Here is a 288358-nt window from a genome sequence, read left to right on the forward strand (position 1 = left end):
ATAGCCATTTCAATAACGTTTGCAAACACTGACGGCATAGAAAAAGGGCTAAAATTATCTACATTATCCCTTTCTCCCTTTTTAGAAAGAGGCTTCACTACTAAGTACTTAAATGGCTCAGGAAAATGACCATTCCTAAAGGAAAAATTACTAATATGACTAAATACGGCAGCGCGGGATTAGCCGAGCGGTCTGAGGCGCTGCAATCGTGGACTGTGCGGCTGGTCCCGGAGGAGGTTCGAGTCCTCTCTCGGGCATGGGTTGTGTGTTTGTCCTTAGGATAATTTACGTTAAGTAGTGTGTAAGCTTAGGGACTGATAACCTTAGCAACTGAGTCCCATAATATTTCACACACATTTGAACTTTTTTTTCTAAATTCAGGGCTAACATGTGCAGCACAGTACTTTAATATTCTGCTAGACACTCCATCATAATCATGAGTCCTTAGTCTTTGGTGATTTAATTATTGGCTCAATCTGCTCTTCTCTGTATCACAGAGGAGTATTTCAGGCATCAATCTCGGAAAGGCATATGCCAAGAAAGGTATATGATTTCCTGTAGAAACATAATTTTCATCTAATTCACCAGCAATGCTCGGAAAATGATTGTTAAATACTGTACATATATCTGATTTATCAGTAAGAGAAATATTTTTACTACGATCTGAGTTGATGTAGTCCACGTTGTGCTGCTGACCATATGGATTTAATTTTGTCCTGTGAATTAGCTATTCTATTTGCATACCACATACTCTTTGACTTCCTAATACCATTTTTAAGCGCATGCTAATATGTCTCTCAGTAGAACAAAGTGTATTACCTGGTCGTTGAATATGGCCGTCCACAGGTCCCTAGGCCATAACGTGAATTGAATAATCCCAACTCTGTCTTTCAAATTTCGGTAGGTCCGGGAGTTTAACAGGGAATGTCGGCGATAATCATGATGGTGGTTGCTCCCTAAGCTCCGCAGCGTGCTGACGCTACGACTAATTCCAATACACTACATTGTTCTCCACTCTTTCGGCTACAAAACCATATTTTTCAACATAATTTCCATTCAATGAGGCCTTATGTCACCTTACTAGAAGGGCTTGTATGGCCATATGGTATCATCTCTGCTGGTTGACTGCGGCCGCAGCGTCTTGCTGCATCAATAAGCTCCTCATAATCCATGTACTGCTTCCAGCCGAGTGCGTGCTTCGTTAGACCTGCAAGATGGAAGTCAAAAGGTGCAAGATCCGGGCTGTAGTATTGATGAAGAAGGAAAGTACAGTGAAGTTTTGTAAGCTCCTATCCTGTGGGCAGACCGGTATGAAGCCTTTCTTTGTCATCCAGAAGAAAAAGTTAGTTTTCGTTTTTGTGGTGACGAACGCGCTAAAGGCGTTTCTTCACTTTCCCGACGATAGCACAATACAGTTCAGAGTTGATCGTTGCACTAAGAGGAAGGACATCAGACAGAATAACCTCTTCAGAGTCGCATAAGTTTACCGGCTGAGGGTGCAGCTTTGAACATTTTCTTCGGAGGAGAGGTTGTATGGCGTCACTCCATGGACTGCCGTTTTGTTTCTGGCTCGAAGTGATGAACCCATGTTTCGTCGCCAGCGACGATCTTCTACAAAAAATTGTCACAATTGGCCTCATAACGTGCAAGCAGTTCCACACAGATGGTCCTTCGTTCCACTTTATGATTTTATGCTACGCGGTGAGGATCGCAGTTGGCGCATACCTTTCAGTACCCCAAGTGTGTGTCAGCACTACCAACTGAGATGTCCGGTTGTGCTGCGAAGTGTTTGATTGTGATCCGTCGATCACCTCGAGTGAGTGTCCGCACGTTCCAAAATTGCAAGAATGAGCTCTGTGGTGCCGGTCGGCACGAGGGAGATCGGACAGGTTTGCTCGACGTAGTTGCCATGAAGACAGACGCCTCGCCCAACGACTCACAGTGCCTTTTTCACTGCCAGGTGACTTTTTTCTTAGATATTCCGCAAGCGGCTGTGAGCAACTCTGATGTCCTGCTTTTCCGCCAAAATAAAGTCAGTGACAGCTCTCTGCCTGGATCGCACCTCCGTTACAGACGCCACTTTGAAGCCTACACATAGCGAGGCCACTTATCGGAACTCCATGAAACTATAGGTCTGCAGTGGGAATATTCCACGATGTCCCACAACAAATTCCTCATTTTTTCAACCGAAATGGGCCGATAGCAAAAATGTTTTGAATTATTCGTTGAATGTCCCTCATATTTATAGTTTTTCAACATCTAACTGTTGACCAGTGTTGACATGCTGCTCTATTTCGAATGCTGCGTTCTTGGAGGAATTTTCCAGTGTGTCCATAGATACACTAAGGGTAGTAATACGCAAATGAGTGAGGAGGGCTACAGGCTATCTCACGTTTTTAGTTTCATCTTTTACATGCATGTAAACAAATTATACGAGTACGCCATGCACCAATCGCTGGTAACTTTAGCGTTCCGATGCATTTCCGAAAAAGAAAATAGCCACATTGAATAAGTTCCAAGATGTGGTTGCGTATTTCTGATTCTGGTGATGGATATGTCGTAGGAACACACCTAGCATATCATTTGATCTGCATGGTGCGCACTAACTTGCCGCTCTATCCAGAGAGCCCAGTTGCGTGCAATGGTGCCATCCCTAAGCTGATGACGATACTGGGAAATAAACTGACATACATTGTACACTACAGAAATCTATGCCCATATCTCAGTTCTGGGATTAAACGTATTAGAATCACCTGCGGCAGCTCCATCAAACAGTCATGCTGGGTGAATGAGTACATAGACGTAAATATCGAAAAGAGAGCCTTCATGATGCTTGATTTTGATAAGGATTTTTCTAAATAAATAAATAAATAATTCGAATTTTGAGAAAACCACAGAAAATGTAATAAACCACCACGAAATTCATTTAGTTTAACGTTGCGGGAATAGGACGGAAAACTAAGTCAAGGACTAACAGCTGTCGAGATGACTAAGGTTTGGGAGCATTTCAGGAAGCCTGTCTATGTGTATTCTGGACCTCTTAAAACTCCGCATGTACCGGTTCCACTAAGAGGTTTTGAAGCCTAACTTCGTTGATCCAAAGTCTTTTTTTATGGAAACTGCCAGCTTCATCTAATGGGTGAAAGTCTGTAATGCATATGAAGAAATTCTGTACCCTCAAGACGCATTCAGCACATCTGGATATGCACTCGATAATCCTTATGACATAACACCTCAAAAAAAGATGGTTATCGGTTTGATGAAAGACGAGATAAATGTGTCTCAAATTGTGAAGTTCTTGCGGCTCAGTTCAAAAATGTACGCGTACCGTACAGATGGAAGAGTCACTCAAAATCGGGCTAAATGTGTGCATTCTGCGGTGTCAAAGGCTCTCAAGAACGAAGATTACAGAAAGTGTTTACTCGATGCCATTGGCAGTCCTCCGTCCCGACCGCCATACATGGTGTGCCAAGTGGTCCTTCGATTGCCAGGCCACGAGGAACATATTGCAACACAACTGAAAGTCGGCCTGTTGTATCATTATGACCACTGTTGACCTGTGAGGATGAGGTCAGGACCCTGTCTTTCTCACACTGTTTAATTGAGTGTTTGATTGTGTGAACGGGTATTTATTTCTAAATAGTGGATGTGTGTGAGTGTGTGTATCAAAAAATGGAGTGAACCGTTTGTCATAGTTGTGTAATTGCGAATGCGTACCTGAGTTAGTTGATTGTACGCTAAGTAGGTGTGCAAATTGTACACATATTATGTGTAGCACATACACTACTGTGACGTCTGTGTATGTGTGCGTGTGTGTGTGTCTTTGTGTGGGTGTGGGTGTTTGCATACGTTTATTCACTTCCTATTGCTAACCCTGTTTCCCATGTGTTTTATAACATGAAACCTGTTTGACCAGAGTCGGAATGCTAAATAGTCCCAATGGCTGCCAAGAACCATCAACAAAAATTATCAATCAACATGTGGGCAATCATAGTCAATGATTACGTACTACACTCTTATTTCTTCCTTCCCGCTTAACGCACCAGGGTACACAGTGTTTATCTGAGATTTACTGCCCAGGTTCCTGGAACGTGTCCTAATTCCTATGTGGTTTCAACATGACGGATCCCCATCTCATTTTGGACTGAGTTTCGTAAACACCTGGGTCAGACATTCCCTTAAAAGTGGACAGGCAGAGGAAGTCCTGTTTCGTGGCCAGTACGTACACCTGATCTCATCCCACTGGATTTACTCTCGTGGGACCATGTGAAAAGTCTTGTGCACGAGGCGCCTATCGACGCTGAAAAGGATCTCCTAGCAAGAATTCTCACTGCCTGCAGCACTGTTTAAATAACGAGGGGGATATTAGAACGGGTACGACAGAACTTAGTGCAACGACGCTGTGCCTGCATTGACGCTGTGGGGCGCGATTTTGAGCAACTGTTGTAAACGTAGCACTTGTGAAACTTGTTTAGGTAAAGGAATTCATTATTACTGTACCGTAAGCTAGGATTTTACATCAAGGTATCCGCAGACATCAAGAAGAATATAATAATTCCAATTCTAAAGAAAGCATATGCTGAATGGTGTGAAAATTACTGAACTACCAGTTTAATAACTCACGGTTTTAAAATATTAACGCGAATTTTTACAGACGAATGGAAAAACTAGTAGAAGCCAACCTCTAGGAAGATTAGATTGGATTCCGTAGAAATGTAGCAACACACGAGGCAATACTGACTCTACGCCTTATCTCAGAAGCTAGCTTAAGGAAAGCTACGTTTATAGCATTTTTACACTCAGAGAAAGCTTTTAACAATTTTGACCAGAATGCTCTGCTTCAAATGGCAGGGGTAAAGTACAGGGAGCAATGGGCTATTTATAATTTACACAGAAATCAGAAGGCAGTGGTAAGAGTCGAGGGGCACGAAAGGGAAGCAGCGGTTGAGAAAGGAGTGAAACAGGATTGTAGCCTATCCCCAATGTTATTCAATCTGTACACTGAACAAGCACTAAAGGAAACCAAAGAAAAATTTGGAGCTGGAATTAAAATCCGGGAAGAAGAAATAAAAACCTTGAGGTTTGTCGATGACATTGAAATTCTGTCAGAAACAGCAAAGGACTTGGAATAACAGTGAACGGAACCGACAGTATCTTGAAAGGGTGATATAAGACGAACATTAACAAAAGCAAAACGAGTATAATGGGGTGTCGTAGAATTAAGCCAGGTGATGCTGAGGGAATTAGATTAGGAAATGAGTCACTTCAAGTAGTAAAAGAGTTTTGCTATTTGGGGAGCAAAGTAACTGAGAATGGTCGAATTAGAGAGAATATAAAATGTAGACTGGCAATAGCAAGGAATGTGTTTCTGAAGAAAAGAAATTTGTTAACATTGAGTATAGATTTAAGTGTCAGGAAGTCTTTTCTGAAAGTATTTGAACGGATTGTAACCATGTATGGATGTGAAACATGGGCGATAAAGAGTTTAGACAAAAAAGAGAATAGAAGCTTTCGAAATGTGGTGCTACAGAAGAATGCTGAAGATAAGATGGGAAGCCTTAGTAACTAATGAGGAGGTACTGAATAGAAATAGAGAGAAGAGGAATTTGTGCACAACTTGACTAGAAGAACAGATCTGTTGGTAGGACATGTTCTGAGGCATCAAGGTATCGCTAATACTGGAGTTCCGGAAGCGTGGAGAGCAAAAATTGTAAAGGTAGACCAAGAGATGAATGCACTAAGCAGATTCAGAAGGATGTAGGTTGCAGTAGTTAATCGTATGTGAGAGTATGTCATCAGTCTTCTGACTGGTTTGATGCAGATTCCCCCCCCCCCCCCCCCCCAAATCACTACCTGTGCCAAGCACTTCATCTCAGAGTAGCAACTTATATCTTCAGTTATTTGCTGTGTGTTTTCCATCTCTGTTGTCCTCCACACTTTATACCCTCTACAACTCTCTCTTGTACCATGGCAGTTATTCCATGATGTCTTAACGAGTGTCCTACATTCCGCCCCTTCTTCTTTTCCATACATTCATTTCCTCGCCGATTCTGTGGTGAACCTGCTCATTCCATTACATTATCAGTCCACCTTATTTTCAAAATTCTTCTGTAACACCATATCTCAAATCCCTCGAGTCTCTTCTGTTCCAGTTTTTCCACAATCTATATTTCACTGCTATATCACGCCATGCTCCAAACGCACATTCTCAGAAATTTATTCTTCAGATAAAGGCCTACGTCTCTTACTACTAAACTGCTGTTGCCCAGAATTCCCCTTTTTACCAGTGCTAGCCCTCCTCTTTATGTCCTTCTTGCTTCGTTAGTTATTGGTTATTTTGCTGCCTAGGTAGCAGAATTCCTTAACTTCATCTACTTCATGATCACCAATCCCGCTGTTAAGTATCCTGCTGTTCTCGTTTCTGTCACTTCTCACTACTTTCGTCTTTCTTAGATTTACTCTCGGTCTGATTATCGCACTTGTCAGCTCTTGCAGTTTTCGGGGTTGTGTGGCTGATGTTTTTCAGTAAGGCAGATGATATATCGCCAGTCTCATACATTCTACACACCAACGTGAACAGTCGTTTTGTTGCCACTGCCCCCAGTGTCTCTATAGCCGTCCATAATTGCGAAAGTGTTACCGATGCAGGATTTTGTGCACGAAATGACCTCTCGATTATGTCTCATAAATGTTCGGTGGAATTCATATCGGACCATCTGGGTGATCAAATCATTCGTTCGACTTGTAAAGAATGTTCTTCAAACCAATGGCGATCGATTGTGGCCAGGTGACAAGGCGCAAAGTCGTTCACAAAAATTCTGTTGTTATCTGGGGACATGAAGTCCGCGAATGGTTGCAACTGCCCGCCAAGTAGCCAAAGATAACCATTTAGTCAATGACAGTTTTAGTTGGACCAGAGGATCCCGTCCATGTGAGCCGTGGTAAAATTTGCTGTTTTGAAGAGCGCGCCGCAGCCCTTAGCGTGAAGCAGTCGCCCTCCGTTTCTGGCTGTGGCAATCGAGGCTTTGGTGTCTCCCTCTGGTGGGAAAGGGGAAAGGTAGCCTGGTCACGTTTAAGGGGCGCTATGAGCTAGCTAGGGGTGAGTCTGGTCAGTTGGTCAGCCGGGTCAGTGAGGGGCAGTCAGTGTCTGACTGTCGTCCGGAGTGCTAGTATGTCTTTGGGCAATGGTCATTGGCGGTTGGATCGATCGGTTGGTCGGTCGAGCTCTGGGACACAAGATGACTTTTCCGTCTTGACTTGAGCGTCGGCGCATGTGAGGTCGCCACGTGAGTCCAGTGGGCCGCGCCGAATGGCGAGGGACAGTGGCTTCGCGGCCGACACGAGAGCGACAGGAGTACATCCACGATATCGGTCTGGCCGGTGCGAGCTGCGACGCCGTGAGACGAGACATCGGCGCGCCTTCCGTGTCCGTTGAATTGGCTGGCAGCGGATGATTTGGAAGAGCGTTTTGGGGGTGCTGCGCCAGGTCTTCGCCAGACATCGCAGTTTATTAGAAGTCAAGTGTATTAAAAAACTAGAAACGCGCCTTGATTGCGAAAAAAGCACCTAGTGTTAACCTAGGTTTCGACGTAGATAACTACACCTTCTTCAGAACAATAAAACCCACAAGTGCCTAAGAAGACCTTTGTCAATGATTAAAAAAACACCATAGCTATACATTTATAAACGATAAAAAGGAAAACACAAACAGTACAAAGTCAAAACCACTACTTAACATAATGGTGTACGCTCCACCTCACACCGGCCTATAGTCGATGCGCCATGACCCGCCATAAACTGCGAGGCGGGTTTCTAGTTTTTTTAATATATTAACTAACGATTGCTGACGCGCTGCGATGTTGAAGGTTCTTAGAAGTCAAGCGATTCGTGATATGTTGTATTTACTTGTTAAATTCCACTTGTTTTCTTGGTCAGTCTCTCGTCCCCAGCTTGCTCGTCTGTCTCTCGTCCGCATTCGTTAGGCAGTTAGTTTCTGTTTGTCTGCCGTACGTTAATAGTTGCCTCTGTCATGTTTGTCGGATTCGGTGTTAACGAATTTATTGCTTGAAGTGTAACGGCCGAATTCCTGAAATGTTTTTATCTTGCCTATCACCTTTAGAGGCGGTGTATGTGTAATGTAGAGCACGTTTGGCCAATCTTGAATATTTTATGTAAGACTGCATTTCATGGGTTTTTATTTAAATGGTCATTTTAGTATACAAAGTTGCCACGCTTCCACCATAAGACTTTTTTATTAATCAGTTTGCACCTTCAGTGGCAAGTTAATCATTTAATGTTAGTGTTTTGTAGCATTTCCATCCCTCCTACGGGGTGCATTGTTTATGTGCTTGTGTCAGTTGTTAAAATTTTTAGTTTAAAGTAATCTGGTGTGTTGCAGATTTGCACCAGTGTAGTCTACCAGAGGTTGCAGTGAGCGGTCGTGACTACAGCCGTGTCCAAAGGGAGCGGCAAAGTTATCAGCCCGAGAGCTCATTCAGTCAAAAATTTGTTCTTTCTGCCTATGAATAAATTGTAACTTGTTATTTAGAGGGTGCTTTCTGATTGTTATTTTAAATCTGTTTCTAAGAAAAAAGGCTTTTAGGAATAAAATTTCCTTTTGTTGAAATAAATTTGATTTGTTTTCCTCAGTTACTCACTGGCAACTACTTCCACGCTCGCATAGTGTGATTAGGCTTTTAGCAATAAAATTTCCATTTGTTGAAAGAAATTTGATTTGTTTTCATCACTTACTCACTGGCAATGGCTTCCACGCTCACATAGTGTGATTAAATGTGTTAATGTTCTTGATGAATCGCTAGTAAATAAAGTAAATTCTTAAGAAAAAGTTTTGAAAGTAAATTCACGGTTCACCATGTAAACACACCACGTTCCATTATGGGGCAATCACCAGCCTGCACAGTGCTTCTTCGACAACTTGGGTCCATGGCTTCGTGGGGACGGGCCAAACTCCAACCCTACCATCAACTCTTACCAACTGAAATCTGGATTCATCTGACCAGGCGACTGTTTTCCAGTCGTTTAGAGTCCAACTGATATGGTCATGATCCCAGGGAGAGGCGCTGCAGGTGACGTCATGCTGTTAGCAAAGGTACTTGTATTGGTAGTCTTTTCCCATAGTCCATTACCGGCATATTTCGCCACATCGTCCTAACAATTATTTTCGTCATACGTCTCACAGTGATATCTGTGATTATTTCACACAGTGTTGCTTGTCTTTCAGCACTGACAACTCTACTCAAACGCCGCTACTTCATTAAATGAATGACGCTGGCCACTGTGTTGACCATGGTGATGAAAAGTCCCCATAGTCCCCGTAGAAAAATTTAGAAATGACAGTGCTGGAAAAACTCTACGTTATTTGATTTTCAAACAGCTGAGCGAAACTGAACGTACTCAGACATTTCTCTGTTTACTCATTCTGATCATCACTAAACTGACACACACATTTAATTTTTTTTTCTTTTTGCGCAACGCAGTCTGACTTTCAATAATCCCTACAAAAGTATGGCCCTGACTAACAGTAACCTATACTTTTCATGAATCACTTACCTCACAAAAATCTTCGTTACTCGAACTACTGCAATACAGCGAGCGCCGATACTGCTAGCTAAATAAAAGATTCTAACTACTGAAGGCACTAACTACTGATAGGCATAGTTAGCAAATGAAAGATTTTGATAGCGAACAAACAATGTGTTTACCTTAATAGTGTTCAAAAGTCATGACGTCCAGTCGTACAAATTTCCTTTTTCTGACGGACACACGTCCAGACCGTCCGCTCTCAAAATTCTGCCATCTCTCTCCCCACATCCACCACTGTTGGCGGCTCACCTCCAACTGCGCAACGCTACGCGCTGTTCACATCCAACTGCACCACACTACAATAGTGAATATTCCAACAATGCCAACCAGCCACAGACTGCACACACCACGGTCAGTGATTTTCATACAGAGCGCTGCGTGGCGTTACCAACATAAAAACCTAAACAGCCTAATTACAGTGAGAGCTATACCAGAAATTTGGTATTCTCGGTACATTCTTGAGACGATCAATCACAGAATATTGGTTTCCGAAATGGAATATCGCATAATTCTAGCTGAAGCTATCACTGCGCATTCGAATTCTGGTAACTCCCGTCATGTAGTCATAATCACGTCGGTAATCATTTCACAGGAAACATTTAAGTACAGCCGTGCGGGATTAACCGAGCGGTCTTGGGCGCTGCAGTCATGGATTGTGCGGCTGGTCCCTGCGGAGGTTCGAGTCCTCCCTTGGGCATGGGTGTGTCTGTTTGTCCTTAGGATAATTTAGGTTAAGTAGTGTGCAAGTTTAGAGACTAATGACATTAGTAGTTAGGTCCCTTATGATTTCACACACATTTGAACTAAGTGCAAATGGCAGAACTACCAATTCAATCTCCTTTTATACCTTGCGTAGGCGATACTACCGCCATCTGTACATATGCATATCACCATATGACGACGTTCGTCGCCTCAGTGTAGATTGTTAGTGCCCCTTTACTATCGGGTGCGTTAAATTTAATATTTAGGGGAGTCGCAGACTAAAATAAGCAGAAATTCTGTTGTGACTAAAATCCTGTACACAGGGAACAGGAGGGGAGAAGTGCCCCCTTTCGGCACTTCTCCCACTTTCCCCACAGGAATGGATTGGGTTCAAAAATGGTTCAAATGGCTCTGAGCACTATGCGACTTAACATCTGTGGTCATCAGTCCCCTAGAACTTAGAACTACTTAAAGCTAACTAAACTAAGGACATCACATCCAATCCATGCCCGAGGCAGGATTCGAACCTGCGACCGTAGTGGTCACGCGGTTCCAGACTGAAGCGCCTAGAACTGCAAGGCCACACCGGCCGGCAATGTATTGGGTCCTCTGGTTCAGTTGAACCTACCATTGACTAAATGGTTATATTTGACTACTTGGAGGCCAGTTGCAACCATTCGTGGACTTCATGTTTTCCCCGCCTACGTAGTGACGTCACTTGAGCACCTATACTAACAAATCCAACCTTGCATGAACTATCGCAGCTAGTAAGCCACTACTGCTGTTATTACCCATCCCACTGTCGCAGAGGTATTTTTTTCCACGGCACTTTTCTCCCTCTGGTCTTCAAATCGCTACCCTCACTCGCGTTTCGTCCACAGTCAATGCGTAGTCTTACCCATACGCTCGGATAACATCACAGCCCAGCATCCTGTGATCCACTTACTAGATAACTAACATGTTTATATAGAACTTTTGGTTTGGTCACCACGTTGGTGCGGGCGTGGAGGGGCCCATCTCTAAAAATCTCGACCAGCTCCACGTACACGCTCGGTTTCACGCTCCGTATGAGGGCGGCTTCACGCAGTTCTTGTGGTTTCGGCGGCACGATGCGGCAGCCCGAATGGCGGCCGACGGTCGTCGGTTGTATCGCTGCGCTAGCGACACAGGTCTGCCCGCCGGGGGCAGCCGGCGCGCCGGCGCACCAGTTGGCCAGCACCCGCAGTGTCCCGCCACCCGCGTCCCGTTAATGGCATTTTAATGACGTCCTTCCGGGCCCGACCAATCACAAAAGGCCGCTCCTCAATAGGCAGGCGGCCGGCCGGCTCCAGGTCGTTAGGGCCGATGAGGCGACAGCCGCGTATTGTTTCCTGCGATTCGTCGTGGACCGCTGCCACCGCCACCGCCGCCCGTTCGCGGCATTAGCGCGCCCAGCCGGAACCGCGGCCCCGCCTGCGCCACTGCTGGAGCCGGCTCTCCTTCTGACCGGGCGCTCATACTGCAGCGTTTGTTATAGCTCGAGTAAAATAACTTTCGTCGGGTTCTCGGTTTTCAAGCAGCGTCAGTTGGGACAAAATTTTCGAGCTTCCGACAGCTGTCATCGTAGCCGTGCTCAGAAGTTTCACTGGTGGTGGGGATGGATAAACGGTACTCGGGTTTGAACTGTCCCGAGATTTCTCGATACGCCGCAAAGATGGAGATGGTATCGATTATTGTCAGAATAACCACGTGACATTTCAAAGCTAAAAATATACAAAAGCGTTAATTCAACATATTTACGTGGAAGAGCCAAAGACAGTGGTTTACCTTCCTAATGTCGTGTAGGTCCTCCACGACTACGCAGGAGTACAACTGAAAGAAAATCAGCCCTCTGTCACTATTTTTAACAAAATTAACCTGGTTTCGACACTGCTAGGTGTGTCTTCCTCAGAATTTAAAAGAAAGAATGGTCTATATTCTATAACATGGTCACAGAATTATGACTCAAAATGTATGGTAGAGTATAAGTACAGAATCGTCGTGAAAGAGTTATAAATACATTTTTAGTCATAATTCTGTGATCATGCTATGGAATATAGACCATTCTTTCTTTTAAATTCTGAGGAAGACACTCCTAGCAGTGTCGAACCCAGGTTAATTTGTTAAAAATAGTGTCAGAGGGTAGATTTTCATTTAATTGTTACTATGCACGGTCTCTGAACGTGCAGCCATGTACAAGATTTTACCCAGAAGTACCGCACGACGACGTGGCATGGACTCGACTAACGTCTGAAGTAGTGCTGGAGGGAACTGACACCACGTATCCTGCAGGGCTCCACAAATCCATAAGAGTAGGAAGGGTTGGAGATCTCTTCTGAACAGCACGTTGCAAGGCATCTCAGATACGTTCAAGTCTGGGGAGTTTGATGTCCAGAGGAACTGTTTAAACTCAGAAGAGTGCTCCTGGAGCCAATCTGTAGCAATTTTGGAGGTGCTGGGTGTCGCATTGTTCCGCTGCAATTGCCCAAGTCCGTCGGAATGCGCAATGGACATGAATGAATGTCACCTGTCACACTCGTATCTAGACGTATCAGGAGTCCCATATCTCTTCAACTGCACACGCCCCATACCATTACAGAGCCTCCATCAGCTTGAACAGTCCCCTGCTCACATGCAGGGTCCATGAGTTCTTGAGATTGTGTCCATATCCGTACACGTCCATCCGCTCGATACAATTTGAAATGAGATTCGTCCGATCAGGCAACATGTTTTCAGCCATCAACAGTTCAATGTTGGTGTTCGCTGTCTCAGGTGTGACGTAAAGCTTTGTGTCGTGCAGTCGTCAGGGGTTCGCGAGTGGGCTTTCGGCTCCTAAAGCCCATATCGATGACGTTTGGTTGAATGATTCGCACCCTGACACTTGCTAATCGCCCAGTATTGAAATATGTAGCAGTTTGCGGAAGGGTTGCACTTCTATCACGTTGAAAGATTCTTTTCACTCGTCGTTGGTCCCGTTCTTCCAGCCTCAGCCATGTAGGAGATTTGATGTTTTACCGGATTCCTGATATTCACGGTACACTTGTAAAATGGTCGTACGGGAAAATCCCCATTTCATTGCCACCTCGAAGATGCTGTGTGCCATCGCTCGTGCGCCGACTATAACACCACGTTCAAACTCACTTAAAACTTGATAACCTGCCATTGTACCAACAGCAACCGATGTAACAACTTCGCCGGCCGGGGTGGCCGAGCGGTTCTAGGCGCTACAGTCTGGAACCGCGCGACAGCTACCGTCGCGGGTTCGAATCCTGCCTCGTGCATGGATGTGTGTGATGTCCTTAGGTTAGTTAGGTTTAAGTAGTTCTTAGTTCTAGGCGATTGATGACCTCAGAAGTTAAGTCGCTGAGTGCTCAGAGTCATTTGGTAGAAGGTATCATCAGAAGCTAGTGTTGTGGCATAGGATTTGGGTGAAGTGGGCTTCGTTCGGGTTATGGGGCTGTGCAGGCGTGGGTTAAATTTTACAAAGTTTTTATGAAACGTAAAGCGTTCTTCTTCACAATAAGAAACTTAATTTACACTCCAATGCAGGTATTGAAGGCAGGACTCCCCGAGAGAATAATAACGTAAAATACCTTTGACGCAATAAAAACGAAGTTCAGTTGACTGCGCCGCAACAGATAGGATCGTGTCATTAGTAATTTACAACAATATTTTACAATATATGGCCACTAGCCACAGGTGGAATGATGACAAACAAACTAGAAGAGAGCTCTCTGATTTAAATAAGGCTACTTACGATAGTGCCCCACGGCTATAGCTAAGTGGTCAACATGTCTAACTGATAGGCCGAGGGGTTCTAGGCACTTCAGTCTGGAACCGAGCTACCGCTACAGTCGCAGGTTCGAATCCTGCCTCAGACTTGGATTTGTGTTATGTCCTTAGGTTAATTAGGTTTAAGTGATTTAAGTTCTAGGGGACTGATGACTTCAAATGTTAAGTCCCATAGTGCTCAGAACCATTTGAACCAATTTGATAGGCACTGGACTCTGGTTCGCTCCGTGGTACTACCAGGAACTTTTCCTTGGTAGGACAAATGCAAAGGGGTGCACTTAGCCCCAGAGGCCAATTGAGTAGCTGCTTGAATGGAAGAAGAGGCTTCAAGGTCAAGAAAAAAATGGTTCAAATGACTCTGTTCACTATGGGACTTGACTTCTGAGGACATCAGTCCCCTAGAACTTAGAACCACTTAAACCTAACTAACCTAAGGACATCACACACATCCATGCCCGAAGCAGGATTCGAACCTGCGACCGCAGCGGTCGCGCGGTTCCAGAATGTTGCTCCTAGAACCGCTCTGCCACTCCGGCCGGCCAAGGTCAAGAAAGGCGACAACGGCCGAGAGAGCTATGTCCTAATTACACGCCCCTCCATATTGCATCCAGTGACGCCATTGGCAGAGGATGACACGGTGGTCGGTCTGTCCCCATTGATCCAGCAGCGTCCTTACATTAGCAGCCACTTACATGTACGAGGGGTGTTCAACAAGTACAGCAACAAATTATTTTCTCGGCCAGTTTCGGCTGAAAAAATACAGAATTTATTTTTGGGTATTGTGGAATACTCCTGCTTCAGTCCCCATAGTTTCATGAAGTTGCGACAGGTGGCGGGGCTGAGGGTAGCGTTCAAAATGAAGTGCGTTCCGAGCACAGAGCTATCACTGAGTTTCTTTGGGCGGGAACCAGAGCACTGCACATATTCATAGGCGCTTACAGAACGTCTGCGGACGGAGACCAGGCAGTGAACAAAATCTAGGTGAGCCGTTGAGCGAAGCGTCTGTCATCATCGCAACAAGTTGCGCATACCTGCACGATCTCCCAGGTATCGGTCGGCCGAACACAGCTGTGCTAACCTCAGGAAATGTAAGAAACGACTTCAGCGTGTTCGTCGCCGCAAAAACGCAAACGAACTTCTCCTTGACAATGGAGGCCTCCCACAAGTCTATGCACCCGAGAGGAGCCCACAAAATTTCTTTGAACTGTTCTTCCCCATCCACCCAATAGCCCGTATCTCGCGCCGTCCCACTTTCAATTGTTTCTCCCAATGAAGAATGCATGTTGATGACTGAGTGGCTATTGGTGCAGCAAGACGTTCGCTCCAAAGTCGACCATTACAGTGGTACCGTGCGGCCGTTCATTGAACGGAGATAATATTAAAAAAATAGTGGAAACAGTGGGGAGTAACATGACGCATTGGCATCCTGAATAAAACCATCCTGCTTTCACAAAAAAAAATGTGTTTATTACTTACTGAGCGCATCTGATATAGATCTACAACCACTCAACCGCATACAGGATTATGCATGCAAATTTCTCAAGACAGTGCTCTTTACAAGGTGGCATAAAAAACATGTTACTTATACATTGTAAAATAACATGATAATATTCGGTACAGTACGAGTAACAAAATCAGTTATGCCCACATTTTATGTACAATGGCACATAGAAATCAAACATGCCCACGAGATGTAAATAAGAAAGTCAGTATGACTCCCGTTTTTAGAGAAAACATCCGTCCAAACTATCACTACACAACAATCGTAACATACCGCACCGGACTCCCAGGCCTTCTGTATTTAACATTACTGATCATCTGATGCGCTCAGTTCACAGCCTGTTCACCTCACTGTAGGCTATGTTTCGTCACTTGACTCATCATCATCGTTTAAGACTGATTATGCCTTTCAGCGTTCAGTCTGGAGCATAGCCGCCTCATAAAATACCTCCATGAACCCCTATTCAGTGCTAACATTGGTGCCTCTTCTGATGTTAAACCTATTACTTCTAAATCATTCTTAACCGAATCCAGGTACCTTCTCCTTGGTCTGTCCCCACTCCTCTTACCCTCTACTGCTGAACCCACGAGTCTCTTCGGTAACCTTGCTTCTCCCATGCGTGTAACATGACCCCACCATCTAGGCCTGTTCATCCTGACTGCTACATCTATAGAGTTCATTCCCAGTTTTTCTTTGATTTCCTCATTGTGGATACCCTCCTGCCATTGTTCCCATCTGCTAGTACCTGCAATCATCCTAGCTACTTTCATATCCGTAACCTCAACCTTGCTGATAAGGTAACCTGAATCCACCCAGCTTTCGCTCCCATACAACAAAGTTTGTCGAAAGATTGAACGGTGCACAGATAACTTAGTCTTGCTACTGACTTCCTTCTTGCAGAAGAGAGTAGATTGTAGCTGAGCGCTCACTGCATTAGCTTCGCTACACCTCGCTTCCAGTTCTTTCACTATGTTGCCATCCTGTGAGAATATGCATCCTAAGTACTTGAAACTGTCTACCTGTTCTAACTTCGTTCCTCCTATTTGGCACTCAGTCACTTGACTGCCGAAAATATTGCTCTCTGTCGGTAAGGTGCCAGTTTACAGCTCCTCTTGTAATCTGGAAGCCCTTGTTTGCGTCTTCACTGGAGCCGTCGCCCTCTCGCATTGGGAAAGACACGAACCGCCTCACTACGTTGTTTGTGTCCACACAGGGACCAAGGCCCGGGTTGACCATTAGCGAGACCCCTTGGCGTACCAGCTGGGAGAAGACTTCCCGTTTTGGCTTTTCGCCAGTCGATTGTCTCCAACTGCTCCGAGGACAAACACTGCACTGAATGGACGGCCCTGGCTAGGGCAAGGGTGCCATCAAAATGAGCCTCTCTTGTGCACAAGACAACTCCAGGCGTCTGCTCTTAACCGCAAATGCAACGACGTGCACTGTGCACTCCTGCTCACAGTCTAAGGCGCCCAATTACCCTGACCGGCTCTCCCGAACGTCAGCCCAAGACCTCCAGCTCGTGTGATGATCAGATCAAGACTTCTTGTTCTCCTCTTCCAGTACCCCACCCGAGCTCCGGGAGGGCGCCAGTAACTCCACAAACGCCACCGACTGCTCCCACGGTCCAAATGTTAATGCGAGAGCTGGGCTAACGCTGCTCGTAGGGCGAGGCAGAACACAACAAGGGTGGCCAATTGCAAACCCAAGGGCGATTATTTCTGCTTGATGCGTGGCTGTTCCTAAAGTGAATTTACAACCACCACCTTACATCCAGTCATGGATAAATTTACGAGGGTCACACCAAAAGAAATGAACACTATTTTTGTAAAAATACAGTTTTCATTCTGTATGTGTGAAAGTTTTACAGTGTGTAGATACATCATTCCCGCTTGTTTTCAAACTTAGTTCAACCTGTTCCCGTGAGTGACACCGTCACATCATGTCTTCAAGATGGCTGCTACACTTGACGTTCGACAGAAGCAACGTGCTGTCATAGTATTCCTGTGCTGTGAAAACGAGACAGTGGGAAACATCCACAACAGGTTGAAAAAGGTGTGTGGAAATGCCGCTCTCGACTGCAGTATAGTTAGTCGGTGGGCAAGCAGGTTACGTGATGAAAGCGGGCACGGCAGTATTGAGGATTGTCGTCGCAGCGGCAGGCCTCGTACTGCACACACTCCAGACAATGTGCAGAGAGTTGACGAATTGGTAACTGCTGACAGAGGCATCACAGTGAACGAATTGTCACGCTACGTTGGGATAGGGGAAGGAAGTGTTTGCTGAATACTGAAAGTTTTGTTGTTTTAAAAAGGTTTGGGCCAGGTGGGTTCCCAGGATGTTGACAGTGGCTGACAAAGAAACAAGAAAAACGGCAGGCAGCGAACTTTTGGAACAGTGCAAGAATGGTGGAGGTGAATTTCTTGATTTCTTGGAAGAATTGTGACAGGTGATCAAACATGGCTCCATCATTTTTCACCAGAGACGAAGAGGCAATCAATGGAGTGGCATCATGAAAATTCACCCGAGAAAAAAAATCAAAACCACACCTTCTACTGGAAAAGTTATGGCTACGGTTTTTTCGATTCCGAAGGACTCTTGCTTGTGGACATCGTGCCAGGTGGAACCACCATAAATTCTGATGCATATGTGACGACACTGAAGAAACTTCAAGCTCGACTGAGTCGTGTTCGACCACATCGGCAAAAGCAGGATGTTTTGCTGTTGCACGACAATGCACGGCCACATGTCAGTCAAGAAACCATGGAAGCGATCATAAAACTCGGATGGACAACACTGAACCTCCCGCCTTACAGTCCTGACCTGGCTCCATGTGACTACCATCTCTTTGGGAACCTGAAAGACTCTCTTCGTGGAACAAGGTTTGAAGATGATGACTCCCTTGTGCACGCTGCCAAACAGTGGTTCCAGCAGGTTGGTCCAGAATTTTACCGTGCGGGTATACAGGCGCTGGTTCCAAGATGGCGTAAGGCAGTTGAGAGGGATAGAAATTATGTGGAGAAATGAAATTATTGTTCCTAAAGGATTTACCTACACACTGTAAGACTTTCAAACATGTAGAATAAAGGACGGATTTTTTAAAAAAAATAGTGTGTATTTCTTTTCGAGTGACCCTCGTATAAGGGATCAGCAGAACTTGGAGCAGAACACGGAGTCTAGAGATGTAGTTAGGTCACAGCGACCGCCAGCTGGCGTAAGTCATTGAAAAGCATAAAAAAATTGGCTCAATGTGGAGCGTTCAAATGGTTAAAATGGTTCCAAGCGCTATGGGACTTAACACCTTAGGTCATCAGTCTCCTAGACTTAGAACTACTTAAACCTAACTAACCTAAGGTCATCACACACATCCATGCCCGAGGCAGGATTGGAACCTGCGACTGTAGCAGCAGAGTGGTTCCGGACTGAAGCGCCTAGAACCACTCGGCCACAGCGCCCGGCAAGGTGGAGCGTCATACTTCTGTTCCATTACAAAGTGTACGTCACACCTAACTCGCGCGACATAAGTCGTTGCAAATGTGAAATGCTGGCACATTAATAATTGGTGTAACTGTGTCAGAAAGATGAATGCAAGCATACAAACGTACATACATTGTCTTGTACAGGTGATGGATGTCAGTTTGTCGTATGGTGTGCTTGTTACACTTGGGTCGGTCAACACAGGGGCGGTTAATGCTGGTTGTGAATGGCGGTAGAGTTGTCGTCCGATGATGTCCCGTGTGTGGTCGTTTGGAGACATATTTCCCATGTTGCCGACATATCTAATGATCGAGTAGGCCAAAACAACATGTCAACGTTCTTTAGAGCTCGTTGGGTTACAACAGCGGTATATGGGTGAACGTTATCGTGCTGGAAAACTCTCCCTATTCATCAATTACAACACATATCGAATCGGAAGACTGACGTAAAAATTTGCAATCAGGCTGCGTAGAATAATCACGCGAGTGCTCCTGCTGTCGTACGAAACCGTACCTCAGACAGTGACTCCAGGTGAAACGTCAGTGCGTCTAGCCGAAGACAGGTTGTACGCAAGCTCTCAACTCGCCTCCTCCTAAATAGTACACAGCCATCTCTATAACAGAGGCAAAACTAGCTTTCATCAGAAAATACAACAGACCTCCTCCCTTCTCTCCAATGAGCTTTTGCTGTACTTCACAGAAGTCGTAAAGGACGGTCATTTGGAGCCAGTGGAATGCACGCCACAGGGTTGGTTCAAATGGCTCTGAGCACTATGGGACTTAACTGCTGTGGTCATCAGTCCCCTAGAACTTTACTTAAACCTAACCAACCTAAGGACATCACACACATCCATGCCAAAGACAGGACTCGAACCTGCGACCGCAGCGGTAGCGCGGCTCCAGGCTATAGCGCCCAGAACTGCTCTGCCACCCCGGCCGGCGCAAGGCACAGGGCATCTGGCTCAGAGCTGTCCTTGCAGTAGCCATTTTGTAACAGTTCATTGTATCCCTGTGGTGCCAATGCTGCTGAAATTTCTGCTGCAGATGTAGTACGATGCGCCAGAGGCATATGCTGAAGACTATGGTCTTCCCTCTCGGTAGGGTCCCGTGGCCGTCCGGAGCTCGGTCTTCCAGCGTCCGGACATTCTCGTGACCACCGTTGCCAGGAATCATGTGCGGAGGCTACATTACTGCCAAGTGTTTATGCATTACAGCAGAAGGAACATCCAGCTTCTAGTAGCCTTTTTACACGACCTCGTCAAAACACAGTGAGGTGCTGATAATGGCGTTTTGTCACCTTGAAGACATTCAGGTCTAACATCAGCTCACGACGCCCAATCTCAAAGGGAACTAACACTAACCAGCGTTAAAGCATTTATTTAAAACATACAAGATTCTCTTTGTGCGATTCGTAGCAAATTTTAATAGGCATCACCTTCCAGACGTATAAACACGACTACCAACTTGTATTTACGTCGCACAACTCCTTCTTAGTACTGCGATTTTTTTCCGTCAGTGTATTTGAAATAAGACATCTCATACAGTATGCATGGATGTGTAAATATTTACGGCGACTTCTAAGTAAATCGACAAGATTCGCCAGTAAAATATTATTTAATTCTGAATCCAGTACAATACTTATTTTGATTATCAGAGATTCTATTGATTTATCGGTACATGTTGTTTAGTGGCAAGTGGGTGCCTCGAAATCGAGAGGTCGCAGATTCGAATCTCGGTCGGACCACTGAGGCTTTCAGTTTGCTTTTACTCTAGCCTTCATGTCTCAACGATGTGAGGAGTCGTCAAGTTCGACGCGAGGTTCAGATTCCACGCTGAGCTGACGGTCCCCATTCCCCATTTGCATAGTTGGGATAGCTTAGAAATACACAGATTGGTGAGTTGGCGTCCAATAGAAATACGTGCACCCAGCCAACGAGCCATACGAAATTACTATACGAATTGGGTGTCAAATGTACATTTAGATCCCTGATTACTTGTTAGAATAACGTATAAAGATATTAAGATGGCATCTGTTCTTTCTGATATCAACTCCATTAGCTGCTCACATGTGTTTATATACACCAACGAGGACTGTTGAAAATGTGTGCCCCGACCGTGACTCGAGCCTGAGATCTCCTGCTTGGGTGGCAGACGCTCTATCCATCTGAGCCACCGAGGGTGGTGGTTAGTGTTTAACGTCCCATCGACAACGAGGTCATTAGAGACGGAGCGCAAGCTCGGGTTAGGGAAAGATTGGGAAGGAAATCAGCCGTGCCGTTTCAAAGGAACCATCCCGGCATTTGCCTGAAGCGATTTAGGGAAATCACGGAAAACCTAAATCAGGATGGCCGGAGACGGGATTGAACCGTCGTCCTCCCGAATGCGAGTCCAGTGTGCTAACCACTGCGCCACCTCGCTCGGTGAGCCACCGAGGGCACAGAGGATAGTGCGGCTACAGGAACTGATCGCTGGCACGCTCCCCGTGAGACCCACATTCTCAACTTACAATCCACACACTACATTCGTAGTGCCTCTGCCGTTATACCCGTTACTAGCGGCGGTCAATCCACCGAGTCCTCCCGTGAGAATTCAGGCAATTTGTGTGCATCCGCACTGAAGGAGGTCATCAGCCGGTTAGCCTTAACGATAGGATGTCCGAATGAACAGATGCTATCTTCATCTGATCAGAAATCTTCTTCTTTCCATTTCACGTCACTGACTTCTACTATATCTGGTTTGAGCCTTTACATTTCCCTTTTCAGATTTTCTAGCTTCCCTATCACGTCGAAGCTTTTGACATTCCAGGTCCAGACTCGTTGAATCTTCTTCTTTCGTTGGCTGTTCAGTCGTTTTCTCAAAGTCATTTACCCTTCGGTAGTCTCTCCCCCCCCCCCCCCCCCCGGGTGATCCGAATGGGGGACTATTCCGGAATTTTTTGCCAATGGACTGCGAAAAAAGCCAAAATAGAAACAGTGAACGGCTTAAGCTCAAGATATACAACATCGAGCGACTCTCAAGAACGAGGCTGTCGTGGCTGCGTGGTCACGGTGTTGCACTGCAAAGCGGTAGAGCCGTGTTCAAATCTCCCCCACAAACTTATGAACTGTCCGTCCGATCATTGACGTGTCTCTTCTCCTTCTGCTGTCGTGCCATACAGAATACGAGTCATGTACTAAGGATATATTACCTTCACAAGTAAACGTGATGCGTTGTGAGAGCAGGAGAGATGACTCACAGTCCTCTCATAGAAATGAAAGCAACAAATCAACGGGTGTAAAAACTATTACAGCGGAGGAATCAAGAGTTAAAACTTCCAAAACGGAACAGAAGAGGCATAACATTGGTACTTGTGTAGAAAAAAGAGGAGGTACGTACATTTGGAGGTCCCTTCGTTACACGTCGCTGTTGTAAACGGACGTTACACCACGATACAGACACAAATTTGAATACAGCGAACAGACACATCAGTGACCGGAGGTACAGCTCATAACTTTGTGAAAATAAAGTGGAGCATGAGGGAGGTTTGAACTCAGATTTCCCCCTTCGCAATCCAACACCGTGATCACATGATCATGACACCACCGTCGTTCACTATTGCTCGATCTTGCACATGTTGATCTTGGACTGTTCACTGTTTCTGTCTTGCTCCTTTTTTCACAGGTCAGTACATCTTCTTCCTGTTTTCATGCTTAATCTGTGTTCAGTTTTTGATGGGCTATCCAGTGTCCAGTGGGCCATCATACCACTAAATCTGAGGATCTGAGGGGTGTGCGATGGAGAGTTTCCCTTGTTAATACGGCATGGGGGAGGGGGGGGGGGGGACTCTGTATACTGCACGAAAACAGAGAAAAAGATTTCAACTGTTGAAGGTCTGCGGGAGCGACAGTTCCGAAAGTGGCACCGATCCTTCTTGATAGGTAACGAGAATTACGTCTTAATTGACGCGGAATTGAAAACCGAGAACGTCTTATCCATTTATCGCATTGCGAAGGACTCGGAGAAAAAAATAACATTTTCACTGGTACATTGCAGAGGTGGAAGGGGGGGAGGGGGAGAAGAAGATCTTGTTTTTCTGCGAGCAGTCAGTCTCCTTTGACACTATTCTGCTTTTACCCTCAAAACAGGAAACAGCGCATGCACGTGGCGGTCAAGAAATAACGACGATTGGCTGGTGATGATGATGTTTGGTTTGTGGGGCGCTCAACTGTTCGGTCATCAGCGCCCGTACAAAGTCCAAATATTTACGCACTACAATTTTTTTTCATAGTCCAATCTAGCCACTGTCACGAATGATGATCACGATGAAATGATGAGGAGAACACAAACACCCAGTCCCCGGACAGAGAAAATCCCCAACCCGGCCGGGAATCGAACACGGGACACCGTGATCAGAGGCAGCAAAGACGATTGACTGGTGAATGATTCGATTCGCCAAAAACCTCAAAGTTATTTTAATACAACTACAGCATCCTAATACGAGGAATTGCCAGGTTGACTGAAAAGGATGAAAGTGTCAGTTTGAGATGGGGAAGCCAGGTTCAGAAATGAGAGAGTTGAAACTTATAACCGAAAAAGAGAAAACGTCAAATTTACCTTGGTCTTCTGATGGTAAAAATCCAAGCAGATACAATTTTCATAGTAACCTCATTCATCTGCACAACTTGCACAACCTGCTAGATTCACAGTGGTTGTTCAAAGTGATGTCCACCAGTTCGTATGCAGGCACGAGAATGTCGCACCAAGCTCCGTCGTATCCGTTCGAACAATTATTCCCTTATTATTTGAGCGTGCGTAAGTTCAAATGGTTCAAGATGGCTCTGAGCACTATGGGACTTAACTGCTGTGGTCATCAGTCCCCTAGAACTTAGAACTATTTAAACCTAACTAACCTAAGGACATCACACACATCCATGCCCGAGGCAGGATTCGATCCTGCGACCGTAGCGGTCGCGCGGTTCCAGACTGAAGCGCATAGAACCGCTCGATCACATCGGCCGGCCGTGCGTAAGTGATAGCATCACTTCTTCTCTCCGAGTTATGTGGTTGATTATTAAAATGGATGTCATGCGTTGGTCTGCGACGCAATGAAGACTCTCAATAATAATTCCTCTCAGACGTGATGTGAGTGGTTTCCATGATTCTTCGAGTTGAAACCCACGACTGAGTTGAGCAAAGCTGTCCTCATCTTTTTTTTTACCGCTGAATGCCAATAGGATGAGGCTGTGGCCAGTGTCTTGTCTTTCCCGTAACCCACCTAACGGCCGTTAGAAATACAATGGTCAATAACAGTAGATTAGTTGGGTTGGAGAATGTTGGTGTATCCCTGGTCGTTCGATGCACCGTTATTATCCAGTGCGCGTTGTTTGTTCTGTGTTGTTTGATCAATGTCTCTTCAGTTGCAATATGCAGCGGCGTTTATGTAACATGCGGATCATAATTACATTTCAATACAGGGGTGAGAGATAGGCGCCTCTGTGAAAGGTGGTCAAAACACCTGGGCCCAGAGTGTGGAAAGATTCACTCAGCAGGAGATTTTGACCTTCATCTAAGGCAGACCATAGAAATTCCAATGGATTATTGCCTGCAGTATGCATAACAATAAATATTAGTAATTAATAGATTCCTTATTAAGCAGCCAGGCTGGCCATACTGTCATACTGGCTTTTCATATTTCCAACATTGTTCTGTGACATTACTGTCAGATATCGCTAGCCGATAATGTTTAATTTAGTGCCACTATCTTGTGGCTGTTTCATTGATAGAAATGGACAAACTCTTCCCTTCGACGCATGCTGAGCCTGACCGGATTTACTTTTCACAAAACGGGTTTGTTGTGGTGTTGCGGCTGTATAAGTCGTGCTTGCCGCGTGTCAGTCCCCCGTTACAGTAACCGTCCAGACACTGACTAGCCCAGTGAATGCCGTGGCACGATGCCGTAAGTGGCCCGCTTAAACGGCATCGAGGCCCTATGCCTGGGCTCGTGTCATTACTTTGGTTTCCTTACGTCACTGCTCTTTTTCAAGATTTCATCATGCCTCTAAACTCAAACTGATAATCTGTTTAAATAATGTGTCATGTGACCCAGACTGTGGATTCTTCAGTTAGACCCCAATATCATTGGCCTCATCCAAAGATCCACTTGAACTCATTTAATCAAATCCAACTTCGTGGCAGTCTCTTACAGAACATGTCAGCTTCTTTAGAGCAAAAGTAGTACTCTTTCAAAACTGTTGTTTTACTTTTCACCATTATTGTCATGAGCGTTTCCTTCTGTAGGGAGTTGCCTTATTTATCAACATCGACAGCATGTAAAAACTGTGTTTCGGGCTGCAACCAACATCCGGTCCTTGCCATTCACGGAATAAAAAGGAAGACTAAAAGGCCTAACGTCCCGTCCAAGATGATGTCACTGAGATGGAGCTGAAGATCGGATTGGGGGTGAAGAAGGGCATTGGCCATGACTTTCCAGTGCCTTCCCCTGCCATTTGTTTTAATCGATTCAGAGGACACCACGAAAGCGTAGCCTTGGATGAACACAATATCTTACCACTTCGCATCACGAAATTGGGATGAGATTGAGCATTGCTCTGCCGTACAATTTTAATATGCCATTAAGACGAAAAGAAGGATTCTTCGGACGTTTCCAACGAAATTCAAGGCAATAGTTGGTGGACTCCTCGTGTACATCGCCGCGTACTGTCCTTACGATACACGACAGCAGAAACACATTGATGTGCCAAAACACTATGAAAAATTGCTGCAAAATATGTTGGTCCACTTTCGAAACACATGCCGGCTGCTGTGGCCGAGCGGTTCTAGGCACTTCAGTCCGGAAGCGCGCTTTTGCTACGGTCGCAGGTTCGAATCCTGCCTCGGGCATGGATGTGTGTGATGTCCTTAGGTTAATTAGGTTTAAGTAGTTCTAAGTTCTAGGGGACTTATGGCCACAGATGTTAACTACATCGTGCCTAGAGCCATTTAAACCATTTGAACTTTCGGAACGAAGTGCCACAGCGATTATGTGTGGCATCGATTCCGCAAATCTTTGGTAGATTTCCGGAGGTATGCGGCTCCAGATGTATATGCAGAGACCATTCAAATCCCGTAAATTACGAGCCAGTGGTTTGTAGTGCAAAGTTGGAGCCCAGGTTCAGATCAGCCGAATATTGTAGTCAAGTCATCAGCTTGAGTTCACTATGATGCTCCTCAAACCACTGTAGCAAGATTATGGCCTTGAGAGGCTGTTATCCTGCTAGAAGATATCCTCACCATCGGAGAAGACATGACATCTCAGATGGTCCATAATGATGTCACAGTAGTAGAAAGCTGTCATGGTGCTTTCTACTACTACCATTGGTCCCATCGAAGCCTAGGTCAAAGTTACCACACTATAATATCCTCCCTACCCCTGTGTTCGTGATGACAGGACCAAGAAACGTGAGTCATACGATCAGGCGACGTTTAATGCACAAAGTCGTCGGGTCAACATAGGAGGCAACTGCTTTGGAGCCCCATATTCAATAATGTGGGCTGAATACTGTGCGCCTAAACACTCATGTCTGCATTAACAATGCACTCTGTTGCCAGATCTGCTACAGATCGCCGTCCATTTTGCCTTACCGAACAATCAAACTTCCGATCCCCACGTTCTGTTACAGGGCGTAGATGTCCGTCATATTGTCGTCTACTCGTCGTTTCGTCGTGAGAAAACGCCAAATAGGAACAGTGAACTACAGATAAAAAATCGATAAATAAACACATAGCAAACGGAATACCAAGATGCACATCAAAAACTCTAGGACCTTATGCACCAACGTAATGTCTGTCACCTTATTAAAAGTAGTCACTGCTCGGTTTGGAGAGTTGTAGATGGTACAGAACTGCTGCAACGCCGTCACGTGTCTGTCCACCGCCGACGTAACCTGTGGCAGTGAACCGGTGTGTTTGCGCCAGTTAGCTGTAAGGAATCAGCACAGTGTAGCCGTAACAGAATGGCATCAAGGAGCTACCGTCTTTGGACGCACCCACACCACACAGTGAATGAAAGTTGCCCGATTTGTAGGTTTATCAACGTAGACTTGCTAAGGTCTCCATGAGGAATGGTATGCGACCCGCAGCCATACAAGACGGCATAAGAACGGCGGTCGTAAAAAGATCATATCCGACATGTGGAGGAGTCGAGTATTGTTTCAGTTTCCCAATTACATCGAGTTTCAAATCCGAAAAGAAATGCTTCTGTCAGTTAACACAGTCCCATCTTAACCAGTTTCCGAGCGAGTATTGCGAAGAGAACAGCGTGCAACAAAATTTGAATTTTCGGGTGCTTCCCAAGGTACTACTCCTCACAGTCGCATATAAAGCTGCACACCTTCAGTGAGCCAAACAACGCCTAAACTGGACAATTGATCACTGAAGCTCGTAGTGTGGTCTGAAAATTTGTGGCCGGACGGAGTGGCCGAGCGGTTAAAGGCGCTCAGTCCGGAACCGCTCGACTACTACGGTCGCAGGTTCGAATCCTGCCTCGGGCATGGATGTGTGTGATGTCCTTAGGTTTAAATAGTTCTAAGTTCTAGGGGACCGATGACCACAGATGTTAAGTCCCGTAGTGCTCAGAGCCATTTTGAACCCTTGAGGCTGCATCACAGACAGGAGCGCCTGCGATGGTGTACTCAACGGCGAACCTGGGTGCACGAATGGCAATACGTCATTTTTTTCGGATGAATCCAGGTTCTGTTAGCATCATGATGTTCGCATGAGTGTTGGGCGACATCGCCGTGAACGCACATTGGAAGAGTGTATTCATCATTGCCATACTGGCGTATCACCAGGCGTGATGGTATGGGATGCCATTGGTTACATGACTCGGTCACCTCTTGTTCGCAATTGCGGCACTTTGAACAGTTGACGTCACATTTCAGATGTGTTACGACCCCTGGCTCTACCCTTCATTAGATCCCTGCGAAACCCTACATTTCAACAGGATAATGCACTACCGCGTGTTGCAGGTACTGTATGGGCCTTTCTGGATACAGAAAATGTTCGACTGCTCCCCTGGCCAGCACATTCTCCAGATCTCTTACCAATTGAAAACGTCTGGTCAATGGTGGCCGAGCAACTGGCTCGTCACAATACGCCAGTCACTACTCTTGATGAACTGTGGTATCGTGTTGAAGCTGCTGTACCTGTACACGCCATCCAAGCTCCGTTTGACTCAATGCCCAGGCGTATCAAGGCCGTTATTACGGCCAGAGGTGGTTGTTCTGGGTACTGATTTCGCAGGATCTATGCACCCAATTTCCGTGAAAATGTAATCACATGTCAGTACTAGCATAACATATTTGTCCAATGAATACCCGTTTATCATCTGCATTTCTTCTTGGTGTAGAGATTTTAACGGCCAGTAGTGTATTATAAACACAAAATCAAATAGGGGTAATGCAGGAGTAGGTTTAGTAATGAATAGGAAAATAGGAATGCGGGTAAGCTACTACAAACAGCATAGTGAACGCATTATTGTGGCCAAGATAGATACGAAGCCCACACCTACTACAGTAGTACAAGTTTATATGCCAACTGGCTCTGCAGATGACGAAGAAATTGAAGAAATGTGTGATTAAATAAAAGAAATTATTCAGAGAGTGAAGGGAGACGAAAATTAAATAGTCATGGGTGACTGGAATTCGAGTGTAGGAAAAGGGAGAGAGGGAAACATAGTAGGTGAATATGGATTGGGGCTAAGAAATGAAAGAGGAAGCCGCCTGGTAGAATTTTGCACACAGCACAACTTAATCATAGCTAACACTTGGTTTAAGAATCATGAAAGAAGGCTGTATACATGGAAGAACCCTTGAGATACTAAAAGGTCTCAGATAGATTATATAATGGTAAGACAGAGATTTAGGAACCAGGTTTTAAAATGTAAGACATTTCCAGGGGCAGATGTGGACTCTGACCACAATCTATTGGTTATGACCTGTAGATTAAAACTGAAGAATCTGCAAAAAGGTGGGAAATTAAGGAGATGGGACCTGGATAAATTGAAAGAACCAGAGGTTGTACAGAGCTTCAGGGAGAGCATAAGGGAACAATTGACAGGAATGGGGGAAAGAAATACAGTGGAAGAAGAATGGGTAGCTTTGAGGGATTAAGTAGTGAAGGCAGCAGAGGATCAAGTAGGTAAAAAGACGAGGGCTAGTAGAAATCCTTGGGTAACAGAAGAAATATTGAATTTAATTGATGAAAGGAGAAAATATAAAAATGCAGTAAATGATGCAGGCAAAAAGGAATACAAACGTCTAAAAAATGAGATCGACAGGAAGTGCAAAATGGCTAAGCAGGGATGGCTAGAGGACAAATGTAAGAATGTAGAGGCTTATCTCACTAGGGGTAAGATAGATACTGCCTACAGGAAAATTAAAGAGACCTTTGGAGATAAGAGAACCACTTGTATGAACATCAAGAGCTCAGATGGAAACCCAGTTCTAAGCAAAAAAGGGAAAGTAGAAAGGTGGAAGGAGTATATAGAGGGTCTATACAAGGGCGATGTACTTGAGGACAATATTATGGAAATGGAAGAGGATGTAGATAAGGTGAAATGGGAGATATTGCGTGAAGAGTTTGTCAGAGCACTGAAAGACCTGAGTCGAAACAAGGCACCCGGGGTAGACAACATTCTCTTGGAACTACTGACGACCTTGGGAGAGCCAGTCCGGACAAAACTCTACCATCTGGTGAGCAAGATGTATGAAACAGGCGAAATACCCTCAGACTTCAAGAAGAATATAATAATTCCAATCCCAAAAAAAGCAGGTATTGACAGATGTGAAAATTACCGAACAATCAGTTTAATAAGCCACAGCTGCAAAATACTGACACGAATTCTTTACAGACTAATGGAAAAACTAGTAGAAGCTGACCTCGGGGAAGATCAGTTTGGATTCCGTAGAAACACTGGAACACGTGAGGCAATACTGACCTTACGACTAATCTTAGAAGAAAGATTAAGGAAAGGCAAACCTACGTTTGTAGCATTTGTAGACTTAGATAAAGCTTTTGACAATGTTGACTGGAATACACTTTTTCAAATTCTGAAGGTGGCAGGGGTAAAATATAGGGAGCGAAAGGCTATTTACAATTTGTACAGAAACCAGATGGCAGTTAGAAGAGTCGAGGGACATGAAAGGGAAGCAGTGGTTGGGTAGGGAGTAAGACAGGGTTGTAGCCTCTCTCCGATGTTATTCAATCTCTATATTGAGCAAGCAGTAAAGGAAACAAAAGAAAAATTCGGAGTAGGTATTAAAATCCAAGGAGAAGAAATAAAAACTTTGAGGTTCGCCGATGACATTGTAATTCTGTCAGAGACAGCAAAGGACTTGGAAGTGCAGTTGAATGGAATGGACAGTGTCTTGAAAGGAGGATATAAGATGAACATCAACAAAAGCAAAACGAGGATAATGGAATGTAGTCAAGTCGGGTGATGCTGAGGGAATTCGATTAGGAAATGAGACACTTAAAGTAGTAAAGGAGTTTTGCTATTTGGGGAGCAAAATAACTGATGGTCGAAGTAGAGAGGATATAAAATGTAGACTGTCAATGGCAAGGAAAGCGTTTCTGAAGAAGAGAAATTTCTTAACATCGAGTATAGATTTAAGTGTCAGGAAGTCATTTCTGAAAGTATTAGTATGGAGTGTAGCCATGTATGGAAGTGAAACATGGACGATAAATAGTTTGGACAGGAAGAGAATAGAAGCTTTCGAAATGTGGTGCTACAGAAGAATGCTGAAGATTAGATGGGTAGATCACATAACTAATGAGGAGGTATTGAATAGGATTGGGGAGAAGAGAATTTTATGGTACAACTTGACCAGAAGAAGGGATCGATTGGTAGGACATGTTCTGAGGCATCAAGGGATCACCAATTTAGCATTGGAGGGCAGTGTGGAGGGTAAAAATCGTAGAGGGAGACCAAGAGATGAGTACACTAAGCAGATTCAGAAGGATGCAGGTTGCAGTAGGTACTGGGAGATGAAGAAGCTTGCACAGGATAGAGTAGCATGGAGAGCTGCATCAAACCAGTCTCAGGACTGAAGACCACAACAACAACAACAGTGTATTATTATTATTATCGTTTCTTGCTATGTAGATCGGCATCAACAAAACATTTTCGCATTCTGTTGGTGATTGAAAATTAATGAGAAGTTTCCATCGCAACGAAAATCGCCATCATTTTAATTGTGTCCACCTCAAATCCTACTTCATGTCAGAAAATAACCCTTTAATAAACTTATTTACGCTACGTACTGTTAACAGACACATGACTTCGTGGAACTGTAGATTCTTTTGTGCTGCTGAGTTATATATGATGTGAGTAAAGTTCTTGATTGTAACAAATAGTCTTGAATGCTGATACAGTTAGGTGATCTCTGAATGTTAGTAATGCTTAGTGGCATCCTGCTAATCCTGATGTATTGCCCTCACTGCAGTATTCTGTAGTAATGTTGGTAAGTCCGTATCTGGAGAAAGGTCTGGGTGCGGCGGGTTGAGAAAATGCGCTGACTAGTCAGAGCCGTGGGCAGCGATTTCTTGTCAGTTTACCGTCCTCTGGTGGCGTGTATGCACGGCGACACCCTCGGAGAACAGTTAAGTGCTGGAACAGCGATGCCTTCCCTGCGGCGTGTTGGCTGGGGAGTTGAAAGCGACTCTCGCGTAGCTATGGTCGGCGCGCTTTGCGCCGGTAGCGATCATAATCATCAATGAGTGCCTTCAGCTTGACATGCCAACCTGAACAAACTTATGGACTCCGTTCCTCACTGAACGGAGGCCGTTATCAAGACAAAAGGCGGTGTTACACGGTGTAACGCCAGGTCTCCTGAGAGCGACAAATTTTTGTCCGATCTGCAAAAGCAAGTTACGTCATTTTATGTACGAATCTTTGCATATATATCTCTGTGCCATGGCAGGTTGCGCTGCCTTACTGCGTTTCGTATGTACATTCTTTGGACTGTGTTACTTTGCACCAATGACAACGGCGGTACTTGAGTTTGATCTTGGAGACAGTTCTCATGCTTGAGAATACTCCAGTAGATATGGTAGCCATGGCTAGCCTTCGCCTTCAGAAACTCGTTCACTTTATTGCATCAATTTCATCTACAAGGCAGACATAGGTAATACAGAAAGTATGCCGCGTTTGTAAGGAAAATGATAAAAAAGACAAAGTTTCGACTTACAGGGATCTTTGTTGACTACACAGTAAAATCTCTTCTTCTTCATTCGCTAATAGACTGCAGTTGTAGTCCCCTCGATCCTCTACCAGATTTTATTCTCAGTATTGTTACCGCTAAAACAGCATGGACGGGTTTACGTATGCAAAGTTGGCAGCCTTATACTTCGTGTTTAGTGTCACTACAACACCGTCTTTATCATGCCTATCGACAATAGTAAACCACTGTATTGTGTGGCTGCACTATAGGTGTATTATTCTTTGTATTGTATTTTTCCATTACACGTTCCCGTAAAACTGCAGTGTACTGAGGTTGGTAGGCTTCAAGCTAAGGAGCAAGGGAAAGAGATACAGGCGTCCGCCTGCAAGGCGGTGGGTAGCGGGGAAGGGGGGGGGGGGGGGGGGGGGGAGGGTGCGAGAGGCAAAGACGTAACTTGACCCCTCCTGGATAAATGTAGGCAGATTTAGCATTGCTAGCTGGAGGGTAAATCTGTGTGTTTTAAAATTTCATTCTATTTCACCACTTTGAGGGACATTAATTTGGAATTTTTCCTGATCATTTTTGTTGCTATATAACAAGATTTTCTCACTCGTAATGACTCTTTTCTTTTTCAAATTTGTAATTTTCGCTGTCACCATAAAGTAATGGTATATGACGAAATATTTTTGTGAATAACTCGTTGGATGTTGCAAATTTAGGACTAGGAATTCCGCCTTGTGCAAGACACCTTGCATAAGACGGTATTTCTCGTCCTATTTGCATGGCAAGCACGGGCATAAGAAGAACTGCAACACCACGAGATGACGATTATTGCGATTTTAATCATAGGAAGGACGTAATTTTACATGGTTGAATGAAAGTAGAGGCATTCATAGTCATTTACTAATGAAATATTCCTACCATTTTCAAATCAAAGCAATGTTACAAAAAGGAACATTGATTGCGTACCTGTCAATCGTTTGAAGTACAACGAAGTTTTGGATTAGTACATGTTTTTAAACGCACAGAACTATATGTATCAGAAATGTCAATTTTAGAATCTTGTCACCACTTGGATAAATTTGTGCGTATGAGAGTAGAAAGATGGTATTTAAATATTTTGTAAGCTATGGAAATGTTTCATTAAACACATCATGCTCATTCTGTATTAGATGAATTGGCACAGATGCACTGCTGTCACAATAGCAACTGCAGTAACAGAGAAAATCACTGCGTAATGAGCTTCTGAGATCTGGGTGTTCCTCATATCGTAACACTGAGCAAGTCTTAGCAGAACTAAACAAGAAAATTATCTTTTTATCCTGTTGATAATTTGTGACATTGCCAACGTCTTTGGTTGTGTGCCTCTCAAAATTCTACGTGGCAAACTAAACTGTTATGGGATTAATGGCACTCCTTTTGCATGAATGAAGTGTTACCTTCGTAACAGAAACTACAGGGTTTCATCCTTAGACTCTGCCATAGATATGACACTAAGCTTAGAATGGGGAAATACAGCACATGAGATGCCATAAATATCAGCAGTGGACATAATGCAGTTCTTAACCTACATAAATAATCTTACAGTGATTTCAGAGGGTGATTCATAAACTATTATGTTTACTGAAGACTCGAGCATACTAATCAAGGATTCACACTTTAACCTTAGTAGACGAATCTTAGGTAGTCGCTGGACCGATCAACAAGTGGTTCACAGTTATCTGTTTAAGCAATTTAACATTACCCATTTTCTGCTCGTGAGAGAGCGATCGTCATATTTTAACAGTAATAACTGGAAACATTCAACCGGTTAAGTTCCTATGATTTTATTTGCTTTGTCAATGTATTTTTTGACTCTTCCCACATCTATGAGTATTATTCTTTTTAATGGGATCTACGAAAACATGATGAATGAATGAATAGTCCTGCAAAAAACGCAAAAAAATTATCAACAAACACAGTATTGCCTCCAAACATCAGGGTGAAATCAAGCGTGTACTACCTACTGAATTACACAAAGCTGTTCAGTGTACTCGACAGACTCACCTTTATTAGAGCAGCTAGACTGTGGATCACGGAGCCGAACAGAACGTCACGCTTCTTCCGCTACGCCAAAAATTTGAATCCGAATCTGACGTGGGAAGAAGGAAACTCCTCTCATGAGCTCCAGATCATCTCCCCTCATAGTCTACTGATGCAGGACTGCTGCTCCCTGGCTGTGTTTTCACTTGGACCAGACTGGGTAGTCGGAATTAGCCAGAGTGGCCTCGGTACGCTCGTACATCCTTTGTTCTTGTGCAGTAACCAATGGAAACCCCAAGTGTAGATCACGCGTCGGCAATTACTGTGCATTTCTCGCTTGTCCGAGGCCACTACTTTGAAATTAAGTTTCCGTAGTATGACACCCTGAAACGTCCCCTTAGAACAATTGTACACGACTGGTCTATATGAAACGTCCCCTTTGAAAAATTATACAAGACTGTGCTTAAACTGACACACAATACTTTTAGCGCAACGCAATCTGACTTTCAAAAATCCCTACGACGAATGGCCCTGACTAACATTAACCTATACCTTTCACAAATCACTTACCTCACCAAAAATCTTCGTTACTCAAGATACTGCAATACAGCGAGCGCCACTACTGCCAGCTAACTAAAAGTTTCAAACTACGGAAGTCACTAACTAATGATAGGCACAGTTAGCAAACGAAAGATTTTAATAGAGAACAAACAATGTATTTACCTCACTAGTCATAATATATAGAGCAGTTCATGACACCAATTCTTACAAATTTCAAAACTCCATCTCTCTCCCCACGTCTACCACTGCTGGCGGCTCACCTCCTACTGCGCAACGCTACGCGCTGTTAGCATCCAGCTGCCGCTGCCCGACACTACAATGGCAGACAACAATGCAAACTAAACACAGACTGCGCACAGCACAGCCAGTGATTTTCATACAGAGCGCTACGTGGCGGCGGCTTTACCAACAAAAATTCCTAAACAGCCTACTTACAACCCCAGCCGAGATTCGTTTGTGACTTCAGAATGTGGTGTAGTGCTGTAGCAGTTTCCGTGTTAGGCGGCAATCTAAGTAAGCTTCTACTTCCAGCACTATTCGTACTCGACATTTGCATCATGAGAGATACGTAGAACAATGTGGAATGCATAGTTTTAAGAAGAAAATTCTCCTAGAACAGCACAGGACCAGCGGATCATAAAATGGTCAGAACGAAAGATAAGGATTAATTCAGTACTACTGCTGATCATGCGCACCTGTTTAGCAGAAAGAGAAACGAATGTAGCCACTTCACCGTAGTTATCTTTGCAATTTAACGCAAGGCAAACGACACAATTTGTAGAACAGTAATTGTTTTAGATTGCATTCCAGCCCCATACACTCCCCTTGCTCACCTGATCCTCCAGTGAAATTTTTTTCTATGACAAGATATGAAATACCCGCTCTCGACAGGCTCTCAATTTTTGTTTATTCTTATCCAAGACACACAATAGGAATAACACTTATTAAATAACCTTGTAATTTACTGAATTAAAACAAAGTGTAGTTAATGTAACCGAGTTAATATATTATAAATATATTAAATAATGTTATAATATATCGTGTAGTAATGAAAATGGTGTACACAAAAGTTTTCAGATGTGCAGCGCCTGTTAACGGAGGGGGTCCGACAGCCGATCAGTTCCAGTCATTCCACAAGGGAGGAGGTACACGGCTCGTGTTGCCTGTAGTTCAACCACGCCTAGACGTTCAATACCGCGGTTTGATCGAGTCCGCATTGTTACTTTGTGCTAAGAAGGGCTCTAAACAAGGGAAGTGTCCAGGCGTCTCAGAGTGAACAAAAGCGGTGTTGTTGGACATGGAGGAGATACAGAGAGACAGGAAGTGTCGATGACATGCCCCGGTCAGGCCACCCAAAGGCTACTAATGCAGTGGACGAGCGCTACCTACGGATTATGGATCGGTGGCATACTGACAGCAACGCCATTATGTTGAATAATGCTTTTCGTCCAGCCACAGCACGTCGTGTTACGAATCAAACTGAGCGCAATAGGCTGCATCATGCACAACTTCACTCCCGATGTCCATGGTGAGGTCCATCTTTGCAACCACGACACCATGCAACGCCGTCCAGATGGGCCCAACAACATGCCGAATGGACCGCTCCGGATTGGCATCACGTTCTCTTCACCGATGAGTGCTGCATATGCCTTCAACCAGACAATCTTCGGAGACGTGTTTGGAGGTGAACGCCTTAGACACACTGTCCAGCGAGTACAGGTGGAGGTTCCCTGCTGTTTTCGGAAGGCATAATGTGGGGCTGACGTGGTCATGGAAGGCGCCGTAATGGCTATACGATACATGAATGCCCTCCTCTGACATGAATGCCATTATGTTGAATAATGGTTTTGGTCCAGCCACAGCACGTCGTGTTACGACTCAAACTGAGCGCAATAGGCTGCATGATGCACAACTTCACTCCCGACGTCCATGGTGAGGTCCATCTTTGCAACCACGACACCATGCAACGCCGTCCAACAACATGCCGAATGGACCGCTCCGGATTGGCATCACGTTCTCTTCACCGATGAGTGCCGCATATGCCTTCAACCAGACAATCGTCGGAGACGTGTTTGGAGATGAACGCCTTAGACACACTGTCCAGCGAGTACAGGTGGAGGTTCCCTGCTGTTTTGGGAAGGCATAATGAGGGGCTGATGTACGGCGCTGGTGGTCATGGAAGGCGCCGTAATGGCTATACGATACATGAATGCCCTCCTCTGACCCATAGTGCAACCATATCGGCAGGATATTGACGAGGCATTCGTCTTCATGGACGGCAATTCGCTCCCTCATCTTATGGACGACTTTCTTCAGGATAACGACGTCGCTCCACTAGAGTGGCCAGTATGTTCTTCAGACAGGAACCCTATAGAACATGCCTGGGACAGACTGAAAAGGGCTGTTTATGGACGACGTGACATACGCAGCACTCTGAGGGATCTAAGACGAATCGCCGTTGAGGAGTGGGACAATCATGACCAACAGAACTTGTGGATAGTATGTCACGACGAATACAGGCATGAATCAATGCAAGAGGACGTGCTACTGGGTATTAGAGGTACCGGTGTGTACAGCAATCTGGACCACCACCTCTGAAGGTCTCGCTGTATGGTGATACAACATGCAATGCGCGGTTTTCATGAGCAATAAAAAGGGCGGAAATAATGTTTCTGTTGATCTCTATTCCAGTTTTCTGTACAGGTTCCGGAACTCTCGGAACCGAGGTGATGCTAAACTTTTTTTTATGTGTGTATATGGAAAGTATCCCAGAAAAATCACTCTGTTAGAAGGTCAGACCTTCCGAGTAACAGCACTTGTAGCCACTGGCCAACAGTGGAAACCCCCATCCATTGTCCACAGGAAAGCACATGGAGGCGGTGGAAACGTAGCACTCACAGATTCAGTGTGTACCAAGGGGTACAAGTTGGCTAAACCAGTTTCTAAGCGAGGCCCATGAAACCAATGGTATATTTCAGTACTTGTGTTCACGTAAGTACTCTGACCACATTTGACGAATCGCTGCAGAAGAAATTTGCACTTGTCTCTACAGCACATCTCTATTGTCAGCACATTATAAAAATTCATGGTCTTAGGCAGTGCAGTCTGCCGAAGGGATTCGCTGTGGTCTTGGAGGGCTCTTGAATACTAGTGCATCCCAAAATATCTGTGGCTCGATACCTCAAATCTCTGTTCTAACGTACACTCTCTTTTGTCAACTCCAGGAACTAAACGGTAAGTTTATCATGGTGCAGGATGCTCACATTGCCATTCTTTTCCACCGCTCAACAAATTCAATAATTGTAAAACACATGCCGTAACAAGAATTATGGTCCTGAGCGAGTTTTCGCTCTACAGGGGAATGTGTTCAAATGAAAAGTACGTACCTGACTTGGACTGGGACTTTTGCCTATGACGGGCAAGTTTCCATCAACTGAGATATCAATACACGACTCACGACCCCCTCCGCCACGGTTCTTGCGTCAGCAGAAAGATCGGAAGGTAGTGGAGAGGTACAGGTGCAAATCGAGCGGTGAGGGAGTGTCGTCACCGATCGACAGCTCAGTCGATGGAGCACTTGTCCTCCAAAAACCAAGGTCCTGGGTTCAAGTCCTGGTCTGGCACACATTTTTAATCTGCCAGAAAGATTCCAAGAGTTTTTCTTACTGTATTTCATCCCGTGGCTTCATCAACTCACAACCAAACCGTCACCAACGTAATGTAGACCTTGAGCTGCGCAGGGAATCTGTAAGTCAGCAAAAACTACATTCCCCTAGAGTAGTATAGATGCAAAATGAGTAACGTCAGCGTTGTATCGTATCTCGGTTTGCAGACATACGTCGTAACAAACCACAACAACGTTATGTCCCCGGGTCAAAGCTAGCGTCTGGTACTGGTAGGTTCACGCTACCCATGAAAAGAGTTATAGTGCAAAATTCACTTAACTGTAAGGTGTAGACAGTTAAAAACGAAAAAGATGGAAAAAATAAAGTAAACTGTTTATTATTTCAAAAGTAGCAGCCATAACTGTTAATACTTTTAATCCCGCTGTGAGAGAAGACGGTTAATACCTTTTGTAGAAAAGTGCTTACCGTTGCCCTGGTGTGCATCTGTTTGTCTGAAGCAAATTGACAACCACGTCAGTCTTCCTTCAGGCCTCCAAAAATTTGGAAATTGTACGGAAGATGTGTAAGAGCTTCCCAGAGAATACGTGGGCTATTCCGTAGGCAACTGCAAACATTTTTCCATGAAGACATAGACCGTCTTGTCTCGCAGTGGGATAAATGTATTATCAGCTTTGGCGATTACTTTTGAAATAATGGACAGTTTACCCGATTTTCCATATGTCTCGTTTTAATTTGAGTGCCCCTTCCTTTGTTACTGACATTCTTATGCAGACCAAGTAGAGACAAAGTTTCGGTTTGTCTCAAGTCACCCTGATTTAGGTTTATCATTACTTCACTACATCTATAAAGCCTGTTAGATCAGTGGAAGGGTGGTTCCTTCAATAAGGCATTTCTCTAGTGCCATCACCTCTTCTTACCCAGAGTGTCACGGTGGGATGCATCTGTAACTGCCAGAACAAAAATCTGGAGGTTAGGGGTAAAATCCTCTCCCGATCCTACCCTTTATTGTGTCATTTGGCACTTCTTTTACCTATGACAAAGATTTCTGTACGTGAAACATGCAAAGTTGTACCGCGCTTCGAGGGACACATTAAACTGTAGGTTCCCACATAACTGACCAGGCAGTTCACCTCAAAAATCAGTGGATGGGAAGGGACACGGGACACCACCTCCAGTACCACTGTGGTATTTGTACCAACTATAGGGCCTCATCATATACTAAACCATGTATCTTTCTCAGAATAGTCAACAGTCCGTAGAAGGTGAAATGGGAGCTGTACAGTCAAATTGATCCATCCGTAAATCTGAAACAGCTTAAGAGAAGACGAGCCTTTCTTCGATTACCCATGTGTTTCCTACTATCATTTCTGTGCATTGCTCAGGCTAACGTGGTTCATCGTAGCGTATACCGTAGCTCATTGAAAAGTACGTTCGAAACTGCAGAAGTCTATGTGGCCATGATTTGAAGTGCAGGTAACTAATTCACTTAGAATAATATACCAGATGCCATAACGATTCGTTTATTGATAAAGACCTGTAAACTAATTAAATATTACTCAGTTTGATACACTTAATTTCAGAGAATGGTGAAGGTCGAGAGCATTGTTTAAGGGGAGATTACACCATGAGTACATTCTGACCTGGCACGCAACAAGAATTGCTGGAAAACATCGTACGATTTTGGAAGGATTCAGGATTCGTACTTTGTCGGTAGCATATTAAACACCTGTTTTTCTTGCATCTGTTTTAGTTTATTGCATAGTGTAGTATTACTAAGGAGCTTCAATGACTCTTATACTAGCCATAACATATATTATGTTAAAGATGTGTTCTAATAATTACGAGAGCTATTCGGAAAGTAAGGTCCGATCGGTTGCGAAATGGAATCCACTGTGAAAAGCAAAAATGTTTTATTTGGAACAGTTAGCTACACCTTGTGAATACTCCTCTACATAGCCTCCACGCCAACTTACACATTTCTACCAACTTTCCAATACTCTCATCAAAGACTGTAGGCACCTTTGCTTCCCACCAATTTCCTACGCCGCTCTACAGCTCGTTGTCTGTATCAAAATGTTGTCTCATGGCCAGCAGTTCATGCGAGCAGAGATGAAATGCAGGGGGAGCCAATTACTGGCTGTATTGCGGGTGATCAAACACACTCCGCCGAAAACGCTGTAGGAGTTTCTTCATTGCCCCTGCAGAGTGCGGCTGAGAATTGTCAAGAAGAAGGAAACGCATGACAGTTATGTCATGTGGGTTGCATGAAATCAGGCGAAATCTCTCACCACGCCCTGATACTTGGTGGGAGACAGTGTTTCCTAGACGTCTTGAAGTGCTCAATGTGCACTCAGAACTGAAAAGAGCGACATGACACGATCGATGGATGTTGTTGTTGTTGTGGTCTTCAGCCCTGAGACTGGTTTGATGCACTTCTCCATGCTACTCTATCCTGTGCAAGCTTCTTCATCTCCCAGTACGTACTGCAGCCTACATCCTTCTGAATCTCCTTAGTGTATTCATCTATTGGTCTTCCTCTACGATTTTTACCCTCCACACTGCCCTCCAATACTAAACTGGTGATCCCTTGATGCCTCAGAATGTGTCCTACCAACCGATCCCTTCTTCTAGTCAAGTTGTGCCACGAACTCCTCTTCTCCCCAATTCTATTAAATACCTCCCATGACTACTGAATTTTCGTCTCCCTTCACTATCTGAATAATTTCTTCTATTTCGTCATACATTTCTTCAATTTCTTCGTCATCTGCAGAGCTAGTTGGCATATAAACTTGTACTACTGCGGTAGGCGTGGGCTTCGTGTCATACTAGAGATATTGCAAAATTCATCTAAGCAAATCTTCGCTGGGTTTTCACGGTGATTTCCATTACACCCCCCATCAGACCTTACTTTCCGCACAGTCCTCGTATTATTTGACAGTAAAAAATAGATACTTGGCGTCACTAGTATCTACTATTGCAACGACAGAATTCTCCCACGCCTTATTCGGCTCCCCCACCATCAGTGTACGTACGGCGATATGCGGCTTTACCAGTAGTGGTAATTACCTCTCGACTCATAGATGTAACTGTCTGTAGCACAGCTCAAGACAACAGCTACCTAATCTTAAATGCAGCGCTCGAATACAGTGTGAAAAGGGCTTGTTAATTGTGTTTGAAATAAGAGGAATCTCACACAATCTTCAGGCTGAGGACTGATTTGGTTTCTTTACCTTACCGACCTCACTTATTGCTCAGGTCCTGATGACTTCGATGCCCAATGGACTATAACTATTCTTCCTTTCGACGGGAAGGACGGAGGCCGGGGGCTGGCGCACGAAGTGAGAAGGACGTGTCCGGGACAAAGCGCGCTTTCTCCAACCCCAGAGTTTCTCCGGCCGCGATTGCTGCCGCGGGCCGTCACGGACATGCAGATCGGCCGCGGCTGACGCCGTAACGAGGAACCGCCGCCAATTTGTCCGCTTTTAGACATCGGTAATAATAAACAATAACGCACACGGCCGTAATTGCAAGGCTCCGCTGCCATTAGCAGCGATACCCTCCGATAGCTCTCACCACTTCTCTCTCTCTCTCTCTCTCTCTCTCTCTCTCTCTCTCTCTTCTCCCCCACCACTCCGGCATCCCGCCCCCCGCTCAAATTACGCGCAGCGGTCGCAACAGTCGCTTATTAGCCGGCAATTAGCCTGCTGCCTAGGCGCCGTTCGCTTTTTTCCTTTTCGCCCGTTTTCTCTCTCTCATCTCATCCTGACCTCTAATGGTCACTGGTTTTCCTCTCTCGAGGCAAAGTCACGACTCCTCCTTTTTTTTCTCTCCCTCTCTCTCTCTCTTCTTTTTCTTATTCAACTCCCCGTAGCGACAGGCCGAACGGCGAATAGCTCACTCTCGCAAGTGTTTCCGTTTGTACAGCGCTGAACTTGGCGACCCTTTGCACGCAATTACGCCGGCTGTGCGACTGTGTGTACGTGGCTCGTTGCGTGATTTTCCAGTGCCAGCCGCCATTACCCGCGGACGCGTACCGCGATTGCGTCTCCAAATTAGACGAGGCTGCATGGGAAACACCGCGGGGGCCCGCGGCAGTCCGCCGTTCTCACAGGGCGGCACTGGCGTAGCCAATAGGCGCAGCCGCACCCGTTGGCCAAGATTTGCACCAAACCGCCCCGCAACTCCCTCGCATTATGGAGCATTTTCTAGCTATTTAATCGTTATTGCGAGGGCGTTTACTAAGTAATGCAACACATTTCTTTTCTCTGCCAGTTTCGGTTGAAAAAACGCGGAATTTGTTGTGGATCATCGTGGAATATTCTCGCTTCAGCCCCTATAGTTTCATGGACTTCCGATAGGTAGTGGCGCTTTACGTACTTCTTCTTCTTCTTCTTTTTCTTCATCGTCGCCTTGTCTTATTCTCCTTCTCGTTCCTTCAATCATTATATCTCCAACTCTGTTGGGTTCTTGTTGGGTAGTTTTGGGGGATGAGACCAAACAGCGACGTCATCGGTCTCATCGGATTAGGGAAGGATGGGGAAGGAAGTCAGCCGCGCCCTTTCAAAGGAACCATCCCGGCATTAGAATGGAGCCATTTAGGGAAATCACGGAAAACCTAAATCAGGAAGGCTGGGCGCAGGATTGAATAGTCGTCCTCCCGAATGAGAGTCCAGTGTTTCAACTCTGTTTCCGATATACTCTTCCCCTTTTCTCTGTAAGTGTTCGTACCATCTTAGTCTGCTCTCTTTTAGCTTCTTCCCCATGGGTATCACTTTCACAGCTCCTCTAACAAATTCATTTCTAATCCTGTCCTTCCTTGTCACCCCACACATCCACCTCTACATCCTCATTTCCGCCACTTCCATCTTCCTTTCCTGGGCTACTGTGATTGGCCATGTCTCTGCCCTGTATATCGTAGCAGGCCTTACCACCGACTTCCACACTTTCCCTTGCAACCGAATGCTCACCTTCTTGTCACACAACCCTCCACTCGTTTTCCTCCAGTTGTTCCAACCGCAATTTATTCGGTGTTGTGCCTCGCTTTCTAGTCCTCCGTCCCTCTGTATGTACGACCCCAGGTATTTAAATTTGCAGACCGATTTCAGCTCTTCATCCTGGATCTTGCAAGACCTCATCTGCATATCCTTCAGTGCTAAATATTCTGATTTTGTCCTGCTAATTTTCATCCCTCTGTCCTCTAGTGCCTTCGTCCATTCCTCCAGCTGTTCCTCGTCTGTCGATGCTCTGCTCGCAAAGAACAGAGCATCGACAGACTTGAGGAAAAGCTGGAGGATTGGAGGAAGGCACTTTATGTACCTAGCTTTGAAAATGGCTTCAGTAACGAAAGTGTGTTCCAAGTAGGGTAAGTTCCTTTTGGTGGGAAATCACAGTGCACAGATAGTCTCAGGCGCATTGAGGATGTCTACAGAGTCGGGGCAGTGAACAAAAGTGCCATGAGTTGGGTGGGACGTCTGTCATAATCGCAACAAGGTCGTGCAAATTTCTCCGATCTTCCGCGTTCCGACCGTCCGCATCAGTTGTAACTTCTACAATGTTGGAACGTGCGGACACTCTCTTTCGAGGTGATCGACGAACCACAATCAGACACCTTGCTCCACAACTGGACGTCTCTATTGGTAATGCTCATACACTTGTCCACCAGTTTGGGTACTCAGAGGTGTTTGCCCGCTGGGTTCCTTGCGGCTTAACAGGAGACTTCCATCTGTATGGCCCAGGGAAGGATGCACTCCGTGGCAAGCAGCTCGTGAATGATTGGGAAGTTATTGATGCAGCAAGACGTTGGCTCCCATATCGACCGGTAGAGTGGTACCACGTGGGCATAGACCCTCCCTTGTAAGTGGCGTAAGACCGTTTGATTGAACGGACGTTATGTTGAGACATGGTGCTAGAGGAGAATGTTGAAAATAGGTGGACTGATGAGGTAAGGAATGAGGAGATTCTCCGGAGAATCGGCGAGGAAACGAACATACGGAAAACGCTGACATGAAGAAGGGGCAGGATTGTAGGACATCTCTTATGACATCAGGAAATTGACTTCCACAGTACTAGAGGGTAAAAACTGTAGAGGTCGAAAGAGATTGGAATACCTCCAGCAGATAACTGAAGATGTATGTCGTAATTGCTATTCTGAGATGAAAAGGTTGGCACTGAGGAGGAATTAGTGGCGGGCGTCATCAAACCAGTCGCAGGACTGTATTCTCAACACAACAGAAAAAAGAATCGGGGAGTTAAATGGTGTACTGGAACCCTGAATACAACCAACCTATATTCAGAAAAAAATATGTTGCATTGCGTATTGAACTCTCCTCGTACAACGCAAAGCACTTACACCTTACGTTCGCGCCTTCAGTGGAATCAAACTGATTATTTTGCTCCTAACAGCCCTTACTGTAGACGTTAACAATCTTTAGTATTTTACATAGAGGTTGAAGATGACTGAATCATTTCAGAAGGCTACAGTGTTTGGTACAGGAACTAATGAAAGGCCTGAATAGACCAAGTTTAAAATTAGGACTAAAATTATTACAATAAGACTGAAATAAGGTATAACATCGGCTACGGTTTCGCCAATTTTGTTCGCAAATACCGTTGTCCCAAAGACAAATTAATGGTGCCTATGTTATTACACCCCCTCTAGTATTTTACCTATAGTGCAGATGAAATTCATAAACTAAAGGAAAAACTTAATACAAGAAATTAGGCAGTAGGCCCGAAAATCGCTTATAGTCGGACTAGAATAATGTATTGTCAACATATCGAAAACGTATCACAAATAAAGTATACACCTAAAGCTCACTGGAATGGAGGTGAAATAGGATGACATATGTGCATTTACATCTGCATGATTACCTTGCAGTTCACAATTAATTGACTTGCAGAGGGTTCATCGGAAAACCTTCAAGCTATTTCTCTACCGATCCAATCGCGACCGGTGGGGAAAAAAGAGCTCTGATTTCTCTTTTTTTATTGTGATGATCAGTTCTCCCTATGTAGCTGTGCCCCAATAGAATATTTCTGCAGTCGGAGGAGAATCTTGGTAATTAAAATATCACGAGGGAATCCTGCTGCAACGAAAAACTGCTTTGTTTTAATGATTGCCGAACCTATTCACGTTTCATCCGTGGCATTCTCTCCCTTATTTCGCGATAGTACAAAACGAGCAGTCCTTCTCTGAAGTTTTCCGATGTCATCCGTCAGGCCGCTCTGATGCGCAACCTACACCGCATTGACACACTCCGCCGGCCGTAGTGGCCGAGTGGTTCTAGGTGCTTCAGTCCGGAACCGCGCTGCTGCTACAGTTGCAGGTTCGAATCCTGCCTCGGACATGGATGTGTGTGATGTCCTTAGGTTAGTTAGGTTTAAGTAGTTCTAAGTCTAAGGGACTGATGACCTCAGATGTTAAATTCCTATTATATCTAACTATTTACTTTATTATTTTTCTCCTACTTTTAATTTAATAATTTCTTTGCCTGTCTGAGTAATTTTTCCCTACTTATATATAAATAAAGATAGTGCTTAGAGCCATTTGAACCATCTTGGAATACTTCAGAAGAGGGCCAACAACCATGGTATAAGCAGTCTAGAAAATCTGTTGGCTTTCTAGGTGTTCTGACAATAAATATGGTTTGCTTTACCCACATAATTATCGATGTGATAGCTCCAATTTATTTGTAACTGTAACCCCTAAGTATTTAGTTGAATTTAGGGGTTTAAGGTTTGTGTGATTTATTGTTTAACCGAAATTTAGCGGACTCCTTTTAATACTCATGTAGGTCACTTCGTACTTTTCACTATTTAGAGCAAATAGCCACTTTTTGCACCACACAGATATCTTGTCTAAATAATGTTGCAATTTGTTTTTCTCATCTGATGACTTCCCAACACAGTAAACGACTGCATCATCTGCAAAGAATCGAAGAATGCTGCTGAGATTGTCTCCCATGTTGTTTATGTAGATAAGGAATAGCAGAGGTCCTATAACATTTCCTTCAGGAACTCCAGGTCTTGCTTCTGTTTTACTAGATGACTTTCCATCAATTACTACGAGCTGTGGTCTCTCTGAGACATAGGTACGCAGTTTGATTAGAAGACGCTCGTGAGGAACGGTGTTGAAAACATTCTGGAAATCTAAAAATATGGAATAAATTTGATATCCCCTGTCGACAGCACTCATTACTTCCTGAGAATGAATAGCTAGTTATGTTTCACGAGAACGATCTTTTCTGAATCCGTACTGCCTATTTGGCAATAAAGCGTTTTCTTCGAGGTAATTCATAATGTTCGAACACAGAATATGTTCCAAAGTCCTGCTGTAAATCGACGTTAGTAACATGGGTCTGTAATACAGCGGATAATTCCTATTTGCCTTCTTGGCTTTTGATGCAACTTTCCGGTTCTGAACTTGTTTAGTAACTCTTCTTTAGTGGTACTGTCATCAGTGACATCACCATTGTTATCGCACTGTGAATGTATTCACTTTGTCGTGTCGCTGGTGTACTTTACGCATGGCCAGAATCTCTTTGGGTTTTTTGACAGATTTTGAGAGACAGTTTCGTTGTGGAAATTACTGAAAGCATCTCACAGTAAAGTTCGTGCTTCTGTATAACTTAGGGATTTTGCGTTCTTTTGAATTTGGCATGCATATTTCACTGCTTCTGCGACAGTATTCTGGCAAGTTTTGTGTACAATGGGGAACCACTAACATCTCTTATTAATTTATGTGATATATATTTCTCAACTGCTGTCGATACCATTTCTCTGAATTAAAACCACAACAGGTCTGCGCTTATATAGTCAGATCAGAAGGAGTGAGAACTGTCTCTTACAAAAGCGTTAAGCGAATTTTTATTTGGTTTTTTAAACATATGTACTTTGCGTTTACTTTTGGTGGGTTTAGAAGTTACAGTATTGAGCCTCATTTCGAATGCCTTGTGGTCACTAATCCGTGTGTCCGTCATGATGATCCACATTTACTGACGACTATCTGTTGCCAAGAGGTCAAGTATGTTGTTGCAAAAATTTACACTTCGACTGGGCTCCTGAACTAATAGTTCCAAATAATTAGATGAGAAAACATTCAGTAAAATTTCGGACAGCATTTTATGCCTACCTCCTGGTCTAAACATGTATTTTTGCTAACAATCGAGTGTGGATGAAGTCCCCGCCAACTATGATTTAATAAACGGGGTACCTATTTGAAATAAGACCTACGTTTTCTTTGAAATGTTCAGCTACTCTATCATCTGAATCAGGGGATCGGTAAGAGGAACGAAGTTATTTTATTCCGGTTGTCAAGTATAACCTCTAACCATACTGTCTCACACGAACTGTCTACTTTAATTTCACTATAGGTAAACTATTTCTGCCACCAGTAAAACAATCCACCACCATTGTATTTATCTATCCTTTCTGACAACCATCACGTCCTTTGAAAAACTTTCAGTTGAACGTACTTCTGGCTTTAGCCAGCTTTACGTACCTATAACGATTTGAGCTTTAGTGCTTTCTATTGGCGCTTGAGGCACTGGTTCTTTCCCAACGCAGCTACGGTTCTTTGCGACTATAATACCGATTGTTGCTAGGTCTTCCTTCCTGTGTTTGACATGCACCCTTTTAGACCGACGCCTTCCCTGTAGTTTCCAGAGACCCTTCAGCTTAGAAAACTACCCTGTACCCTCCACACAGTTCCCGCTACCCGTGTAGCCACTTCCTACGTCTATCGGACCTCTACGTGGAACCCGGATACCCACCAGTCTTTAACAAGTCAGACAGCTGCACGAAACCAGAGAAAATCTCTTACAATCCACAGCGACACGCATTGTTGGTACATGAGCCACTGCCTGCAATTGCCTGTAGCCTGTGCTCTTCATGGCATCTGGTAGCACCCATTGCACATCTGGAATGACTCCTCCAGGTATGCACACAGAGTGCACACCGGTTTCCTTCCCTTACTTCGCAGCCATGTGCCTAAGGGGCCCATTACGCTCCTATACTGGAGCTCCTAGCTACTAGTAAACTCACTCACTTTGACTGCCCAGACCTTGCAGGCCGACAGACTTTCTCTGGAACAGGGCAAGCGACTGTATTTGGCTCAGGGACATCAACAGCCATAGATAGTGTCCGAAACCTGTTCGTCAGTCAGGGCCTCCGATCTACCCCTTGGAAAACCTTTCGTTACCTGACACACCTTCGTATGCCCTCCCACTTGACCACAGGTGAAGGGTCAGCCTCGGTACAAAAATGTTCAAATGTATGTGAAATCTTATGGGACTTAACTGCTAAGGTCATCAGTCCCTAAGCTTCCACATTACTTAACATAAATTATCCTAAGGACAAACATGCACATCCATGCCCGAGGGAGGACAAGCAGCGCAGTCCAAGCCTTGGTACAGGCAGTAGCTGGGACAGCCACAGAAGTGCATCGATTGGGGGACACATGGGATACGCCAGACGTCCCTCATATCCCCACGTCCAACACCTCACAGTGATGCAGCAGCTTCAAGCTGTGTAACCGAAACCAACGCCTCCTGGAACTGTCACCAACTCAGCTCGCATTTGAACATAGCAGTCTCAGTTGCTATCCATGCTAAAGACGGTAACAATATACTCTAGACAGCTAATGAACGCGGAAGTGAACCTGATAAATCAACAAACGTGCACTAAATTAAGGAGTTTAAACTAAAGAGTACTGAGGAAATTTAAAATAAGTCGCTCTTTATGAAAAGCTGTGTCACACTCACGGAACGAATAGGTGTCTCTCGTGTGCCGCAGTCACGAAAGCCTGGGACCTGTAACTGTTGCAGCGGCTCTTCAAACACAAAACAAATGCCTGACGCCATGCAAACAGTGGTATTTTGCTCTACAAAGTAAATACATCGCGAAACGGTGCCCGTTTAATAAACAAACATGCACGAAATTAGCGAGTGTAACCTCAAAGAGCACAGAGAAGGTTTAATATAAGTAGCTTCTTAAAAGCTGTGTCAGACTCACAGAAAGTCTGGACAAGTATGAGTCAGAATTTGTATATAAATGACTTATTATTCGTATAATTATTTGCAACAAATATTGTTGGTGTAATACATCCAGCCCACCTTTAGGGATGGTTGTGGGGGTGATCAGATGTGGCATGTAAAAATAGTCCACAACAATAGATACTACTGTCAAACCCTTAGTTTCCGGGGTCGCTCGGCATACTGGTGACAGTCACTACGACGGTTCACCCCTAGAGTTGCTGTAGGGGATTTCAAATACAGCGACATTTCAGCATATCGCTGTAGCTCTTGAAGCAATTTCAACGTCAACGTGACAAGTGTAACTTCCTGTCTGGAAAAATTTTGCTGTGATGCTAATACACCCCTATCACCCCAAAGTGCTGACGGGTTGGAGTGGGAAGACGTAACATAAAAGCGTAAGTCAGGAACTCTTGGAACAATTTCAAACAGATCTGGTTTGTAAATGATTTGATATTTGTTTAAAAATAGTGTGGGAGTAAGATACCCCACATTATCGCTAGGTTGGGGGTCAAGATAAGGAGTGACATTTAGGAACGTGCGAAAATGAAATTTTGGCTTTTCTTCCCAGAAATTAGGTGAGCTGGAATTCTTCAAAAGTATGAACCTCAATGCATCACATGTTGATGTTGTTCACTGCATCAGCCACATCGTGAGAATGAGAACAGCGGTGGGCCAATGATTTTGCCAGTGGGGCCAAAGATCATGCCATATGGCCCAATACCAAAGTTACATTTAACCTTCTCTCTATGGTTGCTTGGTGTAAGACAGCGCCATCCTTTGCCTCGGCATGACAGTCGGTGCATGGTAGAATTACAAGTTTCATCTAAATTCAAATGAAATTACATTCACTGCAGATCCGGATGAAACATGTGTGAGATATGTTAAATGTATTTGAAATACACTCCTGGAAATTGAAATAAGAACACTGTGAATTCATTGTCCCAGGAAGGGGAAACTTGACTGACACATTCCTGGGGTCAGATACATCACATGATCACACTGACAGAACCACAGGCACATAGACACAGGCAACAGAGCATGCACAATGTCGGCACTAGTACAGTGTATATCCACCTTTCGCAGCAATGCACGCTGCTATTCTCCCATGGAGACGATCGTAGAGATGCTGGATGTAGTCCTGTGGAACGGCTTGCCATGCCATTTCCACCTGGCGCCTCAGTTGGACCAGCGTTCGTGCTGGACGTGCAGACCGCGTGAGACGACGCTTCATCCAGTCCCAAACATGCTCAATGGGGGACAGATCCGGAGATCTTGCTGGCCAGGGTAGTTGACTTACACCTTCTAGAGCACGTTGGGTGGCACGGGATACATGCGGACGTGCATTGTCCTGTTGGAACAGCAAGTTCCCTTGCCGGTCTAGGAATGGTAGAACGATGGGTTCGATGAGGGTTTGGATGTACCGTGCACTATTCAGTGTCCCCTCGACGATCACCAGAGGTGTACGGCCAGTGTAGGAGATCGCTCTCCACACCATGATGCCGGGTGTTGGCCCTGTGTGCCTAGGTCGTATGCAGTCCTGATTGTGGCGCTCACCTGCACGGCGCCAAACACGCATACGGCCATTGGCACCAAGGCAGAAGCGACTCTCATCGCTGAAGACGACAGGTCTCCATTCGTCCCTCCATTCACGCCTGTCGCGACACCACTGGAGGCGGGTTGCACGATGTTGGGGCGTGAGCGGGACCGTAGCCCAGCTTCATGGAGACGGTTGCGAATGGTCCTCGCTGATATCCCAGGAGCAACAGTGTCCCTAATTTGCTGGGAAGTGGCGGTGCGGTACCCTACGGCACTGCGTAGGATCCTACGGTCTTGGCGTGCATCCGTGCGTCGCTGCGGTCCGGTCCCAGGTCGACGGGCACGTGCACCTTCCGCCGACCACTGGCGATAACATCGATGTACTGTGGAGACCTCACGCCCCACGTATTGAGCAATTCGGCGGTACGTCCACCCGGCCTCCCGCATGCCCACTATACGCCCTCGCTCAAAGTCCGTCAACTGCACATACGGTTCACGTCCACGCTGCCGCAGCATGCTACTAGTGTTAAAGACTGCGATGGAGCTCCATATGCCACGGCAAACTAGCTGACACTGACGGCGGCGGTGCACAAATGCTGCGCAGCTAGCGCCATTCGACGGCCAACACGCGATTCCTGGTGTGTCCGCTGTGCCGTGCGTGTGATCATTGCTTGTACAGCCCTCTCGCAGTGTCCGGAGCAAGTATGGTGGGTCTGACACACCGGTGTCAATGTGTTCCTTTTTCCATTTCCAGGAGTGTATGTATATGTGAAGTATACACTGAAGAGCCAAACCGTGCAGGGCCTCCACGAGCACAAAACGATCTGGCGTGATTTCAACTGATGTCTGAAGCAGTGCTGGAGGAAACTGACACCATGAATCCTGCAGGGATGTCCATAAATCTGTAAGAGTACGAGGGAGTGCAGATCTCTTCTGAACAGCACGTTCCAAGGCATACCAGATATGCTCAATAACGTTCATGTCTGGTAGCCAGCGGAAGTGTTTAGACTGAGAAGAGTGTTTTTGGAGCCACTCTGTAGAATTCTTGCGCTGGAATTTCCCAAGTTCGTCGGAACGTACAATAGACATAAATGGATGCAGGTCATCAGAGAGGATGCTTATGTAAGTGTCACCTGTCAGAAGTCGCATATAGACATGTCACTCGAACTGCACACGCCCCACACTATTACAGAGCCTCCACCAGCTTGAACAGTCCCCTGCTGACATTCAGCGTCCATGGATTCATGAGGTTGTCTCCATACGTCCATCCGCTCAATACAATTTGAAACGAGACTCGTCCGACAAGGCAACAAGTTTCCAGTCGTCAAAAATCGTATGTCGGTGAGGATGGGCCCAGGCGAGGCGTAAAGCTCCGTATCGGGCAGTAATCAAGGGTACACCAGTGAGCCTTCGGCTCCGAAAGCCCATATCGATGATGTTTTGTTTGTTGATGGCCCAGCATTGAAATCTGCACCAATTTGCGGAAGGATTGCACTTCTGTCACGTTGAACGATTCACTTCAGTTGTCGTTGGTCTCGTTGTTGCAGCATCTTTTTCCCGCCACAACGATGTCTTGACGGATCCCTGATATTCGCGGTACACTCGTGAAATGGTTGTACGGGAAAATCCACTATAGCATCACCTTCAAACTCGCTTAAATATTGATAACTTTTCATTCTAGCAGCAGTAATCGATAACAACTGCGTCACTTTTAGTCACTATAGGTGTTGCCGAGCGCAGCGCCGTACTCTGCCTGTTTACATATCTCTATATTTGAACACGCATGACTATGCAAGTTTCTTTGACGCTTCAATGTATGTGACGCATGTCTACGCAGACGTAGCCGCGGGCAAAATACCAGCTAAATATGAAAATTATAGTGAGAGGGTCTTAAATTTGGTGGGCCGTGATCTCTGTGCACTGAGCAAGGCAGAAGACAAGATCGAGCAGAATAAGCCCGAATATAGAGGTCATAGCCAACGTTCGTTTTCCCAGAATTGGGGTGATGTGATGACGATGTCATTAGTTTTAGAGCGCTCAATGCAATGCTTATCAGTGCCCTTGTGGAAAAATTAAATACTTAGCACGAATACAATCTTTCCTCGTAAGCAACCTTCTTGGGACAATAGCCCATGGACAGGTATTAGAGACTGTAAAGACGGTCTAGCAAAGACAACACAGACAGTGGTTGCTCATCAACATGTTTAAATGTGTGGTAAAAATTATGCCTGGGAACGAGCGTACACAGGGTTGTTAGAAAAATGTCTGAGACGCTTGTAGGGATGTTGCAGGGCAGGTTATACTGAGACATAAACGTTAAGGAAACAATTCGATACGTTGCGCCGTTTCCGAGTTATTTAGCATTGAAGTTAGCCAATCAGATCGTCGCGTGAGTAAACTCAAGTTTCATCTAAGCAAACAAAGCACTCGTTGGGCAACACTGCCCTCGGCAGGTCGCTTGAATGTGAGCGCGCGACGCCCCGATTGGCTAATTTCGAAGATAAATAACTCGGAAAAGGCGCAACGCATCGAATTTTTTCTGAAGAACTCCCCTACAAGCGTTTCAGACATTTTCTGACCACCCTGTGTACATTCGCGTTCAAGCCCTTTCTTTATGCTTAAATAAATCTACAATACAGTGCACTAACACACTAAATAAAACGAGAATTGAGGTAATTGCCTGTCGGCTTTTCTCTCGGGATCTTCGCCAAAGTTTGCAACGATTTTCCTGACGTCTCGCCAGCACTAATGGCTGGAGAAACGTCAGGAAAATCGTTATATACATCAGTCGAAGATCATGAAACAGAATTCAACATGCAATACTTCAAAAAATTGCCACTAAATCCTCAGCAATTCAGTAATACGAAAAATAACTGAAAAAGTACTGAAAATAATTGCCTGGCACATGTGGCTGACTATTGGAAGGAACAGGTATCGGCTAGTGGCATAATAACCACCAAGAACTCCTAATGGTACTCACGAGGGTGGCTACCTGAGAGTATGCATCAAATAGAAGCTTAAAACCGAGACAAGTCTGACTGATATGAGAAAGTAAGACATTAATGTAAGTAACTATTGAAAAGCGAGAAACCTTGTGCGTGACTGACACTTCTTACGAAGTGCATACCTGGAAGGACGTATCATTGTTTCACTATTCGTATTCAGTTATAGTGGAGAAATGTCCCTTCTCTCCTAGCCGAGTCACTGCGGAATTCAGTGCTCATGTAGGCTTGGTAGCGATCACATCCTCTTAGAGACCTGTTGGACTGGAGACAAATATACGTAGTGGTATGCCCTCTTGATGATTGGTAACACTGTTGGAACTTGATTCTGTCCTCAAGGCTTAAACAGCCTTTATATCTCAGATCTCAGCTGTCGTTGCGAAAGGTTTGCAAGGAGAGATAAGCATTGTTTCTAGCTCGTGTTAAATTTGATGAAGTTAGTTGTACTGCTCTGATTTCCTAAACTATCAAGTGCTCTGAATTGTGGTGACTATTTTTCTCGGCAGCTGAATATAAATTGCAATAGCTTACTGTGGGTACATCAAGTTTTCGCTTTATTTATGCATTCTGACCCACTTCGCTTTCTAAACAAGTCGTCTTCACTAGTTGTTGTTGTGTTGTTCTTTGTCATAGACTAGTTATAGATTTAAAAACGAAATGTAGAAGTTTTTTATAATAAAATGAGAAGTTAGTTACAATAAGGAGTCTAATTTATTATTTGCAAACTTTCCGGATTGTTCTCGTGTGTACAACCGTTAGAAAGCCTCTACTTTTTACAGTACTCCGTAACATTTCAACCGTCGTTTTCTATATCTAAAGGGACATTTGTTTTTGTAAGTGTTTGCCTTATTTTTGTTTAAGTGTGTATGTATTGATGTTTGGGTGTGTGTGTGTGTGGTGTGTGTGTGTCTGTGTATCAATTTATTTTATACTTAGAGAGGAAGGGTTTGTGACCAAGTATTGGAATGTTCGTCTGTTATATATTCAGTAGTATAAACAAAGAGTGATTTAGCAAAATTCACTTGGTCATTAAGTAGTGTTTTCTTTTCCGTCTTTATCTTGTTGAAATGGTTCAAATGGCTCTAAGCACTATGGGACCTAACATCTGAGGCCATCAGTCCCCTTGATAGAACTACTTAACTAACCTAAGGACATCACACACATCCGTGCCCGAGGCAGGATTCGAACCTGCTGTCGTAGCAGCAGCGCGGTTCCGGATTGAAGCGCCTAGAACCGCTCGGCCATAGTGGCCGGCCTTTATCTTGTACAAGTGATAATTTTCTGTTAACGTTAGCAGGCAACTTTCATTATTTATTCTTTTTTTATGTCTTACTCTCTTCTCGTTGGCTTGTCATTCAGATCTTCAAAAATGAATCACAAGCGAACAACAAGAGAGAAAGACGTGAAAATAGTAAGAATTGATACAGAAACACATCTACTAACTTTAAAAGAAAATTAACACATATACAAGACAAAGGCAGAAAAGAAACTAATATTAAGTTACCAAGTGAATATGACTAACCACTCATCGATAACATCGCAAACATCGCAGTAGATTATCATAAATCCCCTTTCTGTCTAAGTAAAAAGAAATGTGTAGACACACACACACACACACACACACATTTATATCACCATACATATAGTCAGGCACAAAATAAGTGAATGCATAACTGGGTAAGTTGGCAACATTTACAAAAATATGACTCTCTGGTCACCGAAAGTGGCAATTGAAATGTTACGTTATGAAACCACAGACACTACACGGAAACGTGGAGACTTTAAACCGATTTTCGACATGAGCGAAAGCTGCGTACTTCCCAAATACTGACTTAAACACTTTACTGTGAGCACCTTTCCATTTTATCCTTAAAAACTTCAGTAAATTGCTTTTAAATGTATATTTAATATGTGACAAGGAAAATCTTATAATATTTTAGGGCATCAGCTGTAGATGCCTTGTTAAAAACAAAAATTCAAACGTGTCTGGATGCAGAAATCGAATAAAAAATTAATGTGAAGCAAACAAAACGCGTCTTTCTTGTAAACAGCTGCAATTTTTAGCGATAAATGTAACTAATCACATGTTTGTGTAGGAGTGTTTAGTCTTTCCGACCCATTCGTAATACGTGAATATTAACATAATAGGCAGTTTTTCGGACGGCTCTCTTCGATTACGTGTTAGCTGTTACAGGCCAAGCTAAATAAGAGCAATATACTCAGTCAGCAGCCATAACCGACGTGTGTGATGTCCTTAGGTTAGTTAGGTTTAACTAGTTCTAAGTTCTAGGGGACTAATGACCTCAGAAGTTGAGTCCCACAGTGCTCGGAGCCATTTCAACCATAACCTATAGACAGAAGCGGTTTCGCGACGGCCACATGCTCCTTTAGTGGACTACACAGGAAGACAACACATTCTGAGATATCTGGCGTACACGGTGGCACGTGCAGAAAATATGGCCCGTGTGCATTGCTTGGCTAGCAAATGCAGGGGAAGCTACTCTTGAAAATTGATATGAAAATGTGCCCTGTCGTGTTAAGAAATAAGTTCTTGTGCCTCCGCTTCAGAGTTGTCGCTTTATGCAAGTTTCCGTTATGTAGACGTACACGAGTAGTGTGGAAGTTCGCATCTGAGAAAGAAAATGAGTCAGTCACACTGCACAAAGCGTGCGTTCTGGTTCCTTGCACTTGGCTCACTGATGAATCGTTCCTTTTCTTATGATAGACGTACCGTCTTTCACTGAAATGTTCGTTTTACTTTCAGATTGACTTTTTAAAAGTAAAACGACACCCACGGTGCTGCCGTAATATCCGTTGCAGGGCAAACAACATCGTCTTTATCGGTGAGTACATACATAAACATGTTACGAACTATCGCCTGTGCTAGCATTATTAGATGTTAAATCTCCCCTTTTGAAAAGGATGTAAGAATATGTAATGAATTTCAATATCAGTTTGTGCAGCCTTATAAAATAGTCCAGTAATTTGTAATCGCATTTTACTTTACCGTCTAAAGTAATTACAAAGCTAGAGATTAAGCATACGGAATACACAATGCTAAAGAAAACAATGCAACACTGAAATACCGAATCTAAACTCAATATATACGTGAGCCTTCGGTTACAAATGACGGTAAAAATACATATTTACAACTTCAATTTAACAAAACAATGTTAAAGCTTTCTTTGTATCACACCACCAAATCAGAGTATTATCAAAAGTGTTGGTAATTAGTGACCTATTCTGCAAAGTTTTTGATCTGTCACTGATCAGAAAAGCTGACCAGTTAACAAAGTGAGATATTTCGAGGTGACAGTGACAATACGTCTTTGATCTATAGATAGCACCCTAAATTTCTTCTGCCGAGATGCCGAAAATATTACGAGAGTTTTAAATGAAAAACGTATGTTCTTTTCATAAAAGTATTCTTACGTAATATAAAATAAAAAGAGGGACAGGATTCCATTACCTACTATAATCGAAACGAATGCTTGGATTGGATGAAAATATCAAAGTTGTAGTCTCTTCATGCGCTCAATTGGGGGTATGGTATGGCTGTCCAGCTTTTGAAACGCAGTAGTTTCTTTGAGAAAGTTATTAGTCATGCATGTGGATAGACAACTTGCTCCAGTAGGCTTACTCATCGCTCTGTTGGAAGATTCAAAATATTTGCATAAAAATTTTGGTAAAATATTGGTATGCGGGCTTCATTTCAGCTGAAGTGACTTTTCTAATTATACCACCTTCCGCTAACGTCTGCATTCATAAATATTTATTTCAAAGTATAGGCCACAGAGCATCGATAATCAGTGCCATGACCCCAATATTTATAAACGACGACCTCCTTCTTTTCTTTCTTGCTTCTTTAGTCATTTGCTGAGCAGCTAATACTGCACTATTGGGAACATAACTCTCTTAGTGAAGTCACAGGCTCACTGTAGCGCATTAGAGAATCTCTGATTACATCTTCACAGGTATTTTTACAGATTACGCTGATCGCACTGCCCTGAGACATTTCTTGTTTTCTTTTATTGCTACTAGTCTTACATATATGCATCAGTTTTGTGCTCTTCTGTTTACGTTTTGATGAAGTTGTGATCTTTTATTAATCACTGAATGATAGATAAAAACGTTAATACTGAAATCATTTAACTTGCGATAGGGTGCTGTTTTTCTTACAGTTGATCATACACTTAAATGTCCAGAATATCTTCCGTAGTTCAAAAGATAAATTAGGTCATTAGAGTACATATGTTATTAAATGAAATCAAATTGTATTTTACCACTATAAAGCGTTTTAGTGGCCTTGAAGAAAACTGGGAAAACTATTTATTTGAAAGAATGAAATCCTTGAGTTCACTAGTCAATAGTACATACAAGACACATGCTTTCGTGTTGTCATAAAATGAGTTCGAAAGTTAGCTTCATTCTAAACACACCTGATCTCTAAACTTTCTCTAAAATAAGTCGACAGATTGCGGCTAAAATAGGTGTCACAGCATTTGGAAAATGTGTAACTGTGGCGCATGTTTGGACAGGGTCCCAAATTTCACTCCATAAGGGGACATTGTATGTCCTATGCCGCCAATGTTAAATTATCGAATTTTGTGACCCGTTTTGTGGAATCTTTTTAAGACACCAATTTACAATTTTCCGTAATTACTGAATGCGCCTTTTTAGATACATTGAACTTGAATTATTACTAAAATTGTACTGTAGGGCATGTTATCTTTTTTTTTTTTTCAAACACTCAAATTTTTTTACAGAATTTTGTAAATAAATGAACATAAAACCAAAACAGCTCAGTATATTTTAATTATTCTAGTTCCATATGTCACACTTGGCTTGCTGTGAAAATTTTATGTCTCTACCATAAGTACTTTTTAGGACACAGGTCATTTATTGCAAAAAATGTTGTTTAGAGATATTGAGGTTTGAAACTTTTTTATTACAAATTCTTATACAGACCTACATTTCTGCGCCTTTTATGCACTAGAATTACCCTGCCCCATAGTCTGCGTCTTCTTCAGTGTCACAACAGCCCAGTGCTTGCTTCCCCGTTTCTTTCTTGCTTCTTTTGTCATTTGCTGAGCCGCTAACTCTGTTTCACGTACACAAAGCTCATCCAGTTCCCACAGTCCGTTAGATGTGTTCTGTCCAAATCTTACCCCTAGCTTCTCCATAACCTTAAGTATTTCATAGTTCCCACCATTAAAAGTCATTGCAGCATCAGACACTGCTAACTTTATAGTCATAAGGCCAACAAATACATTTTTGGGCACATAGCACCACACAACACTAATGAAGGATCCATTCACATTCTGGGTCTTCCCATGTAAACGCTTCTTTAGTAGTTCAGGATTTGCCAAATCTCTGTATTTAGTTTTGATTGCCTCCATTACTGCCAAAGAGAGAATGTTTATGTGTAAATTCATTCAGGGTGCCAGAAAATTCAGCTTGCCTATATGTACACCAAGTGTTTGGTGGAAGTGGACACAAAGCATGACATGGATTTTCATCGGTTGATATTTGATGAAAGTGCTCCACACAGCTCTTTGCATCTTCTCTAAATTGTCATAGTTATCTGTAATGGCCTTCCCATAATATTCCTCTAATTCATCAATTACTCTGTCTGTTAGTCTTTCAGTACATTTTATTTTCTTGCCAGCAGACAGTTTTGTGTTACCCAGCTTGATATTTAGGTTATACAGTCATGATCCCATCCTTTTCGTGACATGTCCTACACACTCAAGATTTTGTATAAGAACATCATATAGCTTTCTGTTTTTTACTGCAATGAAAGCCTTGCTGTCTCCATCAGCTAAGTAATTCACATTTATGACACATCTCTCCTTCTGCGAACGCTGGAAAATGTTAATTGCTCCTTTTACCTCCATTCCTCCACTTGTGCCATCATAATTTTTTATACACTGCTGCTTATCTTGGCAGTACTTACTGAGAACTTCAAAATCCAAAATTTTCCTATTGTAGATCTAAAAACATTTTTAGAACCAAACCCAAACTTTTGCCAGGATCCACCCACAGCAATATTGTGTCACCCACATTTTGTTCAACAGCTTCTGATGTAGCAGCAACCATTGAATCTTCAGCCACAGTATTTATAGAGTCCCCAATTGCTGTTACATATTTCATATATCTAGAAGGTGGTTTTGGCAATTTCAACACAGTGCAGAGTGCATAACCAGTCCTTGCACCTTTACCAATGGTTTTAAGCCCATAGAAAAGTCTCACATTAGTCTCATACAATTCATTACCTGAACACTTTGATGAAGTATGAAATGCTTTTTCATTTTTACACTTCTCACATTTAATAATTAATTTAGACACAACACTTATTCTAGCTCTATTATCCTCATAAAGTTTAACTTCACCACCACAAAGACAGCAGGAAACAGTTTCAGAACGAACTTGCGCAAGGATTTGAAGATCAATAATGACGTTGTCCATGATATCATAACTTCTACCAGTGTCACCTGTTTCTAACGTTACTTTTCTTTTCGGTGCACTATGGGGCATGGTCACTTCATAAACATTATCGTGGCTTCCTTCACTGCTAGCACACGTATTTTCAAGTACTTCAGAAGAAAATGCAGGTCTCACATATCTGTTACCCACAAATTAGCGTTTATTGAAGTTACTTTTACCCTTAGTCATTTTATTTACGTATGAAAGGCAATAGAAGTTAGCATACTACAAAAATAGACGATAATCACACTACTTTCAATGAAAGCTAGTATCAGAAACAAATGACTTATTTGTTTATTCGTAATGCCAACTTTCAATTAGATTACATCATGATCAGACAGAGATTCCGAAATCAGATACTGGATTGTAAGGCGTACCCAGGAGCAGATATAGACTCAGATCACAATATAGTATTGATGAAGAGTAGGCTGAAGTTCAAGACATTAGTCAGGAAGAATCAATACGCTAAGAAGTAGGATACGGAAGTTCTAAGGAATGACTCGATACGTTTGAAGTTCTCTAACGCTATAGATACAGCAATAAGGAATAGCGCAGTAGGCAACACAGTTGAAGAGGAATGGACGTCTCTAAAAAGAGCCATCACAGAAGTTGGGAAGGAAAACATAGGTACAAAGAAGGTAGCTGCGAAGAAACCATGGATAACAGAAGAAATACTTCAGTTGATTGATGAAAGGAGGAAGTACAAACATGTTCCGGGAAAATCAGGAATACAGAAATACAAGTCGCTGAGGAATGAAATAAATAGGAAGTGCAGGGAAGCTAAGACGTAATGGCTGCAGGAAAAATGTGAAGACCTCGAAAAAGATATGATTGTCGGAAGGACAGACTCAGCATACAGGAAAGTCAAAACAACCTTTGGTGACATTAAAAGCAACGGTGGTAACATTAAGAGTGCAACGGGAATTCCACTGTTAAATGCAAAGGAGAGAGCAGACAGATGGAAAGAATACATTGAAAGCCATTGTCTGATGTGATAGAAGAAGAAACAGGAGTCGATTTAGAAGAGATAAGGGATCCAGTATTAGAATCGGAATTTAAAAGAGCTTTGCAGGACTTACGGTCAAATAAGGCAGAAGGGATAGATAACATTCCATCAGAATTTCTAAAATCATTAGGGGAAGTGGCAACAAAACGACTATTCACGTTGGTGTGTAGAATATATGAGTCTGGTGACATAGCATCTGACTTTCCGAAAAGCATCATCCACACAATTCCGAAGACGGCAAGAGCTGCCAAGTGCAAGAATTATCGCACAATCAGCTTAACAGCTCATGCATCGAAGCTGCTTACAAGAATAATATACAGAAGAACGGAAAAGAAAATTGAGAATGCGCTAGGTGACGATCAGTTTGGCTTTAGGAAAAGTAAAGGCACGAGAGAGGCAATTCTGACGTTACGGCTAATAATGGTAGCAAGGCTAAAGATAAATCAAGACACGTTCATAGGATTTGTCGACCTGGAAAAAGCGTTCGACAATATAAAATGGTGCAAGCTGTTCATGATTCTGAAAAAAGTAGGGGTAAGCTATAGGGAGAGACGGGTCATATACAATACGTACAACAACCAAGAGGGAATAATAAGAGTGGGCGATCAAGAACGAAATGCTCGTATTAAGAAGGGTGTAAGACAAGGCTGTAGCCTTTCGCCCCTACTCTTCAATCTGTACATCGAGGAAGCAATGATGGAAATAAAAGGAAGGTTCAGGAGTGGAATCAATATACAAGGTGAAAGGATATCAATGATATGATTCGCTGATGACATTGCTATCCTGAGTGAAAGTGAAGAAGAATTAAATGATCTGCTGAACGGAATGGTGTAATGAGTACACAGTATGGTTTGAGAGTAAATCGGAGAAAGACGAAGGTAATGAGAAGTAGTAGAAATGAGAACAGCGAGAAACTTAACATCAGGATTGATGGTCACGATGTCAATGAAGTTAAGGAATTCTGCTACCTAGGCAGTAAAATAACCAATGACGGACGGAGCAAGGAGGACATCATAAGCAGACTCGCTATGGCAAAAAAGGCATTTCTGGCCAAGAGAAGTCTACTAATATCAAATACCGGCCTTAATTTGAGGAACAAATTTCTGAGAATGTACGTCCGGAGTACAGCATTGTATGGTAGTGAAACATGGACTGTGGGAAAACCGGAACAGAAGAGAATCGAAGCATTTGAGATGTGGTGCTATGGACGAATGTTGAAAATTAGGTGGACTGATAAGGTAAGGAATGAGGAGGTTCTATGCAGAATCGGAGAGGAAAGGAATATGTGGAAAACACTAATAAGGAGAAGGGACAGGATGATAGGACATCTGCTAAGACATGAGGGAATGACTTCCATGGTACTAGAGGGAGCTGTAGAGGGCAAAAACTGTAGAGGAAGACAGAGATTGGAATAAGTCAAGCAAATAATTGAGGACGTAGGTTGCAAGTGCTACTCTGAGATGAAGAGGTTAGCACAGGAAAGGAATTCGTGGCGAGGCGCATCAAACCAGTCAGCAAACTGATGACAAAAAAAAAATGCCAGCTTCTGAGACGTAGCAATAGGCACAAAACAAAGTAATTCACAGCCTTCTACACTGTGTTGTTCCCAAGATACGACTGCTCAACTGTAGCAGTAGATGCATAGCTGCGAAATTTGATAGTCACATGTCAACATTCAAAATATATTTTGAAGGTCTCACAATTAGCTGATTTTAATGTATTACATACCAGAATATCCAGGAAAGTCCAAAGTACATTATGGAGTAAAAAACAGAAAATGTAAAATTTCAACGAATTTCATGTAGAATGTCCCCTTAAAGTCACTGGAATTATGTGAACGTTCTCCTTTGACTTTCTTCTGCAATAAATCTTTCGTCACTTGCCGAGAAAGATGGTGTAATGTTTAATAAAATGAAATAACATTCTGGGGAAGAGGGTTCAAATCCATAATCTTGATTCAAGTTCCTCATTCTTTCCCAAAACCACTTCTGATAATCTTCCTCCTGTAAGCCTAAAGCCTATTCCTACCAACTGTTGTTTGGTCTAATAAACAGCGTCTTGCGGAGTAATGTGTCTTGTTAGTGTAGCTCATCACACAGGTCATAGACGGACTGTCTACACTCTGAGGTCAAACTTATCTGAAAACGTAATTCGTCTCTCATTTCCCTGTACCTTTAAAGCTGTCATCTCTGTTTTATTGGCAGAATTTTCACAGAAACCGAGTATAAAATTTACGTACTGTGTATGGCAGTTTTGCTTCATTTTCTTTAATATTTCTCCCGTTTCTCTTAAAAGGAAGTGCTGGATTCTCCTGGAGAATTAATACTTTTTCCAGACTATATTAGTGTCATAAAATTCCATTACAGGGAAAGCCTCAGAGCAGATTGTTAACGATTTTTTAAAAGAATTATTAAGTGGTTCTCTGAAAGCAAGCTCGCCCTAAATTTTGAGAAAACACTAAATTCAGTTCTGTACAACAAACAGTCATAACAGCAATTGATGTAGCATATGAACAGCAGTCAGTAGCCGGGGTAGAATGCTCCAAATATTTGGGTGTACATACTGACAAAAGCGTGGACTGGAGGAAGTATTTTACTGAGTTTCTCGAAGAATTCAGTTCCGCTAATTTTGCTCTTCGTATAATTGCTAGTCTTGGAAACGAACGAATCAGCCTCCTGACCTATTTTGTATATTTTCATTGAATAACGTGCTTTGAACAATTTCCCGGGATGACTCACCACTTAGAAAGAAAGAACTAATTGCAGAAAAGCGAGCAGTAAAACTAATATATGGTGTTCACGAGTGGTCGTCATGCAGGTACATTTTCGAGACGTTAGGAATTTTAACTGCACTGCAACAATGCATGTATTCACTAGCGAAATTCGTGATAAATAATGCATCACAGTTTGAGAAGAACAGCGATTCCATATCTACAACAGTAGAGAAAAAATTACTTACATTATCTATTATTAAAACTGTTAGTGGTTCAGTGGTCTAGAAAGGAGTTCAGCAATCAGCAACAAAAATTTTTGATCATTTGCCTAATAACATAAAATTTCCAACAGATAGCAAAGCAATTATTAAATCTAAGCCAAAATCAGTTCTCCTAGACAACTCCTTCCTCCTTGTTTTTTAAGTGTAGTTCCATGAGTATGACTGAAAAATAATGTGTTCTTTAAAGTTAACAGTAATCTTGTATACATATCCTTCAAACTGGTAAGTTTCACATTATTTCCATAAAAGAATCGTTCATATGACCTATGGAACATGTAACTGTTTCTTTTTTTTTTTTTTCAAAACTAATAACAAACTCATCACCGTAAGCCGTGCAGACACCAGGTGCCAAGCCGTCCAACTAAAATGCCACATATTTGTCAGAATGCCTAAGGTTTAATCATCGATGTAAGGGATCATAAGTTTAAGATAATTTTTCTTTCCTCATGCAAAAGCAGAATGAAACAAAGAGAGGAATCGGTAAATTCTGTACACATAAAAAGAGAAGAACTTGGTAAATATTACCTTGTGTCGGACCGGCTATACGTTAATGATGCTCGATTTTAGAGTTATTTATAAATGATCCCTGACACATTCTAGTACATTCTGACTGATATGGTGACAGTTGACTAATTAAAGCAGATTTCGAAAAACCTTATTCCCAAATGAATGTCTGGTTATAACTCTCAGGTTAGAATGATTACAAATGTACATATCGTTAAATAAACGTGATATGTGTGAACAAAATGTGTTGGTTTTCGCTTATTGAATCAAAAATTAATAAACGTTTACACTATCACGTTTATTTGATAATATGTAGTAATAGTAAATTAAATATTGTTCTTTACACTATTGCATTTATTTAATGATGTATAATTATATTATTTGTGTTTGTATGGCTGTGTCCTTTCATCTCATTTTTGTGTGACACGAAACATCAAAAATGCATAGTGATAAAGGTTAATTATATGTAAGTCATTCAGATCGTAGCCTATTGCGTAAGACAGAAGTGTGAGCGTATATGGATAAAATGGCTCATTAATTAATGAAATGGACTGTTGGATTTAAAGACTAGCGCGTCATGGAGAGCTCTTATATCAAAAGTACTAACTACTTAATATTGTGGCCTTCAGTCCAAAGATTGGTTACATGGATCCCTCAAGCTTTACTGCCTGTCACCGAAAACGAAAACTCAATAAGAATTGGCAGCTTCAGAGAAGTTTTATGAACTAAGAAAAAAGCAATACATAACATGTCCAAAGATAGCTATATTCCTAACGGAAATAAAAGAGCGCCTCTCGCGGCTGGAGAGAAAAACGCTTTGACAGCTGCAATATAAACAAACACGCACACGTGGCGTTACGCGACACTGCACAGGAAGGGCCGTAATCTAAGTCGTTAAAACTCTAATCTTTGTTGCAAGCGTCCAAAAATCTTTCGCATTATTAAATGGCAGTTGCACTTGGCACGTCTCTGTGCATTCTTTCTGATTTTCGGTGCGTGGGTCAGTTTGGTTTAAACAACGATATGATCAACGATCTTGCATGCTCTGATGAACGCCGTCCTCGCTGCGTGTGGGTAACTGCTGTAATTATCTTTGACCGTTGATGTGCTGTTCAATTATGTTATTCGGAATATTTGACTCCACTAAGTCAAATATACTGATCGTTAATTTATGCGTTACCAACCCCCAAACGAGCTATGAAGTTCGTTGTTCTGAAAATTGAAAAACATTCTGATAGAACTTTTCTTTAGACAAATGTTTCTATATTACGAAACTGTGCACAAAAAATTATTGGTACTCGCACTACTTCTACCTCGTATCCTAAAATAACTTTCACTGGTTTTTTATGGAGCTGCACAACACTAGTAATAGTAACACATCAGCGAATACCACTACTGCTTTGCACATTGCTCACTGAAACAACGGTTTCCAGTTTCGTGTGGTCTAGCATTACAAATATCACCAAAATACCTAAGAAATTACTACGGCTGCTGCTTCCATACAACACACGTCTGCTGATCTCTCTTTGACCTATCTGACTTCAACTGTCTTTCTCTCGCTTCTGAAATCATCTCATATATTTGATATGACAAATTAATTTTCTTTGGGCGTGTCGTTCCGTACAAAAAAGTTACACACAGAGTGATTTAAGAAAAAGTGACAAATATTCCTAGATAAGGTGGTATTAGTCGAAAGTAGAAGCAAATTTCTCATAATAATGTGTCCATAAACCTATACGTGTTGAGATTTCCACCGTTTTACTTGTAACGAACAGCGTGTGGATGTAGGTGGTGTGGACCGCCCCAAGATGGCATAGTAACTTACTACAATAGGCACGTGTAGGCAGATACAAATCCTTGAGCAGCCTTGGAAGTAAGGCATTAGGATCGGTTCAGGATCAATGTGTGGGCAGAAATCGTCGGTGCCAGACTCATAGGGCCATGAATTTTACCAAACAGATTAACAGGTGTTGTGTACCACCGATTTCCGTGCGATGAACTACCAGCTCCATTGAAGAACGTTACCCTTGTTAACCCTGGATTTTTAACAACGAGGCACCATCCAATTAATTACAGAACGTGCGACAGTTCCTCACTGAAACGTTTCGTGAGCAATGGATTGGTCAAGTAGATCCGGCAGCATGGCCACCACGGACATTGGACGTTAATCCCATGATTTTGTGGCTGTGGGGACATTTGAGGCCATTAGAATATGCCCAAACCAAAGTCAAGGTGCAGACGTTACAGGAGCCTGTGACCAATGCTTTAGACGCAATCCCAATGGAGCCATATGTATTTGAAATAGTGTGTGATTCACAGCGAAGAAGGGCTGTAAGATATGTCACGGTGCTTGGTACCGACATGCACCGCCTATAGTGTCTGCTCCTACGTACCGGATAGGAATGAGAGAACAGACTGGCCCATATCTCAATAGGTAGTGGTTTCTAGACATATCATTACAGGAACTTTTCTTCTATTTTTGACCAATACTGCCTCGTATAGGAATACGTGACATTTTTTTAAAGTAACTACATATATTCCTGTACAAGAAAATTACATAAATCCCGTCACAACTCACACAATTAAGCGATCTAGCATTCCGCGTTACCATCAGATTTGTTTTTCTGGTGGTGATATACTCCTGTGGAGGCCCCGCCCGGCGAACTGAGTGAGGGTCTATTTCATATACTCAGGACAATACCATTCTCTTTATACCATACTAGCAATAATGCATGTCATCAAGTAGTTTCTCGATCCTTTCTTCTGTGTCGCAATACGCCATCTCAAAGCATATTGGATGATGTTGCAAGGGCAGGTCGGTTACCCAGGCTGTTGCCTATGCAACTAATGAAAAGGTTATTGCACCTGTTCAGAAAGCATATGTTAATCCGACCTCTGCACATAATGTACAGTTGGTTATCTGTATGACTAAGGCACAATAGCCGTCGTACGGCAGCAAGGTCTGTGGTTCGTCAGGGCACTAACTTAATACGCTACGCAAACAGCCCAGATTTTAACAACTCCCGTAGATTTAGGACACTTTAAGTTTCCTTTAATGGTCACAAACTATTTGTTAATAGGTTACCGGTCTCGGTCGATAATGACCATCATCAGATCTGCAGCAAAAATGTGAAAAACCTAAATATACTCGCAGTTTGTCTACAGCTTAAAAACAATACATAGACTATAATGAAAAGTACTACTGACAAATATTGCATCTGTGCCCTTTTAAGTATGAAGAGGCATACCTGTTTTATAAAAACAAAATCCTAATGTACTGCAGCCATAGTGGCATCGTCAAATGTTAAATGCAGAATCAGCACCAGCATAGTCAAATATACATAAATAACATCATATGCACGAGTCATGTTGCCAGTACCACTACTGTTAAAAGCAAGCTGCCGTACAGTAGCCACAAGCTCTTTGTGACGTAATTTCCCCAGATGTCGCTAATACTAGTTTTCAATCATTAATTGCACATCTAAAATAAAGGGGGATACAATAGTTGATGTCTGTAATGAGCCTATAACGTATATAAGGCATTACAGTAATAGAAAGCAGTGAAAAAGAACACGACAAAAGTAAGATTGTTAAAAATAGGAAGAGTCAAGAAATAGTAGTTTACATGTGCTCTAGTGCCAATATTCTAGATAATGACATAAATAATAAGTACCTTTGATAGTGCACCAGATAATATAAAACAACCATAAAACAAATCGCTAAAGGAACCACAATGAAAGAAAACACAGTGCTATACATAATCAGCGCCCTCTGTTAGCGCTAACACCAGCATTCCGCATAGGCTCGAAGTAATTGAAGGAAAGTGACCGCCAGAGGGCCCTGCGGCACTCCGTTGCAAGAAAAAAAAATGATTAAATTCCGCCACAGTGCATGATCCAACTTATCTGGTTAATGCAGTCTATGAAATGAACAGAGAAGGAACAAGAAAATACTAGGGCTAAGCGTAAAACATACGAAAACGTCTTCCTACTTCATTTTATATGACAACATGGACTAAGGTGTTTGTGACGTTAACATTCAGTTCCCTCAGTATTACGAGGTCATGCTGAAAAGAAAAGCCTCCGAATTTCTTTTTGTTCGCAATATAGGATGAGGTTTTACATAATATGCGTGCTACTAGCTCGACCTTCGACCATAGATACTAGTGGCTGGCCTTGCTGAGCAGAAGCTACAGGGCTGGTGTGGCTCCAACATAAACCACGTGACTGTTGGCAAAACGTGGCGGTATTTCAAATCAGCGGTCTCCCATCCTATGTTTGCATCGTATTTTACCCACATTTCTCAATTGACTGCCAAACGCTTCCAACAAAAATTACTTTCTTATTTGCGAAAAACCATGTCAGGACTACATTTGACCTGGATTTGTTCACAGTAACATTTATAAAATCTAACAAATACATTGTAGGCCCCTCCGGTGCGCAGCGGGACGAAATTACTATAAACTATCAATTAAAGTAAAATGTCGTTAAAATTCTTTTAAACAGTAAGAGTGGGCTCGTGTCAGAACTTTAGGCATTGGATTTGCCGCGTTTTGAGCTCTAGTCACTTATAAAAGAAAATAGGATATGGGAATTATGTCAACTGTAGGTGCCAAAATTGTCGACTTTAGGAGCAGGTCCATTTTAGAGTATCAATTTTAGGTGCACTTCAAAGGTTCAGTTCCTACTATTTTTACAAAAGTTTAAACTATCAGTTTAAAAAATCTGATATTTTAGATGAAAGGTGAGACCTTGAAGTTTCAGAAAATAATTTTGGAGCCTACATTTATTTAATAGTATTAAAAGTTACAAAAAAAATTCTCTTCATGTGTCGACTATAGGTGCTCTTACCTTATTATAATCTCTCTTGTATATACAAAAAGGCGCGTATGTGCAGATGGCTTAAAATTTTTCCGTTTCAGGGCCTGTATCCAAAGCTGCCTTCGGTTTTCGTCCTTAGGGAACCTATGAGTAGGAACGAGAAACAGTTTTACTTACTTCTGTAACCGAATTATCACAGATACTTTCCAAAATGTAATATGAGTCTGACTTTACAGGAATCACTTTCAACACTTTAATACTCTATTTCAAGTGCAAAAAACATGTAAAAGTCACGTCAGCAGATTTCAATAAACGCATCTGAACTATCATAGAAACACTTACACGTGAAATGTAATGCCTTTTCCCCTGACAAAACACTGAGTACAGACATAAGCGCAACACGAAACAACCATGTCTTGTCAACATTCACATGACTTTAGCCCAGAGATGTTGGAGCCACGAAAATGACGTCAGGGCCAGTCTATTATATTTTTAGTCGAAGAGCTCGACTTTCTACTTCTCTGACGCAAGTTGCAACGCTCTGCAGCTAGAGGGCTCAGAAATTTAGTTTGTAATATGGCGGTGTGTGCCGTAGCAATGTCGATGCGTGATAGAAAGGTTGCTGAAAACGAGTTCCTAACAGCATGAAACTGAAAGCACTAATTCGAAGAGTTCGTCCACACATGGAGCACCTTCTCCTACAGGCTAATACTGCCAGACCACACAAGAGCGCAGCGACATATGCAACAATCCAACGCTTTGGGTCCACTGTCATCGATCATCCTTCATACAGTCCCGACCTAGCTCCATCCCAAGGCCGCCCATACCCGGGGGCAAGAGAGGTTTCGACCCCCCCCCTCCCCTCCCTCCCCCCGCCCTAGCTGTCAAGGAAAGAAAAATATATAGTGCAGTTAGGTGTTTTCCTTTCCAGAAAATGATTTAAAAGTTGGTATTATCCAAATTTTTAACGAGTTAGAAACTGGAACTTTTTATGACTACTTACAAGTCACCATGTGTCTTGCAAAATATTGAAAATCCTCCATACGCCCAGGTGTAGCCCCTTCCGCATTACCAACAATTCTATGGATGCCCTTGCTCCATCCTATTTTCATCTGTTTTCAAAACTTGAACACATACGAGGACTTCACAACGATAATAATGAAGTAGTGCAAGCAGAGGTGAGGTAACATTCTACATTTATGGTATCGACAAACATGTATCTCGTTGGAGAATTATCTTCGTCGCCAGGGTGAATGCGTTGCGAAATAGATATATAGACATGCAGAATGTTGATAACGTTAGTATTATTAAAAATCTTTAAGAGTTTTCACAAAAAAATTGGAGGCATTACTTTTCAACTCGCCCTCGTAAATTATCTCTGAAGAACAATAATCTCTTGAAGAAAGGCCACATACCAATAGTTTCAGTACTTGCTACAACACCGGGCTTATAAGTTTTCGATACAATAATTCCCTCCATTCCTTGCTCTAACTGTAAACTTTTATCGCGAGTCATTGAACTGATATGTACGAGAAGTAGATAAAGCCAAATTTACACAGTTGAGTTACGTTATTGTTTGTTCCAACTACTTGTCAACGGGTTTATCTTCCAAAAGGTTGGAATTTTCATTCAGAATTTCTCATGCCTAGTTTAACAGCGTCGTACAGGAAAGATTGGAAAGATTTTTGGTGATTGGGAGAAGTCTCCAAGTTTTGAAAAAGATGAAAGTTCTCTAGTTGCAAGAGACATAACGGTGGAAAACATGTCAGTATTACGCCTTGGTATTACTGCTCTTACGCACTCCGGAACCACGTTTCACAACAAGGAACTGTTCTCCCTAATTGTACGACAGACAGTCGGAGAACTGAACTACAGTTTTCCAAAGTAAATAGGAACGTATGAAAGGAGAGCGGGGGCGCCATATTTTCGCGGTCTATATGTTAAATTACAACCCTCTAAAAATGAATAAAGAGAAATTATAGCCCCAGCATTAACGACACATAATGTGTATCCGAATTCCGAAATCCGATACTGGATTGTAAGGCGTACGCAAGTACCTGTACAGACGTAGACTCAGATCACAATGTTTCACAATGTAGTTAGTAGTCATAAGGAGTAGGGTGAAGTTGACTGAATTAGTCAGGAAGAAGCAGTACGCAAAGATGTGGGAAACGGAAATGCTAAGGAATGACGAGATAAGCTTGAAGTTCTCTGAGGCTACAGGTACAGCAGTAAGGAACAGCTCAGTTGGCAGTACAGACGTAGAGGAATCGACATCTCTAAGGAGAGCAATCACAGTACTTGGAAAGAAAAACATAGGTACAATGAAGGTTCTTGTTGTGGTGGTCTTCAGTCCAGAGACTGGTTTGTTGCAGCTCTCCATGCTACTCTATCCTGTGCAAGCTTCTTCATCTCCCAGAACCTACTGCAACCAACATCCTTCTGAATCTGTTTACTGTATTCATCTCTTGGTCTCCCTCTACGATTTTTACCCTCCGCGCTGCCCTCCAATACTAAATTGGTGATCCCTTGATGCCTCAGAATATTTCGCCTGTCTCATACATCTTGCTCACCAGATGGTACAGTTTTGACAGGGCTGGCTCTCTCAAGGCTATGAGTAGTTCTAATGGAATGTTGTCTACTCAAGATAGCCGCGAAGAAATCATGGGTAACAAAAGAAATACTTCAGTCGATCAATGAAAGAAGGAAATAAAAAGATGTTCAGGAATATTCAGGAATACAGATATACAAGGCACTGAGAAATGAAACAAATATGAAGTGCAGGGAAGCTAAGACGAAATGGCTGCATGAAGAATGTGAAGTAATCGAAAAAGACTGACTCACCAAATATTAAAGTCAAAATAACCTTCGGTGAAATTAAGAATGCTAACATTAAGAGTGCAACGGTAATTCCACTGTTAAATACAGAGGAGAGAGCGGATAGGTGGAAAGAGTACGCTGAAGTCCTCCATGAGGGAAGATTTACCTGATGTGATAGTAGAAGAAACAGGAGTCGATTTAGAAGAGATAGGGGATCTAGCATTAGAATCAGAATTTAAGAGAGCTTTGGAGGCCTTAGGATCTAGTCGGTGCAACGTTCGCTGACGATAGACATCCAGCCTAAAGCAGGACCGCGATTCATAGCTTAACACAAAGCGACATAATTCATCAGCAGCCTATGTTTCCTTGTCACGGCTCCATTCCAACCAACCTTCTGTGTCGCGGCGTTAACGGCAGCCTGGGTATAGAACGGGACTTCCCAAGTCCAGCTGCTCCTAGTCTGTGACCAATCATGTGGTATAAGACCAAATGTTGAAAAGAGTACATTAGTTGTGACCGTGATCTCTCAGCATGTGAAGGTGGTGTTAATGTCCGTAGGGCACAATGCGGCCATTCTTGCTTGTGGTGGTCGGACGTGGTGACCATGACCTTGACGATGAATAAGCCTGCCGTCATTTGTCCATGCGCTCCATCATCGGGTCACTGCCATAACAGCACAGATCTAAACATTGTACGACTCAACCACCAGACCAAACGGAGGCCCACAATGAGGTCCCTTTCAAACTCTGTCGCACTGACAAACAGTATTTCAAAAACAACACATGAAGAGTATATGCGGGCACGACATCACAGACATGCCTATGTGCAGCGTAACAGAAATCTCCAGAGGATGGACAGCGATACCCATAGTGACAGCGAAAATAGTGACAATGAGGAGGAACAGGAGGAGGCAGCTGAGATGTGACAGTAAATAAGCAAACTGCTGGCAATCTAGCCAAGAAAACACCAAATGCTGTACATGGATGGGCACCTAAAGCAGTTAATACATAGGATTAGTATAAACAGGATAAGCAAAGTTATTTCTCTACTAATAACCATTTGTGTGTATGTATGTGTGTGTGTGTGTGTGTGTGTGTGTGTGTGTGTGTGTGTGTGCGTGCGTGCGTGCGTGCGTGTGTGTGTGTGTGTGTGTGTGTGTGTGTGTGTGTGTGCGCGTGTGTGTGTGCCTGGCAGTCAACGGCTCGAAGAAACCATTCCGAGGTATTCACCGTCAGTCACATCCGGTGATGGTAGTAACAAATCTCTCCTCTATGCTATCTTCTTTTGTACGACCTGTTTTAAACATCAGTTAACAGGTCTATAATTTGGTAATAAATACATAAACAAATCAAAAATAAATGAATATAGATATAACGATAAAGGAAATTAGTTGCATTGTAATCGTCACTGTAAAATGTCACTTACTACATTAAACTCTAAATCGCGTTATTTTATAGTTACTCAGATTTATATGTAAATTTCTCACTGTACATGTACGGATCAGGTCTTGTATTCAATTGCTATAAATACTCGCGTATCTGCCAAAAAAGTTTAATTGAACAAAAACGCAGTGTCTTAATTTAAGAGGTCATAATAGATTACTGGCACCGTACTTGGGAGAGTCTTCTGTCTCTAATGACAGAAGACCGTCTACGTCGACGGGGCGTATTCCTCCCTTCTTTGGTAGAAGCTATGTCATAATTTATTGAAAAAAACATTGAAAAAGTGAAAAGAATAACCAAAGGAATTAAAATTAATGGGGAACGAATAAACCGTATCCGTTTTGCAGATGATATAGTAGTACTTGCTGACTCAGGAAAGGAAATGGAGATTATGTTACTAAAATTTGCCAAAACCCTTAGAGAATTTAATTTAAAAATAAATAAGAAGAAATCAAAAACTATGGTAGTAGAGAAGACGAAAGAAAATGGTAAAGTCAATATTAAACTAGAAGATGATGTTCTAGAGCAAGTTGAGAACTTCTGTTATTTGGGGAGCACAATCACTGACGACAATAAATGTATCACAGATATAAAGAGAAGAATAGCCTCGGCAAAACAAGCTTTCCAAAATAAAAGGAATTTACTAACAGACAATCACATAAGCCTAGAAAGTAGGAAAAAGCTTGCCAAGACTTTTGTTCAAATGGTTCAAATGGCTCTGAGCACTATGCGACTTAACTTCTGAGGTCATCAGTCTCCTAGAACTTGGAATTAATTAAACCTAACCTAACCTAAGAACATCACACACATCCATGCCCGAGGCAGGATGCGAACCTGCGACCGTAGCGGTTGCTCGGCTCCAGACTGTAGCGCCCAGAACCGCAAAACTTTTGTCTGGAGTGTCTTAACACACGGATTTGAAGCGTGGGAAAGGCAGGGAAAAAGAGACTGGAAGTGATGGAAATGTGGATATGGAGAAGAATGACGAAAACGAGCTGAGTAGATAGAAAAAGTAATGAATAGGTTTTAAGAGAGTGAATGAGAACAGAATGCTGTTAAATTATATAGGAAGAAGTAAATCAAAAATGACAGGGCACATAATGAGACATAACCAGTTTCGAAAGAACGTATTAGAAGGAAAAGTTTTAGGGAAAAAACCAAGAGGCAGGCCAAGAGCAACAAATTTTAATAACATCAAAGAAGATATGGGGATAAAATCGCATGAAGAATTAAAGACGATGACTATGGAGAGAGGGACGTGGTTAAATCGACAAGACATAGCCTTTAGTTTATGATGATGATGATGATAATGATGATGATTCTGATGATGATGACGTCATAATTCTAAATTCATCTGAATAAGAGATCCGTGTTGGATACGTCGCACCTAACTGAAAAAGACGGCGCAAAGGTAAGAGAGTGGACTCGCTTGCAGAAGGAAGATTATTCAAATCCCCTTCCAGTTACCCAGACTTTGTAGTTACTGTAAAATCACCTATGACAAATGCCGGTGTGACTCCTTTGAAAACGTCACCGTGGGATCCCGTCCTCAGTCGAAACTCGTACCTCGTCTCTAATGTCCTCGACATCGACGGGACTTTCAACCTTAATCTTTCTTTCTTGTATTGTATCTATAGCATTTTGTCAAGTCCGCTTCAGAACGCGAACACTACCATTCCAGCCCATTCGACAAGTCTGCGTAAGGAGAAAAAGGGAATTTCTTCGACAAAAATCACAAATTACTCATTTGGTACCGATTTCACAACGAAGATGGACTCACTTCCTGGAAGCGTACCGCGCACAGCTGGTAAAAAGAGCGCACAAGACAGCAAGATCCGTTTTATTCTGGAAGCCAATTCCAGCGGGCGCATTGTACCAGCTGAGAATTCCGGCCGCCGGCGAGGACGGAATGATACAGTTCGTGGGCCGCTGGCATTCTCACTTAATCTGCAATCAGCAGCGCATTCTGCCGACTCACCGGGCAACCAGATAACGTTTGTCACGTGTGCGACCCCACACAACTTTTAAAGGAAATACCACCCTGTTTAATGACTACCCAGAACCTCCAATCGTGTTCAGAAAGAAATAAGACGATCCCTCACTACACATTGTTGATTCGAATATTATTACGTTCGTCAGCCGTTTTTCCCCCCTCCGTGGGCGTATACGTTAAACAAATAAGAATCGCAGGACGGGTTCTCATTGTTGCTCGGAGAATACGATCAACAGAAGTCGACGAGGATTCTCGCTGCGTCACGCCTTCCCTCTCCTCGCCTCCATTATTTCTCCCTAACGATTTTCTTGAGCTTGGTGACTTCGCTTCTGTTTGCTTCTTTACACAGGTCCGTCTTCTCCCGCCTTTTCTTGAGCCTGAATTTGAAGTCCAATTAACGGAGCGACTGGCGAGTCAGCAGCGCCGTTCATCTGAGCGAACTGATTGCAGAAGCATTCACCCGAGACGTGTTTATATTTTGAGTGCTAATACCAACGTGTCAGGCCCGCCTGACGCGTTATTAAAAGAAGTCTCCACTCGGATAATTGTCCTAAGTGCGAACTGCTCCTTACGTCTGATGTGAAAAAAAAGAAAATCTTTACGTTTGCCGTGAAAGGAATCTTCAGCCGTAATCACATCTTGCATAATATGCTGCGTACACGTTTCACGGACAATGAAGCGAGAGAAGTTAACAGCGTGAGAAAGCACCAACAGAATAATTTACAGGACCTAACAACACTTGGTGCAACATTAAGTGCCGTTTTTAATACTTATCACAAACCTCTTAACATACCACACACTTGTGGAAGGAAAACATTCTTCACATCGACTGTAGCTCTACATGCTACGGACGCAAATTCTTTACTAACGATAAATAATTTACGTGCAACGTACTGTTTGACGTATAAGCCCACATTCACGGATACCGCTTTTCATCTGCATGACGTTAGTATCGATTCATTGTGTTTAGTGACATAGTTATAGCAACCCAGCAGTCGATATAGTGGCCGAAGTTAAAAACGTTCAGTAATACTTTCAAACTATCATACAGATTTTAGTATTTCGTGTATAGCACATGCCATTTGAACCAGTATATACACTCGGTGATTAAATTCGTGAGACCCTTCGCCATATCATTATGTTGGCGTGCATAGCTTTACAGTCCCTTAAACTACATTACTTGCAACTGCATTACTTACAACGCGCTACCAACATATTATCTACAGCCGTGAAGTCAAAAAACTATCCTATCACTGTCAGATTGTTGTGGGTAATGTGGGAGAGACTACTGCTGCTGATTAATTTACCTTTTATGTTTATTTGTTCTGTTTATAAAAGCCGGCCGCTGTGGCCGAGCGTTTCTAGGCGCTTCAGTCCGGAACCGCGCTGCTGCTGGAGTCGCAGGTTCGAATCCTGCCTCCGGTATGGATGTGTGTGATGACCTTAGGTTAGTTACGTTTAAGTAGTTCTAAATCTAAAGGACTGATGACCTCAGATGTTAAGTCCCACAGTGCTTAGAGCCATTTTGTATTCATAAAACTAACGAAAAACGCTGTTTAGCATGCACAATTGAATTATAACTTATCATGATAACGCTACAAATAAAGTATTCTTTAGCAAAATGAAGTACCCCAAACAGTCATGAATTAGCAGTATAATACGCACTTTCGGCTTCGAAAGGGTCTAAGTCAGTTCAGTCCACAGTCATACTGAAGAAGCGCTAGAGGAAGGACTACAGGGAAAGAATGCAAATGTAGCAATAGGGATGGATCCATAACGAAAACCAGTTAATAAATCATCCAGTGCCACAATTATTAAATCCATACAACTGACAAAAGCAGAAAAAAAGGCGTTAACAAGTGTGCAATTCTGCAGCTGTTTCACCTTTAGGTCCACAGGGTACAGAATCAAGGTAGCGAGAAAACGTATGGGGAAGAACTTGTCTTAAGACTTACGCAGCTGTCCCCGTGAAGGGTGACTGTTTTACTGCTATGCTAGCACGCAACTATAGAAGACATTGCTTCCTTGTGGTCACAGTGATGGCTGAGACAGAGAACTCATGACGCATACAGTGAAGTAAGCTGCAGTGTCCTTTGGTCGACTCAAAAACATAAATTTGCTATCTTCATGAAATCCCTTAAGCAAGAATCATTCAGAAAAATATGTGTAAATGGCAAGGAAATATCGAGTGAATTTACCAGGATAATTCTGAACCACCCCAAGAAGTAAATCGACAGTCACAAAACTGGCACTTCATGTATTGGAGCAGACATACTTAGTTTAGGTCAATAAGTTTTAATCGCGTTTCTACTTCTATGGTTTGGGTCTAAGGCGTAGTTGCGAATAATATCCAGATGAACCAACCGCAACTCGAAAATCAGAAATAACGAGCAGGGGAAATTATTTGGACGGCTCTCCTATTCAGCAGAACTAAAAGATCTCATCCATTCGCTTCCTTAATATCACCAGATGCTATTAATATTATGAGTTAATAACATTCATTTTACTATTATAGAGGGAGGTCCATTGATCGTGACTGGGCCAAATATCTCATGAAATAAGCGTCAAACGAAAAAACTACAAAGAACGAAACTTGTCTAGCTTGAAGGGGGAAACCAGATGGCGCTATGGTTGGCACGCTAGATGGCGCTGCCATAGGTCAAACGGATATCAACTGCGTTTTTTTAAATAGGAACCCCCATTTTTATTACATATTCGTGTAGTACGTAAATAAATATGAATGTTTTAGTTGGGTCACTTTTTTCACTTTGTGATAGATGGCGTTGTAATAGTCATAAACATATGGCTCACAATTTTAGACGAACAGTTGGTAACAGGTAGGTTTTTGTAAATTAAAATAAAAAAACGTATCTTTTGCGCTCATCAGTCAATATATCCGACATCCACTGCGCGCAGAGGTTTCGGAAATTCAGTTTACCGAGTGCCGTTCCATAAGGCACGATTCACTTCTGGAATTAGTCAAACCGCGGTCTTCACTAATCAGCTGTTCAAGTTTGTCTAGAAACGTATCACTCATATTACATGCTCTCTCCTGATCCATTCATCGTGGCTATTTGTTCGACCGTCTGGCAATTGCTTTTAACGTTTAGCCAGTTACACCAGAGCCCGCTTTAGGAGCGGGCAACCCGGGCGTTTGTTCTAGCCGCGAAAATTTAGAAACGCCGTTTAGGATGTAACTGTAAAAAAAATATTATAACTAGAACTCATAGCTTAGATCTGTCCACTAGAATACCCAATAGAGGTCAATTGACCAATGAGGTTTTTATTAGATTTTAAAAACATTTCTTTTGTTTCGCAGTATAGAAAGTATGGAGCCAACTGGTAGCATAACGTAAAAACCTTGACCAGGTTCGATACCAGTAATGGTAACTTCTTCAAAAGGAAATAACCTATTAAACACATTATAAAATAAACCTCTAAAATACTTAATATTTGACCACACTGTAGAGTAGAATATGAAATAAAAGTGGTACTTGAGTAAATTACAAGACGCTAGCATAGTAAACATACATGATGAACTAATGAGTTCAAATCAAACAGCAGAAAACATGGAATATACAATATTTTCTGTAGTTTGACTTGAGCTCTTTAGCTTATCATGTATGTTTACAATTTCAACGTCATGTAATTTTTACGTAAGCATCAGTTTTATTCTATGTCCTCGATTTCATTGTGGTCAAGAACTAAATATTTTAGACGTTTATTTTACAATATGTAGGTGTCTTCCTTCTGAAGAAGAGACCTTAGTGGTATCGAAACCTAGCTAAGGCTTTTACATTAAACTTACGCAACCTGTTGGCTGTACAGTTTATAGATTGAAAGTTTATTTGCGGTGCTGCTGTCAGCCACGTTTAAAACAGTGAGATTTTAAAAAGCTTTACTTTAGAAAATGTAAAGTATTTTGTATTTATTGTCAATAATAAAGATTTCACTATTTTTTCATATATAATAATAATGTTGGCACATTCTTATTTGAACCTGATAAATTATATTTTCATGTTACACAATATAGAACTAAGTGACCCAGTACTCTTTTATTAGATTATTCAAGTGTACTTCTTTGTATATACTTTTACCGAGACATGAACCATATGCGATTTTTTTTTGCAAGTAAAACTACTATGCCTAGTTCTGTTATTGTAGCACAATCAGACCTGGCAAATTTTTCATTTAGTTGTCTTAGATGGTCCTTCTTCTCTGTCAGCAGTGAAAATAGATGGATTCTGGCGTTACTAAGGCCAGAATTTCTCACTGGTACCACTGATTCTTCTTCAGCTTTCATCATAAAAGACCGTCGCGAGCTGGTAGTACCAGTTACGATCTTGTACAGCGTGTGAGCGTTGATCATAGCCAGATCGGGAATGTTATAGAAGACATGTACTGCCCATCGCCTAGGCATGAACCGTACACTGTATTTGTCGAATTTAGTGATAGTATAAACGTCGACTATTTCTGGAATGTTCGTTTCTGAGCCTCATTGATTGTTACAGTGGAGTGCATAGAACAAAGAATAAGGAAATTTTTTAACTCTTTTCTAGGTAAGATGTTAGAGGAATGTCATGAGCCTTCTAAACAACCCTTTCCTTACCAGATGGTGGCAATTCCCTTCTGATGCTGTGCAAAGTGCCAACAATGCTTGTATCCCAGTTTTCCTGCTCTTTTGTCAGATGTTGCAACATTTCCTCCCTTTCGTAAGGTTCCACGAGACGTGGCGTTATGTTTTCCCCCAGACTAGTAACCGTATGCCGGCCTCGATGACCGAGCGGTTCTAGGCGCTGCAGTCTGGAACCGTAGGACTGCTACGGTCGCAGGTTCGAACCCTGCCTCGGACATGGATGTGTGTGATGTCCTTAGGTTAGTTAGGTTTAAGTAGTTCTAAGTCTAGGGGACTGATGACCTCAGATGTTAAGTCCCATAGTGCTCAGAGCCATTTGAACCATTTAGTAACCGTATGTCTCTTTTCGTCTTTTCCCGAACATGGAAAGCAATGTAGAGCGTATCCAACATCAGCGTCCGTGACCAACCAATGCCTTATGCAAAACTTAGCAAGCTTTCCACTTGTATATTCAGTGAATGGACATCGCATTTCGTCAGATATAACTAATCATCCGTAGTTCGGAATTCAATCAGTTAGTAATATACAATACAGGAGATTTCCAATACCAAACAAAATTTGTCTGCTTCTTCATATTGTTGAGGCGTAGCTTGGATGTCAAAGCGAAAATCAGAGTGATTTCTAGAAACCTAATAATTATCATTGTTCAATAAAAAAGACAGGACTTCGCTTATTACTCCACAGATCTCTTCCCCAAAGATCCCGTGTGTACTACATGCCCCATCACTATACAACGTGGCTATAACTGCTTCCAGGTGCTCCAAATTCAAGCTCCACAAATTATTGTTCAGCACTATGCGTGCTTCTGTTTCAGTGCATTTTTTCAGCAGGCGCAAGATATTTTCACTAATGAGCAGAAGGGGTGCACTATATGAGGATTACCGACCGGTGTGGCCAAGCGGTTCTAGGCTCTTCAGTCAGGAACCGCGCGACCGCTACAGTCGCAGGTTCGAATCCTGCCTCAGGCATGGATGTGTGTGATATCCTTAGGTTAGTTAGGTTTAATTAGTTCTAAGTTCTAGGGGACTGATGTCCTCAGATGTTAAGACGCATAATGCTCAGAGCCATTTGAACCATTTTTTTAGGTGAGGATTTTTTCCTAACAGTACACTTTGCATACCCTGTAGGTAGAGCTGTCTCTCGAATAACATTTTGCTCACCCTTCTTTCCTGCTGAGTCTGTAGGAGAAACGCGTGTCCTTGCTGTTCCATCAGTTCCAAAACCTTGTGTCCAATATCAGCTCCCATTACAATATATTTGGATATTACGAGATAAAATCAACGTAAATTCTATAAAAATATTTTTTATAAATGTAAGTAAGACAAAAAATAAACTTAAATGATATCACAAAAAATATATACTTGACAATTATACTTACTGTAATATTTTACTCACCCCTTATTCTCCCTCTGCAACGAGTACCAACTTCAATTTCGCAAAGCAATGCCAGACCTATCTATACAAGTTACAGCATCACTGTGGTCGGAAGAAACTGTTGGTTGGTCTTTATCATCACTGCTTTCTGATCAGTCACTATTTGAACACGCAGGCGTACTGCTGGCCTGGATGGCCGAGCGGTTCTAGGCGCTACATTCTGGAGCCGCGCGACCGCTACGGTCCCAGGTTCGAATCCTGCCTCGGGCACTGATGTGTGCGATGTCCTTAGGTTAGTTAGGTTTAAGTAGTTCTAAGTTCTAGGGGACAGATGACCTTAGAAGTTAAGTCCCATAGTGCTGAGAGCCATTTCCACGCAGGCGTACTGTATTCATCTTCCGATGTTTTATCGTACTCACTCTCAAACACTTCTGCTTCGGACTGAGATGGAGACATCTGAAGAGCTTCTATAACTGCAGCTTCAGACAGGCCACAATCGCGATCGCGATCTATTATAGGGACTAATCGAGCTGCTAATGACAACAGAGAGACGTGTAATACCCGTTATACATATTGTATGAAACTGATCATTGTCGGGTAACAAACGAACAAACACTCTTCGCTCAGCCCTTGAAGGTCCATCGGTACCGTGCGGCCACCGTGCCATCCTCACCCACAGGCGTCACCGGATGCGGATATGGAGGGGCTTGAGGTCAGCACACAGCTCTCCCGGCCGTTGTCAGTTTTCGAGACCAGAATCGCTACTTCTCAATCAAGAAGCTCCTCAATTGGCATCACACCACACTTGCTAACAGCGCTAGGCGGACCCAGACTTTGAGCCATCCAAGTGCTAGCCAAGCCCGACAGCTCTTAACTTCGGTTATCTGACGGGAACCGGTATTCTTGGATAACAAAAGCACTAAATAAACAAGGTAAACTGCATAGTGGTGACAAGCGCTCGGTTGACCGCCGTCGTGCACCAATGGTAAATGAGTACTTATCTTAAAAATTTGTAGTTTCGATATCAAACTATTAAGGGAAATTAAACATCTAAAATCATTAAAAGTCAGAATATCACAAGAACAGAGTAATTCAAACAATGGAGATATATATCATCTTTAAATAAGAAGTGGTCAGTTGACTTTTGCCGGGCGTTGTAGTGTTAACGTATCAATTACCCTACAGAAAAACATTACTGCATGCACACATAAAACCTAAGTTGCAGTCGTTCGCCGGCCGCGGTGGTCTCGCGGTTCTAGGCGCGCAGTCCGGAACCGTGCGACTGCTACGGTCGCAGGTTCGAATCCTGCCTCGGGCATGGATGTGTGTGATGTCCTTAGGTTAGTTAGGTTTAAGTAGTTCTAAGTTCTATGGGACTAATGACCATAGCAGTTGAGTCCCATAGTGCTCAGAGCCATTTGAACCATTGCAGTCGTTCGGGTGGTTTTCGTTGTGTCAGTTATCTCCACTTTTTGTTATGAAGACGTCTTTCACTACGCGGCCCTGTGCTGTGCGATCGAGAGCGTCCATTTCATCTTCGCCGCTCGCTGCGGTTTTCAAAAGGGTGTTCATTGAGTCAATAAAATATTATATCAAATTCGAACGTCTGCATCTACATACACACTCCGGAAGCCACAGCAAGGTGCGTGGCGCAGGGTGCACTTTCCTGTTCCTCTCGCAAACTGAGGGCAAGATGATTGTCTATATGCCTCTGTACGAGTCCTAATTTCTCTTATCTCCTATTCGTGCACCTTACGGGAAATCTACGTTGGTGGCAATAGAATCGTTCTGCAGTCAGCTTCGGACACCAATTTTCTAAATTTTCTCAACAGATTTTCTCGAAAAGGACATCATGATCCCTCCAGGGATTTTCATTTGAGCTTTCAAAGCATCTCCGTAGTATTTGCGTGTTTCTCGAACCCACCGGTAACAAACCTGCAGACCGTCTCTGAACTGATTTGATGTCCTTCTTTAATCCAATATGGTTGGAATCCCAAACGTCGAGTACTCAACAACAGGTGGCACTAGTGTCTTTAGTGTCTTATCTGCGGTTCTCTTTACAGATGAATCACACTTTCCTTAACTCTCCCAATAAGTAGAAGCCGACCTGTCGCCTTCCCTACTGTAACCTTTAGATGTTGGTTCCATTTTATTTCACTTTGCAACATTATGCCTAAATATTTAACCGACGTGATATGACAAGCAGGACACTACTGTTGCTGTATTCGAACTTTAAGTATTTGCTTTTTATACTCATCAGCACTACCTTGCATTTTTGTGCATTTAGAGCAAGCTGCTATTAATCACATCAACTTCACATTTCGTGTGAGTTATCTTGTATCTTCTTACAGTCTCTCAACGATGACAACTTTCCGTATACCACAACATCATTGCAAACAGTCGGAGATTGCTGCTTACCCTGTCCGACAGATCATTTATGGATACAGAAAATAACAGCGGCCCTCTCACACTTCCGTTGGTCACTCCTGACAGAACCCTTGTCTGTAATGAACTATTGCCATCGAGGACAACACTCTGGTTTCTGTTACTCAAGATGGCTCTTAGCACTATGGGACTTAACCTCTGAGGTCATCAGTCCCCTAGACTCAGAACTACTTAAACCTAACTAACCTAAGGACATCACACGGTTCTGGACTGAAGCGCCTAGAACCGCTCGGCCACAGCGGCCGGCTCTGTTACTCAAGAAATCATCGAACAAGTTATGTACCTCGGAACCTATTATGTATGCTTGTACCTGCGGCAACAGTCTGCCGTGGGGTTCTTGTCAAATATTTTCGGAAATTTAGAAATAATAAATCTTCCTGTTGCCTTAATTCATAGTTCAGAACATTATTTATATTTTTGTTTTATGGGAATTTTTTGAATCAATAATATAAGACATTTATTACATTCATTGCTTTGATGAAACTTACTTTATAATAAAATATTTCAATAACTGAACTCAATGAAGTTTCAGAATCAAGAATCATAAGATTTTTAATGAGTGTTGATGATTTGCTCACGCAATGCTAGACTCCCTTTATGGTCACAAGATAGGAAAAATATTGTGAGTAGTCCATAAGTATTTTTATGTCAATTGACGGAATATAATTTTGATGTTATGTTAATTACATTTATAGCTTATTTAGAAAAAGGATATATCTTTAATCTTTTATAATTTTTATGGTTTATATTGTTTAATTTGAGCTATGTTCCAGAATGTTTAGTGGCCAAAGAAAACTGACTTCTTATCAGCACAAAAAGGTTGGGAAAGATAGCCAAAAGGCAAAAACATGCTGACATGTTAAAGAGTAATATCAGATCTGTAAAAAGGCAAATGATTACTTTGAGAACCCAACTTCAAGTATGATTGAAAAATAAAAAAGATGATAATGACAAGCAAATGAACGAAGTTTCCAAATCAAACAAATAGACGACAGTCTATCGCCACTAGATAAAAGCTTTGAAAAAATTGACACAAACACACACACACACACACACACACACACAGAGAGAGAGAGAGAGAGAAAGTGTCCTATAAACTTTCAGTATAGCTCCAGTATTCCAGCCAAGAATTTTAGAAGACGCCGAAATAGTAAGACAAGGTACACCAAAACCATTGGATAATTACGAATTTCCTGTGGTGTCACCGCCAGACACCACACTTGCTAGGTGGTAGCCTTTAAATCGGCCGTGGTCCGTTAGTATACGTCGGACCCGCGTGTCGCCAATATCAGTGATTGCAGACCGAGCGCCGCCACACGGCAGGTCTAGTCTAGAGAGACTCCCTAGCACTCGCCACAGTTGTACAGCCGACTTTGCTAGCGATGGTTCACTGCGTACATACGTTCTCATTTGCAGAGACGACAGTTTAGCATAGCCTTCAGCTACGTCATTCGCTACGACCTAGCAAGGCGCCATATTTAATTACTATACTTACTTCAAGAATGTATTCTGAACAGATAATATTGTGAATCATGTTATCATCAAGAGCGACGTTCATCATTAATGGATTAAAGTTAAGTATCAAACGAATTATGTCCGCTTTCTGAATTCTCATTCCTTGTCATGTTCCAGACCTCAATTCAGTATAGTTCTTCCTTCCTCAGGCCAGCCTGCGTGAGCTAAAACACGTTCATTTCGGCCTCCACTCGTAACACGGTGTTGGCTCTCCCGCTCACTCAAAATTTCCTTTCAACGACACTGGCTGACATTTTATCATAAATTCTTATCCACCAATTTTAACCAACGGCGAACAGGTTTTACGTGACTGGCTAGAGTACTCTCTTTCAAAAAACTGTGTTTACTTTCCTGTTAAAAAATTTTAGGCTGTTCCGTTAGTCTTCTTTCAAAGGCGAATTTTAAGAGTTGGAAGCACCTCGACATAATTATAAGAGAGCATGAAATTTCCAAAAATCATATCCATAGTGTAGTGCAATATTCGTGTTGTATTACGATGATGATGAAAAAAGAGAGAGAGCGAAACCCGGTACCAGAACATAGCCTACTCCTCGCGAATACCACAAAGGGGAACGCGAAGCTTAACGTTCTCATCTGACATACGGATCACCCTCATCAGTGTCACATCATGAGACGCTGAAGAGAGGACTGGTGTTTAAACCAGTACGTTGGCGGAGAGTCTGATGATCAAGAATTTTATGCCGCCATTTCTCCTCCCCTTACCGACAAAATTTTGCCTCCACTAGGATTCGAACCGGCTACCGTCGCATCGAGTGCCATCGCACAAGCGTTTTTTACCGACCTAGGTCACGGAGAGGGGTTAGAGGTTTAAGTGTTGTATATGTAAAGATGCAGCCCCTCACCGAATTAATAGGGAAGCAAGTCGTTGTAATGAGGTGCTTCTAAGAATCGTAGAAATTACTGAAATGTTTGGTAAGAGTGACTACTCTTACCAAATATTTTAGTAATTCAAGGTGCAAGAGACAATTTGATCCAGTATAATAACGGTAATTTCTTAAAAATCGTTAAGTTGTTATCTGAATTCGATCCCATTATGTAACAGCATGTCAGAGTAGTGCTAAAGAAAGAAGAGATTAAAGCTCAGTATTTGAGGAAAAATATACAAACCAGATAGCAGATCTGCCTCATCAATACTGTCGATGAAATAAAAAAAATCGTTATGTTTTCCATAATTTTAGACAGTGTTCCGAACAGTACTAAGGCAGAGGAGATGAATCTTGTAATCAGATACGTTTGAATCAATAAAATTGATACTTATGTTGAAATTAAAATTAATGAAAGCCTTTTAGGCTTCTTACCAGTCAAAATATCCACAGAAAAACACAATTTTGATTTTATAATTGAAGAACTTACCGACTTGGGTTTACATTTGCAGGATATCACAGTGCAGAAATACGATAATGTGTGAAACGTGAGGGGCAATAAAGCTGGAGAACACTTTACAACTAAACAGTATAATTCAGGAGCATTATATGTCCCATGTGTAGTAACCACTATCTCAATCCTGTTGTTAATGGTTTCGATGGGCAGTATTTTTAAAACATGTTCAAAGTTTAACTCTGAAGCCATTGAGTTGCAGTAGATGGGAGAGTAGGACAGAGGCCTCCCATTTGGGAGATGTACTAGTGTACCATGCCTTGCTAAGCATTCATGGAAAGCAAGAAATAGATATTTGTTAAGAGATGAGGCCTTGGGTTTATTAAATTCTATTAAACAGTTTAAGTTTTTGTATTCATTTGATATTTGGCATAAAATACAATATTCCTTGAATACAATAAGCAAGTTGGTGCAAACAGAAGATTTTCATCTATCTTTTCACTAGATATTTTACAAAATCGCAAAATATGTTTATTGGAAACAATAATCAATAACTTGAGAACGAAATGACATCTCCTGCTCCTCTCAGCATAAAATAAAATTTCTATATCTTATCTTCATTTACTACACTACAATGTTGAGCTAAAATCAACGATATTAAGGTTCACGCAATTGTTTTTTTCCTCTGCAAACTCTTTAATATATCGTGCAATCCAGAATGAATGTGAGGACGAGGCGTGAGTAGTGCTTGAGTAGCTCGGTTGGTAGAGCACTTGCCCGCGAAAGGCAAAGGTCCCGAGTTCGAGTCTCGGTCCGGTACACAGTTTTAATCTACCAGGAAGTTTCATATTGTACAATGTTTTACGTAACTTGACGCAGCACAGCAAAAAGGGATTCAGACCTTCATCGAGCGTAGATGTCAGACTGTAAGATATTCACATATCAAATTTTTTCACCAGATATTTTTCTTAAAATGCGATGATAAGTATTTTATAGTGGTCATAACGTGGCTCTGAGAGCAGAAAGCAGCACCTGGCGAGCATTACAGCAATAAAAAAGACTTGCTCAGCACAGAATGAAGATCAGGATTCATTACGTTGCCGAGGAAAGTATATTTAATCGAAGACACGGTAAAGACCCGAGCAGCAATTGCAAACTCAGAAGGAACAGAAAATGTGTGATTGTGTCTGTGGGGAAAGGCGATTAAGCAACATAGGAACATATTGCTTGTGCCCAAAGGACGATAAAAATGAAAGTTTATTTAAGAGAAAACGTCATCGTTATTATTTCATTATTTTGCTGCGCCTAGTGGATAGAAATTGTATATTTTTTTGTATGGAACATTCCTGTGGCTACAGAGCTAGGATTGTTAACAACTAGTCGCGTGCACCATAGGTCTGCCTGCCCTCCTGTGTCATCATACATATTTAGCACAATGCCTATTAATTTGGACAGAAAAACAACTCAAACATTTTATAATCAAAATACAGAAAATTTACTTGTTTCAGTTGCAAATAATCAACGGGAAGATTGTGTGTTGGTAAGACGCGAGCTAGAATGTCTCTAAGCTTACCTTCATGGTACTTTCATGAGACATATTTTGAGGAAGCAATATATTGGTTGTTTCTTCTAAGAACGTGCGCTCTCGGAATTTAAACATTAAAGTACACTGTGATACACAATGCCTCTATTGTAGTGTCTGGCCTTGGAGTTTGAATAGCATCTCCGTGATGCATTCAAGCTTCTTTCTACTAATGCCATGTGACACGAATCCCAGGCTGATGCGTAGTATTCAAGTATTAATAGTTTTGCAAATTACCTCCAATACTTCCTGAGGTTTCTTCCAATGAAGCTCAGTCTGGCACCTGCCTTTCTTGCGATTAGTTTTATGCAATTGTTCCTCTTTCAGTCACTCCGTAAGAACACTTCAAGATATTTAAAGGGATGTAGCTGCTCCCATTGAAATCGTATAATCATACAATAATGGGTCTTTCTCCTTAATTATGCACAATATATTACATTTGTTTATATTGGAGGTCAAATGCTAATCCCTGCGCGAAGTGTCGATTTTCTGCAGGTCTTTCTGCAATTAGATACAATTTTCTAGAGCCTAAATTTATTTTATAGAACTGCAACGTCACCGAAAAGCCTCATGGAGCTTCTGACGTTACCTAGTACGTCATTTATATGTGTACTGCGAAAAGTAATGGTTGTATAAATGTTCATTACTATTGTTATTTTTATTTATTTATTTATTTATTTATTTATTGCGGGTTTCATGATACTTACAGGAGGAGAGTTTTTCTCAGCAGGCAGAAATGTAAAGTATGCGTGCATAGCATCTTTACATCAGCAATATAGCCCAATAGTTTTGTGCATTTGTTCAACGACCCATGTTACATACGGGAATGAATTGAACTTTTTCCCAATCATTGGAAACGCTTTTCGTCTCTAACGACCAGCGATACACTGCTGCTAGAAGAGAAGCAAGTTCTTTTGCACAATCTATGTAGAACTGCACGGATTTAACAGTGTATGCTTTGGCGTGAAACACGTTTCATGCTGAATTTCCGCGCGCACTATGTAGTCGCTTGTCGGACACAACAGAGCTGTGTTCACCCAGCTGTCAGTAAGAGCAGTACGTTTCTGGGCGGAAACTAGGAGGTACATCTTGATGCGACGTTCGAACATTGCCTGGAGCCGACCATTAGGAAATCTAGGCGACATCATTCATTTTGGGAGGTGTCATGGCTCACATACACTCCTGGAAATGGAAAAAAGAACACATTGACACCGGTGTGTCAGACCCACCATACTTGCTCCGGACACTGCGAGAGGGCTGTACAAGCAATGATCACACGCACGGCACAGCGGACACACCAGGAACCGCGGTGTTGGCCGTCGAATGGCGCTAGCTGCGCTGCATTTGTGCACTGCCGCCCTCAGTGTCAGCCAGTTTGCCGTGGCATACGGAGCTCAATCGCAGTCTTTAACAACGGTAGCATGCCGCGACAGCGTGGACGTGAACCGTATGTGCAGTTGACGGACTTTGAGCGAGGGCATATAGTGGGCATGCGGGAGGCCGGGTGGACGTACCGCCGAATTGCTCAACACGTGGGGCGTGAGGTCTCTACAGTACATCGATGTTGTCGCCAGTGGTCGGCGGAAGGTGCACGTGCCCGTCGACCTGGGACCGGACCGCAGCGACGCACGGATGCACGCCAAGACCGTAGGATCTTACGCAGTGCCGTAGGGGACCGCACCGCCACTTCCCAGCAAATTAGGGACACTGTTGCTCCTGGGGTATCGGCGAGGACCATTCCCAACCGTCTCCATGAAGCTGGGCTACGGTCCCGCACACCGTTAGGCCGTCTTCCGCTCACGCCCCAACATCGTGCAGCCCGCCTCCAGTGGTGTCGCGACAGGCGTGAATGGAGGGACGAATGGGGACGTGTCGTCTTCAGCGATGAGAGTCGCTTCTGCCTTGGTGCCAATGATGGTCGTATGCGTGTTTGACGCCGTGCAGGTGAGCGCCACAATCAGGACTGCATACGACCTAGGCACACAGGGCCAACACCCGGCATCATGGTGTGGGGAGCGATCTCCTACACTGGCCGTACACCTCTGGTGATCGTCGAGGGGACACTGAATAGTGCACGGTACATCCAAACCCTCATCGAACCCATCGTTCTACCATTCCTAGACCGGCAAGGGAACTTTACGAACTCATTATGCGTCTGTTTGGTCTTTGCTAAAAGAACCTTTCCACGACTTACATACTTCCACATGTGTTCACTCAAGAATCCCCTTCTTGAAACATCCCCATTAATTTTCATTGTATTCAAAACTGAGCTGAAGCACTCTGCCTTCAACACTAATTCTAAAAATATTAAATCGGAATTACAGCTAAGCATGTTAGTCTCTGTCACTGTTGAGCCCAACAGAGACTTTGGCATGGAGATAAATTCTGCTACCATACTAACGCAGTGTCTTACTAAGGAATATGGGACACAGAAAAAAATTACACTGCTCAAATATCTATATATAGGGTGAATCAGCTACCCCTAACGCTGGGCTTCATGCAACTTGCAACACATTCAAATACCACAAGCAAGATTTTCATATTCTCTCGCTTGCTATTTCCAATCAAGTAGTCCTAGAGAAAAAATGAACAATACCTGTTACCAGAAAATTTAACATAGATAAATTTTGTATTCTGGGATTCGAATTATTCAGAAAAAACGTACAAAAGTGACCTCAAAATACATTATTATTCAATAAATCGAAAACTGTGGCCTTAAGCGGAAACATATCATGGTTAAAAGTTTGACAACATTAAATTTTTTTCTGTAGGGCTAATAGTTTGTGCAAAGCGAACAATGAAAATATGATGTGTGGTTTTCACAGCATTGCAGGTTGCATTAAACCTATCAGAAGGGGCAGCTGAATTTCCCTATATATAAATCAAAGTTGTGTGTGTTTATGTCTGGTATTTCCTCCGAAATCCCTGGATCGATTTCGACAAAATTTAACACAGTAACAGCAGGCCTCATCAGCATCGGCTTAACGTGGTTTATAATCTCCTAGCTCCAGTAGGAGCGGAGATATACGCAAAAATGTGTTTCACCCACTCTCTGGATATAGCCATACAGGTTGCCCTGCATGACACATGGATCATGTGGGAATAGTATCAACTTGCCTTACTGACCTGCATTGCAGTGCAACCTGCAAACTAGGGACAAGAAATGATTTACAGCCCCCACCATGTAGGCTGTCCTGCACAACAGGTTTGTTATGTGCAAATAGTATCACCTGCTTCTTTGCAGGGGTTATGAGCAAAGATGGGCACAGCTGAGTAGAGACAGATGGACAGAGAAGAGGTGGAGGAGGATATGGCCAGAAAGAGAGGAGGGGGATATGAACAGAGGAAGGATAAAGTATGTTCAGAGGGGCAGAGGAGATGGACAAAGAGAGGAAGAGGTGGAGGAGATGGATATACATAGGTAGAAGGATGAGGAGGGCAGGTAGATGGGAGGAAGGAAGAGGTGAATCTAGAAAGGGAGGAGAAGCAGGCATCTGAAATATGTGTGTGACATGCATACAGAAGTTAACTGCCATTTATATATTTCTGTTCTGTTGTGCTTCGTAAAAGTCATTGACTCTCTGAAACTTATGTCAGTCAAAGTGGGTCAGACTTACATAGCAAAGCTCTGTGTTCTAGCACAATGATAAAAATTGGGACTGACCTATCGCCATGTCACCCTCTGTCAATTGCGTTATTTGGATGTGGCATGTAGGGATATGCAGTCATCATACTACTTTCCCTGCCATTGTTGGCTTTCCAGACCTTGGAGCCACTACACATAACTCAAATAGGAGTAGCTCTTCAATTGGCATCACGAGGCTGAATGCCCTTATTCGTGTTTCCAGTCCTTCCACCAAGGAAACATCCCTGTTGTACTGGGAATGGAACCCAGTTCCTCTGCATGGCAGCCAGCACGCTGGCCACTGAGCTGGACAGAGGTGATTAACATAAAGATGTAATATTTTAGTGCATAAAACCAGTGTTATAGGCTGGTATGGACACCTAGATTAGAGTAATTTAAGAGGGGGGCAGGGTTTCACGTTATCTCATCAAGTCCAGTAACTTTTCTCTGTTGAGCGATTTCAGTTCAATGACTATACCGTGATCAGTTAATTCGATATCCGTCACTTGGTCGTTCGTATCCTTAAGGTTACACAATTTCTTGACGGATGGCTATGATCTGATTACTGATTTAACATATAACCCTTAAATCTAGTCACACAGACATTCACAGATACGCCGGTGAGCAAAACATTATCGAGCAGTTTCGTTGGTTGGAGAAGCTGTGATTCCCGCAGGCGGAGCGGTATTTGAAGACCGTCCACGAGAAAAAGCCGATCCCTTGGAGTGTAGCGGCAGGGCGGCAGCTCCGCGGTAGCCCGCTCCCCCGCCTTAAGTACATGCAAATCGATATCGCAGTCTGGCCGCGTCGCGCACTCGCCCTAACGAATGCCGACCTCTCGGCGACGTCCGCCAGCGTCCTCTCCCTTACGCCTGCCGCCGCTCGCGCCTGGCGCTCACCTCGTTATGGCAATGCCCATTCTCTCGCACTTCACCTCATTATTTATCCCTCGACATTTTCCCAGAGCTTATTATCTGCGTTCGCCTTCCCTCTTTGCAATCACTGACTGCTTCAACACGATACATTCATTCAAATGTAACACCAGTTAACCTGGGCGTCCTGCTATTGACATGACTTTTCTACAGCTGAAAAAAGATCATCTCCCCACTATGGCCTTTAGCAATACACATTGAAGTTGCTCCGGCATGCTTGCTAATTCCATCTTCTCACCTTCAAGTAGATTGTCTCCTCTGTCTTTTCTTCTCTCCTGGAATCCAGCAAAGAAACTGTTTAGTCCACCCACTGTCCATTTCTCTGACTTCGAGTACTGGCCACCTACATCTGATTTAATTTCTGCCGTCATTACGTCCTCCGCACCAATTAAAAATCTACCGCGTCTTGTAAAGCTTTTAAGTATAAGTTCGAATAAATTTTTAACCACTTTCACGTCGACTTTTATACCAAATTTTGAATTATGGAACCCTATCCAACGCAATCTGCCTTGTAAGGTTTACACTGAAGTGCAACAGTTGTGGGATATCTCCCAATATCGTGTCCACCTCCTTTTGCCCGGCTGTGCAGAAGTATTGAGCCATACTGCCGATGTGACGGCGCATAATTGCGTAAGTGTTCCCAGTGCACAAGCCGACCTCTAGATTATGTCCCACAAATGTTCGTTGGGATATGTTGTTGTGGTCTTCAGTCCAGAGAGTGGATGGATGCAGCTATCCATGGTACTCTATCCTGTGCAAGCTTCTTCATCTCCTAGTACCTACTGCAACCTACATCCTTCTGAATCTGTTTAGTGTATCCATCTCTTGGTCTCCCTCTACGATTTTTACCCTCCACGCTGCCCTCCAATTCTAAATTGGTGGTACCTTGATACCTCAGAATATGCCCTACTAATCGATCCCTTTTCCTAGTCAACTTGTGTCACAAATTTCTCTTCTCCCCAATTCTATTTAATACCTCCTCATTAGTTATGTGATCTACCCATCTAAACTTCAGCATTCTTCTGCAGCACCACATTTAGAAAGCATCTATTCTCTTCTTGTCTAAACTATTTATTGTCCACGTTTCGCTTCCATACATGGATACACTCCATACAAATACTTTCAGAAACGACTTCCTGACACTTAAATCTATACTCGATGTTAATAAATTTCTCTTCTTCAGAAAAGCTGTCCTTGCCATTACCAGTCTACATTTTATATCCTCTCTACTTAGACTATCATCAGTTATTTCGCTCCCCAAATAGAAAAACTCATTTACTATTTTAAGCGTCTCATTTCGTAATCTAATTCCCTCAGCATCACTCGATTTAATTCGACTACATTCCATTACCCTAGTTTTCGTTTTGTTGATGATCATCTTATATCCTCATTTCAAGGCACTGTCCATTCCGTTCAGGTGCTCTTCCAGGTCCTTTGCTGTCTCTGACAGAATGACAATATCACGGGCGAACCTTAAAGTTTTTATTTCTTGTCCATGGATTTTAATTCCTACTCCGAATTTTTCTTTCGTTGCCCATACTGCTTGCTCAATATACAGATAGAATAACATCGGGGAGAGGCTACAACCCTGTCTCACTCCTTTCCCAACCACTGCTTCCCTTTCGTACCCCTCGACGCTTAAAACTGCCATCTGGTTTCTGTACAAATTGTAAACAGCCTTTCGGTCCCTATATTTTACCCCTGCCACAATTAGAATTTGAAAGAGAGTATTTCAGTCAACATAGTCAAAAGCTTTCTCTAAGTCTACAACTGCTATAAACATAGGTTTGCCTTTCCTTAATGTATTTTCTAAGATAAGTCGTAGAGTCAGTATTGCCTCACGTGATCCTACATTTCTGCGGAATCCAAACTGATCTTCCCCGAAGTCGGCTTCTACCAGTTTCTCCATTCGTCCTTTTGGGATATATATTGGCCGATCTGAGAGGCCAAATCATTCGCTAGGACCTTCCAGGACGTTCTTCAAACTAACCACGAACAATTGTGACCCCGGTGACGTGGTGCATAGTCATGATGGCCACGAATGGCTGCAAATGGTCTGCAGGTAGCTGAACATAATCATTTCCAGTCAATTATCGGTTCAGTTGGACGAGAGAATCGAGTCCATTCAAAGTTAACACAGCCAACACCATTACGGAGACGCCACCAGCTTGCACAGTGACTTGCTGGCAATTTGGGTTCATGGCTTCGTGGTGTCTGCGCCACAGTCGAATCTTACCATCAGCTCTTACCAACTGAAATAGGGACTCATCTGACCGGGCCACAGTTTTCCAGTGGTCTAGGGTACTATCGATACGGTCACGAGCCTAGGAGGCGCGCTGAAGGCGATGTCGTGCTGTTAGCAAAGGCACTCGCGTCGGTCGTCTGCTCCCATTGCCCGTTAACGCCAAATTTCACCGCATTGTCCTAACGGATACGTTCGTCGTATGTCCCACATTGATTTCTGCTATTATTTCACGCAGTGTTCCTACTTTGTGAGCACCGACAATTCTACGCAGGTTCCGCTGTTCTCGGTCGTCAATTGAAGGCCGTCGGCCACTGCGTTGTACTTTTTGAGACGTAATGCTTGAAATTTGATCTGCTCGACACTGTGGAACTCGGAATATTGAATTTCTATCGATTTCCGAAATGGAATGTCCCTGCGTCTAGCTCCAGCTACCATTCCTCGTTCAAAGTCTGTTAATTCCCATCAGGTGGCTATAATGACGTCGAAAACCTGTACACATGAATCATCTGAGTATAAATGACAGCTCCGCCAATGCACTGCTCTTTTAAGCCTTGTATACGCGATACTATCGCCATCTGTGTATGCGCATATGACTATCCCATGACTTTGGTCTCCCCATTGTAGGTAACGATGTAGCTGTGATGAAGCTGAAAATTATGAAATTGCTGTTCCTGTGTGCATCTCAGGAACTGCATCACGCTGCCCCCATCGTATGAAAGATAGCAGGAACTAGCATTAGAAAGTGATAGCTAATTTGCTATCAAAATAAACAACACGGTAAAAGGGGTTAGGTGCAATAAGACCATATCGATCAGTATGAATGTACGAAGCCATGTCGTTGTATCAATGGATAAAGCAAGATTTTACTACTATCAACATTGCAGCCCAGTCAGCAATTGTGATAATCTAATACACAGGGAACTATCAGCCTCGATTGCGGTAATGAAACCAACCTTTACCTAGGTTTCAGCCCAAGTAATTGATCCTTCTTCAGAAGATAGACCTGATTCTACAACATGTCTACGAGGGCATGATCTAGATATAAAACTAAAACAGCCTGAACAGGAGTAATCAGGTTGTTTTAGTTTTATGTCTAGACCATACCCTCGTAGATATATTATAGAAACAGGTTTATCTTCTGAAGAAGGCTCAATTACTTGAGCTGAAACCTATATAAAGGTTGGTGGTTTCATTACCGCAATCGAGGCTGATAGTTTCTTATATATTAAAGCAAGGTTGTCTACTGCAATAAGTATGCATGGAAAAATAATCTGAGAAAATTAATATTGTAATGTTCGAAAAAAGTAGGGCAAGAATTGTAGTCCCACAGTGAGAGTGCAGACCGTCAGGCCATCTGAGGACAATTTCACAAATCATGTAACAACGCAACAACATCCATAATAAAAGCTACAAAATGTCCCCTACACTTTTTATGAGAGAGAGATACCGTAAGACGTTTCTATTCATGGATGCAAAAGTTATAAATCGATGCCGCCACCCTCGTGTGTACGTGGATTCTAATAGGTCACAAAGGAATAACAATGTCCCATAGCAAATCGTCAAATATCTGGTATGTTATTTTGAATGAAATGATTTGAACATGAGAGCCATAAACGGATCCAAAATGAATGGTACGACTAGTGCGTGCAGTAAGCAGCAGTCTTACCCCGTTATTCCAAAACACGTAGTGAAGCATCGAAACACCCTCATCTTCCTCGAGAACTCCTAACTATACAGAAAAGTGTGTAACTTCGCAGTTCAGAGCGTGTGTATCCATGAGTGTCAGTACTCTCACTGGCTCGTGAAGATCCAAGCTCTTGAACTCACTAAGACGTGACACACGAAGTGACGCAAAGAGCTTAGCCGCTAACCTGTCGGTTCTCAGGTCACGCTATACATTGCAAACAAGTGACATCCACAGAGTGCGCTTGCGCGGAGTATATGAAATTGTAGGTAGGTTGGAGTGCATGACGCGGGTGTATTTTAAAGTCTGTTATCTGATCTATTTGCCTTGCTGTCCCACCCAGTAAATTCTAATGATTCATTCATTGCTCCCTCAGTAAGCTCCAGTTTTCGCACAGACCTCAATCCTTAGAGTACTTAGTTTTGCAGGTTCCGTGTCTAAACAATCAGAAACACAACAAAGACACTGACTGCAATGCTTCACTAGTTTTCTTAATTCCATGAACACACTACTAACGTTTAAATAAACTTCGTTGCAGAGGAAGTAATGAGAGGTAATCGCAACGTACTCGTGCGTCACTGAGAACTGCATGTAATGTTCGCAAAACATTGTTTTTATTTAGTATGACTGGCCAGCATAGAAAACTGAAACTGGTCTTAATAAACAAAAGAACCTTGTTTGTGTCATCAGTATTCTGGCTGCTTTGAAGCTCTCCTGTGCCAGCTTCTTCATCTCACAGCAGCGCTTGTAACCTATGTCCTCAATTATTTGCTGGATCTCGGTCTTCCTCTACAGTTTTTGCCCTCTACAGCTCCCTCTAGTACCATGGAAGTCATTCCCTCATGTCTTAACAGATGTTCTATGAACCTGTCCCTTCTCCTTATCAGTCTTTTTCACATATTCCTTTCCTCCGATTCTGCACAGAACCTTACATTATCAGTCCACCTCATTTTGAACATTCGTCTGTAGCACCACATCTCAACTGCTTCACTTCTCTTCAGTTCAGATTTTCCCACAGTTTATGTTTTACTACCATACAATACTGTGCTCCAAACGTACATTCTCAGAAATTTCTTCCTCAAATGAAGATCTGTGTTTGATAATAGCGGACGTGGCCAAGAATGCCGTTTTTGCCAGTGCAAACCTGCTTTTTATGTCCTCCTTGCTCCGTCCGTCATTGATTAATTTGCTTCTTAGATAGTAGAATTCCTGAACTTCATCTTCTTCGTGACCATAAACCCTGATGTTAAGTTTCTAGCTGTTCTCATTTCTGCTACTTCTCACTACTTTCGTCTTTCTTCGATTTAATCTCAATCCATATCCTGTACTCAATAGGCTGTTCATTCCATTCAGCAAATCATTTTCACTCGGGATAGCCATGTCATCAGTGAATCGTATCACTGATATCTTTTCGCCTTGAATTTTATTTCCACTTCTTGAACTTTTCATATATTTCCATCATTGCTTCTTCTATGTCCAGACTGCACTGTAGAGGCGAAGTACTAAGTCCTTGTCTTACACCCTTTTTAATCCGAGCATTTCGTTCTTGGTCGTCCACTCTTATTATTCTCTCTTGGCTCTTGTAGATATTGCACATTATCCGAGTCTCCCTTTAGTTTACGCTTATTTTTCCCATAATTTCGAACATCTTGCACCATTCTACATTGTCGAACACTTTTGCCAGGTCGAGAAATCCTATGAATGGGTCTTGAATTTTCTTTAGTCTTGCTTCCATTATCAACCGCAACGGAAGAATAGCTTCTCTGGTGCCTTTACGTTTCCTATAACCTAACTGATCGTCATCTAACACACCCTCAATTTTCTTTTCCATTCTTCTGTATATTATTCCTGTTAAAAACTTGGCTGAATGAACTGTTAAGCTGATTGAGAAAAATTCTCACTTTTGTCAGCCTTTGCAGTCTTTGGAACTGTGTGGGTGATATTTTTCCGAAAGTAAGACTCACACATTCCACACACCAAAGTGATTAATCGTTTTCTTGCCACTTCCCTAAATAATGTTAGAAATTCTGATGGAATGATGCCTATCTCTCTTGCCTTATTTGATCTTAAGTCCTCCAAAGATCTCTGAAATTCTAATACTGGGTCCCCTAACTCCTCTAAATCGACTCCTGTTTCTTCTTCTGTCACATCAGACAAATCTTCTTCCTCATAGAGGCTTTCATGTACTCTTTCCACCTATCTGCTCTCTCCTCTGTGGTATCACTGTTGCATTCTTAATGTTGCCAACCGAAGGTTGTTTTGATCTTCCTATATGCTGGGTCAGTCCTTCCGACAATCATTTGTTTTTCGATTTCCTCACATTTTTCATGCAGCCCTTTCTCCTTAACTCCCATGCACTCCCTATTTATTTTATTCCTCAGCGACTTGTATTTCTGTATTTCTCTCGGAACATTTTTATACTTCCGTCTTTCATCGATCAACTGAAGTATTTCTTCTGTTACTCATAGTTTCTCTGTGGTTACCTTCTTTATACTTACTTTTTTCTTTGCAACTCTGTGGTTGCCTTTTCCAGAGATGTTCCATTCCTCTTCAACTTTACTGCCTACTGAGCTACTCCTTATTGCTGTATCTATAGCATTAGAGAACTTCAAGTGTATCTCGTCATTCCTAAGTACTTCTATAATCCTTTTCTTGGTGTACTGATTCTTTCTGACTAATCTCTCAAACTACTGCCTACTCTTCCTCACTACTACATTGTTATCTGAGTCTACATGTGCCTTGGAAACACCTTACAATCCAGTATATGATTTCAGAACCTCTGTCTGACCATGATGTAATCTAACTGAAAACTTCCCTATCACCCGGTCTGTCCCAAGGATACAAATATTCGCTATTACTAACTGAAATTTGTTACTGAACTCAATTAGTCTTTCTCTTCTCTCATTCCTTGTTCCAAGCCTATACATTCCTGTAAGTCTTTCTTCTATTCATTCCCCTACAACTGCATTCCAGTCTTGCATGATTATTAGATTTTCATCTCCTTTTATGCACTGTCTTGTCCTTTCAGCATCCTCATATACTTTCTCTGTCTCTTCAGCTTGCGACGTCAGCATGTATACCTGAACTATCGTTGTCGATGTTGGTTTGCTGTGAATTCTGATAAGAGCAACCCTATCACTAAACTTTTGATAGTAACACACTTGTAAGATGGCGTAGTCTCCTGACCTTCATTTCTTACATATTACGTCCTCACAATCCTATTCTGCACATCAAGACGCTTCAATTGAACCAAAACTCTATAAGGTAGAGTCAGTTTTGTATGAATTCATGTAAGCGATATGCAAATCTAATAAGTAAATCGCAAGTGCGCACTGAGGTTGAAAAAGTCGAGGCTGGCTTACATAGCATGACGGCCACAGGAATATTTCGAGGCCAGGCCAAACTCCTCCCTCACCCGCCCTAGAGGCGTTATCTGTACTGTCCTTTTGATGGGTGTTTAATGGTCTGTTGGTTATCTTTTACAGCCAGTGTTTTACAAGAAAAAAAAGTTATTGTGTTTTATGTAAATCAATTAGGGGCCTTCAACCGCTTAAAACCTTATTCTTAAATTTAGTTATAATCGTTGCGTTGATTTTTAATTTAGTGTGCATTCGGCCATTGAACATTTAAAGGTTAGGATATTTTTGAATGTTTGAAAAATCAATTGTGGGCCTTCAGCTGCTTAAATCCTTATTCTCAAAATTTCCCCTTAAGCGAAAGCATTGTGGCCACCTGCCTTAAAAGATTATGGTAATGTATTTTAAAATTTTGAAATTTAATTGTGGCCTTCAGCCATTTGTATTGCACCTTGTATGTGTTTGTTTTATCTACTTTTGCCTTGAGGCTTTCTACCTAGCTGTGATATATAACTTTATTTGCTACTTTACCTACATTTTTATTTTGTTAATTTTTAAGATTTCTTGTTCGGAGGCCTTTAGCTGTGAAAGAATTGCATTTTGAAACTCGTAGTTGTAAAGGTTTCGCTATGTGCCGTTTTGGTTTAAAGGTGTTATTAAATTACAATAAATTACATTTTTGAGTGGAACTGGCCGACACCTTATTTGGCCCTTTCCACAATCCTAATCATGTGTTCCGCCCAGCGAGTGTATCACCCTGCACAAATATTAAGGATGCTGCCTCTATAGCCTCTATAGTGAAAGTGTTGCCGTTGTAGGATTCTGTGCACGGTCTGACCTCCTGATTACGTCCCATAAATGTTGGATGCGATTCATGTTGAGCGATCTGGCTTGTTAAATCATTCACTCGAATTTCGCGAACAGTTGCGGCCCGGTAACAAGGCGCATTGTCATCCATAAAAAAAAGTCCATAAATGGCCTCAAAGTAACAGAACTTAACCATTTCCAGTCAATGATCTGTTCCTTTGGGGAGGACCCAGTTCATTCCACGTGAACACAGTCAACACCATTATGGATCCGCAACCAGCTTGCGCAGTGCCTTGTTGAGAATTTGGGTAAATGGCTTCCTGGGGTCTCTGCTACACTCGAGGCCTTCCATCAGTTTTTACTGACAAAAATCTGGACCACAATTTTCCAGTTGGCTGGGGTCCAACCGATATGGTCACGAGCCCAGGAGAGGCGCAGAAGACGATGACACGCTGCTACCAAAGGCATTTCTGTCGGTTGTATGCTGCCATAGTCCATTAACGCCAAATTTCGCTGCACTGTCGTAATGTCCCACATTAATTTATGCTGTCATTTGGCGCAGTGTTGCTTGTCTGTCAGCACTGGCAACTCTAAGCAAATGCTGCTGCTCTCGGTCGTTAAGTGAAGGCCGTCGGCCACGGTGTTGTCAGTGGTGAGAGGTAATGCCTGAAATATGGTATTCTGCGCACATTCTTGTCACCTTTGATCTCGAAATATTGAATTCCGAAACGGTTTCCGAAATGGAATGTCCCGTGCTTCTTGCTCCAACTACCATTCCTAGGTCAAAATCTATTAATTTCCGTCGTGCGACCATCAAGTCAGAAACACACGATTCACCTGAGTACAAATGACAGCTCCGGCTATGCAGTGTCCTTTCATATGTTGTGTACGTGATAGGCGCTTTCGCTATTCCATGACTTCTGGCACCTCAGGATACTTCCGATGTCATCTGCAGATTAGTTCTTAACACTTCGCCGTCCGCACGTCTCGTACAAATTTATTCGCTTGGCGCCGGCAGCGCTAATTCGGATTACTTGGCTTGTCGCCGGCCGCTTGTCACCTTTCCGCCGATGACAGGCTTCAAACACATTGAATTTTGCGCGCTTTAAATTTCCGTAAATCTTCTATTTTACCGTATCGTTCCACAAACTAGAATTTTCTTTTCAAGTAACTTCTCTGCAAGTTCTGCACTGTTATAATCCATGCAGAGGTGATGCCACTTTCCATCAGAAGGTGTCAATAGCTCCATCACTGTTTTTGCTAAATGCTGTCCAGCGCCGGAATATATCTTGAATGAGGAAATGTATCCTGTACTCAAATCACACAGCATCCGAATGAGTATGCCGTATTACGTAATTTTCGACGGATTCTAAACTTTAAAATTTAGCCGTCCACGCCACGGTACCATTCCTTCATCAATTGAGATTAATCGCTTCTTTAAACTTTTTGGAAAAATCAATTGCTATATGCACTTTGACAAGCCGGTCGGCATTATCCGGTTTATTGTTGCTGTCGGAAATATTTAAAAATGATATTTGTCAGAATCGGTTGCGGGACATGGTTTTGCGAAATATCGGTGTGTTTGTCAAGGGATTCGTTGACCAATAATCATCGATCCTTGATTTTTTTTACAATTACAATAAGGATAGCAAACCCAAAACATTTTCTACATTCGGGTCCCGTAACGTCGAAAAATTGGGCATTTTTTAAAATCCAGTTTCCTTCTATTGAAATTTTGACTGTAGTAGTTGTTGGTTTCGTTGGTAATATATTAAAATAGATCGTTCCCATATATATATAATTATACAATATCCTCGACGCTCTGTGTATCTTTGGGAAATATGTTTGAATCCGGGGATCCTTCAAATTTATAATCGGTCCTCGGTAAATCAAAGTCTGACCACTGTGCACTGTCTTCTTTGTCTGATTCAGCCGAATTAGTTGGCAACCGTAGCTTTTGCCGAATTCTTCTTGGACGTATTTCACTGTTTTCCTACGATTCTGCTTTACTTTCATTTGTTTGATATCCAGTGTCATCTTCCCAATCAGTCTTGTCGTCAGGAACGTCAGACAAGACGTCCGTGCACTCATCGTAAATAGTCCTATTGTCTCTTTCGTCCACCATGATGAAAGGGCACAAATACTTATAAAAACAAAAAAGTTGTTGCCGTGTGTAACATATCGCTACCTAAAGAAAACACCAACAGAATGCAAAAGATACTAACATGCTGTCGCCGGCCACTGAACGATACTATGCAGACGACACCAGCGTGGTGTCGCCGGCCGTTGACCGCTATTTCGCGCACGACACTACTGTGGTGTCGCCGGACAGAATAGTGTTAATATTTTTGAAATTTGGACTGTATGAATTGAAAACGTTGTTTGTAACATGTGGGTTTCTCTTCTTCAATCAGGACGGCTGAAAAATTCTTTCGATATCATTATTAGCATACTAATCATGTAGGCTTGTAAAGAAACCATGAGTACCACTCTCACGACGGACGGCGTTTTCTTGCAACAGTAGAAATTACTGATGACCGGCTTTGTAATAGACGCAGAGTCTGTGATTGGACTGAGTATCACATAGCAGACAATTGCGCTGCGCCGTTCCTTTATGCTTCTGTGCCGCGCTCGCCGCCAGGGAAGCTCTCTCTCCCCGCTCATAATTAATTGCTTAAAGCTTCATTTTTGGGGGAAGAACTGAAGGGAAGGACCCGATTCTTTTGATGTCGATGAATAAAAGAGAAGGAAGCGGAGAGAATGGGAACCGAGGGCTGTAATGGGGATGGATGGGCTGAGCCGAACCGGCCGGCTGAGGCGCTGCTTATTAAAGAGCTGCGCCGCGCTCTAGGCGTGCAGTGCCGTGGCACGGCCGCACTCCCTGTCAAAATCTCCCCGTGCGAGCCGCTTAGCGAGCAGGACACGGCAGGCCCCATCACCCGACTTCCCAGGAACTTCACTCACTGGAAGAGGAGTCGAGGTAAGCGAGCACGTGTCTCGGTTTGTCTGTAGATACCCGACCGTTCCTGAGAAAACGACGGTCAGACTTTTCGAGGTACTTTCGAGGCAGTTTCATCGCGCGGTATCTACAGACGACATGGGTGACTTGTTAGTTCCTGGGAAACCGGGTGACGGTACTTGCCGTATTCTCCTCGTTAGTTTCTTGGGGATTTCTGCACACTTTGAAATGTCTCCCTATCGGTCTGCTTCGGGCTATTTCTGTTAAGTGATTGTAGCACCTATTATCGTCTGGACACTGAATCAGTTAACTCAGTAGTACGAAGGGGAGTTTTCGATAAAATCGCTGGTGCCAAAGATCTTTGCCTGTACACTTACACCGAATTGCGGAGCCTCTTCGGGCACAGTAAAAAGTACCCAGAAAAACAGGCAGGCTAATAAATTCTTTAGCGGCATCCCAGAATCATTAAGACAGTCATGCGCGAGGTAGTCTAACGACCATTTTCACAACTTTCTTTCATTATAATGTCATGTTCCATACTTGAGGTAACACGAAGGGATCGGTTTACGGGAGGAACAGACAACCTGGTAATGGAGGAAAACGTGGGATGTAAAAAATTATAGGATACTAAGGGTTGACGACACTAAGCAACTTGATAAGAATGTAGGTTGCAGTACTTACGCAGAAATGATGAAGAGAGGAAGGAAGGAAAGAAGGGTTCAAATGACCTGTGGATAATCGGCCGCGCCCTTTCAGAGGAATCACCGAGCCTTTGCCTGCAGCGATTTAGGGAAATCTTGGAAAATCTAAATCTAGATTGTCGGTCACGTATTTGTAATTTTGTCCTCCCGAATGCGAGTCTATTACGGTAACAACAGAGATGAAGAAGTCTGCACAGGTTAGACTAGATCGGAGAACTGCACCAACCGAGAAATCCACTGTGATAACATGGAGATGAAGAGTGATGCACAGCAAAGACTGGAATGGAGAACTGCACTAACCAAACAGTCTACTGTGCTAACCCCAGAGATGAAGAGGTTTGCACAGGACAGACTAGAGTGCAGAACTGCACCAACCAAATAGTCCACTGTGATACCACAAATACGAGGGTCGGAACTTTCATAGTGACAACTATTTATTTACTGCTCGCACAAAATAGATACGTGTTTCAAAGTTTTACTGACGTTCAGAGAAGTCACCAGCATTGTGTATAACCCTTTGCCAGCGATGTGGAAGCCGTAGGATACTCTCAGCAGTGCCAGTTGTGTTGACAGTTCGAGCGGCGCGGTCTGGTGTCCGACGAATTTTTAGTATTTCTGAAGCGAATGCCGTGAAGTGTTTCCTTCAGTTTAGAAATCGAGTTGAACTCACGAGGCCTTGAGGCACGGGAGTGCAGTAGGCGGTATAGCACTTAGCAGACCCATCTGTCAAACAAAGTAACAGCTTGCGCTGTACGTGCTTGAGCATTGTCCTGCAAAATGATGGTCAGGTCCTTTAGGCTCATCACTTCTGTCTCTATGCTGTTCATTTTTGGAACACAACCTACGACTAGCTTAGAATCAGAAGTGATGACACTTTCTGCAGGACCCTCGTAGGTAAAGGTTTGCACAGTGTAGACTAGAGTGGAGAACTGCGCCAACCAAATAATCCATTGTGCTAACCACAGATATGAATGTGTTTTCACTGGTTAGGCTAGGTTGGAGAACTTCACCGAGCAAGTATTCCACCGTGGAAACTACAGAGATTTAAAGTCTTGCACAGTATAGACCAGATTGGAGAAATGGAAGAACCAAATAGTCTGCTGCGGTAATCACAGAGATGAATAGGTTTACACAGAAAAGACTAGAGTGGAGATCTATACCAGCCAATCTTCAAACTGAAGACTGAGGCGTTGTGGTATGGGAAAACTTAACCAAAACGTAAAGTAAGCAGAGCTCAAAGGCTGCAGGGAGTGAAAGCGTAGACCCAAATGAGGTTACAGTTTCAAACACAATTTAATTTTATTAAACGTTAAAAAACACTTGTTCACTGGCACAAATAAAACATAATAACATTTTTTAAACTCCAGGCCTGAAGGGCCGCTGAACATTCACAACTGTAATGTCCGAATGACAACCTCAAGATTCAACATAAGGAGATAATCACGGTCTGCAGGACCCAACACTTTTGATTAATTATTGACCAATACAATAAGTTACTGAAAGGAGCGACTTTAATCATTCGGCCAAAAGGGCCAATCAAAAATAACCACAAATGCTGTTTTTATAATGCTACAAGAATGCAAAACCAACAGTTAATTTACATCGTTCAAAGGAGCAGTGAAGACCAAAAGACAAATTCATATACCAAAGGTTTTTTTTTAATGAAACAAGCTAACAAGATAAAATTAATAACCAAAAAGGGGTAGTGACGCCGCCACTCGGCCTGAAGGGCCTGAGTATCAGTAGTAATAAATATTTGAGAATGGTTGAAGTTAGTGAGTTAGCACTTAAAACCAGCGCGTGCTCCTCACCACTAGGAAAAATTTACAATCAGCTGTGCTAGGACTGCCTGCTTTAGCAATATGGCACAGACCAGCAGAACAACTAGAAACTTCACCAACGTGGCGAATCGTCCACATAGGGCATGACAGCAACTCTCTATAACACATAAAATAAAAATTACTAAACACTGAAACACATGGTTCATAATATAACGCCTATCTAGGCAGGAACTGTTAATAACGCCCACTGGCCTTCGTAAATCTTCAACTTAGTAAATGTGACGGCCAGTACTAAATATTAATACCACTCAACAAATTGTAAAATACAAGATCGTTATTGCACAACAATAATAACATTCCAATGAACAACTGAGGCTTTTTAATCTTGTTACAATATAATTTTATAAATTGCAGTTGTTTCAAAGAAAATGCCTTTTTTGCATGCTGCACATCGAAATTTTTATTTATGCACCCAGACGCATTTCGCCTTTTTGACAAGACATCTTCAGTGGGTGTCCTGAAATATTACATGATTCGTCGATTTTTACACATAGGTTATGGTTTCACATCTAGGTTACAGATTTAAAACCAGTTCCTTAACGTTTTCTTTTATCAAGTGGAAAGGTACTTACAGGTAACTTCTAATTCATTGCATCTAAGCAAACTGCTTTTTCTCATCTGGCAACCAGGTGGACATCTTACAGTTCACTCTCAGTTCACTGTTTACGTTACACATCACTGTAACTGCCGTCTTCTTAATACAGAGTTTCATATGTTTTTCTAACTGTTACCAACATTCTCAGCTTTCTGCGTTCAGCTGTTTTGTGTGTGTGTGTGTGTGTGTGCCTATATATTAGAGCGGGAGGGAATTTATTTTAACAAAATAAAAATTATTTATTTTGTTTTTATTACTATTTTTATTCATTTATTTATTCTTAAAAATAATAATAATTATTATTATTAATAATATATTTTCCTGTATATACTTATGAGAGGAATCGGATGTGTAATCATTTGTTGGGATTTCTTTATATTATATCATCAATCAGTGTAAACAGTTAGTTGTTAGTCATATTTTCTTGGTCATTTAGTAATTGTTTCTTTTCAGCCTTTGTTTTGTATATATGATAATTTCCCTGTAATGTTAGGAGATGTATTTCATTATTTATTCTGATTATTTTCATGTCATTTTCTCTTGTTGTAGGTTTGTTGTTATATTCTCTCAAATGTTCTGCAAAAGTTGAGTGGCTCGTTCCATATTTCCATGCTCTGATATGTTCTTTGTACCGGGTGTCAAATGTTCTGCTGGTTTGTCCTATGTATCTTTCATCACATGGGTTGCACTGTAGCTGATATATTTCTGCTTTTTGATAGATATCTGTGTTTTTTGTTACTTTTGGAATGTAATTATGAAATGAAAGTGAAGTGTAAGATGTCCACCACGTTACCAGACGAGAAAAAGCAGTTTGCTTGGATGCAATGAATTAGAAGTTACCTGTAAGTACCTTTACACTTCATAAAAGAAAACGTTAAGGAACTGGTTTTAAATCTATAACCTAGATGTGAAACTATAACCTATGTGTAAAAATGGACAAATCATGTAATATTCCAGGACACCCACTGAAGATGCCTAGTAAAAAAGGCGAAACGCGTCTGGGTGCATAAATAAGAATAAAAATTTCAATATTTTAGACATAGCGGAAAAACAGGAACGGTTCCACGTAATAAAACTATAAACAGCTGACCAGTTGCAATGGATAAAGAAATTCTTTACCTAGGTTTCGACAAATATAAATTTGTCTTCTTCAGAAGGTAGCAATTTTACTTTAGTAAGGACTAATGTACCATCGCCGTTTTTACAATTGTCGGCATAGATCCATTTGTCAAAAATGAAATATAGCCCTAGAATTAGAGTTTGTCACGTAAATATAATATAGTTCATGGATCTTGCAGAGCTCACAACCGACCCTAGAATTAGGGTTTGTCACGTAAATATAATATAGTTCATGGATCTTGCAGAGCTCACAACAGGCGGTCTGCAATTTACATACAGCTGCTGTGACAATGGACACTACAAGAGACGTGTTATAATTTTATGTTTGTAAAGAAATGCATGGTAACGAATACATAAGATCTCCGAGTCACTGACTGTCTCTGAGACGCGGTCTAATGTCTTTGGGACCGAGTGTAGAGAGCAGTGGAGACCGCCAGCGAGTGAAGTGCAGGAGCTAATTACGAAAGGATTGTTTTATTGCGTTTCATTCATCAAGGTCGCCGCAGATGATAGCACGGGGTAATTATCTTCTTGCGGTGTTGATGAACACAAGAAACGACGGGGGCGCACCGAGTGTGGGCCTTCTGGGTGTTTGTTTTGTTAATTTACGGTCGAGCGGCCGCGGAGGTAGCACCGCGGCGTCGCTGTGGCCGGCCGGGGTTGGCCCGTCCGCTAATTAGAACGCGCTGGCTGGCCTGCCGGCTCCCGGCGCTGCATTCCGACACAGCCGCTGCGACAGGACAGGACGACGCAAGCTGGAAGCGGCCGACATCTCTCGCAGATACCAGCGCGCATAGAGGCGTAGACACCATACAAAGCTCCCACCGAGAAGTAATCTAATACGCTACTGGCCATTAAAATTGCTACACCAAGAAGAAATGGAGATAATGAACGGGTATTCATTGGACAAGTATATTATGCTAGAACTGACATGTGATTACATTTTCACGCAATTTGGATGCATAGATCCTGAGAAATCAGTACCTAGAACAACCACCTCTCGCCGTAATAAGGGCCTTGATACGCCTGGGCATTGAGTCAAACAGAGCTTGGATGGCGTGTACAGGTACAGTTGCCCATGCAGCTTCAACACGATACCACAATTGATCAAGAGTGGTGACTGGCGTATTGTGACGAACCAGTTGCTCGACCACCATTGACCAGACGTTATCAATTGGTGAGGGATCTGGAGAATGTGCTGGCCAGGGCAGCAGTCGAACATTTTCTGTATCCAGAAAGGCCCGCACAGGACCTGCAACATGCGGTCGTGCATTATCCTTCTAAAATGTAGGGTTTTGCGGAGATCGAATGAAGGGTAGAGCCACGGGTCGTAACACATCTGAAATGTAACGTCCACTATTCAGAGTGCTGTCAATGCGAACAAGAGGTGACCGAGACGTGTAACAAATGGCGTCCCATACCATCACGCCGGGTGATACACCAGTATGGCGATAACGAATACACGATTCCAATTTGCTGTAAACAACACCTGAATTCACCTGAAAAAATGACGTTTTGCCATTCGTGCACCCAGGTTCGTCGATGAGTACACCATCGCAGGCGCTCCTGTCTGGGTTGCAGAATCAAGGGTAACCGCAGCCATGGTCTCCGAGCTGATAGTCCATGCTGCTGCAGACATCGTCGAACTGTTCTTGCAGATGGTTGTTGTCTTGCAAACGTCCCCATCTCTTAACTCAGGGATCGAGACGTGGCTGAACGACCCGTTACAGCCATGAGGATAAGATGCCTGTCATCTCGACTGCTAGTGATACGAGGCCGTTGGGATCCATCGCGGCGTTCCATATTACCCTCCTGAACCCACCGTTTCCATATTCTGCTAACAGTCATTGGATCTCCACCAACGCGAGCAGCAATGTCGCGCTACGATAAACCGCAATCGCGATAGGCTACAATCCGACCTTTATCAAAGTCGGAATCGTGATGGTACGTATTTCTCCTCCGTACAAGAGACATCACAACAACGTTTCACCAGGCAACGCCGGTCAACTGCTGTTTGTGTATGAGAAATCGGTTGGAAACTTCCCTCATGTCAGCACGTTGTAGGTGTCGCCACCGGCGGCAACCTTGTCTGAATGCTCTGAAAAGCTAATCATTTGCATATCACAGCATCGTCTTCCTGTCGGTTAAATTTCGCGTCTGTAGCGCGTCGTCTTCGGTGTGTTGCAAATTTTAATCGCCAGTAGTGTAAAAACTGAAATACAGAACGTTTCTGTTTAGCATTGTGGATTATATGAATGAATGAGAGATACGGACAGTAGGGTTTGCCAGAGATTTGCAGACATCACCCTTGAGAGGAGTTTGGGGACCCATCCCTCCGGACGGGGAAGGGTGATAATGGAATTAGCGGTGTCTGCAAATATCCGCTTTCAGTCTCTCGAGTCCACATCTTTCCCCTCACCACCAGTACATAAGGGGCCCTCACAAGTTCAGTATTAACACTTCTGAATTGTTAGTTGTCCAGTACACAACGGCGGAAGAAAAACCACAAAACCATAAAAATGATTAACTTAGAGTAATGAAGTCTTGGGAATACATTTGTCCAGGTAACATATTTAAGTCATTCACAATGCAAGGTCACAGTTTACTGTAAACGCGAGATACAGTAATGAAAATAAGTATTCATACTCTAAAGCGTGGAAACGTAAACTGCCTTTATTGACAATACGAAACCAAAAACACTAATTGGATATGCACTATACACATTGGCCAGTCTCCAATGCAGCTATGCTGGTATATAGAACGAGAATGAACAAGCCTTTACAAAACCAAACACAAAAACGCCTGCAAAGTTCTCTACTGCGCTGGGAATTAAGTGTTCATACACCAACATAAAATGACACTTCTGACAACTCCAGAACATGTTTAATACTTCGTATGCATACTCTTGCGATGTATTACTACTCGTAACCTCCGTGGTATAGAATGGACCAATTTTCTTGTTGTTTCCGACGTGATGCCTTAACACTCTCGACGGAGAGCCTCTTTCAAAGAGCTCTCTCTACGGATGTCGTGTTTTCTCACTCGTGTTTCCAGCTTGCTCCACAAGTATTTGATGGATTCAGATCCGGACTCTGAGCTGATGTTTTAAGAGTGTGTGGAGTGTTGTAGAGCAACCACAGCCAGACATTTTGCGCTGTATGTTTGGGATCATTGTCCTGTTGGAAGTAATAATATCTAGAAGCTCCCAAGACGTCAACACTCTGTTGTAAGTTGTGTTTGAGAATGTTCATGTAGCCGGCCGTGGTGACCGTGCGGTTCTAGGCGCTATAGTCTGGAACCGCGCTACCGATACGGTCGCAGGTTCGAATCCTGCCTGGGGCATGGATATGTGTTAGTTAGGTTTAAGTAGTTCTAAGTTATAGGGGACTGATGACCTCATAAGTTAAGTCCCATAGTGCTCAGAGCCATTTGAACCAATGTTCATATACACAAATCTGTTCATGGTACCTTCCACAAACATTAATTTTCCGACACTGGAGGCTGACATAAAGCCCCATACCATCACTCCACCACCTCTGTACTTTACTGTGGGTTGAATGTTGTTTCGGTCGAGGTCTGTATTCGGTCTTCTCCAGACCAAGATCCTATCATTATTGTGCACGATATTAAATTTGCTTTAATCACTAAACAATACCGCATCCCAAAATTCTGCTGTCTTGGATACACGCTGTTTCGCGAATTCCATCCGGCACTTCCTGTTCTTTTTGCTGATGTAGGGCTTTCGTCTCGGGACGCTGGCTCTGTAGCCCGAGCGATTGAGAATGGTACGAACTGCCCTTGGAGTGATGTCCTTTCGGAAGTGGTCATGTACATATGCTGTCGTTTTCCGGTTTTTCTTGATGATTTTTAGTAGCATTCTGGTCTCTCTTGTTGTAAGGTTCTGTGGACGCCCGTGCCGTTCACTGTTAATTACTACATGTCTGTCCTTATATCGCTTAATGATAGATTGCACAGTCGCGTGGCTTCGTCCTATGACGTTCGCAGTTTCGGCATACGGTTTGTGTTGAAGACATTGGGCGACAACGATGTTTCGTTCCTCAGTTGTCGTTTCCTTCCCCTTGCGGCCCATTCTGTTGTTCCACGGCTCCCACACCGCTAAAAAAGTGTGGCATGTACTCCGGGGTTGCGTCAGCCGTTTGTTTGGTTGAAAGTAGTACGCTGTATGAATACATTTTGCCCTTTCGCAGACCGTGCTGAGTGTAACATATTTTATTTTCCCAGAATAGATTCATGGCATACGGGAAACTTCATTACCAAGAACATGGTTATCTGACGCTACATCATCGTACTTATTGGTATCGGCGCTGTGGGTGATTTACTATCCCAACACACCATCGTAGTTTGTCACCACCTACTGTATGAATACTTATTTCCACGACTGTAAGCCACTGCGAATGTGAAGTGATGGTACATTGATAACAGCTGTAACAGCCAGACTCTTTAATGAAAGCATGCAAACATGCTTGCATTTTATTGTAAAGATGACGGGTGTCAGTTTGTGGGATGGAGTTCCATGCTTGTTGCACCGTTTTTTTTTCTTTTTTTCCCACCAGTCTTTTGACTGGTGATACGGCCCGCCGCGAATTCCTCTTCTGTGCTAACCTCTTCACCTCAGAGTAGCACTTGCCACCTACGTCCTCCATTATCTGCTGGATGTATTCTAATCTCTGTCTTCGGGGCTACAGGTTTTGCCTTCTACAGTTCCCTCTAGTACGATGGAAGTCATGCTCTCATGTGTTAACAGATGTCCTATCATCCTGTCCCTACTCCTTATCGGTGTTTTCCACATGTTTCTTTCCTCTCCGATTCTGTGCAAAACTTCTTCATTCCTTACCTTATCAGTCCACCTCATTTTCAACATTCGTCTGTAGCACCACATCTCAAATGCTTCGATTCTCTTCTGTTCCGATTTTCCCACAGTCCATGTTTCACTACCATACAATGCTGTATTCCAAACGTATAATCTCAGAAATTTCTTCCTCAAATTAACGCCAATATTCGATGTTAGTACACTTATATTGGCCAGGAATGCCCTTTTTTCTTTGCTAGTCCGCTTTTGATGTCCTCCTTGCTCCGTCCGTCATTGATTATTTTATTGCCTAGGTATCAGAATTCCTTAACTTCATCTACTTCATGACCATCAATCCTGATGTTAAGTTTCTCGCTATTCTCATTCCTGCTATTTCTCATTACCTTCGTCTATCTTCGATTTACCCTCAACTCTGTACTCATTAGACAGTTCATTCCGTTGAGCAGATCATGTAATTCCCCTTCACTTTCACTCAATATAGCAATGTCATCAGCGAATTGTATCATTGATATCCTTTCACCTTGAATTTTAATTCCACTCCTGAACCTATCTTTTATTTGTATCATTGCTTCCTCGATGTACCGATTGAGCAGTAGGGGTGAAAGGCTACATTCTTGTCTTAGCCCTTTTTAATACGAGCACTTCGTTCTTGGTCTTCCACGCTTATTACTCCCTCTTGGCTATTTTACATATTGTATGTGACCCGTCTCTCCCTACAGCTTACCACTACTTCTTTCAGAATTTCTAACATCTTGTGAAACGTCCCCTTTGAAAAATTAAGAATGACTGTGCTGGTAAACTTCTACGTTATTTGATTTTCAAAGATCTGCGCAAAACTGAACGTACTCAGATATTTCTCTCTTTACTTATTCTGATCGTCACTAAACTGACACACAATATTTTTTAGCGCAACGCAATCTGACTTTCAATAATCCCTACAAAAGAATGGCCCTGACTAACAATAACTTATACCTTTCATGAATCACGTACCTCACAAAAATCTTCGTTACTCGAGCTACTGCAATACAGCGAGCGCCAATACTGCCAGCTAAATAAAAGATTCTAACTACTGAAGGCACTAACTACTGATAGGCATAGTTAGCAAATGAAAATTTTTGAGAGACAACAAACAATTTATTTACCTTAATAATGTTCAAAAGTCATCATATACCAATTCATGACATCCATGTTTACAAATTTCCAATTTCTGGCGTGCCTCTCTCGTGCCTTTACCATTCCTAAAGCTAAACTGATCGTCATCTAGCGTATTGATTATTCCTGACTAATTTCTTGAACTTCAGCCCACTCTTCATACTGTGATCTGCTCCTGGGTACGCCTTACAATCCAGTATCTGATTTCGGAATCTCTGTCTGACCATGATGTAATCTAAATGAAATCTTCCCGTATCACCCGGCCAAATATACCTCCTCCTCTTGTAATTCTTGAACGGTGTACTCGATATTACTAGTTGAAACTTGTTAGAGAACTCAGTTAGTCTTTGTCCTCTCTCACTTCTTGTCCGAAGCCCATATTCTCCTGTAACCATTTCTTCTACTCCTTGCCCTACAACTGCATTCCAGTCGCCCATGACTATTAGATTTTCGTCCCCCTTTACGTACTGCATTACCCTTTCAATATCCTCATACACTTTCTCTATCTGTTCATCTTCAGCTTGCGACGTCGGCATGTGTACTTGAACGATCGTTGTCGGTGTTGGTTTGCTGTCGATTCTGGTAAGAACTACCCTGTCACTGATCAGTTCACAGCAACACACTCTCTGATCTACCTTCCTATTCATAATGATTCCTACTCCCCTTATACCATTTTCTGCTGCCGTTGATATTACCCTACACTCATCTGACCAGAAATCCTTGTCTTCTTTCCACTTCACTTCACTGACCCCTACTATATTTTCCTTTTCAGCTTTTCTAATTTGCCTACCACGTTCAAGCTTCATAAATTCCACGCCCCGACTCATAGAACGTTATCCTTTCGTTGATTATTCAATCTTTTTCTCGTGGTAACCCCCCCCCCCCCTCCCCGGATATCTGAATAGGGGACTATTTCGGAATCTTTTTCCAGTGGAAAGATAATCATGACACTTCTTCAATTACAGGCAACATGTCCTGTGGATACACGTTACATGTCTTTATTATTTTCTTTTGCCTTCTGCATCCTCTTGCCGTTGATCATTGCTGAATCTTCCGCTTTTAGGGGCAGTTTTCTACCCCCAGGACAAGAGAGTGCCCTGAACATCTGTCCGCTCCTCCACCCCCTTTCACAAGGCCGTTGGAAGAATGAGGGTGACTTCTTATGCCGGAAGTCGTCGGCCACCAATGTTGATTATAAATAAAAGTTTAAGCCACTGCGGGATTCGAACCCGATACCGATGACGTTTAGATCTAATTGCATTAGGTCGGCCAATACAGCGACGATTACAGCTCTTTGTGGATGATGCTGGAGTTGTGATGGGATGCTGTTCCGTAAAGTGCTCGACTGGAGACAGATCTAGCAGGCATGCGGGCCAAGGCAACATGTCGACGCACTGCAGAGAATGTTGCGTTACAACAGCGGTATGTGGGTGAGCGTTATCCTGTTGGAAAAATTCCTGGAATGCTGTACATGAATGGCAGGTCGGATCACGAGACTGACGTACAATTTTCCAGGCAGGGGGCTTGGTATAACCACGAGAGCGTTCCTGCTGCCATACGAAATCGCACCCTGGGCCGTAACTTCACGTTTAGGTATAGTGCGTCTAGCACGGAGACAGGCGGGTTGCAGGTTCGCAGCTGGCCTCCTAACCATAACAGGCACCGAGACAGAAACAGCTTTCATCACAACTCGCAACAGGCCTTCGTCCTGCCCTTCAATAGGCTGTCGCTGGACACAGATGGCGGTAGTTTGCTGTTCGTGGATCGCACGCCACACGGCGTCTGGCTAGCAGGGATCCTTGAAGTAACCGATTTGTTACAGTTCGTTGTGTCACTGTGGTGCAAATGCTGCTCATACTGCTGCTGTAGATGCAGTACGATGCGTCAGAGACATACGCTAGAAATGATGGTCTTCCCTATCGGTAGTGGCATGTGACCGTCAGGAAGCCAGTGTGCTTGTGACTGCACATTCTCGTAACCAAGGTCGCTAGCAGTTATGCACGGTGGCTACACTCTTGCCAAGTCTTCCTATAATCTCACAGAAGGAACATCCAGAATCTCGTATCACTATTACACGTTCTCGATCAAACTCAGTGAGGTGTTGACATGGGCGTCTTTGTCCATTAAAGGCATTCTTGACTAACCTCAAGTCACGAAGTCTAGTCTTAAAGTTAACTAACGCTCACCCCCGTTACAACGTGTATGTAAAGCAAATCTCATTTGCATCGTCATAGTGGCGCTACTAGCGTAGTCTTACACGACTGCTACGAAATCTGAATAGACATCATCTTTCAGACGTAGAAACACACTTACCAACTTTCTTTTTTGTTGTACAACTCTCTTGGTGTTAAGATTTTTCCCTTCAGTGTGTTAAGACCATTATCATGCCATCGATAATTACTTCAGTATTTTCGTTTGGAAAAGCGATTTCAAGAAGGCAAGATGTCGAACAATCACCAAGCCTTTGTTGCTGTTGAAATACCTATGACTGTCCACAAAAAATCGATAACAGAAGAAAAAAATGGATATGTGAGGGGCTGAGGTCATATTAATTTGCTCACTGAACTACGATGTCTCTCGCTGTTTATAAAAAAGAATTTATGTCGCCGAACAGAATAGAGAAAGAAAACCTGGTAATCAGAGAGTATATTTCAGATAGTAAAAGGTTAGGAGAAAGTGAAATTTCTGGTGACATAAAAGTCATCTGTGGGATGTTTAGAGATGATGCAAACTGAATGTTCAAATGTGTGTAAATCCCTAAGGGACCAAAATGCTGAGGTCATCGATCCCTAGAGTTATACACTACTTAAAGTAACTTATGGTAAGAACAACACACACACCCAAGCCAGAGGGAATACTCGAACCTCCGGGGCAGAGCGGCCCCGCAGTCCATGACAGGGCCCCTCACACCGCGAGGCTGATGTAAACCGAGTATGTGAAAATCACGTCGCCTGTTCGGTCGCATCCTCACTAACTGAGCATATATTTGAATGACGTGGTCAAAACACGCGGATGTTACAAGCGAATCTTACACAAGCATTCACGGCTAGCTTGAGTAGTTTGGATCTTTCAGAACTTGTGCCGTGTTGAACTGCTAAAGAAACATTGCCATACCTAAGAACTGGACTAATTTTTGTCTGAGTTGAGGTGGAAATATTTTTTTTTCAACTTTTGGATTGCATTGCAAGAGAGAGATTTCCTGCTTGTTGCAACAGTCTGTGGTTCCCAATTTAGATGCTTATCCAAGATTATGCCGAAATCTTTTACTTTTTCTTTTTTTTGGTAAGGATAATTGGATAACATCAGGGATTGGAATAAGCATTGCTTCATGAAAACATTCGCTTATCAACTTTTGGTGTGACATGAGGATGACTTCTGGGTGCTCAGTATAACCCCATGTTTTGTGGCCGTCACGATACTGCACAAAGGTCGCTATTCCGACATGATGTCACTGCAGCAGTGTTCTAAGAACTCACGCTTAGATATGACTGGAAGTCGCCAATATATAACGTAGTTACAAGAATGAAGAACGCATGAAATAGCCTTGGTAAACAGCGAGAAAAGCAGTGGACCAAGGATTAAACCTTGAAGGACTCCAAAGACCTTATGTTGAAAGTCATTGAAGATTCACTGACACCTATTTTTGAGATAGCTGTCACATCACAATACTGCACTGTTTAAGCAAATGAGTGTGACTATTCAACCACTAGAGATTTGTTTTTGGAACTGTTCCAGTGCTGGACTCCCACTCTTCAAACAGAGGCCCGATCTACCACTACAGCGACTGGTGACTGTTTACATCGCGAACACCCAGGACTGCGGCGCAGTTTGATTCCAATGACTGACAATCCTGTGGGAATGTTAGTGAAAGACTGGCCGCAACACGAAACACCTCCACAATCTTGGACAATGCAGCACAAGGCAGACTATTTTGGTGGTACATGTTAGTTCCTCTAAGGAGCAACCTGGTTCCCGGCCTGTACAGCTGCCAAAACAGCTTGAAAATTTCCTCAGATAGGTGGTCACATAGGCCTAAACGCACTGACAGGTGGAGGCAGCACTGATCAGTTTCTTGATCTGTGATTGAGACTTAAAGTGGGACTGCAATCGCTGCCCGTGACTGATGTTGTGAAATGTACATGTAATGTTATGAGAAAGGTGTTATGCATCTGCAATGCTCCTTTCATTCGTGCTCGATGTATCCGATGCATCATGCGAAATCCCTCGTGTTGTTGCAACCAAAAGCACTCACTCTTAAAGTTATGTGCAGCGAAAGAGGGAAATTACAGTACATACTGTTTATTACTCCACATTACTCCACGAATAAAATCAGCCAAAATACGGGTTGCCAAGTTTGCGTTGACCTGTGAAGCAAGATTAAACTTACCACTATTCCAAAATCAATAATTAAATACACTGCAGTTATCTTACTACTCTCAGGAAGAATTCGAAATCTGATCACTGGACTTAAACTTTTTTATACTGCTAACAGTTCGTGCACCACCTCCAGCTAATTCCTAGAAGCCTTTTTCCAATAATCTCCAAAACAACAAAACAGAAATACAGTTCAAAATCAGTATGGAATTAGTGACACAAAAAACCACATTTAGATTTCCTTAAATAACAAACATAATGTATTGACTTCAATAGAACCCCACCGAGTGCATCTTGTTCACTAAACACCACCAACAGCTAACTAATGGCTTCACGCTGTGCTATGACGCCTCAGCTTACTACACAATTCCACACTCATTAAACTGCATTAAGCTGCACATCACTATAACTTAATTGAATGTCATGTGGCTCCCACATGTGCTTGGTAAATACATTTTAAATTCATATTGTCACCTTCGAAATTGATAAAGTCTGCATTGTCCTTTAGCAGCTGCTTCAGAATCTTGGGATATGTTTGGCTCAAATAAAACATGTCAGCTTGTATATGATGGCCACAACAAAAGGTTTTCCATATTTGATCCTGGTTTTCCAATGCACCATTGTCAAATATGGATCCACTGTTAGTCTTTGTTTTTTTTTCTCGTGGCAGGTTATTACTACTTTCACTGAATGTCAGCTACCTTAGTCTGTCAGTGCCATGCAAAGTGTCTTTTAATATTTGGGTTGGAAAAAAGGCTTTTAAAAATATGTATACATACTCGAAGTGGTTTAAATCAGGATTCGTCTTCCTGCACTCAGAGGGTCGTAAATTTATAGCATGTGTATCATTGGTATGGAGTGACCCGTTCTTCTATTTCTTCTGTCTTTCAGAACCATTGAAGGATACTTGTGGCATGGGTATTTCGTCCACTCAGTAATGATGACTATGTAATTATATTAGCATACAGGGCATTTTATAACAAATAGGAACACATATGTCATACACTTTTTTCATTTGTAAGGTCTTACATTACATGAGGGTGCTTGAAAAAACTCAAATAACAATGTAGTTCTGTACCTAAACATAGTACAGCTGCTTCATACATATTAACATTTATTGATGCACAAGATGAATTGTAAGGTTGAGCAATGTTTTCTCCTAATGGAAAAAGAGTTTAGCACATTAACTCCACCACTTTGCTCCATATTGTCTCAAAGAATCGCCATACTTGTGGTTGCCAGCTAAGTCGACTGTCCAGGCTATGCTGGACTGCATGACTGACATACATTAAATTTCTCAGAGTGTGCTCTTATAGATCACTATCATTCAAGGAAAAGAAACAAGGGTGTAATAGTTGACACTAATTCCAATGTACGCTGACTGACAATAATTACTGTTAACTTGTGTGAAGGTGGTGAATGTACGCTGTCAGTTCTGAATACTGAATCATCTGCTCGTATTTTGGATGCATCCATTAAATAGTTCTTAAAGAAGAATGGTAACTACACAACGTTGGTGTAATCAAGAAATCTGCTTAACCCACACATCCTGAGTATTACCCTGAGGTAATTATCCTGCACATGTCATGACACTTGAAGTAGGGGGCTATGGTTTCAATGAGAAGGAAAAGGAACATGTAATGCTTATTACATGTTCGAGTGGCTAAAATCTAGAAACAAGTGTAAGCTGCTTTCTGACATTTATAAAACATTTACAGAAAGACACCATAGTTTGAATGCTATTGACTTTTCTGTGTTTCCTACACAAATTTTATCGTTGTTGTGTAGCATTTCACACACATTTCACTGGCTATCTCAAGTGTTTAAGACTGATCCGCTTATTTGTAAGTAAGAACCTTGCCATAACCATTATGATGCGAATGCACAGTGTCCAATTGATGGCCTTCCTTCGACTAAATTAAACTGTCAGGGTTGTAGAAAGGAATAAATGAAAAAAAAAGTAATAATTTTCTTTCTTAAAAATGATGTGAGTAGTAATATGTGTAGTCATCACATCTTAACAAGTCGGTTGGATTATGGCAACTGGAATCTATTTCTGTCACTATACTCATAAAGCCACAGTGACTACAACTGTTTATTAACTACTGCCGCTGTTTGAGAAGGAAGAAATATCTCAATTGTTATTCTCTCTAAGGTATGGGTGTGTAGGTGGCCAGTATGCTTGATAACTCCGTGGAGCATGGGTTCTCAGGTGTGTAGGACAGTACAAAGGTATGTATATGTGCGCAGTGGCTTGTGATCATCGTGTGTGAGTCGTGTTTTACTTCTTTACTACTGGGTTCTGCAGGAAATATGCTAGATATAGTGACACCAGTGAAAGCGCTTGCGTTGGAATATGTGATCCTCAGAATTGGCTACACATCTTTCTAAGACATTTGTGACAGAAAGAGGATAGCAGGAAATAAAAACAATTTGTAGGAGAAATTATTATTTATTTATATATACAAATATGCATTGTCACCAACTTACAATCATTTTGCTCTACAATATTGGTTTCCATATACCTTAAATTGATCTTGAACTGTATTCAACCCTACAGGAGCAATAACGTGTGTGTGTATTCCATCCATATGGGTATTCCACTTCTGTGGATTTAATGACTCTTGGGTTAGCACTAGCATTCCTCTGCACGTGATCAATACAGGTATTTATACACTGCTTAACTTTCTTATATTTACACTATGCTTGCGTAGTCTACGAAGTCATACAATGCAGCATTACATGATCTGTCATGATCAGTATTGCACATATAGTTCACACAAATTCACGACACTTGAATGTTTAATGCAAATCAACGTGTCTCGTGCAGTTAATTCCAGCACAGCTTCTTCAAACGATAGGTACCCTCCTTCCAGACATGTTGTTGTTGTTGTTGTTGTTGTTTTCTTCAGTCCTGAGACTGGGTTGATGCAGCTCTCCATGCTACAGTAAAGCTGCATGCCCTCGGGAAAAATTGCAGCCGTAGTTTCCATTTGCTTTCAGCCGTTCGCAGTACCTTCACAGCAATGTCGTTTCGGTTAGTGTTACAAGGCCAGATCAGTCAATTATCCAGACTGTTGCCCTTGCAACTACTGAAAAGGCTGCTGCCTCTCTTCAGGAACCACACGTTTGTCTGGCCTCTCAACAGATACCCCTCCGTTGTGGTTGCACCTACGGTACGGCCATCTGTATCGCTGAGGCACGCAAGCCTCCCCACCAACGAGAAGGTCCATGGTCCATGGGGGTAGGCTTCCAGACATATGGGCTTTAATAGGAGAATGTGATAGTTACTCTTCATCTTTCTCTCATCGTACTATGTAGGTAGTCTCCCTTGTATCATGTATTCTGTACTCTAGTACAAAAATGTTGAACATTCTCTACATCAATAATTGCATCCATGTCACTGTTGGTGCTAAATTCACATGTTTAAATCTATTTGCGACCAGATGAAAACTACTGGAAAAGAGCAGTATTCTGGGACCACTTAACTGAAGCTCAGTGACTTGACGACGCTCCTATTGCTGAGGCTGTTGCGGTGTAGAGTGCTCAGATGGCAGGTCTGGCAAATGTGGAAGGCCAACCACAAGTTGCTGCTGCTGTGGTGGTGCAAATAATAGTAAGTCAAACACCTCCATATCTTGCTCCAACATTTCTCGTTGTTCCAATTCAGTGGTCCATTTCACTGTTGGAAACTAAAGAACAAAATGTAAGTACAGATGCAGAGGATGTAATAATAATAATAATAATGGATGAGTGGACAAATACTTTCAAGTGGCCAGTCTTCTTTTTTTATTCTGGCTAGAGGCAGTATATGATCTCTGCTGCTACTGCTGCTGGTGCTTCAAGGTATTTTCACTACAATATGCATAACAATAATGACAAAATTATGATGCTCATGCAACTGGATTTGTTAATAAGAGAAGGGGAGGGGGACATTAATTCCAACTGGCCGAGAGAAAAAAGGGGGAGGGGAGTCTTATCCATCCTATTGCACAATAGGCGTGGGTGGACGTGGGAGACCTCCACACGTGCCAGTCTCATTTTCTTGCCACACAAGTGCACAAGTTGTGGGATACCCCTATGGGAAGGGATGGAGTGTGGGTGTTGCTGGAAGTCTTATCTCATCACTGGAACTGGCCTTCGTATAAGATCATTATCCGTCCCAGAATTTCCACTGATACTCTACTGACGTAGCCAGGAAATGATATGTTTCACAAGCACCTCGACAGTACAAAAAAGTATCGATACTGGAATAATACACTCCTGGAAATTGAAATAAGAACACCGTGAATTCATTGTCCCAGGAAGGGGAAACTTTATTGACACATTCCTGGGGTCAGATACATCACATGATCACACAGACAGAACCACAGGCACATAGACACAGGCAACAGAGCATGCACAATGTCAGCACTAGTACAGTGTATATCTCCAATGGAGACGATCGTAGAGATGCTGGATGTAGTCCTGTGGAACGGCTTGCCATGCCATTTCCACCTGGCGCCTCAGTTGGACCAGCGTTCGTGCTGGACGTGCAGACCGCGTGAGACGACGCTTCATCCAGTCCCAAACATACCCAATGGGGGACAGATTCGGAGATCTTGCTGGCCAGGGTAGTTGACTTACACCTTCTAGAGCACGTTGGGTGGCACGGGATACATGCGGACGTGCATTGTCCTGTTGGAACAGCAAGTTCCCTTGCCGGTCTAGGAATGGTAGAACGATGGGTTAGATGACGGTTTGGATGTACCGTGCACTATTCAGTGTCCCCTCGACGATCACCAGAGGTGTACGGCCGGTGTAGGAGATCGCTCCCCACACCATGATGCCGGGTGTTGGCCCTGTGTGCATCGGTCGTATGCAGTCCTGATTGTGGCGCTCACCTGCACGGCGCCAAGCACGCATACGACCATCATTGGCACCAAGGCAGAAGCGACTCTCATCGCTGAAGACGACACGTCTCCATTCGTCCCTCCATTCACGCCTGGCGCGACACCACTGGAGGCGGGCTGCACGATGTTGGGGCGTGAGCGGAAGACGACCTAACGGTGTGCGGGACCGTAGCCCAGCTTCATGGAGACGGTTGCGAATGGTCCTCGCCGATACCCCAGGAGCAACAGTGCCTAATTTGCTGGGAAGTGGCGGTGCGGTCCCCTACGGCACTGCGTAGGATCCTACGGTCTTGGCGTGCATCCGTGCGTCGCTGCGGTCCGGTCCCAGGTCGACGGGCACGTGCACCTTCCGCCGACCACTGGCGACAACATCGATGTACTGTGGAGACCTCACGCCCCACGTGTTGAGCAATTCTGCGGTACGTCCACCCGGCCTCCCGCATGCCCACTATACGCCCTCGCTCAAAGTCCGTCAACTGCACATACGGTTCACGTCCACGCTGTCGCGGCATGCTACCAGTGTTAAAGACTGCGATGGAGCTCCGTATGACACGGCAAACTGGCTGACACTGACGGCGGCGGTGCACAAATGATGCGCAGCTAGCGCCATTCGACGGCCAACACCGCGGTTCCTGGTGTGTCCGCTGTGCCGTGCGTGTGATCATTGCTTGTACAGCCCTCTCGCAGTGTCCGGAGCAAGTATGGTGGGTCTGACACACCGGTGTCAATGTGTTCTTTTTTCCATTTCCAGGAGTGTAAAATAGAAAAAAAATTAAGATGGTGGTTTTAATGCTTCAGGTGTTCTGCATAGTCTCTTCGCACTTGATGACAACGTAACACATATTACTTTAGAAGACAAATACCAATTTTTATAGACATAGGTTTGAAAGTGTATTAATATAACGAAATATTTCAGAACAATTTTAATCCCCTATCTAATCCCCATAGGAATTGAATTACCAAAAAACACAAACTCATATTTTTTTTTAATTTCTAACCAAGAAGTCGAATACCAGTTTTCGTAGATGTAGCTTTAAAAAAGGTGTAGCAAAATTTTAATAATAATTTTCAAAATAAAATTCACCCGCTGTTTTACCCCTTCAGCTATTGAATTTCTAAAAATACTGATACATATATATTTCATTTCTGACTGAGAAACCAAATACCAGTTTTCCTAGCTCTACCTTCAACATTGCCACATATTTTCCAAAAGACTTTCATCTCCTATTTGAGCTGCTTAGGAATGGAATTTTGAACAATCCCTTCTTAAACGATGCCTCCTATATAAGATCCACACCAATAAGTATTCATCCTTGGCGATTTGGGCTGGACAAGGATGAGGCAGCGAATCAGTCTGGCCCTATTTCACCCCCTTAAGATCTAAATTTCCAAAACAGCGAAACACGAATTTTTCGCTTCTAGCTGAAAAGCGAAAAAACAGTTTTCAAATATATAGCTTTAAAAATGCGTTCAGAATGAATTACTTTCATAAAACATTCCAACCTTATAGGGGCAGACTTTCCAAAAACAGTAAGATGTGTATTTTTTTATACAGAGAAGCCAAATAATAATTTCATAGATTTTGCTTAAAAATGATTACATAGCGTCATATTTCGATAAAAACTTTCATCAACTATTTCATTCCTTTAGGGTTTGAATTTCAAAAAGCAGTGAAATACGTATTTTTTGTATTTCTGATTAAGAAACCCAATTCAGATTGCCATAGATTTAGGTTTAAAAATGTTTAAATGATATTCTTTTTATGAAACATTTTATTCCCTGTTTCACTCTCTTAGTGATTGAATTTCCAAAAACACTGGATCACGTATTTTTTATTCGTAACCGTAAATCAGAAACTAATTTTCATAGACGTAGATGTAAAAATACATTAATTGCCCTTAAATAATGACTTATTAAAAAAATATTCACTCATTCTTTCACTCCCATGGGCTTAAACCTCTAAATATTTTGAAACACGTATTTCTTTATTTCTGACCGAGAAAGTGAATATCAATTTTCGTAGGCGCAGCTTCAAAATTGCTTTGAGAGCGAGGTATTTTCAAAAAACCTTTCATGCCTTATTTCAGCACCTTGGGGACATATTTTCGAAAGATTCCTTCTTAAACGATGACCACAGTATCAAATCAATGCCCTACCCAAATTTCAAGTTTGTATCTTCAGCGGTTTGGGCTGAGCGTCGATGAGCCAGTCAATCATGGCATTGCCAATTATATATCTACTATTTGATCAAAAGTATATGCACACCCTCAAAACATACGTTTTTCATATTAGGTGCACTGTGCTGTCACCTGCTGCCTGGTAGTCCATATCAGCGACCTCAATACTCATTAGACATCGTGAGAGAGCAGAGTGGGGCGCTCCGCGGAAGTCGCGGGCTTCGAACGTGGTCAGGTGATTCAGTGTCCCTCGTGTCATACGTCTGTATGCGAGATTTCCAAATTCGTAAACATACCTAGGTCCATTTTTTCCGATGTGATAGTGAAGTGGAAACGTGAATAGACACGTACAACACAAGAGCGTACAGGCCGACCTCGTCTGTTGACTGATACAGACTGCCGACAGTTGAAGAGGGTCGTAATGTGTAATAGGCTGACATCTATCCAGACCATAACACAGGAATTCCAAACTGCATCATGATCCACTGGCAGTACTAAGACAGGTAAGGGGCAGGTGAGAAAAATTGGATTTCACAGTCGAGCAGCTGCTCATAAGCCACATATCACGCCGGTAAGTGCCAAACGACGCCTCGCTTGGTGTAAGGTTATGTGTAGTGACGAATCACGGTACACAATGTGGCGATCCGGTGGCAGAGTGTGGGTATGGCGAATGCCCGGCGAACGTCATCTGCCGGCGTGCGTAGTGCCAACAGTAAAATTCGGAGGCGGTGGTGTTTTGGTATGGTCATGTGTTTGATGGAGGGGGGCTTGCAGCCATTGTTGTGGCACTATCATAACACAGGCCTACATTGATGTTTTAAGCACCTTCTTGCTTCCCGCTGTTGAAGAGCAATTCGGGGATGGCGATTGCATCTGTCAACACGATATAGCACCTGTTCATAATGCACGGCCTGTTGCAGATTGGTTACGCGGCATCCCTGTATTGAACTGGCCTGCATAGAGTCCTGACCTGAATCCTATGAAGCACCTCTGGGATGTTTTGGAACGCCGACTTGGTGCCATGCCTCACCGACCGACAGCGATACCTCTCATCAGTGCAGCACTTCGTGAAGAATGGGCCGCCATTCCTCAAGAAACCTTCGAGCACCTGATTGAACATATGCTTGCGAGAGTGGAAGCTGTCATCAAGGCTAAGTGTCCAGATACTTTTGATCACATAATAAATGTAGGTGTGAAACTGTTAGAAAATTCCTTCATTTGATGTTATACATTTCATGATTCATCTGGATTGAATGTCAGTTGTGTTGTCAAAGCGTTTACTCTTCTTGTGAATTTCTGCTATTTGTCGTTTTGTGGTAGGTCCGTACTGATAACACCAAGTCTCGTCATCTGTGATAATTTTTTCCAGAAAAAAGTGCCCGCGTTATGTATTTCAGTCAACTCTAGTGAAGTGTCCACATGTCGTTTTGTTGTTTTTGCTCTGGAGTCAAGGCATCCGGGACAAATACTGCACTCACTGTTCTCTTCTTCGGAGCTGTGGCCCTAATGTATACGAGTGCAGCGTTTGAACCAATGCTCCGCCTCGCTCAGTCCGATGACCAAGTATAAGGTTCACGTTAGAGAGGGATGTATTCACACAACCACACTCACGCTGTCTGATCAAAGTATCTGGACACCTCTTTGTATTGCTGAAGTGACCACTAGAGGTCACGAGAGGCTGACCTGCCAGTATAAGAGGAGATGGGGAGTGGTGTGTTGTCAGCAGAGAAGTAGAAACAGCAGTATGGGTCAGTCACGAGAGCTCAGTGACTTCGAACGTGGAATTGTCATTGGATGTGGCCTGACTAACAAATCCATCAGGGACATTTCAACATTTCTAAAACTCCGCCTGAACAGGCCTTGGAAGCCCCATGGGACCGACCGGCCGACGTGTCCGTCTCAGCCCACAGGCGTCACTGGATGCGGATATGGAGGGGCATGTGGTCAGCACACCGATCTCCTAGCCGTACGTCATTGTACGGGAGCTGAGCCACTACGTCTCAGTCAAGTACCTCCTCAGGTTGCCTCACAAGGGCTGAGTGCACACCGCCTGCCAACAGCGCTGGACAGACCGGATGGTCACCCGTCCAAGTGCTAGCCCAGCCCGACAGCACTTAACTTCGGCGATCTGACGGTAACCGGTGAAACCACTGGGGCAAGGCCGTTGGCTTTAACATTTCTAAAGCCGCTCAAATTTACTTTTGGTTATGTGACTGTGAAATGGAAACTCGGACGAACAACAACATCTAAACCAAGACCAGGTACACTTATGGATGGATAAGGATCTTCGAACATTGGGATTGAGAAGAAACTTGTGTGATATAAGCGGAAGTCTGAAAGTGCTACGAGTAGTCTAGCTAAGACAATTATTGGCCCTGGGGAGTTAAAAAGAATGGGCTACAATAGTGGAGCAACTTCTCATAAGCCACGAATATCCGTATCCAGAGGTAATCGATGCTTGAGGTGGTGTAAAGAGCGATGTCAATGGACAGTGGATGATTGAAAACGAGTGATTTGACGTAAAAAATCACGCTATATCCTGTGAGAACTCGATGGATGTGTTCGTGTTTGGCAAATGCCTGGCGAATGTTACCCACTACCGTGTGTGGACACAACAGTCAAGTACAGAGGAGGTGGTGTTACTGTATGGGACTTTTGTCGTTTTTAGTAAAATGGTACCCTTATAGTACTCAAGAAACCTCTGAATTCGTTCGGAGACGATGATTGTTTATATCAGCATGGCAAAGTACACTCTCATACAGTAGTGACAGTGAGGCTATGAATGGAGTGACTTGTTCTGAGTCCCAGACTGAACCCTAATGTAACACCTTTGAGAAGAATGAGGTGGACTTATAAAACTATTCCCTAATAACTGAACCTTTAGTTCTGCTGCGGGAGATGTCACGTGTAACACTAATATCCCGTGAAATACATTAATGTTACCCTCTGAGAGGATTTCAAAGCTAGCCGTGCGTGTGTCTAGTGGAAAAAGGTATCGGACTATAATTTCGAATTTTGTGAAGTTGACAGTAAAACCAACCGGGCCTTAACCTTGCGAGCTAACAAAAGTGGTAAAATTACAAGTGAATGAAGGAAAATGAAAGGCCGCCAGCATAATTAGGCACATTAATTTGGAAATTTATATTTGAAAAAATTGGATATTAGTTATTGAAGTTGTTTTTGTTGAGATTTCCCTTTGTATAGCAAACAGGATACAAACTGAGACACGACACTCTGTACTGTGTGTAGCAGCAGTTAGCAACAACACACACACACCAGTAAATTATGGGGAGCAAAATTGCACCGAGCTCATATTAATGACACCCACAATCAATAGCATTACTTAACCAAAATACTGAGACGTCACTGCATGAAGTGCGGTACTAATTTTGGACGCAAGGGGCTTCTATCTTGACTGACATCAGTAACACAAATAAAGACGAGTAACATCTTAAATACACTATTTAAGCTTCCCTGCATATAGCAGTTTTCCTTAGTAACAGTAATAGTTCATTTTTTTCTTAATAGGAGGAGAATATGATGGGGACCCATAAACTGGAATAGTTACACTAGCCAAGGTTCTTTGATTACTGCAAAAGTAAAAACTATCTCTAAAAGCTAATCATTCGCTTATATTACTTTGCAAGGTAACAAAATGCAACACTGGTCTTAATTAACTACAAAAGGAACCATTAATGATGGGTACCAAAGCTACATTATCTTTCAAAATGTGCATAACTTCAGTTCTACTAGCACTACCGCAAATCGATTCATTAAAGATTTATATGTATTTGTACTTTAGTCATCTGTGAAGCAAGTATTCTTGGCAATAATATTTACACCATCTTGCACTGTAATCCTACAAAACTATTTTATAATAAACTAAGAATACTTCAGCAAAAGCATATCCAGCTTCACTTTTATGGTTTTAGCTTTTAAATAATTAAGTTTTTCACTTTCCTGTTGATTGATCTTTAAATTTTTGTACTTAAACTTCCTACATTAACAATTCCTCTTGGAATAGTCCATAAACATAGCATACAAATTTCACTCTTACTTTAACTTTTGCTACTCCTTTTACATTAGGCAAAAACTCACTTTTAAACACACAAATGCCAGAAATTTTCGTTTCAATCATGATACTCGGTTTTAGTAGCACCTAGGTGATGACCCTGCGCAGGTTCGTGATCAGGATTGAAGTTATGGTTTAGAACACGAATTGACGTTTAGTGTGATTATTATTGAAACAACACGCAAATTAACTGGCCCATTACGAATGCTCTATAAAATCTCTTCTTGGCGTCGTATTTCCAACATATTAGAGCCATTCCATTATTCCGCGAATACCAAATAATAGCCAGATCCACATCGAGGCAAATCGCTTCTAATACAGCTTCTAATTGCCTCTCTTAGCACCTGTGACGGTACGTTACATAAATGGACATTTGGACAAAGCGAAAGGAAGTTTTTATTACGAAACATATGAATTATAAATTATTTCAAGACTATTTACGTGTGCGCGATGTATAACAAATAATAAACAGCGTAAGTTATTATTATCAAAACACAGATATCGATGTAATTAACAAAACACAGTTTTTTTTGGTATAATCTCTGTGTAACATAGGCCATGAAGATCAGAGACAATGCTTTGATTGAACTATCTCTTCTGTTTTGTATCGTCTAGCGGTGGGCCGCCATTGTAATGCTGTCTGATAAAGTAAGTTTTATCTGTATTTTGAAAAATATAATAGAAATTGTTATTCGAAAGTGTGTATTATTGACTTAGTTGTCACCTCTCATGATCGCGACCATTAATTATACTTAACAAAGTTTTTACAGAACTTCGCAGTACAGGGAACTTATCTCCCCTAGCAGGATTCAGTCGACCATTACGCTGACTGTATTATTTAATTAAAATATCATGTCATGATATCAAATCTAAATGCGAGAGACTTCTCAATTTTGATCTTTCATTAATTTCAAAGTTAAAAAGAGTCAAGATAGATTTCGTTTATTAATATTTAGAATAATGAGTGACTTCAGTATGTTTCATTTTGGCCGCCTACCGGCAGACGAGATTCTCTCCAGTTTTGCCTTGCAAATAACGAAAAAGAAATATTGAAAATCATTACATTACCCAATATCTCAGTTAATCTTTATGTAGTGTGGTACATAAATAACCAGTAGCCCCTGAGACTCATATTAATAATTACAGTTTGCGTAAGAATACGCATATTTTCTTTTCTAAATAGCAGCCCTCACGCAAACTATTTAGTAGAAAGCCGCGAGTCGCGCGCTGTGTTTAAAAAATATTATATTGTACGTACTTCGGGGCAGCCGATGTCCGTACGAGTGTTATCGCGGTATAAGTTAATTAAAAGTCTCATACTAGCCCACAGTGTTTAAAGCCACCCCAAACCAAAATCATAAAATATATAATTATAAAAATAAAAAATATACACTTATACCGTGATACACCGTGCTAAGGCTAGCCACACACTGCGTGCCTCTCACACAAAGGAGCCGCTCAGTTCGGCCGCCAAACCCGCCTTTTACATCGCGCCATGCCACTTTCGTTACGGAGGGACTTCCCTACAGCGTTTACATGTTACAAATACAAGTGCTCTAAGCACGAACTAGCTTTTAACAAACATTCTTCTTTCATAAACATATTCGTGAGATTATGTATCCAACTTTGTGCAGGACAGGATACGTAGTTTGGAAGGTGTTGCATATTATGGAGGCATTGGATATAAACGTTATCCTTTAATGAACAGACAAGCACAGAGCAGAAATAAATAGAAGACCATATCATTTCAGTCCAACGACACATAACTGCAGACATTATAAAAATACGAGAATAAAAGAAATTGTACATTTATGTCAAAGTAACTGAATGTATGAAGTCTGTGAAGCAGTGGCGAAGATTAGTGGCAGGCGAAATATATCTGTCACACTTCGATATGGAGCGTTATTGTCGCAATTTTTATGGTTTTAATATAACTAACCATCTTCAGATTGGAAATCACTTACGGTCTCCCTCACTCAAGTGTACGGTTTCTGCGATACACTGTCTCATCAATGATAATCTGCGAGTCTTTCCTTTTACTTTTATGAATCTGAAGGTTTTTCTTCTTTTTATAAACGTTATCGCATCTGATGATCCTTCTTAGCAACCTCTACTGTCCGTAATTACACCGGTGTGCATTTCGCTGCACCTTTATTGTCCGTTGTGTTTTATATAAGGCGTCAATTTCAAGTCTATGCACATTATGTTTCTTTTCTCTTTTCGTTTGCGGTCTAGCAATAAAGGTTAAGCAGCATGTGTGCTAAACAACGTGCTGAAGACATTTTGCAGCGTGGCCTTGCACTGTCCATTACGTCGTACGGGGATTATGTAGCGGCACATGTAGGTGCGCTTTATTTCTGACTATAGCCTGTATAGGTAAGACCATCATCGACACGTCTTACTTGAGATCCCTTCCTACAATGAAACATTTACCCATAATTACTATCCTTATTAAGGTAAATAATTCTATTTTTCTAGATTCTTTCGTATACACACTGTCTCTGTTTGAACCACGCGCAATTTTTGTTTTTCCTTTTTTTCATAACGATTAGAAAAATATAGTCGCAAGCATATCATGTATTTGCCCTAGGTCCTTCAGCATCTTTGTACTTCGTAAGACTTCAAAAAACATCGAAGTGATTTATTTCTTCACAATTTTCGCTGACAAGTCTTCAAATAATGTTGTTAGTAATCCGAGAATTCTCTTCACGATTCTGTCAACCACAAATAGCAGTTTCACTTTCCTGCGTTTTACTGGCCTCCCTGGGGACAAAACTGTCATGATAGCAATTAGTACTTAAAGTTCTTTTGGACCTAGAGAAATTTATCTTTCTAAAGAATTTATACCCAATGTACATTTACTTTCCGTGTAGTAAAAGCCTTTGCCAAATCCAACAGTAGAAAATAGTTTACTGTTTCACTCTACGTTGGTTAACCTTTGGTGAATAGACTGAGTTATAATGATTGATTACATAGTGCGCCACGCAGCATGAACACACCTGATAGGTTCAAGATGTCGAAACTGTGTCACAAACCACAGTTTACTGTTTTGATGAATCATTAACATTCACAATTTTTTATATGACAGTCATAGCTTGTTATCTATGATTTTCTCAAACAAAATGTGGTATTTTTGAAAACTCGGCGTACTGTGAAGTGGAGAGACCATACAGCATGTATATCTATGGACTAAGCATAGTCCTTTGTGCATATTCTCAACATCAAACCGGGATACAGCGTGATTTTGGGACGAAGCTGCTTGTCTACAGTATGTGGTAATATCAAAATTTGAATATTACATATATATGCCTTGTTTTATGTACGCTTCTGCGAGCACTTCACTATGTTGAAATACAGTCATTGCTACGGATGTGAAGATAAGTATTTGAAAGGAGAACCAGTTACTTCTAGCAGATATGTAGAACGAACGCATAATTCTAAAAGTCATACTGATATGAGAAACTTTATATATCGATACATTGCATTGTAGAGATAGTATCTGCGATTTTTAACACCATGTTTTTACGAGACAAGTGCTAGGTTAATTTGCAAGTACAATACTGGTCATTAAAATTGCCACACCACGAAGACGACGTGCTAAAGACGCGAAATTTAACCGACAGCAAGAAGATGCTGTGATATTCAAATGATTAGCTTTTCACAGCATTCACACAAGGTTGCGCCGGTGGCACGTACAACGTGCTGACATCAAGAAAGTTTCCAACCGATTTCTCATACACAAACAGCAGTTGAACGGCTTTGCCTGGTGAAACGTTGTTGTGATGCCTCGTGTAAGGAGGAGAATGCATAGCATCACGTTTCCGACTTCTATGAAGCTCGGATTGTACCCTATCGCGATTGCGGTTTATCGTACCGCGACATTGCTGCTCGCGTTGGTCGAGATCCAGTGACTGTTAGCAGAATATGGAATCGGTGGGTTCAGGAGGGCAATACCGAAAGCCGTGCTGGATCCCAACGGCCTGGTGTCACTAGCAGTGGAGATGACAGGCATCTTATCCGCATGGCTGTAACGGATCGTGCAGCCACGTCTCGATCCCTGAGTCAACAGATCGGGCCGTTTGCAAGACAACAATCATCTCCACGTACAGTTCGACGACGTTTGCAGCAGCATGGACTATCAGCTCGGAGACCATGGGTGCGGTTACCCTTGACGTTGCATCACAGACAGGTCGCCTTCAATGATGTACTCAATGATGAACCTGGGTGCACGAATGGCACGTCGTTTTGTCGGATGAATCCAGGTGTTGTTTACAGCATCATGGTCGCATCCGTGTTTGGCGACATCGCGGTGAACGCACATTGGAAGCGTGTATTCGTCGTCGCCATACTGGCGTATCACCCGGTCTGATGGTATGGGATGCCATTGGTTACACTTGTCGGTCACATCTTGTTCGTATTGACTGCACTTTTAACAGTGGACGTAACATTTCAGATGTGTTACGACCCATGGCCCTACCCTTCATTCGATCCCTGCGAAACCCTACATTTCAGCAGGTTAATGCACGACCGCATATTGCAGGTCCTGTAAGGGCCTTTCTGAATACAGAAAATGTTCGACTACTGCCCTCACCAGCACATTCTCCAGATGTCTCACCAGTTGAAAACGTCTCGTCAATGGTGGCCGAGCAACTGGCTCGTCACAATACGCCACTCACTACTCTTGACGAATTGTGGTATCGTGTTGAAGCTGCCTGGGCAGCTGTACCTGTACACACCATCCAAGTTCTGTTTGACTCAATGCCCAGGCGTATCAAGGCCGTTCTTACGGCCAGAGGTGGTTGTTCTGGGTACTGACTTCTCAGGATCTATGCACCCAAATTGCGTGAAAATTAAATCACATGTCAGTTCTAGTATATTATATTTGTCCAATGAATACCCATTTATCATCTGCATTTCTTCTTGGGGTAGCAATTTTAATGACCAGCAGTGTATGTTTGGGTAAACTGGCAGTCATTGTGAATACTGGTGCTTTGTTCATATGCAGACAAAATTTGTACATGGCAGTCTGATTAATTCCCGCCAATTTATGCAGGTTTTCAAACCCTTGTATGTATGTAAGTACTTCTGCATGACACAATTTCCGAGTCATTGTCGTTGTAAGGTAATTACTTAAAACAGATACGACAATATGTTGGCTTTCACTTCTTACCTCATTGCCGAAATAACGTAAATAAAGTGGAATATGAGCTATGATACTGTGATGAAAAAGCACAATACCATTTATCTTCACATCTTTAAACTGTTAAGATGTCTGTGAAACACATGCAAGTTTCTCGGTACTTCTGAATGTGATCTGTCTGTAGTAGCGAAGTAAACCACTCAAAATGTGCTAAGGGCTTTATAGTCTAAAACGCGCCACCCCAAAATCACGAGACTTGAGCTGCAAATGTTGAGGAAAAAATGTTCGATCTGCGCATCCGAATGCTCACTCCGCAGATATTTATACTCTATGTAAAACTGATTTTTTTACAAAACTCTCACGTGGTCTGTCCCGTTACATCACTTGATTGTGGTTTATTTATGTAAGGTTAAGTGGTGTAGTACCGTAGCTTATCGATAATGAAGGACCCGGTGAGTCGAAAATTCCTGCGGCGATATCTTAAGTGTGCTTGGCAAGAAAAGTGTAGTACCCAGAAGACATGGACGGATGTTAATGTAACTTCTTACACGTACACACCAACAACAGCTATGAAACACTCCAGACAATAACACAATATTTTACATACTGTACAACACAAAAACATTTGTCTGTCATACCAATAAAAAAAATATGCTTGAGAATAAATTCTGTATAGGGAATTCAGGTGCGGAATAGATCATTTACTAAAGCCCAGCTGGAACAGAAATTCTCAACAGAAATTAACAAGTATGTGAGAGGACAGCTTCGCATTATAGATCAGTGGCCCCTATCAGGTAATTTATCCTTTCTATGCGAGCAGACACTGAAAACAGACTTGGTCGCTTGTAACTCCTGTGGAATCTCTCTGACAGAAAGTGTGAACTTGTGTTTGACTCGATCTGATTTATTGACTGGAGCAGGCAGAAAACACGTGTGCGATGTCGGCAACTTAAGCCTACATCCAAATCCTTAGCACTGAAACATACAAATTTTGTAGGACACTACACTGAGTACTTTGAGATCAGGAGTTAACGGTCGTAAATTAGTACAGAAAGGCGTCAATCAATCCACCTCTCATATACCTTAGTAGTTTTGCTTCATCAGGTTTGGCAGAATATCTTTTCTCGCCTACATTTACTCATATTTTCCATGCCAAGGAAGATGACGCTGGGAACCTAAAACGTGTGTGTTTATTCTCATCTTAATTATAATTGATAGTCAGCACGACATGAACCTATAATCACCTGTCCCAAACATGTATGATCGCTTGTTTGTTATTAATGTGGACGTAAATGCAAATGCATCAGCTAGGCAAATTCAGGTGAAGGTTATTACTTTACCTTTGCAGTAGCAACCTGAGAACGCTATTGAATATTATTTTCGAAGTCAGCTCCACTTACGACAATATGTCACGATACTGAGCCGCCGCATACGGCTGCACTTCCCTAGATATGACACACAGTTGGCCTTTTCGAATCCAAGTCCTGGGACGTGGTCTTCAGAATTTCAGTGTGTAAGTGTTCGGGAAAAAGAACCAGACGTTATCTCTTCTGTCTTCTGACTGGAGGACACAACTGCTCTTATTGACAAACTCATTGGGTGTTTGGTCGGTGCGTCCCCACCATGTTTGTTCACTCTCCGTATCAGAGTCAAGGCAGTTAAGATTTTAAGCGGGACTTACAAAGGCGCGAAAGAATCGACTCGCAGGCTCTCTGCTCCGTGGTCAAGTAAGTATGACGTACTGTTTCTGCACTCAGGTGAACAGTGATTTTTGGCTTAGAGTTTAGTTCGGTTTTGAGTAAATATTCTCTATAGTGATTAAACTCAATCGTTGGGAGCAGTGCGGGATTTTCGCGAGTGATGATTTTAACATCTTTTTTGTACATTCAGATGGAACCCAACTTGATCTTGCAACGGTCACAGTTCACTTCTTGAGTCGTGTGGCCTTTTAACTTCCATCATTATTTTCGCTGTGAGTCACGAGCTGGCATTTGGCGATTCATTTATTAATGGAAAGTGATGAACATTGTTTTATACTGGGCGAGTTTGAATCATTGTGTGTTTGAGCAAATGCGTGTTCATGTTGCGTTTCCTTAGTCAAAAATGGTTCAAATGGCTTTGACCATTATGGGACTCAACATATGAGGTCATCAGTATCCTAGAACTTAGAACTACTTAAACCTAACTAACCTAAAGACATCGCACACATCCATGCCCGAGGCAGGATTCGAACCTGCGACCGTAGTGGTCGCGCCGGTTTCCTTAGTCCACAAATCCTTGCTGAGTAGCAGTAATCGGTACTTTATTATCGTTTGGTCATATGGAATTATACGATTAGTAGTTTTATGTTCGTTCCATGTAAATGCAGTCTGAGGAGTAATCTCCAGCTATTTAGTTCATTAAACGTCGCCACAACATGCATACCTGCCGGCCGCGGTGGTCTCGCGGTTCTAGGCGCGCAGTCCGGAACCGTGCGACTGCTACGGTCGCAGGTTCGAATCCTGCCTCGGGCATGGATGTGTGTGGTGTCCTTAGGTTAGTTAGGTTTAAGTAGTTCTAAGTTCTAGGGGACTAATGACCACAGCAGTTGAGTCCCATAGTGCTCAGAGCCATTTGAACCATGCATACCTGTACATGTTTTCTCCTCCTGTATGCTCCAACCTTATGTACGCTGTGAGACCAAATTACTTGTAACGTTTAGTGAAGTGTAAACACTGATGGGTCGCTCTAGGGCTCACTAACTAAATTTCTGTTGTGCTGTTTTCTCATTAGGATAGAGACTAGGGCTGATACTCAGTTAATATTCATGGAGTTTTATACAATTTGGGAGTCAGGGACAGGTGGATAAGCATGGCATTTGTGCAATAGATAACTCTCGGGTACGAAAAGTACTTGGTATAAGGTGAAAGTCAGTTCCTCACAAAACAAAACAAGACGGCTTAAAACGTATGTCAACAAATTCACCAGATAGTATTAGGTGACGAACTTTGTTTCCATCGTTTTTTTACCGAAGTTCGAGGCTTTATTTTCAGAAACTTACAAAAAATGTACGCTTCGAATTATTGGCCGTAGCTGACCACTGTATTTTCCCATCTTCCCGGTAGCATACGACTCCCGCGGCTGAAGAAGTGGGGGTCTTTTAAGGAGATCCATGAATCGATCCAATTTTACAGGTGTCCATATGAGCGGGAGTACTGGTGCCACTGTTAGAAGAACGTGGTGGTCAGCTGCAGCTCTGTCTAGGTAGCACTCCCCATTTCTACATACCCAAGCTACATTTTCACGGGTTCTGCAACATGGGGGGTCAAGCATTGTCACGGTGCAAAATCATGTTTTCATGTCATTCTCTCTGTTGTGGCCATTTGTCTTTCAGTGCTCGGTTCAAACAAATCAATTGTTTTCTATAATGAGTCCTTGTGATTGTTTTCGTCCGTTTCAGTACCTTCGAAAACCTCTCTTCCACAACCATACCTGTCTTCGATGTCAAAGTCACAGTTCTTGAATCGTTGAAGCCATTCTGTGCACTGCCTTATACTACTGCGTTCCTCACAATCGGTCTTACCCAAAATTTAATGGACCTTAACCGCAGATTTCTTTATGTTATGACAGATTCCCGCAAATGACGAGAACTTCACTCGTACGTTGGCATATTCAATTCAGAATGACTTCATGTTCCAACCACAAATCCACTAATATTTTGGTAGTTACTGTATAACACTTATACCTACACTCTGCCTCACCACTTGCCGCTACTGCTGTATTTGCAAAACGGCGGAATGAAAGTTGTAGACGTAATAACTGTTACTGGAAGTTGTAGGCCTAACAACTGCTAACCATGACAGTTGTCAGTCTCAGGACATACACTAAAATATGATTTATTGCTAGAACGAAACTCTAGCTTCAAAACTATTTGGTTCCATTGCTTGCTTACATAGTTCACTACAGAGCTGTAACTGATGCTCAACCAGTACTTTCCTCACTATTTTTTGAGGAGACGGGCCTGGTGGTCTAGTCGTATACCCACCTGACTTGAAACCGAGACATCGTAGGATCGAATGCGATCGAACCATGGAAATTTTCCAGTTTGCCGTTTACCTAGCCATCACCTCTCAGTGACACGAATAATAGCCACCAACGGCGTGTGGTTAGGATTGCACATTAAACCGTAGGTCAATTTTCCCCAGTTCCGCAGCAATATTACTGTTGTAGATTATAAACTGTGATTCATACTTCAGACCTCTGGAACTCCAATATTAATGAATTAACAGAAACATGACTATCAGAGGTTTCTAACAGTAGGGATGCTGTTTTCAGTGGTATTCTGCATGAAATTTTGTCACTGAAAAACTTCGTGCAATTTGTAGCCGGTGCCGTTCTGTGATTTTACCGTGTGAGGAAAATCGATCTGACATCGCTGAGGCGAGTTTTCACCACGAAGTGCGCACGCAGCAGCGCACATACTTGCAGCAGAAGCGCGTGTTTTCAAGCAACGCATGCGTTGTGACAGCTGGGTGCACCACGAGTCTGTGCCGAAATAACGTGGCAGTGAGCTACTGAAATTAGGCATTTCGTTCGGAATTTTATGGAGCAACACATTACTTCTCCGGAAATTAAAAGTTCTTGCCGGCACGGGTGGCCGAGCGGTTCTAGGCGCTACGGTCTGGAACCGTGCGACCGCTACGGTCGCAGGTTCGAATCCTGCCTTGGGCATGGATGTGTGTGGTGTCCTTAGGTTAGTTAGGTTTACGTAGTTCTAAGTTCTAGGGGACTGATGACCTAAGAAGTTAAGTCCCATAGTGCTCAGTGCCATTTGAACCATTCGAAAAGTTCTTGGGATCTGACTCCTTCAAAAGGACAGAAACTTAAATTTTTGAGAACAAGCTAGAATTTCTTAAGGAGCTGACAGATACTTCTGATGAAATAAACGTATACTCTTCATAATTCTTCTTTATATCCAAGCCGACCTCGGTGGCCGACCGGTTCTAGGCGTTTCAGTCCGGATCCGCGCTACAGCTACGGTCGCAGGTTCGAATCCTGCCTCGGGCATGGATGCGTGTGATTTCCTTAGGTTAGTTAGGTTTAAGTAGTTCTAAGTTCTAGGGGCCTGGTGACCTGAGATGTTAAGTCCCGTAGTGCTCAAAACCATTTGAACTTTAGATCTAAATACGTTGAAAAACCAAACAATTTAGTCTCTGACCTTCTTGTTGATGCATAAATTCACAGTTGAAACTGAAACTCTTCACAGAAAGAACTAAAAATTTAATTTTTTCAAGTAGTGCAAATTTCAGATAGTTGTCGAACTCTCTTTTATATTTATTGCTTCATTTTAAAAATATCATGCTGTTCTTTCGATAAGTACATGATGAAATCATGAGTGGTTCCCATTTTCGTCTGTAGTATGTATAGTACACATCTTGTCATATAATCCAGGCAGAACTCTTGTTTTTTTTTGCGTCGGAGAATAACTGGCACTCTAGATGGAGTGCCTCTATGATATTCGTTGTGATATCTGACGTTCTCTTAATCAGCTCCAGCTTTTCCTCTTCCAATTTCAAATTCGATTTTTGGTCTTCCCAAGTCAGGATCTGGTCTCCACTATGTTGCATCGGTCCCCAAACAACTCGGATCTGAGAGTGAATTTGTGGAGTCTTCCACTTGTTGGAAATTTTCGTTGGTGTCCTACCACACCTAAATTGTCGGTGTTTGGTTGAAACACAGGGTTGTTAATGTTCCTGAGCACTGAGCCACCGGTTAACACCAACGTTTGTTGATGTGAAAATCCTCGTGTTGCGCCATGATTCGGAGTCCAGGTTAAAATGTATGTCCCACTATAACTGGCTGGATAAGTCAGTTCAGAGGCCGGAAGCAGGCAGTGGTGTACTACAGGTAGCAGGGCCATGCCTAATAAAGAGCAGTAGCGTTCAAGTCAATCTTTATATTGATTGTAGTTTTATCTTGTTTATCTTTAAATGTTTAACTTATTATCCTCTGTTCCCTATGTTTTTTGTTCATAGAAGTTTGGCACTATTTACTCGAGTAGGAAATAAATGCAATGCCGGGAAAAATTAGTATACCTTCTAGTATACCTCCTAGGGAAATTAAGGAGATGGGACCTGGATAAACTGAAAGAACCAGAGGTTGTACAGAGTTTCAGGGAGAGCATAAGGGAACAATTGACAGGAATAGGGGAAAGAAATACAGTAGAAGAAGAATGGGTAGCTCTGAGGGATGAAGTAGTGAAGGCAGCAGAGGATAAAGTAGGTAAAAAGATGAGGGCTCCTAGAAATCCTTGGGTAACAGAAGAAATATTGAATTTAATTGATGAAAGGAGAAAATTTAAAAATGCAGTAAATGAAGCAGGCAAAAAAGAATACAAACGTCTCAAAAATGAGATCGACAGGAAGTGCATAATGGCTAAACAGGGATGGCTAGAGGACAAATGTAAGGATGTAGAAGCTTATCTCACTAGGAGTAAGATAGATACTGCCTACAGGAAAATTAAAGAGACCTTTGGAGAGAAGAGAACCACGTGTATGAATATCAAGAGCTCAGATGACAACCCAGTTCTAAGCAAAGAAGGGAAGGCGGAAAGGTGGAAGGAGTATATAGAAGGTTTATACAAGGGTGATGTACTTGAGGACAATATTATGGAAATGGAAGAGGATGTAGATGAAGACGAAATGGGAGATACGATACTGCGTGAAGAGTTTGACAGAGCACTGAAAGACCTAAGTCGAAACAAGGCCCCCGGAGTAGACAACATTCCATTAGAACTACTGACGGCCTTGGGAGAGCCAGTCATGACAAAACTCTACCAGCTGGTGAGCAAGATGTATGAGACAGGCGAAATACCCTCAGACTTCAAGAAGAATATAATAATTCCAATCCCAAAGAAGGCAGGTGCTGACAGATGTGAAAATTACCGAACTATCAGTTTAATAAGTCACAGCTGCAAAATACTAACGCGAATTCTTTACAGACGAATGGAAAAACTGGTAGATGCGGACGTCGGGGAGGATCAGTTTGGATTCCGTCGAAATGTTGGAACACGTGAGGCAATACTGACCTTACGACTTATCTTAGAAGGAAGATTAAGAAAAGGCAAACCTACGTTTCTAGCATTTGTAGACTTAGAGAAAGCTTTTGACAACGTTGACTGGAATACTCTTTTTCAAATTCTAAAGGTGGCAGGGGTAAAATACAGGGAGCGAAAGGCTATTTACAATTTGTACAGAAACCAGATGGCAGTAATAAGAGTCGAGGGGCATGAAAGGGAAGCAGTGGTTGGGAAAGGAGTGAGACAGGGTTGTAGCCTCTCCCCGATGTTATTCAATCTGTATATTGAGCAAGCAGTAAAGGAAACAAAAGAAAAATTTGGAGTAGGTATTAAAATTCATGGAGACGAAGTAAAAACTTTGAGGTTCGCCGATGACATTGTAATTCTGTCAGAGACGGCAAAGGACTTGGAAGAGCAGTTGAACGGAATGGACAGTGTCTTGAAAGGAGGATATAAGATGGACATCAACAAAAGCAAAACGAGGATAATGGAATGTAGTCAAATTAAGTCGGGTGATGCTGAGGGAATTAGATTAGGAAATGAGACACTTCAAGTAGTAAAGGAGTTTTGCTATTTAGGAAGTAAAATAACTGATGATGGTCGAAGTAGAGAGGATATAAAATGTAGACTGACAATGGCAAGGAAAGCGTTTCTGATGAAGAGAAATTTGTTAACATCGAATATAGATTTATGTATCAGGAAGTCATTTCTGAAAGTATTTGTTTGGAGTGTAGCCATGTATGGAAGTGAAACATGGACGATAACTAGTTTGGACAAGAAGAGAATAGAAGCTTTCGAAGTGTGGTGCTACAGAAGAATACTGAAGATAAGGTGGATAGATAACGTAACTAATGAGGAGGTATTGAATAGGAATGGAGAGAAGAGAAGTTTGTGGCACAACTTGATTAGAAGAAGGGATCGGTTGGTAGGACATGTTTTGAGGCATCAAGGGATCACAAATTTAGCGTTGGAAGGCAGCGTGGAGGGTAAAAATCGTAGAGGGAGACCGAGAGATGAGTACACTAAGCAGATTCAGAAGGATGTAGGTTGCAGTAGGTACTGGGAGATGAAGCAGCTTACACAGGATAGAGTAGCATGGAGAGCTGCATCAAACCAGTCTCAGGACTGAAGACAACAACAACAACTAGAGGTTTCCAATTCTCTCAAGATTTATCGTTGCAACAGTGCATATGCAGTATATGAAATTATTACATTTACAGATCAATAGCACAAGCGGTTCTGATGTATCAGGTATCGATGCCATGCTGAAATGCCCGTATTAATAACTACGTGGCGCAGTCTCCACGGATGCCAATGCAGGCGTTGACCCTGGAATCCAGTCCATTGTACATTTGTCGAATATTCTCCTGGGACACTTTAGGACACAGCTTCTCGACCTGTTTACGTGGTTCTGTAAGAACTGTTGGATGACGAGGCTCACGAGACACTTCTCGTCCCATCATATCACACACTTGCTAGATTGAAGAGCATTATCATGTTTGACGAACACATCACCTACCTATTGCAAGAACGGCAAAATAACCGATCTAACAACATTCTGTACATACCGAGCGCTGATTCATCTCCTCCAGAAACACCACAATGAACAGTTGTAGCTTATCGCACCCCAGACCACAAAGCCTGAGGTGGAACCAGAGTGTCTTTTATGAATGCACTTACCAGATCTGTGTCGTACTGGCAGACGACCATCATTTGCGCGTGGACAGAATCCACTTTCATCGCTAAAGACCACGGGGCACCGTTCCATCTTCCAAGTGATCCTCTGACGACACCAGTCGATCCGTGCGCGTCGATGCTGTGGCGTAAGTCGAAGATGGGCTAGAGGTGTGCGTGGCCGTGGTCCCAGTACTAATAAGCGGTTCGTAACAGTTCTTACTAACATGTCTGGGCTCACAAGTCCTCTTATCTGTGCTGTGGTAGCTGTACTATCTGCCACTGCTACCCCAACAATACAAAGATCCTGGTAGGTGTCCATGCGGCGTTGACTACCAGAAACTCGTCTACAGGTGTAAGAATAATGTGCATGTGACCAAGTGAACTGACGCAGCACTTTCAACTTGTGTAGCAGGTATCCCAAAGGACGATCCCGCCACTCGGAAACCCACAAAAATGACTCTGAGCACTATGGGACTTAACATCTGAGGTCATCAGTCCCCTATAACTTAGAACTACTTAAACCTAACTAACCTAAAGACATCACACACATCCATGCCCGAGGCAGGATTCGAACCTGCGATCATACTAGCAGCGCGGTTCCCGACTGAAGCGCCTAGAACTGATCGGTCACAGCGGCTGGCCGGAAGACCACAATTTGAAACCTTCCAAAGTTGCTCGATTGGTTGCACGAGTGCGTCCCCGTTGCATGTTTTCCTGCTTATTTTACACGTTAGCTACCAATTGAGCCTTCTGGCTTTTTTTTTTCTTTTTTGTGGCATGTTGTGTCCCAAGTGTGATCACCTTTGGCGATTTTCTCTTCTAGAGTGGCAAGGTGTGAGAAATAGTTTCACTTTATTGTGTAGCCTTCTGGCTGTGAACATTCCCTGTTAAAGGCTAGACGAAGATGGCACTCTGGTAGCTGCGCCACTACGCTATCTGTTTTCCGATGGCGTACAAACCATCATCCGTACATCTACTGTCCTCCAGGTGACATATGCCTTCGTCAGTTCAGAATCGACGTCGTCTTTCTAGGTGAACTAATTTTTTTTTCTGGCAGTGTACAATACGTGGCTATACCGTTTAAATCAAGTGAAAGAATAATCAAGTTACACTACCGTTGACTAAAAACTCGCAACTTCAGTTGTGGTCGGAGTCGCGAGAAGAAGATCTTGTTCCTGTGCAAAATGAAGGGCACAGCCGAGAATGCAGCAGGTGCTCCCCGTCTGTGGTTCTCTGCTGTCACAGATAATGGTACGCACAGGGAACTGCCATTTTTGAAGGTTACACCGGGATCAGCCAATACCAGAATGTAGACGGTTGAGGTGCCTCCACAACGTCATATTCTGTTCATGCCTAGGTCGGAAGGTTTCCGAAGGGAAAGATCAGGTACAGTTATTCTCGAATCTAGACTTCCACAATCGTTTCCATGCTGTAGCAGCTATTATTTACAAAACTGCAGTGCTATTAAGCAAGCTTCTTCTGGACCTCAATCTCGGGCTGGTGGAACGTGTCCATGCAACGTATGGGTTTCTTGATCATCCTGATCTGTTCTCTCTACTTTGGCAGTTACTTCAAGACGAATATATAGTGGCGCTATGCCTGCGAGCTGGTGTAGTTTTCCATGTGGCGTAGGTTTCGAACAAGTTGTATAGGTTAGAGACTGTCTTTTGCAACTGTAATGAAAGTCTTATTAAGACAAAGGCGTTTCACTTTATTTTAAAGCATCTTTAGTGGTCACTATAAGAATTTGGTTTTTTTCTCTTACAATTTTGTTTGCGAAGATCATAAACAGTTCGCATGTTTTAACTTATTACTATAAACAGTATTAATTCTTATCGCTACTCACGGTTTATTATTATCGCTACACATTGTTTTTTGTTGTCTACGCAATTTTTCCTGTTCTTCCGTGTATATGTGTTAGTTTTAATACGCAGTAGTTTCACTAGCACTACACGTATTTGTGTGTTGTGAGAAACCACCGTCTTCTCGTCGTATCGTGTGTTTTGTTTTGCTACTGCGGGGTGCGTTCGTCTTTTGTTTGTTTTGGTGTGTGTGTGTGTGTGTGTGTGTGTGTGTGTGTGTGTGTTTGTGTTTGTAAAGAGATCTAACATGTCTTAACTGCTTTGTGTGTAAATTATTGATTTACTATGGTAGGGTGGTTGTTGATCTTGGGTGGGATATTACATTTCCTAGCTTGTGATACTATTTTGTTGCGTCTAGGGGGGTTACTCTTTCTCTACAATATGTTTTATTAATTTAAATAACGACTGGTTGCTGATGTTTGTCTGCTCATTTATTATGTGTTTCTTCTTTATTATTGCTTTTTCAATTTGGAAGTTCTGGTGCAGCTTTAGGAGATGATTGTTATAACCGAATCTGAATATTCTTATGTCCTTTTCTATCGTGGTGGGGTACTGGTTTTCTTTCCCCGACGTTCTCAGAAAATGTTGAATGGCTGGTGCCATATTTCCATTCTTTCTTGTGTTCTTCATAACTTATTTCAAATTTTCTCCCAGTCTGCCGTAAGTATATAGAGTATCGCATTTGCTACACTGGAGTTGCTAAATGTTACGTTTTTCGTACATGTCAGTGTTTTTAGACGGTTCAGTATTCAGTTATTACCTTGATGTGCTATTTTTATTCCTTTCTTCTTGAGGATGTTCCCAATGCTGTGTGTCAGTTTGTTTCCTTATGTAAATGTGTATCAGCTTGTCTGTTGAGTTTCTGGGTTTTGCCCTTGCTCTGTAGTGGTGGTGATGTGTGTGTTTGCGGCCGGTGTTGTGGGTTTCTGAATTCGTGTGGTGTTTTTTTACGTTTTCCTCGATTTTCTATAGGCTTTGCAAATCTGCAATTGCAGAAAAAGAGGCCGATTAAAAAATAACCTGTAACCAGTATACATGTGTCATTTAGCGTCTTGTTAACTACGTGTGCATGCGTAGTTTGTACCAGATTGAGCACGCGGGCTCTGCATCATTGTAACATGTTGCTAGTGTCGTCATTCTCAGGGTTTGTTGTGGAGAGCCTCACACACTACCTGCGACCTTGCGAAGGATACTATTTATGGCTTCCGCCTTCGTTCTTATACTCTTGCAGTGTTGCTTGTAATTCAGAGTACGATCCAGGGTGACTCCCAGATAATTTGTACGGGAGTATTTACTAAGTGTCCCTAGCTATTTGAGGTTAATTTTGTGACGTGTCTCAGCGTGTTTAAGACGAGAAACACACAGCTGATTTCTAGCTGCGTTTTGGCAAAGGTAACTGCTGCGATAATATACACTCAGCTCTGTCAGTGTGCCTGTCAGGTGGCCTTCAACGTCTTAAAAGATTTCCCGTAACTCGCTAATACCAGATCAGTAACTTCTAGTGTTCGCCAGATGTGGTTGGTTCACTGGGATAGATGTTAACACGTCGACGCCGGCGTTGAGATTAATTGCGTGTCTAGCTGTGGGATGGCGAGCGTATTCATGGTTTACTGCATCTGGTGATGCTGCTTTACCTGTTTCTTGCCATGGGGAGGCAGTCGTATTGAAATTCTCTAGGTTATTTTTGTAACATACTGACCTTTTATTTCTAAATTTCATTTTTTTTAAAACAACGAGGAAACACTCAAAATAATTTTACAATAAATTAATCACAAATTATGTACTATCTCATTTGTTTAGAAACCACCCACGTTGAAAGATCAGACAAAATTGTATTCAGGCACTGTGTTGCGCCAGGCTGACAGGTAATACACCGTATATTCGTGTGTTGCTGATATGATAAGTGGTAGTTGGACGTGAGCCATAAGTGACGTCACCCTATGGGAGGATTCAGCATGCCGTCGTGAAAGTGCATTGTTCATAGAAAACTTCCTTGTGGTAAGTTATTTCTTTGACTTCTCTATCGACTATGCTGACACTGGAAGACTACATAAAATCGAATGTTTTGGAATGAACCTTGAATAAGTCCAGAAGCAACTCAGAGGTTTGGCACACCTTGTATATTTTCGGACGCATACCTTCATGTCATAGAACACACCTTCATCGTCGTGTAGAGACACTTTTGGCCGTATGTGACACGGGAGCTCTCGTAAAAAAATTTTGATTTTTGTTTGTAATTTTATGTTCGAAATTAAACTCTGAATAACTTGTAAAAAAAATAGGTTTCTATCTTTAAATTTGTGTGAGCTATGACAGGCTAAGTATTTGTGATGGAAAAGAGATGTTTTGAGAGAAGGCATTTTAAAGTTTCACTTTACTACCATTGTTTAATTGGACGTACTACAGAAACAATTTCTGCATGTATGTTACTCTTAACTGCCCTTTGACAAATGGTACAGAGTTTTAAAGTTATCATTACATACAACGTGGCTAATCCCTTCAGGCCTACAGTACGTTGCAGTGTAAACAGGGTGGTCCACTGATAGTGATCGGGCCAGATATCTCACGAAATAAAGGTCAAACGAAAAAACTACAAAGAACGAAACTTGTCTAGCTTGAAGGGGGAAACCAGACGGCGCTATGGTTGGCCCGCTAGATGGCGGTGCCATACGTCAAACGGATATCAACTGCGTTTTTTTTAAATAGGAACCTCCTTTTTTATTACATATTCGTGTAGTACGTAAAGAAATATGAATGTTTTAGTTGGACCACTTTTTTCGCTTTGTGATAGATCGCGCTATAATAGTCACAAACATATTGCTCACAATTTTAGACGAACAGTTGGTAACAGTTTTTTTTAATTTAAAATACAGAACGTAGGTACGCTTGAACATTTTATTTCGGTTGTTCCAATGTGATACATGTACCTTTGTGACCTTTTAGAAGAACAGTTGGTAACAGTTTTTTTGTAAAAAATTAAAATACAGAACGTAGGTACGCTTGAACATTAAGATATTTGGCCCAGTCACGGTCAATAGACCACCCTGTATAAAACCAACTGGCTGTAAACTGAAAGAAAGTGATGAACACTGTTATGTTTTCCTTTGGAGAAGTACTGGTATTTCTATTCTATGCTACGTCCAATTGCAAACTGGCAACATCTGTACGAATTTATAACTTAAATGTAAAAGAGGGCCACTTTTCTTGTTTGACATTATTGTAATTACAAAATGTTCGGTTTTTCAAAACTACAATGATTTCCTTAAAATGCCCCTAAAATTTAGGAGATGCTATTTTGTGAAGCATTGCCTAAACAGCTGCAAGATTTGGAAAAGAAGTCTCTTGACAGGCCTGTGTTATTTCCCCATAACGACAAGACGTACGTTTTTAGAAAAAAAAAATGTCGTGTGACGAGAGTCTCCCGTCGGGAAGACCACTCGCCTGGTGCAAGTCTTTCGATTTAACACCACTTCGGTGACTTGCGCGTCCATGGGGATGAAATGATGATGACTAGGACAACACAACACACAGTCCCTGACCGTAGAAAATCTCCGACCCAGGCGGGAATCGAACCCGGGCCCTCAGGATTGACAGTCTGTCGCGCTGACCACTTTTTTTTCCTTTTTTACCACCCAACTACCAGGTTCGGGCTACGTTTTTACAAGGCTGATATCGATTGGTTTTAATGATATTATTGACTCCTGCTGGGTTCAAACTACTTTCAAAATGATATAGACATGTGTAGAATGAAGTAAATTATCATAACGCATGAAGGAACAAAAATGGATATTTTAGACCTTACTGAACGTTTTTACTTGTACTGAAAATATTATTTCTCCGACAAGAGGTCCCCTTTCGCTTTCCGCTTCACAGAGCAGAAAGAGCGCAAGAGTGACACGGACGAGGAACTAGCGCTCATTCTCGCAATTGGCCACAGCTCGGCCGCTGGTGTGATTGTGCAGCAAGGAGGTGTGGGCGGGAGCTGTCGGTGCGGGGGCGGCCAGCGACACGGGAGTCGTGCAGCCTCCGGAATGACAAGGACAAGGGCAATGGCTGCCCCGGACCGCCGCCTCGCCGAGGCGAGCGGCTGCCACCGGCGACGCGTCAGCCGGCGGCCGCCACAAAAAATTAATAGAGATAAATATAAGAAGGTGAATGAGGAGCGGAATTATTAACAAGTGCCGAGGTGTAATTACGCGCGGCAATTCCGGTAGCTGCGAGCTGTCGGACACAACAATGGCCCCGGCGGCCTGTAATGCAGGTACACGCCGGGCCTAGCCGGAGCTGTGCACAGGTGGCGGAACACCTGCTGCCCTGACTGCGCTAGCGTGCCGCGCCGAGCGCATAGTGGCGTCGTGTGGCGTGCCAGACACATCACACCGCACAGTACCACCTCTATTCGCCTTGTTCCTAAGTTCCATTTCCCAGCACTGCCAGAAAGGGAGAATTGTTTAAGCCGTCTATACAAGGTATAAAAGCAGCTAGATGGGTGCGTGAGACCCAGATTGCTCCTTTATGACGTCGCCCTTCCCAGGTTGTTATGTATTATTTCACTCCGCATTCGAAAAAAGCCGTTCAAACAAAAGAGTGAAGCGTTTTGAGGAGGTGTGGCCTTGGAACATTGTTTCTACTTGCGGGAGCATCTTCCGCAGTTATAATACACAAGTCTGTTAAGTAAGAGGGTGGTTGACGTTACACACAGATGGTAAGAGATATCGCCTTGGTTCTCCCACGGCCCAACAGAGAGAATTTTTCCCTTCATCCAATGTCCATTAAGCGTTAGTTTAGTTTCAATTCTTGACTGAGACACACAACAAGAGACGAGAGCTCAGCTCTATTTTCTGTATCTCTTGTAATTTTCCCGCATCTCTCTTCTGAAACCCTGCCTGTCCCACTTCCTCCACGAAGAAAAATGTAACAGTTGAAAACACTTTTTTATAATGCTGCCTCTGACCACGACATAAATTAAAATAACCATTCATTAGTATGCTTCACTCCCAAAAATATTGGTTGTGAAAGGTTTAAATGATACAGCCAAGGCCAATACTAATGGCAATGTAATGAAAATGAGACAGAAGGAAAAATATTTAAAATGTTTGTTATTTCAAAAGTAATCGCCGTAACTATTAATAATGCCCGCCCGGTTGGCCGTGCGGTCTAACGCACGGCTTTCCGGGCGGGAAGGAGCGCCTGGTCCTCGGCACGAATCCGCCCGGCGGATTTGTGTCGAGGTCCGGTGAACCGACCAGTCTGTGGATGGTTTTTAGGCGGTTTTCCATTTGCCTCGGCGAATGCGGGGTGGTTGACCTTATTCCGCCGCAGTTACACTATGTCGGCGATTGCTGCGCGAACAAGTTCTCCACGTACGCGTTCACCACCATTACTCTACCACGCAAACATAGGGGTTACACTCGTCTGGTGTGAGACGTTCCCTGGCGGGGTCCACCGGGGGTCGAACTGCACAATAACCCTGGGTTCGGTGTGGGGTAGCGGAGGGGTGAAGTGGACTGCGGTAGTCGTCGTGGAGTTGTGGACCACAGCGGATGCGGCGGGGACGGAGCCTCTCCGTCGTTTCTAGGTCCCCGGTTAACATACAAAACAATATAAAAGAAACTATTAATACCTTCATCCCAATGCGAGACAAGACGGTCAATGCCTTCATGGGGAACAGTTTGCGATTTTCCATAGCAGGATGACTTCATCAAGGCTTCTACATCTACGTCCGAAACAGATCGCACGTCACGAAAGTGTTTTCTCAGGCCTGCAAAAGTTTTAAAATCGCATGGGGGGAGATCGGGCTCACATGTTTTGTCTAGGTCGTTTCGCTGTAAACCCTTTCATATTCTCCATACAGTCCCGATCTCTTCATATGCTATTTCCATATTTTTGGAGCGCTGAAGAAAGCATTCGTGGCCGTTTGCTTTGGACGTACAGATGCACGCCTGGACTCAATCATGGTTCAATAACCAACCGCAAACATTTTGCCAAGAAGGAATTTGAAATGAAAAACAGTTTCAACTGAAATTATATAGTTCCAGAGATCTTTCAAGACTCAAACATCCATGATGTATAAGCGAAGAATGAAAATTTGCACCAGTTTTGGGATTCGAACCCAGGCGTCCTGCTTACTGAGCAGATGCACTAACTACTACACCACTCTGGCACAGACTCTTTGTATAAATGCAAGGAGTTCATTAGCACAGTGGTCGCATCCGTCTAGCAAGCAGGAATCGTGTCTTCGAATCCCAGACTTGATTCAAATTTTCATTCGTCGCTGCATTCTTCTTATATACATCATAGATGTTGGAGACTTGAAAAGTTCTCTGGACCTATATAATTTCATTGGAAACTCTTTTTTATTTCAAGTCCTGGCCTTGGTACAAATATCCATTTGTCGTCTCAGTCTGCATATACACACGTAAGCACTTTACTTACAATTTTTACATCTGTCAAATTTTCTTTTGACTGCCCCTTGTAATTCCTTCACAAAGACGTGAATTAATTCAACTGCAGTCTATGACCCTTGTTTTATCTCTTATTGCTGCTGCAACCTCTTTCCAAACCACTGTTTATTCCATTCAAATGATTCTCCTAGCCCTTTGTTGTCTCTGACAGAATTACTATGTCATTGAAAAACCTCAAAGTTTTATTTTCTTCTTCTTGAACTTCAATTCCATTTCCAACCTTTTCCTGGGTTTCATTCGCCTTGGTTGCTCTTTGTACAGACAGAATAACATGGCGGGAAGGCACCAAACATGTTTTACTTTTTTTTCTTAATTATTGCCTCTATTTCATGTCCTTTGACTCTTGTAACTGTTATCTGAGTTCTTGACACATTGTAGATAGCCTTTCTCTTCCTTGATTACTTCAGAATTTAAGAAAAAAATGGCTCTGATCACTATGGGACTTAACATCTGTGGTCATCAGTCCCCTAGACCTTAGAACTACTTAAACCTAACTAACCTAAGGACATCACACACATCCATGCCGAGGCAGAATTCGAACCTGCGACCGTAGCAGTCGCGAGGCTCCGGACTGAGCGCCTAGAACCGCGAGACCACCGCGGCCGGCTCAGAATTTAAGAGCTCATTTCATGTGACACTACCAAAAGGTCTCTTGTAACCATACACATTTCGTAATTATAGATTCACTAGTCTACAATATATCACCTTCCGTGGAAGAGAAGACGAATTAAGGAATCAGGATCACGATATCCTGTCAGAGTTTTCCAGAAGTTATTTAGTTCGATGCCGCTCATAACTGTCTCAAGCCTCCTAAAATGTGCCTGCTGGAACCTCTACTCGCTATCAACGGCAAAACATAAAAAGTAAGTTTTAGAAGGGAGGGATGGGGTGGGTGGGGAGAAGATTGCACACAAGTTGTGACACGATTATGGCTCAGTGACATGACTGGGAACATGAAGGCAATGAATGGCTGTAAATTGTCTCCAACTAGTGGAACATAACCATTTGCAGTCAATGATCGGGTCAATTGGACCAAAGTACCAAGTTCATTCCATGTAATTACAACCCACAACATTGTGCAGCCACCACCAGCTTGCACAGTGCCTTGTTGACAACTTAAGGCTACGGCAACGTGCGGTCTGCGCCACTCTCAAACCCTAACATCATCTCTTGCGACTGAAACCGCAGCTCATCCGACCAGACCACGGTTTTGCAGTCGCCTAGGGTCCAACCCATATGGTGACGAGCCCAGGAGACACGCTGCCGGCGAAGTCGTGCTGTTAGCAAAAGTCGCGTCAGTCGTCTACGCCATAACGGCCGACCAGAGTGGCCGTACCGTTCTAGGCGCTACAGTCTGGAGCCGAGCGACCGCTACGGTTGCAGGTTCGAATCCTGTCTCGGGCACGGATGTGTGTGATGTCCTTAGGTTTAAGTAGTTCTAAGTTCTAGGGGACTGATGACCTCAGAGGTTAAGTCGCATAGTGCTCAGAGCCATTCGAACCATTTTTTACGCCATAACTCATTAACGTGATTTCCTGTCAGGAAGGTCGCAGTTCGTAGTAATAGACGGCAAATCATCGAGTAAAACTGAAGTGATATCAGGTGTTCCCCAGGGAAGCGTCCTGGGACCTCTACTGTTCCTGATCTATATAAATGACCTGGGTGACAATCTGAGAAGTTCTCTTAGGTTGTTCGCAGATGATGCTGTAATTTACCGTCTAGTAAGGTCATCCGAAGACCAGTATCAGCTGCAAAGCGATTTAGAAAATATTGCTGTATGGTGTGTCAGGTGGCAGTTGACGCTAAATAACGAAAAGTGTGAGACGATCCACATGAGTTCCAAAAGACATCCGTTGGAATTCGATTACTCGATAAATAGTACAATTCTCAAGGCTGTCAATTCAACTAAGTACCTGGGTGTTAAAATTACGAACAACTTCAGTTGGAAGGACCACATAGATAATATTGTCGGGAAGGCGAGCCAAAGGTTGCGTTTCATTGGCAGGACACTTAGAAGATGCAACAAGTCCACTAAAGAGACAGCTTACACTACACTCGTTCGTCCTCTGTTAGAATATTGCTGCGCGGTGTGGGATCCTTACCAGGTGGGATTGACGGAGGACATCGAGAGGGTGCAAAGAAGGGCAGCTCGTTTTGTATTATCGCGTTATAGGGGAGAGAGTGTGGCAGATATGATACACGAGTTGGGATGGAAGTCATTACAGCATAGACGTTTTTCGTCACGGCGAGACCTTTTTACGAAATTTCAGTCACCAACTTTCTCTTCCGAATGCGAAAATATTTTGTTGAGCCCAACCTACATAGGTAGGAATGATCATCAAAATAAAATAAGAGAAATCAGAGCTCGAACAGAAAGGTTTAGGTGTTCGTTTTTCCCGCTCGCTGTTCGGGAGTGGAATAGTAAAGAGATAGTATGATTGTGGTTCGATGAACCCTCTGCCAAGCACTTAAATGTGAATTGCAGAGTAGTCATGTAGATGTAGAACGTCAAATTTCGCCGCGTACTGGCGGATACGCTCCTCGTACGTCCCACATTGATTTCTGCGCTTATTTGATGCAGTGTTGCTTGTCTGATCCACTGGCAACTCTCCACAAATATTTCTGCTCTAGGTCATCAAGTGAAGTCCGTCGGCCAGTGCGCTGTCTGCGCTGAGAGGTAATGCCTGAAACTGGGATTCTGAGGTCACTCTTGATACTGTGAATCTCTGAATATTGAATTCACTAACGATTTCCGAACTGGAATGTACCTAGCTCCAACTACCATTCCGCGTTCAAAGTCTGTTAAATCCAATCGTGCGGCCTTAACCACGTCGGGCCGGCCGGCGTGGCCGAGCGGTTCTAGGCGCTACAGCCTAGAACAGCGCGACAGCTACGGTCGTAGGTTCGAATCCTGCCTCGGGCATGGATGTGTCTGATGTCCTTAGTTTAGTTAGGTTTAAATAGTTCTACGTTCTACGGGACTGATGACCACAGAAGTTAAGTCCCAGAGTGCTCAGAGCCATCTGAACCATTTTTTTTATCACGTCGGAAACATTTCACATGAGTTGTCTGAGAACAAATTACAGCTCCGTCAAAGCACTGCCCTTCCGTACCTTGTGCACCCAATACAAATGCCATCTTTAAATGTGCATGTCGCTATCCCATGACTTTTGCCACCTCAGTGTATGCCCCAGTTCTTCCGTCCTACTCACAGAACATAATACCAATGGACGGAATAACTACTTTTTGGAAACTGAGAACATCGCGAAATATATACTTTTAAACAAAATGTAGTGTAAGCAACTATTTGGTGAGTAATTATTGAGTCTGCCATTATCTGATTTATTTACCAGAACGTATTAAGTTGTCTGAATTTTGGACCTAACAGAAAGTAAAAAATTACCCAAAAAACTAAAATTGTAAATATTTCCGAAATTACTTCAGATATAAAATTGTGACACGTAAAACAATTCACTCCTGCTGAAGGTTCTATCTAATTTCTTATATATCGGTGTACGGCAAATGTCTGTGTTAATTGCCGAGCTGATGCAAAATTTAGACGATCTGTAAAGTGTACGCGTGAGCCTAGACCTCCAACAGAAATCGAGCAAGAACGCGTTAGGCAGAGCATCAGAGCCTCGGAAAAGCTTCCCAAGCGACAGTGCTTATCGCCACGCCACAGTTCGGCAATTAGTAACTGTACGAGCGACTGTGAAGGCGTGCGCGATGCCCACTTTGTGCGGAGGCGACTGTGCGCCGCCAGCGAGTGTGAACGTCATTACGGAAACAAAGCGGGCGGGCCAGACGGCACGGCGATGGAGACGTCGCGCCGCCGCCAGCGGCCGACAAATGGAGCCTCATACGCGTGGATTCCGGGCGACGTCCACGCCGGAAATTATCACACCTGCCCGCGAGCCACGGCCGGGTTGCCACCTCCGACGAATTCCTCTCCACAACCACTCCAGCCGTCCTCCGGGCGATTTCTAAAAAGACGACAGTGCACCCTGGGCTCACCTCAGCTTGTTACTTAATTCCAAAACACGGTGGCGAGCCTAAGCGTAGGCGCATTAATCTTCAGTGGTTCGTAGCCAGGTGAATGGTGGAGACAAGACAGTGTAACCGAAATTGAGTAGGGATCAGGTAACAGTAGGAGGTAGAATATAACTACTGTATTCTGTCCACAGAAAATCACCAAAAAAAATGAATTAAAACTTAAACTTCTAACTTATTAGATCAGACCGTGTCTTCAGTACCGCCACCCTGTTCGTCATATGTGGTAACCATCGCTACTCACCACATTTATCTATTATCAATAAACGTAATGAAGTCGAACCCCCCTATCGTTACGGTCAGTAAAACCAAAAGTGGAGGCACTTCAGTAACATTAGTCATTCAGTTTTTATCTTGAGAACTTATTGAAGGTCGAGTTATTATTCAACAGACAGTATCTTCTGATGGTGGTGATACACAGCCCAAAAAAAAAATGGTTCGAATGGCTCTGAGCACTATGCGACTTAACTTCTGAGGTCATCAGTCGTCTAGAACTTAGAACTAATTAAACCTAACTAACCTAAGGACATCACACACAATCATGCCCGAGGCAGGATTCGAACCTGCGACCGTAGCGGTCGCTCGGTTCCAGACTGTAGCGCCTAGAACCGCACGGCCACTCGGGCCGGCTACACAGCCCAAGGTACTCAGAAACATCGTAGTTCACCGCTGAGAGCTGGTAAAAATACTTTTTCATATACAACCTGTCTCAGCCTTCAGACAATCATCAGGTATACCGGCCGGGGTGGCCGAGCTGTTCTAGGTGCTTCAGTCCGGAACCACGCGGGTGCTAAGGTCGCACGTTCGAATCCTGCCTCGGGCATGGATGTGTGTGATGTCCTTAGGTTAGTTAGATTTAAGTAGTTCTAAGTCCTAGGGGACTGATGACCTCAGAAGTTAAGTTCCATAGTGCTCAGAGCCATCTGAACCATTTTTGCTGTCTGAGATTTCTTAGTAGTTATCCCTGCCTGACGCATTCCGTAGAACAGTGGTTGCTAACCTGGGGATAATTCACACAGAGGAGAAAAATGCAGTTTTCTGAGGCGTAAAAACAAAAGGCTCCAATTGTGTTTCGGTCATACAACTAAATTATTTTTTGAGATCATCACAATTAGAGTGTTTCATATGAATCTCAGGATGATTACAGACGTCACCAATAAGTACATTTTTCCAAATAATTGCATTAACCGAAGACACAATGTGGCGCATGCTATAGATTGTGAAATGAATGTTTGAACATCTCGTCACATGGTCCACCCACTGCCCACAAACTTCCTACCATGCATCTGCGACAGAAAAATTGAGACATATGCACCACATATGCTCAAATTTTTTATGAAAATGTCTTCTCCGAGTTTTAGGTATTTCCTGCAGTAGACCAGAATTCCTTCATTATTCACTTCGCAACATTAAACAAATTAATTGACAATAGGACCATAGATACATAATGGCTACTACGCTGCTGTAGGGCCGACGTAGTAATATTTTTATTTTTGTTGTTATTATTATTAGTGGTAGTGGTCAAGCACAAAACACTGTCAGCCTGAAGTCTTCCAATTTCTGCCAGTTCAGAAGTGAGGAGTTCACCAATCAAGTGATTTACAGACAGTAGGCACATTTTAACTCGGTTGGTTGCAAATGAGGTGTTGAGCGTGCACGAAATAAGTGTCAGCAGGGAGAGTAGTGATGCAGAGGAAGCATGTTTTGTAACAGCTATCAAATATGGATAGTTAGTTTTATTTTCCGAGGTGTTGTTGCAAGCAGCACTGGGGATGAAAACCATGTATTTAGAAAGAAGAAATAGCTGTTGTCTCATAGGGTCATTAGTTCGTGGTTCAATAAAACACTAACAAAAACTCAGTATCATTAAGCTTTCTTCATTTAAAAGATGAAAGAGCCTGAAGGAATTCTCTTTGATTGCAAAGTTTATTTAGAAGATAATGATGATGATTATGGGACAAGATGAGGGGAAGGCAAGGCAAGGGGTGAGCGAAGGTTACTTTCTAATATCTGATTTATTTTGGGGGTAACGGTCTCAGAAAAGTTGGGAACCACTGCCTAAGAAGTTGACCCTGTGTCAAAAACCCAATTAAACTTTCATCTTACAAACTATCTCAGTGAAGTACTTTCTTAAGAATTTGTCTATACATATATCGTTCACTGTAATACTTCGTTTTGGATTAAAAGTGCTAACTCCCGTTTCGTTGAGATATTTAGCCAGGTGAAATTGGAGGGAATAGTTTGGTTTCTTCTTAGTAAGGACGACGTCCAGATACACACGGTTCACCGTGCGTTCGTCCACGGTAATGAACAGCTCGCCTGCCAAATTCGAGGGCGGACGTGCAGAGTGAATGTCAAACAGCGGACACGGCAGCTGCCGCTCAGACCTCCGTCCGTGTCAATTTATCTTCCGGTCAATTTCCCCGGTTATTCCGACAACAACGAGCAGAGCGTAATTATAATAATTACCGGCAGGTAGTCACGGCTAATGACGCGCGCAGCATAGAGCCTCTGTGGCGCGGAACGTGGCAGAGCGACGGAGCGAAACCACGGCGTCAGCAGAAGGCGACCGAGCGAGAATTGCTGCTCCACTGAATACCGCAAGGTTTTGGCGGGAGGAAGACCAGCACTCTGTACACTCGCTGTTCAAAAATATCCGGACATGCCTGTGTAATGTGCAAGTGACCGCTAGATATCAGGAGACGCGCACTCGCCTCTATAAACGGAGGTGCAGAGTGTCGTGTTGTCAGTAGGGAAGCCGTGACAGCACAATGGGTCTTTCAGGGGAGGTCGGTGACTTCGAAGGAGGACTAGTCATTCGATGTTCCTTAAGTAACAGATCCATCAGGGACGTAACAATACTGGTAAAGCTGCCCAAGTCGACTGTTGCTGATGTGACGGTGGAGTGGATCATGAAGGAACAAAGACAGCTCAACCACGACCAGCCATACATCACGTTCTGACGGACAGGGAGCGTCGATAGTGCGAAGAGCTGTTGTAAAAACTTGCATGAAATCAATTGGAGGAATCTCTCGTGAGTTCCAAAGTGCTACGATGTGTCCAGTTGGCACGAAGACCGTGTGTCAGGAGTTAAAGAAAAGAATGATAAATATAGCCTAACAGCTCCTCACAAGCCATACACACTCATGCTCATAAATTAAGGATAATTGCGGAATGTGGTGCCACACAACGTGGCACTACACAAAACTGGGGCTAATAGCATAGGCACATAGGGAACACACACGATACAAATCTGTAAGTCCACGGTATTGGTGACAAGTTGAGAAAACCGTCCCGAAACACATGTAATACAAAACGTCACTGTTTGCTGAGTATGCACCCAGACATCAATGTGGGATATGATCACCATGTACATGTACACACGCCGCACAACGGGTTGGCATATACTGGATCAGGTGCTCGAGCAGCTACTGGGGTATAGCCCCCCATTCATGCGCCAGTGCCTGTCGGAGCTCCTGAAATATCGTAGGGGTTTGAAGACCTGCAGCGATACGTTGACCGAGAGCACCCCAGACTGCTCGATGGGGTTTAGGTCTGGAGAACAGGCAGGCCACTCAATTCGCATGATATCTTTTGTTTCAGGGTACTCCTCCACAATGGCAGCTCAGTGGGGCCTGCATTATCATCCACCAGGAGGAAGGTGGGACCCACTGCACCCCTGAAAAGGCGGAAAATGACGTCCCGATACACCCGATCTCTGTCAAAGACATGCAGGGGCGTACGTGAACCAATCACAATCCCACCCCACACCATCAAACCATGACCTCCATACAGGTCCCTTTCAAGGACATTAAGGGGTTGGTATCTGGTTCCTGGTTCACGCCAGATGGAAACCCGGCGAAAATCACTGTTCATACTATACCTGGAGTCATTCGTGAACATAACCTGGGACCACTGTTCCAATGACCACGTACTGTGTTCTTCAAACCAGGTCTTACGCGCTCTCCTGTGACCAGGGGTCAATGGAATGCACCTTGCAGGTCTCCGGGCGAATAAACCGTGTATGTTCAGTCGTCTGTAGACTGTGTTTCTGGAGACAACTGTACAAGTGGCTGCGGCAAGCCCCCGAGCAAAGCTATCTGTAGTACTCCTTGGCCGTCTGCGGCCACTGATGGTGAGATATCGGTCTTCTTGTGGTGTTGTACACTGTGGAGGTCCTGTACTGTAGCGCCTGGACACGTTTCCTGTCACACTTTGTGACACACGCAGGGCCCGTGCTACGACCTGCTGTGTTTGACCAGCCTCCAGTCTCCCTAGTATTCTACCCCTCATAACGTCATCAATATGTATTCTTTGAGCCATTTTCAACACAGAGTCACCATTACCACGTCTGAAAAGGTCTGTATCCTTACTCGCTGCACCGTACTCTGACGTGCACCAACACACCTCTGCGTATGTGGACTGCTGCCAGTGCCACCGTGCGACGATCGCAGGTCACATGCACCGCACAGTCATATCCCGAGGTGATGTAAACCCTCAAACCGCCCACTAGAGCGTTGTTTCACCACATATCAGCATTATCCTTAATTTATGAGCAGAAGTGTATTTCTAGAGTCAACACTAAGCGACGCTTGAGGTGGTGCAAAGAGCGAAAGCATTGGACAGTGGATGACTGGAAACGAGTCACGTGATGAATCATTACCTTATAGTAATCCGATGGAAGTATTTGGCGAATTCCTGGCATCGTGTATGTGAAGTGTGGAGGAATGTGTTGGGGGTGTTTTTCATGGTTATAACATGGGTCATTCATTGCAATAAAGAAAACGCGAAATGCGGAAGAATATGACGACTTCTTACAGAATTATTTATTGCATACAGTAGAGGAACACTTCTGAGGCAATAACGGTATCAGCATGCAAATGGACACTGTTATAAAGCAGCACCCATGAGACAATGGTATGTGGATAACAATTTCATGAAACGGAATACCGTGCCCAGAGTCCCGACGTCAACCCAATCCTTTCCAGTGAGTTAGAACGCCGATTTCTAATTATAAGTGTTTGCAGCAGAGTTCAAGTGGTTTTTTTTTACGTATCTAGTTCCGTAGAACCAAATTGAGGAGTAAATCTCCAAGACCATTGAACGTGTCAGTAACAATATAAAGGTAATAACAAATAAAATAACATGTTTATGAACCGAAAAAAGACAAGTCATAAGTTTATGTAAACGCAATCAACAATATAACACAGGAATCAGCTTAATTTTTCAAGGAACTGTTCGACAGAATAGAAGGAGTGAAGCATGAGCTAACTCTACAGTTTCGATTTGGAAACACGTGGACTACTAAGATTTGTAATTCTTGTGGTAGCTTATTGGGCCGACCCCCGTGGCCCAGCAGTTCTAGGAGCTTCAGTCCGGAACCGCGCTGCTGCTACGGTCGCCGGTTCGAATCCTGCCTCGGGCATGGATGTGTGTGATGTCCTTAGGTTAGTTAGGTATAAGTAGTTCTAAGGCTAGGGGACTGATGACCTCAGATGTTAGGTCCCATACTGCTTAGAGCCATTTGAACCATTTATTGGTAGCTTATTGAAAATGGATGCAGCAGTATACTGCACATATTTCTGCACAATACCCAATGAGGCAGGTATGATCCAAACGATGTTTGGATTTCTGCCGAGTATTAACTGAGTGAAATCTGCTAATTCTTGGGAATAACCTGATATTATTAAATACAGTAAAAAATATGTATTGAGACGCCAATGTCAGAATACCCAGACTAAGGAACAGGAGTAGGCAAGAGGTTCGCTAACTTACACCACTTAGTGCTCGAACCGCCCGTTTCTGAGCTTATAATATCCTCTGAGAATGGGAAGAGTTACCCCACTGTACAATGCCATACGTCATAAGCAAATGGGAAAAGCAAAGTAGACGCCTTTTGTGTCGAACTATCACTTGCTTCAGATAGCGTTCGAATAGTAAAAATGCCATTAAGTCTTCGAACAAGGTCCTGAACGTGGGTTTTCCATGACAGTTTACTACACTCCTGGAAATGGAAAAAAGAACACATTGACACCGGTGTGTCAGACCCACCATACTTGCTCCGGACACTGCGAGAGGGCTGTACAAGCAATGATCACACGCACGGCACAGCGGACACACCAGGAACCGCGGTGTTGGCCGTCGAATGGCGCTAGCTGCGCAGCATTTGTGCACCGCCGCCGTCAGTGTCAGCCAGTTTGCCGTGGCATACGGAGCTCCATCGCAGTCTTTAACGCTGGTAGCATGCCGCGACAGCGTGGACGTGAACCGTATGCGCAGTTGACGGACTTTGAGCGAGGGCGTATAGTGGGCATGCGGGAGGCCGGGTGGACGTACCGCCGAATTGCTCAACACGTGGGGCCTGAGGTCTCCACAGTACATCGATGTTGTCGCCAGTGGTCGGCGGAAGGTGCACGCGCCCGTCGACCTGGGACCGGACCGCAGCGTCGCACGGATGCACGCCAAGACCGTAGGATCCTACGCAGTGCCGTAGGGGACCGCACCGCCACTTCCCAGCAAATTAGGGACACCGTTGCTCCTGGGGTATCGGCGAGGACCATTCGCAACCGTCTCCATGAAGCTGGGCTACGGTCCCGTACACCGTTAGGCTGTCTTCCGCTCAGGCCCCAACATCGTGCAGCCCGCCTCCAGTGGTGTCGCGACAGGCGTGAATGGAGGGACGAATGGAGACGTGTCGTCTTCAGCGATGAGAGTCGCTTCTGCCTTGGTGCCAATGATGGTCGTATGCGTGTTTGGCGCCGTGCTGGTGAGCGCCACAATCAGGACTGCATACGACCGAGGCACACAGCGCCAACACCCGGCATCATGGTGTGGGGTGCGATCTCCTACACTGGCCCTACACCTCTGGTGATCGTCGAGGGGACACTGAATAGTGCACGGTACATCCAAACCGTCATCGAACCCATCGTTCTACCATTCCTAGACCGGCAAGGGAACTTGCTTTTCCAACGGGACAATGCACGTCCGCATGTATCCCGTGCCACCCAACGTGCTCTAGAAGGTGTAAGTCAACTACCCTGGCCAGCAAGATCTCCGGATCTGTCCCCCATTGAGCATGTTTGGGACTGGACGAAACGTCGTCTCACGCGATCTGCACGTCCAGCACGAACGCTGGTCCAACTGAGGCGCCAGGTGGAAATGGCATGGCAAGCCGTTCCACAGGACTACATCCAGCATCTCTACGATCGTCTCCATGGGAGAATAGCAGCCTGCATTGCTGCGAAAGGTGGATATACACTGTACTAGTGCCGACATTGTGCATGCTCTGTTGCCTGTGTCTATGTGCCTGTGGTTCTGTCAGTGTGATCATGTGATGTATCTGACCCCAGGAATGTGTCAATAAAGTTTCCTCTTCCTGGGACAATGAATTCACGGTGTACTTATTTCAATTTCCAGGAGTGTACCTATCTGAACACCTAGAAATTTAAACTGTTCAGTTTCACTAATCATATGCCAACTCCGTGAGATTAAAACGTCGGAGTTAGCTGAACTGTGTGTTAGAAACTGTAAACAAAGAGCCTTGATTAAAAATAAACTTTAATTAGTTTAGTTCAATTATTTAAGTTTAGTTGTAAAAAATGATTAAAGTATAATCTTAAGAGAGTAAAGGAGTAACAATACTTTAGATCTCAATTCGTTTGTTTGTATTAAATAGAGTCTCGCTCTCACTTTGTTCAGATCATTCTGTTAGCTATTTTTGATACGATCACTTGTTTCCTCATTCACTGTACACTTTGGTTCATTGTTCTGTCGTGTGAGAGATATGTATCTTGAGTTGTGAAAATATCTGAGATCAAAACGATCGACAAACTTTAATTTCTGAATAATATCCTATCTATGTTAGCAAGACGAAATGTGAGGAAAAGTTAACTAAGAAAGAGTTTCAGTTCCATTTAAAGTGCAGTCAATTTAATTAACGTTGACTGATTCGTTCTGAGACTGTACTGAGAAAAGATAACACTTAAATCGCTTGGTGTGCAGCGTAGCGATAGTCCATTCTTTAATAATCGTCCAATATCATGGAGGTAAACAAAGAAGGGAGGTGTCATTACGGCACAAGCTGAAGCCGATATCCGACATCTTAACTAGCCCAAAACATTAGGTTTACGGCTTTCATACTTCCATGGTTCACCACTTTGATACTTCAACGTGACGTCACTCTGACTTGCACGTGCCCAGTTTCCATCGTGTTGGATGCTTTGATTGTGTGGAGACGTAGTTGTTTTATCAAAAATGCCAGCTGGTATTGTTTACATGTGTACTAACCGATCCGACCGTAATCACATTTCATTCGTAAGCAGGGGCCGTTCAAGCACTATTTTCTTTTATACACACACACAAATTATTATTGTACTTCTTACTTTTATTGTAATGGTGTATTTCTGTCATCTGACAGAACAATGATGTACATAATTACTTCAGATGTGCCATACTTTACTCAGCGTCCGTTCTGTCCCTTCCTCCCTGTGTTTTTCATTGCCTTCCAAGTCGTAAACGCCCTGACATCCAAGACACACTGTATCAACGGTGTCCCCGTACAACACATGGCTACTTAATCGCGCTGATTGTTGGGTCAGCATCTGATGCCCTAAATTATTATGACGATAATTATTATTTATTGTTCACATTTCCTCGCCCCTTTAAAATATGTTCTGGCTAGAACAGCCGGAGAAAGTAGTCATGTGTGTGTGAGTTTTTTGTGTACGATTATATGAATGTGTATGCGTGCTGTGCTTCCTTTCTGAGAAATACTTTGGCTGATAATTTATGTGAACACTCTTTTCGTTGTGCTTGCCTTGTTTGTCGTGTGAGTAGAAGTCTATTAGTTTCACAGTATGGTTATTCTCTCATGACGATTGTTGTAAATAATCCATTGCATTTCAACAGGAACAATGATGTACATAATTACAATATCAGAAGAAAAGAATTACATTCATTAGCCCACATTAACGTGATCTGTAGCACAAATAGTGGTTCACAAAGCTGTAATCAAAAGTTTTGATCGCCTATCCACTGATATAAAATGACTGACACACAGCAAAGTAAAATTTGAAACTAAACTGAAAGAGTTTCTCTTTCATAACTCCCCATATCCTAGAAGATTATGTATTACTGTAATGTTCAAATGGTAATGGGTAGGAATCACTGACTAACTTTGTCTCTCTTTAATAAAAAATAACGTAAAAACTAACAAACGATCAGCATGAAGCCATATTAAAAAAAAATTAATGTCAATATATAATGACTCTTTCCGTATCATTGCGATCTATCGTGCAAATGATACATGGAACATGAAAATAAGTTACTGACTGTTGATATATCACAAAGTATTGTATAGAATTATATACTCTGGAAACTTCAAAACGAAATTCAAAAGCAGGTGATCATAGCAACCGTACGTTCCAACTGCGCTATTTGGTTGTTCCTGAAAAACTGGTAGAAATACTGGCGAGAAATATTCTGGGAGAAGAAGCAAATAGGCTACTTTTCGAAAGTTACATCTTACACATGCTAGGGTACCATTACTAAAAAGTTATTTACATGTGTGTTAAAGCAAAACGTCCATTTTAAAAGGTCTTCAGCATTTTAGACCATCCCCTAAATCACATTTATAGCATTCCACAATGCTGAAGGTGTTTAAAAAATTTTATGTTCATTTTTTTTTAACTGTAAATTGCTATTATTGACCACACACTGAATGACGCATTATAGATAAGATTTCAGAGTGAGAAGATGGGTGAACTACAGTGAGACTAATGCGCTCACAATCTAATAAAACAAGAACTTTGTTCTGTATGGAGATATACCTATACACACTTGTTTCTTTGACATTTCAATAATCATTCACTTCGTTGACATGGACAAGATGCGATAGCATGCCTTGCTTCTTTCCTCATTGCACACGTTTATGGGCTAGGAAAGAAAACATAGGTACTTTTTTTGCAACCGTGAACACTGAAAATGTTGTGCAGAGGAGCTGAAAGCTTAAAATGTAACGAACAAGAAGCAGTACGGACACCAGTAAGCAAACAAGCGTTGGTTTCGGAGTTCCATTTTCATTCGCTGTCAATACAAATACAGTAAAAGTGGAGTTAAGTGGATTATGAAAGCATACTTTTCACTTCACTTCCTTCTATTTCTGGTTATCTAAAATATGGTAGCAAAAAAAAGTTACGTTAACGAGGCGAACTGTGTCGTACTACCAGAGCATTCAAGAACAGAAAAACGCTCGAAATTCCCTTCCGTACGCAATGCTTTTCATGTAAACTTTGTAATTTTTAGTATTTAAAACAATTATCGTACGCATATGAAAAAATAAAGAACAAGTAGCAATCGTAAACAGTAGTCTGCTAATGTTTTGGGCTACTTAAAATGGCAGCTGGCTCCGCCCACTCTGGCTTCAAAACAATGTACAGCGCACCTCCCTTCTTTTTTTTTATCTCCATGGCGAATATTACGTGAACGATACACAGAAGGTATATTACCAGATATTTTAATAATATTCTTTTATGAAACTTTGTAACTACGCTTTCGCACGATAATTGGCGTCTATCTTCAACTGTCTTTTCAGTATCTCAATGACGCTGTCTGCGTGTCAAACAAACCTATGACCATTTGTGTTGTCCTTTATATACGTTTAATATTTCTTGTGAGTTCTATCTGATATGGGCTCCACATACTTACATAACATTCCTCTTTGTAGGTTGTTTGCGTTATCCCAGTATACTACGAATGAATGGAAGCCTGTTATCTGCTTACCTACGGCTAAACATGCTGTATATGACCATTCTATTGGGTATCTCTACAAACTGTTACACCCTGGTATAGACACGACTCCACTTCTAACTCATTGTTAACACATTATTAACATTGTAATCAACCACACACACACACACACACACACACACACACACACACACACATATATATATATATATATATATATATATATATATATATATATATATATCACGGACCCTGCCATTGGTGGGGAGGCTTGCGTGCCTCAGCGACACAGATAGCCGTACCGTAGGTGCAACCACAACGGAGGGTTATCTGTTGACAGACCAGACAAACGTGTGGATCCTGAAGAGGAACAGCAGCCTTTTCAGTAGTTGCAGGGGCAACAGTCTGGAGTATAGACTGATCTGGCCTTGTAACGCTAACCAAAACGGACTTGCTGTGCTGGCACTGCGAACGGCTCAAACCAAGGGGAAACTGCAGCTGTAATTTATCCCGCGGGCATTCAGCTTTACTGTATGGTTAAATTATGATGGCGTCTTCTTGGGTAAAATATTCCGGAGGTAAAATAGTCCCCCATTCGGATCTTCGGGCGGGAACTACTCAGGAGGACATAACTGTCGGGAGAAAGAAAACTGGCGTTCTACGGATCGGGGCGTGGAATGTCAGATCCCTAAATCAGGCAGGTAGGTTAGAAAATTTAAAAAAGGAAATGGATAGGTTAAAGTTAGATATAGTGGGAATTTGTGAAGTTCAGGGGCTGGAGGAACAAAACCTCTGCTCAGGTTAATACAGGGTTATAAACACGAAATCAAATAGGGGTAATGTAGGAGTAGGTTTAATAATGGATAAAGAAATAGGAGTGCGGGGAAGCTACTCCAAACAGCATAGTGAACGCATTATTGTGGCCAAGATAGACATGAATCACACGCCTACCACAATAGTACAAGTTTATATGCCAACTAGCTCCGCATATGACGAAGAGATTGATGAAATGTATGATGAGATAAAAGGAATTATTCAGACAGTGAAGGGAGACGAAAATTTAATAGTCATGGGTGACTGGAATTCGGTAGTAGGAAAAGGAACAGAAGGAAACGTAGTAGGTGAATGTTGAATGGGGGTAAGAAATGAAAGAAGAAGCCACAGAGCATAATTTAATCATAGTTAACACTTGATTCAAGAATCATGAAAGAATGTTGTATACATGGAAGAGGGCTGGAGATACTGGAATGTTTCAGATAAATTGTATAATGGTAAGACAGAGATTTAGGAACCAACTCTTGAACTGAAGACATTTCCAGGGGCAGATGTTGATTCTGCCCACAATCTATTCGTTATGAACTGTAGATTAAAACTGAAGAAACTCCTAAGGGGTGGGAATTTGAGGAGATAGGACCTGGATAAACTGACAGAAGAGAGTTTCAGGGAGAGCATTAGGGAACGATTGACAGGAACGGGGAAGGAAATACAGTAGAAGAAGAATGGGTAGCTTTGAGGGATGAAATAGTGAAGGCAGAAGAGGATCAAGTAGGGAAAAAGACGAGGGCTAGTAGAAATTCTTGGGTAAAGAAGATATGTTGAATTTAATTGATGAGAGAACAAAATTTAAAAATGCAGTAAATGAAGCAGGCACAGAGGAATACTAATTTCTCAAAAATGAGATCGACAGGAAGTGTAAAAATGCTAAACAGAGATGGCTAGAGGACAATTGTTAGGATGGTGAGGCACATCTCACTAAGGGTAAGATATATACTGCCTACAGGAAAATTAAAGAGACCTTTGGAGAAAAGAGAACTACTTGTATGAATATCAAGAGCTCAGATGGAAACCCAGTTCTAAGCAAAGAAGGGAAAACAGAAAAGTGGAAGCAGTAATAGAGGGTCTGTACAAGGGCGATGTACTTGAGGACAATATTATGAAAATGGAAGAGGATGTAGATGAAGATGAAATGGGAGATATGATACTGCGTGAAGAAATTGACAGACCACTGAAAGACCTAAGTCGAAATAAGGCCCCAGGAGTAGACAACATTCCATTAGAACTATTGACAGCCTTGGGAGAGCCAGCCCTGACAAAAATCTACCATCTGGTGAGCAATATGTATGAGACAGGCGAAATACCCTCAGACTTCAAGAAAAATATAATAATTCCAATCCCAAAGGTAGCAGATGTTGACAGATATGAAAATTACCGAACTATCAGTTTAATAAGTCACAGCTGCAAGATACTAACGAAAGATCTTTACAGACGAATGGAAAAACGGTTAGAAGCTGACCTCGAGGAAGATCAGTTTGGATTCCATAGAAATATTGGAACACATGAGGCAATAATAACCCTACGACTTATCTTAGAAGAAAGATTAAGGAAACGCAAACCTTCGTTTATAGCATTTGTTGACTTAGAGAAAGCTTTTGACAATGTTGACTGGAATACTCTCGTTCAAATTCTGAAGGTGGCAGGGGTAAAATATAGGGAGCGAAAGGCTATTTACAATTTGTACAGAAACCAGATAGCAGTTATAAGAATTGAGGGGTATGAAACAGAAGAAGTGGTTCGGAAGGGGGTGAAACAGGGTTGCAACCTATCCCCAGTGTTATTCGATCTGTATATTGAGCAAGCAGTAAAGGTAACAAAAGAAAAATTCGGAGTAGGAATTAAAACCCATGGAGAAGAAATGAAAACTTTGAGGTCTGCCAGTGACATTGTAAATCTGTCAGAGACAGGAAAGGACCTGGAAAAGCAGTTGAAAATCAACAAAAACAAAATGAGCATGATGGAATGTAGTCGAATTAAATCGGGTGATGCTGAGGGAATTAGATTACGAAATGAGACACTTAAAGTAGTAGATGTGTTTTGCTATTTGGGGAGCAAAATAACTGATGATGGTCGAAGTAGAGAGGATATAAAATGTAGACTGGCAATGCAAAGAAACCTGAACAAGAGAAATTTGTTAACATCAAGTATGCGCCATGAAGCCATTTGTGAAAATATTTATAGGGAGTGTAGCCATGCATGGAAGTGAAATGTGGACGATACATAGTTTAGACAAGAAGAGAATAGAATCTATCGAAGTGTGGTGCTACAGAAGTATGCTGAAGATTAGATGGATAGATCACATAACTAATGAGGAGGTATTGAATAAAATTGGAGAGAAGAGATATTTGTGACACAAATTGACTAGAAGAAGGGATCGGTTGGTATGACATGTTCTTGGGAGGGTAAAAATCGTAGAGGGAGACCAAGATATGAGTACACTAAACAGATTCAGAAGGATGTAGGTTGCAGTAGGGACTGGGAGATGATGAAGCTTGCAGAGGATGGAGAGCTGCATGGAGAGCAGCATTGGGGAGCTGCATCAAACCAGTCTCTGGACTGAAGACTACAACAACAACATATTTCTAAAGTGCACAATCTCACATTTATGAACATTCGGAGCCAGTTGCTAATCTTGATACCACTTTTAAATATCATCGAGACCTCACCGAATATTTGTCCACAAATTGACAGACATTACTTCAGTCTAGATAACTGGATAACTGCATCATATACAAAGAGTCTGTGCCTACTGATAATATTACTGCCAAGATACCAACGCAACATAGACAGAAAGAATCCCAAACACTTCTCTGGATAACATCTGAATTTTTAATGATCTGTAAATTATGTATGGGCATAGAATGTGCTGTTGCTAGAAGATGAATATTGTTTATAATAAACATCACTTTAAACATTTTTTTATATTTCAATTTTAAGTGAAACTCATGTGAATTATACCTTTACTAGTAAAAGACAATTAATAAGAACTTCATGTAATGATCTAAAATCTTTTTATCTAGCACCACACGAAAATATCTTGAACTTCAGTTTTTTTAGTGAGTTTAATTATCAACCAAATTTTCATATTCATATTAGTAATATAGATGTATGACTGGTATTTTAGCTTTCTGGAACAATGTTTTCTGATGTCAAGTATTATAAAAAAGTTATCACAAATTCTATGTTGGTATTTTAGGACTGTATATTTACTTTCTAGGTCCACTTTGTAGCCAGTAGAACAATTTGAAGAGGCATAATGATCATTTTCGAAGCTTCAATATGAAAAAAATCGAGTAATGGCACTTGAGAACAAAGTTACTATACAGAAATATTTTGTAGAATGTTCAGTCCTTTCTGATGGAGAATTCTGTATTACAAATATAAATGATGGTCAAGAGCTTGAACTTTTATATTTTAAAGGCAACATAAAGGGCCAGTAAGCTAACAGTATGAGCAACTTTACTAATATTGTCACTAGTAGAGTGAAGTTGAATTTTTAGTCATTCTGTATACTTAGATAGCTTAGTTCAATGCTATCTAAAAAAGTTATAGTTTTGATTTCTAATTTAGCAAATAGTATTAATATATAAAATGTATCCAGAAAGTCTGTTCTCTGATTTATTTGCTTTTTCGCCCTTTTTGTAGCAAGAACATAAAAATTGTTTAATGGTTGCCTGTAGATAGTAGCAATGTGCTTAAGCAAATTTTTTTATTATCATTTTACATTTTCCTGAATGCTCTTTACCTATTAAAGCAAATACTTAATGTGAATTTAGCAACATCAAATAAAAACATTAAAGGTGGTGTATCATATTACTATCATTTCACAAAAGTAATTTCTCCATATTTCATGATTAGCTTAATGTAAATTAATAAAGCATTTCGTAAACCTGTATGTTTAGTTTTTATCTCTCACCATTTTTAGATTATATTGTTAATTTTATGTACTTACTGAGCAATTATACAGCCTTATGTCCCTAATCCCTTTCGAAATTCATAGGTCTGCTTTCTGATGTACCATAATTTGGGCTATATGTTGTGATTTTCAGACGAAAATACTAGGGTGTTCAAATTTTTCTTTGTTTTGTGGCATCTAATGTAGGCTAGAATGTCATAGTTTTCGATTATTATTGTCAACTAATTCATAAAGCCTTTGTCTTCATTTATGGTTTCAATATATTTTATTACAACTCTGGTGCTAGCTATAATTTTCTATTACAAAAATTTCATCCTATGGATAAAAGCTACATTTATTCCCATGAACAGTCAGCTATATTTTCTCTGTTTCTTCAACAAATATTTGAAATTTCGTTTTAACAGAATAAAGACAGGATCATTCCAAATAAATACTGCTGATCACATGTTTTGTGTGATGCCTAGTCGTATTTCTCCTTATGAAATAAAATATCTGAGAATGGAATTTTTTGTGCCCATTTTACAGGGTGCTCCAGAATTAGTGTATGTGATGTTAGTTTGGTAAGTGCCTCTCAGTTGGCAATTTTTGAAGGATTTTGCACAGAAAAACTGTAGCTTGTATTGCATATGGAGTCCTCACAGAGCTAAGTAACACACTTTATCTCTTTGGTTATTAGTGGGTACTCACTAACACATTAATGCCACCTGTCTTGCATGACTGATGCCTTACAATCACAAGAGAAAGCAGAGCATCACATTCTTAAACAGGAGCCAAGTTAAAATCAGAATGGGAAAATGTAAGGCATCAAGTCCCACACAGTTCAGCTCTGTGCCTTTTCTTTTTCTTAGCCTCTGAAAATATTGTAGATTATAGTTCAAAATATGTAATGTTTGCTGATGCCACGCCACATTCATACTGATCAAGGGATAGAAGTAAAACATAACTGATCCCCCCCCCCCCCCCTCCAAAGAAGACAGCTGAACAGACCCACTCTTTACAGGAAATAATTATTCTTAGACTCTCATGTCACATAATTTCATTCAAAGAAGAGTAAACACTAATCGTCACAGAATAAATAAGACACTAGGTAAAATTTATTTAGATCTAGGTAACATGCTCTAAGCATCTCTCATTGTATTGAGTTTGAAAGTAGGGTATTAAGCTATTTTGCATGTCCATCCCCTCCCTCTGCTGACTTAGAAATTATCTTCTGGAGAGCTGCTACTAAAGTGAATAAAATATTTATTAAGAGAAATAAGGTAGTAAGGATATAGTTTAAGGTATTAACTGTGCATGTTATGGTAGCCTCTTTAAAGACTATATACTGATGCTAATGTAGTAGTGCATTATCTCCTTAATGGTTTATGTTGTCAAAAACTATAGATACAACACAAACATAAAGTTCAGTTAGATAATGATATCTGTCTAAAGCTCAGTGTACAGCTCTGCTTTCTGGTTCAAAGATCTGTATCAAGTTCACATCAAGCATATAAGTGGAAATACCTGCAAATTCAAAATCAAAAGAAGAATATGTCTCATTCACCACTATGTCTATAGATCTGTCTGTCTACATTCAACTAGGGTAAACCTCTTACAGAGAGATAATGCAGGGAAGAAGAAGACAAACATAAATGAAAACTGAATTATTTTTTCAGTATAGTAACTTCTGTAAATTTCATTGTGTTAAATCTAGCCTGTGAAAATAATTAGTACACAAGAATTTGGTAGTAGTGGGTGGAGATGTATCCATAGATTTAGATTTTGACTTGTGTGGCGAAGTGACTCGACACTGAAATATCACTAACATTGCAAAAATTGGCATCTGTACACACTAATAATTGATAATGAAAGTAAATGTAACAATTATAGAAAGGAAACTGTTAATCCATATGACAAGTAGTCATTTAATGTTGTTTTCAGTATGTACAGTAACAAAGCAGTTTAATTAACCCAATATCAAATAATGTATCAACGGATTATCACTAATATTACTTGTACAATACTCGCATATGCAGATCTTGGAAAAGATGGAACAGGCAAAAGAAATGTTAATGCATTCCTCTCCAATAGCTGGGGCTCTAAGCTCCTATAAATAGATAACACCAGAAACAACTACAGAAATCGTCGTATTTTGTCTACCAGATGGCTAATCATGCATTAAGAAGAAGTCAAAAACATGCATTAGATGTCTGTATGAGTAGAGTTGCACACAAGGGAAAAGCATCAAGATTCTCGTGACTTATCTGAAATCCATTTGTGAACTAAGAAATAAATTTGCTTGTTACAGAAATTTATCTAATGAAAAGCTCACGTCTCAGACTGAGTAAAGTCTAATTAATCCTATCACACAACTGGTAGAGCAATGCTTAGCATCAAGTAGTTGGGGTCGCCTCTGAAATCAGCGTGGCTTCCCATCTGGACCTGAGATAATCTAAGTCCCACTGTGGTCATCAGAAGACTTGTCTTATCAAAGTCTTGCACCTGCATCCATCACGTCCATTGTTCAAGTCTTTCCTCTACAGAAACAAAAAACTGAATGCCTCCCACTTATTTGCTGAGTTCCGATTTGGCTCCATCTAGGAAATGTGTATGTTTATTCGCTGGCCAATAGTATAGCAAGAACAATTGATGAACCAATTGGATGAGTGAAAGTTTGTAGTTTATCTCTCCTCCACGCTAATTTTTAGCATGTGTGACAATAGTGTGGACAGAAGCAGAAATCCAGGTGTCCCCTCAAGAAAACTCAAATGGAAAATTTACAGTTAAGACCAGAAAGAGAAAGACGATAATAAATGAGAGGGGTAGCGCTTGTCTGTATGCAGCAAAGTAAGGCAGAAGGATTCAGTGTTCTCTTAGAAAGTACCTCACGTCAGAACAACAAAGACAGTCTCATGCCAGAATGCATACGTGGGGAAAAATTACTTGTTTTGTCACACCCCCTCCCAGCAGAAAGCAGTGGCAGTGTAATTGAGGTATGGATTCCACAAGTTAAAATAAGACGAAAAGTTTGTATAGACATTGGTCCAGAAGAGCATGTTTGTTAAGATATTCCTCTAATGTTTGGCAGCTGATAACTGTTCGCTGTATTTATTATCCCCTGCACTTTACAAACAGTACACGACACATTGGCTTAAAGTTCAATGGTCCCATCTTTTGGGTTCAGCACTTCCTAGCACAGAATATAAAATGCATTTGATTGTAACTACCATAGCGCATGCTGCTGCACCCACTTGTGTAACAATCAGACAACAGAGTGGTGAGGCCAAAGAAAGGACCCAACTCTACCCATCCACTGACCAGAGTAACATGCATTAAGTGTGTTCAGGTTAACATGTTGAAATCTGTAGCACTGCTATTAATTGTATCCCTCTACAGTTTATTAGTGATATACCATCTGATCTACAAATAGTAACACCAAGTACAAAATATCTTCAACAAGAAATTAAAAAATACACTGAAATGAGAAAGTGGTCTTAAGCAAGTGTTTCACAAGTAGGATTGCCTTGTGAACCTATTAACAGAAAATTTCCTTCTTATTACGCAGACAAAATCCATGTAATTTTTGTCCATAATTATTGATGCATTGTACTAGCTACTGACAGGGTTTCCACTTAAATTTTTCACGTATCGTGGATGGAAATGCACTCAGTATGAAGGAGTTATAAATATGAGGTAACAAGATGGAAACTCTCTGTGCACTGACACTTATCATAGCTCTTGCTACCTTTTTCAAATTATTTTGCTCTAATTGCTAGTAACCATTATTTTTGTCTACTCCTTTTCTTTAATGGCTGTGCAATTTTTTCAAGTAGTACAGAGCTACATTTAGAAAACACCTAGTCGCTCTGGCCACTCATTGAATAAAATAGTTTCACACATTGAAAATACAGCAAGTATTGAAAACCTTATTTTGTTATACCTAGTAACATTTACAATTTATTAATGTTCTCTGCCTTGTTGAGTGAGACAATTCATGTACTTTGTTCTGTTTCAAAGAAGAGAGAAGATCGAAGAAAGAAGTCTGACCAACTAGATAATAACATGTGGTTTCTTTACTTATGCTTTTTTGTGTCATGTGACAGATAAGAACATGTACACATATGGAAAATACAACTAGACTTTGCTTTATTTTCGTTTTGGCTTTATATCGGCTGCTAGAGAACTGGAGGTTAAGATCTTAGCTCATCAAATTCTCCTAATTTTTTGCATTTATGGGCCCATTACAGATGACTGATGCGTTCCCAACTTCACAGAAACGAGCTGAGCAACATTCTTTACATGGAATTTGTATTGAACATGAGAGTACTGTGTTTAACACATTTCAGACATGTAAGTTTTCAAATATTTTATGCATTCCTTGCTGCTATGATCTACAATTTAATAGCTTTTTCACATACATTTCTCAATTAGTTTTTAACTTATCTATACCTTTTGTCAGTGAACTGAAGATTATTTGATATGAAACCTTTGTGATACAGAACTTTGCCATGTATAGTTTCCGTATAGAGGATTATGGATCTAGTTTCATAGTTATCAGTTTAACTATTTGAAATTAAAAAAACTCTTCTTTGATTTCAGAAGATCTACATATTTATAAACAAACAATGCAAAAAGAATGATAATTTTAATCTATTTACAAATGTTCCTGTGTCATTCACTATATGTAACAACTTCCAATGGCACTCTTTCTAATTTTTATAAGTTAAGATTATTGTTTTGTAAACTTTTATTACTCTTGAATAATGCTCTATGTCATAACAAGTTCCTCATGTGTGAATAAGGAGAAAAATAATTTTTTGTATGGTATCATTCACTAAAGACAAGTCTTAATCTATTGAATTTTCCAGACTGAACACTAAGAAATATATTAATTTCTTTTACACATATGAGAAAGATAGGTATTTTTCTGTAGAGATGAAATGATGAATTTGTGATACTTTTGTCTGTTAACTGAATTATACCATATAATGGAATGTAAAGCTTGCAACATGTGGAATTCTGTAAGAGTGACTTCAACTTTTTTCCTCTGTTTTACTTTATGTCACTAAAACACTCATTTGTCTACTACATATCTCCCTCTAAAGTCCACCTCCACATACACATCTGTATATCCACATGAAATGTGGCAGAGGCTGCTGCCAAAATAATACATGTTAATGTTTCTTCACATTCTGTTAACGTGTTGAGGGCGAAAAGATTGCTTAAATATCTTTGTGTGTGCTGTTATTAGCCTAAAACTCATTTTTGCTATGCTTACAGACATCATACACAGGAAGCAGCAGTTTATTCCTAGTTTCCTCATATTCATGTTAGCTTCCTTTTATTTTTATGCAGGATTTTTCCTACATACTTGAAAAGTATCCTAGTACAGTTCATACAAGTGTTTTGTAAGTTATCTCTTTAGTAGACTACATTTTACCAATATCCTACCAATGAGCCGAAGTTTGACACCTGTTTTACTTAGCATTGGGGCCTTATTTCGACTTAGGTGTTTCAGTGCTCTGTCAATCTCTTCACGCAGTATCATATCTCCCATTTCATCTTCATCTACATCCTCTTCCATAGTATTTTTGTTTACAATTTCATTGCATTTGGATCTAAGTATTTTTGTTTACAATTTCATTGCATTTGGATCTAAGTCATGGGCTTTTATATATTTTCAACAATTTAAGCAGGTGTTCAGTAAAAAATCTTGGAGTCTTATTCAAATGAAAGTGAGAAAACAATATTAATTTAATTTTCATAGAGCAAAAAAATAGGTGTTAGACGTACCAAAAGATCCTAAAAAATTTATTCCCTCCCTGGCTTTAAACATTGAACCTGAATATTTAAAGCCACTAAGTATTTATAACCGTATTTTATGTTGGAAACCTTTCCTTCTTGAACTCAATTGAATGATCATGTTAAAAAACGATTACTAAACCAAGATAGAGATTGATGAAATTTTTAACCGAAAGTCTACAGGGATTATAACTATTATTTTACGGTCCTTACTTTACGCAGACTCTATCAAAATCGCTGTTCAGATAACACAAAGCTTTAATAGCAGGCCTATGTAACAAACAAAAAAGAGCAGTTTCTCCATCCACATTGGAAAGACCCACAACTACATCTGCTGGTATAAGTCCTTGTAATCATCAGGAACACAATAAATTAATTTTTGCAAGATCTTCGAGTTTTCATCTTGACAGGTATGTTCACGTCATACACACTGATATTAGGAAGGGTAAGCTCTTCACTCTTGTACAATTTAAACAGATCACTAAGAAATCTATAAAAGAAACCCTTCTGTTTTCGAGTACATGTAATTTTTTTACTTTCAAAATTTGTTTGCTTGGTGGATCTCCCGTGGTCTTCTTAAACAAATATTGCCATCATGTACTGAAGTTACACACTTCACGATTGAGTATGGGCTTTATTTCAATGCCAATGATGTCTTGTTGGCTTTACGTATTACACTGAAGCGCCAAAGAAACCGGTATAGGCATGCGTATTCAAATACAGGCATATGAATACGGTGGTGCAGTCGGGAACGCCTATAATACAAAAAGTGTCTGACGCAGTTGTTAGATCGGTTACTGCTGCTACAGTTGCTGTTTATCAAGATTTAAATGAGTCTGAATGTGCTGTTATAGTCGGAGCACGAGCGATGGGACACAGCATCTCCGAGATAGCGATGAAGTGAGGATTTTCCCGTACGACCATTTGACGAGTGTACCGTGAATATCAGCAATCCGGTAAATCATCAAATCTGCGACGTCACTGCTGTCGGAGTAAGATTCTGCAGGAAAGGGATCAACAACGACTGAAGAAAATCGTTCAGCGTGACAGAAGTGCAACCCTTCCACAAATTGCTGCCGATTTTAATGCTGGTCCATCAACAATTGTCAGCGTGACAACCATTCAACGAAACATCATCGATATCGACTTTCGGAGCTGAAGGCCAGCTCATGTACACTTGATGACTGTACGACACAAAGTTTTACCCCAAGCCTGGACCCGTCAACACCGACATTGGGCTGTTGATGACTGGAAACTTGTTTCCTGGTCGGACGAGCCTCGTTTCATATTGTATCGAGCAGATGGACGTGTACAGGTATGAAGACAACCTCATGAATCCATGGACCCTGCATGTCTGCAGGAGACTGTTGAAGCTGGTGCAGGTTCTGTAATGGTATGGGGCGTGTGCAGTTGGAAAGATTTGGGACCCCTGATACGTCTAGATACGACTCTGACAGGTGACACGTACGGAAGCATCCTGTCTGATCACCTGCATCGATTCATATTCATTGTGCATTCCGACGGACTTGGGCAATTCAATTCCAGAAAGACACTGCGATACCCCACACGTCCAGAATTGCTACAGATTTCCTGATGAGCACTCGTGGAGTGATCGGTCGGTACTTTGAGCCACAGTCTTTTCGAACGCGAGTGATCGAAAGCACCACGCTATTGGAAGCCCACAAGAGGTCACTTGACTTTTGGACTCCCTCCCGTTGGAGTGGTAACGCTTTACACCTCCGCGCAGACATCGTGAGAGCTGGCGGCAGAACAGGAAGCACGTTTTATTACAGGCGATGGGCGGCCACCCGACTCTCGCCATTGAGTCCGGGCTACAGGCCGTCCGGCGGCTCGTGAATGCCGCCGCTGCGCTGTCTTTAATAAAGTGGCGCGTCATCCCTCACTCCGCGGCGCTGACGCCGTGTCACGGCGCGCGCGCAGCTTCCGCGGACAATTGTGTGGGATTAGCGCAGTAATGACACGTCGGCCACGAAACAATGACTGCTGCCTCGAAAGACTGTTGCCGACTCACCGCTTTCACCGTAATTTCTAAGAGGAAAACCAGATTTCATAGTCGCTGATTACCTCTGCTCGCCGGCTACGACTAACAGGTTGAGGACGTGGAAAGGCGACCAACACCTTTCTCTTCGCTAATACGGCGAGGTAAGTGCTTTCCGAAAGCTACGAGAAGGCAGCAGTGCACGACGGGACTCCTCTTTGACGTCTTGACCCCTCCTTTTCCACAGCTAACCCCTTTCACTATGCAGCTGTCTGTACATTGTTTTCGTCACAAAACTGTTTCCCAAATGCCTGGGCTAGCAGGACAGAGCACATTAGGTTGTGGAAATGGCCAAAATAAATTGCTGTCAGTTGCACTCAACACACAAACTGTATTTGTCCACACACAATATTACACAAAAATGCAAAACACTCAAAGTTTTAATCGATCTCCCTTGATTAACTTTAAATCGACTGAAGGCCACACTCAAAATTCAAGACACAAGGCCTAAGCAAGAAATAGAAATACTTCTTCCGGAGGTTTGACCCAAGAATATTTCCTAAATCTTCTATCTAAAGAGGCTGAAGGCCTTAGCAATTTAATTTTAATGGAAATTGGCTGGAGGCCGCATATTAAGTAATAAGAGGAGTTTCAATCAAAGGTAGGAGGCCTTATCTTAAAATATTGAATGCAAAATTCGGCTGAAGTCCCATACAAAAGCATCACAATCTTATCCCTTAAGGACAAGACAAAGACTTTAATAAAAGAGATATTAAAACTCAGTTGAAGGCCACACATCAACACAATAATTTAACGGCTTAAGGCCTTAAATTATTTTATGTAAAATCCGGCTCAAGGCCCATATAAAATTATAACAATCTTATGCGAAAAGAGCAAGACAAGAACATTAATTCAGTATGTATTAAAACTCGGATGAAGGCCACACATCAACCAAATAACTAAAACTCAAACAGGGTAGTTACTATGTAACAGACACGAACGGCGCTCAGAAGTTTCCAAGGGTCGGCCTGGAATTGTAACACAAACGCCCGTTTAGGCGAGGCAGGTAGCCTGACCAACAGTCTCTTAATCGGAAGGCAACCCAATCCATAGACAGCCGGCGAACCAACCAACTACCTGATTTTGGTCACCACACCAACGGCACTACAACCAAAATGCCGGCGAGGCGAAGAGACCAGTAACACTGGTCCTCAAATATTGGTGTATTAATAAGAAAAGACACAATAACTACCGACACATGAACATCGCAACGGCTGTGGAACTACACGCCGCGGCGGACAGCATCAACACGCTAAGAAAACAGTCACTCGCTGCTCTCTCGCAGCCGAACAACTGGCTACTGCACTACGCAGCCAGCATTACAGCATTTAAAGCGTTGCTCAGTCGAAATGATACAGGGTACACAGTGTTCCACGAAACACTGGCACTAGAAACCCAAACACTCGTAAAACGAATCACTGATGAACAACTAGAACAAATCACAGGCGGACACACACACAAAACCGAAAGACGGCCGGTGACGAAACACATGTCGTCTGACCAGACGACCGACAAACAACCAAAAAAGGTCATTGCTACTCAAACTATGTGTGTCACCAACGGTTGGGCGAGTCTTCACTATCCGGAGCTCAATGCAACTCGAGCCCGACTCTACCCGATGTCGGTCCGGAACACTGGCTCGGACCCAATCATGCAGAGGTAATTCCTGCCCATTGGCCAGAACGTCTCCGCACAGGAAGGAATCGAGCCACGTCCAGCAAAATGACCCAGCGAGGAGGCCCAGAAACGGTCAAAAGACCAAACACACGTCGCCTGAAGAGGTGACCAACTGAACGACCAACCAACGGTCGATCCCGCTGCCATCTCCGTTAGTCGGACAGCTCATCCTGTGTCACGAGCGGTCGGCGAGTACTGGCTGTCCCTAGCGCTCCGTTCCCGACTGCTTCCACGTCCCGACTGCACTTCTGCCCGTTCCAACTCAACGACTCTCCACGAGACACGACGACCGGTAAGTAGTAGACGTCCAGCAAAGATAATACGGCAGGCCTGATATCGATACGCGCTGCTGCTGCCACTCGCGGGCAGGCGAGATGGCAATTCAGTGACACCTGCAATTGAAATTAAAATGACGAGGTGGCCGTACGGTAAAAAAAAGATGTTAAATAATTGATGGCAGAAACATAAGCCGCGCACGGCTCAGAACTGTTTCCCATAATAGCATTCAATTACGAAATTCCATAACCAATAAAGAGATATATTACATTTAACAGTCGGCTTATGTATGTTGTAACTTATCTGTGTAGTACACTCTAAGACAAAAAAAGTGAAGCACCACGAAGGAATCATTCGAATGGAACGCATCTAGGTAGATGTGATGTACGTTTAAAGATAAACAAATGATCACAGTTGCAAAAAAATTGCATGAGTTGTTCAAGAGAAAGAGTTTCTCAAATTGAGCAATTGAATAACACGCTGGCCCTTATGCAAGCTGTTATTCGGCTTGGCATTGATTGACAGAGTTGCTGCATGTCCTTCTCAGAGGTATCAAGTCAAATTCTGTCCAATTGGCCCATTAGACCGGCAAACCCTGGAGCTGCTAGGAGGGCCCCGACCATAATGCTCGAAACGTTCTCAGTTGGGGAGAGATTCAGCGACTTTGTAGACCAAGGTAAGGTTTGGTGAGCACGAAGACAAGCATTAGAAACTCTCGCAGTGTGCAGGAGGCCACGATCTTACTGAAATATAAGCCCAGGATGGCTGGCAGTGAAGGGCGACAAAACGGAGCGCAGAATATCGTCCCGCGACACTGTACTGTAAGGATGGCGAGGGTGGAAACCAAAGCGGTCCTGCTTTGAAGAAAATGACACTCCAGTCCGTTACTCCTCTTTGGCGGACCGTATGGCAGGTGACAGTCATGTTGGTGCCCCACCGCAGTCCGGGGAGTCTCGAGACACGTCTTTGCTGGTTATCGGGACTCAGTCCGAAGAGAGACTCATCACGGAAAATTATACTCCGGTCAATGAGTTTCCAGGCCTAATGCGCCCGACATCACTTCAAACCGGCTTGTTGGTGGTAGTCGGTGCAACGGACGCACCCCTCTTCCTCTGGGCTGCCTATTAATGATCCTTTTGATTACTCAAGCACCATATGTACGTCGGATCGATGATCGTGATGAATCTGGGGCTTTGAGTGTCTCCTTGACGATTCCTCGGTCCTCATGTTCTGCCATCTCTCAAGGTCGACCATTTCCGTCATGACTTTGCATTCGGCCATAGTTCATCCATTCCCGCAGACATCGTAGAACAGTGGCATCGCTCCTATTTCAAATGTCGAGCGATTCGCCGATTGCTCCACGTCCTTTCTCAAATGCTGACATCTTCATGTATTGTTCACGCTCCATTCTGTGAGGCATATCTACTGTCCAACTAAGTACAAGGAATGAAATTCGCAAAGACTGTATCGAGATATGTCCGCTGTTTACCATCCGTTCCAACTGTGCGGTGAAACTACGCTGCAGCGCCACACATTCATCCATCAACCACCAAAGTTTACAATTTTGCTTTTTTCCGTCGATACCTGTATGCATATCAATTCCTGATCAGTTTGCATAGATCCTTCGTGGTACGTCGTCTTTTTTGTGTTAGAGTGTAAAAGCTGTAAATGCCACAATGTCATTTATCTACATTTTTATTGCATTCTGAAAACCTACCCTCCTCTTGCTCTAAAGAAGGTCGTTCAATATTTCATACTATTGTACTGGTTTTTTTTTTAATTTTTGGGCTTATTGCATATTGTGTATCGATAGTCATTCAGCAGCATCTGGTTGTAATTTATCCACCACTAAAATTACTCTTTAACTGTTGACAGTTGCCGGCCGGAGTGGCCGTGCGGTTCTAAACGCTTCAGTCTGGAACCGCGTGACCGCTACGGTCGCGGGTTCGAATTCTGCCTCGGGCATGGATGTGTGTGAGGTCCTTAGGTTAGTTAGGTTTAAGTAGCTCTAAGTTCTAGGGGACTGATGACCTCAGCAGTTAAGCCCCATAGTGCTCAGAGCCAATTGAACAATTTTTGTTGACAGTGTTTTGCGAATTATTGTTGTTCTTCATTGCTGCGCGTGCGCTGGGTGTAATACAGAGTCTGGTCAAAGGAATTCAGACACCTATTTTTGGACACTAATATGGGCTTTATGATGGCTTGGGATGTTTCCAACGAGGTTTCAGAATATCTACGGGGAAATTCGAGCCCACGCTTCCCTAGGAGCTTAAACAATAGAAGCTAGTGATACTGGTCGCTGTGTCTGGAACTAAAGTCGACGTTCTAACGTAAGGTGGCTATAATTTCGCACCTTACAAGCACCCATCCACATACTTTGCCATGATCTACAAACAAAATTAGGTATCATGTGATAGGTTGTACATCGTATATATGAATATATAAAGGAGACTGACATTGTCACGTATGCCTTGTAAATAAATGTTAACACTTATTGCATGAAAGGTGACGAAGTGTCTTTATTATTATAGAGGTAGAGGTTGGAGCGACAGTTGAAATGAAACGGCAAGCGGAACTCTAGCTCTGGGTGGACGGCCCACACAGGTGTGTTGGTCCTGCTTAAACACAGGAAGTAGCAAGACGGACGCTGGGAGACCTGAGCGCTGGGTCACAATAGAGCCGCGACCGGCTGATGCTGTAGGCAGATGAGAAGGGTCATACTTCGGAAACTACGAAAATCTTGGACGCAGCTGAGAGGAACGAAGAAGCGTCACCTCGGAAGCCACGCAGGCTGTGTTATTTCCAAGGATTTTTACTCCGAAGCGTACCATTGTACGAGTATAGGTTTTTCCTCGCACACTTTCCGCGCTGGACGACAAAAGACTAAAATATGGTTGGTCGGTTTTCAGAAGAATCAGTAGAGAGGGAGAATATTCCGTGGTTTCAGGAATATTTTTCGGAATTACGATGGTGGGGAGCCAAGCCTTACTGGGAAGCCAGCGCTGGAGAGACGTGGCCTTCCGTTGTGAGCGCCCGTGTGTGACGGTCGCTCGATATCAGCTTTGTTGGTACAGACGGACTTGCTGTCTTTGCTCTCAGGAGAGTTTATTGTTAGAACAGTTAGGCATTGTACTGTTGCGAGCGTATACGATTCTGGACATCACCTCCAGGATGCAAGTCGTAGTTGAGTACGCAGCGTTCAGTGATTGAGAGCAATTTTTCTGCCTATACTTACGTTGAGACGTTATCTGAACTTCGTCCTTGTGGCTGGGAGTTCGCGTTTCTTGTCTGTAGAACACAGAGAGGAGAAGACAGTATTAGATAATACTAGTCAGAGGACCGCCTTCTGCCGTCCTAGTGTTTGAAAGAGTTTGTTTGTGGCTGGAGTTCTTCCTTCGTCGCAGACGAGTATGAGAACCATCATTTCGACGCACCAGACGCACTACATACGATGATATCGCAAATTGCTTTGGCTTAATAGGGCTATAAAAGCTAAACAGCTATGATCACGTTAGTTTATTTCCACTGAGGTTCCACAACACCGTAGATCATCTTTGAAAGAAGTGTCTTCTAGTGTTTGGTACGTAGATGATGTCTGTCATTTCGCGTTCTTGATATTAGATCGCGCAGTCATAATAAGGGACAGAGTTGGCAATTGATCAGTAATTTTACTTAGGAAATGTGAACTTTGTAATATAAAGGTTTTTTTTAATCTACAGTACATATATAAGCAGGAACAACGTTTATCATTTAGTAGTATTAGTTGCCTTAGTCATTCATTTATGTTTAGGTTGTAATTTATATGTTAAAGGCCATTAAGAGATCCTAAGATCTGCCTCAGGGGGTAGTCAGACAGGGCCAAATCTTCAGGTCGTAACTCTGAGAACGCTGGTCCATTTCAGAGATGCTGTTATCCACGCACCATTGCTCTACAGACTCTCCTAGCTGTTCCTCTACCGTACACAGTACACAATGCTGTAAGACGAGATTATGGCCTTTCACATCTAGCATTTTCTTAAACACAATAACAGGATCACATCCTAAATGCAAAAACCACCCCGATACCGTAACATCACCTCCTCCGTATTTCGATGTTTGCACTACACTTGATAGCAGGTGAGGTTCTCCGGCAATAGCCAGCCCCGTAGTATTCCGTCTGATTGCCACAGGGTATAGCATTATTCATCACTCCATATCACAAATTTTCCGTCATCCACTGTCCGGTGGCGTCGCTTCTTATACCAGTTCAAGCGTCGCTTAACACTTACCACATAAATGTGTGACTTGTAAGGCCAGACCGTTTTGTTCCCCACTCTTTTCAACTCCTTCGCATAGTCATCGTGCCAGCTAGACTGCTGGTAGCTCTTTGGAACTCACGAATTGTTCCTTCTACTGACATCATGCAGAACTAGCACTCCTGAAAGAAAGAATACTGCAGAGACATGGCTTAGCCACAGCCTGGGGGATGTTTCCAGAATGAGATTTTCAGTCTGCAGCGGAGTGTGCGTTGATATGAAACTTCCTGGCAGATTAAAACTGTGTGCCCAACCGAGACTCGAACTCGGGACCTTTGCCTTTCGCGGGCAAGTGCTCTACCATCTGAGCTACCGAGCTCCGCAGTATCCTTTCTTTCAGGAGTGCTAGTTCTGCAAAGTTCGCAGGAGAGCTTCTGTAAAGTTTGGAAGGTAGGAGATGAGATACTGGCAGAAGTGAAACTGTGAGGACCGGGCGTGAGTCGTGCATCGGTAGCTCAGATGGTACTATATGCTCTGGCAATGGAACCGCTCCTCTGTGGCCTCCGTCAACACCTCACCGGTGTTACCCTACGTGACGTCACATTTCGCTGTGCAGCATATGCAGACGACCTGGTTCTCGTGTTCCGCAATCGCGACGATGTCAACAGAGCACTAGAATGGGTTACCACGTACGGTGTGGCTTCCGGCTGCTGTCTCAACGTCGCCAAATCGGTCGCCATGGCCATAGGAGACGGGTTGACCCCAGCGTGTATCGAACCCCTACAGCTTCGTGGCACTATCAAATGTCTCGGAACAGAGTTTCACGACGACATAAGGCGCACTGCGGCTCTTAACTACCGCCGCTTATTACAACAAATTCGGGTCCAAATCTTCAACCTTCGTCTGCGGACCCTGGACATTCTCCAACGGACACACTTCGTCAATGTTTACCTCGCATCGCGCCTCCCACACATAGCGCGTGTTCTCCCAATACCGTTACTGATGGCTCGACGTCTATTAGCGGCATTCGGAGCCTACGTCAGTACAGGCATGCTCTTCAAAGTCAGTTATGAGTCACTGACCCTTCCCCCAGAAAGGGGTGGTCTTGGTCTAGGCCATGTCCACGACAGAGCTGTGGCCCTGTATGTCAGCTCACACACCAAGCTGTGGCGCCACCACCCGGAAAGTTTGACAGGTTTGCTGTTGGAGTCCTTAGCTTCGCCCTCCCTTCTGCCCCCACTGACGACCCAAGACATACCCCCAGCCTTCTACTAATTCGGGAACTTTTACATTGAACACAGTTACGTCCGTATCGCAGTACCACCGACGAAACAGGCGTCGGCGCGGGATATATATCATGTCCTACAGCAGAGGCGCCCACCAGACATCGTGGAGACCAAAAGCCCTCAGGTTAATTCGAAGGTGGTGTGGAAGACGATTCACGCGGTTCCACTGGACGCAGCCGTCCGATCCACATGGTACATCACAGTCAATGGTAAACAGATCACCCGATCACGCCTCCACAAGATAAACATGGCGGAATCGCCTTTCTGCGTAGACTGCGGGATACCAGACACGGACGAACACTGTCTCACATGTGGCGCGGCAGAAGACGTATGGCGCTCGTGCTACAAATTTTGTCGTATTTTCTACGAGTGACTCCGGAACACATTACACCTCGGTTTCTACTATTTCCGGATCAACAGTATTTCCCGCGCGCCAAGACCAACGCGGTCACGTGGATCCGTGCGCATGCGGTACACTACTTACTTCACGATGGACCAAAAGATGTATTAAACTTTTGGAACTACCTACAAGAACGTCATGGCAAGATCGTACGGAACCCAAAATACAGACAGTATTTTTCTAATTACTTAGGGAGTGCCCTACGCGACCCTCCACGCAGCTGGATCATCAACAGGTAAGAGAAGATACCCATTGAGTGAGCTGACATGACTAAGTTCGATTCTCGGTGAAACAACATGATATAACGTACCTGGATGATTAAGGAGAGTAGCGACACACCCTTCTGCATCCTGTATGAAGCACTTTTTTTTCGTTTTCCCCACATACATTATCTCCGTGTAGGAAAGCGCCGAGATATTGTTTTCTTTTTCTCAGAGCACGATGCGGTGCTAGATACATTTATTTTTCTTGTAGTAAAAAAATTAAAACCACATTAAGAATGTATTAAAAACAGTAAATAAAAAATAAATAAAAAAGATGGTAGAGCACTTACCCACGAAAGGCAAAGGTCCCGAGTTCGAATCTCGGTCGGGCACACAGTTTTAATATGCCAGGAAGTTTCATATCAGCGCACACTCCGCTGCAGAGTGAAAATCTCATTCTGGGATGAGAATCTCTTTGTAACATTTCTTTTTCCAAGCCTCTCGGAACAGTTTTTCACAACTTCGAATTAGTGTATAAAGTTTTTATTGAGGAAAGTGGGTTCACACATTAAGATGCACATGAAACACTTATATGACGTCACTATAGTATCCTCGGCTCGTAATGTCATGGTTATCATTCTGGTGATTTCTACTTGTACGTGAGAAGCATAATAAGGTTGTTTCTTTGGACGTAATGTGATATCTTTCTGTATCCATGAATGGAATGTAGTAAATTTCAGGATCTGTACAGACCTGTATTTATTTTTTGATACCTTCAAGGTTACGGCTATCAGACCATCTCTTACTTTTTACCAGACAGTCTATATTATATTTATTACTACACACATGTTCAAATGGTTCAAATGGCTCTGAGCACTATGGGACTTAACATCTGAGGTCATCAGTCCCCTAGAACTTAGAACTACTTAAACCTAACTAACCTAAGGACATCACACACATCCATGCCCGAGGCAGGATTCGAACCTGCGACCGTAGCTGCCTGCGCGATTCCAGACTGAAGCGCCTAGAACCGCTCGGCCACTCTGGCTGGCTACACACATGTTGTAAAAAGCCATATCTAATATCTAATCCAACGCTTAGAAAGAGTTATGGCCCGAATGGTGAAAATATAAATAGCTCTAGAAGGATAAGGGAGTTTATATTTGTCTGTGAGAAGTAGAAAAATTAGGAACAGGTAAATTTAAATCGACAGCACTGGTAACAATGGACGTGAGAGAATGGGTGGGTGGGGGAGAGACAGAGGAACAGGATAGTGATAGGACACAAATCAGGAAGACACAAGGAAAAATGTGGTGTCACTGAGTGGGATCAGAAAAGAGAACGAGACGTAGAAGACGGCATCATGTGCTGCACAGTTTGACACAGAGAACGGGGCATATGTGTTACATTTTAGGGAGAAGTCATGAGCCTGACAAAACGAAAAGCATTAAAGTTTCCGTAAGTGCAAAGGTGCATTGAATTGTGCCCCGCGTGCAGGGTAGCTTTTTGCAGAGGCGGACACCAGCAGGTGGGAGGAATTTTCGGAAATTGTAGTTTTATGGCTACTAGATAAGTTAAAAAGTCAGTCTCGCCAAGTGGCAGTTATTCCAAAGGAGTGTTATTAGTGGTACATGATGTAAAAGCAGTGGGAATTTCGTTTGTTGCGGAAAAAAATCAATCAGTAGCCACAGCGGTGCTTGGCTAAAATGCCGACATTTAATACGGGAACTGCTGAACTCTCGAAATCTAGTAGTCGATTGTGAACTATGTTGGAGTCTAGAATGCGAGTTCTGAGGGGCATTTGACAGAAGTGATTATTTCAGCAATTGTTTACTTCCTTGAAACGAAATTTCGTGATTCTTAGTGAACGAAGGTTCTTGTCATCCTGTATACTGAAGATTATTTATGTTAATGCCACAGTTCCTATTAGAGTTAATCAGGTCAGTCAAAACTTCAGAACTGACAGATAAGTTAGATTCAGACTACTTACTAACAGAAGTATGCTCTGTGGTTCTAAGGAAAATTTCTGATCTTTAAAATGGAATAGTAAATATCCCCTGCGTTTTCCCAATGACATTACAGTATTTTCCTCTAAAGCACATAATCTGCAGTAGTCAATAGAAGAACTAATTAAAGCGATGTTGATAGTACATCTGAAAATCAGTTATAATAAGACTTAAACAATTCGTAATTAATATATAGAAGGAAAATGGCGTCAGGGAAATGTTTCTACTCACTGGGGTGTATATAAAACCAAAGAAGCTCCATACCAGGAGCAACTCCTAACATAGTAAAGATTTTAGCGGAATAGGGAGCAGTATGAGTGGAACTGACTGCTACTAACACTGATTCAGAAACCACAGTGTTCAAAAAAAATGTTCAAATGTCTGTGAAATCTTATGGGACTTAATTGCTAAGGTCATCAGTCCCTAAGCTTACATACTATTTAATCTAAATTATCCTAAGGACAAACACACAAACCCATGCCCAAGTGATGACTCGAGCCTCCGCCGGGACCAGCCGCACAGTCCATGACTGCAGCGCCCTAGACCGCTCGGCTAATCCCGCAAGGCAAACCACAGTATTGTTGACTGAAAAGATCAGCGTTGAAAAATGATTTTAGGTGCCCAATGATTTGGAACAACGGATTTCGTTCATTCTATGGTATAGGGTGCAAAGTGATCATTTTCATCAGTTTTTTTATTTATTTAAGGGGAGGTTTACTATCTTTTCGATCAAAAAATCTATTTTTTAAAATTGCATCTTTGGATCCATAACAGTGTTTAGAACCCACCCCTGAAACGGTTTTTCCGAATACGGAACGGAAATGTTTGCTATTCGCGGTTGAACAAAAAATGCACCTGCCTGAAATCGGCATTTTTCACACACCAGTTTTTTTTTTTCTTTCCGAGGACAAGTTATTGCACCGGTGATTCAAATGAAAGATTGTGTTTGGAAATTAGCCCACAAGCATTTGCATTCTGGTGCGAAGACTGTAGAAATTGCGACTTTCCTGGCAGTGAGCAGCTTCAACGAAGGGTGTTCAGCAATTCTGAAGACCATGACAACGATGGACGTCACCGTGGGACTCTATTCGACGCAGTTCGCCAAGCATTCGGACGACCACCGGATTCAAGCGGCCGAAAACCTCTTGTCACCGGTCGTACGAGCGGTTCTGGAGCAGCGCAGGATAGCCCAGATCGGGCAGAACGCCCTCTATGAGGAAGAGAAAGGACTAGTTTATGGACCCGGAATAGCAGATTGAACGTACGTTGCATAATATTGCATTTATATATAGTCAAAACTTCAAACGCGTTTTTCTCGAAATGACTTTTTTTCTTCTTTTGATCGTGCGGTATGGTAACTCCAAATCTACTGACTCGATTGACATGACTCTTTGTTTCAGACGAAGCTAACTAAAATGTCTAGGAGTTGTACCACCTTTAGTCCGATCCATCAACTATAAATATTTTTAGTTGGCCGACGAAGTCGAAAAATCGATGAATATATCCCTATTTTTTCAAATGGCCGCCATTTTGTTTCCTATGGTCCAAATAACTTAAGCGAAGTACAACTCCTAAAGAATTTTATATACTTCGCTGACGTCAACTCAATTTTTATTTCAGACGAGCGGGCTGACCTGTGACATACCGCGCGTGGAGGTCTACATCGAAATTTTGTTTCGTTCCGACGGCACTTCCACCTATGCTCTTCGACATTTCCTGTCGAAAAATTTCCAGTTTGTAGAGGAATTACCAATAAACATTTTGTCCAAATTTGACATCGATGTCTATAACACATCCCGAGAAACAAATTCTCAAAGAACATACTTTTTTCGCGCCAAAGATATTAAACCTCCCCTTAAGGCGAAAGTTTTGTAGCGATTTGTAGAGATACGACTCAAGTACGAAGAGCTTGAGATAGCAGTTTAGTTTACGATTGCCGTAGCTTCAGAGACGTTATTATATCTCAGGCTAAACGTACCGGTACGAGACTTTTCGGCAGCAGTTCATTATTGGAGTTGTCCATTTGTTAGCTACCTGTAGGAAATAAAACACCCTGTTTCTGCGAAAACTAAAGTGTTTTATTTCACGTGTTTGACTCTCGTATGTGTGAATTATTATTATCATCTAGGGACTTTTGCTTTCTGAGACTAAGCATTTTATAGTGCTGCGTAAGTATCGTGTGTCAAGTAGAGACCACGGTGTTAATTTTGCTCTCAGTGCCCGAATAAGTACTTAAAATCAGTCGTGTGGAGGCGCTGACTGTTCTTTGTCTCGTGGGTCAAAGGAATACTGTCAGCCGTTAGTAAGACAGTTTGATGCATTGCGCACAAAGATAAACAAAACGGTCCGACCAAAGTTAATCGCCTCCGATTTATTACGAATTCCTTCATGCTGACATATCGGGTCAGATAGTATTTGTCTCGAAAGATCCGGTACGCATTAGAGAGCCGAGTCTCAAACAGCCTGTTATAGTCCTTGGAGTAGAAAACGAAAAGAAAAGTAAACACTGCTACATATGTCGAGCAAGTCATCCGCATTACACTGTCACACTGACAAATGTTTACATATTTTTATACCAGATGATTAAACTTTTGTCTTGAACACTCGTTCAAATGGTTCAAATGGCTCTGAGCATTATGGGACTTGACATCTGAGGTCATCAGTCCCCTAGACTTAGAACTACTTAAACTTAACTAAACTAAGAACTTCTCACACAGCCAAGCCCGAGGCAGGATTCGAACCTGCGACCGTAGCAGTAGCGCGATTCCGGACTGAAGCGCCTAGAACGGCTCATCCACAGCGGCCGGCGAACGAGTAGTGACAAAAATAAGTCATACTTTTTAAGGTAATTGCCAAAAGCTGCATTTTATGAAATGCATGACACGCATCTTTCTATATGTCCTTTATTATCACTACAACATTTAGGTGATCAGGCCCATCCCATAGCAAAAGGTTTCTTCTCCAATGGTGATGTGTTCCTAGACGTTAGGACCCAGTTCGCACGACTTACGTCGTCCATGACTCGTTTAGTGAGCTTCAGGATGTATTATTGCATCTGCCCTTGTCACCACGGTCACCGTCTCTATTGAGCCCTTGTGCTATACATTCGAGAGAACAGTGCTTGATCGCTCTGCACCTTCGTCATCTTTACCTTGCCAGTATCTTCCAGGGGGAATGGTATAACATTGCCTTGAAAACTATACAGGGCCATTTACCCATTACGAGACAACGGGAGGCAGCTTTGGATGCCAAAGGGTTTCCTACACGTGGTAATGTGTTGTGTTTGTGCTGTTCTCATACTTTCTCTAACCACTTTATATGACAATGTTAGTAATATAGCCCATCAGAACTGCTGAACATCAAAAGAATAAACATGCATCTCTGAAACCTGATAGTCAAGGGAGGGCAGGATTTGGTTACGATTCTGAACGGGCCCGTAATCAGTTACTACTGCTTGCCTTTTACAGTTACACTCAATTCATTTTAAACCAGTAATTCCAGATTCAACAATAAATAAAAATAACACACGTTATTAATGAAGGAATAAACAACTGTGTAAATAATAGCGCTGTCAGTGAGTTACAATTTAGCAAATCAACATTATATGCAGATACAGCAAACAATGATTTAAAAGCAAGCCCCTGTGATCTGAGCAAAAGGACTTACATGCCAGGAATGGCAATAAATTAAGAATTGTTTAAGAACTCTCTGCAATTTACAACTTACAGGTATTGAAATATTAAAGGCAAGTCGCCACAAACACAGCAGAAGGCATCAGACACCAGGAATGGCAGTAAATAAGGTTTTAAGGCTTACTGCTAAAATACAAATACCAAATTAGAATTTTAAGGCAAGTGAACGCAATCACGGCTGAAGGCCTTACACGCCAAGAACGGCAATAATATAAAAAATTTAGAAACCTGCTGCACAACAGCAAATACAATAGCGAAGGTTAATTAAGAAAAAAGGGAAAGAAAAAAAGAAGCAACTGATCAAAAAACGAGTGAAATAAGATGATGGTATACTTTGTAACACAACCCTTAACATCCACTGAACACTACACTGCTAGATTTCTTCCAGAAGGCGATCAGAACTATTAACTAGACATATATAATCTTTAATGTAGGCATGACAGGGTATTGTAATAAATAATACAATAATAAAACACAAGGACCAGTACTTAGGTTCCTTAAAGGATACTGAGGTAGAGTATACCCGCAGAAGGCGTGGGCTGAAGGAGCGTTACACTGAACTACTGGCCATCAGACCTCCTTTTAGAACACACATGTCTTACAAGAAACAAGGGGCCACAGACGGTGCTCCAGGAATCGACTTCTGAGAAGGTCCGGCAACAAACACTTTTGCAAGCGATGAGATAGGCAGCCAAGAGTTGCATTCACTTCACAAGATTGTAACTCAGACTAGTGGCAGTCTAACGAATGACTAATGAGAATCTTGCTGAAGCTACCTGACGTCCGATAAACCAAATGCAACGATGGAACAATACGCCAAAGCTGGAACCGGCGGTCTGCACTGCGTCCACAGAATACTGTGTCTAGAGCGCCCGCAACGAGAAAGGAATCACTACCACCAGAAGAATCAGAAACCGGCCTACAATTAAGGAAGATGCCAAAACTAGACGCCTTACCGGACAGCTTCGGCAAGGCGAGGAAACGTACACTGCCGTTACACACACTAACCCCCAGGGCAGGTAACTGGGGCGTTAGCGGTCACCAGGCAAGATAAATGACCGCTGGATGAACTTAACAAATTGTAACAAGTTGAACGCAGTAAATAATAATAAGAAGTCGAGCAAAGCTAAGCAGATCTGCCTTCCCAAGCACTCCACTCGCAGCTCTTCGCCTCGGCGACACCACGAGCAACAACACGAAGCCAAGTCACTGGAGAATCGCGAGATATCACAGTGGTGGAGGTTTCTCTACTTGGTTTGAAACGCACTCAAAGTTTGCTGGATCCGGTTTACGACGAGGTCGTACACTCTCGTGACCACAGCCCTTCCATCCGGCAGTCCATGCGTCCGCCAGCGGTCGCGGCGTGTTCTCGCACTGCGCGGACCTGGCTCCTCCTGAGTCCCCGACCGAAATGGCACACTCACACGGCCCAGAAAAACAACGACGTCGCCCCAAAGATAGAGCAACAGTTACTACATATCGATAACCGCCGCTGCTGCCACTAGCGGACAGGCAATGCTTGCGAAACAGAGCGGCGCCAGTCAATACGAGAAGAAGACAAACAACCGCAACCGTGCCAACTAAACGATACCGTCTGGCCTCCAAAAGAGGGCGGAAACCTACAAACAGCACCAACGCTAGCCGCAGCACGGCTCAATCTCTTTCCAAAGAACCTGGCAGCATGAGCCCAATTACCAGTATGGCGTTCAATGCCATACGACTTGCATTGTGCAGTGTCTTGTTCAGGAAAGGTGATGTATTACGAATCCATACCGTCCATGGGCATCACAGTTGGCAACGGAATCGCAAGTTTTCGTCAGATGGCGATAGCGGTCGCGTGGGATCTGCCGGAACCAATGGCTCAAATGGTTCAAATGGCTCTGAGCACTGTGGGACTTCTGAGGTCATCAGTCCCCTAGAACTTAGAACTACTTAAACATAACTAACCTAAGGACGTCACACACATCCACGTCACAGGATTGGAACCTGCGACCGTAGCGGTCGTGCGGTTCCAGACTGTAGAGCCTAGAACCGCTCGGTGTAAAGTAAGAATATAGCAAGAACTGTCTGGCGGATTCCAAGTACAGAGGGGACTACTACAGGGAGATGTGATCTTTACAATGTTATTTAATTTAGTTTTAGAAAAGGTGATGCCGATAAACCCAGGTGGAACAATACTTAATCGGCAAGTTCAACTGGTACCATATGCGGATGACGTAGCATTAATGGCAAAGAATGTAAGGGCACTAAAGGGAAACTACGATACGTTAGGTGAAGCTGCAAGAGAAATAGGTTTAGTAGGGTCAAATGGTTCGGAGCACTATGGGACTTAACATCTATGGTCATCAGTCCCCTAGAACTTAGAACTATGTAAACCTAACTAACCTAAGGACATCACACAACACCCAGTCATCACGAGGCAGAGAATATCTCTGGCCCCGCCCGGAATCGAACCCGGGCGCGGGAAGCCAGAACGCTATCGCACGACCACGAGCTGCGGACAGGTTTAGTAGTAAACATAAACAAAACAAAGAATATTATGATGGGGGAGCCCAATATAAACTGACAAAAGAATTCCATAGTAAGGAATGGGGAAGAATATGAAAGAGTGAAAATATTTAAATATTTATGTTCTGTAATAATGGAGGACAATAAAGAAGCAGCAGAAATTCGAGAAAGGATAGCGAATGGAAATCGTTGCTATTTTGCGTTGCAGAACGTATTTAATTCCAGGAATGTTAGCAGAAATACAAAAATCAAAATATACACGACCATATTAAGACTCATAGTAATATATGCATCAGAAGGCTGGGTATTGACATTAAAGGAGGAGAACTGGTTATTGAGATGGGAAAGAAAGATACTGAGAAGGATTTTTGGAGCAGCGGGAGAGGAGGATGGCTGGAGAGTAAGAACAAATGTAGAACTGCAAACACTTTTTGGACAGATGGATATTGTTGTTAAAATTAAGCAGGGAAGAATAAGATGCGCAGGACAAGTACAGAGAATGCCAGAAACTCGGAGTGTCAAGAAAGTTTTTATGGGTAAAGCTAACAGGAGAAGGAGAAGAGGTAGACCCAGGAAAAGGTGGCTGGACGATATGGAAGAAGATCGAAAGGCGATGGGTATCAGAAAATGGAGAAGGAAGGCGATGGACAGAGAAGAATGGAAGTAGGTGATACCGGCGGCCAAGGTTCTTCAAGGTCTGTAGAGCCAACCAAAAAGAACACACAACAAAGGGTATCATAAAGTCATTGTATTCTCTCCTGGGACAAATTGATCCACAACTGCAGACAATCTAGTAGGTGCAGCAACCACAGCTATGAGTATACACCTTGAGTGTTAATAACGGCTTCAGCAGTATTTGGTCTTTTATTATTGTACCACTACCGGTTTCGTGGCGCTAAAAGCCACACCTTCAGGCGAACATATGATTAAAACATTAAAACGGTAAAGCTCGGAATCTTTTTTCCCAACATTCTGTGTGCGTCAAAACAAAAGTCTGCTAAAAGATGGTATCTCATGGATTAAAAACTGCCAGATTCCAATATAGTGGATGGATCCAAAACAGATCGTACCATAGTCATCCCTTCTCCGATCTATATGGAAACGCGTACAGAGCACGAACGTATCCACTATATTGGAATCTGGCAGTTTTTAATCGACGACATCCCGTTTTTTAGCGGTGTTTTGGTTTGACGGACAACGAATGTTGTGATGTTGGGAAAAGAGATTCCGAGCTTTCCTGCTTTAATGTTTTAATCATATAATTCACCTGAAGATGTGGATTTAACGCCACGAAACCGGTAGTGGTATAGTAATAAAGAACCAAATGCGGCTGAAGTGGATATTAATACCCAAGATCAGCCACAACTCATGTAACTGGTCCTCAATATACTGGATGCTGGCACAAAAAAGTACAAAATTCACAATGATAACATGAGTGACCACAGAGACAAATAGGTTATCTTCTGATGTTAGCAGACACCCCCTGACAGCCCTCAAGCAACCTCGTCAAAACTTTCTTTCCGAGAAACCTTGACAATGACTGAGCCGTGCTACGGCTCGCGATCGTGACGTTACTAGGTTGCCATCGTTTAGGTGGTATAGTAACGATTATCGTCTTCTTCTTGTGTTCATTGGCTCCACTCCATTTGCAAGCATTGTCTGTCCGCTAGTGGCAGCAGCGACGGTTATCGATATCTAGTAACGGTGGTACTGTCTTTGGGGCGACGTTGTGGTGTTTTTGTGTCGTGTGAGTCGGCAGTTCGGTTGGGGATGGACGAGCAGCCAGGTGCGCGCAGTGCCAGAACACGCCGGAACCACTGGCGGCCCGCATGCACTGCTGGATGGAAGGGTTGTAGTCGCGAAGGGTACAACCTCCTTGTCAACCGGATCCAAGAAGTTTAAGTTGAGTGGACCTTAATTCAAGTAGTGAAACCTCAACCATTGTGAGATCTCGGCATTTGCCTGAGTGTTGCTGCTCGCAGTGTCGTCAAAACGAAGAGCAGCGAGTGTTTGGGGAAGGCGAACCTAATTAGCCTTCCCATACTTCTTATTATTAATTGTTGCATTCTATATGTTATTATTTGTGAAGTTCAGCCAGTGGTATTTTTCCATTCTATTGGCCACTAACGCCCCAGTTATCTGCCCTGGAGCTTAGTGTATCTTACGGCAGTCTTACTTTTCCTCGCCTTGCAGCTGCTGTCCGGTAAGGCGTGTAGTTTCTTCAGCTTCCTTGATTTGTGGGCCGGGTGGTTTTTTTTTCTTCCTACTCTGGTAGTAGTAGTCCCTTTCTGCTTCTAGATGCTCTAAACATCGGAGTCTGAAGGCGTAGTGCTGAAAGCCGGTTCCGGCTTGTGTGTGTTATTCCACCGTTGCATTGTTCATCAGACGTTAGATAGATTCGACAAATGATTATTGCTCATATGTTTAAACTACCGCTAGTCCGAGTAACCATCTCGTGAAGTGAGTGCAACTATTGGCTGCCTGTCTCATCGCATGCGAAGTCATATTTGATGACTGTTTTTTCAAAAATAATTTTTTAATAACTGTAATTTCGAGTTTGAAGATGATTAACTGGTTCTTAAAGGATTGCTATTCAGGCCTTCAGTCGTGAAACAGGTTTTAAATTACTACTATTGGAGCCTTCAGCCAAGGAATAGTTGAATTTGTTGTCATTAAGGCCTTCTGCTGCGGATGTTTCTTGTCTTAAAATTTTAATTAAACAATTGTATTTTAGCAGTGAGTATTTGTTGATTGTTCTTAAAAAATATTTAATAACTGTAATTTCAAGTTGAAGAAATTAACTGGTTCTTATAAGATTCCTATTCAGGCTTTCAGCCGTGAAACAGTTTTTAAATTATCACTATTGGGGCCTTCAGCAGAGAAATAGTTTTGAAATTGTTGTCATTAAGATCTTCAGCCTTGGACCACTTCTTAATTTATTGTCACCTTTCATTTGTTTCTGTTTCCAAATAAAGTGTACTTGATTGAAAAATAAACTAACCAACAGTAATTGATTACGGCCCCATCCACAATCGTAACCCAATCCTGCCTTCTTTGGTAGCAGGTCTCAATGGCGTTCCGTTCCGTTGACGTCATGTGTGATTGCCGACATTTGAAATGCAGTGTGGTATGTTTTGACGTTTTCGTTCGTTGATTCCAGGGTGATTCGGCCTTTACGGAGTTAGCTCTGGCGTACAGTGTTCAGCACAAGCTTACAGTGGCAGCAAGTGTCCGGAAGAGAAGCGTTTGACCCGCGGCGGGGAAATGCGGAATACGCGCCACGCTGGTGGCCGCTTTCGCTCAGTTAATTGTGTCGCCAGCCACATGTGTCGGGTCGGGGTGAACGCTCGCACATTTGCCGTTAATTAACGTGCGGGCCCCCGGACGCATCGCGTGTGTCTTTTGTTGCGGTAACGGAGCGCGCGGAGGACGTGCCAGGCAAGGCGATGAATTGCAGATTCCCGCGCGGGCTTTCCGAAGCCGCAGCGGCCGCGAATAGCCGCGTAATTAATCTCGTTAGCGTCGAGTTTCTGGCCGTAATCCCGCCGTTTTGAGGCCGCGTCGTGACCGCGCAGCTAAGCCGAGGCAGCCGCCGTCACGACGGCCGCGACAGTTCTCACAGCCCCGCGTGGCCCGCTGGCCACAGGATCACGTTCTCACACCCGCCAGCCGCGGTGACGCGCCGTGCAGACTCCGGCGAGCGGGCAACGCCGCTAGGAGAGAGCACCTGCTTCCTGTACGCCCTGTGACTCACACTCATGCCTCAGGAAATACACTGGTCAGCCAGAATATCTTGACCACATACCCAATAGTCGGTACGTCGAACTTTGACACGGCTAGCACCGGCATTGCATCGTGGCATGGAAGCAATGAAGACTTGGTAGGTCGCTGGAGGGAGTTGGCACCACATCTGCACACACAAGTCCCTAATTCCCGCAAATTCCTGGGAAGAGGTGACGCTCTGACGCCACCTTTAATCATATCCCAGACGTGTTCGATCGGGTTCACGTGTGGCGACTGGGGGGTGGGGGTCAAGACATCAACTGGAACTCACCACTGTGTTCCTTGAACCACTCCATCACACTCTGGGCCTTGTGGCATGGCGCATTGTCTTGCTGAAAAATGCCACTGCCATCAGGGAACATGATCGTCATGAAAGGGTGGTTTGTCTGCAGTCTGCAGTTGGCCGTCATGGTGCCTTGCACAGACCCAGGGATGTCCACGTGAATGTTCCACAGTGCATAATGGAGAGGCCTCCAGCCTTGACACTATCCTGTAGTACTGGTGTCAAGGAGCTTTTCCCATGGAAGACGACGGATTCCCGCCCTCCCATTGGCATTATGAAGAAAGTATCAGGATACATCAGACTCTGCAACACTCTTCCAGTGCCGATGGTTATGTTTCACTCTGACCAGCATTAAAGTTTGATGTTAGTTCCGCCACAATTCGCTGCCTGTCCTGTTTTGCCAGCCTACCCAGCCTACGACGTACGACATCTGCAATGAGGGATGGCTGCCCAATCCCACGACGTCTGGACGTGATTTCACCTTGTTTCGCTAAGTGTTGAAGACAGCACTTCCCGCACACCTGACAAGTTTGCAGTTTCCAAATGTTCGTCCCGAGCCTCAGGGCCATCACCATCTGCCCTCGATCGCACACCTTCCCCATTCTACAGACAGACAGCACACTCACTGATACCACATGAACAGCGTGTGCCTGACTAGCAGTCTTTCCTCACCAGGTGGCGCTGCGATCGCCTGAACGGGTTTACGTCGATGGTAGGTCTGTGAGTATAATGTTCTGGCTGATCACTGTACAAGCAGTCATAAAGTATTATCCTCTTGGAATGAAAAAGAACATGCTACGAGCCTGAAACTGGCTATGGGTGCTTCATTACGCACTCACTCATCAAACCGACACATTTTTCTTAGCGGTGAGTGACGTAGCAAAGTACTTGATTTTAGAAGTGCTGTGTCCACCAGAAGATACAGTACACACCCATAGGCAGAGAGGGCGCCACGCTAAATTCTCAGTCCCTTGAGAGCCACAACATACTGATGGTCAGAACCCATAGAGACCAACGGCCTTGCCGCAGTGGTAACACCGGTTCACGTCAGAAGTTAAGAGCTGTCGGGCTGGGCTAGCACTTGGATGGATGACTATCCAGTCAGCTGGGCGCTGTTGACAAGCAGGGTGCTCTCAGCCTTTGTGAGGAAAACTGTGGACTTACTTGATTAAGAAGTAGCGGCTCCAGTCTCGTAAACGCATACGGCCGGGAGAGCGGTGTGCTGACTACAAGCCCCTCCATATCCGCATCCGGTGACACCTGTGGTTTAGGATGACACGGCGGCCAGAAGGTACCGTTGGGCTTTCATGGCCTGTTCGGGCGGAGTTTTTAGATGCCATAGGGAGCGCGCGCTACACTGCTATGTTGTGCTTACCTCACCAAATGATTCTCAAGATAACACCCATCCGCCAAACATGGATATAAGTGGACACACTGTCCCTCTCAGACATTACTATCGGACAGTATCAGAATCAGTATCCTGAGTATCAACACTACCTGAAGACTGCATCAGGACTGCGTCTATAGTTGCAAGAAAAAAGAAAAAAGAAAAACAACTGTGCATCCTATATGTTATCGTTCACTAGATTCGGGCCTAGACCAGCGTTAGTTCACTGGCACGCACCAGCTTCATAGTAAAGTTAAGTAGTGTAATATTTCTTTTAATAAACTATTGCTGTCTGTGTTGTCATATATTTTTATTTAGATATTGCCGTCTTCCACCATAGCTGAGCGTTCCGTGTAGATGGAAACCATCCAGAGGACTGGGTTCGATTCCCGGTACAGCAAATAATTTTTCCTTGGTGGGAGGATGGTTTGGGGCGCACCCAGCCTCGTGTTGCAATTGAGGAGCTACTTAAAGGAAAAGTAGCGGCTCACTATGTAGAAAGTCTGCAAAATGGCCGGGAAATCGGTGTGCTGACCGTTTACCCCTCCATACCCCTTCCACATGTTGCCGCAAGGCAGAGCAAGACACGGCGACCGGTAGACATCCCTTGGGCCCTTAAGGTTTGGTCGAGGTATTGCCTAATGATATTAGCTGTCAAGGTTGTATAGGTGCAGCTTCCAAGCAGGACACCTCATAACAGCAACTACTTACGATGGTAGGGGGTTTCTCTGCCGGTCACATATTCGTATTTATATATGACATTAGGCGAATCTCGTAAATACACCAAGCAGTACTCATTTCAGCTGTTTAGGAAACGATCCACCTCGAAAGTCACTGCTAAAAGGATAGCAAGTGTGACAGCTTGTGACCTGAATGAGTTGGGGCGTTGTCGTGCAGCAGAAACACGCCTTGGAGAGCTGCCTGCAGGCTTCATTTTGACAGCTTCCCGTTACCTCCTCTGAAGATTTCGGTAGTGCGTTTCTGTGACGGCTTGCCCCTTACGGGCATAATCCAACAACCGAAAAACGCTTCTATCGGAGTACAAAAAATGCGAACATTTCGTGAAAATTTCAGCCACTTGTTGTACATAGCAGTCTTGGATTCCACGGTTGTGTTTTTGTCTGCTGATGACAGGGAAAATTTAGTGAAAAACCCATTTCGTGGGGGTTTAACGAGGAACAGATTGTAAACTAATGGTGCCTCCATGAGTCCCATCGAGCCCAATTAAAAGGAACGAACATATTTGCTGCATTTGCCTAGGCAGGAAGACGTGTGTAATATTCGTACTTTGACCCAGTACCCGTAGGACAGATAAGAAGATCCTTATGTTAAGTGTTCAAATGGTCCCTAGCCCAAGGGATGTCCAAAACATGGGGACCGCATCTCGTGGTTGTGCGGTAGCGTTCTAGCTTCCCACGCCCGGGTTCCCGGGTTCGATTCCCGGCGGGGTCAGGGATTTTCTCTGCCTCGTGATGGCTAGGTGTTCTGTGATGTCCTTAGCTTAGTTAGGTTTAAGTAGTTCTAAGTTCTAGGGGACTGATGACCTAAGATGTTAAGTCCCATAGTGCTCAGAGTCTTTTGAACCATTTTTTTTGTCCAAAACACTTGACCTTACCTTTTTATTACCAATGGAACCCGCGGTGTCAACACCGGAAAATCCCATTCTTATTCGCGGCATTTTGTGACATATTAGGTACGTAAGCATGCTGTCGCATTATTACTTTACAGATTCACCAGTACAGTGTTGAATGTTGTGCTGTTTGTTTCAGTACTTTTTGAAGGTGCTTGCTTGTACAAAGATAGACAAATGGAGAAAACTCGTTCGTGACATATTGGAAGAAACTAATTTTTCTAATGGCCTGATCGTCCTAGTTGTGTAGAGTCTGTGAAAGATACTGACTGGGAAGCTTGCGATGAAACAATTTGAAAATATTCGTGAGGTTCTGCAGGACGTTCCTCCCGGAGAAAATTGAGAGGAAACACAAGCAGCTAATAGAAAAAGCGTATGTAGCTGTGGAAAAGATTTTCCTAAATGGAGATGCTGTAAGTGCTGTCATACATGATTTCATCTGATTGCAAAGGCTTGTGTAGATATCAAATAGCAAACTCAACGATATTCCACCAGGACAAAAACAGTTTGTTGCTGAAAACTTTAACCACCATGGTGACCCTGCTTATTACCAATCATTCTACAAAGTCAATAAAGTCAAAAATTATTAAATTGTTACAAATAAGTAACAAAGAGAATCCAGCAACTATCCTGGCTTGCAATAAAGGAAGCCTAGACTCGATCTCTGTGACCACATTTTTTCTTATGCTATAACATGTCACAAAGGAATAAAATTGTACACTAAATTTCCCTTGTAATTCTTTCTTGGCATATCTGTAACAAACGCATATTTTATGTACACAGCACAGGCCACAATACAAATCAGAACTTTCAGAGAGAAAATTGCTGAATCGTAGCTATTCATTTCTTTTGGCTATGTGACAAAAAAAAATTCACATACGCCGTGTTTCAACAAAGAAAATTTAATAACGTCGAAATATGTATACCCCTGCTATGCATCAATAAAAGAGTCTGAACGAAGAGGTGCCACCATCAAAGAAACGAGAAGAGTTTACATGTTCTGCGCTGTTTGTTCTCCATTGACATTTACGTGCTAGGAGCGTTTTGAGTAAATTGACAGGAAACGAGTGTCTGTAATGCCATTAAACGTCTACATTTTTATGGAAAAATAAGTGTTCTTTATATTTTATGATGTTAGTTACTAACGTCGCCTACTTACGGCCATAAACATTAGTATTAGCTGCCGCGTGTAAACGCTGCAGTGCTAGACGCATGTCTGTGACATAGTATGAACTGTAAAAAGTTGTGTCAGCCATGTATGGCTGACATGCTTATCACCGTGTTAAGGGAGGCCATACCCAAGTCTGAATGTACTGCAGGGAAACTGTTCAGGGATTCTGGCTAAAAGTTTATCGAAGACGTTTTTTGTTCCGATAGAGCAATCCAAACTATAAATTCGTATATGATATGATACGTTGTTCCTTAATCAGACCACACTTACACACCACATCTTAAATACCATAAACGAGGAAGCGGGATGGAATCATGGTTGTAAGTCACAATTTATAATTAAGACAGTTTATTGACATTACCCCTTTAAACAAAACTGACGAACCGCGAGATAAAACTTTGCAAATACTATTAGAAATCCAACGTACTCAGTACATTTAACAAACCTTTTTTTAAAAAAAATTGACAATTACGAACTGTGGACGAGACATTAGATAAAACTTTGCAAATACAATTAGAAACCCAAACTACTCAGTACTTAAACAATTCTAAATTAAGAAAAGGGGATTACTGACAAACTTGAGAACTTCAAACTCTCGTATAGGACTTCCCTCAAAATAGATATGATGAAACAATTGCAGGTAAAGGGTGACTTAATAACATTTGAGCACTAGTGCCAAACTAAGATTCCATTACATAACATGATAGAATCACTTAATGAAAAAAAAACACAACAGAGACACTGATCTTAAAAAAAATGTTTACACACTCAGGCGTGTTAATAAAAAATTACCAGAAAAAGCTGCACAAGGAACTCAGCAGATGCTATGCAGTTTAAGTTTTAGCCAGTTGACAGTCCGTAAAATTTAAGAAAACAAGTTCATATACAATCAGGTTACATAAAAACCCACCTTGACGGAAGGAAGATAAATACTAAACTTTGGAAAGGGATATGTGGCCAACTCCGATAGTGACCAGGTTCTTAAACACTGCCAGGCCTAGACCTCTGAAAGATAGGTACACTGGGCAGAGAACCTTTGACTCACTCACACATGGACAACTGTATTGATAGAGTGCAGGGCTTAAAAACAGCAACATAAAATCATTTGATTGCAAGAGACACAAAAAACTGCAGAGAAAATTTTCAAATAACGGCCACCATTTAATTAGGTCAAGAAATTCTCCCATAATAATAATAAAGTTTAAAATTTCTGAGTGCGTCGGTAACCAAGCAATGACGACGACGTACTCCACATCAGGCACACAATACGAAGGAGCAGGTTCCACGGCTTCACCGCTTCCCTTCAAATTTTGTTCCCAGCGAAGTCACTTGTATCTCAAAGATGCCCATGTCGGGGAAATGCCCAACCAGTTTCACACCACAACGTGTGACGGTCATCAGGCTCGTTCGGCAGCCGATGACACTTGTCTCCCCCGCAAATGTCACGAGATCTCGCGGGTTACCCGTCGAAGGCTAACAACCAACTCGCTTCGCCTGCGAAGCCGCAAGATAAGACACGCGAAAAGCAAATATAGCTTACCTCAACCACAATCGATCTCAACGATACATGAACAAAATAAGATTGGCGCCAGCTCGCCAAGGCTCATGATATTTTGTTGGAAAGTGTTACATACTAACAGGATACGAAAGAAACGAGACAGAGTAAGTTCCCTCCTATTTTCTGTGAGACCTCTTAAAGTTGGAAAGTGAACTAATGCCCTGTGTCCCATCTGTAATTAGAACCGGAAAGAAATGGGGGAAGGGGAGGTGATTATGGTACATAATACACCCTCCCGCACCTACTGTACAGAGGTAGGTCCAGATCAACAGCGTCATTCCGTACGACGCTGCTGAGTGATCTGAGTTCACACCGGAACATCAACGTACAGGAGCTGTATGTTGGTATCCGACTTTCCCTTTCAGGCCAAATTTTCGTTGTAAAAATTTCTTTCGCCTCCAAGCATGGTTGAAACACTGTCCAAATGGCGATTTTTATTTACCGTAGCTTCCTTCGGTCAATCCTGGCGACTAACAGTACGGTCAGGTTTGAGAGCCATTTTCCGCTCCTTCACCGTCATGGTTAGTCTGTTATGACTTCGACATCAGATGCGCAATGAGCCATTAAACTGCATATCATATGCTTCTTGTATTGTAGCTTATCATTTCTTGGCCGCCCATGTGTGCTGCTACAATCACCTCAACCAGTTTCCAGCTGCGGAAGAATGGGACTTTTTTGTTCGTCCTGAAGAAGATGGACTGGGCTTACGTCGAATTCCCCTGAGTGGGTGGCGCTCAGAGCCAATTAGGCTGGCCTTAAGGGCTAGTAGCTTCCCCATGGTGGTTGGTGCTTCCACCATCCGTTATAGAAAATTTGTTACATTCCAGCCATGAGGCAGCACCATACAGACGCGCGTAAGCAGGGCCAAGAAATAGCCGGTGAGGATGCCTATATTCTGCTCCTGACTCTTATTGGCCAAAAGGCCAATATATGATGAATAATGTCGTGGAGTGGTTCGGAGTCCGAGAAATGGAGGAGTCAGCTAGCATCCCTCATGAGATTGATGTGATAAGTCGTGGGCTCACTCCAGCGCAATTTGTGTCTTATAGTAGCTTTCACTTCGGAGGTCTGGCGTTTGTGATTCTTCGGGATCGTAGAGGTTACTCTCACGATGCTGAAGTTCTACTATTCGGATTCTGCTTAGGCACTTTTTTTAAAAAAATCTTGTGGCTGGTTTGACGTGGTTCTCTACGAATTCCTCCCCTGGGCCAATCTGTTCATCTCAGACTAGCACTTGCAACCTACGTCCTGAATTATTTGTTGGATGTCTTCAAATCTGGCCCATCCTCTACAGATTTACGCTCTACAGCTCCCTCTGGTAGCGTGATGAAAGCTATTCTCTGGTGCTTTAACAGGTGTCCTATCATTATTTTCCTTCCTCTTGTTAGTTTTCCATATGTTTCTTTCCTTAACGATTCTGTGTAGAACCTCCACATTCCTTGCCTTATCACTCCACCTAATTTTCAACATTCTTGTATAGCACTGCATCTCAAATGCTTCGATTCTCTTCCACAATCAATGTTTCACTGTCATAGAAAGCTGTACTCCAAACATAAATGCTCAGTAATTGCTTCCACAAGTTAAGGACTATGTTTAATAAGAGTAGACTTCTGCTGGCCAGGAATGCCCTCTTTGCCTGTGCTTGTCTGTTTCTTATGTCCTCCTTGCTTCGTCCATCATGGGTTGTTTTGCTTCCAAGGTAGCAGAATTTCTTAACTGTGTCTACTTCGTGATCACCAATTTTGATGTTAAGCTTCCCGCTGTTCTCATTTCCTCTACTTATGATTACTTTGGTCTTTATCTGGTTTATTCTCAAGCAATATTGTGTCCTCATTAGACCGTTCATACCATTCAACAGATCCTATAATTCTTCCTAACTTTCACTGAGGACAGCAACGCCATTAGTGAATTTTGCCACTGATATCCTTTCAGCTCGAATTTTAATCCCACTCTTGAACCTTACATTTTTTTTCGTCATTGCTTCTTCGATGGATATTTCCAACAGCAGTAGAGACTGCAAATGGTTCAAATGGCTCTGAGCACTATGAGACTTAACATCTGAGGTCATCAGTCCCCTAGAACTTAGAACTACTTGAACCTAACTAACCAAAGGACATCACACACATCCATACCCGAGGCAGGATTCGAACCAGCGACCGTTGCGGTCGCGCGGTTCCAGACTGAATCCACTAGAGCCGCTCGGCCACCCCGGCCTGCGAAAGACTACATCCCTATCTTACTCCCTTTTTAGAGCGAGCGCTTGATTCGTGATCTTCCACTCTCACTGGCGACTCTTGTCATACAGATTTGGTAGTGTAGCAGGGCAGTGTATTAATCCGGCTCCGCCAACAAACGATTCCGTTTAAATCTGTGGAGCAACACGTCGCGTAATTCGTCTCGCATCCTGTAAGAGTGCGTGGGTTCTGGCCGCAGCATCGTGACTTCCACCAGAGTTTTGAAGAACCCACGAAAGGGCACGTTTCAGAATGAAACATCCTGGAAGATTAAAACTGTGTGCCGAACAGAGGCTCGGAATCTTTCCCTTCCGCGGACAAGTGCTCTACCAGCTGAGCTACTTAAGCCCGACTCAAGATCCGCCCTCACAGTTTTACTTTCTCCAGTACCTCATCTCCTACCTTCCTCTCGTGCAAAAGCAAAGGTCCCGAGTTCGAGTCTCGGTCTGACACACAATTTTAATCTGCCAGGAAGCTTCATCAGAGCATACTCCGTTGCAAGGTGAGAATCATTCTGAGTATTTCAGCATGTTAGCAACTCTCTTCTCCTTGTTAGACACTTTCTTCAAAGTCTGTTCCACCACCAGGTCTTGAATGCGGAAACGGCTGGTGGAAAATCATCTCAACTGTGTAGCTTAGTCATTCACGTACAGGAACATATCCGGCCTGTGTGGTACCAAACCAAGTGTGGAAGAAAGAAATATAAATGTGATAACAATACGTAACTGCTTAGAAATTATTAGACGTCACGGAGCGGACTGACTGATATGGGATAAGTTACCACAAAAAACAACACTGAACGTGGCGGAGGCTACAGCAGTGTATCTTCCCCGGCAGCCTCCGAAGGCAGACGCTGCGAGAGGCTGCAGGCGCAGGGAGAGCGGGTACGGGCCGCTTAATATTCATCGCGCACTGGCCTTGGGGCGCCTTGCATAATGCTGTTTGTATTTCTTTTACATAACTCGGGCGACGACCGAAGTCTAGATCAGGCCCGGCCTCTCTACGTGCGCGTGTTTTATTGGCAGCGGGGGAAGGGCCGATAGCACGAGATGAGTCTTCTCCAGATAAAGAAACGTAATTTATAGCCCACCGTGGCGGTCTGCAATGGGCTGCCTTCCGCCTACCGTGGAAGGGAAACACGTAGGCTGTGCGATAGGTTTATGACCGTTTTGCTCGAGAACGTGCGAACATTTACTGTTAATCTCCTAAATTACAGCAACATGTAATTAGATCCTGCTCCTTATTAACGTTTGAGAGAGGGTATTAGAAAGGAACTGAAAGGAAGTTAAGTGGGACGGAGGTCTCTAAGGATTTCTTGTGCGAAATGACTAAAAGATTGCTGCAGTTACAACGTGAAACACGATGCAATGACTTGCGATAATGATAGTGAAGGACGATACCCTTTCACGTGTTTGTAAAAAAGTTTCTCTAGTCATATCTACACCTTTACTCTGCAAACCACTGTGAGGTACGTGGCAGAGGGTACTTCGCATTGTACAATTTATTAGGGCATTTTCTCGTCCCATTTGCGTATGGAGCGCAGGAAAATGATTGTCTCGGTGAGTACTTTAATTAGTATAGCCCCTTTCTAGCCTCCCTTATGGGAGTGATAACTAGGGGGTTGGAAAATATTCCCAGATTCCTCATTTACACATTATTCTTGAAACTTCGTTAGTAATCTGCGTCTATCTATGAGCGTCTACGCGTTCACGCTCTTGACCATCTTCCTGAAGCTCTCTGGTCAAATAAAACTGTGACCATTTCTGCCGTCCTTCTTTGTATACTATGTGTCCCCTGTCAGCCCTAATATGTACGTTCCCCATATGTCACCAACATTGTAGGATGGGTCATACGAATATCTTATAAGCTACCTTCTTTGTGAATTGCAACGAATTTCGCCGCCTGCTTTACCTTCAACTGACGCTAGATGATCGTTCCATTTCGTATTCCTACAAACTCTTACACCCAGGTGTTAGTACGAGTTGAGTGTTTCCATTTATGACTTACATATAGAATAATAACAGAATTTCTTACTTTTGGAATGTGCAAACTTTTTGTTCCTGAATGTTTAACATAGGTTCAAATGGTTCAAATCGCTCTGAGCACTGTGGGACTCAACTGCTGTGGTCATCAGTCCCCTAGAACTTAGAACTACTTAAACCTAACTAACCTAAGGACATCACAAACATCCATGCCCGAGGCAGGATTCGAACCTGCGACCGTAACAGTCGCACGGTTCCGGACTGCGCGCCTAGAACCGCGAGACCACCGTGGCCGGCGTTTAACACAGGTCACCAATTTTCTTCTATGTAGCCATTGCAAACATACGTCTTAGAAAGTTTAAAAAGAAAGAAAAAAACTTCAATCATATGGTGAATAGGCGGCAGGAGCGGCCGAGCGGTTCTAGGCGCTTCAGTCTGGAACCGCGTGACCGCTACTGTCGCAGATTCGAATTCTGCCTCGGGCATGGATGTGTATGATGTCCTTAGGTTAGTTAGGTTTAAGTAGCTCTAAGTTCTAGGGGACTGATGGCCTCAGAAGCTAAGTCCCATAGTGCTCAGAACCATTTGATTTGAACATGGTTCAAATCTTCAGATGTGTGTGAAATCTTATGGGACTTAACTGCTAAGGTCATCACTCCCTAAGCTTACACACTACTTAACCTAAATTATCCTAAGGACAAACACACACACCCATGTCCGAGGGAGGACTCGAACCTCCGCCGGGACCAGCCACACAGTCCATGACAATTTGAACATGGTGAATAATACAAAATCCAAACATACAATATCTTATAATACTGAAATAAATGCATCGAGCCCTTAAGTTAACAATCACATTTCAACCAATGAGGAAGAACATCTTTACACAGGCACATTCATGCACACGTACACACACACACGCGCCCGCACAAACACACGTGCACACACGCACGCACAGGCACACACGCACGAACACACAAGCCGTAACTTAACAGTTACGATTTAATTTCAACTGTTAAAACAAGTACCACTAATAATTCATAAACAGCTCAGTAATCAGCCAGTTGGATTTCCTTCTGTGTTGAGGGCAGCCGAAAATGATTAATGTTCTGCTGTTCCACGCAGTCGCAATATGCTGATGGTATGAGGTGGAGCTTATAACCGTGTTGTCGGCAACCGTGGTTGGATTTCAATCTGGCAACGATCCTCATAAACTCTTCCGTGGTCCTTACGCCACGTAAGTTGCAGTTCACAGCACCCTTTACAGAATAAAAACGGTTCAAATGGCTCTGAGTACTATGGGACTTAACTTCTGAGGTCATCAGTCCCCTAGAACCTAGAACTACTTAAACCTAACCAACCTAAGGACATCACATACATACATGCCCGAGGCAGGATTCGAACCTGCGACCGTGGCGGTCGCGCGTTTCCAGACTGTAGCGCCTAGAACCGCTCGGCCACTCTGGCCGGCTTTATAGAATACCATTGTGTCTTCGGTACATACAGAGTGATTCCCCTGTACCACACGCATTTGTATAGATATTTAGTCTCCCATGCAACGTTACAGTCACTTTTGATCAAACCTGTAAGCACAACAATGATATCTCCCGCAGGAATGCATCGCCCTTGTAGGCCAGTCGTTGTCGCGTCCTTAGACAAGTGTTCGGCATTTTCGTTCCCCACCTCCCCAGCATGGCTCTTGATCCACACAACTGAGACCACTCTACCAGTTGGATACGGTAACAGCTGATCGGTAAGTAAGGTAAACTGCCTCCATTCGTCCTTGTCAATCTTTGCATTGCTTGTAAATCTGAGCAAGATCTTACTAAATATCCGTGTCATTTTCAGGCAGTTCCTCACTGTACATAAGTTCGTTATTTCCAAAAAGTCTGAGGTTACTACGAGTATTAAGAATGTCTTCCAAAACGCAACACTAAAGATCCCAACACATTTTTCTGAAATGCATCTGAACTTACTTTGTCATCAACCGATGAGTTTTCTTTCAAAATACATTTCTGTATCCTCCCTATCAAGCCATCGTCAATGCAGTGACAAAATTTCGTTTGGTGACATTTGAGCTCAAACGTGTCTTAGAATTTTACAAGAGATGGCTTCTATTCCACGGGCAGCTTCCGTTACCTTTCTTGTAGAGTGGTGTGACCTCTGATTACTTACAATTATTGGGCATATTTTTTGTCGAGGACCAATGGTAGAACCGTATTCTATGGATAAAAGAGGGAGTAACTGAGCCAAAAATTATTTATTGAGTCCAACAGAAATTCATTGGGGCCAAGTGTTTTCTTCAGGTTTATCGACATCAACTGTTTATGACTACCACTGACACGTAGGGCCTACCAATGAATATCTTCGTTCGATATGTATGTCCATCCGCTCTTCGATCTTATTCGTTGGTCTTCGTTCGTTCACAATGAACTGGTATGGTGATTTTATCACTGCGCCCTATGTTCCGATTTCTCCACTTCACACTCCATTTTCTAACGTCCTCAGCTCCACTCAGTATCCCCAAACAACAAAATGGCAATATGCAAACTCAGTAGCAACAGCGAAGTATAAATATAGAATGACAACCGATAAATAAACCCACAACAACCACAATACCAATATACAAAACAAAAATGCTACGAACTTACACACAAACCAAATAAATTTATTTTGGATGTTACTTTAATTTAAATAGGTATATAAATTATTAGCTCGTTTTACAGCCACCTTTCGACCTAATTTTCACACATACGCGCCCACACACAGAAACACACAAACACACACACACACACACACACACACACACACACACGCCACACAAACTGCTTTTGTCGATGTTTAGTGCGAATGTGTTCTTGGATTTTTCCCTTTACATTTATTTACCGCTTAATTTAAACATTTTCTTTTACTTTACCACTGCACTGTCAAAGATAACATTTAGAGGTTACAACGTTTATTACTCTATGTTTGCACCGGACTCCCTGTATCTTCCTCAGTGATGTACCCTCTTTGACGACGACACGCAGTTAAAGTTTCAAATGGCTCTGAGCACTATGGGACTTAACATCTATGGTCATAAGTCCCCTAGAACTTAGAACTACTTAAACCTAACTAGCCTAAGGACATCACACAACACCCAGTCATCACGAGGCAGAGAAAATCCCTGACCCCGCCGGGAATCGAACCCGGGAACCCGAGCGTGGGAAGCGAGAGCGCTACCGCACGAACACGAGATGCGGACAGCTAAAGTTTGATGATGGCCTTAAATAAACACAGTAGATAATTCATACTTTTGTAATTTACATTTACAATTATGAAACAGCCGTGGTCAGTCAGCCAATTTTTAGTTTTGATATTTTAATTTTTTTTGTCGCCAAACACCGTACTGGCTACCAATATACAGGGTATCCCTCTAACAGTCGTCGGGAGCATTTTTATGCTGTTTCGCGAGCTGTTTGCAATTTCTTTGTTGCAACGTGTAACTGAAGTCGGCCCAAGCGTATAACGCTCATCACATCTTCCGTTTTGACACAAGCGTGTGCCAATTTGTTTCCCGTCACACACAAAATTATTTTTCATGCAGAATATGACGTGCTCCTTCCATACAGCGCTCCGCAATTACGCTAGTGCAATATTCATTTGTATTGTATTGTATGTTAAGCGGGGACCCAGAAACGACGGAGAGCAGCCGCAGTGGTCCACAACCCCACGACGACTACCGCAGTCCACTTCACCCCTCCGCCGCCCCAAACCGAACCCAGGGTTATTGTGCGGTTCAGCCCCCGGTGGAACCCTCAGGGAACGTCTCACATCAGACGAGTGTAACCACAATGTTTACGTGGTAGAGTAAAGGTGGTGTACGCGTACGTGGAGAACTTGTTTGCGCATCAATCAGAAATGGTTCAAATGCCTCTAAGCACTATGGGACTCAGCATCTGAGGTCATCAGTCCCCTAGAACTTAGAACTACTTACACCTAAATAACCTAAGGACATCACACACATCCATTCCCGAGGCAGGATTCGAACCTGCGACCGTAGCGGTCTCGCGGTTCCGGACTGAAGCGCCTAGAACCGCTCAGTCACAGCGGCCGGCTTGCGAAGCAATCGCGGACATAGTGTAGCTAAGGCGTAATAAGGGGAACCAGCCCGCATTCGCCGAGGCAGATGGAAAACAGCCTAAAAACCATCCACAGACTGGCCGGCTCACCGGACCTCGACACAAGTCTCCCGGGCAGATTCGTGGTGGGGACCAGGCGCTCCTTCCCACACGGGAAAGCCGGGTGTTAGACCACTCGGCTAACCGGACGGCCACGATATTCGTGTAATCGATATATATTAAGAGGAACAGTAAAGCACGAAATATAACCGGTACTCCAACAGCGAATGAGCGGCGCTGTTGCATGGTGGTAGGTGTCAGTGAGGGCCAGGACAGTGCTGTAGATGCTGAGTACCAGTTATTATCGTGGTTTACTGTTCCTGTTAATACATATCAATGAAGTGAATATCGCATTAGCATAACTGGAGACCACCCTATCCAATGGGTAAGTAACATTCTACTCTAAAAATCATTTCGTTTGTAACAGGAAAGAAACCAACGCTTTCCGTCGACACTGGACGTCCCATGAAAGATAAGATGAGCGTTATTTGCTTGGGCTGACTAACAACACATTCCAACAACGAAGCTGCAAAACGTGTTGAAACACCAAAGAAAGTGCTCCTGGCGGCTCTTAAGATAGAGAAGCGGTATATTTCTCTTTCACAAAATCTAAGGAGGATACTAAATTTACAATAACTAAAGACCCCTTACACTCACTACAACCTTCTTAATTTATCGTCCCCTCGAGACCACTTCCTGACACTCTTCGTTGGAAAAAAGCGCAGGTGACGTCTGTATATAAGAAGGACGGATCCTCAAAATTACAGACCAATATCCTTAACATCGGTTTGTTGCAGGATTCTCGAACATATCCTCAGTTCGAATACAATGAATTTCCTTGAGACAGAGAAGTTGCTGTCCATGCATCAGCACGGCTTTAGAAAGCATCGCTCCTTCGAAACGCAACTCGCCCTTTTTTCACGTGATATCTTGCGAACCATGGATGAAGGGTATCACACTGATGCCATATTCATTGACTTCCGGAAAGCATAGCATTTGACTCGGTACCCCACTGCAAACTCCTAACTAAGGTACGAGCATACGGGATTGGTTCCCAAGTATGCCAGTGGCTCGAAGACTTCTTAAGTAATAGAACCCAGTACGTTGATCTCGATTGTGAGTGTTCATCGGAGGAGAGGGTATCATCTGGAGTGCCCCAGGGAATTGTGGTAGGTCCTCTGTTGTTTTCTATCTACATAAATGATCTTTTGGATAGGGTGGATAGCAATGTGCGGGTGTTTGCTGATGATGCTGTGGTGTACGGGAAGGTTTCGTCGTTCAGTGACTGTAGGAGGGTACAAGAGGAGTTGGGCAGTATTTGTGATTGGTGTAAAGAATGGCAGCTAACTCTAAATATAGATAAATGTAAATTAATGCAGATGAATAGGAAAAAGAATTCCGTAATGTTTGAATACTCCATTAGTAGTGTAGCGCTAGATACAGTCACGTCCATTAAATATTTGGGCGTAGCATTGCAGAGCGATATGAAGTGGGACTAGCATGTAATGGCAGTGTTGAGGAAGGCGGATAGTCGTCTTCGGTTCATTGGTAGAATTTTGGGAAGATGTGGTTCATCTGTAAAGGACAACGCTTATGAAACACTAATACGACCTATTCTTGAGTACTGCTAGAGCGTTTGGGATCCCTTTCAAGTCGGATTGAGAGAGGACATTGAAGCAAATCAGAGGCGGGCTGCTGGATTTGTTACTGGTAGGTTTGATCATACGCGAGTGTTACGGAAATGCTTCAGGAACTTGGATGGGAGTCTCTAGAGGAAAGGAGGCGTTCTTTTCGTGAATCGCTATTGAGGAAATTTAGAGAACCAGCATTGTAGGCTGACACTAGTACAATTTTACCGCCGCGGAAAGACCACAAAGATAAGATAAGAGAGATCAGGGTTCGTACAGAGGCATTTAGGCAATCATTTTTCCCTCGTTCTGTTTGGGAGTTGAAAAGGGGGAGAAGAAGCTAGTTGTGGTATGAGGTACCCTCCGCCTCGCACCGTATGGTAGATTGCGGAGTATGTAGATGATTAAGGTCACGGCGCCTTCCGTCTTCGGAGAAACCAATGGTGCGTTACCTGCGGCCTATCCCAGCTCTTCAGGCGGGGCAAAGGGCCACGCCCTGAGAGGGTGGCCTCGTCAGTTGTTAGTACCGCAGGTGGAGACGGGCCCCGCCGAACCGCAGGTCTGCGTTCCTACGTCATCGCCGGCGGCGGGAGCTGTTGGCTCCATCCCCGGCAGAGCACGTCTCACGCACTTCATAACGGGCGAGCGACACCTCCCGGTGCGCGCGTCTTCGCCGAATAAATAACCGTGGGCGCGCCTTGTTATCAGCTAATCAGACTGCCGCGCGAAACACGAGCGCTGCGCTGCGCTGCGGCCTCTGCGAGGCGGGGCGTAACGACGGCGGCTCAGGGCCAGGTGGCCCGCTAATAAGAAAGCCGATACACCGCCACGGACAGCCAGGGACCAGCTGCACGCGGCGGATTTCCCATATCTTCTGCCGCCTATAAAAAGTTATGGGATAGCAATATCCACATACGCAGATGGCGGCAGTATCGCATACACAAGGTACGAGGGTACACCAATAGTAATGTCTCCTAAGATGGCAGGGGTAAAATACAAGGAGCGAAAGACTATTTACAATTTGTACAGAAACCAGAGGGCAGTTATAAAAGTCGAGGGACATCAAACGGAAGCAGTGGTTGGGAAGGGAGTGAGACAGGGTTGTAGCCTCTACCCGATGTTATTCAATCTGTATATTGAGCAAGCAACAAAAGGAAACAAAAGGAAAGTTCGGAGTAGGTATTAAAATCCATGGAGAAGAAATAAAAACTTTGAGGTTCGCCGATGACATTGTAATTCTGTCAGAGACAGCAAAGGACTTGGAAGAGCAGTTGAACGGAATGGACAGTGTCTTGAAACAGTTACTACATATCGATAACCGCCGCTGCTGCCACTAGTGGACAGGCAGGCTCGCGAAACAGAGCGGCGCCAATCAACACGAAAAGAAGACAAACAACCGCAACCTTGCCAGCGATACCGTATGGCCTCCAACAGAGGGCGGAAACCTACAAACAGCACCAACGCGAGCAGCAGAACGTCCCAATCTCTTTCCAAAGAACCTGGCAATATGAACCCACTTACCAGTATGACGTTCAGTGCCATATGACGGGCACTGTGCAGTGCTATGTTCAGGAAAGGTGATGTATTACTAATCGATACCATCCATGGCAGGGGTAAAATAAAGGGAGCGGAAGGCTGTTTACAATTTGTACAGAAACCAGACGGCAGTTATAAGAGTCGAGGGACATGAAAGGTTCAAATGGTTCAAATGGCTCTGAGCACTATGAGACTTAACTGCTGTGGTCATCAGTCCCCTAGAACTTAGAACTACTTAAACCTAACTAACCTAAGGACATCACACACATCCATGCCCGAGGCAGGATTCGAACCTGCGACCGTAGCGGTCGTGTAGTTCCAAACATGAAAGGGAAGCAGTGGCTGGGAAGGGAGTGAGACAGAGATGTAGCCTCTCCACGATGCTATTCAATCTGTATATTGAAAAGAAAAGTTCGGAGTAGGTATTAAAATCCATGGAGAAGAAATAAAAAGTTTGAGGTTCGCCGATGACATTGTAGTTCTGTCAGAGACAGCAAAGGACTTGGAAGAACAGTTGAACGGAATGAGCAGTGTCTTGAAAGGAGGATATAAGATGAACATCAACAAAAGCGAAACGAGGGTAATGGAATGTAGCCGAATTAAGTCGAGTGATGCTGAGAGAATTAGATTAGGAAATGAGACACTTAAAGTAGTAAAGAAGTTTTGCTATTTGGGGAGCAAAATAACTGATGATGGTCGAAGTACGGAGGATATAAAATGTAGAATGGCAATGAAAAAGAAAGCGTTTCTGAAGAAGAGAAATTTGTTAACATCAAGTTTAGATTTAAATGACAGGAAGTCGTTTCTGAAAGTATTTGTATGGAGTGTAGCCACGTATGGAAGTGAAACATGAACGATAAATAGTTTAGACAAGAAGAGAATAGAAGCTTTCAAAATGTGGTGCTACAGAAGAATGCTGAAGATTAGATGGGCAGATCTCAAGAAGACGTACTGAACAGAATTGGGGAGACGAGGAGCTTGTGGCACGACTTGACTAGAAGAAGGGATCGGTTGGTAGGACATGTTCGTAGACATCAAAGGATCACCAATTTAGTATTGGAGAGCATCGTGCAGGGTAAAACTCGTAGAGGGAGACCAAGAGATGAATACATTAATCAGATTCAGAAGGATGTAGGCTGCAGCAGGTACTGGGAGATGAAGAAGCTTGCACAGGATAGAGTAACATGGAGAGCTGCATCGAACCAGTCTCAGGACTGAAGACCACAACAACAATAACAACAATTTCCCCTATTATTTTATAAGTACATAGACATGTTTATTTCCATAATGGTTTACATCAGTTTACAGCGCGAACATTTAGCGATTTTTCGACATAATCACCATTTCTGTCGATGCATTTTTGTAGATGCTGTGGCAGTTTTTGAATGCCCATGTCATACCAGCTCGCCGCCATGCTGTACAGAAAGTTATGAACCTCTTCTTTCACCTCGTCGTCGGAGCTAAATCGCTTTCCGGCCAAAAGTGCTTTTAACCCAGGGAACAGGTGATAGTCACTGGGCGCCAAGTCAGGACTACAGGGTGGGTGGGTGATTATGTTCCACTGAAACTGTTTGCACGAGAGCAACGGATTGCCGAGCGATGTGTGGGCGAGCATTGTCACGGAGAATGTGTAAGCCCTTGCTCAACATTCCTCTTCTCCGGTTCTGAATTGCCGGTTTGAGTTTTTTCAGAGTCCCACAGTACTTTTGAGCGTTCATTGTGGTCCCAGTGGTTCAGCTCCGACGACTAGGTGAAAGAAGAGGTTCATAACTTTCTGAACAGCATGGCGGCGATCTGGTATGACATGGGCATACAAAAACTGCCACAGCATCTACAAAAATGCATCGACAGAAATGGTGATTATGTCGAAAAATAGTTAAATGTTCAAACTGTAAACTGATATAAACCATTGTAGAAATAAACAGGTCTATGTACTTACAAAAAAATAGGATACCCTACTCTTGGGCTTACCCTCGTATAAAAGGGCAGTGCATTGGAGGAGGTGTCATTCGTACTCAGGAGATATACGTGAAAAGGATTCCAACGTGATTATAGTCGCATAACGGGAATTACCAGACTTCGAAAGTATAGTGGTAGTTGGAGCTAGACAAGTGCGACATTCCGTTTCGGAAAGCGTTAAGTAATTTAGTACAGCAGAACCACAGTGTCAAGTGTCTGCCATGAATACTACATTTCAGGCATTACCTTTCACCATGGGCAGCTAAGTGGATGAGGACCTTCACTTAACGACCGACAGCAGCGGAATTTGCGTAGATTTGTCAGTGCTAAGAGATAAGCAACACCGCAGAAATCAATGTGGAACGTACGACCGACGTGTCCGTTCGGACAGCGCGGCGAAATTTGGCGTAACTGGGATATGACTCAGACTGGGTTCTCTGCTACACGTAAACTTATTGACTGGAAATGGATATGTTCGGCTACTTGGAGACCATTTGCAGTAATACGTGGACTTCATGTTCCCAAACAACAATGGAATTTTTGTGGATGACAATGCACCGTGTCACCGGACCACAATTGTCCGTGGTTGTTTTGAAGAACATTCTGGACAGTTCGAGGGAAAGATCTGGCCACCCAAGGAACATTTATAGAACATAATCGATGGGGAAGTTCGTGCACAAAATCCTGCTGCGGCAATACTTCCGCAATTATGGACTTCTATAGGAGCACATTGGTTCAGTATTTCTGCAGGGGAATTAGAATGACTTTTCCAGCCGAGCTGCTGCACTACGCAGCGCAAAGGGACGTCCGATGCGATATTAGAAATTGTCCCAGGGCTTTTGTCACCTCAGTGTACACTGCTGACCACTGCAACTGCAACACCAGGAACATTAGCAAATAACGAATTTTGTCATTGTGCCTATACACTATAGTAGAAAAAGTGCATCGTTGAATTTATAGGTATTTTGGGGGTATCCAGGCTGCGAAAAGTAACGCACTTTCAGCATCAGACCCATGTGGGCACTGAGTCACACTGAGCTCGAATGACAGTAACGGATACATCATTCCATGCTGCCTGAATACCACGCCATAATTCATCAATAGCAGTGGCTGACGGCTGGTGGCGTGTCAATCTTTTTGGAACCCAAGTAACCCAAGCTTGCGCTTGTATGTAATGGAGACACTTAACATTTATGTCATCTCTCTTGGACGCCTATATGCTACTTACGACAATTTTGTAACGCCTGCGTGTTACAGGTAACTAGTAACGTCACCATTGTTTGCCTTGATGTTGGTACCTGTACGTGTCATCTCCCAAGATGGCTATACGTGTGTTCACAGGGACAGGTTTGACCATCACTCAGGAACCTTACAGCATCTCAACATCACTTGCTCTTAATGCCATAGAAAACGTGGTATAGCTGATGAAACGTCGACATTCGCGCAAATTGGTAGATCTGAGGGATCCAGTCATCAATGAGTTTCTTCATATGGGCATCGCACACCTCAAGAACCGAATATATTGCCAAGATTAGAAGCAGTGTTAACGTGATGTCTCCTGAGTGACACAATTCTTTGTGCAGTTCGTTTGTTGCTGTTGTTGTGTGGTCTTCAGTCCTGAGACTGGTCTGATGCAGCACTCCATGCTTCTCTATCCTGTGCAAGCTACTTTATCTCCCAGTACCTACTGCAACCTACATCCCTCTGAATCTGCTTAGTGTATTCATCTCTTGGTCTCCCTCTACGATTTTTACCTTCCACGCTGCCCTCCAATACTAAACTGGTGATCCCTTGATGCCTCAGAACATGTCCTGCCAACAGATCCCTTCTTCTAGTCAAGTTGTGCCACAAACTCCTCTTTTCCCCAATTCTATTCAATACCTCCTCATTAGTTACATGATGTACTCACCTGATCTTCAACATTCTTCTGTATCACCACATTTCGAAAGCTTCTGTTCTCTTCTTGTCCAAACTATTTATCGTCCATGTTTCACTTCCATACATGGCTACAATCCATACAAATACTTTCAGAAACGACTTCCTGACACTTAAATCTATACTCGATGTTAACAAATTTCTCTTCTTTAGAAACACTTTCCTTGCCATTGCCAGTCTACATTTTATATCCTCCGTACTTCGACCATCATCAGTTATTTTGATCCCCAAATAGCAAAACTTCTTTACTACTTTAAGTGTCTCATTTCCTAATGTAATTCCCTCAGCATCACCCGACTTAATTCGACTACATTCCATTATCCTCGTTTTGCTTTTGTTGATGTTCATCTTATACTCTCCTTTCAAGACACTGTCCACTGCGTTTAACTGCTTTTCCAAGTCCTTTGCTGTCTCTGACAGAATTATTATGTCATCGGCGAACCTTAATGTTTTCATTTCTTCTCCATGGATTTTAATACCTACTCCGAATTTTTATTTTGTTTCCTTCACTGCTTGCTCAATATACATATTGAATAACATCGGGGAGAGGCTACAACCCTGTCTCACTCCCTTCCCAACCACTTCTTCCCTTTCATGTCCATCGACTCTTATAACTGCCCTCTGGTTTCTGTACAAATTGTAAATAGCCTTTCGCTCCCTGTATTTTACCCCTGCCACCTTCAGAATTTGAAAGAGAGTATTCCAGTCAACGCAGCTCGCTTATTCAATAACATATTAAAGCTGAAGCCGAAAGGTTCTGATGAACATCGCAGTCCTTTATTGCTCATAGTTCTGGAAGATGTCACTTTCCTTTACCCGGTCCACGAAGTTGTGAGACCACTTAGTGTTTTACATGTACTCCGAACCAGTGTGCAACTTTCTGTTTTTTCTTTGTTTGTTGAAAGATGCGTTGACAGAAAAATCCAAGGATCGATCAAGGGTCAAATGCAGAATCTCTAGATATCTAGTTCGACACCTGCCCACTTAGCTACCGAGTCACTCATTCAGTAATGCAAAGGATTAAAATAAACGATCAAATGCATAGAATGCATTTACGTAGGGTTGTGATGTATGCAATCAAATGGGAGCTATACGTATTGCTGAAAGATAAGTTTCTGCTACTAAATGCTGATAGGACAGATGTCATGAGAAGAGAATTAGAAACCTGCTCTACAGGGGGGGGGGGGGGGGCAAGGCATTTTCAATGTAGGTGTGAAAAGGGTTTGGTTTTTACTAAGTGGGTAGTGGGGGCATGGATAGATAGCATTGATTCAAGGAATGGCTTTAAGTGAGTATAAGTAGGATAGCTTTTTTTCACACATTTCTGGATCAGAGAGCAAGATTTGATTAAACATCCGTCTGAACAGTATTTCTTGTGCGTGTAGAGTTGAAGAGGAAGTTTGTGTTGATAGGTGGTGACCAGCATCTCATGTTGAGTGAAGCATGGGGACGCGACAGAACATTTATGCTAAAGTTCCTGGGACGTATATAAATTCATATGAAAGTTCTTATTCGCTCCACGAATGTTTCAGTAACAGAAGGTGAATGCTATACTGGACGACTAATGTTCTACAGAAACGAAAACAGCATAACATGTGCACCAAGAAAGCGCCATAGAGCCTCTAACATTCTCAAGATACGTAAGAGACTTATCAGACAGGGGGGGACTTGTACTATCGGATGGTTCCCTGACGATGTCAACGTTGCCTACAGAATTTTCGTTTGACGACCTTTAGGAAATGTAGAAAAACTCACATAAAATTTCCAATTGCTGTAACGCATGACAGCTCTTTAAAGAGGCTAAATGGAAGATAATGCCTTTAACCAAGAGAAGGAACCAGATAGTATTCCATGGTGAACATCTTGAATACGTCACATCACATACGTACCAGGGTATTAGTAAGAAACAATACAACAGAAGTATTCGCGAAACATAAATCGAAAGTGTTGGAGCAAACACGAAATAGTCGCCGCGGAACCCTATTCCATGAATTAAATGAACCTATATTCTAACAAATACTGTCCGACCACCTGTCGTAAGAAACATGAAATAAGAGACATTAGGGCGCTTGCAGAGGCCGACAGTTCCTTTTTCCTCCTTCAGTGCGAGAATGGAACAACAACTCGATAACACTGGTGCAAAAGAGCCTCCACCGTATACTGAACAGTGGATTGTGAAATATGTAAACGTCTAGAAGTAAATTTCGTTGTTCAGTTGCTAAAAAAACGAATGTAAAGAAAAACATGTCGCATTCAGCCAGGGGATTCTTCGAAATATAGTTCAGCGAACCTGGACGTCATGGGCTGTGGTTTTCATTAGTATTTTGAAATTTAATAACTCAAAAACTTTAATAGCTATTGCAACGAAACGTTACCAGATAATTAGTGTATTGTTACATCTATGACAAAAAAATTAAAAATAGTAAAATACATTGCGGAAACAATACTGATTTTTATCTTACGTACTGAATTACGTGTAATTTTTATTGTGGTTACATTGTATTTCCACACTATATAAAACAAGATGTCAAAATAAATTTTATTCTTTTAATTATTAACTTTCTGAAGCAGTAAACTAACAATATTTACCAATTTATTGTTCTATGCACTTTCAAAAAGTTTTTTTAGATGTCAATTTTTTCTCCCAATATTTGAAGAATGTTTGATATGCTACAGCTTGAAACATTTATCATATTGTTGAATGCTTTTGTATTGGTGATATAATGATACCTAAGTATGGAAAACCCTTGATTACGGGAAAGTAGGCCGGGGTGGCCGAGCGGTTCTAGGCACTACAGTCTGGAACAGTGCGACCGCCACGGTCGCAGGTTCGAATCCTGCCTCGGGCATGGATGTGTGTGATGTCCTTAGGGTAGTTAAGTTTAACTAGTTCCAAGTTCTAGGGGACTGATGACGTCAGAAGTTAAGCCCCATAGTGTTGAGAGCCATTTGAACCATTTTTGATTACGGGAAATAGAAACTTACGATTTGCTTGCCGTTTTCTTCTCAATGATAATATGTCAAAACTCCATAATCTTGTTGATTCCTAGTTCCCTTTTTATCTTATTTAGTTTTTCTCTTCTCTTTGTTAGACTGGCCTCCTCTGTCATGCTTTCAGCAGCTTTTTTAGCTTCAGCAACACGTTGCCTGCCCACTCGTAGCAGCCCACTTCTCATGTTGTCTACAGTTTTGATATCTAGCCTGGTCATTGTCTTTAGTGTGCTTGTTACTCCAGCATTAAAACATATTATGGCGTCCACCAAAACAGTCTGAAAAGCTGACATGCCAACAAGGACAGTTTACAACACCAACGCATGCGAAAAACATAAGTAAACTCAAGTAATCTACTTGTATCGGCAGGAAGATCGATTGCAATAGATCCTTGCTCACAGTATAGTCGATAAGTTCTTCAAGGATATTACACAAACGAGTTGGTATCGAAATTAAATAAAAAGACATTGAAGACAAGGTTTTATGTTTGACACTAGTTTGACAGTACGGCATTTACGCGCCACGTCTGATTTAGAAAGGCATTCAAACACGAGAATGGTAAGGCACTATACATAAACTACATATTTTTAGAATCAGGAATGGTCACAGAATTTTATTAAATAAAAAATCCATTTATTGGGCCATCATGACGTTCAGGTCCCCTTAATGATAAAATCTTCATGAAAAACAACATAACGGAAACGAGAATTGATAGTACGTTTATTACGTGCTCGTCCTCGTGCCATAACTGATTCGATCATGTTCCAGTCAAGAGGAATATCTCAGCAATGAATTAATATAGGCGTATCAGATAAATCGTTAATACTATTTGTCGGACGTGAGCGCTTAATGCACGGCGTACTATAGCTTCTCTTCACCGACTGTTGTCAAGTTGTGGGACAGGATGAACGCCCGCCCGTTCACCAGATTCGATTTTGTTAGATATTTTCGCGGGGGAAAGCTAAAATATACTGCTTACAAAGACATATCGACTACATCATATGATACTAAACACCATATTACTGCCTACTGCGTTGAAAAGCCTCATGAAATGGTAGTGCGTATGCATCGATTTCTACACGAGAGACTGGAAGCTTGTGCTGAATCTGGCTGTCAGCATTCTCTGTCTTCTTTAGCATCCAAAGCATTTGTTTATTCCCTTTTTTTCCTTGTGTTAAAATGTAAATGTCGTGTGACTAGGGCCTCCCGTCGCGTAAACCGTTCGCCGGGTGCAATTCTTTCGATGTTACGCCACTTCGTCGACTTGCGCGTCGATGAGGGTGAAATAATGATGATTAGGACAACACAACATCCAGTCCCTTAGCGGAGAAAATCTCCGACCCAGCCGGGATCGAACCCGGGCCCTTGGGATTGACATTTTGCCGCGTTGAACACATTTTCTAAATGATACCAACCCTACTCAGCTATCACGGTGGACTTCCTTGTGTTAGTGATGGCACATGGAAGAGACAATGACCGGCATTTACAATTTTCTGACAGCTGTTGCTAGTGTTAAAATCCACAAAGAAATACTATTGACATTCTGATTTACTCTTGTTTCATTTTACTAACGTCAGTGAGCATCGTTCCGTTCAAAATTTGATTTTTTAAAGGCGTTTGTTACAAGTCACCTTTGAAATTATTCATTTTCGCTCAAGTTGTGAGTCGCTAAACTAGCGCAAAGACGTTCTGTACCCAGGTTCTTGATTACTAAGCATACTGCACTCTTTAGCTCTTAAAACGGAGCTCTGCCTGTGGTAGATACTTTGAAAATATACACTGATCAGCGAGAAGATTGTGACCATGTACCTAAAATCTGATACATCCACCTTAAGCCGTCGGCACACGGACCTTGCAGTCAACCGTTAACGTTGAGCGTTCCAAGTTCAACGTGCTGCTGAACGCTCAGGAACGATTAGACTTGTGCATACGGTACGTGGGCCCCAACGTGGTATACGCGATCGCAACGCACTCCAGCAGCAGTTGAGGGATGTTTCTAGTTCGTAAATCACACTGTTTATTCAACCGGCGCTCGTAAAATTCCCACGTTAGCTCTTTTAAAAGGCACATTTCCTTCATCGTCCACGAAACGGAAAGTACTATGTCCAATCAATAAGGACACAGGCTTATAAAAGTTCCATTACAAACAATGTGGTACAAATTTGGAATACCTCTCCGCCTAAGATAAACATTATTTCATCATTCCCACATTTTAGTAAAACCCCAAGGTCAGCCTTACTTTGTCACTGTTCCTACCCAGTAGCAGAATCTTTGCCACATGCGAATTGCAAAGCTTAAAAGAAAAAGGAGCAACATGTCTTTATACAAGTAGCGCAAGCTGTTCTGTAGATTAACCCAATCGAACAAAGACACCCCTCAAAAAGAGGTGAACTTATATTTATATAACATCGAATATTATAGCATACACTTATATTAAACTAATAATAAAGTATCAGAACCTAATAAAAACGCGCATGTTAGGGAAAAAAAGATGACGTTCAAATGCGAGCCACCGCCCTATCAAAGGACTCCGTAGTGGACAGCGACGCTACTCCTTACGTTACACCATACACACGTATGGTAACTAATCATATTATCTTAGCCCTTACTGAAGACGTTAATGGTAGATAATTATGTTACTAATTGAAATTTAATTATAACAAATTGTACCAAGAACAATGCGTTTTGGGTGGGTCTTCAGTGTGTCGCTGCCTTCTCATAGCATACTCTCATAATACGCGTGCTACAATAATTCTTTTGTCACGAATATGATGTTTTTCATTATTTTAGTGGAACGAATCACACAGTTAACAACGGGTTTTCCAGTGACTGTCAATTTGCTGGTGCCCAGAAACGACATATATGCATATAGGCTTGAAATGAATGCCAATATGGTGCCTCACAACTCTGTACTGAAGGGAGAAGGCGTACTTGTGACGTAGGTGGCGTTGTGCCATCTCATCGGTCAACGCTCAGATGCACGCTCAGAATATCTGACATGCCGGATATTGCTCTGCACTTCCGCAAAGACTCCCGAAAGTGCTATTCCACGCTATGACGTCACAAACTCGGCACGCTCAACGCTCAACGTTCGGATGCACTGTCCGTCTGCCGACGGCTTTAGGCGCGGATAGCAGCGGCGGTGCGTCGTGTCATGGAAGCAGTGAGCCTTGGTAGGTCGATGGAGAGAGTTGGCATCAGATCTACACGCACAAGTCATATTTTTGAACATAACATCCATTCAATCCACCACCGTACTGGGAGTTCCTATATGCCCGCAGGTTATCACTCTACTGGCCAATGACAGGGAGCACTGACGCCACGTTCAATCAAATCCAGGATATAGATCGAGTTCAGACCTGCCGTGTTGGGGGAGGGGGCAGGGGAGGTAGCACGTCAACTGGAACTCGCCACTGTGTTGCTCGAACCATCCCATCATACTACTGGCCTCGTGACATGGCGCATTATCTTGTTGAAAAGTGCCACTGTCGTCGGGAATCAAGATCGTCATGAGGGGGTGTGCATGGTCTGCAACCGTCATGGTGCCTTGCACGAGACCCATGGATGCCCAGAGCATAATAGAGCCGCCGACAGATTGTCTCTTTCCATCAGTGCAGGTGTCTAGGAGTTGTTCTGCTGGAAGACGACGGACTCCCGCCCCCCATCGGCACGATGAAGAAGGTACCGCTGTTAATTGGATCGCGCAACGCTCTGCCACTACGCCAACGTCCAGTGCACGGGCATGTGCAAAGGTCGTCGGCTGCGAAGGCCCATCGTTTGTAGTGTTCGGTGCACTGTGTGTCCAGACACACTTGTACTCTGCCCAGCATTAAAGTATGATGTTACTTCCGCCACAGGTCGCCGCCTGACCTGTGTTACCAGTCTGCCCAGCCTACGACATCTGACATCTGTGATGAGGGGTAGCCGCCCAACACCATGACATCTGAACGTTGTTTCACGTTGGTTTCGCCACGTGTTGAAGACACTCACCACACAACTCCTCGAACACCCGACAACTCATGCAGTTTCCGAAATGCTCGTGCCGAGCCTCCGGGTCATCACAATCTGCCTTCCTCATTCTACACACGGTCAACACGCCCACTGATACTACATTCACCATGTCTGTGTCTGACCAGCAGTCATTCCTCGCCAGGTGACACTGCTATCGCCTGTACCGGTTTATATCAACAGTAGGTCGGCGGTCACAAATTTTCTACCTGATTAGTGCAGCTGGCTGATCAACACGATGGAGTTGAGTCCAAGAGTGTCCCATTTTGCCGGAGACAAAGGCACCTCTGTTTTCGGCGTTCTACTGACGACTTTCTTGCTTATGAGCGCTTGTCGGAACTGAGGCTGGCTTGTGGAACGCTGTGTACGTCCGCCTCAGTAGCTGTCCTGTCACCGCGGAGGATTGCTGACCGAAAGGGCTCTCGTTCGATTCCCGGCCGGGTCGGGGACTGGGTGTTGTGTTGTCCTTACGGTTGTACCGTCATAATTGACATTCCATCACTGAGATTGCAGTAAGGGTACGTCACGAAAACCAATAAATTAAAAAAGAAAGAAAGGCTTTGTATTGAGTTCAGGTTATGTTCCGATGGTCATTCCCATGCTGCCAACTACAAAGATTATGGTGAAGGCGTGCCAGTGCTCTCGCAGTTTGATGTGGTCTTTTGTTTCCAAGGCCTTTTGGACTATACATTTACAGTACTATTTGTCGTGTCAAAACTTAATTGTTGTTCAGAGAGAGGGGTCTTGTTCCATGCTCGTGACACACTATCAGTATTTCAGTTGTACGTTAGTCAGATAAGTGTACGGTACTCGTTATATTCTTCAGTGTATCCTAGTTTGCACGAAGTTTACTTTTTACCGATTCTCATGAATCGTAGAAGTGTACACCACGGGCCGGCCGGTGTGGCCATGCGGTTCTAAGCGCTTCAGTTTGGAACCGCGTGACCGCTACGGTCGCAGGTTCGAATCCTCCCTCGGATATGGATGTGTGTGATGTCCTTAGGTTAGTTAGGTTTAAGTAGTTCTAAGTTCTAGGGGACTAATGACCTCAGAAGTTAAGGACCATAGTGCTCAGAGCCATTTGATTTGTACACCATGTGGTCCATAATAGGTCAAGTGCTTATTGAGTTGCCTATTAATAATCAGGGTTTTCACTAAAGTGTCTTCCATTTTTGTCCATCCCGCAATCATTTGTGAAGTATACATCATTTTTTAACTGTTCAGACGTGTTCTTGTGTTCATACGTACTTGAGACTGTGTCTGATTTGAGAACATGTTATTACATGCATTCTGCCTACAAGGTAATTATTACTCAGAAAGAGAACTGCAATCAGCATATATATTTTCAATCTTTGCATTCTTTTACAATCTATAAAACAAGACAGTGTTAAAGAGTCGGTTGCTACAGGTGATGTTCAATGTGACGGTTACGTTTCATGCTGTTTTGGTGGATAGGCACTAGGGCTCCAAAGTGGGATTACACACCCTCATTGCCCACAATCTGCCCTTAATGGAGGTCACACAAACGCTTACGAATCATGCTAGGAAGTTATAAAATTTTATAGTGACCTTGGATTCTTTGATGCGCTCCTTTCCTTTTTGTGTAGCGCAATGAAACCATCTCCGGTCACTAAATATTTGAAGTAAACGAGGTCTAATAGCGTTAGTAATTATTAAAGGGTCTAAAATTTCGTATAAAACGGCAATATTTTCAGGTATTTTACTGAATTCACCAATCTATGTACTCAGTTTAGTTCAAGCCCAAAACTAAAGAGACTTCCACTTTCTAAAATAAATACGCATTCGAGTGACTGTGAAAAGCTGTATTTGAGATACAATTCAACGTCATTGGCTACACACCGTTTCTGTGAAAACAGGACGTCATCAGCAGCTTCTGTTTCAGAAGGGTGTGGGGTGAGTGGTTTAGGTGGTTAACCCTGTGTGTGATGTTAGTGACCCATTGATCATGTAACTATGTATCTAAGCGAGACGCTGCATTTTAACTTTAAATAGTTTTTATCACTCACTACTCACTTTAGGCTTGGAATGAAGTTATATAAAGCAGCTGTCTCTCATTTCTATTCGATACCATAGCTTTTACGAGGAAAACGGCATGTGTCGCTGAGGAATGACATACGTAACCGTGGCTGTGACTGGCTAACTATTTCGAAACGGCCCTAAGTGCAAAGGAGCTTATTCTTTCAAAATCACATTTTGAAAACAGTGGATTGTATTTGATGTGCAGTGGCCACATTGTTGCTTGCTTGTTTCGTTGTTCAGATGTGTTAAGCTGCACAAAACGCGTATGATACACTACCTGTATTGTTTGTGAAATGGCTGCCCAGTAACGATATACATACATTCACATCATATTTCCTGAATTACAACGTTGAATCTTTATCGCCAGCATTTTCTGTAATTTTCGTTGCTTTTAGAGACATTTATCATTAAAAGCTGCCCTACAATACAACCGGCTACTAGTTTTGCATTAGCATCGATGAATTGAACGCATATCTTCTAATATCGTACTGATCATCCCGACCCCCTTTGTTAGACAGAAAATTTCATGTCCACCAAAAGCGAAAGGAAGGAAAAACATTTTTGTTGTTGATGATGATGATAAATCGCGCATTTGCCGAAGCGACCACTTCGTTTTTTATACAAATGAAGCGAAAAATAGAAAGAGAATTTACGTCAAGGAAGCGCGGCCGCAGATTGTAATCATTGCTGATATCACGACATTAAACGAGCGCAGGGAGGGGCCGTATGGGAGGACGCCATTAGCGTGGCTAGACAAGCGGGCGCGCAGGTGTTCCAGCGGCGAGCGTTCTCAGCGCAGCAATCGAACGGCCCAGAGATCCCGAGCCCGATTACGGCCGCTCTCCAAGAAGCCCGCCCGCCACCCACACATTTTTCACCCGTCGCCCTTTAATGAACCATATTCCTCCTTAATTCTGCAGCGGGCTTTTTTACCGCACGTAATGTCGATAACTGGAGACAGCCGACATGGTAGACCGCAAAAGTATGGCCACTTACTAAGGGGTACACTGATAAATTTCGCTAAATAACGTAGTAAACAACATTTTTAAGCAAAATAAAAATTTTCAAAATATTAATGATGTTCAAATGGTTCAAATGGCTCTGACCACTATGGGACTTAATTCTGAGGCCATCAGTCCCCTAGAACTTAGAACTACTTAAACCTTACTAACGTAAGGACATCACACACATCCATGCCCGAAGCAGGATTCGAACCTGCGACCGTAGCGGGCGCGCGGTTCCAGCCTGTAGCGCCGAGAACCGCTCGGCCACCGCGGCCAGCCGCTGTGGCCGAGCGGTTCTTGGCGCTTCAGTCCGGAACCGCGCTGCTTCTACGTTCGCAGTTTCGAATCCTGCCTCGGGCATGGATGTATGTGATGTCCTTATGTTAGGTTTGAACAGTTTTAACTCTAGGTGACTGATGACATCAGATAGTGCTTAGAGCCATTTGAACGATTAATGATGTTCTCTCTCTCGTTCGGGCGAATTGTTGATCCCATTACGTGCACAATATTTCGACGATCTCCGTTGTATGAGAGGGCCTCACGCCGTATTACTGGAAGAGCCTGTATGATCCCATGGTACCACTCTACATGCCGATGTCTGAGCGTTCTTGCCACATCAGTAACCTCCCCATCATCCACGTACTGCTTCCCGTAGTGTGCAGCTTTCATTGGGCCAAACAGTTGGAAGTCAGAAGATGCGAGATCAAGGCTGCGATGCGGCTGACGAAGAACAGTCCAATGAAGTTCTGTGATCTCCTTTCTGATGCGCAGACTTGAGTGAAGCCGTGCGCTATCACGGGAAACGAGAAGTTCGTTTGCATTTTTAGGGCGAAAAACACGCGTAAGTTGAACATGTAAATCGAAAGCCTCAGTTGCAAATAGAAACCAACCTTTACCCAGGTTTCAGCCAAAATAATTTGGCCTTCTTCAGAAGCCAGTGACACTAAACTATTGCATTACATGGGTTGAAGAGAAACAGCGCGGACGAGGTCGGTAGGTCGCAAGAGCTGCGCCGAAACTCTTCAGCCCAAGTAATGTAGATTTATGACTGGTTACTACTGTGCTACAGTTTTATACTTGACATGGCCAAACTCTGGCATGCAATAGTTTAGTGTCACTGGCTTCTGAAGAAGGCTAAATTATTTTGGCTGAATCCTGGGTAACGATTGGTTGCTATTTGCAACTGAGGCTGACGTGTTACATGTTCAGTTATCACAGTTGTTGACAGGGCTACACAATGTTAAAAATTCTTACGCTAAAGTTGATTTTCAATTTCCTTAGGTTAGAACAATACACTTGAGTTGATCGTGATACCATGTGGAGGACATCGAGCACAACAACCCCTTTAGAGCACCAGAAGACCGTCGCCATGAGTTTGCTGGCTGAGTGTGAGGCTTTGGACTTTTTCTTCGGAGGAGAGGTGATGTGGCCCTCCTCCACGGATTGTCGTTTTGTTTCCGGTTGGTTGGTTGGTTGGTTGTTTTGAGGAAGTAAACCAGACAGCGAGGTCATCGGTCTCATCGGATTAGGGAAGGACGGGGAAGGAAGTCGGCCGTGCCCTTTCAAAGGAACCATCCCGGCATTTGCCTGGAGCGATTTAGGGAAATCACGGGAAACCTAAATCAGGATAGCTGGACGCGGGATTGAACCGTCGTCCTCCCGAATGCGAGTCCAGTGTCTAGCCACTGCGCCACCTCGCTCGGTTTCTGTTTCCGGTTCAAATGATGAACTCATGTCTCATAGCGTATGTCGATGTACGACAAAAAATTGTTACGATCAGCCTCGTAATGCGCAATCAATTCTGCACAGATAGTCCTTCGTTGCTCTTCATGGTCTTCTGTGAGACAATGAGGAACCCAGCGGCCACACACCTTTCAGTACCCCAACTGGTGGATGAGTGTGTCCGCACTACCAGCAGATAGTCGAGTTGAGCAGCGAGATGTCTAGTGTGATCTGTCGATCATCTCGAACGAGAGTGTCCGCACGTTCCAACATTGCAGGATTACCAGCTGTCTGCGGTCGGCCGGCACGAATGAGAACCGATAGGTTTCCGGGTCCTTGTTGCGATAGTGATAGGAGCTTCACCCCAAAACGCACAGTGCTTTTGTTCACTGCTAGGTAGACATTCTGCAAGCGCCTATGAATATCTGCGATGCTCTGGTTTTCCGATAAAAGGATCTCAAATGATAGCTCTTTGTTTGGGACGACCTTCGTTACAGGCGGCATTCTGAAGACTATCAAGAGAGTATAGGGTCTGAAACGGGAATATTCCACAACAATTTTCTCCTTTTTTCAGTTGATATTGGTCGCTTAAAAAATATGTTGCATTACATTCTGAGCGCTTCTCATATTTTTACGCATTGGGGTGAGGGCGGAAATAATATTTTAAGAGATTTTTCTGTTTTTTAATCTGTCACTTCCACGTGTGATCCAGGAGTGATAGAAGTACAGGGTGATTCCGCGATGATGTTACAAACCTTCAGGGATGACAGATAAGTGTAAATGTATCAATTTGAGATAAGGGATCGAGATGCTGATAAGACGGATTGAAATCTGTACGCGAAAATCAGTGTGATACTTCTGCCGGTGGAATGTATTTGCCGGTACTGTTTTTGCTCAAATTGTAGAGCAGACAATTCCTACGAGCACTTTAATGTAGAGGCTGGGATAATAACATAACTAATACAATGCAGATGGCCTACCATGTACTGACATGAGCAGTCCTGGTGTACAATATCTGTACTGTAGTGGACTGCACTCTGTGTCTACAAGTACCATCGTTGGTTCAAAATGGTTCAAATGCCAGTGAGCACTATGGGACTTAACATCTATGGTCATCAGTCTCCTAGAACTTAGAACTACTTAAACATAACTAACCTAAGGACATCACACAACACCCAGTCATTACGAAGCAGAGAAAATCCCTGACCCCGCCGGGAATCGAACCCGGCAACCCGGGCGCGGGACCCAACGTTGGTCACCACTAACCAAATGGAGTTGTACTCGTAACGGAAATTGCAGACATGATTTTCGTGTATGGGCAAGAAAATGGAAGTAGCAGAGAAGGGCAAAAGTTGTACGTGGCCAAATATCAGCTTGTACACTACTGGCCATTAAAATTGCTACACCACAAAGATGACGTGCTACAGACGCGAAATTTAACCGATAGGAAGAAGATGCTGTGATATGCAAATAATTAGCTTTTCAGAGTATTCACACTAGGTTGGCGCCGTTGGTGACACCTACAACGAGCTGACATGAGGAAAGTTTCCAACCGATTTCTCATACACAGACAGCAGTTGACCGGCGTTGCCTGGTGAAATGTTGTTGTTCAAAAAATGCCTCTGAGCACTATGCGACTTAACTTCTCAGGTCATCAGTCCCCTAGAACTTAGAACTACTTAAACCTAACTAACCTAAGGACATCACACGTATCCATGCCCGAAATAGGATTCGAACCAGCGACCGTAGCGGTTGCGCGGTTCCAGACTGTAGCGCCTAGAACCGCTCGGCCACCCGGCCGGCGAAACTTTGTTGTGATGCCTCGTGTAAGGAGGGAAAATGCGTACCATCACGTTTCCGACTTTGATAAAGGTGGGATTGTAGCCTGTCGCCACTGCGGTTTATCGTATCGCGAGATTGCTGCTCGCGTTGGTCGAGATGCAATGACTGTTAGTAGAATATGGAATCGGTGGGTTCAGGAGGGTAATACGGAACGCCGTGCTGAATCCCAACGGCCTCGTATCACTAGTAGTCGAGATGACAGGCATCTTATCCGCGTGGCTGTAACGGATCTTGCAGCCACGTCTCGATCCCTGAGTCAACAGATGGGGACATTAGCAAGACAACAACTATCTGCATGAACAGTTCGACGATATTTGCAGCAGCATGGACTATCAGTTCGGTGACCATGGCTCCGGTTACCCTTGGCGCTGCATCACACACAGGAGCGCCTGTGATGGTGTACTCAACGACGAACCTGGGTGCATGAATGGCAAAACGTCATTTTTTCTGTGGAATCCAGGGTCTGTTTACACCATCATGATGGTCGCATCCGTGTTTGGCGACATCGCGGTGAACGCAAATTGGAAGCGTGTATTCGTCATCGCCATACTGGTGCATCACCCGGCGTGGTGCCATTGGTTATACGTCTCGGTCACGTCTTGTTCGCATTGACGGCACTGTGAACAGTGGACGTTACATTTTAGATGTGTTACGACCCGTTGCTCTACCCTTCATTCGATCCCTGCGAATCCCTACATTTCAGCAGGATCATGCACGATCGCATGTTGCAGGTCCTGTACAGGCCTTTCTGGATACAGAAAATATTTGACTGCTGCCCTGGCCAGCACATTCTCGAGATTTCTCACCAACTGAAAACGTCTGGTCAATGGTGGCCGAGCAACTGGCTCGTCACAATACGCCAGTCACTACTCTTGATAAACTGTGGTATCGTGTTGAAGCTGCATGGGCAGCTGTACCTTACACGCCTTCCACGCCTTTGACTCAATGCCTAGACATATCCAGGCCGTTATTACGGCCAGAGTTGGTTGTTCTGGATACTGCTTTCTGAAGATCTATGCACCTAAATTGCGTGAAAATGTAATCACATATCAATTCTAGTATAATATATATGTCCAATGAATACCCACCCGTTTATCATCTGCATTTCGTCTTGGTGTAGCAATTTTAATGACCAATAGCGTAAGACATCCAGGTCATACCATGGTTCCATGACCGTTCTAAACACTAATTGCAACTGTGCTGTTGGTACCACAGTACACCAGCAGCAGAGGGCGACGAACTACACGGAATACCGTCTTGGAATATGCAGTGCTTCTTAGACTGGATGAGGTACCCGACAAGTTGCACGTGAAATGAATGTAACGCAGAGTAATGTCTGAAGAATATTACGGGAAATGCAGCTACCCCCCTACATCCACAGAAAGTGCATGATTTGACTCCTGCTAACATACGACCTCAGCCAATGGTTCTTGCTGCGCTAATACAGCCAACCCTCACTTTCCTGCGTGTAGACCTCTCAAGGATGAACTTGTTCCACCAGAGACGGGATAGTAAATGGTCACAATCGTTGTGAAGAGCCATCAATAGTTCCAACACGATGGACTCCTGCCTCACTTTGGCGTGAGCGTTCGTGAACACCTACAGCAGACATTTTCCTGGAAAGTGGATAGGCAGGGGAGGTCCAGTATCGTGTACAGCACGTTCTCCTGATCTCACCCCACTTGATTTCTTCTTTCGGGCCATATCAGAAATCTTGTGTACGAGACGCTTGTCGAGTCTGATGAGGATCTCCTGTTACGAATTCTCCTTGCCTGCGACTCTGTTCAGACGACACGCGGGATGTTACAACTGGACTTCGTGCGACGATGACATGCTTGCATTGACATGGGGAGACGCCGTTTTGAACAACTGTTGTAAAGGTAACAACTTGCGGAACTTGTGCTGGTAAATGGAATTAATTCTTACTCTACTGTAGACTTTGCATTTTCGGTCTCTTTGACATCTAGTTAGATGCCCCGTTACTAACTAATCAACAAGGGAAATTATCTCAGGGTATTGAGAGTATTGAGCGGAAAATCTGGACTTCATGATCAGGCTTCTGAAGTTGGTGTCCCTAGATTGAGCGCTCCGCGAGGCTAAGGCGGAACTTGAGTAGATTTTCGCATATACCTTTCGAATGGCTCTGAGCACTATGGAACTTAACATCTGTGGTCATCAGTCCCCTAGAACTTAGAACTACTTAAACCTAAGTAACCTAAGGACATCACACACATCCATGCCCGCGGTCAGGCGGTTCCAGACTGAAGCGCCTAGAACCGCACGGCCACACCGGCCGGCTATACCTTTCGCCTCAGTACTTCTCTGAAAGTTTATAACATCATCACATAATCCCCCTGTATAGCTGAAGAAGAAAAATTTTAAAATAATTGATACCTTCTGGACTACATAAACACTTTCTAAAGTCGGCAACCTGTCGGTATTGCGACGAGTACGTGGTAATATACCCACAGTACGAAATAAAGACGGAATAAAATTCCTGTTCTAAGAAAGTAAAACATTTTACAACCCTAACATGCATCAAAATTAGTACACGGTATGCTTTTTTTGAAAATGGTGTCCAAGTTAGAAAAAAAAATCGACTTAACTTTATTGAAAACCTAGAAGTCTGCCGGCCGTTGTGCCCGAGCGGTTCTAAGCGCTGCCGTCTGGAACTGCGCGACCGCTACGGTCGCAGATTCGAATCCTGCTTCGGGCATGGTTGTGTGTGATGTCCTTAGGTTAGTTAGGTTTAAGTAGTTCTAAGTTCTAGGGGACTGATGACCTCAGATGTTAAGTCCCATAGTGCTCAGAGCCATTTTGAACCTAGAAGTCTGTTGATACTAATTTGACCGTTTTCTTAAGCGTAGATGAGAATTTCTCTTTTTAAAACCAGAAACCCAGTCATCTTATGCCGTTCTGTTAATTTTACCGAAATTTTCATCAAGGCCTAGCTTTGCCAACGTCATAGGCATTTCGCCACATTTCAGCCAGGAAGATGCCATAGAATAATTGTGCCATTGTAGTCATCTGTTTGACTGATTTTTGTGCGGTTCAGGCGTAAAAACTGATCTGCACCCCAAGCACGATTCCTTAACTGAATTTGATTTTAATCTATCATTAAGTATAATCAATATGTTCACCTCGTCCGATTTGCTGTTCAGTGATCTCCCTGACTTCGCTAAACGTAACACCGTATTCAGGGTTCCTCGGTCCATTTGTATCTCTCTGATTTTCTTTTCTTGTCATCGCCATCTTAAATAGGTTATAAGACCTTACTTCAGTGCAAAACCTTTTTTTCTGAAGTTTATGGCATGGGGAAATATCAACACCATGTCCACATTACCCCATATTCGTCCGTAGATATCCCAATCAGACATCACGGCGCAGCCAGACTTTATGGCTTTCCTAATGCTCTAAAAGTTACAAAACACAAGCTACAAGACGCACTAGAAAAGATACCTCAATCTATGTTACAGTTATTGCCGTTAAAAAAATTTCGATACACTAACCTAAGTTGAAGGTAAAGCTAAAAATGACATCAAAATGTCAAAAAAAATTCATTTTTAGTACCACAATAAGACTGTCATTTACAAGAACTCATTGCCTCTGCACCCTAATTGGACTCATCCGTTATACTCCAGCACTATCTCCTACCGACTACAGCGCTGTTGAGCTGAAAAAACGATGGTGTCGGTGCTGTCTGGTGTACCGGTATTTCCCCAGTCTGACCTACTTGCTGCCTGGAGGCCATCCTGAAACCTGGTTGGAGTGTCCAGGAAGCGGATGGGCATAACAACAAGGATCAGTACCTGAAATAGATGACTGGGTCGGTCGTTCAAGTATTGTGCATAAAATGGAATCAATAACCCAGCTGAACATCCGAGAATACACTGTTAACCTACCACGCCTAGAGAGCCTGAGATATCAAGTCATAACAATATCTATACAGAAAAATGAAAAGTTTAATCGTGTTTCGGTGTCGACGTTAAACGGCTTGGATGGATAAGTCACTGCAGTTCGGTGGAAGGCAAGCACATCTCTTTCTTTCTCTGTCTCTCTCTCTCTCTCTCTCTCTCTCTCTCTCTCTCTCTCTCTCTAGTCAATTTTGATTCTCCGTGACCCCATGAATTAAAGCACGCCAATTTCTTCTTTCCTGCGCTATTTCCCGTAGACTTTCAAAGTTGGAATCCATCACTTCTGTTACACAGCCGATCCATCTCATCCTCTGCCGTTCTCTTCTGCTGGTACCTTCAATCTTCCCAGCATTAAAGTCTTTCCCAGCGGATCATGGTTTCTCATGATGTGCCCAAAGTAGTTCAGTTGTACTTCAGTACCAGACCTTTCGACGAACAATGTGGTTTTATTTTTGTAATACCGACGTATTCGTTTTCTTTGCAATCCATGTTCTTCCAACACCACAATCCAAAACAGTCTATTCTACGACATTCAGCCTTTCGTATGGTCTAGGCCTTACATCTGAACGTGACAATGGAAAGGACTATAGCCCTTACTACATGGAATTTTGTTGTTAAGTCTATGCCTCTACTCCTTAAACATTACCAATGTTTGACGTTGCCTTTCTACGAAGTAACAAGCACTCTGAAACATAAGAGCACAAATCTGGGAGTCCAGGCAGCAGAAGACAGAAACGACATCGATTGTTTCTCCTCCGACATACTTTATAGTGATAGATGTAGTTGCCATAATTTTTGTTTTCTTGACATTCAGCATTATTCCAGCCTTTGCATTTTCTTTTTTCACTTTGCGCCGTCAGGATCGTGTCATATACGTATGTAAGGATATATTTATTCCAGTTGTTTTAATTCCAGTTTCTTTTTCATTTAATCCAACATTTCACATAATCTGCTCTGCATACAGATTGTATAACCAAAGAGATCTTTTACAGCCTCGCTAAACTGCTTTCTGAAACTTGACCCACTTAATCCGTCTGTGTAAGATCCTCACCGTGGCTTCTTGGTGAGTGTACTGATTCCGTATGAGGTAAATTAGATGTTCCGGTACTCCCATGTTTTTGTGTATTTCCAACAATTTACTGAGCTCGATGTAGTCAAAGTCTCTGGCATTTGCAATAAAGCAGAGATACACAGCTTTCTCGTATCCTCTTGCGTTCTCGACAACTCATAGGGTGTTGACAGTTTGATATCTGGTCACTTTTCTTTCGCGAAATCCAACTTTTTCCTAGGTAGCGTATGGTCTGTATAATGATGAAGTCTGTTTTTTAAAATTTTAAGCATGTCTTTTCTAGCATATTATATAAGAGCGATTGTTCGATGACCCAAACTCTGTTTAGAAATTCACAGCTTTGGAAGCGAAATGAATACTGAATTTCTCCAGTCTTTTGATCACTGTTGGGTTCTCCAATGAGACCATACCTATTAAGGCGCTATAGTGTTCAAACAGATATTCGGTTTGATGGCAGCTCTACCTTACCTCTGCTGACAATAGCGCATTCTAAAATGATGGCTCTGAGCACATCTGAGGTCATCATTCCCCTAGAACTTAGAACTACTTAAAACTAACTAACCTAAGGACATCACACACATCCGTGTCCGAGGCAGGATTCGAACCTGCGGCCGTAGCAGCAGCGCCTTTCCGGACTGAAGAGCCTGGAACCACTCGGGCACAGCTACCTGCTACTGCATTCTATCCAGCGAGATTACGCTTCTTTTATATTCCTTACGGAAAGAAAATTGTTTGCAACGCTACATGAAAATGTTACAAAGAAAACCTTCAGTCGACGAAACTTGTGTAGCAGCTTGGAATCCTGGAGATAGAAGAGATTTTCACCAGCAATATTTGTCCGTCAATAGGAGGAGTGGTGATATAAAGTTATTGTACACGAGATATTGCATCATTGTACTGTATTAAATTTCAAACCTTTCCGCAGTGTTTCATGAAGTGAGGGCATGTGATATCAGGTGATCTATTCAACATAAACAAGACACCACACTGTACACACACCCGTTTCAGTCACCTACACTGAACAGATACACTTAGAAACGTAGCTCTCACAAATTGTGCGAAAAGAGACCATTGCACGCGAAGGAAGAAATGTCCTTCCCGACCCTAAGGGTTCTCCCACCCAACAACGCCGTACGACTCTCTCTCTCTTTCGTCCTCCACAAGCACATCTTTTTCTTACCACCACAGAGTATATAACTGACACGTAAAGCCAAATCAGAGTGAGTGGAGGACTACATTCTCATCTGAAGTTGAGAGTCTGCTGTGCGTTACTTTTGTTTGATAGCTTATGGAAGGAAATGCATTTTAAACTTCATGCAAGTGTGAAAACATAAAGGATCTTCCACTCTTCATTCACAATATGTAACAATTAAAATTATAACGATGAATTGCATGTATAAATTTATCGTGACTGCAGTTTCTTAGTAAAGTTCACTGATGAGCCAAAACATTATGACCACCTACTTAAAATCGTGTTGGTCCACTTCTGGATCGCAATTCAGCAGTGATTCTGCGTTCCATGGACTCGACAAATACTTGATACCTATGCGCAGCTCACACGCTTCCCGTAATTTACGGACGGTAGGTTTGTGCGGGTGGAACTGGCCCTCAATACCGTCTCAGTTGGTCTTAATCGGATTCAGGTAAGCCGAATTTGTGGCCAAGACATCAATGTGAGTTCACTATCTTACTCCTCAAACCATTGCAGCACGACTCTGGCTTTGTGGCACGGACAGTTCAAATGTATGTAAATTTCTAAGGGACCAAAATGCTGAGGTCATCGGTCCCTAGACTTACACACTACTTAAACTAATTTATGCTAAGAACAACACACACAACCATACCCGAGGGATGACACAAACCTCCTGAGGTACGGACAGTTAGCGTGCTGGAAGATGCCATCGTTGTTGAGGAATACGTCAACCATTAGGGGTTACGGGTGTTTCCTAATTCTGTTACCGAGCGAGGTGGTGCAGTGGTTAGACACTGGACTCGCATTCGGGAGGACGACGGTTCAGTCCCGCGTCCGGCCATCCTGATTTAGGTTTTCCGTGATTTCCCTATATCGCTCCAGGCAAATACCTGGATGGTTCCTTTAAAAAGGAACAGACGACTTTCTTCCCCATCCTTCCCTAATCCCATGAGACCGATGACCTCGCTGTCTGGTCTCCTTCCCCAAACAGCCCAACCCCCCCCCTAATACTGTTCACGTAATCCACAGCTGCCATGAAAACTTCGATTAGTGGCGCGGATCCCATGGAAGCCCTGGTGAATGTCCCCCATAACATCACACTGCTCCCATCGGCCTCCGTCCATGCCACGTTCCATATTTCGAGCGAGTAGCCGTTCGCCTGGATGACGGCGTATCTGAACACGTTCAACAATAAGCGAGACTCATGTGACCAGGAGGCACTATTCCATTGACTGCGGTCAAATTTCGATTATCCCGTGCTCACTGTGATCATAACAGACATTGTTGGGTCAGCGTGGGATTACGTAGAGGTCCTTTGCTGCGGAACACCACGTTCAAAACCGTGTGATGAACGTTGTGTTACGAAACACTTGTGCCTGCGTCAACACCGTACTCTGTCATCAGATCGACCGCAGATCGTGCCTGTGTTGTTGTTGTTGTTGTTGTTGTGGTCTTCAGTCCTGAGACTGGTTTGATGCAGCTCTCCATGCTACTCTATCCTGTGCAAGCTTCTTCATCTCCCAGTACCTACTGCAACCTAAATCCTTCTGAATCTGCTTGGTCTCCCTGCTTGGTCTTCATCTCTTGGTCTCCCTCTACGATTTTTACCCTCCACGCTGCCCTCCAATACTAAATTGGTGATCCCTTGATGTCTCAGAACATGTCCTACCAACCGATCCCTTCTTCTAGTCAAGTTCTGCCATAAAAGTCTCTTCTCCCCAATCCTATTCAACACCTCCTCATTAGTTATGTGATCTACCCATCTAATCTTCAGCATTCTTCTGTAGAACCAAGTTTCGAAAGCTTTTATTCTCTTCTTGTCTAAACTATGTATCATCCATGTTTCACTTCCATACATGGCTACACTCCATACAAATACTTTCAGAAACGACTTCCTGACACTTAAATCTATACTCGATGTTAACAAATTTCTCTTCTTCAGAAACGCTTTCCTTCCCATTGCCAGTCTGCATTTTATATCTTCTCTACTTCGACCATCATCACTGATTTTGCTTCCCAAATAGCATAACTCCTTTACTACTTTAAGTGTCTCATTTCCTAATCTAATTCCCTCAGCATCACCTGACTTAATTCGACTACATTCCATTATCCTCGTTTTGCTTTTGTTGATGTTCATCTTATATCCTCCTTTCAAGACAGTATCCATTCCATTCAACTGCTCTTCCAAGTCCTTTGCTGTCTCTGACAGAATTACAATGTCATTGACGAACCTCAAAGTTTTTATTTCTTCTCCAAGTATTTTAATAGCTACTCCGAATTTTTCTTTTGTTTCCTTCACTGCTTGCACAATATACAGATTGAATAACATCGGGGAGAGGCTACAGCCCTGTCTCACTCCCTTCCCAACCACTGCTTCCCTTTCATGTCCCTCAACTCTTATAACTGCCATTTGGGTGCTATGCAAATTGTAAATAGCCTTTCGCTCCCAATATTTTACCTCAGCCACCTTCAGAATTTTAAAGAGAGTATTCCAGTCAACATTGTCAAAAACTTTCTCTAAGTCTACAAATGCTAGAAACGTACGTTTGCCTTTCCTAAATCTAGCTTCTAAGATAAGTCGTAGGGTCAGTATTGCCTCACGTGTTCCTACATTCCTACGGAATCCAAACTGATCTTCCCCGAGGTCGGATTCTACTAGTTTTTCTATTCGTCTGTAAAGAATTCGCGTTAGTATTTTGCAGCTGTGACTTATTAAACTGATAGTTCGGTAATTTTCACATCTGTCAACACCTGCTTTCTTTGGGATTGGAATTATTATATTCTTCTTGAAGTCTGAGGGTATTTCACCTGTCTCATACATCTTGTTCACCAGATGGTAGAGTTTTGTCAGGACTGGCTCTCCCAAGGCCGTCAGTAGTTCCAATGGAATGTTGTCTACTCCCGGGGCTTTGTTTGGACTCAGGTCTTTCAGTGCTCTGTCAAACTCTTCACGCAGTATCATATCTCCCATTTCATCCTCTTCCATTTCCAAAATATTGTCCTCAAGTACATCGCCCTTGTATAGACCCTCTATATACTCCTTCCACCTTTCTGCTTTCCCCTATCTGCTTAGAACTGGATTTCCATCTGAGCTCTTGATATTCGTACAAGTGGTTCTCTTTTCTCCAAAGGTGTCTTCGATTTTCCTGTAGGCAGTATCTGTCTTTCCCCTAGTGAGATAAGCCTCTACATCCTTACATTTGTTCTCTAGCCATCCCTGATTAGCCATTTTGCACTTCCTGTCGATCTTGTTTTTGAGACGTTTGTATTCCTTTTTGCCTGCTTCATTTACTGCATTTTTATATTTTCTCCTTTCATCAATTAAATTCAATATTTCTTCTGTTACCCAAGGATTTCTACTAGTCCTCGTCTTTTTACCTACTTGATCCTCTGCTGGCTTCACTACTTCATCCCTCAAAACTACCCATTCTTCTTCTACTGTATTTCTTTCCCCCATTCCTGCCATTTGTTCCCTTACGCTCTCCCTGAAACTCTGTACAACCTCATTTTATCCAGATCCCATCTCCTTATATTCCACCTTTTTGCAGTTTCTTCAGTTTTAGTCTACAGTTCATAACCAATAGATTGTGGTCAGAGTCCACATCTGCCCCTGGAAATGTCTTACAATTTAAAACCTGGTTCCTAAATCTCTGTCTTACCATTATACAAATCTATCTGAAATCTGTAAGTATCTCCAGGCTTTTTCCATGTATACAACCTTCTTTTATGATTCTTGAACCAAGCGTTAGCTATGATTAGGTTGTGCTCTGTGCAAAATTCTACCAGACGGCTTCCTCTTTCATTTCTTATCCCCAATCCATATTCACCTACTACGTTTCCTTCTCTCCCTTTTCCTACTACCGAATTCCAGTCACCCATGACTATTAATTTTTCGTCTCCCTTCACTATCTGAATAATTTCTTTTATTTCGTCATACATTTCTTCAATTTCTTCGTCATCTGCAGAACTAGTTGGCATATAAACTTGCAATACTGTAGCAGGCGTGGGCTTCGTGTCTATCTTGGTCACAATAATGCGTTCACTATGCTGTTTGTAGTAGCTTACCCGCATTCCTATTTTTTTATTCATTATTAATCCTACTCCTGCTTTACCCTTATCTGACTTTGTATTTATAACCCTGTATTCGCCTGACCAAAAGTCTTGTTCCCCCTGCTACCGAACTTCACTAATTGCCACTATATCTAACTTTAACCCATCCATTTCGATTTTTAAATTTTCTAACCTACCTGCCCGATTAAGGGATTTGACATTCCACGCTCCGATCCGTAGAACGCCAGTTTTCTTTCTCCTGATAACGACGTCCTCTTGAGTAGTCCCTTCCCGAAGATCCGAATGGGGGACTATTTTACCTCCGGACTATTTTACCCAAGAGGACGCCATCATCATTTAATCATATAGTATAGCTGTATGCCCTCGGGAAAAATTATGGCTGTAGTATCTCCTTGCTATCAGCAGTTCGCAGTACCAGCACAGAATGGCCGTTTTGGTTAGTGTTACAAGGCCAGATCAGTCAATCATCCAGACTGTTGCCCCAGCAACTACTGAAAAGGCTGCTGCCCCTCTTCAGGAACTACACGTTTGTCTGGCTTCTTAATAGATACCCCTCAGTTGTTGTTGCACCTACGGTACGACTATCTGTATCGACGGCAAGGTCCATGGTTCATTGGGGGGGGGGGGGGGGGGGGGAGGGGGGTGATCGTGCCTAACCTGCTGTAAAGAGCAGGCAAGCCTCCGGTCCCTACGTTCTGTGATGAGGTACGCACGTCCAACTTCTTGTCGCCTACACGTGGTTTCAGAATCCTTCAACCTATTTTGATAGATGCTTACGACACTGGCACGCAAACATTCAACCAGCTACGCTGTTTCCGAGATGCTCGGCGGGTACTGGGCCACGACAGTCTGGATTGTGTCAAAGTCCTTAGGTTGGAAGATATCCGTAATTGGACCAGTTATCGCAGCGAGAAGGATATGATATCTTGCGAACCATGGATGAAGGGTATCAGACGGATGCCATATTCATTGACTTCCGGAAAGCGTTTGACTCGATGCCCCACTGCAGACTCCTAACTAAGGTACGAGCATATGGTATTGGTTTCCAAATATGTGAGTGGCTCGAAAACTTCTTAAGTAATAGAACCCAGTACGTTGTCCTCGATTGTGAGTGTTCATCGGAGGTGAGGGTAGCATCTGGAGTGCCCCAGGGAAGTGTGGTAGGTCCACTGTTGTTTTCTATCCACATAAATGATCTTTTGGATAGGGTGGATAGCAATGTGCAGCTGTTTGCTGATGATGCTGTGGTGTACTGGAATATGTCGTCGTTCAGTGACTGTAGGTGGATACAAGATGACTTGGAAAGGATTTGTGATTTGTGTAAAGAATGGCAGCTAACTCTAAATATAGATAAATGTAAATTAATGCAGATGAATAGGAAAAAGAATCCCGTAATGTCTGAATACTCCATTAGTAGTGTAGCGCTTGACACAGTCACGTCGATTAAATATTTGGGCGTAACATTGCAGAGCGATATGAAGTGGGACAAGCATGTAAGGGCAGTGTTGAGGAAGGCGGATAGTCGTCTTCGGTTCAGTGGTAGAATTTTGGAAAGATGTGGTTCATCTGTAAAGGATAACGCTTATAAAACACTAATACGACCTATTCTTGAGTACTGCTCGAGCGTTTGGGATCCCTATCAGGTCGGATTGAGAGAGGACATAGAAGCAATTCAGAGGCGGACTGCTAGATTTTTTACTGGTAGGTTTGATCATCACGCGAGTGTTACGGAAATGCTTCAGGAACTCGGGTGGGAGTCTCTGGAGTAAAGGAGGCGTTCTTTTCGTGAATCGCTAATAAGGAAATTTAGAGAACCAACATTTGAGATAAGAGAGATTAGGGCACGTACAGAGGCATATAGACAGTCATTTTTTGGGAGGGGAATAGGGAGAGAAGATGCTAGTTGTGGTACGATGTACCCTCCGCCACGCACCGTATGGTGGATTGTGGAGTATGTATGTAGATGTAGGTGTAGATTCCTCATTCGTCTCTGCTCTGCTTATGTACTCCTCTTACCGCGTCACGGGCCCTCAGCGTACCAGGTAGCATACAACCTTGCGGTTGTCAGTGGTCACAATGATTTGGCTCAGTCTACGCAACTGAAAATCAAAAGACTTGACACAAAACGCTAACAGGCTGTTTTGCATCGAATGCGCTGACAATTCCTCAAAGGATAAAAAAAGTAATAATAAGACACTGTTGGTATTTACATAGATAATATTCGGTAACGACAGAATTGTAATACAGTGCAATATAGAATACAGGCTTTCACGGCCGATATTTGGGTTATTTATGTGTGGTCCGAGGCATAATTCTCTGCTAATGTGTCGTCTTCCAGTGGTAGAGACATCTCCAGAGGCTTCAACGACCTAGTTACACTCACAAACAAGTTCAGCAATCTGAACTGTTCATACATATCCATGCATGGCATTTGGTGGTCTTCTGGTTCCAGTGCATGATCTGGTACTGCTATTCCCGAGACGACAGTTTCTCTTCTTCATCTTAAAACTGGCAGGGGGGGGGGGGGGGTTGAAATGGCTCTGAGCACTATGGGACTCAACTGCTGTGGTCATTAGTCCCCTAGAACTTAGAACAATTTAAACCTAACTAACCTAAGGACATCACATACATCCATGCCCGAGGCAGGATTCAAACCTGCGACCGTAGCAGTCGCACGGTTCCGGACTGCGCGCCTAAAACCGCGAGACTACCGTGGCCGGCGGGGGGGGGGGGGGGGGGGGGGTAATCCTTCTTTTTGTAGTTGATATATGCACCTGACCGCAAGTATAAGGGATTGTACACACACATGTTGAGGCAAGCGGTGGGCGTAGCTCTTTTGCAGTGCTCAAAAATTCACGTATCATTCTTGTTGATTTAAATGCTTCATCATTACCCTAGCACGACTTCGCCATCTTTGGCAGCGGTATGATGACGTCACGAATCGGCGGTTGCGTGGTACATATAAATAGTTGGTTTTTCTGAACTTGTTTAAGACTGTAACTGTTTTCAAAGTCTTTAAAGCGTCTGACTATTTCCACAATTGGAAGACGAAACGTTAGATAAAGAATTATGCTTCGTAGCACGGTCTAATGCCCATAAAACTAATATCACCACTAACGCATAACAGAATATATTAAAACTGGGCTTCCTCTGAAAAATCCATACCCTAAATAGTTATGGAGATACAGTATGAACTTTACGGGAGATTGGGGTTTGGTGGGGTGGATAACGAGGTAGTACTTCAACTCCACGAATGGTTTATTATTTTTCATTTGTCTGGAAAATGATGGACATCAGAAGCTGTTGATTGTATTACAGATATGTTTAATCCATTCAGATTTGGCAGCTTAGAACCAGTGAGCTTTCGCTCAGACCATCTTCGTGCAATTTAGAATACGATGGTTCGTATACAACGGCAGATATAATTTATTACCAAGCTGTTGACGGCATCGCTGTGCAACGGTCGTTTTCTGCAGTTTCCGTTTGAAGGTCATTTATCCTCCAACGTCTTGTGCAACGAGATACAAAAGCATCGTTTTACCACACTTAAAAACATTGGTATTAAAATAATTAGCCGATTTATGTCGCACATATACAAAAAAACTGAAACTCTATAGCGAAATTCTAGTTAAAGCAACATGTAACATGCGAGTTTCTCATGGCTAATGGTTGTATTACGAACTTTTCAGATAAGACATAAAGTAGATGTTAGCGACTATTTCAGTAGTTTCTTCTGTCTGGTGAACTACATACACATATAAATACCTGCCAGAGTATATCCCATACAGAGCACCAATTATAACATTCCAGGGGCTACCTTCTCTCCAGCTTCTTATACCGAAATGACAATTTGTTTTGCTTAATGACAGAGTAAAACCTGTGAGTACGAGACCATTTACCCTCTGAAACTGAAATAATTTTTCGTTGCAGAGACCGAAAAGGATAACCTGTTTCCGGAAGAGAAGGTGCCACAAACAATAAATAAAGATGGGCTACTGAAGTCATCCAGCGTGTATTTCTATTTTGGAGGGGGCGTTTAAAATAGTTGAGGAACTAGAAAGTTCTCCCTTTGAGATGCTGGATTCAAAAAGAAAAAGCGCTGCACGTGCGCTCTAACAGCACCAATAACGAACTGAAAAAAGGTACTTCTTTATCAAAGGCTGCGAGTTCAGAATCCTGCAATATTGGAGCCATTCTTTCTGCTTCCCTACCGTTCCAATACAGATCGTAGGTGCTATCCACCCAGTGAACAACCACGCAGTACAGGCTACCACTGCACAAATAGGTCCCTCAGCTTTGTTCAGAGATATTTTTGAGGACGTAGTTCGTTATTGTTTTCTCCCGAACTTGATATTCTTAGCTTCCTTAATGCAGTTGGCAGCATCGCAGCAGAACGCTTACGGCTGGCTGTGAGCCACATGATCTATATAATGTTATCTTTATAAATATCACGAGGACCATTCCGGGATCTCTCTATTCCTTTGCCTAAAGTGATACAGGAAAGACACTTAACTGCCTCAAGACTTTCGGGGCCACAAGTCCACGGACAACAGCGGTAACTGTGTCTGCACTATGCCTCATAACTAGAACTGCATTCAAAAAATAAATTCTGTGCTTTATGTAGAAAAAGTGTTGGTTTTTGAATGCTATCGAATGATAAAATTAGTATTAAAGGAGAAGCGTTATTTCAGGGATGGGAAAACTGGCAGCGGATATGTCTGATGGAACGGGTAAATAATCTAATTGCGTCTGAGTAGCTTTAAAGTTTAATCGCCTTAGAAAGATAGACGTCCTTGAACTGGTCTCATTCGAACTGGTTTACTTTTATTATTTCAGTCTGTGATCGCTATTTTTTATTTTCAATGACCAGTTTCAGGCTAGCTGCCCATCTTCGGATCATATATTGCAGTTACAGAGTAACCTGTCAGTACAGCACTATTGGTTCGCTGTCATAACTCATAGTTCTGTACTGAGAGGGTACTCTGTAACTGCAATACATGATCTGAAGATGGGCATCTAGCCTGAAACTGGTCATTGAAAATAAAAAATAGCGATCACAGACTTGTAATGGTACTTGAATTACGTAACCATTACGGCACCTCAACTCAGCCTCTCGATACCAGCAATATTCTACTGTGTTTCTGTAAAGTAGTTAACATATTTCTGTGACAACATTCAGATTTGATTTCATTAATGTAGAGGTACATCGATACGTCGATATGTATATATTGCAATGATATTATTCTTATGTGTATTCTTTCTTTTGTCACTATGATCCTTGACGTACTTGTAACTCTGATTTTTGACCGCGTAAGTGGTTATTAGAGAGTCAAGTTTTGGTCATAATGTTAAAAAGACTTAAATTGTAGTCAGTTTATGAAATGTGAACTTAAACAGTGAGGAAGATATTTTCAAGTATGTTTTATATTGTGAAGTGATGTTTTGGAACGAGTTACGTGATATTGTAACAAAAGTAATTAAAAAGAAGTGTAACTTAAATTCGGAGTGCTTATTACTTTTTTACCTCACCATTGTCCTAACTTGCAAAAATTTAATCTTCAATAATGGTTTATGAAACACATCTATAAAACTTTTGAATATCGCAGAATAACACCTAGGCCTCTTTGCATCCGAGCTTGGAATCATCACTACCTAGATTTTCAACGATGGAGCAATGAGTTCACAACGAGACCAGCGTGGGAAACACGAAAAGATGACTGCCTAATTTATCCATTATTTCAAGAAATGACTTTATTAACTGTGCTCTAATGTCACCTGCCACATAATATAACTTTGTTGTTGCCCGAAATTGCAATATTGAGCAGCGTGAGCAACACCACAATAATAATTAGTTTTGACCTTTGTTGTGGTAGGGTTGTTAGAGACTGAAATGCCATATTTTTATTCAAAGGATGATCGCGGCAATCCCAATAAGACAATCATGTCTAGTTTTGATACACTTTGAAAGGTCCCCTTAAAAAAATTATACAAGACTGTGCTTAAACTGACTCACAATATTTTTAGCACAACGCAATCTGACTTTCAAAAATCCCTACAAAAGAATGGCCCTGAGTAACATTAACCTATACCTTTCACAAATCACTTACCTCACCAAAAATCTTCGGTACTCGAACTACTGTAATACAGCGAGCGCCACTACTGCCAGCTAAATAAAATATTCAAACTACAGAAGTCAGTAACTACTGATACGCACAGTTAGCAAATGAAAGATTTTAATAGAGAACAAACAATGTATTTACCTTAATAGTCATTATATATATATATATATATATATATATATATATATATATATATATATATATATATATATATATATATCAGTTCATGACATCAGTTCTTACAAATTTCAGAACTCCGCCATCTCTCTCCCCACGTCCACCACTGCTGGTGGCTCACCTCCAACTGCGCAATGCTAAGCGCTGTTCACATCCATCCGCCCAACGATACAATTGCGAGTATTACAACAATGCCAGCCAGCCACAGACTGCACACAGCACAGCCAGTGACCTTCATACAGAGCGCTATGTGGCGTTACCAATAAAAAAACCTAAACAGCCTACTTACATAGCCCCCATGCTCCCCACAAAAAATTTTACAAATTGTTTTGGGCACTGGCCAATACAAATTTGAAAAAAAATTTCATAATTACAATAACAAAGATATCAAATGCACACACTTATTGATACAATGTTGGTCAAAAGCTAAAATTTTCTCACAGTCCCATAAAGACAGTCCTGATCATTCATCACAGTAAAATTACAGTGCTCTTTTTTTTTTTTCGAAGTCTGAGCAGTAAAAGATAATGCACACAGAAGTAGTGGATTTCCACGCAGTCTTGAAGAAGTATTGTTGTCCTTCCAATGGAAAGACAGTGCTGACTCTTGACATGCTGACAGGTAATGAGCCACAACAGGGCAAACCCACAGCAGAGTCAGTCGAAGTTTTGAAGAATATTGGTAGGTAGGTCAACACAGAGTAGACCCATTGTAGTCCTGGTAGAGATTACGGTATTGGTGGGCCTCCAGAGATGCAGACCCACTGCAGTCCTTGTAGAAATAATGGTATTGGTGAGTCATCAAAGGTGTAGACCCACTGTAGTCCTTGTAGAGATGGCCAGCAGCCATTTGTTTGACTGTGCAGGCGCACAATCACCATTGAAGAGTCTTGCGGATAACATAGCAAAGGCTGTTTAGGTTTTTTTGTTGGTAACGCCACGTAGCGCTCTGTATGAAGGTCACTGGCTGTGCTGTGTGCAGTCAGTCTGTGGCTGGCTGGCATTGTTGTAATACTCGCCATTGTAGCGTTGGGCGGATGGATGTGAACAGCGCATAGCGTTGCGCAGTTGGAGGTGAGCCGCCAGCAGTGGTGGACGTGGGGAGAGAGATGGCGGAGTTTTGAAATTTGTAAGAATGGATGTCATGAACTGCTGTATGTATTATGACTATTCACGTAAATTCATTGTTTGTTCTCTATTAAAACCTTTCATTTGCTAACTATGCCTATCAGTAGTTAGTGCCTTCCGTAGTTTGAATCTTTTATTTAGCTGGCAGTAGTGGTGCTCGCTGTACTGCAGTAGTTCGAGTAACCAAGATTTTTATGAGGTAAGTGATATGTGAAACGTATAGGTTAATGTTAGTCAGGGCCATTCTTTTGTAGGGATTTTTGAAAGTCAGATTGCGTTGTGCTAAAAATATTGTGAGTCAGTTTAAGCACAGTCTTGTATAATTATTCAAAGGGGACGTTTCAGGGGACGTTTCAACTTTTATTATTATTGCACTGTGAGGTTGAAGTGCACCAGCCGACTGGAAGACGTGCGTGTTAAAGCACAGCTTCCAGGAGTCGGAGGTGTGTCCGGAACCCTGCAAGCGCGTGGCCTCTCCGAGTGCACCGCACGTGCCTGCAGTGTACGACTGTGGGGGTGCATACGTTTCGCGAACGTCGGCGGAAGTGGCCGAAGATTACCGATGCTAATTACAGCCGCATGAGTGGATGTACACCCGGCTACGCGGTTGGCACAGTCGCGTGAGGGTTTATTCGAATAAGTATCCAAATAGAAATTAGTTCGAATGATACCCATTTCTTCTCACCACTGCACTTTACACTTTCTTTCTCTTTCCGTTATCAACTGTAGCGAGTCTTATTATTCATTTGCTCGATTTATCACGAAAGCCATCAGTGTAGCTGGAGAATTTTTAATTACAAGCACAGTTGACATTTATACTCTGTTGTCATGCTCCTAAACATAAACTTTTTAAATTTGTTCTGTTGAGAATTTGCCTCAGTGGCAGTACAATTTTAGCAGCTGACTGAAAGCGAGCATTAATTCATCAGCTATTCTTTCACGCAAATATAAAGTTCCACAGCTAAAGCAATGAACTTCAGTGACATTCAGTATACGATTATCAATTTAATTTTCGCTGTACTGTGCTCCCATTTGCTGAATTACAGGTACGTAACACACAAATTCCCAGAGAAAACATGAAAAATCTACAGCTACAAAGAAATTCTAACCCTAAATGTTTTCGTTCACTTGCCGGTCCCATTAATGCCGCTACATATTGACAAAGCTGTATAGGTCGGGTCAGTGTTTCCCTACTCACATTGAAAGGCCATGCTGCTGTTGCCTATCACATGGTGAGCGAGCGTCACATGATACCGAGTGAGTGAACTGGCAGCCGCGTGATCCCGCGTGCATGAGCATAGCGAGTGATGCGAAGAACGCTAATCACGCAGATTCACCACGCAGGAGCAGTAATCTACTGTGCTCGTCCCAGAACGAATCCGCTGAGCCGGCCTGGTTGGCAGAACGGTTCGAGGCGCTTCAGTCTGGAACCGCGCGAGCGCTACGGCCGCAGGTTCGAATCCTGCCTCGAGCATGGATGTGTGTGATGTCCTTAAGGTTGGTTAGGTTTAGGTAGTTCTAAGTTCTAGGGGACTGATGACCTCCCATGTTAAGTCCCATAGTGCTCAGAGCCATTTGAACCATTTTTTGAATCTGCTGAGCGGATTAATGAAGCAAGTCGCTGGGCCGCCAGCCTGCATGTGGTTTTTAGACGGTTTCCCACTTCCCACAATGTGAATACCGGGTTGCTACAAAAACCCTACCTCAGTTACACAATTTGCAACAAATAAAAACCTTCCGTCCACTTTCGCATGAGTAGCGTCGCACATACTTAACTGGGGTACACATATTCCGCCTTGTGAGATAATGGGATGGTGACAGAAAGGGTATTCAGCCACACCTTAAGCTAACCATTTCAAACCCGATAATAACCATGCCGACCCAAAAACACAATAAAAAGATGAAGATGAGCATTAAGTTCACAGAGAAAAATTTAGTCACTCCATGAAACAGTACACTTGCCGCTTTGGAACGCTGTAGGCGATGTACAACGTACCAGGCGATCCAGTGCTGGCGTAAAGTGGTGTACTCGTTCGTTGTGTGGAAACAGCGCATTAAGACAGGTCTTTGTCGAGACTTCATACAGGATGGCAGAAAATAGCTACCGTGTTTGGACTGCCAGTGACCACACCATTAATGAAGTCGCCCGATTTGTTGGTGTACGAAAACGAAATGTCCAGCGTGTCTACAAGGAATGGTGTACCGCCAGCAGTCATGTAGCATGGCGGAAGAACAGTGTTCATGAAAGTGTCCAAACGACAGGGACCAGAGACGAGTGTTACGACTTGTCCATAACAGTCGGTTGGAAACCCGGCAGGAATTGCTACTGTCTGTGAATTTAGGTCCATCTCAAGGACTTTCTCAGCAGTATAGCGAATAGAACTGCATTCAACGGACGCCTGGAGTCGGGTACCTAACAAAAGGCCATTGCTCACCGTGTCACATAAAGCTGCACGTCTTCAACGGGCCAAACACCATACGAACTGAACAGTAATGATTGGAGGCTTCTAATGTACAGCGACTCGTGATTATGCCTCTTTTCAAACGAAACAAGGCGCCGATTGCACTGAGGTATTTAACCCACAGTGTGCAAAGGATTTAGTTGAGGCCAGAGGTGGTTCCGTGGCGTTTTTCAAACCATGACGTGGGCTCACTCGTCGAGATTTCCGTGAGCGTGACTCTGAATGCTTATTTCGGTCTTCTCACTGCCAAATTCTTGCCCTTATGCATCTTAATGATGAATATACTACAGGCACTAGCGTGTACCAAAAAGACAACAGCTGTGTTCGCACGGCTGCACGCATATTAGCAGGTTTCTGGTTTGACAAGTACTCAGTCACCCCACCACACCTTGTATGGTCTGCTAGAAAATGTATAGGACTATTTGGTTCATTAGTTGAAACGTAACTGTCACCATTCCCCCAATTTGTTAGCTCTACGGGGTGTAATAATCAGCGGATGGCTTCAGCTAGACACGGCACACCTGATGAAGCTCTTGGTCTCGTTTCCTCGCCGATTTGAGGTCATTATCAAGTCCAGTGGTGGAGTTATACGGTATTACCGTAATATCTGCTAGGGATAGCTAATTTTTTGTCCTGTGTGGTTATTAATTTATATTCTTGATGGGTGTCAGAGCTGGAGTGGACAAATTTTTCAGTGGCCAAGTCTTTCGCTTCCTTCAATTTTTATGTACTGCCAGCATCATTTCAGCCCCCATCAGTAAGCGACTTCCTCACTCTTATAAGTACCCTCGTTGTGTACAACATTCTAGTTCTGTGTTAAAATCTGAATGGCTCGCAAGAATGTCTCAATCGGTCACGGTTACTCGCTAGTCTACCATAGTAAAAACCGTTATTACAATTCTGAAAAACTCTCGATTCCCAACTATTTAGGATTCCAAATTTCCCATGTTTCTTATGGACTAGTCTCTGCAATTTGGAACGATACGGGTATCAGAACAACTCTAAACAATTTCTTTATCAACAGACTTACTAAATTTCGATAAATTTCGATCAGGTAAACTGTGCGTCTTTGTGCATCATAACTTTGAAAACTAACCGTTTACACCGCTGAAGCAGTGGTTCGCTGGCGTTGAAAGCCTACTGTAGATTGCTTATACCATCTAACGGTTTGCAATGACGCAGTCTGGTTGTAAAAACAAGTAAGCTACTTATCGCTGTAGCGTGCTGCCACCTAATGACAGAAATGGAAAAAAACCTCTTACGCATTTACTAAACTGTGTTAAGAAATAATTAAAAGTATTATGTTGTATTTATTTTCTTAAAAACCTTAGAGTGTTAAAACGACTGTAAATTGTAAATTGTAAATTGTATTGTGCATTATAAACAGTCATGGCTTTAGAAGTATATAATAACTGCTAAGGGAATTCCGGCAAATCAATCTGAGCGGAGGTGTGCCGCTCTTTTTGGAAGGAGATAGCTCTCGAACGAAGGTTGTCTAAGTAGTTAGGTATTAAGATTAAATTTTTTACCAGCACTGTAGAGACGTATCTTCAGTTCGTATCACGTTACTCATTAAAAGCTTATAATGTTAATTTTGATGAAAGGCGCTGCGCTATTTAAAGTAACTATATGTGTGTGAATACAGGCACATAAATATGAGGCATTCTTGGGAATTTAAATGCTGCATGTTGAACTAACATCCTGTATGATAGTCACCACAAAGTTTATATTAAAATTACTAGGTTTCCTCTACGATCATTTGCTGTTCACATCTGTTTACTATCATTTAAACTAATTCGAGTGGTGGATTGCAAACCCTCACAGGCAAAAGAGAGTGATGAGCTATCACATAGCTGATAATACACTGCATGAGACTGCCTCCCATAATTAACGAACCTGAATGCCACACACAATTAATAAAGCAATCATTACATCCTAATTAGGATAAAATAAATTGAACCAAAAGGGAACATCGCAAGTGGCAACCATTTTCAGGGCCGTTCCACACATAAAATCATAACTGGCGAATGTATGGAAGGGCCTTGCAAAAATTTGTTCAGTTTCGTTGGCAAAATTAAAATCATTTTTCAAGAAGGCTGACAAGGAGCCTAATGTAGAGGACCAAGGATTTTTTTGCTGATGTAGACAAAATTGACACATTTGGCGTGAATGAGTGAATGATAACATTAGTAATAGAAGATAGTTCATTTGTCAGCTGAGCAAGAAGTGATTGCCTTTAACTAAGGAAGTTTGGAAGAAACAGTTATGTAACAGAACATTACTGTGAAGCAGGAAATGGTATATTTAGATCAAAGAGGGTTGTAAAGTACAGTTAGGTTCATAATAATTTATAGTAAAGTAAAAAGGAAGACAAGAATTGACCCCATTGGTGATAACAATGCACCTGAGAGAATATTACTTGCGTCAAGGCAATGAGAACAGAATCAATACCTGAAAGAAAAAAATTGGATGAACCATTGAGTAAGTCAGTGCTGGCAATAAAGCCAGAAGTCAGTCAGTCACTGCAGTCATTAACAGTAGAGGTAAAGTCTAGAAGAAAACAACTGCAAGAATAACCAACTAAATCATTAAACAAAACTTAAGGTGAAAAGATAGGGCAAGCATATAAAGACTTAAGGAATCGATAAAAAAGGACATTTAGGAAATGAATAGGGAAACAATGGGTTAAATAATTAACGAAAATGTAGAAACAGGATTAAAAGCAGGCCTAAAAGGTGTCAATGAAAGTGTAGATGCGGGTGAAGAACGATTAGATACAGTAGAAATCATTGTTAGTCAGAAGCAGGTTGATACTGAAGCTAGGATTCAAAAATTTTGGGGAGGCAGTAGATGGGTAATTAAACGAAACTGTAACAAAAATTAATACAGATGTCAAAAGGAAGAATAAAGCATTAGTGAAACCATAAATCAACAAATTTCAGAGATTAAAGTGCCAGAGATAGAAGATTTGAAGACCGTTGCTGCCAACATTGCTGAAAGGGTGAAAGGTTTAGAAAACATAAAGAGGTTAACCACTATTTTTTTCCATTTTCATAATCAGGTTGCAGCTGAATTAGAAAAATCTGACAGAAATGATAAATCTACCCTGCAACTTTTATGGAAGCATGCAGGAAGTTAATAGGTAAGAAATTATCTAAGAATGGTAGAATCTTAATAGCTGAAACAAAACTTAGTCCTAATGCAAGAAATTGGGGCTACTGAGGACTGTAGCATTTTGAAAGAATTAGTAAGTAAATTTGAGGAGGAATTTTGGTCACGTAGCTAACAAAGTGAAATCTACCACGAATTTTTAAATGCAGCTCCATATAGATGCACTGTGAGGAGTTATGTAGAAAAGTAGAACATGTGGAGGGACTGGTTACTGAAGGACGCTTATTACATGTGTTGCACTGTAAATTACTATGGAGTGTAAAAGGTTATATTAGTTGGGGAACTGTGATAGGTCAGCATTTTTCAGAATGGTACGTGAACTGGGTATATGGAATGGATCAGATGACCACAGATTCCACAACAACCAAAATAGAGGCAATAATAATGGAAACTACAAAATAATAATAATTGAATTGACAGAGACAGCGAATATGGTATGAGAGCTGTGAGACTGGGTAGAGGCAGCAGATGTGGAAGAGATTTTGCAGATAGAGGTGGTCATAGTTCTGGAACATACTACAGTGTCGATCAAAAGGAAAATTAAAGGCTGCAACAGCGATAGGCCAAGCTTGAGATGATAGAAGGGTTAGGACCCAACTATAAAAGCAAATATATAACAGTGGGAATTAACTCAATGGGAATAGATATTATGAGAATAGACAGAATAATAGGAAAAGAATAAATTCTTGTTTGATAGATAGAAATGAAGAATACTATGAATATGAATAAAGGGGGGAAAGGGAATGGGATTCCAAATGAAAGTGGATTTAAGGTTTTCCTTAAATGATTAGAGAAAAGGAAAGCAAAAGGTGTAACAAACTCAGGAAAGCATATCAGACAGTTATAGATGAAACCTTCCTGGCAGATATACAGGGAGAAATTGATACCATTTCTTATCAAAAAGGTCATGTTCCAAAGCAGTAAGAGGGTGTATCTTGCAAGTGCATAGGAAAAGTAGAGGGAAGTAGTGCCAAAGAACAGGTGGGAGATGTAATTACTAGAACTAGCCATAAGGCAAGTGATGTTGTAAAACACGATTATGATCACTGGGCAGAGAAGTAATGTAGATAATATATTGTGTAACAGAATATAGAATGGAATGAGGAGACCATGTCAGAAGTAGGTGAGAGAAAATTGAAGAGAGGGGTCATGTGATTGAGGAGTAGGATATTATGAATATTATTGAGGACTATAGTGATGTTGAGGAAAATAGTAAGAGTTCTAGCGATCATAGTGAAGATGGTGATAGTGTTAGTGAAGCATATGTTGAAGAAATTCTAAGTGTAAGGGCTACTGTCAATTACCTTGAAATACCTGAGACAAGTGTTATCACTCATGATGAGGAAATGAATAGCAATGGGTCAAATGACAATGAAATGCATGTAGAGAGTGAATAGTGTTGCCTGGTTTGAAGGGGCATGGAGAAATTAAAGGTACCTGGGCAAGAAGCAATTACAGATAGTGAGGGTGATAATGTAATAGTAGAAGACCCATTAGGTAAAGAGCAGGAAATGTTGGCAAATACCCATGTATCAAATAATAGCGATGATGGAATAAAAACTTTGAATGCAGAAAATAACACACAGTTATTTTTGGTGAAAAAGAAGGAGGAGCATAGCCAAAACTTTAGTGATAATGAATAGGAGATAGCTGGAGAAGTGGAATCTAACTTAAGTGAATTTGAAAAAGAAAAAGAGGACAAGATTTACCACAGAAAGAATTTGAGACAGGAAGGAGGAAGACGATATAGAGCAATCACTTTAGATTGGATAACCACTAACTCAAGCAGAAATATATGGGATAAAAAAAATGTCTTTTATTAGACATGGGTAGTGAGGACACTGGCATTTCTGAGAGTTAGTGGAAATATTCAAGTCAGGAAAATAAAATTGCAGATATGTTATTATTAGGATTAAAAGTAATTTGTGCTACAGGAAAATTGAGCAAACCTATTAGGAAACAAGTATATTTGTCATTCAAAGGGGGGGGGGGGACTGTAGTCTACAGAGTGTATTTATAGTGATACCAAATTTGAGCATGAATATTAATATCAGGTCATATTGGATGACTGAAAATCATGTAATTATTAACTGTGACTGGAGATGAATGACATTTAAATATTTAGGTAGTGAAAAGAACATAAAGTTTATGAGGTGGGTGGCTGAGGAGAACGTGCCATTAAGTTGTTTGAGAGTACTTAAGATACTATGTGGGGATTATTACGAAAATATGTATGAAAAATAAGTATATAGTAAATGCTCAGGATTTTCAGGATAAGGGAATTAATTAGACAAAAAGTAAATGAAATTACTGAAATCGATGATGGGCAAGAATCTGAACTATTTCAGATATTAATGGAGAATGAGGAGGTATTTTCTGAAGAACCAGACAGAGTGATTGGTTGTGAGTGCAGACTGAACATCCAACTGCATGACTGTATTTATAGGAAACCATTTGAGATCCCAATAGCTAAAAGAAAGGCTGCAGCTGCAGAATTGAATAGTATGGAGAAATTAGAACTAATTGAAATGAGCAGTAGTAATTATTATAACCTTGTTATGTGTGTGGGAAAGAAACATGGCGGAATAACAGTATATTGGATGCTAGGAAATTGAACATGATAACTGTCAAGGGATGTGACAAACAAGATAGTTTAGATGAAATAACTTAAATTTTCAGTGGCATAAAATACATGATAAGCTTCGATTTGACTGCTGTGTACTGGCAGATACATTTGGCTTCAGAAACAGAAATACACACCGTTTCTGTTTGGTAGCAAGTGTTGCTAATATTGTGTCATGCCATTTTGTTTAACTATTATTTGTGTTCGTTTTTATATTGCATTGGACAACGTTTTGGATAAAGATCTGTGTGACAAAATGGTTGTACATATGGATGACATACTAATATCTACAAGAAGGTGGGAGGAACATTGTGATTTGTTGAGAGAAGTATTCAAAGCATTGTGGAAAGGTGAAATGACTTAGGGTTAAAGAAGACTGAGTTTGTAAGGAGTGAAATTATGTTTATAGAATACTTAATCAAAAGTGAGGGAATTAAGAAAGACCCAGAAAATGTTAATAAAGTAGTTAAAGAAATCCCTGTGTCAGAAAAATTTAGAAGCCTTTTTAGGATTGTGGGGATTTTAAAGAAAATTTGAATCAGACCAAACTTTTAATAACCTAGCTTTGAATGGTTTACTAAACAAAGATAAGACATTTGTTTTTACAGCAGAGTGTCACAAGGCATTTTAAAAGTTAAAGGCAAAATTGACTGAAGAAAGTATTTTAAGTCATCCAGATTTTGTCTGGGAACAGATAACAGTACCTGTCCTTTAAGAGCACATTTGTATCAGATAAGGAACACAGATGGACAGGAGGAAAGAAAATCTACAACCTTTGCTAGCAGGCCACTAAATAAGTGTGAACAACATTACACCATCTCAGAAATAGAAGTCTTAGCTATAATTTGGGCATTTAAAATGTTTTACTACTTTTTAATGGGATACATGTTTATAGATTACAACGACCACCAAGCACTAACATTCCTTACCAAGTGTAAACTTCTACATTGAAGACTAAAAAGGTGGATACTATATCTACAGCAGTTTGACTTTGAAATAAAGTATATAAATAGTGAACAGAATATGATATCTGATGCTTTATCGAGCCTACCAGTAGGGATGAAGGGAGATGAAGATGGATTGGGAATATAAGGGTGTAAGAGAATGTATTATATAAAGGGAATTAAACTTCAGAAGTAAATCAAAATTATTTGTAAACATTTAAGAAGAGAGCAGAATAATGATTCATTTTTGAAGTTAGTAAAACCTGAACCTAGTAATAAAGGTTATAATAAGGTGTCAAAGTATTATTGTATTTTTAGTGATATAATGTTCCAAAGGAAAGATGAAACATGAGATGTATAGGGAATTTATTGGCCAGATGAACATATAGTTATTTTAATTGATTGTATTTACATAAGTTCTGGTGATTGTTTAAGTATAAAGTGTATGGATAAATTAATGAAATCAGTGTATTTTAATAACATGTCAAGAAGAGCACACAATCAAATAAAGATGTGTGACTTGTGTCAAAAGCTAAGGTAACTAGTCAAAAAGAGCAGTGGTCCCATGCAGTATACATTACGCACTGATATCTTATAATTAGTAGCTCTGGATTACTTTGGCGGTCTTCTAAGAACAACAGAGAGTTTTGTCACATTTTACTAGCAATAGATGTGTTTTCCACGTTTATTTAGTTACATCCCATGAGAAAACCGCAGGTAAAAGAGTATGTGATAAAATGATATAGGATTACTTCAGAAAGATAGACAAACCTATGCCCACTTGATGGGATAATGGTTCCCAGTTGATTTACAACAAATGGAAAAGTAGTATGCAAGAACAAGGGCCAAAATTAAAAAATATGGCAGAATATCACACAGCAAATAATCCCACAGAATGGTGCATGAAGAAGACTGGTAGACTTCATTGGACATTCTGTGATAACAAACATAGTAATTAGGGAAAATATGTACCAGATATGGAGAATATTTTAAACAAAAGGATTCACACCTACCGAAATTATGAGGAAAAAACAAATACTATAGGAGATAATGTTACATTTCTGGCTAGGAGAGATACATAGTTGTCAGATAAAAAAGAAATTAGAGAATGGATGGAAAATTAGATGATAAAGCATAAGAAAAGACATGATGAAAGAGTAAAATTAACTAAAGTTCAGACTGGAGACCTTGTGTTACCCAAATCTGAAGACAAATCTAAAGACATCACTGCTGAAATTTCTTAGTTTTTTCATATATAAAGGTCCCTTTGAGGTGGTTAAAATACCCCATCCCAACACATAGTAACTAACCCTCACAAAATCTAAAAAGCGATACGAAATTACGAAATACAAAATATAGTAAACCTAATGTTGCGTAAGAAAAGATCACTGGCTGGATAAAGTAAGTGTAAATAGGACAAATTACTATGTAATTAATTAAATACTGTGGACAGTCATCTAGAAAATGAATTGTGTAAACTGATGGGTGGAGATATGTGTACTATTTTGCTATTAATGAATTCAAATTCCACATTGCCTAAATGTTAGGAAAATGTATGGACAGTCTGTTTAAAGTTCAAATCAGTTTTGGAAGCTGTGGTGGTATGATTAGTAAATAGGATTTGTTGATTATTCCAGAAACAGAGTTTTCATCTAGGGTAATTGGAAAGAAATTTTAAAAACATGTGTTATCAATCCTAAAAGTTGTTTAAAACAAAACTAAAAGAATAAATATAATAAATTTTGTTGCAGATTCTTAAATTAAGTTGAAATCATTATGATATAGTGCTGATAATGAAACACACAAGTTACTGAAATAATGTAAATTTCACATAATATCTTCTACTTCTTCTACTTTTTCTTGTGCCTTTGTCCCACAGTTTTTGCAGGGTCGGCATGGTTATGATCAAATTTAGTGTGGTTAATTGAATATGAGATTTGAAAGAAATTTGTGGATGAAATAACTTGTAGAAAAAAGTAAAATCAAAGACACATCTTAATTTTAACCAAAATTTTATATAATACTTTGTGTAAAATAAAATAATTTGTATCACTTTAAATAATTAATGGATGATAATGCTGAATAACATTATTTAAAAGAAAGTTAAGAGACGTAATATGTAAATTAAAATTCAGACATTCTTGTATAATAATGTGTGCTGTATTAAAATATGTTGCAGATGTGAAATATGTAATTTTGTATGTGATTAAATTTTTTTATTTATCATTAGGATGAGGTTAAATTCAGCACACTGCGTAAACAGTTACACTAATATATAGTGTAACTCACGTACATGGTAATATGGCATTTCATCATGTGCTTGGTTTTGATAACTCATGATGAATATGGAGGAGGATCAGTAACAATACAAGTATCATTGCAACACTATACAATTATTAACAGAATTACTAAATTTCATATTTATACACCACAGCTTTGAAATGTAACAGCTGGTACAACTGAAGCAGTGGTCTGTTGGCATTCAAAGAGGCACTGTATGACACACACCTAATGTAGACACCTATGCCATTTAGCAGTTGCAATGACACAATTTATCTGTAAAAACACGTGGGTTATGAATCACTGGAACATGCTGCCACCTCATGGCAGAAATGGCAAACCACGTTCGATACACATTTACTAAACTATATTGAGAAATACTTAAATCGATTATGTTTTGTTTATTTTGTTAAAAGCTTAGAGAACTGTAAATATAGAGGTTGTTTATAGTCATGGCTATTAGAAATAGGTAATAACTGTTAAGGGAATTTCTGTATATTAATCTGAGAGATGGTAGCCCGCCTTCTTTGAGAAGAGATAGCTAACGAACACAGATTGTTAAATTAATTAGTAGTAGTATGAGAGTAGTGCACGTGTATGGCGTTTGTGTGGTGAAAATGAAGCACTGGTAAAATTGGCCGTGAATGACTGCTGAATGATGCTTCTATTTTATAAAAAGTGCAGCTAAACTGTATGTTACAGAAGAAGAGTTTTTCTCTGACATTGTGGTATGAAAAGCCAATTGTATTGTGGATACTGAGGCTCTGCCAGCTGCAAGAAACATACTGCTTTCTAAACACACAACTGAAGATCATGTACCATTCAGCACCACGCTTCAGTAGCATTTGTTGAAGAGGCTTGGACATAGCTCGTCATCACGCGAAGTACATCAGTTTTATTTGGTCTGTGCTACTACATATGACAGCCTTGTCTGTTTTACCATGGAAAGTGGATTCCAAGTAGGTAAAATACATTAGTAAAGCGTCAAAAAGTAATGACATAATAAGGACGTCAGGTTGATTAGTAATATACAGATTGTTTATAAAGTAAATGTAGGCTGGCCGGCACAGCAGACCTCGGCACTAATCCGCCGGGAGGATTTGTGCCGGGGACTGGCATGCCTTCCCGCTCGGGAAGCAGCGCGTTAGACCGTGAGTCTAGCACCGCGGGCAAGCTGGTATTTAGTTGAAAACAAAATCATTCGCTGGTTTATGTAGTTTGTAGAACGAAACCAGTGGCAGGTGACGAACTCTGAGCTTGTTAATTAGAGCCAGGTATAGGCTGTAATTTGAGACCCATTGCGTAATTTCTGACTAGTTATTGCTAAGTTATTAACACATTTTCATACCTTTCCTGAAATATTTTGCCACCGCAGTAGAAAAGTGTCTTCAACGCTTATCAGGTTACTCATTAAAACTTCATTATATTAATTTTGATAAAAAGTGATACACTTTTCAAAGTTATTACATGTGTGTGGATACTGATACATTAATATTAGCAATTCTTGCAAAATTAAGTGCTCCATGTCGAAATAACATCCTGTAAGATCGTCACCTAAAATCATTTTCTGTTAACATCTCTTTACTATCATTTAAACTGTCACAAACGAAAGAGAGTGATCACCTATCACATAGATGAGCATCGACTGCACGCAACTATCTTCCGTAATTTACGAGTCCGATTGCCACACATAGTTAATAAAGCAATTATTACACCCAAATTAGGATAAAATAAATTGAGCCGAACCTGGACGCCACATTTTCTGAATAAGAGTCCACATAACAGAAGAGTTGTCTTTTTGGCCAATGATATTAATGATTATACTTACTGTACAGTTTTGAATTCTGCAGGTGTCCCACCTAAATTTGCACCTCATAGATTTTCGAAATGCAACAAAGTATGAAAAATGCAGTTGGCCAGGTATGCATCTATCTCAGGGACTCAAACAATGGGCAGGAATGCACAATCTATATTTTTTTTTTTTTTGCATGTAATTTTTTCTGTCTAAATGAGAACTAGACGTCCAGTTAATGATGGCAGACTTGGTTTACTGATATAAACCTTATACGTTCCTGAATCCTTAGACTTAAAATAATGACACGGTGCCACAGTTCCTGCCGGAATGCTGTAATGCGGGTTGCGTGCAATATCCTGAAGCCTCCTTAAGCAGTCCTTGCTCTGCGCAATACGGCAGAAACTGTGGAGCTGTTACCATCCTTTGCAGTCCACGTATTTCAGAAGATAAGAGGTATAGAATAGTAAACAAGTCTGTCATCACTAATTAAACCTCCAGTTTTCATTTCTGTCGAAAAACGTACATGTGCAATTTTTAAGAAAAAGCATAACTTTGCATTGAAAGTGATATTTGTTACTTGTAGGGACTGAGAATTTCTGCCTATTGTGTGAGCCCCTCACACAATAGCATCCCTGGCCAACCGTATTTATCACACTGTTTCGATTCGGAAATACTCGAGGTGGCAGAGTTAGGTGGGACACACTGTTTGCCGGATGTTGTGACCGAGCGGTTCTAGGAGCTTCAGTCTGGCACCACGCGGCTGCCACGGTGGCAGGTTCGAGTCCTATCTCGGGCATGGATGTGTGTGATGTCCTTAGGTTAGTTAGGTTCACGTAGTTCTAAGTCTAGGGGACTAACGGCCTCAGATGTTAAGTCCCATAGTGCTTAGAGCCATTTGATTTTTGAACACACTGTATATTACGGCTACTAGTATTTATCGATCATATTACCTATTGTCTGAAATGTTCTCATTTTGCTTGTTACCCGCCTAGCGCATTTGTAAAAGTCTCCGACGCATGTAAGTCTTCTCGCTCGATAACCAGTAGATTGTAGAAATATACGACTTCAAGATATCCATCTGGGGACAAACAAACGGAGCAATTGACAACAGTACGAAAAGTTAAAGGCACCAAATCTTCTGAGAGTCACGTGAGAGCTTAGGTTCCCTCTTTGACCACCATATTACAAGGAAATCAGACAGTCATGTGGAATCAAGCATTTTGGCATCGGCTGTGAATCACTTTCTACCACATTTTTGTGATTGATCAAGTGGAGATAATCGGTTGTTCAACACGGAACAAAATGTCTTCTGCTTCAGATCCAACTCCAAATTCTATTTCAGAATGAACAGGTATGCCAACTCATCTCTTTCGCTAGAGAGAAAAGTATTATAAACATTTATGGAAAGCCGGCCGGAGTGACCAAGCTGTTCTAGGCGCTACAGTCTGGAACCGCGCGACCGCTACGGTCGCAGATTCGAATCCTGCATCGGGCATGGATGTGTGTGAGGTCCTTAGGTTAGTTAGGTTTAAGTAGTTCTAAGTTCTAGGGGACTGATGACCTCAGAAGTTAAGTCCCATAGTGCTCAGAGCCATTTGACCCATTTATGGAAATAAATCTTAGGAGTAAGGATCAACAACAGATGTGACAAAAAAATTTACAGATATAGCTCAAAATAGATTCCACAGGTACAGCAATTACTCCCTAAGCTGCGTACGGTATCTCGTTTACTAGCCTCTGATCTGTCAGTTCAGATTAGCTCCATGGACGTCCGCCTCGATATCTGAGTGGTTCGATTCCCGGCTGGGTCGGAGATTTTCTCCACTCAGGGACTGGGTGTTGTGTGTCTTCATAATCTTATCCCCATCGACACACAAGTCGGCGAAATGACGTCAACTAAAAATACTTGCACCAGGCGGCCGGTCTACCCGATGGGAGGCCCTAGGCACACGTCATTTCATTTCAGCTCTATGAATTGCTCGAGCGATTGCAGTATCCTTATTTTAAAAAAAAAATCATTTGTGGTCACGAATGAAACAGCAGTCCGTATCCATTTCGAATTTGATCCCCCTGCAGAACCGCTGCTCTATGACGATCCATCGGAAGTACTCGTTACAACCTCTCAGTAGCAAGTCATCCGCAACGTCGTCTTGGTGTTCTTGCATTACTTCCATAGTGGTTAATCTCGGTTTCATTGTCCTCTCTTAGGGTCAGTAATGCTCTGCATGTTCCTACATTTCTCCGGAATCCAGTTTTCTGTAGACAATGTGATTAGTATTTTAGAGCTCTGACTTATTAAACTGACGGTTCAGTAACACATCTGTCACAGCCTGCCATCTTTGGTATCAGGCTTTGGGCAAACTAACAACAAATGCAAAACGTGTGAGTGAAAACTGAACGTGATTAGCTCTGAATCTATAGTTGAAATGTGCAGTGTAGGTGTGGAAATACGTGACAAATTCATTTCGCAGGAACTTAGTGGTCGCAAAAATGAAAAAATAAAATAAAAACAAAACACTTGACAATGTTTCTAATATAAAAAACTATGTTGCGGAGTCGGTAAGCCATTAAGAATGCATAGCGAATGCAGTAATGAATAAAACTACTCGTCTGTCAAGTGATAGAAGGGAACAGATACGAAATTCCTGCAGTAGAACGTTCCATTTCAGGTTAAATTGATAATGGAAGCGCTGCAATCAAGCGAAACAAGCGCAAATGCCATGCGAAATATTCGGCCAGTCGACGAGGCGAAATAGCACATCCGTTCTACAATCAGTTAACCATACTGAACGAAATAACAATGACAAAATACCTTTCAGAAAAACTGTGGTTTCGTTTAAAGAGCAAGGTGCCAAAGCAAGGTTGGTTCCTTGCAACGAAATCACGGAAGAAGATAGTAACTCAAACGATACCGACATAGTCGTATGGACCATGCTGTCGTAGCCAACCCCCCCCCCCCCCATCCCCACCAAAAGTTACGCTACGGTACTACAATCAATGTTCTACTTACGGCTGAGCACAGGAACGTTCACCCCAGTTCGTAATCACCGAGCAGGACGACATCATCGTCTTAGATTAGGCCGTCAATGTGTTCTTTGTCATAGGCAGCAATACACTAAAGGGATAACAGTCATGAGATACCTCCTAATATTGTGTCGGGCCATCTTCTGCATGGCGTAGTGCAACTACTCGATGTAGCATGCAGAAATATTGAGCCATGTTGCCTCTGTAGCTATTCATAATTGCAAAAATGTTGTCGGGCAATATTTTGTGCATGAAATGTATTCTCGATTATGTACTATAAATGTCCTTCAGGATTCATGTCGGCCTATTTGGGTGGCCAAATCATTCTCTCGAAATGTCCAGAATGTTCTTCAAACCATTTGCGAACAATTGTAGCCCGGTGGCATGGCGCATTGTCATGAGAACATTAATGGCTGCAAGTATCCGAACATAACCATTTCCAGTTAATCATCGCTTCAGTTGGACCCACTGAAATCCACATAAACACAGCCCACACCGCTGTGGAATTACCACCAGCTTGCATATTGTCTCATTGACTACTGGGTCCATGGCTCCGTGGTATCTGCGCCACAATCGAACCCTACCATCAGCTCTTACCAACTGAAAAATGGTTCAAATGGCTCTGAGCACTATGGGACTTAACATCTATGGTCATCAGTCCCCTAGAACTTAGAACTACTTAAACCCAACTAACCTAAGGACACGACACACATCCATGCCCGAGGCAGCACTCGAACCTGCGACCGTAGCAGTCACGCGGTTCCGGACTGAGCGCCTTAACCGCGAGACCACCGCGGCCGGCCTTACCAACTAAAATCGGGGCTCATCTGACTAGCAGCGGTTTTCCAGTCGACAATAGTCCACGCGTTATGGTCACGATCCATAACCCATTAATGTCAAATTTCACCGCACTGTCCTGACGGATAGTTTTGCCGTGCGTCCCTCACTGACTTCTGCAGTTATTTCACGCACTGTCGCTTGTCTGTTAGCACTGACAACTTTGCGCAAACGGCGCTGCCCTCGGTCGTTAAGTTCACTCCGTCGGCCACTGCGTTGTCCGTGGTGAGAGGTAATGCCTGAAATTTAGTATTCTACGCCTAATCTTGACACCTTGGATCTAGGAATAATGACTTCCCAAACGATTTCCAAAATGGAATGTTCCCGCGTCTAGTTCGAGCTACCATTCCTCGTTCAGCCTCTGCTAATTCCCGTCGTGCGGCCCGGGACCCGTTCAACATGAATCACCTGAGTTCAAATGACAGCTCCGCCAATTCACTGCCCTCTTATACCACCGCCTTCTGTATTGTGCATATCACTATCCCATCACTTTTGTTACCTCAGTGTATTTGTGAACATTATGTCGATGTACTTCAAGAAAGACTTGTAAATTATCTATATCATGTGATACGCTAATACTCAGAGACAGTGTAATTACTCATAATGTTTCTGTGGAAATGGACTATACAAAGTTAATGGTTCAAATGGCTCTGAGCACTATGGAACTTAATCATCAGTCGCCTAGACCTTAGAACTACTTAAACCTAACTAACCTAAGGACATCACACACATCCATGCCCGAGGCAGGATTCGAACCTGCGACCTTAACGGGCGCGCGGTTCCAGCCTGTAGCGCCGAGAACCGCTCGGCCACCCCGGCCGGCTACAAAGTTAAGTACATCTTCCTGTTACTGTTGTAATAAAGAGAACTAATACTTCATGTGTTATCCTTTCGACTCGGTGTTCTCCCAGGGCCAAGTAAAGAGCCCACTGTCGTACCGGCAAGTGTATTTCCATCCGATATAACAAAAAAAAAAAAAAAAAAAAAAAAAAAAAAACGAATAAATACAATTGCGATACATACTTCGTCATTCGGAATCGCAAAAGTTCTGCAAAATAATCAGCGTGACAATGTGATTAGTGTCGTCGAAGACAATGAGTTCATAACAAGAACCTGAATCAAAGAAAAAATATATCGTATTGATAGGCGAATTCAATTAGGCTGCTTCTATAAAAATGAACTCAAAAGAGTGACACTCAACTCACTGTACGAGAAAATATCGATTGTGGATGGCATTCCTTGCAGATGTGAACTAGTGATAGTTCCCCAGTATAAACAACGATATTAAGAAAGCTAATAGGTTATATAATAAAATTTGCATAGTTATAAGCGTCAAGAAATAGTGGAACTGCATAGGAATATTGATTTTTAAGGCATAAATCCCCGTCCCCTTGTACAAGAGACCCAAGTAAACTCTTTCTATACTGCTATTGCAGACTACAAAAGGCAAAAGTTAACAGCTAGTTTCCTTTGTGCATGACAAAATTGAGCAGTACATGAATTTGGTTCTGGCGCTGCGTAATCACGCTTAATGTTATTCCGCTAGAAGAGCTGTAGTAGTCTTCCAGCATTCCTGAGACACCTTTTCATATTTTTATTGATACATGACACTCCGTTATTTTCGTGATCTCAGTAACTGGAAGGAAAATTTCTCCGTTAATATCCTTCCAAACTGATTGCTACAGGAAATCTCGTCGTTCGAGCCAGCTAACGAACAAGTAGCTGTTACTGATGTCATCAGTAAAACAGTTGCCGAGTGCCTTAGCTGGCGTACCAGCTCCGCCCCCAGGGCCCGAATTCTCTAACTGTGCAGGGAGAATGCTCTGAGCTGCAGAGCGGTAGCGCCGTGTTCATTATTCCAGCTGAGAAGTCGGAATGAGAACAGTATTAAAATAAATTAAGCAGCGAAATTCCTCATTAAAAAAACTTAGTCCGCATTAATTGCATTGCTCCCTTTAACATTTCCCCACCCGCCGGTCGCACGGGGCTCCCTCGATTTTTAATTTGTTCGCCCCTCTTGGCGCCGGGCGAGAGAGAGTGCCTAGGGGATTAAGAATGATTGAGGTTGTAATATTTTGTCGCCGAATGAGTTTTTCTTCCCTCCCACCTCCTCTTACCGGTAATGGGGGAGACGTGCCAAGATTTTTGAAGATGGCTATAGATAGGAGGGTGGAGCAGGGGGAAAAAATCCTGAGCCTCGCTTTTAACTTTTTTTTTTCCTTCTCTCTGCCTCTCTGGTCCGCGGACGCCTCGCACTTTGCTCGGTCCTCGAGATTATCTATAAATACAATCTCGGTATCAATTTTCATCTGCGGAGCGGCGTGCGGCGTTCATTTGCCGTCGGCGCGGTGCCGGATTAAGCGGCTGTCCCCTTCGCACGGTACTTGCCGTCGCCCTGTTTGCCTTACCGAAGGCGCGGGCCATCTCGCCTGGCGCCGGGTTATGACGATGACGTCTGCCTTCCACACGCCAAGGGGCGCGCACACCTTCCGAGGGAAAAACTCCTTGCGCTGCAAAAAGTCGTTACGATCTCTCTGAAGTACTGATGAAGCCATAAAAATACGAGTACAACAAAACAGTCGCCGTAGATTTCTAGCACGATAAACATCTCCCAGTTACTCTGCAGTGTCAGTAGTAATTTTTTTTCATTTCGTCCAACGCAATTAACACAGTTTCTATGCCTCAATTTATGTTATATTATAAATGTATAACACTATAATGAAATTTTTTGCAGTCACTTAAGGCAAATGTCGTCTATGGCTGTAAAGTAATTTCGTTGCAACTGTAAGAGTACTGCAATTGATTGAGCTTCTATTTTTTGGTCATCGCGCATCTGAGTCAGTCAGTAACTTATCCAGCAAGACATTTACTGTTGACATTAACATAGAATTTAAGTGATACGAAAGGACGTCTTGTCTGTGAGAGTAATTAGGAAGGACCGGATTTTTATGATAATAGATATTTTTTCTGTTATTCTACAAATAAGCTCTTTGGGTAATATGTTCGAATTACTTTCTTTCTTAACGTTTTAGACATGCTTTTATAGGTCATATAACTGCGTACTTTGGCTGTTTTGTGAATAAATATAATATTTTCGAAAATCTTTAGTTGTGCTTCATATTTTGCGTGTGCTTTAATTGAAATAATTATTCTCTAAAAAATATTGATTTTTAAATTGTGTGTTCACTTGTTACGTTGCAGTGAAAGCTTCTCTTTATGTATTTATTTATGATTTTCCTTTATTCCCGCTTCGCTGCTAGGAGTTTCCGTTCGCGCTTGCTCAGGTAGTACGTGGCCTTGGTTACGGGACTTCCCCGTAGTCCCTGGACAGCTGCACCAACATGGATATTAAGGGATAAGTAGGAACTGTATCTTTTGGAGCTGCTCACAATGTAACACCAAGAAACGGGTTTCACATTATTATTTAATGTGTATACCATTTTTAAATGTTTCATTCCAATATATTCGTTCATTTAAAATAATACAGCACTAAAGTGACGAATGATTTATTTTCGAATAGTCTGTCAGTTACCTATCTTCAATTGATTCCATTTTCCGCACACTGAAAATCAAATGACGCTTGTAGTGAGCGGCGATTACTGGCTGATGGCTTGGTGATGTGTTTTAATTCTCCACAATTAACTGCAATGCCAAAAGTGAAACCAAGTAATCAGACTATATTCCAACAGTATAACCGGCAGTTCGATGGGGTAGATGATAACAACAGATGACAAAATACTTTATTGCTGTGCATGTGAAAAAACCGTTGGTAGTGAAAAACGTTCAGTATGTGGACTCCAGTGAACACAAAGAGAATGTAAGATGTAAATCCACGAAAACTGCTCCCGTCCGGATGTTGTTAGGTGAATGTTCTAGCAGTACTTTATCGAAGTTTTCTTTTGTTTTGTGTAAATCCTTTATGTCGGCATATATTCCGCTGTGGAAATTAATTGATCCTGTTCTGATAAATTTCATTGAGTGTACAGTATCACACGAATCCACTATATGTAAAAATTACGTACAGCACTGCTACGACCAAACCATAAAAAAAGTAATGAATCGGATTCAAAATAACTTATGAGGGTATCAATCGACGCTACACAAGACTGTGAGGGGTGATTTATTTCAAATATTGTAATTGGGTCTCTTAACAAAATTGTACGGTCTACGACCTATCTAATTGCATTATACAAATAGCTTCGCTATTTTCTCATTTTTTATCGATTCCACATATTTACTACGGCCAAATGGCATTCAGTACCAGAGTGTATTGCTGATTGTGACTGATGCAGCAACTTCCATGATCAAAGCTGATATTGTTCTCAAAGCTATATTTCGCAATATATGGTAAGGTGGGGTAAATCCGACCTTGTAATCCTCGTTGCTATAAAACGCTTATCCGAGGTCGGATCTTAATGTTATATACGTTAAATTATAGGTAATATAAAGGACCAACTTTTTGCAAAATATTTTTGTTATACCATCAATAGTTTTGAGATATCCGTATTTTAACAAAAGTCTATTTTCGCCATTTGCAAAAATGGTGGGGTAAATCCGACCCCTATTTGTTTGGCTCATTTTGCAAGATTTAGTTGTAAATAACCGGGTTTTTCGGAAATAATTGTAAGCAATTATGTTTTTTACATAAATGAACAAAATTTATTTTAAAAAATAACAATGTTTAGAGTACTAAGTGTTCTGAAAGTTAAATGAATGTAAATTTTAATTGCAAAAAGATGATTTCATTGCTCGGCAGTACAACAGCAATGTTGATCTCGGAATGTTAAAATCACGAGCGTCAGCTCGTAAAGACATTCCCATTTGCATTGCAGCAACTTCTCGGCGAATATCGTTTTCATTGAGTTTGTCGTTTTTCGTTTGTAATTTCGTACCATTATCCTAAAAATAAACAAAAATTCGCTTTGTTTACATAAATAAATAATTCCATACACATAAATGCTAAAAAATATGCCGACTGATTTACCGCACCATTTAGCGGTCGGGTTTATCCCACCATGCCATTTTTCACTTAACACACATAGAAACAATTTACACGAAATTTCCAACAAAAACGATACATACACTGAATACGTCCCTAATTGCGCTACAAAAATCACTTACCGTTTGTTTTGCGATCGCTTTATTTAATAAAGTAAATCTAGTGATGCAATTTGCACAGAAATTAAACTGAAACAATCGCAAACACACTTGTTGTCTTTTGAGGGTCTAAATGTCAAATGCGGCAACGCTGTAAGGGTGACATTTTCGTTATTTCGAATGCTCTATATGGTAATACTAATGCGAAATCGCTCCGCTTTGCTGTTTCTCACAAATAGAGGGCGGTCGGGTTTACCCACCCGGTCGGATTTACCCCACCTTACCCTATACATTTGAATTGTCTTGCTCATGGCTTACATCACATTGCTGAAACAATTCGTGCAGAGTAATCCTGCTGACAAGTTGGTGTCTGCTGTGAAGGCAGTGTTCGTTAAAACACCTTACAGAAAGTAGACCTTCACAGCAGCGGCATCTGACATTCCCCTGTCACCGAAACCAGTCATAAGGCGCTGGGGCACATGGTTGTCTGCAGCGATTTGCTACACCGAACATTTAGAAACTATTAAGCGCATCGTTTGTCCACTTGATCCTAAAAGTGCAGTCTCAATTCAAACTGCCCAAGATTTTCTGAACACCACAGATATAAGAGCTAATCTTACACACATAGCTGCTCATTTTTCTCATCTTCCGGCGGAAATTGTTTCTATAGAGACAGGTAGTTCTGCTCTTTCTGATTTAGTAAGTGTGTTCAAAACCACAACCTTTAAACTTGATTCTGTCCCTGAAAGAGTTAGAGAAGTGGCGAAGAATAACATTCAGAGCATACTTTCAAAGAATCCAGAAAAAGAACAAATTTATGAAATCGAAGAGCCGGCCGCGGTGGTCTCGCGGTTCTAGGCGCGCAGTCCGGAACCGTGCGACTGCTGCGGTCGCAGGTTCGAATCCTGCCTCGGGCATGGATGTTTGTGATGTCCTTAGGTTAGTTAGGTTTAAGTAGTTCTAAGTTCTAGGGGACTAATGACCACAGCAGTTGAGTCCCATAGTGCTCAGAGCCATTTGAACCATTTTGAAATCGAAGAAATTTTAGCCGGTAGTTCACTGAACTTCCGAGCAACAGATTGCTAACAGTAGAGCAAGTAGCTGCTTTTGTACATGCACCATTAAGTTGCTGTGAGGCAGAGAGAATTACTCCCGCTACAACCACATTTTGAGGGGCAACAGGAGACGGCTTACTTTCGAACAGGTGAAACATATTGTGATCGTGAACTGTAAAGAAGGGAAGTGGAAAACTAATTGTGAGTATAACAGCTTTCTGTAAATTAATATTAAGTAGTAATTTCTTGCATATTTCTTAATGTTTTCTGTTGATCATTCACGGGCATTTAAGAAAGTCCTTTTTCGTACTAAAACGATACTAGGTCAGTTTTTATAATTGCTAAAAACTAACTGTAGAATAGGCTGCCCGGTTAGCCGAGCCGTCTAACGCACAGCTTTCAAGAGTGAGAAGGAGTGCCCGGTCCCCAACCACGAATCCGTCAGGCGGACTTGCGTCGAGCTCCGGTGAGCAAACCAGCCTGTAGGTGGTTTTTAGGCGGTTTTCCATCTGCCTCGGCGAATGCGGGCTGGTTCCCATGATTCCTCGGCGAGTTCTCCACGTACACGTACTCCACTATTGCTCTACCACGACGACATAGGGGTTACACTCGTCTGGTGTGAGACGTCCCCCTACACCGCCGGTAGGGGTGTGGGGGGGTGGGGGGTGGAAGGGCGAACTACACAATAACGCTGGGTTCGGTGTGGGGCGGCGGAGGGGTGAAGTGGACTGCGGTAGTCGTCGTGGGGTTGTGGACCACTGTGGCTGCGGCGGGGACGGAGCCTCTCCGTCGCTTCTAGGTCCCCGGTTGACATACAACATACAAACGTACAACTGTAGAATAATCAGGGACGAGAGTCAGTTCTGAAAGACTGGTTTAAAAGTGATCCAGGGACGAGAGCCAGTTCTGGAAGACTGATTTGAAAATCTGCGCGGATCACACATGTACATAAAAATTGACAGTAGTTGTCGATTGCATGAATCTGCAGACCCTGTTTATTTCTCATTAGCAATATAAGTGTGGTAATTACACCAAGTTGTTACAACAACGAATTATATTTAGTATATAAAATTTAGTAGGTCTGGGGGTAGTATCTTTGACTAGTAAACATAACTTCTCGGGTTAGATTCCCTGCACGGCACAAATTTTGAATATAATTCATCATCAACAGCGACCGAAGACCTCCGTTCCTGCAACGATGTTGTCAAAGACAATGGAAAGGCGGACAGAATTTGGGGGCACCGTCTTGCTCTTTGGTGAGTACTGCTCTTCATTTCGAGGGATGATGAGGTAAGGTTTGTACGGGGTATTTATCTAAGAAACCGGAAACTGTCAACATATGGCCATCAAAATGTGTAATTTAATATCAGATGTTATAAGACTGATGTGGAGGCTTGTTCAACACTTTGCTTTAAAATTTTAATCGCTAATTTCCCAGAACATATTCTCTCGAGATTTCAGTGGAAAACCTCTCAATAACACACAGAGCCTCACTTGTAGCGCTGGAGTTTCTTGAGCCTTTACGTAATCGTCTCACGCAGACTATACGATTCCGCGGCGAAACGCGCCACACTTCATTGGAACTTCTCCATTTCATCTATCTGTCCAAACTGGTAGGGATCTACATCTACATACATACTGCGCAAATCACCGTATGTTGTATGGTGAAGGCTACTATGTACCACTGCTAGTCATTTCCTTTTCTATTCCATTCGCAAAGACAGGAAGGGAAAACAACTCTCTACATGCCTCTGTACAAGCTGTAACTTCTCTTTCCTTGTTTTCGCGTTCCTTATGCGAAATGTGTCTTGGTGGTAACAGAATCATACTGCAGTCAGCAGAAACGTCTGTACCCCCGCATGCTGATCGAATCTCCCGGTAGCAAATCTAGCAGCACGATTTTGAAGCCGGCCGCGGTGGTCTAGCGGTTCTAGGCGCTCAGTCCGGAACCGCGCGACTGCTACGGTAGCAGGTTCGAATCCTGCCTCGGGCATGGATGTGTGTGATGTCCTTAGGTTAGTTAGGTTTAAGTAGTTCTAAGCTCCAGGTGTCTCATGACCACAGCAGTTAAGTCCCATAGTGCTCAGAGCCATTTGAACCATGTGAACGCTTTTGAACTACTTCGATGTCTTCCTTTAATCCAACCTGGTCTGGATTACAAACAATCGAGCGGTACTCTAGAATGGGCAGCCGAAGTGTTCTATGTGCGGTCTCCTCTGTAGATGAGCCACGTCTTCTCACAGGGAATGCGCCAAAATCTGGAAACAAAACGCGACACATTACCATGCCTAACACGGTGTAGAAAAGACGTTGGCATTCAGAACAACTTCCTGTCGTCCCGGAATGAATAAATGCAGGACTATGTGGTTCCAAGGGAATCCTATGCCATTCTTCCTGCAAAATAGGGGTAAGTGAATAGCGAACACGCGCCCTTCTCTCCAAAGTAGACCACAAAGGACCAATAATATGGAAATATGCTGACCAAGATGACCAGGGGGGATGTTACAGTTCACCAAGGTGCTCACAAAACCAGTCCTGAATGACGTGGGCTGTGTCAACAGCCCTGTCGCCTTGGAGCACAGCAGCACCACTTGGAAACAAACATTGTACCATTTGGTGGATTCAAATGGTTCAAATGTCTCTAAGAACTATGGGACTTGACATCTGAGGTCATCAGCCCCCTACACTTAGAACTACTTAAACCTAACTAACCTAAGGGCATCACACACATCCATGCCCGAGGAAGGATTCGAACCTGCGACCGTAGCAGCCGCGTGGTTCCTGACTGAAGCACCTAGAACAGCTCGACCACCGCGGCCGTCCATGTGGTAGACCTGGTCAGCCAATATGGTCTCATAACCCCTGGCAGTAATGCGACCTTGCAGAGTACCATGGGGCCCATGGGATTCCACGAAAAAGGAAGAAAAGAAGATTGGGTTTAACGTCCCGTCGACGTTGAGGTCATTAGAGACGGAACGCAAGCTCGGATTGTGCCAAGGATGTGGAAGGAAATCGGCCGTGCCCTTTCAATTGAACCGTCCCGGCATTTGCCTGGAGCGATTTTAGGAAATCATGTAAAATGTAAATCTGGATGGCCGAACGTGGGTTTGAGCTGTCGTCCTCCCGAATGCGAGTCTAGTGTGCTAACCACTGGGCTGGAATACCACGATATGGATGCCCAAATCATCATAGAACACAGTCGAGAACAGAATAAGACTCAGCCGACCTTATAAGTGTCAGCCCCTCCACGCTCGCACAAGCATGGTGACCAACTCAAAAGGTCTACTGTCACCTTTGCATTGTTAGTATTTAGAATCGAGGAGATCGCAGGAGCAAGGAACTGCGATGTTATCCATACGTCTCGGTAAGGTTACCCATTAAGTTCGACCGACCAAATAACATTCTTGCATTGCTCCATAGCTGAGGGTTTATGGCATCGGCTCCACGTTTTCCTGTTACTGCCATCGCCCATGAGAGGTTTTGTAAATCTGAACGCCCTGCAGTTTTCAGCTTATAGAGCTTCCTTCTTGTTGTTTTAGGGCTGACAGGGTTTGAGAGAGTGACATTCAGTTCCGCAGTGACTTTTCTGTCTGTAGCCCTCTCAGGTTTCGATTCGATCATCTTCAATGACCGTCTGTCTCGATCACTCTTCGTCCACGTTGTGACTTATCAGATGGTGATGTCTCTCGCTATCCCTGTATGTGATATAAATCTTCGATGTGGTGCCTATTGAAACGTCAATAGTTTGGCTATCTTGGTTACGGAAGCACCTGCCATACGAGCATCAACAACTTCCCCACGTACGAATTCGCTTAGCTCTGAAACAATGCACTCATAACCACGCAGGTATCTGTTATGAGCACGACTGACACTTGCAACGAATTGATAACGTTGCAAAGGCGCCGTTCGTGGTCGAACACAACGGCGCCACAAGCACCCTTGGCTAGTATCTGCATTTATGTTCAAGCATGTATTTCTTGTGCTGTTTCGGTATTTTTGTTCATCCTCTATATAACTCTCCAAATAAACCGAAGTCGCTCATTCGCCTTCCATGCCGTCATCCTTCCGTGCTCATTCCATTTCATATCGCTTGGCAGTGTCACGCTTACGTATTTAATACATGTGACTGTGTCAAGCAACATACCACTAATATTGTATCCGAACATTACAGGATTGTATTCCTACTTATCTACATTAATTTACGTTTAAGATCAAGATGCCATTCACCACAGCAACGGGAAATTCTGTCTTTGCCATCCAACATCCTTTTACAGCCACTCAACGGTGACACTTTCCCTTCTACCACAGTCCCATCACCAAACAGTCGCACTTTGCTGTTCTACCATCTGGTCATTTATGTATATAGCAGTCCTATCGCACTTCCCTGGGGAACTCCTGACAAAACCTCATCTCCGATGAAGAGTCACCATCGAGGACAACGTACTTGATTCTATTACTTAAAAAGCCTTCGAGCTACTCACGTACACAATGTGATCAAAAGTATTCAGATCCGGACACCCCCAAAAACACAGTTTTTCACATTAGACGCATTGCGTTGCCGCCCACTGCCAGGAACTCCTTATCACCGACCTCCGTGGTAATTAGACATCGTGAGAGAGCGCTCCGTGGAACTCACGGACTTCGAACGTGGCCAGGTGACTGGGTGTAACTTTTGTCATACGACTCTATGCGAGATTTTCACACTCCTAAACATCCCTTGGCCACTGTTTCCGATGTGATAATGAAGTGAAAACGTGAAGGGAGACGTACAGCACAAAAGCGTACAGGTCGACCTCGTCTGTTCACTGACAGAGACCGCCGACAGTTGAAGACGGTCGTAATGTGTAATAGGCAGACATCTACCCAGGCCATCACACAGAAATTCCAAACTGCATCATGATCCACTGTAAATACTATGAAAGTTAGGTGGGAGGTGAGAAAACTTGGATTTCGTAGTCTAGCTGCTCCTCATAAAACACACATCAAGCCGGTAACTGCCAAACGACGCCTTGCTTGATGTAAGGAGCGTAAACATTGGACTATTGAACAATGGAAAAACGTTGTGTTGAGTGATGATTCACGGCGATACGATGGCAGGCTGTGGGTATGGCAAATGCCTGGTGAACGTCACTTGCCAGCGTGTGTAGTGCCAATAGTAAAATTCGGAGGCGGTGGTGTTATGGTGTGATCGTGTTTTTCATGAAGGGGGCTTGCACCCCTTGTTGTTTTGAGTGGCACTATCACAGCACAGGCCTACATTGATGTTTTAAGCACCTTCTTGCTTCCTACTGTTGAAGAGTAATTCAATACGATCGAGCATCTGTTCATAATGCACAGCCTGTGGCGGAGTGCTTGCACGACGATAACATCGCTGAAGTGGACTGGCCTGCACAGAATTCTGACCTGAATCCTATAAAACACCTTTGTGATGTTTTGGAACGCCGACTTAGTGCCGGGCCTCACCGACCGACATCGGTACCTCTCCTCAGTTCAGCACTCTATGAAGAATGGGCTGCCATTCCCCAAGAAACCTTCCAGCACCTGATTGAACGTATGCTATCAAGGCTAAGGGTGGGCTTACACCATACTGTATTCAAGCATTACCGATGGAGGGTGCCACGAACTTGCAAGGCGTCAGGATACTATTGACCACATAGTGTACCTGGGAACACGTTCCTTATGCTTGCACCTTTCTTTACAATCTGCAGTGGGGCACAGTGTGAAACGCTTCCCGGAGATTTAGGAATGCGAATCCGCCTGTTGCCTTTCTTACATAGTTCGCCGGGTATCCTGCGAGAAAAGGGCAAGCTGAGCTTAGCAGCAGGCATGCTTTCTAAAATCGTGCTGATTTGCGGTCAGAAGCTGTCTCGGGATAATTTATTAAATGCGAACTTATAATATGTTCAAGAATTCTGGAGCATACCAATATTAAGAATATGAAACCGTATTTTTCCGAATTCCGTTCCATTACCTGTCTTATATACAGGAGTCACCTGTACTTTTTTCCAATTCGCTTAGAACTTTGGGCTAGCCGAGAGATTCGCAATAAGTCCAAACTAAGTAAGGGGCCAATCAATGCCTTAGAGTGCTCTCTGTAAACCGGAAATCATATACCGTCCACACTAGGTGACTTATTTGCTTGTAACACTTTCCGTTCCTTCTCTGCTCCAGGGACGCCGATTTCTATGCACTCCATATGGGGATCCGACTAAACAAATTGGTATGTAGAATCTATGACACTGGCGACGTACCATTACACTTCCGGCAAAACATCATCCACACATTTCCAAAGACATTTAGCGCTGACGAGTGAGAGAACTGTCGCATAGTCAGCTTAACAGCTCATGCTTCCAAGTTTCTCCAAGAACAATATACAGAATAATGGAAAAGGAAATTGAGGATTTGTTAAATGACGCAGATTTGTTGTAGAAAAGGAAAAGACACCAGAGAGCCAGACCCTATGTTGCGCTTGATAATGGAAGCAAGACTGAAAAAAAATCATGAGACATTCATAGGAGACCGTCCGATAACGTAAAATGGTGCAAGATGTTCGAAATTCTGAGAAATATGGAAGTAAGCTATATGGAAAGACGGGGTACATACAATATGTAAAAGAACCAATAAGACAGGGAGAGCAAGAACAATGTGCTCGGACTAAAAAGAGTGAAAGACAGGGATGCAGTCTTTCGCCCTTAATGCTCAATCTGCACATCAAAAACTCAAGAGTGGGATTAAAATTTCGGGTGAAAGGCCATCAATGATAAGATCCGCTGACGACATTGCTGTCCTCAGTGAAGGTGAAGGAGAATTACAGTATCTTTTGAATGGAATAAACGGTCTAATCAGAGCAAAATTTGTATTGAGAGTAAACCGATGGAAAGATACCGAAGACAAAAGTAATGAGGAGTAGCATATATGAGAATGAGAAGTAGTCGAAGTTAACAAATTCTGCTACCTTGGAAGGAAAATAACCAATACCGGACGAAGAAAGTATGACATAAAAAGCAGACTATCACAGGGAGAAAGACATTCCTTATCAACAGAAGTCTGCTAGTATCAAACTAAGGCGTTCATTTAAGGCAGAAATTTCTAGGAGTTTACGTTTGGAGCTCAGCACTGTGCAGTAGTGAACCATGGATTGTGCGAAAACTGTAATAGCAGAGAAGCTAAGTATCTGAGATGTGGTGCCGCAGAAGAATGTCGAAAATTGGGTGTATTGGTAAGGTAAGGGACGTGGAGGTTCTCCTCAGATTGACGAAGGCAGGAACGTATGGAAAACACTGACAAGAAGAGAGGATAGGATAATAGAACACGTGCTGAGACACCAGGGAATAACTCCGATGATACGAGAGGGAGATGTGGAGGGTAAAAACAGGAAAACAGGTAACTGAGGATGTAGGTCACAAGTGGGACTGTGAGATGAAGAGGTTGATGCAAGAGAGTGACTCATGGCAGGCCGCATCAAACCAGCCACAGGGCTGACCGACTAAAAAAAAGAGACGAAACATGGTTTCACCCATTGAATCTTAGCCTAGCATCTGCTGTTTTACAACTAATCTATGTGGCCATTTCACTTCAGTGCCCAGTAGACATGGTTACAATCAATAATGATTGATTACTTCACCCGCTGGTTTATGCATCCATCATCGACCCCCGGGAGGTCTTTGTGCAATACGTTACAGTATTCTGGTGCTGCTATCATTTGTAGACAACTGCATCATCTGGAACACTTTCATGGAGTTTTCAACGTTTCTACTACATCATTTTCATACATCGTGTATCTCTCCTAAGAGCCGTCCGTGAATGTTCTCTGTAACTGTGGCAGGTATTTGCAATTTCGTTTTGGCAGTATGTAACTGAGTCAGCCCAAACAAGTACTGCTCATCACTCTTTCATGTGACTTCCAATGTCGAAATAAAGCGTCGGTTGGTTTCCCATTATGAGCAGACTCATTTTTAAAGCGGAATTTCACGTGCTCTTACGACAGAGCGGTCCCATGTTAGTCTAGTGCGATATTTGTTTTATCGTTATGTATTAACAGTGATAGCAAAAAACGAAGAATAAATACTACTCCAGAATCGACTAAGCAGCGCTGCTGCATGGGTGCAGCAGTAAGCAGGGGCTAGGGCACTGCTGAAACTGTCAGAATACTAGTTAGTCTTCATATTTTAATACTCCTATTAAAACGTATCGAATAAACGACTGTTGCACTAGACTAATTTGGGATCGCTCTATCGAATGGGCACGTAAAATACTGAATTAAAAATCATTTTGTTTAAAACTAGAAATAAACTGACGCTTTCCAGCGACACTGGACGTCACGTGAGAGACGTCATGGGTAGTATTTACTTTTGCTGACACCACTTTCACAATGCAAAAAAAAAATTGCAAGTACAGGGTGTTTCAAAAATGACCGGTATATTTGAAACGGTAATAAAAACTAAACAAGCAGCGATAGAAACACACCGTTTGTTGCAATATGCTTGGGACAACAGTACATTTTCAGGCGGACAAACTTTCGAAATTACAGTAGTTACAATTTTCAACAATAGATGGCGCTGCAAGTGATGTGAAAGATATAGAAGACAACACAGTCTGTGGGTGCGCCATTCTGTACGTCGTCTTTCTGCTGTAAGCGTGTGCTGTTCACAACGTGCAAGTGTGCTGTGGACTACATGGTTTATTCCTTAGAACAGAGGATTTTTCTGGTGTTGGAATTCCACCGCCTAGAACACAGTGTTGTTGCAACAAGACGAAGTTTTCAACAGAGGTTTAATGTAACCAAAAGACCGAAAAGCGATACAATAAAGGATCTGTTTGAAAAATTTCAACAGACTGGAGAACGTGACGGATGAACGTGCTGGAAAGGTAGGGCGACCACGTACGGCAACCACAGAGGGCAACGCACAGCTAGTGCAGCAGGTGATCCAACAGCGGCCTCGTGTTTCCATTCGCCGTGTTGCAGCTGCGGTCCAAATGACGCCAACGTCCACGTATCGTCTCATGCGCCAGAGTGTACACCTCTATCCATACAAAATTCAAACGTGGCAACCCCTCAGCGCCGCTACCATTGCTGCACGAGAGACATTCGCTAACGATATAGTGCACAGAATTGATGATGGCGATATGCATGTGGGCAGCATTTGGTTTACTGACGAAGCTTATTTTTACCTGGATGGCTTCGTCAATAAACAGAACTGGCGCATATGGGGAACCGAAAAGCCCCATGTTGCAGTTCCATCGTCCCTGCATCCTCAAAAAGTACTGGTCCAGGCCGCCATTTGTTACAAAGGAATCATTGGCCCATTTTTCAGATCCGAAACGGTTACTGCGTCGCGCTATCTGGACATTCTTCGTGAATTTGTGGCGTTACAAACTGCCTTAGACGACACTGCGAACACCTCGTGGTTTATGCAAGATGGTGCCCGGCCACAATGCACGGCCGACGTCTTTAATTTCCTGAATGAATATTTCGATGATGGTGTGATTGCTTTGGGCTATCCTAAACATACAGGAGGCGACGTGGATTGGCCTCCCTATTCGCCGACATGAACCCCTGTGACTTCTTTCTGTGGGGACACTTGAAAGACCAGGTGTACCGCCATAATCCAGAAACAATTGAACAGCAGAAGCAGTACATCTCATCTGCATGTGAAGCCATTCCGCCAGACACATTGTCAAAGGTTTCGGGTAATTTCATTCAGAGACTACGCCATATTATTGCTACGCATGGTGGATATGTGGAAAATATCGTACTATAGAGTTTACCAGACCGCAGCGCCATCTGTTGTTGACAATTGTAACTACTGTAATTTCGAAAGTTTGTCTGCCTGAAAATGTACTGTTGTCCCAAGCATATTGCAACAAACGGTGTATTTCTATCGCTGCTCGTTTAGTTTGTATTGCCGTTTCAAATATACCGGTCATTTTTGAAACACCCTGTATCTGCCAAAAGACGAGAGAAAATGCACTTGACGACTTTTAGGAGAGTCGTCCTGTATACATAGTAGCTGTTGCCAGCAGCTGTGCAGCAGTTTTGTTGTGACAAGTCATAATGAGTAGGTAAGCTGATGTAATAATGTCAGCTACCTTCACGGGTCTGCCCCTTCCGGTAAGCGTCGTTAGTGGTGTGCGCCTCCCCCCACCCTAGCCACACCTGCCTGCACAGCGCCACTCCACTACCTCAATGCGAGGCGCGGTGTGAGAACGTAACGTGTATGTTGCCCAAAGATACGTTCCAGTTACCTGTGAAAACCCATGAAAATTCGTCAAGTAGTTTTGGAGATTTGCATGTTCAACAGACTGACGTGACGTTTTAGATCATGAAAATCGTCAAGTAGTTTTGGAGATTTGCGTGTTGAAACAGACACACAGAAGTGACGTTTTAGATAAAGCTTTAAATAACTACATCATTGTTTTTCATGATCCGATATTGATGAAATAAAGCCTACACGTTGCCCCAAGCTAGGCTCAAGTTACTGGTGAAAGCCGCATGAAAATTTGTCTATTGGATTGGTTTTGGAGATTATCGTGTACATACAGATGTACACGACGATTTTGCTGTTTTATTATTAATGTCGGTATAGACCGTAAGCAGTAACTGTCCTATAACTCATCCTTGAGACAGTTCTGAAATTTCACTTGCACTGCCGATTTTGTTCCGTAAAGAGCGACGTGTTGAGTTCTAGCTGCAAGAAAGTCACAAATCGGTTCCTAGACTCGGAAAGCTCGTATTTTGTTCACGTAATGACAGTGCAGAGCTGTATCAAATTGCCTCCCTGAAGTGAAGGAACACCGTATCAACCTGGATGCGAGAATCTGCGGTGCTCTGGATCTCATGGATGAAGAGAGGGAGCTGAGTTTTGCAGGATTTGTTTGCAGAATCTATGTCTATATATGCAGAGCGTGACGCGTGCAACTGCTGATATTTCCGTTGGCGACTGGGAACGATGTGCTGAACAACATTACTTTAAAGTTTACTTCACTTGCAGGGTAATAAATACAGCCAGTTGGAATAGCATGTTTTTAGTTTGGTTAGTACCTCCAAGTATAAGAGCAACTGCGGCGGAGAAGTTTTAAAAATGTTCGCTAACACTGAGTGAAGCAAGCTGCAGATTAATGTACACGTATCTCAGTACAGCGTTCGTTCACCAACTGTTGCTCTGCATTTGTAAGTAATATGTGGACGATGTTAAAAGCAGCGATTGCATAGTCCGTGTAACTCAGGTAACAAAATAAACCTGTAAATCTCTTGTAATAACAGACAAAAGTGGATTCTTCCTTCCTTCATTTAAAATGTCCACTTCCCGATACTAATTTTTTTATTGTCTTTTAGTTATGGTGTCAACAAGCCCACGTTTACGTGGATAGCACATCGTACTACTAGTTCATACAGCTTATATCACAAGAAGGACAGCCAGAAATGTACTAAGTCCAAACCGAAATATTACGAGATTAATACAGTCAATACTCTGCTACTAAATGAGTTTCACTCTTGGTCCTTTACAGTGGATTCTTCAAAGGAAGATGCTCGCCTTCACACGCGGTTTTCTCTACAACAAACATTCCAGAATCTCCCAAACTTCACAGAACTGCCCGTAAATGCATCTGCTTTCACAGCGATATAAACCGAGAGCGGCCGGCCGCGGTGGTCTCGCGGTTCTAGGCGCGCAGTCCGGAACCGTGCGACTGCTACGGTCGCAGGTTCGAATCCTGCCTCGGGCATGGATGTGTGTGATATCCTTAGGTTAGTTAGGTTTAAGTAGTTCTAAGTTCTAGGGGACTGATGACCACAGCAGTTGAGTCCCATAGTGCTCAGAGCCATTTGAACCATTTTTTGAAACCGAGAGCGAAATAACACTGTCTTCTTCATTTTACATATAACTTTGTCGGACACGTCCAACATGACCTGCGCGTCCGACTGCGAGCCTACGATTGTCGGGGCACATAACTCATTCCAGTGCCCGGGAAAGACTACTCTGATTGGTTGATCAAAAGGAACAGTCAGTCAGATCAATCAAGATCATATTCGCACTTAAACTATTTTACTCCAGTCAACATTCGTAGGTGCATTTACGTAGTTTCATGCTGCAAATATTAACAAAACGTTCCACCAAACCAAACCAAAGGAAAACTAAGAGAAACCTATGCTTGAAATATACTTTAGAACTGATTATCCTCTTATTACCTTTATGGCTGCCTCATTACAAAAGCAAACACTCGTAGACATACGTCATCCGCCAGTTTTCGTGACGCCCTGGTGGCGTATGTCCCACATATATACTCACATTCACT

This window comes from Schistocerca gregaria, chromosome 3 (assembly GCF_023897955.1).
Source record: "Schistocerca gregaria isolate iqSchGreg1 chromosome 3, iqSchGreg1.2, whole genome shotgun sequence".
Lineage (NCBI taxonomy): Eukaryota > Metazoa > Arthropoda > Insecta > Orthoptera > Acrididae > Schistocerca > Schistocerca gregaria.